The sequence below is a fragment of the Synchiropus splendidus genome, chromosome 1 (genome assembly GCF_027744825.2).
Source record: "Synchiropus splendidus isolate RoL2022-P1 chromosome 1, RoL_Sspl_1.0, whole genome shotgun sequence".
Taxonomy (NCBI): Eukaryota; Metazoa; Chordata; class Actinopteri; order Syngnathiformes; family Callionymidae; genus Synchiropus; species Synchiropus splendidus.
Window position 1 is genome coordinate 69998523 of NC_071334.1, and position 278354 is coordinate 70276876.

The 278354-nt window shown below is 46.2% G+C and overlaps 19 protein-coding genes and 1 long non-coding RNA gene across 35 annotated transcripts; 8 read left to right on the top strand and 12 right to left on the bottom strand.

The window, feature by feature from the left end:
• The first annotated feature begins 41149 nt into the window (after positions 1–41149).
• LOC128751282 (uncharacterized) lies at positions 41150–42719 on the top strand. Of its 3 annotated transcripts, none has more exons than XM_053852236.1 (5): positions 41150–41285; positions 41560–41831; positions 41947–42213; positions 42284–42436; positions 42500–42719. In XM_053852236.1, the coding sequence occupies exons 2-5, from the start codon at positions 41573–41575 to the stop codon at positions 42670–42672; spliced, it is 852 nt and encodes a 283-aa protein (XP_053708211.1). In that variant the 5' UTR covers positions 41150–41285; positions 41560–41572; the 3' UTR covers positions 42673–42719. The 3 variants fall into 3 exon arrangements, with proteins under 3 accessions (XP_053708211.1, XP_053708195.1, XP_053708204.1); XM_053852220.1 differs by lacking the exon at positions 41150–41285 and adding an exon at positions 41295–41439; XM_053852229.1 differs by lacking the exon at positions 41150–41285 and adding an exon at positions 41327–41386.
• Positions 42720–44609: 1890 nt separating this feature from the next.
• On the top strand, positions 44610–56911 carry gart (phosphoribosylglycinamide formyltransferase). 2 transcript variants are annotated; one of them, XM_053852259.1, is made up of 22 exons: positions 44610–44862; positions 45932–46081; positions 48234–48329; positions 48404–48578; positions 49336–49447; positions 49685–49753; positions 49824–49949; positions 51009–51096; positions 51171–51256; positions 51337–51505; positions 52277–52508; positions 52755–52849; positions 52914–53023; positions 53089–53287; positions 53599–53850; positions 53928–54080; positions 54168–54371; positions 54441–54599; positions 54681–54811; positions 55047–55188; positions 55249–55364; positions 56483–56911. In XM_053852259.1, exons 2-22 carry the CDS (start codon positions 45937–45939, stop codon positions 56678–56680), a joined length of 3057 nt encoding a protein of 1018 aa, XP_053708234.1. In that variant the 5' UTR covers positions 44610–44862; positions 45932–45936; the 3' UTR covers positions 56681–56911. The 2 variants fall into 2 exon arrangements, with proteins under 2 accessions (XP_053708234.1, XP_053708242.1); XM_053852267.1 differs by having other exon boundaries at positions 54447–54599.
• n6amt1 (N-6 adenine-specific DNA methyltransferase 1) lies at positions 56819–59000 on the bottom strand. Its single transcript, XM_053852279.1, has 6 exons — positions 58831–59000; positions 58525–58611; positions 58372–58462; positions 58058–58141; positions 57849–57990; positions 56819–57787 (listed from the first exon to the last, which is right to left on the bottom strand). The coding sequence occupies exons 1-6, from the start codon at positions 58965–58967 to the stop codon at positions 57675–57677; spliced, it is 654 nt and encodes a 217-aa protein (XP_053708254.1). The 5' UTR covers positions 58968–59000; the 3' UTR covers positions 56819–57674.
• Positions 59001–64025: 5025 nt separating this feature from the next.
• Positions 64026–65064, top strand: LOC128748210 (trace amine-associated receptor 13c-like). The gene has a single exon (XM_053846732.1). It carries the CDS (start codon positions 64111–64113, stop codon positions 65062–65064), a length of 954 nt encoding a protein of 317 aa, XP_053702707.1. The 5' UTR covers positions 64026–64110.
• Positions 65065–67373: 2309 nt separating this feature from the next.
• LOC128752422 (uncharacterized) lies at positions 67374–69036 on the bottom strand. The gene is made up of 3 exons (XR_008413663.1): positions 68641–69036; positions 67773–67909; positions 67374–67652 (listed from the first exon to the last, which is right to left on the bottom strand). It is a non-coding gene; the product is annotated as an uncharacterized LOC128752422 (long non-coding RNA).
• A 2002-nt stretch (positions 69037–71038) lies between these two features.
• Positions 71039–80518, top strand: vegfc (vascular endothelial growth factor c). The gene is made up of 8 exons (XM_053881451.1): positions 71039–71608; positions 75453–75672; positions 75747–75937; positions 78446–78576; positions 78656–78759; positions 78818–78952; positions 79014–79215; positions 80285–80518. Exons 1-8 carry the CDS (start codon positions 71507–71509, stop codon positions 80394–80396), a joined length of 1197 nt encoding a protein of 398 aa, XP_053737426.1. The 5' UTR covers positions 71039–71506; the 3' UTR covers positions 80397–80518.
• Positions 80519–80997: 479 nt separating this feature from the next.
• LOC128768508 (uncharacterized) lies at positions 80998–91137 on the bottom strand. Its single transcript, XM_053881441.1, has 10 exons — positions 90986–91137; positions 89677–89822; positions 88744–88825; positions 88533–88668; positions 88156–88358; positions 87829–87965; positions 87627–87768; positions 86362–86643; positions 81848–86252; positions 80998–81787 (listed from the first exon to the last, which is right to left on the bottom strand). The coding sequence occupies exons 1-10, from the start codon at positions 91109–91111 to the stop codon at positions 81777–81779; spliced, it is 5670 nt and encodes a 1889-aa protein (XP_053737416.1). The 5' UTR covers positions 91112–91137; the 3' UTR covers positions 80998–81776.
• A 1680-nt stretch (positions 91138–92817) lies between these two features.
• cbsa (cystathionine beta-synthase a) lies at positions 92818–101321 on the bottom strand. The gene is made up of 15 exons (XM_053869558.1): positions 101156–101321; positions 99116–99416; positions 98009–98115; positions 97803–97937; positions 97661–97740; positions 96814–97018; positions 96174–96265; positions 94777–94902; positions 94618–94702; positions 94445–94550; positions 94287–94364; positions 94079–94213; positions 93898–94006; positions 93745–93829; positions 92818–93445 (listed from the first exon to the last, which is right to left on the bottom strand). Exons 1-15 carry the CDS (start codon positions 101304–101306, stop codon positions 93315–93317), a joined length of 1926 nt encoding a protein of 641 aa, XP_053725533.1. The 5' UTR covers positions 101307–101321; the 3' UTR covers positions 92818–93314.
• A 792-nt stretch (positions 101322–102113) lies between these two features.
• On the bottom strand, positions 102114–111165 carry LOC128761939 (splicing factor U2AF 35 kDa subunit). Of its 2 annotated transcripts, none has more exons than XM_053869572.1 (8): positions 111098–111165; positions 110350–110437; positions 107891–107957; positions 106759–106808; positions 105171–105269; positions 104955–105088; positions 102442–102534; positions 102114–102371 (listed from the first exon to the last, which is right to left on the bottom strand). In XM_053869572.1, exons 1-8 carry the CDS (start codon positions 111139–111141, stop codon positions 102263–102265), a joined length of 684 nt encoding a protein of 227 aa, XP_053725547.1. In that variant the 5' UTR covers positions 111142–111165; the 3' UTR covers positions 102114–102262. The 2 variants fall into 2 exon arrangements, with proteins under 2 accessions (XP_053725547.1, XP_053725557.1); XM_053869582.1 differs by lacking the exon at positions 111098–111165 and adding an exon at positions 107162–107223 and having other exon boundaries at positions 110350–110415.
• A 541-nt stretch (positions 111166–111706) lies between these two features.
• LOC128767998 (uncharacterized) lies at positions 111707–118673 on the top strand. Its single transcript, XM_053880514.1, has 10 exons — positions 111707–112063; positions 112638–112958; positions 113324–113365; positions 113437–113619; positions 115137–115292; positions 116886–117206; positions 117276–117317; positions 117381–117500; positions 117584–117618; positions 118101–118673. Exons 1-10 carry the CDS (start codon positions 111955–111957, stop codon positions 118350–118352), a joined length of 1581 nt encoding a protein of 526 aa, XP_053736489.1. The 5' UTR covers positions 111707–111954; the 3' UTR covers positions 118353–118673.
• A 4551-nt stretch (positions 118674–123224) lies between these two features.
• Positions 123225–136334, bottom strand: LOC128772190 (OX-2 membrane glycoprotein-like). 5 transcript variants are annotated; one of them, XM_053843537.1, is made up of 8 exons: positions 135683–135776; positions 135214–135277; positions 135043–135149; positions 132548–132871; positions 132028–132354; positions 129446–129724; positions 127725–127823; positions 123225–123991 (listed from the first exon to the last, which is right to left on the bottom strand). In XM_053843537.1, exons 3-8 carry the CDS (start codon positions 135098–135100, stop codon positions 123987–123989), a joined length of 1092 nt encoding a protein of 363 aa, XP_053699512.1. In that variant the 5' UTR covers positions 135101–135149; positions 135214–135277; positions 135683–135776; the 3' UTR covers positions 123225–123986. The 5 variants fall into 5 exon arrangements, with proteins under 5 accessions (XP_053699512.1, XP_053744342.1, XP_053744333.1 ...); XM_053888367.1 differs by lacking the exons at positions 123225–123991; positions 127725–127823 and adding an exon at positions 136249–136330 and having other exon boundaries at positions 127830–129724; positions 135683–135799; XM_053888358.1 differs by lacking the exons at positions 123225–123991; positions 127725–127823 and having other exon boundaries at positions 127830–129724; positions 135683–136334.
• Positions 134671–137459, top strand: LOC128746481 (uncharacterized). Its single transcript, XM_053843550.1, has 2 exons — positions 134671–134953; positions 135026–137459. Exon 2 carries the CDS (start codon positions 136382–136384, stop codon positions 137228–137230), a length of 849 nt encoding a protein of 282 aa, XP_053699525.1. The 5' UTR covers positions 134671–134953; positions 135026–136381; the 3' UTR covers positions 137231–137459.
• A 240-nt stretch (positions 137460–137699) lies between these two features.
• LOC128752810 (OX-2 membrane glycoprotein-like) lies at positions 137700–145408 on the bottom strand. The gene is made up of 6 exons (XM_053854445.1): positions 145011–145408; positions 143887–143976; positions 143344–143595; positions 141411–141752; positions 139658–139736; positions 137700–139262 (listed from the first exon to the last, which is right to left on the bottom strand). Exons 1-6 carry the CDS (start codon positions 145048–145050, stop codon positions 139208–139210), a joined length of 858 nt encoding a protein of 285 aa, XP_053710420.1. The 5' UTR covers positions 145051–145408; the 3' UTR covers positions 137700–139207.
• gemin8 (gem (nuclear organelle) associated protein 8) lies at positions 145045–148519 on the top strand. Of its 2 annotated transcripts, none has more exons than XM_053854447.1 (3): positions 145045–145566; positions 146653–147037; positions 147937–148519. In XM_053854447.1, exons 1-3 carry the CDS (start codon positions 145435–145437, stop codon positions 148194–148196), a joined length of 777 nt encoding a protein of 258 aa, XP_053710422.1. In that variant the 5' UTR covers positions 145045–145434; the 3' UTR covers positions 148197–148519. The 2 variants fall into 2 exon arrangements, with proteins under 2 accessions (XP_053710422.1, XP_053710423.1); XM_053854448.1 differs by having other exon boundaries at positions 145058–145738.
• Positions 148520–156160: 7641 nt separating this feature from the next.
• Positions 156161–177593, top strand: LOC128764024 (neuronal membrane glycoprotein M6-b-like). 2 transcript variants are annotated; one of them, XM_053873398.1, is made up of 7 exons: positions 156161–156511; positions 167747–167933; positions 170329–170488; positions 170609–170771; positions 172640–172713; positions 172779–172844; positions 173807–174484. In XM_053873398.1, the coding sequence occupies exons 1-7, from the start codon at positions 156445–156447 to the stop codon at positions 173870–173872; spliced, it is 783 nt and encodes a 260-aa protein (XP_053729373.1). In that variant the 5' UTR covers positions 156161–156444; the 3' UTR covers positions 173873–174484. The 2 variants fall into 2 exon arrangements, with proteins under 2 accessions (XP_053729373.1, XP_053729367.1); XM_053873392.1 differs by lacking the exon at positions 173807–174484 and adding an exon at positions 174501–177593 and having other exon boundaries at positions 156162–156511.
• Positions 177594–181095: 3502 nt separating this feature from the next.
• Positions 181096–183265, bottom strand: LOC128768616 (ras-related protein Rab-9A-like). Of its 2 annotated transcripts, XM_053881601.1 has the most exons (3): positions 183158–183264; positions 182939–183090; positions 181096–182277 (listed from the first exon to the last, which is right to left on the bottom strand). In XM_053881601.1, the coding sequence occupies exon 3, from the start codon at positions 182249–182251 to the stop codon at positions 181637–181639; it is 615 nt and encodes a 204-aa protein (XP_053737576.1). In that variant the 5' UTR covers positions 182252–182277; positions 182939–183090; positions 183158–183264; the 3' UTR covers positions 181096–181636. The 2 variants fall into 2 exon arrangements, with proteins under 2 accessions (XP_053737576.1, XP_053737586.1); XM_053881611.1 differs by lacking the exon at positions 182939–183090 and having other exon boundaries at positions 183158–183265.
• A 1494-nt stretch (positions 183266–184759) lies between these two features.
• On the bottom strand, positions 184760–186034 carry LOC128749746 (transcription elongation factor A N-terminal and central domain-containing protein). Its single transcript, XM_053849647.1, has one exon. It carries the CDS (start codon positions 185931–185933, stop codon positions 185094–185096), a length of 840 nt encoding a protein of 279 aa, XP_053705622.1. The 5' UTR covers positions 185934–186034; the 3' UTR covers positions 184760–185093.
• An 18208-nt stretch (positions 186035–204242) lies between these two features.
• Positions 204243–205785, bottom strand: LOC128766870 (thymosin beta-12). 2 transcript variants are annotated; one of them, XM_053878405.1, is made up of 3 exons: positions 205710–205785; positions 205042–205157; positions 204243–204952 (listed from the first exon to the last, which is right to left on the bottom strand). In XM_053878405.1, the coding sequence occupies exons 2-3, from the start codon at positions 205139–205141 to the stop codon at positions 204921–204923; spliced, it is 132 nt and encodes a 43-aa protein (XP_053734380.1). In that variant the 5' UTR covers positions 205142–205157; positions 205710–205785; the 3' UTR covers positions 204243–204920. The 2 variants fall into 2 exon arrangements, with proteins under 2 accessions (XP_053734380.1, XP_053734388.1); XM_053878413.1 differs by lacking the exon at positions 205710–205785 and adding an exon at positions 205249–205592.
• Positions 205786–206474: 689 nt separating this feature from the next.
• LOC128752591 (ribose-phosphate pyrophosphokinase 2) lies at positions 206475–213665 on the bottom strand. The gene is made up of 7 exons (XM_053853963.1): positions 213383–213665; positions 211138–211321; positions 209806–209904; positions 209411–209535; positions 209167–209340; positions 207352–207511; positions 206475–207283 (listed from the first exon to the last, which is right to left on the bottom strand). The coding sequence occupies exons 1-7, from the start codon at positions 213502–213504 to the stop codon at positions 207191–207193; spliced, it is 957 nt and encodes a 318-aa protein (XP_053709938.1). The 5' UTR covers positions 213505–213665; the 3' UTR covers positions 206475–207190.
• Positions 213666–215559: 1894 nt separating this feature from the next.
• On the bottom strand, positions 215560–277106 carry LOC128760716 (histone deacetylase 4-like). 4 transcript variants are annotated; one of them, XM_053868350.1, is made up of 28 exons: positions 276957–277106; positions 275057–275157; positions 274861–274969; positions 260882–260950; positions 246342–246652; positions 242941–243091; positions 241073–241196; positions 240527–240645; positions 233583–233711; positions 233393–233502; positions 232851–232985; positions 232572–232764; positions 230600–230823; positions 225172–225384; positions 224891–225086; positions 224670–224803; positions 224501–224603; positions 224378–224424; positions 221979–222086; positions 220619–220674; positions 220466–220553; positions 220269–220388; positions 220094–220191; positions 219525–219643; positions 219305–219438; positions 218503–218587; positions 218286–218430; positions 215560–217695 (listed from the first exon to the last, which is right to left on the bottom strand). In XM_053868350.1, exons 3-28 carry the CDS (start codon positions 274880–274882, stop codon positions 217653–217655), a joined length of 3276 nt encoding a protein of 1091 aa, XP_053724325.1. In that variant the 5' UTR covers positions 274883–274969; positions 275057–275157; positions 276957–277106; the 3' UTR covers positions 215560–217652. The 4 variants fall into 4 exon arrangements, with proteins under 4 accessions (XP_053724325.1, XP_053724317.1, XP_053724335.1 ...); XM_053868342.1 differs by having other exon boundaries at positions 274861–275157; XM_053868360.1 differs by lacking the exons at positions 274861–274969; positions 275057–275157; positions 276957–277106 and adding an exon at positions 261197–261274.
• Positions 277107–278354: the final 1248 nt, after the last annotated feature.

Here is a 278354-nt window from a genome sequence, read left to right on the forward strand (position 1 = left end):
ATGAATTAAAAAGCTGAGCTTAAATTAACCATCGAGCAAACAAAAGTGTCGTGAGCCATCATCCTTTCGACTTTTGGAGGGTGTAGCGGAGCCTTGACCTGAATTTAAAAACCCAGTGGAAAAAAAGAACAACATTTCACTGAACAATGAAAATAAATATTTACAAAAAAAACTGCTGAATATTTATTTTACCTTGTTAAAGGGACTTAAGGGCTGTAGGAAGTCTCTTTCATCCATTGGCACCTCGCCCTTCAGTCAAGTCCACCCCACCCCAGCCCACCACCATATATATATATTAAAAAAAAAAAAAACAGAGAGAAACAGAGAGTGATGTTTTGTCACTCACTGAATGAATGACAGCAAAACACTAGTTCTGACAAACTTATTGGATAAAAACAACACTGGGATATACTACGACATGAATGTGATTATTATATATATATATATATATATTTTTTTTTTTTTTTTTTTGAGAAAATACATGATAGATGAAATTCATTTTTGTCATAAATATGCGCATGCTGTCTGCTTATGTTAGGCTAGCAGAGAAGGCCTCGCTGGCCCTGACGGCCCACCACTACTTTCATCTTCATGCAGGACTGTAAGCTGCCGTCTGAGCGGCACAGCAGCCGTTAGATCCCAACATTAACTCAGATGTGAAGCGAAAACATGTGCGTTATCAAACACATGGCGAGTCCCGGACTGCTGCGCTGCGCTCCTGTTCCCCAGCACCAGTCTCCTGCAGCTGCGGGCGCACACCTCAAGTGTTCTGGGATTTTGAACCCCAACCCTTTACTGCGCCGCATCTATCATGTCTGTGTGGAGTCGCGCTGTACACGTAGTTTCTGCCATCTAGCGCCGAGTCACCTGAGAAGAGGAGCTCACCCGTGCAGAAAGCTTCTGGAGAAAAGGTGCAGCGCGTCAGGCGGGATCACGTCCACGGCCAAAACCCCAGGCAGCCCCTTATTTTCCCAAGCCAGAGCCACAACATAAGGATGAGAGGAGCTTCATCAGATAACTTGATGCATATTAACTAGGGCTGTCGACGTTAACGCGTTAATCTACGAGATTAATGTGACTGTGATTAACTAATTAAAATAATTTGACGGCGTTAACATAATTTATGTCACTGCGCATGCGCGACTCCTGACACCGAAGCCGGAAACTTTTGGACATCCGGGTCTTGGTTTTGCGTCTAATCTACTGCCGCTAACACCAGATTGGATGCGATGGAGAACGTTGGAAGAGGATGGAACGTTTTTTTTTTTCAAAACGCTGAGTGACGGAACAACAGACCGCTCTGAAGTTGTGTGCTCAATGTGTAAGTCTGAGTTCCGCTACCACCGTAGTACGTCCACGCTACGATATCATTCGAAAGCGAAACACCCAACGGAAAGCACCGCATCTTCTGCCAGCCGCCGGACAACGCTCCCCGAGTACAGTCGGTCAATCTCCAAACCTGTGAAAGAAAAAATCACGAATGCTTTGGCGGTTTGGGTTGCCGCGATTGTCGGCCAGTTAACATTGTGGAGGATGCTGATCTACCCTGCGCTGCTCACATTTTGCAACGGACAGTCACCGTCGCCCTAAAAGACTGCGGTTTTGAAAACGTCCTCGCTAAAAGTCGGAAAATAGTTGGACATTTCAAACACAGCCCATCAAATGCTCGTGATTTAAGAGCACAACAGACTGCACACGGACAGCAGGTTTCACTGTCAGGCCACACTGTCCAAAAGAAAAGAGCAGCATTGACTCCAGAAGATGTAAATAAGCTTGTGTGTCTCAGTAACTGGCTGCAAGAGAAGCAAAGTTAAGCCTAATTCAGTGAAGAAAGCAAAAGAGATTTTCCTAGTTTAAAGTGTTAAAGTTAAAGTGTTTTTGCACTATACCAATAACAATGTGAATGTTTAAGTTCATTTTGGGCACTTGATATACTGTTAGGTCACTTTATGGTCTTTTTGTGGCAATATAGTTGTTCATTGTTTGAGATACCAGTGGATGTGTTGTGATGGGTAAGCTGCGTCATTTCATAGAAGAAGCAGATTTGTCTGTTCTTGGTTTTCTTTAGTTTTATTTATTTATTTATTCAATTTTATTTTGATGTTTTTTGGCCATAGCATTGGTTTGTAAGCTAACAGCCCTTGTGATTTGTATTTGCCCTAATAAAAGAAAACTAAATAAAAAAAATTACAAATTACTTGACTGGTTTACTAATCTCTTTCAATCTACATATCTTAATAGTTTTGTGTTTGCCTGAATACACAGACTTTCAACCTTTAATCGCGATTAATCGCGATTAATTAATTAAGGAAAATGAGATTAATTAGTTAATTTTTTTTTAATCTATTGACAGCCCTAATATTAACACATAATTATTGAAGAGTCAACGATTGTGTTATTAGTCCCAGCCACCGCAATAGCATGTCATGTTAAACGTACAGCATCTCCAAAGCCTCTCAGTGAAGGACTCAGAGGTGTGAGAACTGCAGCACAGATCTCATTGCGTTGCAGGAAATATTGTTAAAAGTGGGACAAGCACCATGAGGATTCCACATGTCTGACTAAAATGATCACGACGGCGTGCCAGGCAGACATCGCGCTTGCAAGTACAGCACTTCCAGGGAGATCAAGAGTGCTGCTGCATGAGGGGGAGAATGAGAATGAAGTGACAAAGGTGTTCATTAAACCCAAGCTAATCGATGAAGACAAGCGGAACACAACACATGTTTGACAGGATTTAAACAATAGAATTGTGTCCAACGTGTCACTTAAACCAGGCAGCATGAGGGGATCGCAGGCTGGGACTTCATTGTCTTGTGGCTGGTGCCCAATGATGGGCAGACAGTTGAGAAGGTGTGCGACAAGATCTGGCGCTTTCACGAGATATGGGTGGAAATATTTCTAGGCTGACAACTGCAGAGATTCACTTATTATGATTAGACTTGTGTTTCTTTGTTAGATCACTTGTTGACTGGCTGTGTTCCGTTACGGTTTCTGGTTCTTCTTCTTCTTCTACATTGTACATACATTATTTTTAACATGGCATTTGCACTATTTTCTGTCACCTACATGTCTGTAGGACCCTCCAGTGAGAGAACTTTCGACCGTCTCTATTCAGTCAGTCAGTTAAAGAGATGAAAACATGGAGTGAGCCGCTATGACGTGACGCTCTAACTGGTCGTTTTCTTTTCACATACTTGATGGAAATGGTGTTTATTGAACGCCAAGGTCTTGAGGCTTGTTGTCCAGACCATTCATTAGTGAGGACGAGCATCTGGGTCATTTGTCTCCAGTGCAAAAACAAGTCCGCGAGGGGTGGAGGAGGGCTGCAGACACGCTCTTAAGGTTGGTTTATGCTGGTCAACACATCTTTGGGCTTTCACTCAATCGAAAGAGCCAATGTGGCGCCAAAACAAGTGAGGCAGACAAATACGAGTACATTGATCCCACTGATGCAGCAGACACGTGGCAGCTAGGATGAGAACAACAACAACAAACATGGAGGAATCCTCCCTGAACCAAAGCAAACAAAAGCAGCTGTTTGCTTTGGTTCAGGGAGGTTTTTCACTACACAATGACCAGGGTTTCCACCACTCTGGATGGACTTGAAAGTCTGATAAAAATTGAAATTCTTATACAAATTTTTTCAAGACATTAAAAGAGCTTTACTTTAAATATGGTGGCATAAAAACTTGAATATAGCCACCATGGTGGTTTATTGTGCTATTGTCAAACCGATGAAAAATAAAAGATTTTGTTATTTAAATGTATGTTTGGGTCCATCATTTCATTCAGTAATATACCAAATTCATTCAAATTGAAAAATGTGGCTTCTTGTGGCAAATATGATTCTGATACCATTAAACATTTTTTTCGAATCCCATCCCTATATATATATATATATATATATATATATATACGATCTATTGGCTTTTGTGAAGCATAAAAAGCTAGAAAAATAAATAAACAAAATTAAGAGGGTTTTCCATCATTACCAATATTATTTGCAAAAACAAACAATGTAGTTCAGTATATGACTGTCATTAATTCAAAAATTTATCTCACAAAAGCTGAGTGAACCCGTGATTAATGGCAAATGAATCACACATTTTGCATCTGTTCCAAATGTTATTGAAAGGACCAACACCAGACTCAACACCAGAGTGGCCAACATGGCCGATTCATGTAATGATAATAGCAATAATGACAATAATGACGATGATGATGAAGTGAAAGGGGTGACCTTTCCAACTCACAATGACCTTCCTAAGTTTGGACAGGACCATCTAGATGCCGCATAAATAGTATAACAATAAAATAAGAAACTAGACTTAAGGTTCAAGTATTATAGTGTTATAGATGTGCAGCAGCTTCAGGCTCGACGAGAGAGTCGAGTTAGGTGTGGGTGAGCTGAGGCGGAGGAACAATGAGAAGTTGTTAAAAAGTGCTGAAGATCACTAACAGTTTCATTCCATCAGATCTCAGACCTCAGGCGTAAGTGGTGTAGGAGGTGCTCTGCATCACAATGAGACTCCAGGTGTCGTCCCACACCCTGCTGCTCTCTGACTGATGTTAAAAGGGTCGAAAGACTTTTCGCTACAATCTATTGCCAAGAACCATTAGGCTGTTTTGCCATCACATCCATGAGTGAAACATCTCCACACATCAGAGACATGACAGGAGCGTCACAGGATAGGACATTTTTTCATCACGCAGCGGCAGAAGGGAGCCGCTTTCCTCTGCTATAAACAAGTGGGTGACTCACACGCACACAGGTGGACAGGAGACAGTGAACACAGTGATTATTTCCACTCATTTTTCATGCAGCACACAGACACTAATACGCCGTTCATTAAGAGGGAAGTAGGGTGGAACATTGGTGCTCAAAGGACAACAAATGAATTGCTTTAGAACGACAGAATGGCCGCCACAACCCGAAACTAAAATGTTTCTTTTTTACCAACAGAAAGAGATCATTTGTCCCTGAGATGAAGTGATGATTGTGGGGTCAGTTGAGGCAGTTGTACTGATCTGAAATCATTACCGACACCACTGCATTTGCTGCAGACATTGATCTGAACCAGAGAGGAACTCGTCTGCATTTAGATGATCCTCACTGCACTGTAGTTTTCCATTTCCACCAGAAGCTGAGCTGATCTTAGTGGTAGTTCTCCACTCGTTCACCCAAGGACGGCCGCATTGCAAGATACTTGGTTACAGGCTGTAGTACTGTCGTATACAGTACCTGCCGAATGAGGCCTATTGATATTCAGTCGTGATGGGTAGATGAGGTATCATCAAACGCTGTCCTAATTTTCATAGGGCACTAGATGGCGCTCTTGGTTTAGAAATGATGTGAGGTTTTGTTGAATTAGTTTTCCGACAGACAGCACATCCGGTGGCATCTGAAAATCAGCACACTGTGTCATGGAACCACGTCAACCCTTCAATACCGTGTTAGGAAATCTCTTTGCACTCGTGTCGATTCACATCACGTTTTACTACCCATCCTCACTCCCACGCCGTCATATATTGTCGTTGGCAAGTTGCCTTTTGTCTCCGATACTAGAGGCAGCCTTCAGCGTCGCATATTGACACATTAACATATTGACACATAACTAGATGGACTCTGTCCTCGGACCCTGTCTCACAACGTCCGGGTCCGGCCGTGACGTTTCGGTGCTAAAAGTCTTTTCATTTGTGGTAGCGATGGCAGTGGTGGTTTTCCTTCTCTAAAGTGTGGGGAGGGAACTGTGAGGTGAGCGGAGCGGACATGCTGCTCGCGGGAATGAAGGAGATGAGTTGAATAAATGCACAAATTGATGAACTCATAATTTCCATTAGCCATATTAGCAATGCCTGTTTCATCTGCAAACAAGAAGTTTCCTGTATCTTCTGCTTAGCTCCATCCAAACGTCCCACAGCGTGGATTCAACCTTTCTCTTTTTTCACCTCAGATTGCCAGGCTAAATCCAGCATCCAGCACCTCATCTTGCCAGGATTGGGGTTTAGACGAGCTGCGTAAATGCGACTCGCCGCGTAAATGCGACTCGCCGCTGTGATCTACCTGAGTGAATACCTGAGTGGGAAAATCCTGCCACAATTAAATGCAATATGGCTGCGCTTTGCATGATAAGTGTGGAAAAATATGACTATTTGCTGGGGTTAATAAGACAAAGGAGAGGACTTGAGGATAGCAAGGAGGCAGCTGGGGGAGCCCAGATAACAGGGATCCAGACAGACACAGGAGGTAAAGAAGCAGCCAGCGCTCGGCTCGTCTTCTCACCTGCCTCTGATAAAACAAACGATTCTGCTGGCTGCTCACACTGTGTTGCCTTCTCTGAAGCAAAATGTCAACGGCCTGTCGCTTTGATAGCCGTCTGGGATTATGAAGTGACGTCCCGGATTATTGCGCTCAGTGATGGGCGACGTTGATAGTGTGATTATTGAGTTTGGAGGCTTGAAGGAAAGCTCAACTTCAACACGCAACCTGTCTACTGCTGATCCTTGTGTCTCATGCTGTGATGAATATTTTGACTCAAGAAAATACGGAAGGCATTTGTAGATATTCCACTGCGTAGTCATCCTCCTGTTCTGATGTTTCAGCTGCTGTCCTCACCTCATTTAAAGTTTCAATATTCATAACATTGTATTTGAAATGGCCACAGGAACTCGGGGTAGTCATTTCCTCATGCAAATGACTCTATTGCGGCAAATAAACAGGAGATCTGATTATGGCTGCAAGAAATGCACACTGCTGAGGTCACAGTTTTTAGTGAGGCGCACTGAAATATTGTGCCACTGTCCGGACCTCCTTGTACTACTCGCAGTCATGTGGTGTATTTACATATAAATGGCATGTCCATTTTCTTATCAGGAAATCCTCCCATAATTTGTTTTACAAAAACAATTTATTTCCCATGTCTGAGTAAACTCATTATTTTGGGTCATATTTCACATTCACAACCACAAAAATATTCATGACAATCACAGTCACACCCACACAGCTGATCAGACAGCCAGAGATTTACTCAGAACGTGGCTGTCAGTAACTAATAGAACACCACCATGAGCGTAAAATAGATAGCATGTTCTCCCAGCTCACCAGCAGCGCACAGTCAATCGAGCTACAAGAAGTTCACTCCATGACAAGGGGTGGTGCCGTGAGCTCTTCAGTCCTTCCGGATGCTATGACCCTAAGGGAAGAGCAATCGAAGCTGACAGGTAGCAAGGCGCCATTTCAGACTGTGATCGTGCTGACTGAATAACTAGTTTCACTTCAGAGGTCCAGAATCATCAGCACGTCGGATCGATGGTTCAGCACCGTCGATATCACCAGGTTTTGGAACTCGCAAGTTTCTGAATAAAAATAAATATTCAAAAATATCAACAATTCTTTGTATGCGCTTAATTTTCTCATGTTGGTAGAATGAAGCTTGAATCTGTTTTTGCCTTCATAGATGAAAAGACTGCCGAGTGTGTCCATACGTGTCTCCCATACGTTGAGGGGACAATAGTTGATTAAGTCATCATTGAGGACATGGTAAGTCGAGCATCTGCAGATTTCCTCCCGCGTCGGTCACTGTGGCTGCATCTTACTTTCCTCTCCCTCACACCCTGACGTGTTTTGGGAACCTCATGATAAACAACACCCTGTCGTCTTCACATATGTGTGAAGCTGTAGTCCCTGCGTGATGGATGAGTTTCCACAAATAGACCGACGTCCCACAGAACACAATTGATCGGCTCACTTAGACCTGTTTACTGTTTGCTTCAGTGTTGTCATCCCAAATATGCATCTGCTGTTCCATTATCCAGTGAGTCACGACTCATCTCACTGGGCTGTAATTTAGTTTGAAACAATCTGTTCTGATCCCTTCACCTGCTTTCATTTTTACACGCCCCTCATGTTAGCCTCATCTTTTATTCATCAGAAATGGAAGCGCCGGACAAAAAGACCAGGTGTAGTCAACCACTGTGGTTTATGGATGCAATAAAAGAGGATACGAGGAGGAGGATGGGCGTGGCCCAGGGGGAGGAGCAAGATAGGTCGGGATGCCGGCGACTGGCTGGCTGTGGCGACCCTTTATGGAAAGCCAAGTCTGTCAACAGTGAGTTAGCCAAAGCCATCGATAAAGTTCACACTGCAGTAGCCTGTTACCACACTGCAGATTACATCATGTTTTCATACTTACTGAAGATGAAAAGAAAACAAAAAGGCGAGTTATGCAAACACTCCCAGACGATATAATAAACAGAAAATGAGGCGAGGAGTACAAATTAAGGAGGCGGCAGAAAGAAAGTCAAGCACGCACAGAATCACAGGCGTATGAGACAGCGGAGTCACGAGAGAGAGTTTACCGTAGGAACGCGATGTAACCATCTGGCAACACGAACTGCTGAGTAGATTCCCAACTTGTTTTGGGTCAGGCTGATGCTGGAATTTTCCATCTGCCCTTGAGTCTTCCGGTGTCTCCTGGTGGCTTGTTCCAATATGTCCGAATTCGATGGTCATATTCAGCCGAGCTGGATACGTTGATATCCACTATGCGAAGGTGCTCAGAAATCGCCTCCAGCTTGAGAGTGAGCTCGCACGTCGCTTGAGTCTGAGTGCTGGCAGCCCTGCACAATCCATCAGTCATGACGGGCAGCTTCTCCATGGCCACATATGCTGCCAACGGTTTCTGAACTTTGTGATAGAACAGGTAGCCACCTAGACCAATCAGCAGGAAACCTGTTGTCACGTCTCACGTCTGCAACATCCTCCACGGAAAGGATCGACAGTCACGCAATCCTCCACTTCTCCCAGGAGTCCATCACGTATCCGACTGCAAAAATTCGCAATAGTATTATTCATTATGGAACAGAGTTTAACAGAATTTGGTGAAATCATTTGATGCTTTTCTCTGTTCAAATGTGCTATGTGAATGTGCTATATAAATAAAAGTGACCGTGACCTTCACCAACAGAATAATTTGCATGAGTAAAGAAACATTTCAATTCATCCGATATCTCAAAAAGGATTCATTATTTTCATTTATTTCATGTTGTGGTCTTCCAGATACTTATCCAACTGCAGTTCATTGTCACTAGCTCGGGCTATGCACGGTGCTTCTGGGCTCCCGCACAACGGAGACTGCCGGGTACGTCGCTAAAATACCAAGATCTGACACCACTCTTGACAAAAACTGTGGTTGGAGAGACAGCTTGAAACACTGAAGAAAACAGACTGATCAGAGACTCATGAGCCTCATCGTGATGATGCCAAAAAAGCTGACAGAGATAGAGTTACATGTGTTATGTTTACGTAAGAATGACTCTGTCAAAGTTCTAGACTTCTCCATGTATTCTTTGTTGACCACTGCAAAGTTCATGAAGATCGATTTGCATTTTGGAAAAATGAATGACACACATTTGTGTCAAGAGGTCACGAGGTTGTTTCAGCCATAAGTTTGAGCGTCAGTGACAACCCCACGGTCTTTTGCAAACCTGCCTCCGCCTCTGTTTCAGCCCTGCATACATCTCATGATGATCACCAAGTATCCCACGAGCAGATGCCAGAATCTGCTGAGAGCCACTTTTCTGCAGTGATGTTTTAAGATGTTTGAAGGTGAAACTGGCTCAGCCCCCTGTGTATTTTATTTTTCACCAGATGCCACTCTCTGTTATTTTCAACTGAAGGTTATGGAAAAGAACTCTTCAAAATCCATTCGAAACAAACTTGTCATCATTAAAGTGAAAAAAAGAGATGCATCAGAAAAGTTTTTCACGAAGGTCAATATCAATGGCCTCCTGAGTTACCAATCATTCTTGTGTGTTAGGACCAAATAAGAAGTAGAACAGAAACAGCATCATTAAAAGAAGCACATCAGTCTTGAATATTCTGGTTTGGCAGTTTGAATCCTGTTATGTCCAGTATCGCTGGCATTTCAAGTGATTCTCCAGATGACTGGATGAACATTTGGGTTTTCTCTCTGAATGTCAGCAGCTCTATTACCAACCGACGTCTCCGGAGAAGCTGTCCTTTACTGTGTGATGAAGGCTCAAGCAGAAATCTTCTGTCACCAACAGAAGGCCAGGACCGAGAATCAGGGGCAGTTTTTTTTTTATGGACCCTTACCAGTTTGTTTCCATTTATGTGCCATCAACAATGCTAACAGAAGTTAGAAGAAGTACAGGGTTTTCATTCTGTGAATTTGGTTTCCATATCCTTCCAGAAGTACATTGTGATTCTGACGTGAGTGGGTCAAACGCTGGCTCCATCTTGTGATGCTGCTGGAGGCACCAAACACAGACTATTGTGAGAGGATGAAGTGTCTGAACAGATCAGAGACGGACGGTGCGCAAATGTAAATGGAATGTAAAACCCTCTTCAGAAGGGTTTGCAGTCGGTTTCCAAACCCGTTTGAGGCAAACTTTCAGGGCAAAATAATCCTGCAAAGCAGCCAAGATGGCTGCCACTCGTCCCTCGTTTTTTAAACGTGCTTTACCTATTTCTGATGACGCTCTTCATCTCTTGGTCAGAAGAACAGACTTCCATGCTCACAGGAACCATTGGAACATCCAGCTGCCATGTAACGCTTCGCCTCATCAACCGCATATCCATCGCTGGTCGCGGGGGCAGCAGCTTCAAAAGGTCGTGTGAAATGCCCTTCTCCATGGTTCTGGCTTTGATTCCCTTTGAACCAGATTCACATTATTTAGTGTTGTGATTTAGCAAAAACACCTTTGTAGACCAGATATGATCATTCCATCCTGCTCCTTTACGCATCATTCCAGAGGCCGGAAAGAGTCTGGTTGGTTGTGATAAATGGAGGCTCGTACACACTCTCCGGATCGATGTTCACAGTTATTCCCCTCACAAAAAGCTTCACGTCACTTCAGCGTCCTTCCTCAGAACTACATAAAGGTGTTCAACAAGTACGTGTACGTCTGCATCTCTGATGGTTGCTGCAGGGACACTCATTACCATCCACCATCTGTTTCCACCCTTTCAATTTCTCTTCCATTGATTGATGTGCACTTAGGGAAGCTTCAGAGGACGGGAGACGGCGAGAGTCCGAAAGAGCTGTGGGACAAAATAACCTTTCATTGAGGGCTTTAAAGAAGCAGCAAGGGTTTATAACGATGCGTATTCAGTGGCAGCACTGCGACTGTTTTGTGGATGCCAGGTTTCATTTTACAGCAGATTGACTTCCTTCATCAAAAAAGAATTCGCTGTGCCAATAAACAGACTCTGCTTAATGTGAGAGGCCACGGGGTCGGTCCCAGCTGGGAACGTGAGGACTCCATCACCAGTCACTCATTCTTTTAATGTCTGTCAAGTTGAGTCTGAGCCCCTTTGACTCCCCTCAGACGGCCAGATGCTCATCTGGAAAGGGAAAAGACATTCTTTTCTTTTGGCAGATCCCACCAAACTGTAGATTTTCATCATCAAACACCGGCCTCTTTAAACGTCCAGCTTTCCTTTCGGCAAATCACCAGGGACACTTCCTTCAGGATGCTTTGAGGACTGACCTAAACACTCTCAGAACTGTTGCTGTGCGTGGCAGTGTTGCGCATCACAGCAGCTTGGGACAACATTGATGCGTGAATACATGAATCTGAGCAATGCATGAGGTCTAATGAGGTGAATCTCTGGAGAGTCTTCATCCAGGGAAGATTGTCATGAAGCACTGACTGGTACTATGGGTTATTGACAAACTATCATTTGGAGACCAATACTTCCTTTTAAAACTTCAGCAGACAAAGACTGACATTGCACATTAATTTATGAATGCTCACCACTTTTTTTTCACCTCTCACAGGAGTTAATGGAATTGTCCTGATGATGTATGAGGTGTTGTGTGAGCAGAGACAAATGGCTGTTGTGTAAATGTGGAGGTTTCCAAGCTTCAGAAGAAGCCAAGTCACTTATCACCTCTGAAGGTCCAAGGAAATGATCACTTGTCTTTCGACCAGAAAATGAAATCTAAATATTGATTTCATTTTATTATTTGATGATTGATTTTTTTTATCTGTTTACCTAACTTGACTTTCATGACAGCACGCTAGGGGGCAGCACAGAAAACAATTCCACACCTGCCTCTAGAGAAACTAGATACCTTCATTTAGCTTAATGCTAATCAGTAGCAGTTATTGGGTGGATGAGGTTTCATGAAACAGTGTCCTGATTTTCAGAGGCCACCAGATGGTGCTGTCTCCTGTGAAACGTTTGGACTTGAACAAATTAAATGAAACCCCACATCATTTATAAACCAAGAGCGCCATCTAGTGGCCTCTGAAAATCAGGACACTGTTTCATCAACCCTGCAGTACTGTTTCATGACACCTCACCTACCCATCACTAGTCGCAGGAACCAAAATAAATGTGTTAAATCCGTGCTTCAGGGTGAACGAGATCAGTGCGAGGGAACTTCTATCCCTGACATCTCTTTCATACGGGTCTGCCGGTGATATTTTAATGTTGAGATAAAGACATTTTAGAAATAACAGTCACTGCATTGAAAGTTCAGTGATCCAAGGTGACAACTGTTCATAACACATGAGGAAATTATTTTCCCAGTTTGAGTCTGATGAGAGACATCAGTTTGTGCTTTTGAATCAAGTTTATGAAGCACAGTGACAATTTTTCAATGTTGGGTGAGATATTTTGAAACTGATGTCCTCACGACTGCTTGCTAATCTGTCCCCGCCAGCCGCTCGAGCTCTTCTTTCTGATGTTGCACTGACTGCTCCTCTGATGGGGACTAACTCTGAGGCAGTTACTAGAATAGTTTCTCAGAGAAAAGGGACAGACGAAGCAATGAGGTCTTTCGTGCGGACGCCTCATTGGTCAGCTGAATTGGCTGGGTCGGGGACGAACATGAAAGTTGGCAGCAGAAGACAGATGAAGTCTGAAATCTCTCGTCGTCATTTTCAAGTCCATCAGTCTCAGCGCCCGGTCACATTGCCTGAAAAAGGAGGCCGCTGTGACCACACTTGAGCAACTCCTGTCAAAACCACTGAAACAAATGCACAACAAAATCGTTACATGAAACAGAAAGGTGGCACTGCTGAGGGTAGTTGAGCTCCTCTCCTCTCTCTCCTGGGTAAACTCCAACGTCACGGCGGTGGCTCAAAGCTCATATTCTCAGTGTTGACACGAGTCTCAGCATTAGCCGGAGACTCGTCTCAAGCATGAACAGGAGACAAGAAGGAGCCAAACAACCGCTTTTACTGACCAGCCTCTTGATCTGCCCGATCATGAGTGGAATAACTGACCTCTGGAGCGGGTGCAACCAAAAACAAACCAGAAATGATCCACCGACATGTGATAATTCACACTCACACTCGAGCTCAGCAGCAGGAACATGACCTGTGGGAAAGAAAGCAGACAAGCGCAGGTCCTCCTCTGTCCTCCTGGGGCCCGACATGTCAGTCGCTTGTACGGATATCAAATCCAATATTCTACCTTTCAGACACACCATTGTGTCTCAGTCCGATCTGAATACTATCTTTATGATTGGTCTCTGGCATGTGGACAATCGTCCTCATCCTGCCGACACCACGCTTGTAACAGCTGAATGAGCATCTCAGTTTGCAATTCGATCATCTGCTAAATTGAATTCTGATCTACAAAAAGGCTTTGCCTAGGCTTTCCTGTGTCTATTCCTGCTTCGTTCATTTTTCACTCCAAGCAGCTCTCATCTCGAGCCCACCCTGGTTCCGAGGGGAGAAACCCACCTGATCTATTATGCCCTCCATGATGTGCGGCCAGAATCGAATCTCATTCAAATGCTTGGACCCTTTGGTATCATTGACTGTCCACTGACGCACAGATAAGCCATGAGATCGGGTCGTGGGGGGTTTGTGACATCATGCTGAATAAAGTTCCAAGACCGTCCAACCTCTTCCCTGGGTGTCAGCCCAGAACCCACTGAGAGCTGGATCGCTCGGGCACATCTTGAGCTGCTGCCTGAGGGCACCTGGAGTGGGGCTATCACCAAACCCAAGCTACTTATCCAAGTCACTACACGTTACTTAGTTTTCTCAATAAAATGTGTACAATTTCTGCCTTCTGCTGTCACGTTCTCAGCACGCGGACATGTGTAGGGATGGAATTGGTAAGATTTTAACCATTCCAATTCCATTACGATTCTGCTTCGCGACACGCTTCCTTATCGATTCTCAATGGGTGAAAAAAGGAAGTGAATTAGCATCAATACATTTGTTGTCATTCTACATTAGAGCATTTGCTTTTATGATTCTACTTACTGAAACTTCCTGATCGGTTTACTGTGTTGCACCGATGACAAGGGAACTTGAGTAACTGTCATTTAGAGCTGAAAAAGCTCTGTGGATTTGGCACCACAGAAACAGGAACGAGTCCTGAACCTGACATGAACCCTGTGATGCCTGAACCATGGAGCAGTTGACAGAGATCCACTTCTTTTAAACAGAGGTTTTTTATTGGTCCATGTGAACACTTTAAAACATCAATGTACATGTATGTCCCTCGTGAATATATATGCTCATATTGCTTAAACAGTCTCATTTGAATAACAACATGAACATGACACCTGAAATGATGCGTTCAGTGTAGCTCCTGAGTTTGGTTGTGGTTGTTTCTGTCGGTGCAGGACAACCACACCTGCTTCCCCAGGAGACAGACTGGGGACGCTTCGCTACATCACTGTAAAAACAAGCAAATCAGACGTTATTAAAGACAAATCAACACACTTCACGACGACAACATTTAACCAGTGAAGTTACTTTCAAAGGGAGTCATCGGTAGTCAGTAATTGGATTACTTTTTCAGTGTAACCGTGGCGACACTGGAGTTGGAACAGAAGCCAGACATGACTGTAGTTCTGCTCTCAACAGGTTTGTGTTTATGAGTCATATCAACGTGTTGTTTCTTCTTCACGATTGAGTGAAACAATCAGACGAACACACACTGAAGAGTTGAATGAAACGTACGGCAGATGCAGCATCAGCCTTCAGGTGAGCGTTTCCTTTCCTTCTGTGTGTTTTGGTTTCCAACAATGACAATCAACTCCAGTCACAGTCCAAAAATAGAGGATTTCTTCAAAGCTGGTTTCTGAGGGCGACTCGCCACTTTTCACAGCAAACTGCTGATAAAAATGTTCGCGCACTTTGAAGTACAAAATAGCTCTTATCAACTTCTGCCAGCTGTTTTAAAGGCACCGCGCGCTGCCAGTGTCGTTTTCAAGGTTCCTCAAATTCATGTTCGCTCATGCAAATCCCTGTTGTTGTCATTCAGTGGGTGATCATCAGAGAGGGAGAGACGAGTGGATTTATGGCCTCAACAAAGTCACCCACCGCTCAAAGCATTGATTCCATCATTACTGTGCTGAGGTAGGAATATTAAATATTAAAGGACCCGATGCGTCGCTCTAATGTGACACAAAGAAGAAATAACAATGGAGGAAATTCTCCATCATCCAGTGGCAATATATTTAATGGCCTCACCAACCACCGCCTCCGTCTTCCTCTTTTGTGAAAGAGGTACATGATCTTCCACAGTCGCCATGTTGGTTTTGGAGTTTGTAGTTGTCATAAACTTCTGACTCTGGGCTGCTCCCCCTGGTGGATATATTCGTGAACTGCAATAGGAGCATACAGAAGGCATGGGAGCATGTGATCAGACACGGAAACATCATTTGAAGGCAGTATTTTTGTAAGTAAAGGGAGCATAAATGGGCCTTCAGGGCACATTGCAGACCTCCCATCCTCACTGCCATGGAGTAACATATTGACGTCGGGAAGTGGATTTCTGGGTCCGATACTGACGCCAAAGGCAGCTTTTGCCTTTTGACACATAGGCGTTTCAATGGAGCAAATATATATATATATATATATATATATATATATATATATATATATATATATATATATATATATATATATATATATTTCCCTCTAGCATTCCAGGGCCAGAGGGTGAGACTTTCAGAAGCTCTCTTGCACTGGATGTCACTTGTTATGTATCGACCCTCATGTGGTTGGTGGTGCCATAAGGTTTTAAATAGCTATAGATACATGGAGTGTCAAATGAAAGGAGCACCATGTCATGGCTTTCCCAGCCCCAACATCATTCTTTTTTGACGTGTCCACGGCTCATGGTGTCAGTATATGCGACAGATGGAGAACATGTGCTTCAGTTGAAAAGCCAACGCATCAATATGCAATGCTGAAAGCTACCTGTGGTGTCAGTGTAGGACACAACAGTCCACTTCCCCAACATCAATGTATTATTCCATGGGAGTGAGGATGGGTTGCTGCAACCAACTGTTGTTTACACCTTGCTCATGTTGTATATTTATCAATATACATTTTAATATGTATCGGTCGCACCTGACTATAAGTGGCAAGACCAGTGAAACTTTGAAAAGTAGTGTGATTCATGGACTCCACGGTGAAACAGGTGTGTGCTGTAAGACGTGGTGAAGAATTAGTGCGGGGATAGTTCTGAAACTTGTTCGCTGTTCTTGGCACAAACATTTGTTATTCTAGCTCGTCTGTCTGTCGAATCATGATCACCATCATAAAAACATGGCACACGCATCACTTGATTTGGATGAGCTGCTGACTGCAGACAGAAGCTCTGCTAACAAGGCAATGAAGTCGAGCCTGAAGACACACCTCAGAAACCCATGCTGGAGCCTGATGCAGAGTGCGCTGCGGTTGGAGCTGATTCCCTAATATGGCGTCATAAATGCCATGTATACAACACCTGAGTTAATCCACGCTCTCCTGGTGGTGGACTCAGCCATATCAAGTTCTTGAGTGAGGTTTTTGTCCCTAAATGTGCCAGTGACAAAGGAACTTTTGTAATACGTTGTGGGAACAGAAATGTACTTTTAAATTCTTAAAATGTTCTTCAAACAACAATATAAAATACAAAACACTGATTTGAGGCGTGGGATCAGTCTGACCTGGACCACCATGGGTCAGCTCATCTGGACAGGGAAGGGAGGATGAATGCCTGCAGCGCCACTCCTACTCGAAAGAACACATCTCAGACACCCACACACACACTCAAGGCTGGTGTTACCAAACAAAACAGGACAAGATTCAACGCAAGAAGAAGGAGCCTGTGCTTACATTTGAGAAATAAACAGCACAACCACATAGAAACAAGGTGGTTGACAAACTACTAACTAAAGTATATAGCAGCCAGAGACTGGAGACACACCACTGCAATACAGCAAACACCCGCACCTACTGTATGGTTGGTGAAGTGGAAGAGGATGCCCGAAGCTCAAGCCTGCTGCTCCTGCTGCCGCGGTCAGCTCCACTTCACCTGAAGCTCAAACAAATGGCCAAACTACTCAAAACACACTGCTATGGTCCTAAGACGTGTAGGCTGAAATCAATCCCCCACTGGTCTAAAATGAAAGTATGTAAGTTTAGAGTCGCTGTCTGTTTATTGATCATTAACTGTTACAAATGTTTCAATGTAACATTTGGCCATCATTTATACAACTTAGCGTTGTTTTTATTTAATATTTAATAATAGATGGATTAAATACCATCGTCTAGATTGAGGCAAAAATATAGACCAATTGTCCACAAGCAAACTTTGGTCTGCACTTTGACTCAAGGTTCAGGGCATAAGATCACAACAATGTGAAACGCTGAACTAACTTTAAATCAAGCGTTGATCATGGATCTTACCCAAGTCAGACAACCTCATCTGCACAGCTCGACCTAAAAAACCCAAGATGAACTCAGAGTCTCAGTGACTACTACAGTCATTGCTGAGAGTTTCTCATTAAAACTACACTAGAAACTACAATGAACAAAAGTCCTCGCCAGTCTCTCCACAGTGCTTCGTCTTGGTGGTCTTGTCAGCAGGAATGAGAAACTTCAGAGGACACTAGCTGAACCGCAATGTGAAGTGGCCTAATGCATTACTACCACTATCAATACCACAGTATATTCACATCAGGTAAAATAGGATGACAACTGTAATCATGTTGTTGTTTTTACTCACCAGAAGGAAAGAGTAAGTGCTCATTCAAATAGCAGATAGTAGCCAGGAAAAGCACCATAAATGGATGTACTGCTGCTGAAAGTCGCAGACTATTGTGGATCATCATTTATGCAGCCCCTACATCCCGACTCTGTGGAACATATCAGCAGTTACTGCTTTAATAGGCTGTGCGATTGAGGCGCTGAACAACTCCACTCACACACACCCAAACCTTCGCCTCTCTGACTCCACCCATCCAAACCTCCGACAGTCTCCGCCCTTGTGAGGAGCTCTGTAGCAAAGCAACAAGCGCACACTACATGCTGTCAGCTGGGAAGTACTCACAGAACATCATCATAAAAAAGATGGACAGTTTTCATTTAGCATGTACATTTATTTATCTATTTTGTGTGCGTGTTCTTTGCATTTGAAATACTCGTTGCTTTTTAGGCTAAATACTGACACTATTTTCTGACTAGCCCAATGCATAGGCCCTGATTTCCACTCATGTTGTTCCAGAACCATAAATGATCACAACTTTAACATCAATTAAAAGGTCTGTGAAACTCAGGAGGGACTCATTACTACTACAAAAAACTGCTTATCAGAGATGTGTATTGGTGGGGTGGCACACAGAGGAGCTTTTATCTAGGTGCCCATGACAGTATCTATAGCACCAGCTCCTTACATTAACTACATGATACCTGCGTGGTAATGGGGGTGAGATGGCAAAGTGTTATGTGAAAACTGCGTTGTTGAGCGAGACTGAAGCAAAGTACGCGATTCACCTGAGACAACCTCTCACTTCTCAGTGTTTATCCGAGAGATTGGGTTTCTGCAGATGTGATCTGTCCAGACGGGAGCAGGAACGAACGTCAGCTCACTGCAGGGACGTTGATGCTGCACTCCAGGGTTGATGACCTTCTGTCGTCTCAAAGTCCATGAGGCGAGTTCAGTCTCCACATCACGGCTGAGGACAACAGACCCCTTGTGCAAGTGCGATCAGCGTTCGCGTCATGTCTGGTCATAGTGAATTCTCACGTTACTAAATCCCAACAGCAAGTCTCCCGAGTCTTCCGAGAAGCCCGGTGGGAGACTGTCACATGAAGATACCTCACTTTACAGAGAGGCAGTGGGCTCTGCTGGTGCAGTGGGAGTGACAGTGAGTCTGCTGGGGTCATTGGAAGATGGAGTGGAACACACAATCTGAAGGGGTTTTTGTCAGTAACAATGTATAGAATTCTATTACAATGTTGCATGTCATTCAATCATCCATCATCCAGACTGCAGCGCATCGTACGTTCTGCTGAGAAGGTGATGGTTGCAGCCTGCCACCTCTTCAGGACCTGTGTGTCTCCAGGACCCAGAGACGTGCAGGTGGGATCAGAGCCTTCGACCCTTCTCACCCTGGTCATGGACTGTTTGTTCCTCCTCCCTCTGGCAGGAGGCTACGGTCCATCCAGACCAGAACCTCCCGTCACAGGAACAGCTTCTTCCCCTCGGCCGTCAGACTGTTGAGTTCCTGAACAGCCTTTGTTGTTTATTTTATTTTATTTTATTTTATTTTTTGCCAGCACTTTGTTCCAAAGCACTTTCCTAGTTGGTGGGATTCCCACTGAACACAAGGCAATAAATTTGATTCTGATTGTGATGCGTAACGGAGCACGGCGATCTGACAGAGAACTAAGGAAGCAGAGGGGGTTTTAACATTTACAGAATTGACCACTGGTTTTTAATCATGAAAAGTAAATCTCTCTCCAAACTGCAAAACTGACCAAACTGACTTGGTTCGTCTCTTCAGGTGCCATATCCACATCCGCAGTTCCACAAGCAGCAAGATGCTCTAAGATGCGCGCATGTGCAATTGCACACAATTGATATGATGTCTGAATTGATAATAAATCGCTGCAATTTTAGGACTACATGGCTTCTTGCCGGCCAGATATAAAGCCTTATGAGATTAGACCAATAAAATGAAGCGCTCACAGTGCTGTTCGACTGTGTGTGTCCTTAACCAGCAGTACTTTCCACAGGTTCTCTGGTGCTTAAGACCGTCCTCCGAGTGACATCGCTACATACACAATGGCATGAACAGCAACTACCTAGCCGGCTATTTGAAGTGAAGTATTGGAGCTGATTTCTCTAAAAGTCACTGATGGTTGGTCAAAATGTGCGTACGTAGTTATGTAGAGTGGAGAGGGAGAGAAATGAGAGAGAGAGAACCGTTGCAGTGCAGGTTTCAGAGTACAATACCCAGAGACTACACACTGGTCAGGTGATCATCGAGATGGCACCTTTGGTAACACACCTCCCATCAGGTACTGCCACTGCTCTCCATGACCAAAGGTTTGAAGGAGGACGATCTTGGTACTGCTCAGGCCTCTGATCAGCAGTGAGCCCAGAACACAAGGGATGTTAAATGTGAACATGTAGCATTTCAGACAAGGCTAAAATGAAAGTGGAATATCACACGATCAAATCTTTAAAAAAAATGTGATGAATCGATGATTATGAAGATTTTCTATTCTAACCAAAAAAGGACTGTTAATTTGATGTCTGCCATTTCTAAAATCAGATTAAATTGAAGTACAAATTGGTCACTTAGAAGAAACCCACCAAGAAATGTAACTCCTGATGTCGGAGAGAAGAAGCAGGAGAAGCCCAAATGAAGACTGGCACACTGTCATAAAAGGTTTAGGAGAGTTAATAAACTGGAGGGTAATGAGCTCGACGCACTGCACAGAGACAACTGAGCTCCAGAGATCGGGCGAGCCGCCGAAATACTGACCCGCAGCTGTGCTGAGAGCAGGTGGGAAGGCTGTGAACATCACTAGAGGAAGCCTGAGCAAACACTGTCCATAGCCGAACCAGCCAGTCAAATAAATGCAGAAGTGGCTGACTGCGACACAGCAGGCGTCACAGGAAAGCAGAATCACGAAAAATAATCAAGTGACTGTTCAAGATTTCTGTTGACTGTCGGGGGCCAACACCAAGATTGCCATGTTTGAGGTACCAGCGTGAGATGAGCTGAGGAAGTTCCCGTGTGAAGAACACGCACACCGGGTCATGATCGGCAATGCTCAGGTGTTTATGAAGAATGTTCAGTTGGTCCAAAATGGTCAATGTTTATTCCCAACCGTCTGTCCAATGGTACCAAAAGGTACCCTGACAGATTTAAGGTCTTGCCAGGGGTCCACCACTGAGTCGATCGCAACTGAAGGCAGTGTGAGTCAATTGTGAGCCGTCGGTCACCGCAACGGTTATCAGGGAAAATGAGCATTAGCCGCTGCTCCAGGGAGCTGCCAGTCTCTGAACAAAACACCGTCCCTACCTTCTGCGTCACGGACTGCGGTGGTCAACTGGACTTTAGTGTGCAAGGGTGACTTAGAAGGCCATGTCAAGGCAATGTTAAACGGTAAAGTTAAAGTCTAACGTCTAAACGTTGAAGTCTGATGGGACTGACTTGTCCATTGTAAATCATTTCTTTGTTTATTATCCATTTATGCATTTTTTAAGTTATTATTAGCTATGCATTATCTATTGACTTGTAAGTACTTATATTTTATTAATTTATTTATTCTTTTTGTCATGATATTTGCTTATATATTATGGTATTTTTTTTACTGATTTATTTTGTGTTGTTTGACAGCTTGTGACTTACTTATGCTTTTTGGACGTCTTTGATGTTTGTTGTGTTCACACTGCAGACTCAGTATCAAGACGAAGCCCGTTCGGCTCAAAAGGCTCAAAAGTGAACACAAGCGAGTCAGGTTTTGGTTGCGGATTTGATCCCGGCTTGAGAGCAGCACTTTGTCTCGGGAAACTCTCCACGGGGGGTGAGCTTCTTGCCTCAGGTGGCTCGGAAACTGCGTAAACAGTGCGACTCCACACAAACATAATAGATGCTGGACAGTAAAGGGTCTGATCGCTGTCTGGGCGGACAACATTGTTCAAAAACAACTTGGCAAACTCCCTGAACACTGAGGTGTGCAGCCTGGAGCTGCAGGACTGGTGCTGAGGAGGAGCGCAGCGGACTGGGACTCGCAATGTGTGTGGTGTTTATTAGCTAGATAAACATCTGATGTTATTGACAGACAGATTTGCTTCAATGAACAATGCAGCGCTCTACAGTAACTGTTTTCACTGCTGTGACCTCGCTGCAGTGCAGCTGTCTGCAGCGCAGCTGTCTGCATGAGGAGGACAGCGAGGAGGAAAGACGCTGATGAAGTTACTGAAGATTACCAGACTGTTCATGGATCATTTCTGACGTCTGGATCTGGACTTCAATGATTAAAATCTTCTCCATCGTCAGTAATCTCTCTCACTGTGTTCAATGTGTTGAGAGAGCAGCGTGGATCAATCAAGACGCTCCGTATTACGCAGCTTGTTTCTGCTATTTTCCTTAAAATAAACATGACAACACTCTTCCATGTTTAGTTTTGGCTGTGAAATGTCACACTCTGTTACAGCCGTGGCAGAGGTCCGTCATCAGTTCATATCTGAGGTGAGGACAACTCGCAGTACTTGTCTTCTGTCTTGTTGTGGTGACGGCGAGTGACGATTGTAAGCTCTCATTTACTTTGTTGCTTGTTCAGCGACTTGATTGAAAGACAACATAGAAGGCTGACTCCTGTCTCACCCTGGGTTCCAAATGTGCACTTAACAATACTGTTAAATGCAAGCACAGAGTCTCACCGCCTCCATGTCGAGCCGACAGGAGAGTCATTTGATTATAATGGTTCTGGCGATGTTTATGGAAATTGAATCCCAGCACACTCACAGCTTGAGAGATTTCTAACTTAATGTACAAATAATGCTTTTTTTTTTCACCTAAAATGATTGCTTTTGCAGCAGATTTTTTTTTTAAATGCAATTCATTTATGGTCACGAAACAACATGACAGGAAATGCACACCTTTGCAAATGAGCTGGTAAAAAATAGTGTCCGTTTCTAGCGTAAAAAAGCTTCAGACTGCAAGCCAACCAAATGTGATTCATTTGCAAAAAGCAATGAGTATTTCAAGTGCAAAGAACACGCACAAAAGATAAATGTAGATGTTACATTGAAAAATAAGTTGATGACAATGATGACGAAACAAGCCCATCTTTTGTTCCTGTGGACACAATTTCAGCGCCTTGCAGAACTGACGTGGATGAGTTGAAAGAAGTTCCTTCACTTTCATTTATTGGAGCAAGTTATTCTCTCCACGATCATGAATAGTGCTCCGTAGTGAGTGTCCCGTCGTGGCCCCAGGAGGAAATGAGGCAAATCTCTCAACATCAATGTAATATAAATTTCCTCAAAGGAAGACACTGTTGAATTTGAACTGCATTTGCCACTAAGATTTATAACTATGTCTCAATACGTAGGAATTATTATGGGTAGCGTTATCTGAAAAGAGTGCGACCTCTTGGCCTCTGAGAATCAAGAAAATGTTTTATCGTATGTGCAGTTGTGTTCTTCTGTGTACCATTGTGGCGCGACATTGCTGGGTCTAGTACTGTCGGGGAGGTAACGCCATTGCTGAGCAAACATGTTGTTCTTTGGAAGAAATTTGTGTTTGAACGGAAGCTTAACTTCACAGTTCTCCCCTGTCTTACTGCCCAAACCTTTATGATTTAAATCATGATGGAGACTGTGGCGTAGATATCTGCCAGCTGTTGAAACCCGCCAATTCAAAGCAGAGGAAATCAAAAAGTCTCATATTTCATTGGAATTGGAAATGAAATGTTCAAAGATGGATGTCATATCCTGAGAAAGTTTTTCCATTCTAATTCTATCTTCATCAATATTCAGGCAGAGATGAGACGATTCTGAACATGATTAGACCGAACATAAAGCCATCTGGGAAACATGGCCCTCTGTTGTAGCATAACATGGAAAGCTGTGTCTTTGTTTATTGTCCAATCTGTGCCGCGCCACTTGAAGCAGGTGAGCACTTCAGTAACCTGGTTAAATTTCTGTAGGCTGCTGAAGTGGACAAGCAGGTTCTGATGGACCTCAAATAGCCAGCTGTGCACCCGGAGACGAAAGCTTGTTGTGCTGTGTGACGGGTCTGTTGCCGAGGAGTTTTAAGATCTACAGTTCACTTGTTCTCCAGAAAGTCCACCTGAGCAATTTGTCAACGGTTTTGAGGAAGAGGAGCAGGTTCATGTAGACCAAGGACTTGTTTTGATTCCAGCCACGTTGTTGTGGAAGCGATGACTCAGACTATTGTGAGAGGATGAAGTGTCTGAACGGATCACAGACGGACAGCAACACTTGAATGACAATCTCTCTTCAGACGGGTCAGCAGTACAAAACATGTCATGTGTTTGGGTCAACAGTGGGTCTGACTGGGTTTTTTACCGCCGAGTATTGATGCCTCCTCACCCATGTTTTTGATAGCTTCTCTGCTGTTTTGCTTGGTTGCAAACAAGGCTTGTGTTACGTTGGAAAACCCTGGGCATTTGCATTCGGGGCAAAATAATCCTACAAAGCAGCCAAACGCAGATGGCTGCCACTCGTCCCTCCTTCTTTAAAACTTGCTTCACCTATTCCTGATGACGCTCTTCATCTTTTGGTTGGCAGAACAGGCTTCCACGCTCACTGGCAGAACATCCAGCTGTCATGTAACACGTGCCATTTTTCCTCTGATCCTGAAGCTGAAGAGTTTTTCCACCTGCATTCTAATGGTGCGCAGACAGGATCCAACTCTAGTGATGTTACAAAGGCCGGTTCAGGCTCTGGCTTTGACTCACTTCAAACTAGATTGGATTAGATGTACACTTATTTAACACTGTAATTTAACAGACCCACTTCTGCAGATGATACATGATGATATCGGACTGCAAATTGACACTGCACTGTTCCAGAGGCCGGCCGGTGACACTTTCACGCCGCCCCCATGCAGTGACCAGCTAAACACATCAGTTACTGTGCCAGCCGCCCGTCCTGCTGCTCCACCTCTCCTGCCACTTGTATCACGACAGAGTGGCCGTGTCCTCTTAGGCAGAGAGATATTAGCAGCCAACGGTGGCCAAAGTCTTTTCTCATAGCTCGACGAAGGAGGAGCTGAACCTGAAAAGTGTGCTTTTAGACTATTGACAAGGCTGTGCAGAGAATTCTGGGATTTTACAAGTGACAAAAAACAATGACAAGAAAAGCAGTTACAAAGAAACAATTCTCCAGCATGTAGTTCAGAAACGTATTTGTTTTTTTGTTCGCTCACTCTGTTGAAACTGTGCAGAGTCTCTCCTCTATAACAGTGTAATTACACAGCTTTCTTGGCCCATATCATTTTCCTTAATTGATATCACTCCCTGCTTCCCCATTCTCCTCGGTTAAATAGAAGTTGGCTTCTCATGCGACTATTACTGAGAGGATCTCATTTGCCAATTATCCAGCTGTTCCACTGTTAAATAATAAATATGCTTATTTGATCGCCGGAGGATGTTTCATGTTCTGAAATACCGCCGAGACAGCACTTTCACTCAGAAGACCTCACAGCAGTGTCCTAATTACCTCATGTTGTGTACTTGTGTGCCTCAATATTTGCTGTTGTATATGTCTGACTGCAGTTTTGTGTGCATATCTACATGTAAAACCTCAGTTTTCTGTTGTGTCTGTGAGTTTCAGATTCTATACAGGGCATGTGTAGTTGTCACTTGTGCGAGTAGCCGTGTCTCTATCAATGTTTCTCTCTGTGTTCATGTTGTCATAAACAGAGCGGCTCAAATACAGACAGAGACACAGTTCACAAGTCCATTTATTCAGTCCGGGGTCGGTACACACCAGATCAGAACGCAAGCAACGCTATCTAGATTTTTGCAGACCTGAGGGTCAACCAACTGGCAATGAGAGGGTGAGTTTAAACACAAGAGGAACACATGAGCCCTGTTCGACGTTACGAGGTGAAGCACTGTATTTAATGGCTGCACTTGAGTCTTCGCAGACACACAGTGTTGTGGTTGTCGTTATGAAAATCCATATGGAGCGACAAATATTTGCAGAAGCTTCCGGGATTATCCATCTGTGTGTGGAGGAAGTGATGGGAGTTTGTTTAACATTCAGCAAACTAAATAAAATCAGAGTGAACAAAGTGTTATCTTGTGAAACACAAGCAACGTCTGCCGTCGCTGTGACTGAAAGAACCAGGACACTGAAAACAGAGGTATTTGATGTCAGAAAGCGCGTGGATTTTCTTGTTAAAATGGAGCTCACAGGAAAAGAGCATGAGCTGGACTTGGTAAACACCATCATATTGAAGACAATTCTCATGCTTTTTCACTATTTAATGTGGCATCAGGTGCCGCCCGCGCACAAGAGTCATGGTCTTGAAATGGTCCTGATGGCCTGATGATAGTGGAATCCTGCCATAAGGTTTGTGCTTAACACGTCTCGTAGAAGTCTCATCGTCTTGAACGAAACAGTTGGGAGCAGATGAACTCTCATCCATCATTTTTCAAGGTCATCTGCTTGCCTTTATGGTAAAAGAAAAGAAGTAGAAGAGGTTTAGTGGCAGCTCAGCCCCAGCAACATAGTTCAATGTAGGGTTGTTAATCCCTCTTCGAAGTGTTTATCCATCATTTCTTCACTGCAAGGATTCGTCTTGAACGTTTGGCGAGAGACTAACAGCGTTCCATACAACTGTTAGCGCACAATAGCATTTTGTGAGTCGTTCTTTACAAAAAACAATTAGCCGTCTTAGTTCCAGCAGCTTCTCAGCCGCGGATAAAAAACAGGACTTGTTCCCGCAGACGGCTTTATTCTAAATTGCTGCATTGTGCTGAAGACTCACAGCTGCGCTGACAGCCGAAGAGAGTCCAACAAAGAGCTGCAGAAACAAGACGACGACGAAAAGACAGTCTCAGCTGAATTTCGCTGTTCAGTTTTCTTGGGCGTTTAAAAGTTCAGCTACTCAGATCAGAGAGATTTTTACATTGCCAGGATGGCCTAATAAAATACGAGGCGTGTATGTGGGTAATTTATTCTTTAATATGCTTATATCTAGTCAAGACCAAACCAACTGAGGCTAAGGCTGTGTCCCATTTCTCACCCTAACACTGGGTTTTGCGCGTCACGTGTCAGTGTAGTGTGTCCCCATACTCCTCAGACCGAGGGCACTCACGGTTCACCACTTGAAATGATCCCTTCGAACTGAGGGAGCAGCGGAGCATTTCCATTCTAGACTCCTTCTGCTTCCTAGGAACCACCATCACTGAGGACCTCAAATGGGAGCCAACCATCAGGTCCCTCATCAGGAAGGCCCAGCAGAGAATGTTCTTTCTGAGGCAGCTACGGAAACTACGACTGCCGATGAAGTTGCTGGTGGAGTTCTACACGACCATCATCCAGTCCATCCTCACCTCCTCCATCACCGTCTGGTACAGCAGCGCCACCTTCAGGGACCAGAGCCGACTGCAGCGCATCGTACGTTCTGCTGAGAAGGTGATGGGTTGCAGCCTGCCACCTCTTCAGGACCTGTATGTCTCCAGGACCCAGAGACGTGCAGGTGGGATCAGAGCCGACCCATCTCACCCTGGACATGGACTGTTTGTTCCTCTTCCCCTCTGCCATCAGACTGTAAAATTTGTGATCAGCCTTTGTTATTTTATTTTATTTTATTATATTAACAGACTTTATTTCGAAGCACTTTCCTAGTTGGTGGGACCCCCAGACAACAGAACAAACTTGACCAAAAAGCCAGAATCCTTCTTTCACTAATAATAAAGTTTTCTCTGACAGTCTGGACCGGTCTTGAACAGAAATCCCAAGTCCACCCGGCCCGAGACAAGACAAGACTGAGACTCTAAAACAGTGGTCTTGACTACAACACTACTTACATCTGCCTCTGCGTTCGGTGTTTTGCCATTTTAAAGGAACACGCCATCTCTAGCCCACGATGACACATGTTTTCTGGCTCTTCAATGAGTTGATAAACCTTGCGATGTTAGAAGCCACCGAGCACTTATACATTTGACCCACTTAAATAAGGTTACGCAAGTAGCTATATGAAGGTGTAACGTTTTATTGTTGCTAAAGATTGCCAAAATAAATTTCTATTCTCATAATTGTTCTGATCATCTTTGCCTGTTGTTTTTCAAACTTTGTTGGAAGAGCAACAGCGCCATCGTGTGGTGGCTATAAAAGCGCGCTCTTCCATTTGCTATAGCAAAAGAGCTCTGCTCAGGTGTGTGTGTCTGCGGCTCCATAGTTTATTTGATTTGTTGTTCATTGTTTATTGTTGTTTTGCAGTGTGAGAGAGGCAGAATCTGTTCCTGTTACATTTTGTTACGGGTTCCCTTTCTGTTCGGGCTTTATTTTTCGAATCATTTAGAGCCGCTTAGTTCGTGTTCCGCTCTCTAATTCACAGTTAGTTTGCGTGTTGTGTGGTTTTTTTGTGTGTGTGTCATTATGTAGGAGCAGAATTGAACTGTCGATGCTGCCCTGACTTTGTTTTCTGTCTTAAAGCTGAGTAAACCACGTATAATTCCAAGAAAGGCTCCCACATATCCCTGCAGTGCAACACGTGGCTCTGGAAAGTTTTATTTATTACTATATCACCAGTGCTCCCTAGTGTAAACCCGCCATATATTATAGCTGCAATTAGTGATGGGTAGACGGGGTCTCATAAAACAGTATCGCAGGGTTGATGAAACAGTGTCCTCATTTTCAGAAGCCACTAGATGGCGCCTTAGAAATGATGTGAGGTTTCATTGAATTAGTTGTTCAAGTCCAAACATTTTACGGCAGACAGTGCCACCTGGTGGCCTCTGAAAATGTGTGTCATGAACCCTCATCTACCCATCACGATAATAATAATAATAGTTATAAAAATAAAACATCATTGATGTAGCAATGCAAACCTATATAGGTGAGATGTAGAGGTGGCAGTCCATGTTGTGTTGGGGATCTCCGCCGGCCCAGACAGGCAACTGCACAAACAAGTCACAGAAAGCAAAACCCTTGGAAGAAAAAGAACAAAGCAACACCTCTATCGTACCAAAGAAAATCAATTCAGTGAAAGCGAAACAAAACAGCAGCATTTCTTCTGACGCTGCACCTTCACAGTCAACAGTGAGGTGTTTTGACGTCACGGAGTTGCACAGACACTGCAAAGTTCCAGCTCCCAAAGGCAGGGTGAGAGGCAGAGTGGCAGCATCCATTTAAGATCGGCCAGTGAGACGATAGTGGTGAATGTCTGTGAAGCTGTTGCAGCTTTAAAAATGATAAAGACGTTGAGTTATATTGCTCCTGACGTGAGTCCTCCCATTCACTTTGTCAAAAATCAACAACTGAATCCATCGATAGTACATTTGCTGTCTTCAAGTTTAGGCGACTGTGATGCTTGGAGGCAGTAGCAATGTTTGGTCCAGAATGAGTCAAGTAAAAATCAAATTATTCAAATGGTCCCAGGGCTACGGGCCGCCACGTTATGTAGGCGCAACATACGACTGTCACATCCTGACACCGACAGTAGGACTGGAAAATTAACCACAAATGAGAAGCAGAATCTTTCCCAACTCTTGCACCGCTCCTCCATACTGCAGCTGTCATCCTATCCTCCCAGTCAGAGCTGGGTCATTGTTGTGACCAGCCTGATTTGTTTAGCTGAGATCACTCACCAAAAAGTGAAAAGGAAGCAGCCGTGAACTTTGGATGAATTGTTCATCCAAGAACCTGCAGGTGTTTCTGTGGCAGTGGAGGGAGGAGGACCAGGATTCAGGCTGTTGACGTTGTTTACTAAAATGATATCAAAAGAAAGGCATACGTTTGATGAGGATCTTTTGGGATTATTGATAAATGATTGATAAAAATACACAAAATGGCCTTGTTATTTAGTTGAGTATTTCGAACAGGATCACGGTAAAATGCATCGATTGATTTTAAGAATAAAAGCACAAGAGACATACACCGGAGGCGAACAGGCAACCTTGAGAAGCTTGTTGCAAGTATGCTCACGGTTCCACTGCTCGGCTTCCATTCATGGATACCATAGCTCCTGTGCCAGGGGACAATGGCAATCAAACACAATCTGATTTTCATCTTCCAAGATGACAATCAATAACAGCACCAGATGAAACAAAATCACATCACGCCTCTGCACCGAAACTTTGCCTCTGGCGAGCGCCCAGTCATTTCAGCTGGAGACCCCTGCACTCACAAGGATCGACGCTATATTGAGTTTGATGAAACAGTGAATGGACGTGGAGAGGGTCCCTGGTCACGTGCACCTTCCTCTCGCCTCACCAGATCTGAATTCTCAAGCGCAGTCCCAACAAAAGCGTGTGATTTCTGCTCTCACTCTTGCACTACTCAGGTAAACATTATAAAAACCAAAACAATGCGTTACATGTGAGAGTAGTGTGTACCAGGTCTGGAGACGCGATCTTCCGGCAAATAGTTCCCAAACACTGCACTCCTTTGTGCCGACGGCGGGGTCTGATTACACAGATTGCCTCCAGCTACAGTGCACCAACCTCAGTCAGGAGGGAGAGCAAAACATGAGCGGGGAGCCAAATAAAACACGACAGCCACTGACTGTTGCAGCGAGGTCATTCTCTAGACTCCTGATCGGTAAATGAGGCACCATGAAACGGTGTTGCAGGGGTGATAAAACAGTGTCCGAATGTCCAGAGGCCACCAGATGCTTTAGAAAGAGGTTTCATTGAATGTGTTGTTTTTACAGCAGAGAGCTGAATATCAGGACACTGTTTCATGAACCCTCAACCACCCTCCCTTCAATACTCTTGGACATGATAATAACCTTGAGTGACCTGAAGTCCTTTTCCCGATGGGAAAGCTGTGGCTGTAAGTCAAACTGGTGAGAAAGGGGTGTGTGGGTTTGGGATTTGGAAGGGAGGAGAAGATCGGAAGAGGTGATGAATAGACAGCGTGGATGAACGAGGCAGCATGGGATGGCAACATTATAAACAGACATTCATGCTCTGTGCCAAATCCCATCAAAGTCTGCTTTCATCTTCATCAAGGACATCTCCTGAGACACGTAACTTGGACATGATCAGTGAGATTTTGAAGAGCCTGACTGAAAGATAGTGAAGCTCAATGAAACATATTTTTTATGTGGTTTGATTCCTTGACATTAAAAAAACACCGGTGTCATCTGTCTTTCATTAAGAATGTGTTTCTTATCATAGTTCAAGTTTTTAAAATGCAGATGTATCAACCATGCTTTTCATGAAAACCCATTACAGTTCACAGAAAGGATTTTTGAAACTCTTAAAATAAGTTGCACAAGCCTGACGTCGTTCAGACTCTTGGAATAAAAAAATATATTTCACATCTCTCAATCCTTGTATCATTTCAGGCCTCATAAATGTAATTGAATTAATATTGTTCACAGCCACGGCTCCTTCCTCACGTCTCTCACATAGGGAAGGCATGAAAATATATAGATTTCTGTTCACCATCTGCGTCCTTTCAAGAGCAAATGGTGTTTTAGGAACGTTCCCAAAGAAGCAAGTGAAAACAGTGAGGGAGGAGTTGACAAACAGGTGCTGTGACGGACAAATGTGACGGACTAACTTTTATGGCAATGTGGATGCTATGCTTATTTTGATCATTTTATGCAACTACCTCCAGACCTGCTGTCTTCCTCCTGTGGTGATGCTCCACCCTGCAGCAGAAGTTCAGCATCATTCTGTGTCAGTAAAAAGATTGTGTGGACTCATCGGCAAGATGCAGATGCAGTAGCACAGCAGTGGCTGTCCAGAAAGATAGCTTATATGAAGAATGTCACCACTAAGATTTGTCAGATGTCTCACCTCAATTACTCTCCAGCGACCGAGGTGTGTAACATTGCTGGGTCAGACGTGTTCCTGGGGCAAACTGCTGCATCTCTGCCCACGGTGGCTCCTCTCCTCCTGGACGCCGTTTGAATAAACTGTTTTCATTTTAGTTGCTGTGAATTTACTAAACAAACAGTAGTTAATGCCCAAAACTACGGCTGTTAACAGATTACATTTTAATCTCAATTAATTGTGGGTTAATCGAGGTAACCCACTCTACTCATTTCGCATCTGCTCTAAATGTAGCTTAAAGGAAGATGTTATCAACACCAGGGGGGCCAATAATGCTTCCCATGTTGCATGGTGTTGAGCCTCTTCAGTGCCTCTGAGGTTATTCTAAAGAACGCAGTGTAATAGTACCAGTATCTGTCATGCTGGGTTGTTAGGAGTAAACAGATGTTTGCATGAGGAAAACATTGTTGGCCAGCAGAGTGGCCAATAATGCTTTCCTTTAAGCATCATTTAGAACCGAGTTCACCGAGTTAACTCAGCTTCAGTGCGATTAATCGAGATTAAAGGTTTTAATAAATTGTTATAGCTATATATATATATATATATAGATAGATAGATAGATAAAATGGCTTGCAAAAAAGGTTGTTTTCATGATCCCTGTTTAGTAACTGCAGTTTGCTGTTGGAATGGACACATGGAACCGTGACAATGAAGACCAAGATATCTAACATTGTTCGGTGGTTTTCCATCAGCAGCTCGGCGCCTCTGAATGGCCGACTGCATCGCTGCACAGTGTAAGATTCATTGTAGTTTTTGTGTTTACCTTGAGCTTTGTTTGCTGCGTTGCTGCTCAATTCATACTACAATTCATCTCTGTAAAAATGACAATGAAGGATCTTCTTCAACTGCATTTTCTTGCACATTGTAGTATAGCTTTTTTGCACTTCATAACATTATTTCTTTTTATTTATTGTGATCTGTTGAGTACAGTGCATGTTATGAACATAATTTCCCTTGGGATTAATAACGTTTTTCTGATTCTGATTCTGAAAATCCCTGTCATCCCCTAAATGCAAACAATTCACTCAAAGCTTCAACACAAAAATAAAACATCATACTCTCTTTTGGACCGACCAACCACTTATTGGATGATGATATGACAGTCGACTGCCATTTGTCGCACCTCTCCCTCCTCTGTTCACGCCGCAAAGAGCCATGAGAAAAAGTGAATGGATTGATGCTGTTGACCTCAGGAATGTTGCAGAAAAGAAAGTCGCCTCCGGACAGATCCTTTTATCCACGAGTTCATTTCCTCCATATTTCTGCATGTTTCCACAAAGCTTACGGATACAGACCACTGGACACCATAGGGGGCAGTACTGCTGTTGCTACCCAATAAGTAATTGTACCAATGCTTCTTCCACACTCACCATGTTTGTTAAAGTCCTTTGTGGCCATTTGATGCTCCCTTGTGAAAATGTACCCGTACGTGACAAACCTTGTTACCATCGCTGATCACATGACCATGCTGATCACACGCTTCCATGGAAAGTATTGACACTGTACCTCTTGCACAAAAGAGGCAGTGTTGTAACAGCCGGTGGTCGGTGAGGCTGTTACATATATGGACGACTGGACAACGCATCATTTCCACCATTGTTGTGTCTTCTTCATGTCTCATTAGAGCTACGTATCGGGTAGTAACAGCACCACTGCCTCGGGTGTCCGATGGTACTGCAGCACTTGGTCCCGTAAGCTTTGAGGAAAGTGGTGGAAAGTAACACAAAGCACAAACAGAAGGCTCCGTCCAGGAGCGTAAATTGGCCTTTATGTTGCAGCTGCTCAAGGTACTGTGGCTCGCAAGAGCGTTCACATTTTGACTCAAACGCAAATAGATTTTCATGGAATTTTATGTGAAAGACCAACACAATGTGGCGTACAACTTTGAAGTGGAAACAAAATCATTTATTTTCCAAATAACAAATGTCTTATTGAGGTACACTGGCTGGGTATTTATCTGTCCTCTACTGTTTTTCAACTGTAGACGTATTGCCATGCTACATTACGGATGTGCACACATGAGTCGCCCAAGCATGAAGAAGACATTGTGTTGTGAATCCTGAAACATATCTTAGAATTTGTGCATGGGAGCGTGCGTGTAGCTGCTTCTGGACTAATGAAGTCATTTACTCCGTCACCGCCGGCTGCAGCAGAGGAGCCCTGTGACACGGCTCAGCTCCGCATCCATCTCTTTAATAGAATCCTGCAAGTGAACCAACGCTGAGCTGAGTGGGTCCAAAGAAGCGGCTCAGCCTGCAGCTTCATCCATAACTTCTATTTGCCCGGCTTCCTCCATGTTTACTCTGGTTGGTGGCGATTATCTTCATGGAGATTTGCACCCTGGAGCGTGAGGAAGCTTTGGATGACCTCGTAGAGAAACAGAAAACTCAGCTGACTGATCACGTGCGCGGTTACTTTATCCGAATTACTTTCCTTTCTAAATGTCCCACCTCTTCTCTTAGCGAAGTGTCCATCCAGCCGCCTGTCACAGACATTCCAGAGTACCTTTACACATGTTCATATGCAGCGCAGTTGGAGCTGGGCGACATTAAATTAACCAGAGCTGTTCAGGCGGGCGGCGGTTCCTTCAAGCACTCCTGGAGCCCAGTTAGCTTGCCAGCGTTCGGAGAGAGGAAGAGGAGATTTCTCCCTGATTTATGACTGTCAGCTTCTCTTACGTTAAACTGATTAGCCGCTCTCGCACACACATGCAGTTACAGGGACACACAGATGATGACTGAGGAGGGCTGGGGGAGCAGGGGGGTCTGAAGTCAGATAGGACTTGGTCTGGTTCCGATCCATCTGTGCTGTGTGGAGACTGCCGGCTGCCAGCTGGACCATTGCTAAGCTGCTGAAGAGGCAGCCTTCCAACATCCTTTGACTTCATATTCATACTGTATCTTCTCTTTTCACTTCGGTTTTTCTGGTTCCTCTTTTGAGCCATGAAGTGAGTTTGGTGATGAATATGAACTACGCTCTCTGCGGTCCTTGAGCAGACAGGGACTTGACAAAGCAGAGAAACTTGAATTCCAACCTGCAAAGTTTACCCACTGAGTGGGATCTGCTTCTGTGGCTTTATCGCTCTAATACTCACAAAATGTCAGGAAAGTGTGATTTAAAATATGACATTTATTGAAATAGAACCATAAAAATGTCTGGCTTGTATAAAGAGGTGGATCCCTCCGCTCTCTCAGCTCTTGCCTCCAGGAATCGATTTTCAGATCGATTTCACCGCCGTCACCCTGACTCACCAGTTACTTGTGTGCACCTCTCATCCTTGACCACAGGGGTCGCCGTGTCCTGGATCTGACTGGTGACAGCAGAGAATGCAAGTGCACCACTTCTGACACGGCATGACCTCACTTCCTGCAGCTAAAGTTCCGTGTGCTGAGCGGACCTTTGGTCTTTAGTCTGAGAGGTTAAGGTGGGGAACGTTGGCGTGTTTATGACCGGAGTTGTTCCGCAGCTTCATTAAAAAAGTGCTGATATGTTCCTCAGGGTCTGGATGCGGAGTGTCAAAAATAACCTGGAGAGAGATGGAGCTCATGGTCAACCATGTTTGTTTAACGCTGCACTAGTGAGCACCACCTTTTAGTTCCGTGTGTTCTACGTTTCAATCATGGGAATTTGGACATTTATGACTGGATTCAGTGTCGTTCACGTCGGAATTGTGACTCTTGGCGGCAATCTTCTTGGGCAAATGTGAGTGTTAGGCGTCGCACATGACTTCATCTCAACCAGGAAGGAGGGAATATGATGCTGCACATGCCGCGTGGAGAAGTGGGCCAAAGGTGGCTTAAGTGGTTGGTGGAATTGATGGGAAAGTTGGACATAATTGCAGCACCTACGGTGATTGGTTGCGATCACAGCATCGCCATCTCCTGGTGGGACTGAAAACGGCGTCCAAATCAGGCCCATCTAATCCAACACATTCATTATCTAGTTAGTTTTGCACTACAATTGGAACGTAAAAATCTTTTTTCTCAGTCAATTTTGCCAGTGATCTTGACACGGTTGTCAAAACTTCCCCCTTCCCTTTAATAAACTGTATCAATACATTGCCAAACTTCTAAAAAGCCAAAGCACCGTCTGACAACAAATCAAAGACGCTATTTCCTCCTTTGTCACTTTTCCATTTGAGCACTTGATGTACTACAGTCACTTGAGTGCATCAAGTGATTAAAACATGACTCTGCAGGTTTCGTCCAGATTTGGTCCGCACAATGATGACCAACAGGTATTGATGGGTTGATGAGGCTTCGTGAAACAGTGTCTTCATGTCACTGCTAGGTAGGTGGTGCTCTCGGTTTAAAAATGATGTGAGGGTTACATTTAACGGTTGTTCACATCCTAAGATTTCTGAACAGAGAGTGGGTTTCATGCAGCCTCCTCTGCCCATCACCATCAACAGGAGCGTTTCCACTGGACTTATCACCTATCAATATGAGCCAGTTGGCTCCGACTGTGCCTCCTATTTTGTTCTGCAGGCTACAGTGACTTACAGTGGGAGTACTGGCCCCTAGAGTGGGGTGATCGCAGCCTGCTTTGCTGTTGGTAAGAGCTGGATGCTCTATCACAGCGATGTGAGCTCAGCTCAACAAGCAGGTCTGCAATCAAATACAGAAAATTGCTCCCCATTCTCTCTGATCTCTGGCTGCTTTCCACACTTGCTCTGCTGTGTTTGTGAGGTGAGCACCATGACTGAGACAGATCCCCGGCTGCCACTGAAAACTCTGTTGACATTGCGGTTGTTTTCATCTCAGCTGCCTCCAGTGAGGATTTACAACCCAAAATACACTTGCGCCGACTGTGAGGTGGAAGCATGATCTTCTCATTTCGTCTGTGACACGTGAGGCAGGTGAGGGAGAAGCGCACGGCAAAATTAATGATTGACTCGAGCTCCAGACTCATTTTCATTAATGATATTTCCGCGGTGTTATTCAGAGCAGCTCATGTGTGGCCACATCTGGGTCTTCTCCCTGGCAAAGTGAGTTGGACAGATTTGAAATGACAGCCAGAGATTTCAGCCTTCATCTGTCTCCAGCAGCTTCACACTCAATCCATCTGTGCTCCATTAACCCAACTGACCAATGAGGCGTCCACACCAAGTGTCTTGTTGGTTCCATTTCGCTCGTGTCGAAATGTTCTGTTAACTACACCCAGAGAAGATTTAGTCACTGGAGACAGAGGCACTCAGTGTGACACCGGAGAGAGGCCAGAATCTCATTAAGCAAAAAGATGGCAGGATTTTGCTCATAACTTCGGCTGAGCAGATGTGTGAGGGAGAGGGAACCTCCGGTCTGCACCTTGGCATGTGGACCACGGCTGCCCCTGTGTGGCCAAAGCTTGTCCTCATCATATTTGTACAGCCAATTTATTGACATTTACTTCACAGTTTTAAAGCTGAGAGTGCCACCAGCTGAGCTCAGAAAGAGAGCTTCACCGTTATCTAGACGAGCAGATTAGGTTTCATGAAAGATAAGATAAGATCCCTCAAGTCATGAAGGAATGATCATCGTACCTGGGTGTTGAAGGAGAAGATAAACTGTTCATTTGTCTTGGACACAAGTCATTTCTGTCTGATTCAAAAATGTGTTTTTGCTGCCAGGATGCCCAGGGTGTCACAGCACTCCACAGCATCAGTTCCTCCTGAAACTAGATGTTTTTTTCCTGCTTCTCCGGGCAGTTGGGAGCAACTGAAGGCAGATACAGCTGGAGGAGAAAATCATATCTGCAGGAGAAGTCCAGAGACCAGTGATGATAGTGAGCGGATGGTTTCTGGCAGACACTGAAATATGAATCCAGGATGAAGTGAATCTCAAGCTGAGCTCTGGCATTTTGTCTCCTGAACTGATTTATATTCCTCGCTCATCAATGTAAACTGTCACTGCTTCTTCAGTCCACCGATGCACCAACTGGGATCACAAGTGCCATTCATGTCACCAACATGTTGACCGAATGAGCGTCATATCTTCAATTCCAATGACAAAGTAAACATTAGGAATCTGATGCTGTACTGTCAGGCTGACAAAGGATTGGACCCATGTATTTATCCACATTTGCTGCAGCCTGTATTCGCTTGTCTGGACTCTAGAACAGTCACATTTGTATGGCTGATTGTTGCTTCTGCTGTCAGTAAAGCATGCTGGGAAATTACATATATATATATATATATACACACACGCATGTGCGTTTATTTCTTTATTGTGTGTGCATTCTTTGCACTTGAAATACTTTTGGCAAATGAAGTGAGGTTCGTTTCAATCATTGCCACCTGGAGCTTTTTTTAGGTTCAACACTGACACTATTTGCTCAGGATTTTATTTCCCGTCATGTTGTTCCAGAACCATAAATGATTGCAAAATGTGCTGCAATATCAGGTGTTTTTGGCTGCAACAATCAATAAAAAAATAGTCTACAAAATCCCAGAGGGACTTTTGTGGTGTGAATCTCATACATAAGGATTTGTAATCCTCCACTGTTATTCCTCCATATGTTCGGAAAGCTAGATTCTCCCAGACCTCTGTGGCCCGTCTCCTCTGCAAAACAAATCAGGACTGAAACCGTGTTGACACCGATGATGTGCGCTCGCTGGCGGCAGAGGAGGTGTGGTGTGGGAACGAGTACATTGTTACCTCTGGCTGTTTGCCTCCGTGACCTAGAACCTGCCACTGACAAACCTGCTCCCCATTTCAATGCTAATGTGCCATTCCGGATATGTTTAAATTGCCCAGGCTATTTATTATAAATCCGCTCACCTGGCTGTCAACAGTTAAGGTCCTGCTAAGAGGTCGTGGAGATAGTGTTTAAATAACCCGCGAGGGGGCGAGCAGCACCAATGTCATAATAGAAGAGAAGGTGAAAATCACACCATCCAATCCACAACCTCACGCACACAACCGCCCACCAGCTGTTTTGAATGAGAGTTCACTTCCTTGTAACAGAGCCACTGACGGTGTTCACGGTGTAATCTCATTTTTTTGTTTGAATTTATTTTAATTTTGTCCGCACATCTCCTGAACCAGTCCACTGACTTTCAGAGGCATTTTGAGCTCCCACGTGTAAATAAGTGTGTCTTCATGTGACTGGCTCACGCTGACAAGAACGGAGCAGAACCCATCCATAAAAGCGTCTCTCAGCCTCAGTCATGAATGGGAGTTCAAATCCAGTTTCACACATTTGCTCTGACTCTTTCAGTCCAGAGACTAAAGAGAGAGCAGGCTGCTGAAGGTCCTTTGTGGATCATCAAGACTTGAGTAAGTCTGTGTGCTGCTTGAACAGCCATCTGCTCCAGAGAGAATAATGAGTCATTAGTGGTGACTTTGTTCCGACATTATTGAGCAAGCCTCGGAACAGGATGCAAATTATGACACAAGAAGACTCAAACTTTTTTTTGCTGCGGCAGTAAACAACTGTTCAAAATGTCTATTGTGGGATATTATTCAGCCTCTTCCAACACGTTTATGTCCAGCCAGAGATGAATGTCACCTATATTCTTATGTGTTTTATGTTTCTGTAGTTGGAATGGCATCGAAGTCACGGATGCTAAGAATCAGAATCAGAATTTAATTTATTGCCATGGTCAAGGGGAGCCCACCAACTGGGAAAGTGTTTTGGAACAAAGTGCTGATAAGTGTGAGAAGGGTCGAAGGCTCTGATCCCACCTGCACGTCTCTGGGTCCTGGAGACATACGGGTCCTGAAGAGGTGGCAGGCTGCAACCCATCACCTTCTCAGCAGAACGTACGATGCGCTGCAGTCTGCTGTGGTCCCTGGAGGTGGCGCTGTTGTACCAGACAGTGATAGAGGAGGTGAGGATGGACTGGATGATGGCCGTGTAGAACTCCATCAGCAACTTCATCAGCAGTCGTAGTTTACGTAGCTGCCTCAGGAAGAACATTCTCTGCTGGGCCTTCCTGATGAGGGACCTGATGGTTGGCTCCCATTTGAGGTCCTCAGTGATGGTGGTTCCCAGGAAGCAGAAGGAGTCCACAGTAGGAATGGATAAACCAGCCAACATGAGAGAGGACAGAGAAACTGTGACTCTCCTGAAGTCGATGGCCATCTCCACTGTCTTCTGGGCGTTGAGCTCCAGGTTGTTGTGGCTGCACCAGGACACCAGCCGCTCCACCTCCCTCCTGTAAGCCGACTCATCTCCATCTGAGATGAGTCCTGAGGAGACCCGATGTTGAGGGTCCGAGTGTCGGAGACAGTCGTCCCCAGCCGCACACGCTGACTCCGGCTGGTCAGGAAGTCTGTCATCCAACTGCAGAGGGAGTCAGGCACGTCGAGCTGGTGAAGCTTGTCTTCAAGCAGAGCTGGGAGAATCGTGTTAAAGGCAGAGCTGAAGTCCACAAACAGGATCCTGGCATAGGTTCCTGGGCAGTCCAGATGCTGCAGAAACCTATGCCAGCATCTGGACGTAAATAATTCATTTCATTCATGGAAATAGAGCCATGTGAGAAAATTCAGACAATGTATAGCTTTTTGAGGACAATGAATATATATATAATTTATTACGGGATGGGGCGCTTCCCTGACACCATCTTTCACATGATCATGTGATCTCACTTCTCTCTCGCTCCATCTCTCGATCTTAGCCATCAGACTGTTACATTTGTGATCAGACTTTATTTTATTCTTTTTTTTTTCATTTTTATTTTATATTATTTATTAACAGCATTTATTTCAAAGCACTTTCCTCGTTGGTGGGCTCCCCACTGACCATGGCAATAAATTCTATTCTGATTCTGATTCTGATAGGTTGGCTTTGTGGGGCCCGCTACAGATCCCTGTATGATTTAGGATTTTTGGCCGTCAGACTATACACAACCTGGTGTATGAGGAAATGTTTGCCTCTTGACTTCCACATTTTCATTTTTCACATTTTCTTTTCTTGAACTGCATTTGTTGTGCATTGTTTTTCTAACATCTTTTGTATCACCTTTTTGCACTTTATAATATTATTTCTTTTTAATTTATTGTGATCTGTTGAGTACAGAGCATGTTACAAACACAATTTCCCTTGGGATTGATATAGTTTTTCCTGATTCTGATTTCACTGACTGTGCAGTGCTCATAAACCTAAAGGAAACAACACAATAGTAGATTTTTTTTTTTATATTTTAAGTAAAAAAATAAGTGCACGGTCGTAGGCTCCACGTCCATGGAGCAAGACTGACACCTAACGGTTGGAACGTTTCAGTGCAACTCTCGGGATGAGGTTCAGTCCCGTCGCTCTCACAGACGGAGGATACGTGACAGCGATTCAATGTGTGACGTCACCTCTTTCGATCAAAGAAACTAAAGTAAACCAGTGAACACACACAAAGGAGCTACATATAATGTGGTACATAAATACAATAACCATGTTCTTGTAATGCTTGTCGACGCGATCATCGTTGTTCCAACAAATAAATTAAATAACTGGTTCGTCTGTCATGACTCTTACAGCCAGCAGAGGGCAATAAGTGCATGTTGCCTTCTGTCGTCGACCGACAAAGCGTGAGTGTTAAAAGCCACATGTGGTGTGCGCATGCGCTTGTCATGTGTACTTGCTGGAGTCGAGTTGACTTTAGGTTTAATGTGGAACAGCAAGTTCGTTGGTGAGTGGCGATCATTATGAAGTGTGTTCAAGGAGGCTGTCAGAGAACACTAGGTATTATGACTCTGTTGACCCTTTAACTTGGCTACTAAATTGGTTGGTGTTTCATAGATGCGTTTGTGTTTAAATCGCCACATCCCTTCTTAGTTATGTCCGTTTCAATGTTCTGTTCAGGTGAAGCTCCAGCATGGACTCAAAACATGAGCGTCTTTATGGAGACCGGGAGGCAAGAGCAGACCGCGCAATGCTGTGGTCCATCCAGGACGCGTTCGAGAAACAGACGGTGCAGATCGGCGCCTCCGCCTGCGGGGCCACAGCTGTTGTGGACGTGCTGAAGGCGCTGGGGCTGGATGTGGCCCCAGAAGAGGCCGATCGCTGTGTCCAAACCCGCTTGAGAAGAAACGACTCCCCACTGGATGACTACCTGCTGTCCCGCAGTGAGGCAGGTAAATATTGATTCACAGATGAAAATATAGATTCAGTGTATTCAATTAAATAAGCCTGTAGTATCTCTTGGAAAGAAGTCTTTTTCAATCGTTTTACAACACTGTTATCTGCCAGGTGCCTCTCACACTCAGCTCATCGCAGGAGCGAGCAAAGCCAGTAAAGGGCAGGTGATCGGCCGCTTCTTCCACCTGTATCCTCAGCGGAGGGTCAGGCTGGTCTCCTGGCTGGCGAGCTGGATACGGAAAGGTGCTGTACCTGTGGCGACCATGAACATGCAACTGGCTGTCCCGGAGGATAAGGAGGTTCCCGACGCGTGGCATCATCAGCTCATATTTGGAGTGACCCCTAATGCTGTTTTCATGACCAACCCTTTAGATGTTGGTCAGTCAAACGCAGGCTCTTATTGCAAGCCTTTGCCTCGAAATCTTTATGTGTGGAATCTGCATTTCAGTACCTGTGAAGGATGTTTGCGAGCGGCTGAGCAGTGAGTCAGTGCTGCTTGTTCGAAGTGAAGATGTGCTGCAACGCCTCAAGCCAGAGCACGGTCCCTTTAGCCTGACTGAGAATCTGGACGACCCGCGCTGGAAAGACCTCGATGTGGAAGGTAAGGCAGATATTAGAATTTTAGTGGCACTCTACAATCCTCACTTGTCCTCGTGACCTCCAGGGCAGGTGAGGCGGGTGGTCCTGGAACACAAGGAGCACGGAGAGACCACGCTGACCCACATAAAGATCCCTGCAGCATATAGTTCAGGCGTCACCCTCTTTGCTCTGAAGGAGACAATATTCAGGGAGGAACTCCTTGCTAGTGCAGAACTTCCTCTAATGTCACAGTCATGAGTGGAGACAAAACTGGATCCTCTTTAGTCAAATGAACTGCAAACAGATTTGTATTACCTTCATTTAAAAAAAAAAAGTGTAAATACAAGCTGCTGCTACCGTCTGTAAGGTTCTCCTGAATAAAATTCAGTGTAAATTCATGCCTCCTATATGTGTGTGAACAGCACTGTTTGCATATTTGAGGAGACAAATGACTGCCTCTTGCTTTCTTTCTTTATGCTACTTTTCAGTTGTTTCATAACTGTAATATTACTGTCATCCATGTCTTTGTGAGCCTTGCTTTGTGCACTGGTCCTCGGTCATGTTGGAAGATGAAGGGACCCGCACCAAACTGTTCCCACAAGGTTGGGAGCATAGAATTGTCCAAAATGTTTTGGTATCCTGAAGCATTCAAAGTTCCTTTCCCTGGAACTAAGGGGCCAAACCCAACACCCCCACACCATAATTCCTGCTCCACCAAATATCACACTTGGCACAATGCAGTTCAAAAGGCACCTTTTGTCCTGGCAACCTCCAAACCGGGACTCATCCATCAGATTGTCAGATGGAAAAGTGTGATTCACCACTCCCGAGAAGGCGTCTCCACTGCTCTATAGTCCAGTGGTGGCCTGCTTTACACCACTGCATCTGGTGCTTTGCATTGCACTTGGTGAGGTATGGCTGGGATGCAGCTCCTCGGCCATGGAGACCCATTCTGTGAAGCTCTCTGTGCACTGTACTTGGGCTAATCTGAAGGCCACATGAAGTTTGAAGCTCTGACTGTTGTGGGACAGCATCTAGTGACCCCTCTCTGTCAGTTTACATGGCCGACCACTTTGTGGCTCAATTGCTGTAGTAACTAAAACTTAAACTGGTGAAAGAAACAAACAAAAATGACTGACACTAAGACAACATACTAAAAACGCTCTTACACAGACACAAGTATACACACTACCACAGTTTGTAAAACAAAAGTGAAAGTGAGAACAAGGGGCAGGGTTTATAAGGACTGTTCATCCCTCTGCTCCTTTTCTATCACGTTTAATAGAAGAAGATTGAATGGTATGCAACGCAACAGTTAAGAGGGTATGTGATCTAATAGAAAAAATATCATAGAACTTGTCGTGTATACCATCAGGCCAGCTCTGCTGGGAGTGAAACTGATGCTGGTCGATGCCCCCCAGGGCTGTGTGTCGGACGTGGATGTGGTTGAGGACTATAAATATCTTGGGTTCCTCATAGACAATAAACTGAACTGGGCTCGGAACACTGAGGCCCTTAACAAAAAAGGACAGAGTCGTCTCTATTTCTTAAGGTGGCTCAGGTCCTTCAAGGTCTGCGGGACAATGCTGAGGATGTTTTATGAGTCTGTGGTGTCCAGTGCAATTCTGTTGGCTGTGGTTTGCTGGGGCAGCAGATCAACGGTGGCGGACACTAACAGACTCAACAGACTCATCCACAAAGCTGGTGATGTGGTGGGGGTGAAACTGGACTCCTTGGAGACGGTTATGGAGAGAAGGATGCTCCTGAAACTAAGGAGCATCCTGGACAACATCACCCACCCCTCCATCCGCTCCTGGTCCAGTACAGCAGCACATGGACCAACAGACTGAGACCACCCATCTCAAGCGCCCGAGCGACACAGGAGCTCCTTTCTCCCTGTGGCAATAAAAACCAACAATTCATCTCTGAAAAAAATCACAATGAAGGAACTGCATTTTCTGGCACATTGTTCACATGGTTTCTAAGCTCTTTAGTATAGCTTTGTTTTTGCACTTTATAATATTATTTGTTTTTAAATTATTGTGATATGTTGAGTACAGAGCATGTTACGAACGGATTTCGTTTGGGATTAATAAAGTTTTTCTGATTTTGATTCTGATGTAAGACGTTTATGTCATTCGAAATAAACTGCAACCCCCATAATGCCCCGCGCCAGCAGCAGCAGGATACGGGAACTTGAATGTTTAGTACACTTTTCGAAACAAGTTTTGGCGGCAGCGAAAGCTAGGGCGTCATTCACCACTTAGGCGCTTAGTGCGTCCACTCGGTTTTGTTCGTGCGTTTACTTGTGTGCGGGCGCGTGCGTGTGCGGCGTGGCGCGTGCACGCCGGTGCGTGACAGCTAGCAGTCCGACTGTCTTCGCGAGGCACAGCGGTAGCATCTGTGACCTCGGTCTCCGTCTATTTCCTGCTCTACATCCACACACAGGTAAAGCGTGCTCCGCTTCGTCGTCTAATGCTTCTTTATCTGACTTTGAGCTCACTTTGTTGCATCTCAGCATTTTCATAGCAAAGCCGGAAAACGACTTGCCACATGTTGCGACTGAAGTTGGCGTGTGAACAGCCATTCGAGATGCTGAAACCGAGTTGGACGTAGAAGTTTTGGAAGTAAACATGCGGGTGTAGCCAGCGCGAGATAAACTGTCACTTAGAGAAGAAAGCCTCGACCCCTTTGGTGTGACTTCAAAAACCACTTGGTAGTAGCTGTGTGGTTTGGAAAACCCGTGGACTTGCTTTGTTCTGCAAGTTTGAGTCATGTGTCTGACAAGCACGTGAGTAACGAGAGCCGAATGATTTCAATCACCACACCGATAGACGGACACTTGGCTCTTTGTGCTCCTGGATGTTCCGTGCAGCGACTCGGTTTGCCTCGACAGTGGTGAACTCTGACCGCAGCGTGTTTGCCAGAGAAATGTGCTCGCTGCTTTGGAATTTGGGATTCATATCTGGGCAGTCAATGATGTCAACAGTTGCATAGGCCGATATGATAAGAATCTGCGGGCTACGACAAGCAAAACATATGTACCAACCTTGTACTGACACTGACTCCAGCCACTGACTCCTATGAGTTTGTTGTTATGCCTTTTGTTTGCCTCTGAAACTGACTTGTTATATGAGGCCAGATAATCCCTATTTAATTCTCACTGAGGACAAGTCGTGCTTTGCCACATTTGGATTTAAAACTAACTTTAGCACTTATCATTTATCACTGTCAGTGTAAATCCTCTGCTTTAGAAAGACCTGGATCAATCACTGTATTGGACAGAGCACCAGGCTGATAATGGTTTTCTGTACCATGTAAACCAGGCTGTTTGATTTGTGTCTGCCTCATGATAAGTCATTCTTCTTCTTGATTGGATCCGAGTGACGTTACGGCCTCGGAAAAGGTCACCGCTTCGTCTCAGTGCTGCGCACAATTACATGGTTATTTTACGGGTTGGTGTTGCTGCTGTGAACTTTACCTAAAGGTCTCATTTGTTCCTCTCTGCCCACTAAAGGTACCATGGCTGAACGCGTGCTGGTGGTCGGAAGCGGTGGGAGGGAGCACGCGCTGGCCTGGAAACTGGCGCAGTCTCCTCAGGTCCAACAGGTTCTGGTAGCTCCAGGGAATGCAGGCACTGCCAACTGTGGCAAGATCCAAAATTCAGGTAATTCTTTCCCCTCCAAACTTGAATCTAATTTATTTTTAGTTTACGCAGTCTGTTGCTGTACTTCAGTGAAATAAAATGGACGCTGAATACTTTGGGGGATTAGCTACTTATAAATGACCAGGTCTCAATGATCTGCCCGTTAAAAATTCTGACACATATGTATTTATAAATATAGTGTTTATTTTCTTCTTGTTTGTTATTCAATCTCACACTGCAGCAGGTTCAGAAAAAGAGGCTGCAATTTGATGGCTGAGACGCAATACAAAAGGCATCTTCAAATACAGATCCACCGATCCACATTTCTGGACTTCTGAGCCGATACCAACGCTTGAATTTGCAGACACCAATATTCCTCCGATTCGATACCAGAGCTATTATGTTCACCATTATTGTTGATTGTCCATTAATTTCTGACTGCAACTAGAGGTCAGAGGTCAAGACCACAGAAGGAAGTCAGGAACTGTGAAATCCTGAGTAACAGTAAAAACATTATCCAGAAAACTTATTTGCAACTCTGAAGGTTTCACATCAGATTTATTAAATCCAAGACAGACTGAGGTAGAAAGTGATTGGATACAAGACACTGCTTCATTTGATCGGCAAAGCATCATATACTCACTCTTGGAGCATGAATAAATCAATTTTCCAACTGACAAGTGATGTAGGACAGACGTCTAAAGTCCAACATCCAAGATGTTTGACTAATTCAAGGACACGCACACTGCGTTTGCGAATTGAAAACATCCAATGGTGGAGGTGGAGACTGGAGAGCTGGCCGTTGTATTGTTGTGTGCGAAACAGCACATTAGTGTACCATAATGTAAATAAAACGCCTGTTATTGTCATAGGTCTGATGTGATTGAGTCGACACTCAATCTTGGCGACATAAACCTGTTTTACTGTTCCACCACTGTGATAGGTGGACTGAGCTGCAGGGCATCAGGGGAATTGTTCAGGTTCAAGTCACCGTAACGGACTATATTGTTGAGAGTGATAACTCCTCACATGCTGAGTGCTGTGTCAGTTTACTGTTGATAGTTTTGATAGCGGTGAAACAAACTGATCAATCCAGTTTCGCACGTTTGCCGTCAGTGATCAGATCAAGATACTTAAAGGAGTGTATTGACACTCTTCTGGTCACTCAATAATCTAGAATAGAATGGAAAAGCTTACATGCTGCAAACCCAATGTCAGCCTGTGAAATAATATTTAATACTTTGTCTAATTGTTAGTGTTGTACTGAAAATTTGATCCCGTCATTGTGTAATTTCATTTGCTCGATTTGTTTGCTTAGTGAAGTTGTTTAAAATTTGCTTAAAACCTTGTTTGTGTAAATGCTAAAATGAGTTGGTATGTAAAATATAGCAAATTTGTCTGTAATGAAATTCTGAGTTTACATTTTTAACTCATGTTTGGAATTTTGATAACTGAAGTGTTCACTCACACAAAATATCTGAGTAAAAATGGAGTCATTCATACATTTTTTGTTTTTCTAGTGTCTGTGCTCCCAGGCTATTTCTCCTCTTAAACACCAGTTCGCCTGCCTTCTCTTTCACACCATACAGATGGGGGTGGTGTGTATAATAAGTTGTGAGTTGATGAAAGGTGTGGATCTGTTTTCTGGTTATTTTTTAGTAGGTCTTGTGTTGTAGGTCTGTTGCTTTCAGTCAGGTGGCGTTGGACTTCAATTCCTCATGAACACTATTTAGCGCGACACACTTCCTGTATCGGCCACGTGATTTTTCTCTTCGTCCCACCACTATTTCCCGTAGGATCTGTGGTCCACTAACTCTGCTTTGGTGATTGACTGATAGATCACGGTCGACTGAATGGCCACCCCTGATTTAAACGATTGACATTTGTTTCCTGCTCTCCTCCCATTGAATTTACATCTGTGTTGAAACTCATTCATTGCTCTCATTCTGCTGCAGTTGGCTCTGAATGGCTGAATTGATGAAATAATCTTGAGGCACTGTTGACACAAGTTCAACACGTAATAAATTGAAGTACTGTAACATTACAGTGTACTAATGCACTATGCTACACAGTTTTACAGAGAATGTTGTGAAAATCTGAGCTTTGAATCGGACTCTGTTTCACAGAACTTGTACATAATGAGGAACGTTGTTCTCCCTGTCTTGTGTTGCAGAGGTCTCGGTGAGCAACCATGCCATCTTGGCTCAGTTCTGTAAGGACCATCATGTTGGACTTGTTGTGGTAGGACCTGAGGTGCCTCTAGCAGCAGGTATGCAGACACCCTTCAGTGCCCCAACTTATTGAGATGCCCTGCACTCATAAAGCTGCATTGATTTATATTAGGTATTGTGGATGACCTGACTGCTGCTGGAATACAGTGTTTTGGCCCTTCAGCCAAGGCAGCCCAGCTAGAGGCCAGCAAGAGTTTCTCCAAGGCCTTCATGGAGAGACATGGTATCCCCACTGCCCGCTACGGATCCTTCACTGACCCTGAAGAGGCTTGCAACTACATTCGCACGTCAGTAGAGTCCATGTGCTTCTGGCAACCCTCATGTTTTAACATGTGGAAATTGTGTTCATGAACGGCTGCACATCGTAGCTATCGTTTCCAATACGTCCCATATATCTGAGTCTACACTATTTTAATAGCATTAAGCCGACACTTGTCAAGTCTTCAATTCTATTCACTCAGTCCTCGTGTTAATTATTGTTGTTAACCACAGAAAATAGTTTTATTGTGAATAGATAAATGCATAGAATACATATTCTTTTGGAAATAATGAGATAAGCTTGAGGTCTGTTATAATGGTCAAGCATGGCAGCAGCATTTTTTGTACTTTGAACACTGTGTTGTGAGCGATCTGAAGGCTATTATTGATGAGGTTTCATGAAGCACTGTCCTGAATTTCAGAGTCCACCAGATGGTGCTGTCTGCTGTAAGTGTTTGGACAACTCATTCAATGAAACCTCACGCCTAAACCAAGAGCGCTATCTAGTGACCTCTGAAAATTAGGACACTGTTTCATCAACGCTTCAATGCTGTTTCATGATACCTCATCTACCCATCACTAGATGGCAGCCTTCACATGCGTGGCAGCTGGTGTTAGACTAATGAGGCTTCATGCAACAGTGTCAGAGCTGATGTGAGGTTTCTTTGAAATTGGTGTTCAAATCCTCAGATTTTAAAGCAGGCGGTCCCACCTTGTGTCTGCTTCAGATAGCCTCTTTATCTGATCGAGTTTCTGAGTGATCCTCAGTAGTGGTTGTGCTTTCAGGGCCGATTTTCCAGCTCTGGTTGTCAAGGCCAGCGGACTGGCAGCAGGGAAAGGAGTCATCGTGGCTCAGAACCAGGACGAGGCCTGTCAGGCTGTGCTTGACATCATGAAGGTACAGGAATATTTCAGGCCTGTATGGCACGTAAATGGTTCAATGGTTTGCCCAAGTTTCTATAGTCCTGATACAGCCGATACATGTCTAATAAGTTGATGACCTCCTAATTTTAATGTGAAAGTCCAAAGCAATTGGTCATAATTAGAGGCTGAGATTTAATATAACTAGTTCAGACTTGTAGTCGTCCAACAACACTCTCCACCAGCAGCAGATGTATGTGCCGCTTCATTCCAGGACCGAGCGTTTGGATCAGCTGGCGACACAGTTGTGGTGGAGGAACTCCTGGAGGGGGAGGAAGTGTCTGTGAGTCGCACACACTGAAGAAACAGCAAACCATCCTGTCTCGTCTGACTGCCCTTTGTGTCTCCCTAAGTGTCTGTGTTTCAGCGATGGATCTTCTGTGGCCCCGATGCCTCCAGCACAGGACCACAAGCGTCTGCAAGATGGAGACCTGGGCCCTAACACCGGTGGGATGGGAGCCTATTGCCCCACTCCTCAGGTATCAACCTACATTCTCAGCCTCAAGTGCTTTTCTACTTTCTGAGAAATATAAATACTTATTGCAGTCAGTGGAAGCAGCTATAACTATGGTTATAGTTGCTGTTTTTTTCTCCTTATCATTGCTCTATTGCAGATGTCTGTTTGTTTTTATCGCAGAAGTTGCCAGTAGTCGCCATAATATAAAAGGCTATTGAGTTATCAAAAGACAGTTGTTATAAAGTATCAAACTATTTACTTTTTTGTGTTTATCACGTTTTCCACTGCTAAGTGGCGAAACAGTTTGAGGGTGATAGTGGCAACTGTTCTGTGGGAAAACGCTGCCCTGTAGTTTGTTTCACTTTGGTGTCTGCCTCACATTTTGACTAAGTTTTAGACGTGTCCTGATGGAACAGGTCGGGCCTGCAGTGCAGAACTTCAAATGCAGACATGATGGCCAGTGACCAGTGTGACACCCAGACAGGTGTTGGTCTCTTCATGATCATGACCTGAAGTCGTATCAAGTCCATGCAGTTACTGTTTAAAAAAATCCAATTAAGAAACTTTTTCTTAGCAACATGAAGCTTGTTTGCCAGTAAAATTCATCGCCACACTGATCGATTGTTATGGGAAGTCACCATAAATGTTGACAGTGATGGCACCTCGCATTCTGCTGTGCAGTGGCTGAACACAATCCCAATCAAACATACTTGCCACAACAAATAATGGAAACTGTTATCAGTCTAAACAATGAGTTCACGCTGCCCAAAGAGCCACATCTGGCTCGCGAGCCATTGGTTTGCCACCCCAGTGCTAGTGACTGCAGCAAAAGGCTGAACACAGCTGGTTAAAAACCAGAGCTCTGAGCTTGTTGTCCGTCTTGTAACGTGTCCCCATCAGTCTTAGATGAAAGCGTTACCACTTGTTTAGTCAGTTGCTCGCCTCAAAGCCTCCAGGCAGCGTGTAAACAAAACACAGCGGTGTGTTGCATCATGACAAAAACAGCATTTCAGTGCGTCTACTTGTACTTTGTAAAAAAATAAACTCACCAGCTCCTGAAACAGCATCGTGTTGTGTTCAGGTGAGTGCAGAGCTGCTGCTGCAGATCAAGGAAACGGTGCTGCAGAAAACCATTGACGCCATGAAAGCTGAAGGAACCCCGTATGTTGGTGAGTGGTGATGCTAACCAAGCGGCCTGCACTGATGTTTGGCAGCTACACTCCCCGTCCACTCACTTGTCCAGGTGTTCTGTACGCTGGCCTGATGCTGACCAAGCAGGGCATCCGAGTCCTGGAGTACAACTGTCGCTTTGGTGATCCTGAGTGTCAGGTGAGTGCTCACCTGTGCATGCTGGCTGCTGCTCTCTTGTGGATAGTAAGTCCATCACTGAGGATCCAAGTCTCTTTCAGGTCTTAATGCCACTGCTGAGCAGTGATTTATATGACGTCATTTTAAACACCATGAAAGGAAAACTGGCCTCTTGCCCCCCCGTGTGGCACCAGGATAGCTCTGCAGTCACGGTGGTGATGGCCAGTGCCGGCTACCCTGGTTCCTACCAGAAAGGAGTGGAGATCACAGGTATGACAGGCAACACCTGTGGAAGCTATTGTTGTAAGAGTGAAGGCATTAAATGATGTCACTGATCATTATTATTTTTATTGGTATTATCAGTAATCAGTCACTACTCATCGACTTGTGAGTCAGCTCTCACGAAACTATAAACTTGGAACTGACAAATCATTCATAAAATGCTCGTAAATAAAGATAAAATAATGAGACCATATCCAACAACCTCTTACCCTTTAGGCACCAAAGCATTTAAGCAAGCCCAGTGCGAAGCCTAGTAGCAGTTGCTACTTTTCACCAGCAGATGGCGGACACTTGTAACAGCAATCTAAGAAACAGTTCTGGGCGTTTTTCTGTCAAAGTTTGGAGTAACAGTCCTGCTGTAAACCATAGTGATGATGCCCAGTCGCTTGAAAGATCAGAGTGAATCAGAGAAACATCTCTACTAGTTATCTAACTGACTATGACCACAGCCCGGTGACATCATAACATACACATTAGACAAGTTAATTTACTTCCATCCCAAACTGAACATTCTCGCAGGTCACTACATAGACATGTAACTCCCAAAGCAGCGCTGTCCACTCATTCTTGGCCTGCAAGCTACTTTTCAGACGGCCATGCCGTTGTGACCTTTGCTGGGGAAACACTGTTGTTTCATGATCTACTTGAGCTTCTTCAGAACTTTGAACTACGGTAGATATTGAGGATAGATGACTGATGAGAAGTTAAGAGCAGGTCTGAGTTCACGGTTCAGATCACCATGTTTGCTGTCCTCCACAGGCTTGTCTCAGGTGGAGGACATGGGGGTACAGGTCTTCCATGCAGGGACAACCCTGAAGGAGGGTCGAGTTGTGTCCAGTGGGGGTCGCGTCCTGACGGTCACAGCAGTGAAGTCCTCCCTGGAGAAGGCCCTGCAGGCTGCCAATGAAGGCGTGGCAGCTGTGGGCTTCCCTGGTGCCGTGTTCCGCCGTGACATCGGCCACCATGCCGTGGCCCACTTGAAGCAGCAGAGGTGTGTGTGACCACTGCAGATGTTTATACACAAACACATTCCACTTTTGTACCGTCTTACTGAAGCTCCAATAAACTCCTCTCTCTGGATGATTCAGTGTTCTTGTCTTTCTTTAATTTAGAGTCATAGTCTCATTGATCCCATCTCACTACTGACATCATCATCATCATCATCTGTCAAACTAATTCTATGGCAATGAGTGTGTCATGTGCAAAATATGCAATGAGTGTGTTGTGTCTTTGCCAGAGGTCTGACCTATAAGGACAGTGGCGTGGACATCGCTGCCGGCAACAGATTGGTGGAGATGATCAAGCCTCTAGCCAAGGCCACGTCCCGCCCCGGTAGCAGCACTTTATTCAACCTGATCCCTGCCATGACTTGATGTGGTGTTGTTGGACTCCTCAGGCTGTAATGCTGAGCTCGGGGGCTTTGCAGGGCTGTTCGACCTCAAGGCAGCTGGCTTTGTCGACCCCATTTTGGTTTCAGGTACAGATGGCGTCGGGACTAAGCTCAAGGTACGGTGCGATCACATTCTCTTGTCGTAACTCCAGTCTGGTTCCTGACTCTAACATCCCTGCAGATCGCTCAGGCCTGCGGGCAGCACAGCGGTCTGGGACAGGACCTGGTGGCCATGTGCGTCAATGATGTCCTGGCTCAAGGGGCGGAGCCGCTCTTCTTCCTGGATTACTTCTCCTGCGGACAGCTGGATGTGCAAGTGGCCGGTTCTGTGGTCGGAGGGATTGCCAAAGCTTGTGAGATGGCAGGCTGCGCTCTGCTCGGTGAGACCAGACGACACAACAGTTGTGGTTTTGGAATCTAACATGCGAGTACAGACTCGACTCCAGTGAGGCACTTGTACCTGACTTTCACAGCCCAGTAAGTGTAATGTCATTCACTGACCTTCGCCAAGCAGCTTTGAACAAATGCTGTTGTTAAACAAAAAAACAGGTGAATCATGATTGTGTTAGCCTGTCTTTGACTTTAATTGCAGCTTTAATGTGTAATTATATATATATATATATCTCCAGCATGGAGTGTTGGCTGTGGTATGATGTGTCACTGGAACTACACCATCCGCTCGTCTGTGCAGGTGGTGAGACCGCAGAGATGCCGGGTGTCTATCCTCCGGGGGAGTACGACCTGGCTGGTTTCTGTGTGGGAGCCGTGGAACGTGATGCCATGCTGCCCCGGCTGGCTGACATCACGGAGGGAGATCTGCTGATCGGACTGTCGTCCTCTGGAGTCCACAGCAACGGCTTCAGTCTGGTGCGCAAGGTCCTGGAGCGAGCTGGCCTCCACTACAGCTCTCCTGCCCCTTTCGGCAAACCAGGAGAGACTCTGGGTGAGTGAGTGAGTGAGTCACACCGGTGGTTTCTGGAGGTTGGATTTTGACTTGCTCATGGGTGATTGTGCTTTTAGGGGAAATTCTTCTGAAGCCCACTAAGATCTACAGCAAAGTGCTGTTGCCGGTCCTGCGCAGTGGTGCGGTCAAGGCCTATGCTCACATCACTGGAGGAGGGTTACTGGAAAACATCCCCCGAGTTCTGCCTCCACAGCTGGCTGTGGATTTAGGTGAGAATGAAAAGCGTGAAAACTTAGAGCGCCCCCTGCTGAGCTGTTGACATCCGCCCACAAGTCATCCACATGTTTGTCCTGCAGATGCGTCTCGCTGGAGCATCCCCCCGGTGTTTTCCTGGCTGCAGAAAGAGGGTGCACTCACAGAGGAGGAGATGACTCGCACCTTTAACTGTGGCCTGGGGGCGGTGCTGGTGGTGTCCCCGCCGGACGCCCAGAGAGTTCTGCGTCAGGTGCAGGCCCAGGAGGAGGCCTGGCTGGTGGGCTCCTTAGTCCGCCGGCAACCCGGTGAGACAGTCATTTATCATCATGACCAAGTATTTTTTCGGACATTTCCATTAACTTGATGCATCCCAGGTGCAGATTGTGTGGTGGTCCGCAACCTGAAACAGGCGCTGGAGAATGGAGGGGGGGTCCCCAGCGGTCAGCTGGAGCCAGAGCACAATGGTAGCTGCCATGGTGAGAGCAAAAGGGTCCACAAGAGGACCAAAGTAGCCGTTCTCATCTCTGGCTCAGGTGGGTTTGGTGCTGGTGGAGACAGCCTTGCGCTGAATGTGTGGCGGTGAAAACCGCAATGAAAAATGTGTCTGGCTGCAGGCACCAACCTGCAGGCTCTGATAGAGCAGGCCAGGCGTCCATCCAGCTGTGCAGAGATCGTGCTGGTCATTTCCAACAAGACAGGGGTTCAGGGCCTGAAGAGGGCAGCGCTGGCTGGCATCCAGACCCGGGTACTGTCGACGTGACGAGCTCAGTGGCATCCACTGTTCTGTGATGTTAGCTGGCGCAGTGCAGTGCAGCAGGAAAGCACATCATGAAGTGGCAAGATGAATCCCCTGTTGACAGCTTCTCTATCCATCCTCTCGTTGCACCTCAGTAGCAGGACAGACTTTCTCACTCCAGTGTAGTCATGAGCTCATGTCAGCTCCGTGTGCGTTATCGAGTCATTCCTGGTCCCTCTCGCAGGTGGTGGACCACAAGCTGTACGGCAGCCGGGCCGAGTTTGACGGCACCATTGACCGAGTGCTCGAGGAGTTTGGGGTGGAGCTGGTGTGTCTGGCCGGGTTCATGAGGATCCTGACCGGAGGCTTTGTCAAGAAGTGGAACGGTGAGTGCGAGCGTGTCAGTTTCGGCGACTCATTTGAAAGCTTCCATGTGTCTGCTGCAGGGAAACTGCTCAACATCCACCCATCCCTGCTGCCCTCCTTCAAGGGTGTCAACGCCCAGAAGCAGGCTCTGCAGGCCCGAGTCAGGGTCAGCGGCTGCACCGTCCACTTTGTGGCAGTAAGTCAGACGCCCACCCTCTGAGCTGTGGAAAATAGGATGACTGCAAATTCCAGATAATTGAGGGCACTGCAACATTAGCGCCATCCACTAAATTTAAGAAGGAAAATGAATCCTGTCCCTACATGGTGCTGTCTACACGGCAGAAAGGTCAGGGCTGCGCCCGGGTTGAAATGCATGAAGATCACTTCTAAACTAGTTTTGAAAACAGGCTCCAGCATGGTGACTGACTTATGAAACAAACTTGCCGATGTTCTGAACTTGACTCATCATGAACTCCTCACATCTTTATTGACATTTACGCGCTGTTGATGGGTAGATGAGGTTTCATGAAACAGTGTCCTGATTTTGAGATGCCACCAGATGGCACTGTCCACTGTAAAACGTTTGGACTTGACCAAGTAATTCAATGAAACCTCACATTGTTTCTAAACCAAGAGCGCCATCTAGTGGCCTCTGGAAATGAGGACACAATACTGTTTCGTGACACCTCATCTACCCATCACTACATGTGTGCTACAGCAGAAGAAGTGATGCCGTGTGCCAGTATTTTACCTGAAACTCTTGACAAATACACTGCAGCTGAGTGCACGTTTCCTGTGGTGGCACAGAACTCTGGCTCCCTCGAAAGAAAGAAGGCCACTCACTGGCTATAACAGAAAAAAGCAGCCCGGTTTATTGTGCTTCATGACCAGCCCATGTCAGAGTATTGCTACATTATCAAGCCTTTTCTATCATTCCACTCTACCAAATGGGAATAAAAGTTTGTATGGTTCGTCGTCATGTTGTATCAGATCAATGTCAGTACCAGCCCACACTTAAGGCTGCAATATCGGTATTGTATCAGAAGTGAAATAATTCGGGACCTTCCTACTGTAAGGTCAATATAACGCCTGTGATGTCATTGGTTTGCTTTGTGATAAGGCTCAGTATTTTGGCAGCGTGATGCTCTTTAGCTTGGAAAAGTTGATATTTATAAGCCACAGGGTTCAGACCGCAAGAAAAAAAGCAGCGGCTTGAATTGGAATTGACTGTTCTGATGGACGTCCAGGCCAGTGAGTGTGGCGTTCCAAGTAGTTAAGTGGTAGTGGTAACTTACTCAGCCTGTGTGTTTCCAGGAGGAGGTGGATGCGGGAGCTATCATCGCGCAGGAGGCCGTGCCAGTGTTGGCGACTGACACAGAGGAGAGTCTCTGCGATCGCATCAGAGAGGCCGAGCACAGGGCGTTCCCTGCAGCTCTGGAGCTGGTGGCCAGCGGGGAGGTGCAGCTGGGTCAGGACGGACACATCGTGTGGAGGTCCAGCTCTCAGAACTAGTGAGACTCGCACGGCCAAGTGTTGCTCTGCTCGCTGTGGGAGCCAGCGCTCAAGCCGTTTGACCTGCAAGGGAAGTCGGCATGCATGTCTGCATGTCACTCTCCGTGTTAGACCCGAAAACCACATTCCTACTTCGACTCATCTGCACTGGCTTGACTGTCAACACTGTTACACTGCATTGACATTAGTCCCTGACTAGGTCATTAAAAAAACAATCCATGATTTCAGTAATTCGTGTGGCTTTGTTCTTTAAAATTCCAGCCTGTTTTGCCCATGACAAGTGGAATACTGAGTTGTGACGAAACAACACGAAGACACAATGAACCAAGCACATTTACTCACATAAGACCAGGACACGGGTTTTAAGATGCAACCGACACAAGACGTTAGAACTGGTGTCAGTGAAGGGCTGACGAGGTTTCATGAAACAGTGTGCTGATTTTCAGAGGCCACCAGGTGGCACTGTCTGCTGTAAAATGTTTGGACTTGAACCACTCATTCAATGACACTCACAGCATTTCCAAGTGCCATCTAGTGGACACCGTTCCAGCAACAATGTTTCATGACACCAGCACATTGCGCAGAACTGATGTCAGGCCAATGAGGCTTCATGAAACAGTGTCCTCATTTTCTGAGATCAGTAGGTGTCACACATGGTTTAACATTACATGATGGCGGTCAAGACTGATAAATTTTAGAGCAGAGAGTGCCATCTTGGGTGCTCTGATAATGATTCATGAAGCCTCATTCGTCCAACAACACTTTCTCATATCATAATTCAAACGCAGGTAATGAACCAAGATATGCATCTTAATTTTTTTCAGACCAACTCAACTGTGGGTGAGTGAAACATGAATATGGAAAAACAGCTTCTGCATGCTTGTCATTTCCTGCTCGTGTCTTGGAAGAGTTTGACAGCTGTGATCTCTTGCTTGTGTCGTCCATGACTGTCAGTGTTCAACAGCTCCATTAGGAGCCTGCAGTATCCCCCGTTTCAGACGTTGATCCGGTGAAAGCACAGCACAGACAGCCTCTCACTCCCAGCTCTGGTGGTCAGACATGTTCTTCCTCCTAAGCCCTCTTTGCTCATCAAATGAATGATTTCATCTGAGAAGGAAGGGAAAAAATGAATGGCAAGTTTACTCAGATCGAGAGCAGCGGCGAGTACCTGGGTTGTTCTCTGCAATGGTGACGAGGTAGAAGAGCCCGTTGCTGGACAGCAGCTTTGGAATGTGAGGAAGGAGTCGGTCAGTCACCTCTCGACCCCTGTGACCACCAGCCCACGCTGCCTCGATGCCCTGACTCCCCACCTGGAGGAGGCAGAGGAGCAGTTAGCACATCCTCAGGACTCAAATGGGGGGGGGAGAGGGAGGGGACCTCGTCGGATGGGGTGACCACGTAAGGAGGGTTGAACAGCAGGACGTCCACTTGGCCGCTCAAACGGGGCATCAGGCACTCCACCTGCAGCCAAACCACAGCAGTGGGGACACGTAGCCCATCACGGTAAGTGAGGATCTATACTGGGTAAAAATACATGGTAGTACTTTCTCATCTTTTCAAACGGATCATCTGACAGTAAAATACCACAAGTATAATCGTGATTTGTTAACTTGAACCTCCGCAGCACCACTGCAGTCTATATATGTGGTCCTCACCAGACCAAAAACATGTTTTCATTTTCAGGCGCGCACCAGGTCTGTGAGGACGGGCTCCAGGGTCACGTGGTTACAGGCGGAAGTCCGAGCGGTGCACTCAGCGGCGGCAGCGTTCACGTCCGTGCAGCTGGGAAACATCTGGAGTTCAGTGCGTGGCACAGCTGGGCAGTGCGTTTCTGCAGGACTCACAGGTAGAGCGCTGAAGGTCCCAGCACTGACGCCAGGAAGGCGGACACCACTCCCGAGCCGCTGCCGACCTCCACGCACACACTGGGCCTGCACACACGCTGGACACGGTGAGCACACGCTGGACACGGTGAGCACACGCTGGACACCGCGAGCACACCGTGAGCACACGCTGGACACCGCGAGCACACCGTGAGCACACGCTGGACACCGCGAGCACACGCTGGACAGCGCGAGCACACGCTGGACACGGTGAGCACACGCTGGACGGAAGAGCGAGGCAGCAACTCGGAGCCAAGGCCGTCTCACCTCAGCCTCCGCAGCTCCTCCGCATCTTTCTCCAGCGCGTCCAGCAACAAGAACGAGTCCTCCGCCGGCTCGTAAACGTCCCGGAAGTGTCCTCGTCCCGCGTGGGAGTAGTGCGGCGTGGCGTACGAGCCGGACATGTGAACTTGGAAGACGCCAGTGACAGCAGCGGCGTGAGCTGGCCGCCGCTGCTCATGCTGCCGGTGCTCACTTCCGCGTACGTCATCAGAAGGCGCGCCCATACGGTGTCGCCTAAATCGATAGATGTCGTTCAAACGTATATGACGTTTTACTTATATCGCAAGTAATGTAGCAAGTAGTGATGGGTCCCGCAACACGCGCCGAGCTCACGGATCGATCCCCGTGTCGGTGCGCGTACCGCTTTAAGACAGTCACGTGACTGTGCCGACTCGGCAAACGCGCCGAACTGTGTTTGTAAGGAAGTGCATGTGTCAACAGGAAGCAACTGCTGAAACAGTCTGATCTCACGGTTCCTTGTGGATCCAGGGGGCAGCTGCAGGGGAAACGCTAGTTGTCTGCCGTGTGGCACCATGTTGATCTTCTGTCAGAGTCATGTATTTACAGTCAGTCTTCACCCAGTTTGTCTCAGATTGTCCACTTGTCTTGTTCCATTCTAGTTCTAATTCATTTCAAGGTACATTTTAATTTCAAACATTTAAAAACATTGTGAACATTATGATACATGTTCACATTGTTTAAAGATAGGGACCAGCAGGTGTCAGTATTCAGTGACACAGTATCAGTGCAGGGTGGCTGGGCGCACCCTTAGAGAGAGGGTGAGGAGTTCGGTCATCCAGGAGGAGCTCGGGGTGGAGCCGCTGCTCCTCCACATGAGGAGGAACCAGTTGAGGTGGCTCGGGCATCTGATCCGGATGCCCCCTGGACGCCTCCCTGGGGAGGTGTTCCGGGCATGTCCTACCGGGAGGAGACCCCGGGGAAGACCCAGGACTCACTGGAGAGATGATGTCTCCGGTCTGGTCTGGGAACACCTCGGGATCCCCCAGGAAGAGCTGGAGGAGGTTTGTGCGGATCTGGAAGTTTGGGCTTCCTTGCTCTGAATGCTGCCTCCGCGACCCGACCCTGGATAAGCGGCAGAAGAAGGTGAAGTATCAGCACAGTGTGTCATTCGAAACGCTTCATGATGCCTCATTCACCCATCACTAGTAGCAAGCTTTTGTAAGTTTACAATTAGTAAGTGCGTGACTTCACAGACTATCTTGAATATTTAACGGATTCATTTGGCCCCTCAAATCTTCACTTCTTCCATCCGTCTTGACCCACTGTGTCAGGTTTTTATTTTTATTTTATTTATGTATTTTGGGTGGGGGGTTGTTTGGAAACAAATTCTGTGTTTTGTTTTGTTGTATTTAAACACTGTTCTACATTGTAGATAGATGCTGAAGACAAATATACAGAGGGGAAAACAAGTGTTTCAGCTCCTGCTGATTTAGTGAGTTTGGCCCCTTACAAAGACAGCAACTGTCTATGCTTCTCACGGAAGCTTCATCTCAACAGTGAGGGGGGGAAAATCCCAGAAAAATGACACATTAATTCTAAACATTTGTGTTTTATTTCATATTCTATATTCGATTAAGCTCCGGAGACTGACGAGGCCACTCCAGACCTTCAGGTGCTTCTTCTTGAGCAACTCCTTTGATGCCTTAGCGGTATGTTTTGGGTCATTGTCATGCTGACACAGCCATCCACAAGCCATTTTCAGTATCCTGGCTGAGGGAAGGAGACTCTCATCCAAGACTTCCCAGTCCATGACCCCATTCATCCACCCGCCATCAGGCGAGGTCATCTCCACAGCATCATGTTTCCACCGCCCTCATGCCTTGACATCATCAACAAGCTCCTGCTGGGTGGTTTTGGGTTCTTCTCTCACCTTACTCATGATCTGATTCCCTCCACAAGGTGAGATCTTGCATGGAGCCCCACAACGAGTGAGATTGATGGTCAACGGGTTTCTTCCATTTTCCAGTTATTGCATCAACAGTTGACTCCTTCTCACCCAGCTGCTGGCCACTGGCCTTGAGGCCCACTTGTGCAGGTCTACAATCTTCTCCCTGACGCTCTTTGATCTTGTCCATTGTGGAGAGGACGAAATCCGATAGATCCATCGATTCTGTGGACAGACGTCTTCTATACAGGCGACCAGTACTAAGTTAGGAATGAAAGCAAGAGGACTAATCTGTGTGCCTCCTGGTCACATGACAAGAGTTCTTGCTGGTTTGTAGCGGAAATACTTGTTTTCCACAATAAAACACAAATAATGTTTAGAATGAATACAATGTGATTTTCTGGGATTGTAAAGTATTCTGTCTCTCACTGTTGAGATGAAGCTGCCGTGAGAAGCACAGACAGTTGCTGTCTTTGTAAGGACCAACTCACGAAATCAGCCGCGGGTGAAACACTTGTTCTCCCCTCTGTACAAGCAGGATACATGACAGTATGGAGCAAAAGCAACAAAACGGTTGAATAGCCCTAAATATGCTTCATACTTTAGACTACTCAAAGTAGTAATCATAGCAAAGGGTTGCTAATTTGAGGAAAATATATGTTTTGAGTCATTTCGCACTTGACTTACTGCATAATTCCACATGTGTTCATTCATGGTTTTGATGCCTTCAGTGAGAGTCTGTAACGTAAATGGTCGTGAAAACAAAGAATGAATGACTGGTGTGTTCAAACCTTTGCTGTATATAATTGTGATTCGTTGACACACGGGTTTTATAAACATGTGTTTACATTCATCACTCTTGGGCTTTAAGTCTAACAAGTACAGCCCGCTCTCGGTTTTCGATCGTCCCCGACTTCGAACAAATTGGATTTCAAACGAAAATTTTGAGATTTTTTTGCTTCTGATTTTGAATGAAAATCCAGAACTGGAACGTCCCCGAAAAAAGCTGGAAAAAACGTGCGCGGACCGACCAGCTGACCCACCTGACGCTCTGTTATAGTGTATAACGCAGCCTCTGTATGCAGACGTGTCCCGTTAGCTCCATTTACTGACTGTTTTTTCTTCATATTGAGGTGTAAAACCTTTCCTGTCTCCGCACTGGACCGTGGTAGAGTGTCACAGGGGAGGTGCTGGAGCGCTCACTCCAGGGTTTGATGTCCTGTTGTGGGCTGGAGCTGGGACAGGGATGAGGCCAGTCTGGGACAGAGCCTGACTTGGTTTATGACTTTGTCACAGCCAAACTGCACAGAAGCGCACATTCAGAGCTGGACACGCACCGGGCACCTCTTCCCTTCTGGAGAGACCTCACTCACTCGGCAACCCCTCCCACATGCAGCGGCCACACACATAGAGGAACAGCCACCTGCAGCAGACACTCTACATTCACTCCTACAAAAGACTATTTTAAGGCTTGGAACGCATTAGTTCTTTTTCCATTCATTGTCATGGGAAAAATCGATTCAGATTTTGAACAAATCGCTTCTCAAACGGCCGTCTGGAACGGACTGTGGTCGAGAACAGAGGTTGGACTGTACAGAGAAGATCTTTTCAGGAGGAGGCTGCAGGGTGGATCCCCCTCACCCGGGCCACTTGCTGGAGGCAGCCTCCAGTGACCTGCGCTGAGGCCTGCAGAGGTGACCTGCTGCTGACAGAACAAACAACATTCCCTGGCGAGCCAGACAGCAACACTCCGAGCCTCTTGCTCCCATCCTGCTGGTGTGTTGGTGGTGTGGACTACAGAGTGAGAGTCTCTGGACTGAGCCATAAGCATCATTAGTGCTGATCATTAGTGAGTCAAACAAACAAAGAGCTTTGGGGGCAAATTACTGCTTCACACCTTTAGAACAACAAGCCCCTCTCTGTAGACGTCTGAGACACCACGCCATCAGAGGTGTGAAGAAAACAAACCGTGATGATGTAACGGCGCCGCAACAGCCGCTCGGCTTTTCTCGCTTATTTACAATGTTTATATTCTCGCTGTGTAGTTAGTGATCTGGCTATGAATCCACAGTTTTCAACTACGGTTGGCTCCTGTTTATATACACAGCATGTTCAGGAAATGTCAGGGTCCTGGTGTCTCTTCAGTCCATTGTCATGCCGTCCATTGTTTTCTTGTGACTTTAAATCAAAGAGGTTCAGAAGCACTGAGTCATTTTCCTGTTTTCTAATGAGAAAATGTTGACTAAAACACTTCAGTGACACCAAAACAAGTCATTCGCTGTGGGGAAGTACACAACTATAACGGTCGACCCTTGACGTTTGACCTTCACCCTCTGACCCACTCTGCTCTAACGCTGCTTTCCAGTTGCCTCAGAAGCTTGAGGCAGGAACCAGCCAAGATCCAGTTATTGACAGCAGAAAATAAGACAGTGACGTCCATGAACGCTATTTTCACGCGCCTTTTGCAGAAATAGCCAGCTTCTTAACAAGTGTGCTCCTGTTCAGAAGTAGAAAACTGGAAAGATCTGGAGGAAACACACCATCTGAATGTGTTTCACTTGTCTTATTCAGTCTAAACGTCCTGTTTATGTTGGGTGAGGCCTCCTTGGATCGTGTACTTGAGGTGTGAGGATGTTGCGACTTTCCTACTTCCTACCAGACTCCATCTCCAGGGGGGCGGGTTCTGGTCCAGGTGTGGTGCTTCTCCTGCCAGGGTCGGTCAGAGGATGTAGCGGGGAGAGAACCAACTAGAACTAAAGGGGCCCTAAGATGTTTTTCCAAGCGTCACGCTATCTACAGTGTCATAAGACCAAAGGTCACCTAAACAAATGCTGTCGTGTGAAAGCACGTCCATTACTGACTAACCAACACTCCAACTACACAGAGTGTTTTGTAAAGGACTCGATGAAGCCTGCAGAAGAAGGAGCGATGACGCGCCACACAGTGTTGCAGGGGCGATGAAATTTTCAGAGGCCACCAGATGGCGCTGTCTGCTGTAGCATCTTTGGAATCATTTCTAAACCAAGAGCGCCATCTAGTGGCCTCTGAAAATGAGGGCAGCGTTTGATCAACCCTGCCATAGTATTTCATGATCTACTCCTGACTGCTGACTGGTGCATCTTTCAAACATTGCCCCACACTGAGCTCTGGAACGGTGCAGCAAAATCGGATCCTTTCTCTTGAGCTTCATGTTCCGATCGAGGGGGCAGCACCGTGCGCTCTCACCTGCTCTGCGAGGTGGGTGATGTCACGAGACGATCCGACACCAGGGAAGGAAGTTGCATCAGGGTCCCGGCTGTGGGAATACGGCGGGGTGGATAAATGACAGCCCGCTCTGCTCTGGCGGTGTGAGCTGCCGCATGGATGCGCTGTGTCAGTTCAACTCCTCCTGCAGAGCTCTGCAGCGCCCCCACGCCGAGACCGCCTTCCTCTACAGCCTGCTGGCCTTCGTGTCGCTGCTCACCGTGGCACTCAACCTGCTGGTCATCGTGTCCATCTCCAACTTCCGGCAGCTGCACACCCCCACCAACATGCTGCTGCTGTCGCTGGCGGCCTCTGATCTGCTGGTGGGGCTGCTGGTGATGCCCATCGAGGGGGTGCGGACCATCGAGTCCTGCTGGGTGCTGGGCAGGCTGATGTGCGTGGTGTCTCCCTTCATCTCCTACAGCCTGCTGTCTGCGACTGTGGGGAACGTGCTGCTCATATCCATCAACCGCTACCTGGCCATCTGTGACCCCCTGCGCTACTCCAGCAAAGTCACGCTGCGCAAAGTCAAGCTGTGCGTCTGTCTGAGCTGGGCTTGTTCCAGCGTCTACAACTGCCTGATACTGAAGGACCACCTGGGCAAAGCTGACCAGCTCATGTGCCACGGCGAGTGCGTGATGGTGGTCAGCCACATCGCAGGCACCGTCGACCTGGTGGTCACCTTCTTCCTCCCCTGCGCAGTCATCCTGGTTCTCAACATGAAGGTCTGCGTCACAGCCATGTCACACATCCGCCTCATGAGGTCCAGCAATCCCGAGGCAGCGGCCCAGCACTCCAAGAGGTCTGAGAGGAAGGCGGCCAGGACTCTGGGTGTGGTGATCGCCGTCTTCCTGGTGTGCTTCTGCCCGTACTTCTACCCCACGCTGCTGGGTCACGACATCTCCAGCAGCTCGTCCTACTTCGCAGCCCTGTCCTGGGTGATGATGCTCAACTCCAGCATCAACCCTCTCATCTACGCCCTCTTCTACCCCTGGTTCCGAAAAGCCGTCAAACTCATCTGCACCCTTCAAATCCTGCTGCCCAACTCCCGCGACATCAGGGTCCTGTAGACCAGCCTGTGTGCGAGCGCTTGAATCCGCTGCACCCTTCATAGCAGCATCTCACCTTGTTCTCCGTTCCTTCCTCGAGCTTTGGCGCGTGACATGCTTCAAGGCCAGCCTCGACGTTGATATCTTTATGACCTTCACACACTGCTGCTGGAAGCTTCGACACATCAGGAGAAGTACTGCCCTGAGAGAGTCACCTGAAGCTCTGGCAGGTCCGTATTAGACCAGCAACCTCAGTAAAACAAATCACAAACGCAGGATGATGAAACACACTGCAGTTTGATGCTGCTGACTCGGATCACCTGTGTGCTCTCACATGAGAGCGGAATGGAGCCAGACTCAGGACAGAGACTGAGAGGAAAATCTAGAATAAACAAGGTTAGGATAGTGTGGGATTTTTCATTTTTATTATTATTTTTATCAAAATCACTTCGTTCTAATTAGTTTCACTTCATGAAAAATGTTCGGATTCAGTAGAGTTTTTATCACTATTGTTTGTTTTTGTTCCCCCCTCTTCAATATGGAGTGTTGGAACAAGACTGAAATAGGTCGCACAAACAGTCAGTAATAAAAACAGCAGACTCCATGTAAAAAAGGCATTACGTCTGGAGAGACGGCGCCTTTGCCTAACTGCCACCACCACCACCACACACTTGTCAGCGTTGTCAGGTCAGGTGGTCAACAGCTGCCGTAAAAAGCCACCCAGCCAAAATTGATGGATTTTAAATGGTCTCAAAATGCATCCTTACTAAATAAAGACGAAGCGAATTTGGCTGTAATTATTCGTTTTGTAAACAATGTTGTTTCAGCCAGTTTTATAAAAAGTGTATTTTTTATTTCTGTTCTGTTCTAGTGTATATCAATTCTAGTTTTCACTGTTTTGTTAGTTTTCGTCAAGTTAGGCCACTGATTCCACCAGTTTAACATGATCTACGAATGCTTGTGTTGTTTTTGTCTCGTCTTTCTTGTTTTATGTGTATTTCGTGTGAGTTTGTGTGCATTAAAAAACGTTGACTATGCTGAATTATAGAATTATTTGTGGCTTTATATAAACTGATAAGGCAAGGTTTGTTTTGTCTGTTTTGCTGATGTGTATCTATTCTTTTTTTATCTCTCTACGGCTGCAGTACGACGACTTCATGTCAACATTTATTGACACTTCTCTAAAGCACGCAGCGCTTGGAAACATGAATAATACAACAATTACATTCACTAACATTTTAAATCAAGGTTTAATAGAGCGACAGTTCACACCCTATTTAATATTGCTTTTGTTGTTAATAACATGGACATGTCATTGTCTTCATTAAAAGATGTTTTGAGCTGCTCCGATTCTTCGATTTCATTTGTCATACACAGCAGACACCATCCAACTGTGGGGGAGAGTGAAGGTGTGGCAGCAGCAGATGGCGCCCACAGGCTGCGCGTGGTTGAACTCTACTGGATGAATCCAGTGTGTTTGGTCTTTCCTCCTGCACTGCTTCATCTCTCCCTGTGTGCCGGAGTCTGGCGGGAACAAGAGTCATCAGAGGAGCAAGTCAGAGCAGATCTGCGCGCTGTCATTGACTCCTCACGTGAGAGGAGATGGATTTTTCCATTGAGTCAGTCCAGTAAGACTCATCATTAAGAGTGATGCTGTGCGTGGTTAATGATGAGCCAGTGCAGGTTCTCACGACTCCCTGGTGCAGGTTGCTCTGCGACCGTATTTCAGGTGATGGACTGCTCGCGTGACAGATTGAGATCTATGAAAACATGAAATGGCCGTCTGGTGCTCAGTCGCTGTGTTTTCCAAGCGAAGGTGAAATGACTGGAGCAGCCGCTGGAAACGGCAGCGTGAGTGCATGAGTGCATGTGTCAGTGCCCAGCGTGGGAACCGGCCCTCCCACCAGAGCGCCGGACTTAAAAGCTTAGTTGAGTGATGGTCCTTGTAGGAGTCATTTCTCTGGAGCAACCGCGGCTGCGGGGCTCCGTCGCCGCTCCAGTGTCAAATCACGGCGCACTCCTTGTCAACAGCAGCATGAAAACAGAGGGCGCTTCAGTCTGGGACGCAGAGAACACACTGCTCTATCATCCAGCTGCACAATGGAGCCACTTTGTCAGTCTGTCTGGTGCAAAGGGCACTTATCTGCTGGCGGCACAGGATGTGGAGCCTTGGCTTTGACTGGGCGAGGACCGCTATGAACCCCACACATCCACAACCTGAGGCTCTCAGTCTGCACTGTGGGGGCATTGAGGACCCTTTTTCAAAGACCACGCTTGTCGCCAGCGATGGCTTGAGGAGGTTTCATCGCACACTACTGAAGGGTCCTGATTTTCAGACACCACTAGGTGGCGCTGACCGCTGGAAAATGTTGTTACAGCTGTCCAGCTAATTCAATGAAACCTCACATCATTTCTGAACCAAGAGAGAATAGGACAGTGTTTCATCAAGCCTGCGACACTGCTTCATGATGCCTCCCACTGAAGTCATCCACTGTAACACGCAGGTGGATTCAGGTCGGGGGGGATCAGTCGCCTGCGCTCCATCAGGACTCTCCTGGAGCTTCTTGACTGTGTTTCAACGGAAGAGAGGAGCAAAAGAGCCGTTGAGCCTGAAGGAGAAGGGCGTGTTGACATTTCTCATCTGTTCCAGATGATGGACCAGAAGATTCTGATTAAAACGGAGGATGGATGAGTTCAGACTTCCCATCCCTCCCTGTCTCCAGTCTCACCCCTTCAGTCTGCGCAGGTGCATCGCGGTGCACGGCACGTCTGTCTTTCATCATGGAGCCTTTGGTTACGACATCACACTGGATAATGTGGAGAGACTGTAGAGCAGCCGGGTCACTCGCACAGATCCTTGTTTCATCTGCAATTCATGAGTCAGAATCATCGTGTTAAAGACCCGGCCCCTTTCAGAACCGCACTCAACCACATGTAAACACAACGAGGAAAGAGTTCAAGTGATGCCTGAGCGTCTGAGCCTGCAAACTTGACAGCTAGGCTTGAAAACTGTTTAGTCACGATGGGTGCATGAGGTTTCATGCCACATTATTCCAGAGTGCATGAGCTTTCATGATAAGTGGCGCTCTAAGTTTTTTAAAAATGACATGAGGTTTGTTGAAGTGGTCAATGAAATCCAAAGACTTGGGACTTCGGGCTCCAATAGTGAAGACACTGTAGATGAGACGCAGACACGGTACTGAGGGGTGGATGAGGTTTCGTGAAACAGTGTCCTGATTTTCAGAGGCCACCAGGTGGCACTGTCTGCTGTAAAATGTTTGGACTTGAACAGCTCATTCAATGAAACCTCACATCATTTCTAAACCAAGAGTGCCATCTGGTGGCCTCTGAAAATCAGGACAGCGTTTCACCAACCTTGCAGTGGTGTTTCTGCTCATCCTAAGTGAAAGGCTGACATGTTATTTGACACCTTGGGATTGAGAACCCAGGAAGGGTCACGTGAGTTCAAGCGGCGCCTACACGCCTCACTCTCAGCGCCCAGTCTGGCAGAAAGATCCCGCCGCACGTCAAACCAATGACAGCCACTCATGACACAGTCACTTGGAAAGAAGCCACTTCCTGCGTAAGCATGCTCACCGTGACTCCTGTGCGTGACACGCAGGCTCCCACAAGTGAGACCTGTGCCTGAATCCAACCATGTGGCCGAGTGGCTGGCTCTGGAGGGCGAGACGGCAAAACCACACCAACCTCCCGCTGCAGTGGCGTGACAGACGGACGTTTGGGCTCCACCACAACACAAAGAGTCATGAGTCATTTGTCCGCTTTTCACTGCTTGTCATGGGCCGCATGAATGTTTGGCATGATGTGAGCTTGGATAACAGACACAGCTGACGAAGAAGAGATGGACCTCTTCTTGTGAGTTTGACTTGAAGCTCAGGTTATCGTCAAAGAAGAAGAGAAGGAAGATGAAAGAGATAGTTGCTGAAGCATTTGGAATTAGAGGATAGGATAGGACAGGACAGGATAGGCTAGGCTAGGATAGGCTAGGCTAGGCAAGGATGGGCTAGACTAGGCTAGGCTAGGCTAGGCTAGGATAGGCAAGGATGGGCTAGACTAGGCTAGGCTAGGCTAGGCAAGGATGTGCTAGACTATGATAGGCTAGGCTAGGCTAGGCTAGGCAAGGATGGGCTAGACTATGATAGGCTAGGCTAGGCAAGGATGCGCTAGACTATGATAGGCTAGGCTAGGCAAGGATGGGCTAGACTATGATAGGCTAGGCTAGGCTAGGCAAGGATGGGCTAGACTATGATAGGCTAGGCTAGGCAAGGATGCGCTAGACTATGATAGGCTAGGCTAGGCAAGGATGGGCTAGACTATGATAGGCTAGGCAAGGATGGGCTAGACTATGATAGGCTAGGCTAGGCTAGGATAGGCTAGGCTAGGCAAGGATGGGCTAGGCTAGGATAGGCTAGGCTAGGCAAGGATGGGCTAGGCTAGGATAGGCTAGGCTAGGATAGGATAGGCTCGGCTAGGCAAGGATGGGCTAGGCTAGGATAGGATAGGCTAGGCTAGGCTAGGATGGGCTAGGCCAGATAGGACAGGACAGGACAGGACTTGACAGGACAGGACAGGACAGGACAGGACAGGACAGGACAGGACGGGACAGGACGGGACAGGACGGGACAGGACAGGACAGGACGGGATAGGATGGGCTCGGACAGGGTAGAATCGATTAGACTGCCACTATTCTTCTGACAATGGGGAAACTTGAGTTTTAACAGCAGCATAGAGACATTAAGCATTAAAGTCAAACATTGAACAATAACACAACAATAAAACAAACACAGTAGAAACAAAAAAAATGCATTTTAACAAAATAGAAATCAAATAAATGACAAAAATAAATCAAAGTTAGAATTTGAAAACAAGACTGTGCAGAAAGAGCAAGCTGGATCCACGCAGGACTTTAAAGCCAGAACCCCCCACAGACGCCGACTGGCTCTGACCTTACCCACCTTTGTGACGGCGCCGCGCAGCCTTCTGAAGCAGTGTTGCGTCTGAAGATCTGCGCTCAGTATTGATGAGACTTTTCTGAGGCTTGCTACGTGTGGCTGTCTGACAGCAGCAACTGTGGTCATGAAAAGGTGTTTTTTCTTCTTAACTGCAGCACAGATTGGATGGAGGGAGTCTCTCTGGGCTGCTGCTGGTGAGTTTCCAGCTTGCTGTGATCGTCGCCGCTCACATGACGAGATGGAGGAAGCAATGTCTGGAATGTGAAAGTGGGTTGCACAGATTTCAGCACATAAAGCAAAGCACAAGCAGACACTTGCCACTGTGTGTGTGTGTGTGTGTGTGTGTGAGCGGGGAGGCGTGCCTTTTTAATCCTTCAGACGACTGGCAGCGACTGGCCCAAAAAAATCGGATGTTTTCTCATGCAAGGTTCCCAGACGCACCTTTTTTTCTCTGGTGTGTGGCCTGCGTTTGACAAGGCTTGTGTCTCCTGTTGCTCCCAGTCAGACTCATGTGGCGATGGCCGCTTCACCCCGAGGACCAGAGCGGATCATAATTCAGAGGCTTCTCCTCCGCCCCTGTGTCTCTCCCACACACTCAGCCTCGAGGCGCTGTCGTTATGGAGGCATGTCAGCGTGGTCTTTTTAGGACCCTGGATCACACAAACACTCGCCGACCTGGGACTCGCTGCTGCTGGTGCCACACACTGACCTGAACTGCTACAGTGAGGTGTCGAGAGCCCATTAAAAAAACAACAACAGCTCCTCACATTCATCACACAAGAGAAGGGAAACTACTGCGGCCGATGAGAGATGTGAGAGCGAGGCCTTATACAAGCCAGGGAGCAAAGGTTGGCCATTCCTCAAGTCCCAGCCGCAGCAGACATGAGGAGGATGGAGCCCACGGGCCGCTGCTGAACTCCGTCTTCACATCCGCATTGCTCTCACTGCCTTCCACTCCGCCCACTACACACAATCCTTCCACTCTTCTACGTCCTCTCATTCACTCCACCGGGACGCTGGGAAGCCACAGCTGGACCTGAAGCCGAGGCCGTTTTCACCGCACGGACTTGGACTTAACCTTTGGAACCCTCCGAGGGAAGGCGCTTGCTGGGGCTTTGCCTTGAAGGTCTCTGGCTGGGAAAGAAAACAGGAGGCAGATTAAGAGGCAGAGGGAGGGGAGAAAGAAAGTGAGATAAGGAACGAGGAGGAGAGCGCCAGTCGAAGGTCAGAAGGAGACACCTGACCTCTGAGCATGCAGCGGGACCAGAGCGAGCACTTCCTCTGAAGCTGAGGAGCAGCGGCCACGCCAGACGCCAGCCACAGAACCGACGCTCCTCACCATGTTTGATTTAAGCGCAGACCAGGATTCACAGAGCATGTGCCGGAAAAGCCACTTTGTCCCCGGATGATTGAAGAGCGAAGCAGACAGATACCTGCCACAGCCACCTGCTCCTCCGCCGCCGCCGCCGTCCGCTCCTCCACGCTCCACTATGGTGGTACCAGCTCTGCTCTTATGGATTCTGTACATCAGCCACCTCTGCTCAGGACAGGACTACATGGACTTTTTCCAGGACGGAGACACGGGCACAGAGGTGAGACACACACGCACACACACCTCTATCTTTGTGGGGACCTCTCATTGCCAGTCCAAAACACATGACTGACCTTAACCTGGACTCTGAACCAAACTGAAACCCAATTCTAATGACCCAGTCTTCATCCGCAGATTAAGTCCCTTGTGGGGTAGATATGTTTCCAAGACATTACAGCTAAGCCAGGGACACACTCGCACACAGAGAGATTAGATCAAGAGTGAGAATTTTAATTCCCTATTGTGCAACGTGGAAATCTGGGACATAAATGGGCGGCCTGCTTAAAATACTGCGCCTTCCACAGAAATGTAAACATCTCATGAACGTTTTCTTCACGCAGAAGGTCATGTCCGCTCCATTTTTACATAGCAGGTGAGAAAATATCAACGGGGGAGATCTGACTGTGGGGGAACACTATCAAGCTTTTCGTGGTCAGACGGAGCCAGCGAGGCTGGATGCAGCCTGCGTGCACCCGAGCAGACCAGTCCAGCCTGTGTTAGCATCTCAGATGTAAACACGGCAGCAGGAAGTCTAAGGTGATCTATGGCACAGAAAGCTCCTGTAGGACCAGCTGGCCAGCGTGTCGGTCCGTCCGTGTCTGTGCTGAAGCAGCCACTGAATACACGGCACAAACCAACTGGACAAACGTGGCGATCCTTAATCCATAAACGCATGATCGACTCTGCCAGTCATGAAATGACTCACCACAGAGGAACGGTTCATTTAAGTCAAAGAAGTCAGGAGGTTGTTTATTTGAGCAGGCTGGTGAGGCTTCGTGAAACACTGCCCTCATTTTCTGAGGCCACCAGATGGAACTGTCTGCTCCAAAATCACGGGGCTTGAACAGCCATTTCCGTGAAATCGTTTTTAAACCAAGAGCGCCACCTGCTGAGCTCTGAAAATGACAACACTGTTTCATGAAGCATCACCAGCCCATTGACCCAGATTCAAAGGTGAATTCCGCCTGTAAAGAGGTCACCGTGCCATTGATCACAGTGGAGGAGACGTCACTCAATTATTTATTGCTTTCTATGGTACATGTATGTACAGAAGCAGTCGGACAGAACTTCAGTCTGACAATTCAGGTCATTCATGCAGTTCATTTAGTTTAGGGTTTTTTCATCATTATTTTAATACTCTTCTTTTTTCAATACATTTAATTAATTTATATACATGTATTGTCATGTTATATATGTATTGTTTTAAAGTATTGTTTTAACTTTTATAAGATTTGGTCGAACTTCAGAGAACAGAAATAAACGACATATTCATATATGTATTTGCAGCACATTACCCTGGAATGAATCATGACTAAAATCTGATTCGTGTCTTGTTAACGTTATAGTTTACCCCGAAATAGTCACTTCTAAACAACACCATTGATGCTGATAACTCACGCTAAATATGCCAGTATTTAATGTATTGAGAATTAAAGTCTGGTGGATTTAAATAGTTTCTGGACAAACGTCAACATGTCTGTGGCAGAGTCGTGCCTCATGGTGATGGTAGTGAGACTTCATGAAACAGTCTCCTGATTTTCACAGCTCAATAGGGGGCGCTCTAGGTATTAAGAAAAGTGACCTGAGGTTTTGTTGAAGTGGTCAATGAAATCCAAAGACTTGAGAGCATTGAGTGCCATCGAGTGGGCTCCGATAGTGAAGACACTGTAGATGAGACAGCCTCATGCAATGCTTTGGCATTAAATGAGCACGTTCAAGAGGTCAAACTCTGGTGGTAACTGGTGCAATACTTGGCTGGTGAGTGAAGTTTCATCACAGCAGTTTTTGGATGATACAGGATGCCACTGACCGGAGGTTTTTGGAAGCGCAGCCTCACACAGCATGTGTTTAGAAGTTCCATGAGTGGACGGGTTTATCAACTGTGGGAGTCACTGCGATGGAGTCAGGTGGGGCTTCGCTCCTCGCCGGTGGATCCGCTTCTTCAGTAGGTGTTTGTTGCACCACAAGGAAACCTGTTTATCAGAACACAGCTCCAGCCAATTCTGCTGAAGAGCCAACGTCAGTAGCTCTGGTTTCCACGGAACTGGAGTGCCAACCCAAGTAAGCGGGCTGAGTCTCAGCTGGTCCAGTAATCACACACACACACACACATACACACACAGACAATGACTGGAGTTGTGTCATCCGAGTCAAAACACAGTCACATTCTGATGAAGCGACGAAGGAGAAAACAAAGTGGGTCAGCGCTGGAAAAAAACACTTTTACTTGATGTTGTTGGGTGCGGAGTGGCGACAGACACGCCCCAGAAGTTTGGACCCAGCCTCCGAAGTGACCTCATTCAGTCCCAGTGTGATGAGCGTGAGATCTGTGGAGCTGAACAAAAGGGGAGGACGGATCAGATTCTTGAAGTCCACATCAAAGGCTGGAGCCACCCAGCAAGCCAAAGTTCTGGGTTGTTTCTCATTCCCGTCCTCGGTGTCAGAACCCATCTCAGCTTCATCTCACTGTCCACACACAGATCCATCGTTGTGTCAGCCTGAGCATCCGTTTATCTTCACATCAGGCCTCCACTGCAGAGACGAGAGGATCAGAATGGTTACATTCCACATGCAGCATCCTTCATCCACGGATGCAGCCAATACACAAACTGCCTGTCTTTCAGATGAGCAGTCAAGGACTCATCTTCTCATCCTCTCATGACACCGTGGCGCTTTAAAGGAGCCCTGCTGTGTTTCTTTTTTCTAACTAATGACTCCTCAGTTTCCATGACGTCCATCTGGCTAACACTGCACATGACTCTTCGAACATGGAAAAACTTAATAACACATGCAAACTCTGCTGCTGGTCGTCTGGTTGTCCTTCAATGCAGGCCATTCATCGTTTTTTTATTGCAGTGAAAATTGCATTTCATTTATCAACAGAACAGAACAACATGACAAGACATAAGGGCCTATGCAATTTAACTTAAAAAACTAGTCAGTTTTTAACCTAAAAAACGCTACAGGCTGCAATGATTTTAACGAAACAATAAACAAATAAATGTGAATGATAAATAAAAACTGACGATAAAATAATTGCATCTTTTTTAATCTGATGTTCGGTGAGTAGTTTCCAGGCTGACGGCGTGTAGTGAGTGCTCATTGTTTTGTTACGGAGCTCCTCACAAGAGGTGGGGAATGTTTGCGTGTGTGTGAGTTGTTCAGCGGCTCATTCATACAGCCAACTAAAACAGTAGCTGCTGATATGCTCCACAGGGTCGAGATGCACAAAGTCAGAAATAGTCTGGAGAGAGATGGATCTCACGGCAGCCATGTTTGTTTACGCCCGCCCCGTATAGTGTTCGGGTGATGCTGCACTCGTGAGCTCTGCTTTTTACTTCTGTCTGTTCTACATTTCAACCATGGGAATTTGGAGGTTTTTGAATGGATTCAGTGACTTCAGCTCAACAAGGAGGCACGAGTGGAATTGGCGGGAAAGTCACATTTCTCAGAACTGGGAGACATTGGTTGGAATTGCACAGCCGCAACATTGCCATCTCCTATTATTATTACTATTAGCGTTAGAGTGGGGCCATTATTATTAGCTCATGAGTCACAGCGGCAATTTTGCAGAGCCATTCATTCATTCATCCGTCTCTGTTCAGTGCTCTCCATTAGATGACATTATGTAACAGATAGAACAACAGAAACTAGTCGCCCACTCAAAAACAAGAGGAGTCCTGTCTTCAGCTATAGTGTCCGCCACACTGCTTTGACTCAAATGGAGCACCTTTCTTATAAATGGAGGCAGCGTGAGCACAGTATTCCTGGGCTGGTTTCGCAGCTGCCTCTCCGTTGCACCATCAATGAAACAAAGCAGACTGTTTGGTTTTCCTCCATGCAAGGCTCCACTGCTGCCCGACGACCAGCCCAGTTTGGAGACGGTGTCCAGCATGGACGAGCTGCTGCAGCTGGTCTATCCTGAGTACAACCTGCTCCAGCACTGTCTGAGGAGGAGATCCTGGGAGCACGCCGCCTCCTCTGTCAGCCCGCGGCTCCACAGCGAGGAGCTGTGGGGCCAGATGAGGAAGGAGGCGCTCTACAAAGTGGACGGAACCTTTGGAGGTAAAAGACGAAAGGAACCTCCTCCATTCACTCCTGGACTGCTGAGGAGCGCCCTAACACTGCTCTGCTCCCAGCCATCCTGGAGGAGATCCAGCGGACCTCCTGTCAGCCCAGAGAGGTCTGCATCGAGGTGGCCAAGGAATACCCGGAGTCCACCAGCCAGTTCTACCTGCCTCGCTGCGTGGCTCTGCACCGCTGCGGAGGCTGCTGCACCAAGGAAGCCTTCTACTGCACCAACACCAGCCACTCGCTGGTCAACAAGACGGTGGGTGGAGCGCTGAGGTCGGCCATGTTTGATGCCAGGCAGCCAGGAGAGCTGCATGGCCAAAACAAAGTGCTAGACAGAAACACCTTCATTTCTCTTTGCTTCTTCAACACCCCAAAAATGCACCTCAATCACTCACGCCATCAGCAGGCCGTCATGATCACGAGGACTAAGTCGGCAATCATTTTGAAAAATGTTGTGATGCCAACTTCAAATCATTGTATTACACATTACATCGTTTAGAGTCAAAGGGAAATAGGCGTGTCTTCTGCGGACCCGAGACACACACACAATAACAAGTTTTGATTTTTGATTTTTTAAATAAACAATATTATTTTCAACAACACATTTAGACTAAAGTAACCACTGATTCCATGATAATGTATCGATAATAACACAAGTGCACCCTTTCGATGTAATTCTTCCATTTAGTCTTTCACATTTACTTGTACTATTGTGAACAAAATGTATTCTAACTCATAAATATATGTTTAAAATAATGATTAAAAAAACTACCATTACAATTTAGAAAAGCATTGACAGTGTTCATAACAAACGAAATAAAACTGTGAATAAAACTGCGAGGTGGGAAGCGTGTTCTACGTCATCCGTAGGTTTGAGGCCAAAATATCGGCCCTTCGTTGAGACAACACCGTCACGTGTCACGCCTCGCAAGTCCAGCTACTTCCTGAGTGCTAAATCTGACGACACAACAGACGTGGAATTTATGACCTTCTTTTTTATTTCCGAGGCGGCGAGTTCAGTGTTTTGTGTGTTTTGTCCTCCTTGTTTCTTTGCTTGACGAGGAAAACCCCACCCAAATTCAAATTAACGAAGACAGTTCGACCCTGAAGTGACAAGAAAAGCGCCCCCTGCAGGAATATTGAAGAAGTGCGTTTTAGTTTATGACTGAGTTTGAGAGCTCTTGAAATGACTTGGCCATATTTCGCCCCCTGGCCGTGACTTTGATGTACGGCGTCACCTAGTCCTGGTACAATTTGGGTCCCAGAACACCCCAGAGTACTACGTCAGTCAGAGCACCAGAGAGGATCAACTGGGTGCCGACAAACTATCCAAAACCACGACATTTGAGCTGCTGCCCTCAGGCAAATATGTTCCTCCGCAGGGACTGAGCAGGTCCAGAAATGATTTTCATGCTTCACTGTGGCACTTACAGTAAGAGGCATATCACCCCTGGCAACTTTGAACTGGGTTGTAACTTGCACCAGAGTTGCAGGAATACAAATCCAACAGTTTGGTTTGTGGTCACCCTGCCAACAAACTAGCACCGTGGAAAACAAAGAGGTTTGTTGATCCTCAGAGACACGGTTTGCCAACTCCTGTCTTCCAGATGGCAAAGTAGACTGTGATAACCCAGGTCTGTGGGGTCATCAAGCCTCAGTGATGGCACTCTCCGCTCTATAATCTTTGGATATGCCCTCGCTGATGAAGCTTCATGAAACAGTGTCAACATCTCCAGAGCTCAGAAGGTGGTTTAAAAATGATCTGAGGTTTTGGTGACTGAAATCCAAAGACTAAAGAGCAGGGCGCACCATCGAGAGGCCTCTGACAATGTGCACATGGTTTCATGAAGCCTCATCAGCCCATCACTAATATGTGCAACCATTCCAATGAGCACTTGCATCATTTCAAACAGGGAGCGCCACCTACTGAACTGAACGCTTCGTGACAGAGCACAACAATGTTCCCTACAAATGTAACATTAAGAAAAGAACCAGAAGCAGTTATTGAGACAACAATATATCCGCATTACAGCCGTTATCCTATAGTTCATTACTAATGGTGGGTGGATGAGGTTTCATGAAACAGTGTCCTGATTTTCAGAGGCCACCAGATGATATGTCTGCTGTAAAATGTTTGGACTTGAACAACTGATTCAATGAAGCCTCACATCATTTCTAAACCAAGAGCGCCATCTGGTGGCCTCTGAAAATCAGGACACTGTTTCATCAACCCAGCAATACTGTTTCACGATACATCATCTACCCATCACTATAAATTACGTATCAAAGCTCAGTGACTTCTAATATATTCACTGCTGTTCAAGTGTCATGAAACAGTGTCCTCATGTCCGGAGCAGATGGCGCTCTGCTCCTGAATGTCTGCAGTTGAACAGTCACTCCGACCATCGAAGCTTTGATGCAGAGTGTTTCATGAAGCCTCATGAGACTATCTGCAAGCTTTCAGTCTGTGACTGAACAAGCAGTTCAATGTTTGCAGCAGGAGGAAGGCAGCTGTAAACTTGGTCCGTTATCTCAAGTTGGCTATGATTGGAAGGCGTCCGTGTCAGCACCTGGACAGGACTGTTCGCAGACCATGCAGACGAGAGGAGCGTGAGCCTGTTGCGTAAGACTCCCATCACTGCAACCCTCCGGTTGCACAATCCCGCGCTGTTACATCAGTCACGCTGGACCTGAGCAGCTGAGACGAGACCGAGCCAAGCGCTTCAGCCAGCTCCCCGCCTCACGTTCCCTCTCCTCCTCCCAGCTGATGGAACTGTCCCCGCCCACCATGGAGCGCTCGGTGGTCACGGTAACCTTCGTCAACCACACGGCCTGCGACTGTCTTCCCAAGAGGCCGCTGCACTCCATCATCAGGCGCGCGGCTGCAGACCACCTGTGCGTGAGAGGGGAAGTCACACGGCTGCAGCCCGGGTGTGCGGCTCTGTAACCCACCTGTGTGTGTGTGTGCGTGCAGGTGCTCTCCTCCAGATGTCCCCTGTAAATCCGGCTTCTTCTGGGATCCAGTCAACTGCGTGTGTGTGTCCGCAGACTCCATCAGCTACTCGGCAAGAGAGACGGGTGAGTCGTGAATCCAGTGGTCCTTTCCTTCCCCTAACGTCTGTGTCATGGCCTCCAGAGGCGCTGGACTCCGGCCTGCTGGCTCTCTGTGGTCCCAACAAGGTCTTGAAAGAGTCCACCTGCGAGTGCGTCTGTCGGAACGGACTGACCGAGGCCAGCTGCGACCCAGGCTGGAAGCTGGACCGGGACTCCTGTGAGTCACAGCAGACTCTGGACAGACTCTGGAGCGTGACACCCGTATCATGTCTTTGCAGGTGAATGTCAGTGCGAAGGGCAAGCCGAGGGCAAGTGGTGCCCCCCTGGGCAGAGGTGGGACGACGAGCTGTGCGGGTGCGTGTGCGCTGCGGCGTGTCCGAGGAACCAGCCCCTCAACCCTGACACCTGCCTCTGTCAGTGCAGAGAAAGTCCACAGTCCTGTCTGCGGCAGGGGAGGAGATTCAAATCCAGCACCTGCAGGTGAGTGGGCCGACCAGTGAGTTCAACGCACTGTTGCCAATCCATCCGCCAGTCAAACGTCCCGTGAGCGGTTGGCCTTTGCTTCACCTGAACTGGGTTCCAGAGAGCGCTGCAAGACGGAGAGAGTTCTACTGAGGCTCGCATTCCACCCGCATTCCTGCGCTAACTTTAACTGCGATCTGACCCTTTATGGGCATGAGCTGTCGTCCGTCGTGGCCTCAGCGGCTTGTTGTGGTTCCCACACTGGGCCCACGGGAGAGCTCTGACCCGACTGGCCTTTGGAGAGCCAGAGACTCCATGACAGCGCTCGTCAGGCTCAGACACAGAGTGAGAAGATGCAGCTCTTGCAACATTCCAGAGTCCCGCAGAAGCTGACAGATCCATCTGATGTCAGGAGATTAGAGACACGCTCATCACTCAGCTAGACAGGGGGGGAATCTCCCATCCAGATGACAAGGAGCAATGGACTTCAAACGCGCTTCCGTCCTTGGCAATCGCTGACATCGTATGGATGTTGCGAGATGTGCGTTTTGTCCTCCTGATGCCTCCATAGTTGGGTTGTCCTCCCATATTCCCAGCTTCACCCACACGCGAATTCTCACAGGCCGCAATCCAAGAAGGCTGCTCAGAGTGTCAACAATGGCTCTCGCAGGCCTGGTGGATGCCTGCGGCACCGTTTGTAAAAGGACAAGTTCCACGGTGTCGGAGCGTGTGTCCTCCTCGGTACTGGAACACATCCACCATCCATCATGGAGTAACAGCCAACTGTCATGAAGTACACTGTTGGCTACTACTGTGACTCTAGTTATTATTGTCCAGAATTGTTTTTAAAATATGTGTGTAATTCCTTCTGTTTTTGAATTAATACATGGAGAGTAGAATCAAGAGTACGGAGACGCCTCAGTCAGATTATTGTGTAAACAGCGCCCTCTAGTGGTCACCGAGGGACCAGGCGTCCTGAATATTTTTATGATTTTGAGAAACGTCTTTTTATCTTTCCCAAATTAAAAACGCTGACCATGCTGTCCAGAGCTCTTCTGATGTTGTCGCCATCCTCCGTCTGATGCAGTTGCTACAGGTTACCGTGCCGCAGCACCAAACCTCCGTGCGCCGCCGGCTTCTACTACAGCCACCAGGTCTGCCAGTGCATCCCAAACTACATGAGGCCAGACTGGAACTGATGGAGTGCCTCTCAACTGCCAGCCCTCAAACACCAGCTCAGACTCTTGGGAGAGCGGCGTGCACGTGCGTGCAAGCACAGTGGGTCATATGAAGATGACAAGTCGTCCGACTTGAAATACAAGAGAAAAAAAAAAGGTCAAACCACAGAGCGCCTGAAGAAGTCGTGGCCCGTCATGTGTGAGCTGGATTCCCACCGAGGCTGAGGGTGAGGAATCTGACCACCCACTGATGGAACTGCAACACACAGTTTGACGGACGGATATGAACACTTGTCTTAAAAGATATTTAATTACAAAAGTGCCACCAATCTTTCAATCCCCTGGAGTGTTTGTTTTTCTTTCTTTCTCTGCCAAATGCTGCGTCTGGGTCCACTGCAGAACAGAGTTCAACCTCTCCATTTAAAGAACGGCTAGTTTCAAATAAACGTGTAGACAAAACGTCCACAGCAGGATGTTGTGAACCCCTTCAAAGCCGCGGTCCTCTCCCGAGCCACGGCGACAGCACTCACGGTTCAAGGTGAGCAGAGCAGCCGAGCGGTGTTGACAGACCACCCTCCAGGCTTTGCTGCGAATGAGCCTGCCGCCGAAACAGCACCACACAAATTTGAAATTACTTTTATTCTTTCCTCAAGAACAAAATAGAAAGCCATTTCCAATAATCCCTTATATAACAAGCAGTTGAAACTCTTCATTTATGTACAAAATATAGAAAATAAAACCAATAAATACAACCTGCAGCTCTGGTTTAATGTCTCTCTTGTCACATCCTGGTGGGCTTCCTCGGCACGTCCTGGCAGCAGAGTTGGCCCTCAACGCCCAGAGTGTCTGCAGCTCCTCGGACGTTAATGAGTGCGAAAGGCTTGCATTAAATTAAGTAGCGTGTTACTCATGAAGCGGTGATTAAAAAGGAGGAGAAAACGGGTTCTAAAAAGCGACTGTAAAATTGATGGCAAAAACAAAGTGACCACACACACACACACTGCAGAGAAACACTGGCCTCTACAAGTCACTCATCCTGGTGTCAAACATGTTTGGGTGCAGCTATTGTGGATGCTATGGTGAGAAAGTCATTAGCAAAGGGAAGCAGAGACCGCTCGCTTCCTTTGGAGTGCAAAAAGCAAAAGGTATGGCTTGGTGAGGGAAACGGATGCTGACGAGTGCAGGACCTTATTCACAGCTTCAGAAAGTCCTCTCTTGACCGTCTATGTTGGGCGAGTGGCGGGAAACCATACAGTGGCTCCAAAGCAGGCACTTGAGTTCAAGGACATGTGCAGAAAGTCCCGCGGGCTCCGCGTTCAGTAGTCATTGGTCAATGGCTGCTTCTCAGGTCCACCACTGAAGGACGCCTCTCCACGCTCCGCTCCTGTCGTCCACAGAAGCTCAACCGTTTCCTGCAAGACACACCCGTCAAGCTTCCACACTCTGGAGACTCGGGGACGGTTGAGACTCACCCTCCTCGTCGGAGTCAAACCCAAAGAGATTGGAGCAGCTTCGGCGCTGCCGGTGCTCCTGCAGCTGCAGCGCGCTGCTGAAGACGGCGAAGCAGTCGGTGCAGCGGTGCCTCTGCTGGCCGGCCACGGCGCTGGCAGGCTCCTGGAGGCTACTTGCTTGAGACATATGTTGGTCTAGCATCTCCTTCTTCCGCCGTGGCATGGTGGTGTACTTCTCGTCCAGGTAGGCCGTGGGCGGCAGCCGCAGGTACGGCTTCTTGCCGTACTCCATCAGTGTGTCCACGCATATCCTGCCCCCCTCCTCCTTAACTGACGGGTTGCTGTGTTTGGACCGGGTTTTCAGACAAGGCTTCTTCCTGACAGGCATCTGTAGCTCCGCCTCTTTTAAAGAGCCCAACGCAATCTGTGGCGCATCACCGCCGGCTCCCTGTCCTTCCTCTGGCAGAGCTTCCCCTGGCGGACCTTCATCAGGCAGCGCTCTGGTTTGCCGTTTCATGCTTCCAGTTGCCTCGTCTTCCATGTCAGGCTTCTTGGGTTGACTGGGGCAGGAAGCCACACCCCCAACCACTTCAATGGAGCGCTTCTTCGTCAGCCCTGACTTCTCACTGCCAGCATCTGGGCTGCAGCTGGTGTCACTGGAGTCAGCGCTCTGCCTCATCACCTCTTGGACTTGCTGGTTCACGGCCTTTCCGGTGACATCTTCCGTAGCTTGGTCCGTGGCCCTGTGGCCTAGTTTGACGGCTCTTTTCTTCTGACTGGTGAAGCCATCAGGCCCTGCCTTTTTTACGTTGAAACCTATCCGTCCTTTTCTGCGGACCTTCGCGTTCAGCCGAACTCGCTGCCACTTGTTTTTAATCCTGGTAGTCGCGCTTGTGTTCTGGAGACTAGCATCACGCGCAGACCCCGTCTTTGAGCTTGCTTTCCACTTATTGTTGGGCATTCCTCTCCTCAGCTTCAGGGGGCGCCCCCGTCTCTGAGACTGGAGCGGTTCTTCTTCTTTGCTGTCGAGCGTGTCGGTTATCACAGGCGTGTGAGCAGTTTCATCTTTGACACAGTTTGTTCCTGGTCTCAGTTTAGGAGGGCGACCCCTCCCCCTCCTCTGAACATCAGTGCCACCTGGGAGAGAGTCTTCCAACCTGGCCCCCGTGACCGAGATCTCAGCAGCTTCTTCCTTGACGCCACCGACTGTCGACCCATCACCGCTACTGCTTTCCTTCACTTTAGAAGGACGGCCCCTTCTCCGACGAACTCCAGAGTCCACGCGAGTCATTTCGTCCTCCGACTTGGTGTGACCAGACCTGACTTCTACAGTCTCAGAGTCCGTAGACAAAGACTCCTCTTCCTTCCGCTTGCACGGACGCCCTTGTTTACGCCGACTGACCTGAAGTGAGCTCTGCGTTGAATGAGGCTCCATTTTACACCTGTGTTTCAACAGAAAGGACGACAGTGCTTTCAGAGTTTTGGAAGCATCAAGATGTTTTTCTTGAGCTGGGGAAGTGTCCTTGGGCGACAGAGAGAGATTCTGCTGTTCGGCAGCATGCTCCGAATCACTTTCCGTTTTCAGTACTCCTGATGGAGCCGAGTCAGGAGCAGCGCTGGACCCGCCAACCGAAGCGTCTGGCTCACATTTTCTATTCTTTTTTGCGCACACCTGAGTAGCATCATGGATCTGAGTGTTGTTGCACCTCGACTCTTTGCTGGATTTAACAGCATAGTGATCCTTCTCGTGCAGGTTAAGCGCCCAGAGACAAATGAAGAGTTTAGAGCAGCCAGGTCGACAGCATCTTGCCTGCAGGGGATTATGCATTCTCGCGTGCCGTCTCATCTCCATCCCAGTTTTAAATCGAGCAGTGCACCCTTGATGCAAACAAGGATGTCGAGGAGTGAGTCTGTGTCTCTCGACGTGGTGCTGAAAGTGTTCAAAGCTCCACAGAACTCTCATGCAAATACTACACTTACTATTAGCAATTTCAAATGACAATTCTAAAGGTCTTTTGTCCCCGCGATGGTTCTCCAAAGCGTGGTACAAGAGCGCCACCCGATTCTTTGTAAGGTCAGTGTTCCAGGTGCAGCCCTCTGCTGGACAGTGGACCTTCTCCAGAGACCTCAGGCTCTCCTCCTTCACCTTGTGTTTGGTGTCTTTTCTGAATTCATGGATCCTCAACATCCTCACAGGCACATTTTCATTTTGCTGAAGCCAAGACTGATTTTTGTTTTGTTGACCTGAAGCCGACAGAATCTTGCCACGTTTACATGTCTCTGCTGACTGATTATCGGCTTGATTTTCCACGCTGGCTGGAGTTCTTTCTCTCTGCCGGAGCAACCACTTGATTTTGGACTTGGACATCGTGCATGTTCTTCGGCCAAGTGAATTCTTGTTGCTCACATGACCATTCAGCTTGTGAAAACTCTGTTTTCTCAAAGGTTCCTCAGACTTCACTTCACCAGCAACTCTTGAGGATTTGTGATGGCCTGCTGAGCTTCTGAGCATTCCAGCGCGACTGCCTGTCGCAGCACTGGACGGACTTTTAGGTTTTGGAAGTGTCTTGGGTTTAGCACTACTCTTGGCCGCAGCCACGCAGCCGTCTGGGGTTTTGTTTGCGACCTTCTTAAGCTTCTCAATATGGTCCGACATGTGCATCATAGCCAAGAGGTCATCTTTAAAAGTGGTCCAACAAAACATGCACTCGTCCTTGCGGAAATGGAACATTGCATGCTCCACTACCCGGCTACCCTTGAAGACCTTTTGGCAGGAAGTACAAGAGAACACCAACCTTGATTCTTCTGAGAGAATGGTGGACTCACTAGGCTCCATGTCGTTGTCGGACGCATCCTCCTCATTCAATAGAAGACGCTCAGGGTTTCCAGAGGCAGATAAAGCAGTAGTAGCTTCAAAGTTGTTTTGAGCATCCGACTTGCTGGACATGGACTCCACGCTGCCTGTTGGCTGATGGCTGGGCTGAACTTTGGGATCATTCTGCTCTCGGGACGGTCCAGAGGGTTGTGCAGGTGGATGTGTGACCTCTGACCTCTCAGACAGATGTTCTACAGGCTCTTTCACACCCGCCTTAAGATTCGAAGTACAACGCTGGAGCGCAACTGCATTTGGAGGAGCCTCTTTGCATGGTGACAGAGGCGGCTTGTGATCTTGAACTTCAGTTTGGGAGACGTTTAGATTTGGTGACAGACTGGTTTCGTTGTCAGCTGTACGCTGTGGCAACTTATCCATGGCACCGGCTGGTGATGCAATGCTGACATTAATCTCCACAGCAGGCTCCTCCCCAGGATCGCATTTTTTTCTTCGTACACTGTAGACTCTGTTCGGCAAGGAGGCTCTCGTTTGTGAACCAAGTTCTGTATCAAGCCCATTATGGGATTTGGATTTAGCGACTGCACTCCTATTTTCTCGGGGAGGAGTCTTTGTGGGACTTGCTTGAACCGATGAGCGTGTGATTGTTGACACTGATCCAGGAACATTGGTGCCACTGCTGCTTCCTTTTCTCCTGGGTCCATAACAATGAAGCAGTTGAACTAGCATGGTTAAATCCCTGGCTCGGAGGATGACTTCTTTTCTGTGGGCTGCCTTTGCAGCCGGAGCCTCCACCTGAACATTCAAAGTCTGTTTGAAAAGGACATTTGGAGCGAATCGTCTGGGATCGAGGAGCACTTCTTCAGAAAATGTTCCAGGGAGCTCGTTGTCAGGCAGGGACATCTCCAGAATGATTTGTGGCTCAACACAATCCAAAGGCAATTCTTTCAGTTTCTCCTCCTCAGGTTGTGCTGCTTTTAAGTCTTCGTCTGCCTTGAGTTTACGTTTTGAATTGTTCTTAATTTGTCCAGAATCAGCCTTTTTCCAGCCCATGCCTTGCTGCCTCATCCTTCTAAACTTAGACGGGACAACATTTTCTTCCAGAGAGCCAGAGTCTTCCAACAGCCACTTTGGTTGCCTAATCCTTCGCTTCGTTGAGATTTTATCTGAAAATCTTGTTGTTCGCCGCGGTCCAATGCTGTGTCTTCTGTCCAGCTGCCAAAATGAACGCCTCAAATGTTCAGTTGGAGTTTCATCCACAATTTTTTTGCTCCTCCTCTTTCTTTTCCTCCTCACAGTGTGGTCCAGATTCTGGCTGGACTGGCTTTGGTCTGCCTTTATTCTTCTAGCTGTGTTTTCATCTGCCTCCTTTTGTGGATGTTTTTTCACTGCTGCATCATTGCAATCATTTAGCCTACTGAGGAGTCTTGATCCAAAAGGAAACAGTTTGTGGCAGTAGCTAATGATCCATTTTTCCTCCATGACTTCCTTGAGGGCATCCCCAACCACCTTCTCACTCATCAGCTCTAAGCAGTTGGTCTGTAGAGCAAAAAGGTTCCAAAACTCTGGGTCAAAATACAAGTCCTTTTTTAACACCTGAGGATGAGAAAAGCCAAACATGAATCACAAGGAGATCAGAGCAGAGTAGAAGGTTATTATACAAATCATCTTTCCATTAGAAAGTGAGTGTTAATAAGCGGTTTACCTGTAGGGTTTCAAAGCGTATGTGGTTTTGGATTGGATTATGATCCACATGGTACTCTTGGTCTGGGTGCATGTAAAGCACGTACACCAGCTTGTAGGCCTCCACGGATCGCTCCAGGAAGAAGACGAGGAGGGCACATGCTCTGCACACCTCCAGGTCGTTCTGCAGGAGACCGGCGATGGTTTTGTAAAGCAGGGACTTGGTGAAGACGTCACAAGGAAGGCACGACTGCAGGGCTTTGGCGCAAATCTCCACACAAAACTGCATTGCCTCTTCGCCCAGCTGATAAGACACAACCAAAGAGACTTCATTAAAACAGCCAAAGTTGACATTGATTCCATGATGGAAATATGGAGGCAATTCCAAATCCCCACTGTTAAACAGATTTCAGCAGATCACTGATATCAATCTCATGGACTGGCAATCAATTTGTAATTGAAATGCAGTCATGGTGTGACTTTCTGGGTACATGACAGGGCTGCATGATACTCACTGAAAACATCGTCATTGGGCCGCGTGACAGTGACATCGCAGGACAGTGCAACATCTTCCTGCTTTTTTTTCACACTTTTCAACTTCCAACTCGCTTCATTTAGGTTTCTCCGCTGAGGTTCTTCATTGCGAGCCACTGAGCCATCAGCTCTCAGGCAGGCAGAAAATATCACAGATGCTGTAGCTACTACTTCATATGTGTTGTAGAATGCACATGCAGCATAGAAAGTGCAACAGCTGACATGCTTGTTGTGGTTTGCCGCCGCAGATGGCTCAACTGTGCGGTGCAAAGGAAACTAACAACAACTATAGAGTGTACAATTGAGGAAGATCATCGTAAAGAGGTCAACAACTAGCTGGTTTCTCTAAATAATAAAAGCTTGATTGCAATGATGATGCAGCACGACACCAGGGAGATTTCCATTCACAATTTAACTAGTACATTGTAGAACCTTAAAAACGAAAACACAGAAGACTTCCAAAGGAATGATTACATTTGCAAAAAAACGTTCGTTTCAGTTGGATTTTCAGCTATGTTGCAGGTGGGTCTTCCTCTGGGGAACCTTTCAAGCCCTACTCAACTGAACAATAGATAAAAATTCAGACCACATGTTCAACTGCTGTATTGCAACTGTTTGTTGTCTGTTTTGCCTCAAATCAAGAAAGCATTTCTAAAAAATGGCATCATAACCATCATTGCTGACAGTGGGATCTTGCTCACAGACAGATAAGTCGAAGGTCGACGGTCAACTCCAAGTTGAAGTGCCTCTCACCTCTTGAGTTAGTGCCCTGATGAAGGGGAATATCGAGTGGACATCAGTGGATGAGGACATCAGCTGAAGACTCTCCTCAATGAACGCTTCCTTCGGTGTGTCCAGCCGATTGTGAAGTTTGCTCCAGATGAAAACCAAATCACTGAAGAAAGAGTCAATCCGTCAGTGACAGAGGACACAGCTTCATCCACCATTAACTTACCACAAACACTGCATGTCCCTCGTCTTAAGCTGGTGGGCCAGAAAGACGCGGCTCAGGGCAAGAAGTGTCTCATCCGTTTCCTCAAACTCCAAACTGCAGATGATGTGAACCGCATCCTTGCCAGTAAAGTCAGCCACCTCAAAGATCACAAACAATGTGTTCAAACCATACAGTGAAAAGCAGCTTTGTCGATTCTTCATTTAAGGTGCCTTTGCCAGCTCAGTGGCGCACCGCATGTTTTCCGGTTGGTTCTTCAGCTCAACAGTTCAATACCACCAAAAAACCTAAATATTGCCACTGGAGACATGCCCCAACAATCATCTGTACCTCTTTCTGTAGACGATCCTGTTGGGAAGTCTTCAGCAGCCATGTGAGGTAGGTTTGCAGGAAGAACAAGTGTTTCCCAGTGGCACGGTGCTGAGCACAACGTTTAGCCAGGGCCAAAGCTTCAGTGACCCGCCCACAGGACAGAAGGTAGCGCACCCGAAGTTCAAAAAACACAGGCAGCTCAGAGCTGAGATATTGGTCCACTGTGGTAAGAAATACACACACAAAACTCAGTTGGAGAGCTGAAAAATCAAAATTGAATTTAAAAAATCTCAACAGTGGCACAATTTAATTGCTTCAGTTGTCCGTGTAATTGTGATGGAAAGGGACTTGAGCCACTCAATGACATTGGCCACACAAAACAGCACAAAACTCACCTTCATTCTGCAACAAACAGGAGTCACTGAGGATCGCCTGCATGGACTTGCTTGCCCAAGGCCCACCATTTTGGATCAGGTATGCCACCTGCTGTAAGTGAACATTCTGATGCCTGGCAAGGGCAGCATAGCATTCCTTAAAGACGACAGACAGCAGGAGTCACACACAGTGAAGTTAGCGATTGCCATTCTAAAGGGGCTGCCCACTCACCTGGAATGTACTAGTAAAATGTTTCAGCGGCTCTTGGTCAAAAGAGTTGGCATCAAAGAAAAGTAGCAACTCATAAATACTCCTGCAAAAAGAAGAGGAATTGTTTTTGTTTTTTCATTTTGACTTTGTGTTTGTCACAAACTTTAACTTTCTTAATCTGACTTCTTTAAAAGTGGTATTCATAAAAAGAAAATTCCAAGTCAATAATCTTGTCTCACATCACTGATTAAAGTAGAAAAAAATAAAATGGGGAGTCATTCAATCGGACCAAGATATTGAGTATCTTAACCCTCTAAGTGCAATAGTCAGAAAATTGTGACAGGTAATATTGCTGCTTCCAAACAAGTCATGCTGCAAAATAAAATGTAAAAAACATAGTTACTACTTTACCCAAGAGGCGGTAACAGGACTTAAAGTTTTGGAGTAAGTTTTGGAGTAAACAAAAGATGGAAAACGACCACCTGGCTGAGGAGATGAGGGTTGTAGTAGAAGCATAACAGAGCAACAGAGTGAATCTGAATGACCGGGATTCTGGACTGATAGCAATCCAGTAAAACAGAAAAGTGACACTGTTCCTGAGCATAGTGACAGCTGGTCCACTCACTGCAACAGCACCACAAGCAGCTCATATTGGAGCCATTGCTTTGCTTGGTGGTGGTGGCTACAGTGCTACAGCTGTAGCGGCAGGTGGGGTAAGAGGTGACAGGAGAGAAAACAATGCAAATAGACGTGGCGTTCACATTCCTGCCATAAACTACAATGAGTTAGAGTATCAGTAGTGGATACAGATAAGCAATTGTGAGAGTTATGAAATTCACTATGGCCGCCGTCTGGTGAAGTCATAATAAACAAATAAGATGACTGACTTTACCAAACATTTTTCTGAAGGGTTTCAAGTCGGTAGCAACACTGAGAACGTCACTGTATACTTACAGAGCCAGACTACTGAGTGTGTTGAGGAGATGATCGCAGCTGGTTGTCAGTGAGGAAGTGGCTTGGGTAAAGTAGAGTAGAGCCTTTTCAATGATCCTGAGTTGAGGGAGGGGTACACTCCAACGAGTGGTGTATTCCTTCACCAACTGAAAAAAATTAACATCACAGTTTAACAATGTTTTTAAGTGCGACTACCAGCGTTATATTTGAGGCTTCAACCACATTTTTACATCAGAACTGTACTTATAAGTGGTGCCATTGGATGCCAACGTGGAGATGCATTGTTTTCTATACAGTGTTGTCCACTTAATTACAAAACCAATTTGTGTAATTATTTTTTTTAAATACTTATGTGTGATTTAGTAGAGAAAAGCAGTGAGCAGGAAATCGGTGTCAGCCTGTTGGGACTTAAAAAATAAATAATAATAATAATAATAATAATAATAATAATAATAATAATAATAATAATGTGCTCCCGGTATAGTGTAGTAGGCATTATTTGACACATAGGTTCACTATTAGAATAGAATAGCCTTTACTGTCCTTGTACAGTGTACAACGAGATTTGATTAGTAAATACTAAAACATGTTACATAGGTATGATGCTCCCTTTGTCATTGCTTGACGATGACGTCCATATTAGTCGACACCTTTGGTAGCACAGTTAGCTAACAACGCTGGCCCAGGTACCTTGCCTGGGGGTCCCCAGTTGGTGACCAAAAAAGGGGTCAAACCGTCTGTCGTCGGCACTGATCGTGATGTTATTAAGCGTAGGTGCCGTTACAGCTCACGAACGTGACGACACATTGATAACATGGCTACATCAACTGGGAACGGGACAGGAAGCAAGTGCACGGAGCATGTTTCAGTGGAACTGCCTACTGATTTGCACAGATGATGTGCAGCAACAAATCTCATGAACTTGAGTGAATATTAATGTTTGCGACTCCTCGGTAATCTTCCGAACTCCTCCGGCTTTGTAACCGGAGGGAGGAGTTCGGACTTTAAACACTTAAGTCACAGTCTCCGGCTGCCGGGGTTCAAACTCAAACAATTTTAGCCAAATGTTCAGCTAGCCGAATGCTACGTTTAGCAATGGGCATTCAACGTGCAAGAGCAAGGCCGACTAAGAAACGAGTTGGTGCACACTTGGTTTCATTATTGCGTATCAATTCACGCGTTAGATGACGATGTGTGAATGTGGAGTTGCTTGTAAAACGGCCGTTTTTGTTCTGACGCACGGATGCTAATAAGACTGGCGGCTAATGCTAATCTGGGGGAGGGGAGCCTTCGACAACGGGCTGCTTACCTCAAAGTAGTCGGAGCAAAAGCGCTTGCTGTCCTTCTGCAACTCGTCGCTCGGATAGCGAGTCAACAAGCACTGTAGCTGTAACTCGAGCATATCCAAGTCGTACAAACATTCATCTTCCGCCATACTGGCTGCCAGGGCTCGCTCGTATCAGCGGCCGCTCGCACGCGCGCGCGCACACACTCACTGACTCTACGCGAGCCCATTGGACGCCGGGGACGTACCGAGAGGCGCTTGTTTACGGTCCTGACGTGCGCGGCCGGGGGGGCGGACCCACTCCGCTGCATGAAAGCCTCGTCACTGGGATTAATGGTGGAGCTGAACGCGCGCCACTGACCACATGGCCGACACAAACACGCCATTCATGACTCCCATTCACTTCGGGACATACTGTATGTTTGGTGGTCATTGAAACGTTGAGGTTTCTCTTGCATTCTACTTACTCGTTTAGTACCTGGACCATAATCAGAATCAGAAAAACTTTATTAATCCCAAGGGAAATCCGTTCGTAACATGCTCTGTACTCAACATATCACAATACATTAAAAAGAAATAATATTAAAAAGTGCAAGAACTTGCAAGAGGAGGTGTCACTGGATGAATGGCATTCAGCCTGTGAAAAAGCCCAAACTCGCACAATTAACAGTCGCCTCGGGATATTGCAATACAATTGGCTCATGCGTACATATGTCACTCCAGAAAAACTCAATAGATTCAATGGGAACATTCCTGATTCATGTTTTAAATGTGGTCAACATAAGGGAACTTTTTTTCATTGTGTCTGGCAATGTGCTTACATTAATAAGTTCTGATTTGATGTCAAATGTAAGATTGAAGAGATCCTATGTACACAAATCAAATTTGATGCTAAAATGTTTTTATTGGGTATTTATCCTGCAGGAAATAACTATACCAAATGTCAACGGATATGTATGGATCTTTGTTTTTCGGAAGCGAAGCGCATGATCGCACTGAAGTGGAAATGTGTAAATCCTCCAAGTATTCAAAACTGGTTGGCTGAACTGAGCTCCTGTGTTGCCATGGAAAAGATGTCTTTTTTGATCAAAGGGAAGGAAAGTGTTTTCAAAGGGATCCGGGGTTCATTTCTTGAATATCTCAAACATGGAAATCTGGACTAATGTGGACTGATGTTAAGAGATCCTCTTGCCCTTTGCAACTTGATGCTTGTTACGTGCAACTATATGTACAAGACGGACATTGTACGTGAAGTTAACATGATGATTAAAAAAAAAAACAGTGCAAGAACAAAGCTATACTAAAGAGCTTAGAAACCATGTGAACAATGTGCCAGAAAATGCAGTTCCTTCATTGTGATTTTTTTCAGAGATGAATTGTTGGTTTTTATTGCCACAGGGAGAAAGGAGCTCCTGTGGCGCTCGGGCGCTTGAGATGGGTGGTCTCAGTCTGTTGGTCCATGTGCTGCTGTACTGGACCAGGAGCGGATGGAGGGGGTGGGTGATGTTGTCCAGGATGCTCCTTCGTTTCAGGAGCATCCTTCTCTCCATAACCGTCTCCAAGGAGTCCAGTTTCACCCCCACCACATCACCAGCTTTGTGGATGAGTCTGTTGAGTCTGTTAGTGTCCGCCACCGTTGATCTGCTGCCCCAGCAAACAACAGCCAACAGAATTGCACTGGACACCACCGAGTCATAAAACATCCTCAGCATTGTCCCGCAGACCTTTAAGGACCTGAGCCTTCAACGTCTGCGGGACAATGCTAATAATAATAGTTCTAATCCCATCTTGAAGAGTAGGTCATTAATCATCTAATTATATTCAATTTTTTTTAAAATCATGATTGAAGAAGGTAGTTTTGTTTGAACCTTTATTCATTTCTTCACAATGACAAAAATGCATCCAACAGGCCTGGTAAAATATCCAAGTTTAAAATAATCAAAAAAGATAAACACCACCAAACATTCTGCGAGAAGGGGAATCATGTGTAGCTAGACCATGAGAGCGTGAGATGTTTATTTACACCTAATATCTGCCTTAATATTGTTGAGTACTCGTATAGCATGTTGACACACCGCCACAGCGTAACAAACTCCACCGAGTCGTGGCCTTTAAAGCTGAATATATATAAAATATAAACTTGTAAAATACCTGCTCCAAAGCACAAACTAAAAAAAAAATAATAAAGACGTAAACTTATCTTAAAACAAGAGGCGTGCGCGTAAACAAATCTCTTAACTGATACATTAAGACTGAAAAATCGAAACCATTGCTTTCATAAAATCCGATATAAATCAGAGACTTTGAAGTCGTCTTGAGACCAATTGTGTCAATCATTGGATTTGGAGGAAGGTTACAGCTCATCTGTGGATTCCGACATTGACCTCTCCCGCCTCTCTCTTCCGGTAACAAAGTTGAGCAGATCAACCGCAGTCACCACACCGAAGACCATCTGCTTCAGACTGGAGGAGCCATCCGTCAAGTCTAGAGAAGACGATTCCAAAGATGAGGCATCTTCATTTCAAACAAACTGTGTCATAACAATGTCACATAAAGAATCATTACGGTACTCCATCATAAAAGCCTTTTTTCCATGTGTGATGCTTGTACTTATGATACCTGTGGAGTGGACTCAGACTGACCCAGAGCCACTTATCTCAGGGAGGTGGGTGTCACACAAACTCGCTCAGGTCAATAGTCTGCAGCAGGCAAACCTACGAGCGTTCCTACAATTCGCCACGTGGGGGCGCTGTTGTATTCAGAGAGCGCACACTAATACTTACATTGGATCTGCTCGTGCACCACCAGTGCAAAGTGATCCGTCTCCAGGATTCGTGACAGCTTGCCCAAATTATCATTGAGACGAATCTGGCAGGAGTATTGAGATTGGTTTAGTGTGTGGGTGTGTGTATATTTATACAGCCACAAAAAGTCACCTGTTTGAACTGCTTGTAGATAACTTTGCTGACAGGATCGGACAGCTTGATCTTCCCAGCCAGGATGGAGGCCAAAATGTTCCCCAAAGTGACCATGCCGAGGATCAACCTGCACAGAGATTGGAAACCATGCTGCTGCAGCTGTTGTGGAATCAGAGTGAGGAGCTCCCAGAGTTCTCACCCCGACTCGTCCACCACAGGAGCCTGGTCGAAGCCTTTGTCTTTGAGGATGGAAATGGTCTTCTGACAGCTGACGGTTGGCAAGACAGTGAGAGGGGCCGAGAGGTTCAGACTCTGAACGTTGAGGTTCCACCACCTGGGTCAACAGAAGATTGAGGACTATCAAGCGATGACTTGTCAGACATGACATCCATTCCGACAAGACATACCAGGGTTTCTTCACCATCAAGTCCTCCTCCCGCAGAAAACCCTTCTGGACCATCCACTTGTCACTCAGAAATTTGGACCTTTAAGGAGAGAAATGAATGCAGCTTCATGAAGGGGAGCACACAGGTCAACGCTGAACTAAGTTGGAGTGAGGCCTCACATGTAATTTCGGATTGAATCGGGCAGAATGACCACACAGCGCTGGCCCTCCTTCAGCTCTTTGGCCACATTCACGGCTGCTGCCATGGCGGTTCCAGAGCTGCCCCCTGACAACCGAGCAGAAAGGAAATCAGCGGTGTGAGGGCCTTTTCCAGTGAAAGCTCCGACACCTACCACAGAGCAGACCCTCGTCTCTGATCAGCATTCGGGACATGTTGAAGGACTCCTCATCATTGGACTTGTACCAAGTGTCGATCACCTGTCGAACAACCAACATACAGGTCAGTGCACAACATTAACGCACAGAGTTTCAGGAGCCAAGTGCAGACTTACAGATCTGTCCAGCACCGTGGGGATGAAGTCGTATCCGATACCTTCAACCTCATACTGAGTCTTGTCAGTCTTGTTGAGTACCTCGGGCTCAGCGAGGATGGAGCCTTCAGGGTCGACTCCGACGATCTACACAACACATGGGAGAGAAAAGCACCTCATTGACTTGAGCACAAGGACCAGCCTTGCTGCCAAAACATACCACGGCAGCGTTCCCTTGGACAAGTGGATAACCAGAATGGCAACCAAAGATGAAGGCCAGATGGTGAGTGGACTGGTGATGACCGTTATGACCGGCCTTCAGATTAAGAGCATCTGCAACTTGGTCACTATGAGAAATCCTGTTCTAGTCTTATTAAAACACTGCTCTTGTGTCGATCCATCCGCGACACCAACATGCCTTGTCTTGCAAAACATTTTTGCCTATTTTACGGTATTTCTTTGAGCTAAACAGGAGACCATGGCGCGCTCTTATTTTCTAGAAATAGCTCACAGGGAGAGTCCAACAGCCTGACACTCGAGAACCTTTGATTTAGGTGCACACTGCAAAATGACTCTGTTACTATTTAAGGTCTTATTTTCACACAATTTTAATGACCCTGTTTTGAAGGAACACCAAGTTGGACTGGGATGGAAATAAAGACACGAATGACGGCTGACTTGTTTTACTAACTTGATATTTTTCTCAAGTATTTATTAGTTTTCAACAGTTCATTCGCCACTGTAGGAGCCTGCAATGGGGCTCCTACACTGGTGACTTGGGGTGAGAGTCAGCTGACAGCCAGGACAGGTCACATGAACATTTATACTCACACTAGCAGACAATTTAGAGTCTCCTCTAAGTGGCTTTTTACACTGGCTGACTGTGGTGGCTTGGTTCCGAGTCCGCCCCTTGGTGTTCATCCTCACACCTCGCATGTTTGTAACAACCGACGAACAATCCAAGTAAGACTTAAGACATGCTGCGGCCTCTCCTGCCCGCTATTCCTCTGTTATTCTCCGGTTATATACAAACATTTTGTCAAAATCTCCACTTTGGTCAGAGTTTATAAAAAGCATAGTTTCCAAAGGCAAGTTTTTGTGGATAAACGAAGGGATATTTCTTTGGATCTAAGAATAGCCGGCTACACACAGGCTAAAGTAGGTAGCTGAGCAGAAGCAAACATTTTCACCCAAGTTGTTCATTCATCAGCAAAATGACTAAGAAAACTGAAATTGGTTGGACGAGAAGAGGCACCATAGCCGATGGGAAGCGAGGAAGGCCAGCAGACTGACAGACTGGAGGCCAGGCGCCTGGTGTCAAAGCCCCCGAACTTTTGTGTGTTTTACAGGCCGTGGAGGGAAGTAAAAGGTTCCATCCCATCCTGCTGACCCCTCTAAACAACATCAACAATCCTTACCTTAATATTCGGGCAGCGCTCCTTTAACTTTCGGGCGATGCCGGTGATGGTACCCCCGGTGCCGGCACCTGCCACCAGCATGTCCAGTTTACCTGGCCAATAGAAGCACACGCGCCGTTAGGACACGTCGAGTCACAGTGCTGCTCTGCACTGCACTGCACTCTATGCACACAGCGTAAGCACACACGCGAGTGTGTGAGCAGACCGCTATGTCAACTGACAAAGCTGTCAGAGTTTGCCTTGGCGCCGAGTACACACAGATCCTAAACACTATTTTAGGATCAGAGCGGAAACATCACTGACAAGATCCGGAGGCAAACACTATTATTCGCCCTCAAGCTGGAGAACATACACTCAACCACAGGTCAAAGAAAGAGTTGGAACAGACAAACAAGGACGCTCTTGATCTCCTGGGAATCCTGCAGTCCCTTCAGCTCATTCACCGAGCGCCAGGCGGGGTTATACTGGAAGCTTGTTTCCGCTCTGATATGAAGTCAGTACTCGTGGTAAAAGCAAGTCAACGTTTGAAAGCTTCAAATAAGCAATCGAAAGTGATCAGGAGGAAGTCAGGAGACGTGGACTGAGGCGTGCGCGCACGTCAATCATCAGACTCTCATGTGCACGACTCTTCTGTTCCTACCGTCGCACTGCTGCAGGATCTCCTCTGCTGTGGTGTCGTAGTGGGCCAGAGGGTTGCTGGGGTTACGGTACTGGTCCAGAATGTGAGAGTTGGGGATCTCGTTCTTAAGGCGCCAGGCCACGCCCACGTGTGACTCGGGGGAGTCAAAGCGAGCGCTGGTTGGTGTGCGGACAATTTCAGCTCCCAGAGCTCTCAGCACGTCAACCTGTGTACAAAGCAAGGCCTGGGCTGAGAAAGCAAATCCCCCATCTGAAAGGTAGCTGGTATCCAATATCAGTGACCCACTGCGATCGGCTAACTAAGGGGCTTTTCTCACTGCGGACTCTGTCAGGAGACAAAGTGCGTTTGGCTCTAAAGTCCGACATGTGAACACAAGCGAGTTGGGTTTTGGCCGCGGACTTGATCCCGCCTGTAGAGCTGCACCTGGTCCCGGGCAGCTCTCAGCAGGGGCTGAGCTCCTCGCCTCGGGTGACTCCAGTCTACTACTGCTGCGCACAAACCTGATGGATGCCGGGCTACAGTAAAGGGTCTGATCGCTGTCTGGGCTGGCAACACTGCTCAAAAACAACATGGCAAACTCCCTGAACACTGAGGCGAGCAGCTGCTGGACACTGGTGCTGGGGAACTGGAGTCACTGAGTGCAGTGCAGCGGTCCGGGACAAGACAGAATCCGCAGTGTGAAAAGCTCCTGAGTGCTCTGTGAGAAAACAGCTTCATGTGTTCAAATGGGTTTGCCCTCCCCCACCATGACCTTCTTGCTTCATGGGATTAGGTGATGAAATCCCCCACAATACTGCAACAACGCCCCAGTGAGGGTGAGAGGGGGAGAGACCATCCCCTGCCTTACCTTCTCCATGCTCATCTTCTCTGGCATGACAATAATGCAGCGGTAGCCTTTGACAGCAGCCGCCAGAGCGAGGCCAATACCTGAGGAGCACACGTGTTACACACCTCCCTCACTTCCGCTTACAGCGCAGCAGGAGACTGACCCGTGTTTCCGGACGTGGGCTCGATGATGGTGTCCCCGGGCTTGAGGAGTCCATCCCGCTCAGCGTCTTCCACCATCCTCAGACTGATTCTGTCCTTCACACTTCCACCAGCGTTGAAGTACTCACACTTGGCCACTGTAAACACATCAGCCTGTTGACATCACTGAGCCGAGTCGGTGTGAGAGCGTCTGAGTGGTTTCACTCACATAATTCACACTTGAGACCAAAGGCTTTGGGGATCTTGTTGATCCGCACCAACGGAGTGTCCCCGATCCTGTGTAGGATGTTGGGGAGAATGCTGTGCGTCGGCGGTCTGAAGGCAACAGAACAAGCCACTGAGTCATGACTGAATTAGAGTTCACAAGACACCAACTGAGGGAGCTATCGGTCCATATAAAGGATCGCTCTCTCTCTCTCTCTCTCTCTCTCAGGTAGCACTCCCACCTACGGTTTGTGCGTTCAGGGGCCCGGAATTTTCTACGCTACAGAAATTGACTAAGGTTGCAAATGCAAAGCCCGTGATGCCTCCTAAACTGACACCCACACAGGGGTTATTTCAAAAGCTAACTGGCAGATGCATTGACGTTGTTTTTTTATTGACTTATTTACGATCAGGCATTTAGCTGCAAGTGTTTTTGGCACGAAGCCCGCTCGCCCGACTCCCCAGTGCCATGCAACTGTGGACCATTGCAGTTCCCAGCATGATTTTCATCATTATTTTTTTCTTTTTGAATGAATGAATGAATGTTTAAATGAGAAAAAGTTTAGATCAGATTCACATCTGATACAACTGTTGCTTATTGTGCATAAATACATATTAAAGAAGGTGAACCAAACTGCAGACATTTAGCTTGTAGTTAGGGAAAGAATCATATGTATGAAAATATATAAAACAGCTGCCCAGGAGACTCCTGCATGTGGCAACAGCTACTTCAGAGTTCATGTCTGTAAACCATTATTTGACTCAGATGTTTGTATGTGGAGAAAGTTATTTTGTACAAATCGATGTTTACAGCTTGTTTTTTTTTTTTACAAAGCAAGTAAAGCCAGTCGTTGGAGCGGGTGGGGAATGGGCTGGGACGGGGGCGGGGTCACGGGCTAGGGGCGTGGCTTTGGACGCCCGTTTCTAAATCCAAGCTAAAACCTGTTTACAATCGGTCTTGGGATTAAACACCGGAGTGACACTGCAGATGTGACGTACGCCAATATTATTGTTTGTACAGCGGAACCACACCTTTAAAACATGAATGAGCGGATCAGTGCTTTCACATTACAGTTAGGAATCAACAGTCAATCCTAAATTCATCAATCACCTGGAGACCTGGGGATGGGGGGAGTCCGCTTTGGAGGCGCCCAGGCTCCACGTGCAGCGGCTGGGAAGGTCCGGCCGGATCCATTTCCGCTCAGGCGAGGTGTTTTTGCCGTTGAGCTGGATGTCGCGGTTACCCGGCTTGCCATCCTCTGCAGAGGTCAACTTGTCCACCCCGTTCAGAGGGAACAGAGGCTCTCGCAGTTTGGCCTCTCCGTTGGTGTGGTTGAGCATCTTAGCAGAGTGAGGGCACACTGTGCCGATGGGCGAGTCTTTGGACAGAGGAACTGATGGCATGGTTTCTCCTAGAACAAAGGGAGAGTCAAAGGTCTCTCAGGGACACAGCATCATGAAAAGGAAAGGCGTCTGCTTGATGCATCGGAGATGATTTCCAAGCATTGCTTAACAGCTGGAACCGACAGAGGAGATCAAGCGTGTTTGCTTTACCATTGCCACATCAGCGGTTCAACAGGTTCCTTCTGAGTTAACCACTTCATCACACGCTAATCAAGCGGCACATCAGAAGGAAGGGTCTCATGAATACGAGGTGCAGATGACATTGGAACTACTGGACAGGCCAGACCGAAGGCTCTGTCGAAGTCACCAGGAGAGGGAGGCGGTGAAGCATGAAGGAATGCTGAGTCAACTCCTCTGCCAACAACAACAGATGTGGCAGCAGGCCCATATTCACGCCTGCACTGAGCAGATCTGCTTTGTTCCACCGCAGGTTTGGAGTCGCTGCTCTCTGGAGGAGTGGGAAACAGAGTTGGAGAATGCAGTGGTGGTGGTGACCCCCGCCCCATGCCCCAGAGGGACCACACGGTTGACTGAGCTCAGCTTACAAAGAGGCTTGCAACTTTAGAGGACTTAAAATCTCTCCAGTACATGTGTAGATTTACACCTCCAGACCACTTAGAAAGGCTGTGGCTCAATATTTGGAAGTTGCTTGTATTTTGGTGCGCTATGACGTACCGTGCTGTGTACATCCCCTCCTTGACTACTTGGTTAAACAACATGCTCGCCATCCGCTGTTAACTCTCCAGAGGAAAAGCTGTGGGCTTAGCCCCCAGGCAAATGTCACCACACTCTCAGAAGTTACTTTCCTAATCCTATGGTCTGAAAGTCAAGGCCCATGGGCCATTTGGGGCCACATGATGCAGTTTGGCAGCTCGCCACCAGCAGTCCATGAGTGTTGCCTCTGGCAGGACACTTCCCGGTGCCCAAGGCCAGATGTCTGGTAAACAGCGTACAAGTCATTTCTGATGGACAACATGAGCTTAATCCCAGAACTAAAGGCGCCGATACCCTGATGACTTGCTACAGTACAAGACGCGGTGCGAGAAAGGAAATCCCCAGTGATCTCAAGTGGACTTAAAAGGAAATGCATTTCTAACAACTAAAGAAGGACCTCACAGTGAAGTATAGAAATGCCTTGAATCACATGCTAATATTGGAACAGAATGGCCTGTAACGTGCAGCAAAAGCCACAAGACCTTGCTCTCACGCCACCCAGGTCACTTGGGTTTGAGACATGCACAGCCCACGGTGGCCCCTCAGATTATAGTAAAGGTGATTTAGCCGTGAATGGCGTGTTACCAGAGGCGGGAGGGTCACTGGTAACAGCTGAAGCGGATACAAACCAAGGTCACATGAGAGCATGAGGAATGCAGGCTGTAAAAACAACCAGCCAACAGCACAAACACAACTGATCCCACGCTGTGAACTGCCAAAACACTGTTAACGTGGACCGTGATCCACGCAGGACTCGGAAGTGCGAACGAAACTAAACAGTGCGCACATGTGAACGCGGGCAGCAGGAGCGATGCCATTCACAGAATTACAGAAACGGAAGCTGGACGACAGACGGAACGATCTGTTTTAGATCACGCATGCGGTGGGTGGTGAAGAGACCGCGGCTGAGCACCAGTGAAGCCCCGGTGCGCTTTCAGTGTTGCGTCAGCTTCGGTTCCCTTTAAAAACGCCGTCCACAATTCACTCCAGCATCGACTTACTGTCTCTGCGACCGCGGCTTATCTCTGCTCACCTTGTAACTTGAAATCGTGTCGCACGTTTCGAGGCCAGACGAACCCGACAACCGCCGCACCGCGAGTGAACCGCCGCCGCCGACCAAGCGCAGGATAGCCGTCCGGACGAACACGTGGGTCTGCCCGCGAGGACACAGGGTGGCCGCTCATTGGCTGAGACGAGGGCGTCTGTTTGGGCGGCTGGCCCAATCACAGCGCCGCTCTCTCAACACGGGGAAAACATCTGCGCCATCTGTTTACCGTCGTCGGCCCAACATGTGACACCTTCTCAAGAGAAGGACCAACACCGCCGACGGCGACTCGCTTATCACAGATAAACCGCACCAATACGTTACTTTCCTCCACTGAAGTGGATCACAACAAGCGTTACGTAAGTGGTTCACGGCGGAGTGTTTATGAGAGGAAGTTGAGAGTTTATGGCACTATTCATCCCAACAGCCCTGTAATATAAAGAGGAGTCGGACCAACACACGCCACTTTGAAGAGAGCCGTGGACCCTGAGACTGAACTGGAGATCACTCCTCACACTGAACCTTCAGTCTTTCAATTCAGGTTGTGTCTGATGCAAAGACTGCAGCAGAATTATAACTCCAATATGCGTCCTATTTAGCATCACAAGTTCAAACAAAGTCACCAAAAGGTTTCCTCTGCACAAACAATTTAAACCATAAAAATGATTTGCTTTAATTAGTGGAGACAAATATGGCTACGTCTGACTTGACAGGCCAAACAAAGTCAGGAATCATGATCAAGATTGTTATATAACCGGTGTGGGATATGAAAGCACATGGACTACCTTACAACTCCGTTGTAGAGGGCGGTCCGGGCCAAACTGCCCCATCACTCAGGGGGGCCTGCAGAAGAGCTGGGTTAAAACCTGCCCACCGAGAAGTGGACAGAACACAGCGGTTCAGTGCATTGGCAACATTTAAACACCAATCTGCAGAGGAAAAGGAATCCAGAGTAACAAATTGGTTTTATTGAGAAATTGACACAAACTCATTTAAAAAAAGGGAAGAAAAAAAAAAATCTTTCGATGATTCTCCAAAGGAACACGTGGTCTTCACTGTGAGGGACAACTTGGTAGATTTAAAAGTGGAATGTCCTCAGAACCTTCCGGAACGTTCTCTATCCCTCGATCTCCGTCTTTCTCGGTCCCGTCGACGATCCCTGGAGCGGGAGCGCCGCTCTCGGGAGCGGGAACGGGAGCGGTGCCTGAGGGCAGAGCATGATGCATTAAAAGAAGATCAGTCAACTGGTGAGGTCTGTCGAGAGGTGACCATACCTTTTCCTGCGGCGGCCGTACAACTCTCTGCGAAGCTCTCGAGATATGGGTTTCAAATGCATGAAGTTACAGAAGCCCCCTCGGGTGCACTCTCTGTAAGGAAACAGTCATTTCAACTTGCTGGCATCACATGTTGTACCGTAAGCCTTCTACGAGCTGACAAGCCAGGACTTCTTTATCTCTGATCTGCTGCCAGCAGGCACCGCAAACAACGCCACCGGTGGAAAATCACTGAAGACATCATCATGGGGGTGTTACCACCGATGGTGCAAGAACAGAGTGTAACTTTTACACAGTAGAAATTGGGATCAGCACGTTGCTCAAGCACACATCTGCAACAGTCAGAGTGAAGGACACAGCAGCATCAGACATGATAGTTAACCAGCATTCAATCATCTCTGCCAATATTGATGTCTGAACACAACGTTTTTTTCCCCCAGTGTTGAGTCACACTGCTGCGTTTTATGCTGAATCAGCAGACACCAGCAGATTGGTGACGTCAGGGAAGGTTACAGGCACAACAAATGTACACTGAGACCTGTCTTCTGTTTTAAATTGCTACGTGCCTCGGGTTAGGTCACAGTACCTGCTCAGGGAGTTCTCCCACGCTATAGCTATTGTTGTCATTCTCAAGAGAGCTTCAGAGGCGTGTCAGCATGCTGAACCCAGATTTGGGACATTTTCAGAAGGGGACAGCCTAACATCAGGGGACAAAACTTGGCATTCTCAATTACACGAGCTTCAATTTGAGCCCCATCAATGTAACAGGGTCAAGTTCAGCCATTTGTTTTGGATAGTGAGGCAGGAGCACGATGGCAGAGGAAGGTCCCCAACAGCAAGAGAAACAAGTGTGTGTGTGCGTGTTGGGGGGTTTTTTTTTTTTTTACAATTTATTTCATAATTCTTGACATAACACAATCCTTGTCTTTGAGGGGACAAAGACAGCACAAGGTTAAGCCTCAATTCGAGGATGAAGACTTCAAAATGACTGGGTCATTATAATTGGGTTTCAGTTTTGGTCCGGGTTGAGGTTAGCCATGTGTTTTGGATGGATAAGTTTAAGGGGGGGAAAGGGTTATGGGAATGAGAAACCTCACGATGTCCCACAAGCATAGAAATACAAGCGTGTGTGTCATCATTCACTCAACAGTGGAAGGTCTGATCAAGTCTTTTGAGATCTCAACTTACGATACAACTTCCCAAACTATTTCACTGACTTACCCAACAAACACTAAGCGCCACATGCTCACACAATTGAGCTCACAACTTCCACTAATCCTAGGCTTTTGCAAAACACAATTTGATACCATGAATTTCACTATAGAGCAGAGTGCAATTTGATGGAATCTGATGCAGGGCTGTTGATGAAGGTAGCATGGAGCAGGACCTTGTCTGAGCTGCAGGGGGCCACACACATCAAGATTTTCAAAACCTTGAATCATCATTCTCAGCTGGGGGCGCTCTGTGCAAAATAACTGGTTCCTCCCAGGTGACACATGCCCAAACCTATTAACCACCATTAGCTTGACCACCTTATTTCTCTGTCACTTCATCACACTATGAGTCATCGGCACCTCAGATGTAATGACGGACCTCCGCCACAGCTGAAAGGGAATGTGGCGTTTCACAGCCAAAACAAGGAAGAGAGTTATGTTTATTTTGCAAGAAAATAGCGGAAATATGCTGTGTAATACGGAGCGTCTTGATTGACCACGTTGAACCAAGTGAGAGGCTACTGACAATTGAAAAGATTTTAGTCAGTGAAGTACAGATCCAGACGCCAAAAGATCAATGAATAGTATGAGTATTACGTCCTCATGCATCAGGATCACGGCAGTGAAACAGTTACTGTAGAGCACAGGATCATTCAGTTAAATACATTTGTCTGGCATTAAAATCAAATGTTTAGCAGACTAATAAATGTAAAAACATGTGATCAAACACCTGCACACGTAGCGAGTCACGGACTGCTGCGCTCCTCCCCAGCACCAGTCACCCGCTGCTGCGGGTGCATACAGTGTTCTGGCAGTTTGCAAAGTTCTCATTGAACAATGTATCAACACAGTTCGCAGTCGCGAGTCCTACTTGGCTGCAAACTGGAACCCATTTTGCCACAGACGTCTATAGTAGGTACATAGCATGAGGTGATGAATTTCAACAGGGTGTCACCCCAGACCACGGAGTTGCTCTCTCAAACAACACTGCACCCCCAGGTGGTCAGATTGAGCACTGGAAAAAAAGAGACAGCCCTGACAGCTGAAGTATGAGGAGGCAGGAGTGGCGCGAGGGAAAAGGATGTGGTCAGACCCGGCCACAGATGATAAAGGCTTTCAACATGCTTGTTTACAACGGCCATAGAACTCTGGGACTGGCTAGTCCCAGTGTGAAAAAGCCTGCCAGATACTTGAAAAAACAAAGTTCCCTTCATGTGTTGAACTGCCCTTAGAAAACAGTCTTTCCCCACAAGAAGATCAATACCAATGCTGTAATCTTTAAGTGCAAGCTTTACTTACCCCATTTCATACTGGCGGCAGCAAGCTTCTCGGAAATCAGTGACAGGAGAAAGCTCCGCATGAATGGGTTGGGCATTGAACCAGCGGTTATTTAGGTCTATCACAGCTTTCTCTGCATCCTCCTCACGACGAAACTTAAAAAAAAAAAAGCGAAAGGTTTATCAGTACAACAGAAAGGCAACAATAGTGGGAAGCAGTTTACTCAAACTGACATACCTTGACGTAGACATTGCCAACAAGATGATCCCCCAAGTTATCACACACATTCATCTCCTCCACCTCACCATATTTCTCCTCCATCTCCGTGAACACCTCCTGCATCAGAACCGTTGCTCAATTCAGTGTCATAAAGTTTTTTTTGCATAACAGATAAGAGCTTTATCAGACTTCGGATAATTGCATGTTATAGCTTGATCCATGATTACATAAGGATTGCAGAGTGAAAAGAGAAACTGAAGGACCTTTATAGTTCTAGGAAGAAATCACTCTCGCCTTCAAGTGTGTGTTCATATGGACAATAGAGGGAGGACACCGCTGCATTAGAGGATTGCTGAAACACACAACTAATGTGTAATAGTGAGCGACGATGGAGCAGTGTCCACGTGGTCTTCACCAATACAATCTTGTGTATTTGTGATTTTGTGTTTAACACAAGTTAAATAAAGGCAGAGGCCACTGAGCTCCGTATGTGACCACAGTCCAACAATATGTTTAAGTTTCCAATCATCTGAGCATGTCTGCAGTGGTCTGTGTGAGTGTTGAGATGATGCTGCAGACCTGAGCGTCTCACGTTGACTCTCCACTCCAATCCATTATGGATAATACTTAAGTTTAGGTCAAGCCATCATGAAAGACTGAACTCGCTTTAAACCGTGTTGATCATGGATCTGATGTTGATCCACGAGTGGAAACTCATTATTGAATGAACCATACATCACAGCTGCGTGAGGAGGCTCCCATAGGGAAGGACAAAAAGACCCTGCTCTGGAAGTGGGACGAAGAACCTAGAACCATTGGCTTTGCTTCCTTCCCGGATACTGCTGTGTGAACATGTAGTGAAACCATTTGGTCCCCAAAGCTCGAAATGTTCCTACAGTGCACCAGCGGCTTATGTAAAAACATGTAGAACAAACATAACCTCCTAATGCTGTTAGAATATAAAGGGCGGTGGATGCGCAAAATGTTTCAACATTGCAGTTGCATTATTTTAATGACTGACTACTCACTTGTCTGTGAATGCCAGCGCAAACACACTGGCGTAATTTGTCTGGCTTAAACCAATACGACCTGGGTAAACATGGCTGACCTGAGCGGCCTTGACTTTTTAGTTTTGAAAAAATATAACCGTGGATGCCTACAGCTCATCAAAACAAACTGAATGTTGGCAGGGTGCCCCTAACTAGCACTATGTACCAGTTTATTGCAATATATCCGATTCAATATTTTTTGTAATAGTCACAATTATAATATAACAAATTTCCGATACGATGAAGATGAATGGCATTCAAGCGATTTCATTGGAGGAAATATGTAGCCCATAATTTGAGATCCGTACAGCACGTACCCGGGCAAACACAAACACACAAGAGGTCAGTCCTGAGCTAGTCCAATGACCCAGATTTGGCTTAGTGAATGATCAATGTGAGGGATCACATCGATTGGGTCCACATTAGAAATCCTCATCAAGCGGGTCAAATGGCATATTCTTCTGTCTTCATGAATAGCACAATATTAACATCTAAATCATCAGATTTCTCTTATTTCACATGACAGAACTAATCTATTCATCAATGTGTGCACTCACCTCAAAGAACTCATCGTAATGCTCCTGCATTTCCACATCACTGACGGCACCTAGAAAATGTCAACGCACAAAAATTAGGAGAGTTCTAATGGTCTCAGCGTGTACCTGGAGTATATTCGCTTTATTACAAGTCATCTTTGGCTGAGGAGCAGAGAACACAAGTGTGGACCAAACACCCAGAGGCTATTTAAGTAATCAGCCTTTTTGACGTGTAAGGCGATCATAACCATTACAGATTAAAAATTCATGGTGGGAGGAGCAAGCCATGGTGGCATCCACTGAATAAGCACAAGTGAGATAATTCAAACTCCAAGAAATGATGATTTTGGTACAGCGAGACAAAGTCATGACGGGAGGTGTGGTACAGTTGACTAGTTCTCCTGCATATGAATGGATAACTTACAGTGTCAGCCATCAGCAGACTGGGCACTTTTCAAGGTTATGAATGTTCAAGAGGAAAATGGTCTGAAATACAAAACGTAAACTTCTGTGACATAAATCAACCACGATACGTAGCTGGGAAGGAAAGACATGGTGATTAGCCTCATTTGGTCAATGAGCTCCTGTTAGATCAGCTCATGAGAGTGGCAGCTAATATAGTTGATCACTGGCACTTCAGTTCAAGACCTTCATGCTTCAAGATGACAGTCCATCTATCTGATGTAGAGCTATAAGGCAGCATGGAGCAGGTGCGTGTAACGTGCTTCTAAGCTTGGACCAGTACATACACCATTACCGTACGTAATACAAGGAGAGAAAATGTAAGTGAAATGACCAAGTGCGATTCTCCAATGTCCCTTTAGAATCTTCTGTTTACATCCTTTACCCACTCAACCTCAACCTGCTGATCAAACTGGTTGTTAACCAACACAACTGGCTTGGCTGCATTCAGGAGGTTTTAAGTTTTTAAGTCCCATCAGAGAACTGTAATTTACTGGACAGAAAACGGGTGGCAATGGCTTTGAAAGAAATTCAGAAAATGAACTGACAGAAAACAGCCAGAGAGTGGTTTTGGAAAGTGGCACGAAGTGACACGCAGAACGGTAGAGGCAGATAACAGAACCATCACCGAACATCTGCAGCTTCACATTCATGAAAAGGTGAGAGATTAAGGGAGAAATGAGAAACTTACAGCGTGAGGCATCAGCTGTCTGCGCACTGTTCTGGGGGTTTCGGTAGATGTTTTGGATCAAGATGGTCTGCAGACAGGAAACAGCTGTTAGTTGAGAATCATTCTCTCCAATCAAACCACAACAGACAAAATGTCCTGTTTAATGTGTCATTTGACAAAAAAGTGGGTAACCACAATCAACACATGTATAATCAACGTGTATTGGAGGCCAATGCATCTTTATCCAAGCATATCCAGCGTTTTGTTTTGTGAGCCACTCATTTCACAGTAGCTTTCTCTTCACCATCAATATTAGCATATCCTATTATTATAGTAACACTTCTAGATGTACAGTCAGTCAGTTGACAAGCTCAAGCCAAAGACGCAGTGCTGAATGATGTTAAAATAATGTGAGGAAAAGACCTTGCCCCTGGTCAGAGCATCATGACAAATCTGTCCCTCGCGGGGGGCTTTGGTTTTTCGACATGCATGTACATACATTCATCAAGGGCACGCGCTTCTGTTGCAGCAGGACAGGGTTAACCAGACTAGTTGAAAATGTGAGTCACTTTAAGGGAACTGAGTGGCGTGATTTGAACCTTGTTCATAAACCTTATAACATTTTTGTAACCTCTAATTACACATCACTATGGAGGACTAATTGATGGTTAACTAATATAAAGAATATCAATCAATAAAAAAATATATAAATACATTAAAAGAACACAAACAATATTATATAAAATAATATTTCACTATGAAATATTACATTTGGACATCACTACTTTAAATGGCTGTAGCTTGAAAATGGTTGGAGATGAAGGCATACTGTAACATTGGAGAAGAATCTTCAGTGCGACCCAAAGTTGGGGCTGTTTTGGGATGCTTTACTAAAAGCTATAGGTCTACATGTCTGCCATCTGCCTGTGTAAAGGAGAAACTACATCAAGCATCAAATTTGTAATTGCTTTGTTGAAATGCTGTGAAGCTGCCAGCTGAAATTTCATGATGGTGGCGCCCAAACAGTGTGGATTGCTGTAGAATTAAATGAACCGACTGTTCTTCAAAGCAAAGAGGAAGATAGCAGAAATGAAGATGCTAGGAGCAATGCAGACAGCAGGAGATGAATAGAGCATCATAAAAAAGGCAGAGTCAGAATGAAGACAATAAAAGTACACTCTGAAAACAAATATCAAAATCAACGATTTATGGATGACAGAATGTGGCTATTTGCTGTCAGCATTTAGTTTGACTCAGCAGAATTAACATTAATAGAAAGTAGACAAACAAGCTGTGTCGTTCCTTGACAAAAGTAAAATATTTAAATTAACAATGAACAAGCGGGAAACACAAAGAACATAGCGATGGGCGATATGACAATATACAGTATATCATATGAATGATAGATAAATGTCTATCGTGTTACTTCTCTTCTATTGTTTCTTTCATCATTTCACACGTATGTGCAGTGGAGTAGCAGCTATTTGCCCTGCAAAGAAGATGCTGATACTGGGGTTAAGTACTACACTGCTTTATGTTTCACAATTATAAAATCTTCATTTCTTCTCGTCCTCTTTTGTTACAAGCCACCGAGGCCAAGTTCAAATTCTGAACTTGCAATAGTTTCACTTTAAGCATGTGTGAGAGAAAGAGGGAGCAGCTCATTAGCCTCTGAAAGATGGCATTAATCGCGATCGAGTCAATCGTCTTAAAAGGTTTCCGCTACATGGAAAACGATCATGGCACTGCGCCATGGCAAAATGAAAACCACCAGAATTATGAACTTTCACACGACCACACAACACAGACACAAGCAGGAAACACAACACGTGTCCAGAACAATTGGAACATGCCTGCAGATCAGAGTGCGTTACTTCTTGCGCTGCTACATTGCAGTTGTGAGGTGTGTCCATAAGTCACTTGATTGATTCATGACTAACTGTGAAACCATTCAAATGAAGCTCACTGAGACCATCGGACGGCAGCATTCTATCGTGTCAGACCACTCTCGCATGAGCCGTTAAAATTGGTCATGCAAAGGGGATGGGTGATATGGACAAAAAAATATCACAATAAATGTTGTAATTTCAGCGACAACGATAATTATCACAATAAATACATTTTTATTCTACTACATATGTTGGACACACTACAGTCTCTGTTGAAACTGTTTTATGATTAAACTTATTAGTGGAGTTTGTCTCCAACATCATTATTTATTTATGTTTAAATATAACAGTTAACTAAGTGTAGACATGAGAACTAAAAGAGTTTAGTTGCCGGATCTGCATTTTTTTACAGATACCCGATGTCACTTTAAGAGGCTGAATCAGGTCGATACCCGATACCAGGATTGGCATCGGTGTATCCCTAATTATGCATAAACTGTATATATGTATATATATATATATGTATAAATGTCGCAGATATTTATTATCTGACCTATTCAACACCAGCCAAATGTTTGGTTGCAACCTTACCTGACTGAAGGTTGGTTTGTTATGCAACCTTGAGCAGCGATCTCCATGTCTGCAGGCTCCAATTTTAAAATAGAACGAACAATTGACCCTGAAAGAGAAGGTGCATGTCAAATAATTTGAACACTTATGGCAAATATCGATCGATAGCAGTGACTTCCATCAGACTTAAAGTATGAGCAGCACATGGCGTACGTGTTTTATTCTCACACACACACACACACACATATATATATATATATATATATATATATATATATATATATATATGTATGTGTGTGTGTGTGTGTGTGTGTGTGTGTGTGTGTGTAGCTGATGTCGTGTCTCCAGTAAGAATGTTCGTGGAGGAGATCAAAACACTGTGCAAATGTGTCCCTTACCCAAACAATAATTATGCAACCGAAGCAGGCGAAATGGGGCAAATGTGTGAACGATCGATGAGAATATCTGCTCGATTTATCAACAAGTGTGAGTTTACTTTCATAAATCTTGAACGGTCTATGCGCAACGAGTAGCACTTGTAATCGAATCCTTTAGGTGCGAGCGCGGAGACGAGCTGTGTGGCTGAGTTTCATTCAATGTGCTAGCAGAGCGTTAGCTTAGCTTGCTAGCTGGCGCTTGCCTGGCTATTGAAGCGGAACTACAGCTCAAACGTGGCCCTACTTTAAACAAAAGCGAATCCTGTAATATATATTTGAAGAAGCAAACGTTTCACGTATGACTTCTGAGGGAAATCCTGAATAAAACTTACTTGTCTTTTTCTGTACCGAAAATGGACGCCAGATACTCCGCCATTTTCAGGTCGCGTGTGACGTAGTTTAGACGTCATCACGTAAAGGGAGGGAAACGTCCGCATGCGCCTGTTGATAACAGCCACTAGATGTCGGTATTGAGGCACTCGATAATCGCCACAAAAACTCGGGTTAAAAGTTTCGACATTGTTCATCACACTCATTGGGTTTTTTTTTTTAATGAAGGCAGTTAATAACGATGCGGCCACAAGAGAGCGATTAGACATGATATTTGGATGAACGTGCTCAACGAAAAACCGAAAAACCGAGCATTGCATTGCATTGAGTAAAGTTAATTATAATAATAATAATTATTGTGATGATTATTATTGCTAGTATTATTATTGTTGTTATTATTAGTAATCATCATCATCATCATAAAATGTGTTCCTGGTGTGTTCGTGTTACGTCAGGAACAAGGTGGAGAAACACTTACCAAAGTGCGATTAAAATAATCATGTAAAATAATATGCACTCCCGTGTATATCAGGGGTCTGAAACTTGCTGCCCTCAGGATGCAGTTTTGCAGCCCACCCTTGGGAGGCCAATTTCAACATGGGTGTGAACCCCGCAAGGCAGCCCATCTTTGTCCACAGTGAGACAGAGTGAAGAGAGTGAAGTCATGTTTGCAGGTTCCTACTCTCACATCTCGCCTCATGTGGCTAGGTGATGCACAGGACGTCAAAACCACCCACAGGCGCCGATGCACAGGAAGTCTCAAGAGCTGAGTTCATTCTTGATGGTGTGAAAATACCTCCTGAGCGTGTCGACCTGGGCTGAGAGAAACACACATTTTTCTGACAACACAGGTAGTGAAATGGACCACTGGTTTTGTTCTGTAACTAAAGAGATGAGGTGTTCCACCATGAGGCTTCATCTGCTACTGCAAGTTTTCATTCTGCAATGCCTGTTGAAGCTGGCTCACGGTGAGTTCTTGTTCCACTGAAGGGTGTTCAGCACAGCGCACTCACCACCAGAGACCGGTGCGTTGCTCACTGCTGTGTGATGCAGCTTGGTGAAGGGCTGAAGCAGCGTCCACATTCTCAGAGCTCAGCAGGTGGCACTCTTACGTGACGTTTGATTAAATCGTGTTTTCTGTATTTAAATGTACAAAATGTTTAATTGGTAAAGTTCAGGCAAGTCTCTGTACTTGAGGCCCCAGGTCCAGACGGAGCCACATTTACCTTGATGGAGTCAGGTGGCACTGAAAGAGACTTACAACAAGTGACGAGCTGATGAGCCCACTAGATGGCACTCTCTGCTATAGAGTTTGGGGAATTAAACAACCACTTCAACAAAACCTCACATCATTTTTAAAACCAACAGTGCCACCAACTGAGCCCAGGAAATCAGGACACTGTTTCATGAAGCCTCGTAAACCTGCTTCTGTTCTCTCTCTCTCTCTCTGGGTCTTGTTGGCCTGAAAACAAGCTTCACCTAAGATACTAAAGTCCACCCATCTCCAACCCTCTCACTCTGCATTCTTCCTGTCTCTTCCAGGTCAGATCACGTCCTGTGACACTGCTATCATGGTGCACCGTCACACTGTTTACTACGCCTCCTCAGGAGAAACTTTAACCATCAAATGTCCAGTTAGGTTGTGCAGGACATCACTGCCTCTCATTTCCTGGATCAAACACGTGGACGGCCGTTACAACCCTGTGAACACGAGCCACCGAGTCCACACCAAGCAGAACATGTTCAACCCTCTGTCAGGAGAGGGGTCTTTGATATTCAGGGACGTACAGACGGGTGACTCCGGGTCTTACCAGTGTCAGGTGGGAGGTATTCAGAGCCACAGCATCTACGTCAATGTCTCTGGTGAGTGGAACAAGCCTTTGTGGTTTTGCTAACAGACCTGAGGACTTCATGTCACACTTTGATTGACAGAAAATGTTGACTCATCGAATACCTCGCATGGAGGTTTGTTCTCCTGGAAACACCTTAAAGCTAAAAAAGCTTTAAGGTGTTTCCATTATTATTAGTCCTTCCAGGATCTCTTTAAAACTGGGTGGTCACGCCGGTGCCTGCGACTGCTCCAGCGATCATCCTGTTTTGATGCTTGTTGCATCATGCAAGTCAAATGTAAAAATATTAATTTAGTTAGCTTCAGTCGAGGTTCGTATTTGATATGAATAATGGAGTATCATGTTCTCACTTTGCTGTGTAACTTATGTGTTTTATAGATCACGCAGTGCCATCTACTGCCACAACTGAAAACGTAACAGGTGAATATGTCTGTGTTAGGTGTTTAATTCCTCAGAGCGTTGAGATGCAAGTCGTGCTGTGTTTCATGTAGCTTCCCAGGAGGCGAAGGAGGGCGGCCATATCTCAGTGTATTTGTACTTCCTGCTCGGGCTGCTGGTGTCTGTCATCATTTTGATGAGTTTGATTGTTTCTTTCAAGAAGGTCTGTGAAGGTGAGCGTTTCTTTCGGTGGGGTCACAGTGATGGTGGGAGGCGGAGTCTGCTGAACTCTAACTGTGATGGTTCTCCTGCAGAAAATTCCTCCTGATGATCTTCACCCCTCAAATTCTCTCCTAACCGCCCGGTGTTTTCCTTCATGGTCTTGGATCGAACATGAATCAAGATGTAGCTGAGTTGTCTCATTGTTTTCTCGATGTTGCGATATTTCACAGTTTTTGTTTGTAATGGAAATGAATGAATAAAGCCTCAGGACAGAACGACGGAGTGTTCATTTGTCTGAACCGCACCGCCAAAAACTGCACCGCTGAGCCAACAGATCTAATGGCGTGACGCCTCACTTCATAACTTTATCGACACCTGTTTGCTTGGTGGTTTAAAAGTAAACACTGAAACAAAGATATTCACTGAAAAATGTGCAGAGATAAAGAATCATTATGAAGCTGAGGCAAAGAATGCTGGAAAAGAGATTGGTTTGAAAATCCCTCAGGCTAGAATAAGATGCAGAAGAGACTGTGATAAAATTGAGGTTTTTTTTTATAAGAAATAATGTGCCATATTGCCCCCCCTGCATGGAGACATTTTCAAACAAATTAAAAAAAAATAGCAGTCAGTAGCTACAATTTTTCACAAATCAAAGGGGATTTTCAAAAGGACTTTGGATTAAGCACGATTGTGCCTCGGCCGAGGTTCCTATAATGGTGCGCCTTGGGATTTTTGAAAAGACACTGGCCCACAGGACTCTTTCATTTATGCAAAAGAATCAATCTGTTGCTGAGAAGAAGGCGACTTTAAGGTTTGGGTGAGAATCTAACATTTTGCAGAGACAGATATTTAAGAACTGTGTGTTGATCAAAGAGAAGATGTGATGCCAACTGAATCATCTAAGGGGTCAGGTGTTAAGAGAACGTGCTGACAAAACTACCGTTGGATGAAGTCACTTGCAAAATGTGTTTACAACAGAACAAAGATGCATTTGAGGTTTCAATTTTTTTCTCGGTGTGAATTACATGTCTGAGAAAAAAACACTGAACTGCTGCTGGCTAACCTCCAATTCTTCAGGTGTTTTTTGTCTGTGCCTCGTGTGAGCTGTGTGTCACAGTACTGCCACCTGCTGACCAAGTTCATTGCAAATTAGAGCTATAGAATAAGAGTGCTATAAAAGTGAGCGGCCCGTTCGAGGTCTGCCACCTCTCACGTTCCTGTCTAGTTATTTACTTGGGTGGTCTCTTCAAGTTTCACATGTGTGTCTTCAGAGCAGTGGAGGAACGGAAGGATGGCCAAGGTTGACCTGCAGGGTCTCAGACGATTTCATGTCACTTGAAGTTTCAATCGACTCTCTGTGTTTTGGCTGCAGTGAAGTCATGACATCAGGTTGTTCCTCATGAACAAACGGCTTCAATGACTGTTGATATGAGCGGTCACGTAGAAACGCGATCAGCTTAGATAGAGGGGAACACCACCCACAGCTTGAGTCACAAGGTGAGGCACAGGAAGTCACGAGAACTGTGTTCAGTCTCGAGAGTGAGGATGTGAAAGCGAGTTTACCTTGACTGAGAGTGCGCTCGGATCTGAGCCCTGTTCCGTCTCCATCTCGCAGCAGAGGAAGTGAAATGGACGATTTATAGACGGTGTTTTTGGTCTGGAGCTGAAGAGACGAGGCGATCCACCATGAGGCTTCACCTCCTGCTGCGAGTTTTCCTCCTGCAACGTCTGTTGAAGCTGGCTCACGGTGAGTTCTTGTTCCACTGAAGGGTGTTCGGCACAGCAAGGGAGCCGTGGCCTGTGCGTCGCTCGCTGCTGCTGCTTGGACTACATGTACGACATGACCATTCTGTTGAGCCGACATTGAATTGTATCCTCTGGTTTGTTGCCACACAGTCCAGTGCTCCTCTAAACTGCTAGACTTGAGTCGTCTCTGGCCAACATCAGTGAAAACGGCAACTGCTTGTGCACTGCCAGAGAGATCCTTTCATGTACGTGAAGGGGCCACTGCGTGAGAGAACTGCTGCACCATGGACCGAACGGAACGCTGTTGCGTCCGGGAGCAAGCTAAACTAACGCGCCACATGTACATCAGATTTTTCCTTCCTGACCCGCATAACTGAGCTCTCTGAGTGTCTTTAGTTGGTAGCAACTGATCACAAATACACCAGTCATTCTGCCATTGCAGTTATTGTAGTTGTGGTGAAGTCATTCAGCTCATAGAAATCAGGCAATAATTGCGTAATAAGGCTGCTACACAGCTTGGTGCTGTCACAGCGCCACTCAGCTATTTTTGGAGGCTTTACTGTGGATGCTCATCTTGCGTGGAAAGGTCTTCAAACGGGTCCTCAAAGGCCCGGGGTGGTGTAGGTTTTTGATCCAACCAAAGTTTGGCTGGAGTTTGACCAATCAGGTGCCAGCGGAAGAAAACGGCACTAGAGGGATTACAGGCAAGTGTGTGTGGTTGACTGCCGGCACTGAGTTGAAAACCCCTGCGATAAGTGACGGGTGGATGAGGTTTCATGAAACAGTGTCCTGATTTTGACTGGACTGGAACAAGTAATTCAATGAAACATCACGTCATTTCTAAACCAAGAGCGCCATCTGACAATCAGGCCACTGTTTCATCTGCCTGGCAATACTGTTTCGTGACGCCTCATCTACCCATCACGAGCTGCTACGTGGTCTTGTTGTGAGGGGCCATGCAACGTTGAGCCCAAGTGTGTGAGGTTATGTGGAGCTCACGCCAAACTCAGTTTTTGAAATAGAATGTCATACCAAACTAGCCGTGGTGCGGTTTTGGTCACGTTGCAGGTGGTGTGATCACCCACACAGGAAATAAGTCGAGAAAGTCAAAAAACTTCTGGTGAAATTTCAAAATATTGTTCCAGTATTTTGAATTGAACTTTAAGGCGTAAGCTATGTGCGTCGGCGCAGGAATCGCCCTGCCCCTGCATTCAATGCCGATGAGAGTTTGGGGCGAGGGCACGGAAGTAAAATAAAAGATTTAACTGAGCGTGACTACACAGGAAATCCACAGACAATTAAGACCCGGAGAACGAACCAGGTCAAGGAACAGAATCTGAAAACAGAAACTGAATCAGGAACATGTAAGAAATAGATGAACAGAGACACGGTGGCCCGCACGCACGTGAAAACACGGACAGCAAATACACTCAAACATACAGCACAACGATGGAAGAGAGCAGATGTTTGTTAGAGCACCGCGCAAGCGCACTGTGGTCCGACGGAGGTGATATACAAAAGCGTCAAGAAACAAGAGGACCAAATGCAGATGCTTCATCTCTTTAAAGTTAACGCACTGTTCATCCTCTTCCAGGTCAGATCACGTCCTGTGACACTGCTATCATGGTGCACCGTAACACCGTTTACTACGCCTCCTCAGGAGAAGCTTTAACCATCAGCTGTCCAGTTAGGTTGTGCAATACATCACTGCCTCTCATTTCCTGGATCAAACACGTGGACGGCCGTAACAACCCTGTGAACACGAGCCACCGAGTCCACACCAAGCAGAACATGTCCAACCCTCTGTCAGGAGAGGGGTCTTTGATATTCAGGGACGTACAGACGGGTGACTCCGGGTCTTACCAGTGTCAGGTGGGAGGTATTCAGAGCCACGGCATCTACGTCAATGTCTCTGGTGAGTGGAACAAGCCTTTGTGGTTTTGCTAACAGACCTGAGGACTTCATGTCACGCTTTGATTGACAGAAAATGTCGGCTCATCCAATACCTCGCATGAGAACAGAACTGGTGAGTACGCTGTTTCGATCTCCTCCCTCTCTGAGAGTTGAGTTGAAGGCTGTTGTCATGCAGCATCTGGGGACAAGAGCGAGTACAGAAACGTCCGCCTGTATGTGTATGTCAGTGCCGGGATCCTGGGCCTTGTCATCTTCATCATCATCCTGACAGTTCTGTCCCTGAAGTTCTGTAAAGGTGAGTTGTGTTCAGAGATTCTAAAGAAGCGGAAGCTTGTCGGCACCAGGGGGACGACTGACCCGCCGCTGTTGCTCCCACAGGCACGTCCAGAAAAGAGACTCCAGCGGAAAATGAGGTGAGTGTGTCGACCCCTCACTGAAGATGACTCTCACCTTTAATGATCCATTGGGTCATGGGTGAGGCCTGTTTCCATTTCGAGAGAAGGCTCTGAAGTGTTGGTACCCACAAGACCGATCAGGTCCATTTCAGGTAGTCCAAATAGGAACGTATAGTGACGGGTAGTTAAGGTTTTAGGAGACGGTACTGAAGGGTCAGTGAGGTTTCATGAAACATTGTCCTGGCTTTCAGAGGCCACCAGATGGCACTGCTGAACAATGTTTGGACTTGAACAACTGATTCAATGAAACCTCACACCATGTCTAAACTAGGGGCGTCACATAGTGGGCTCTGAAAACCAGGGCACTGTTTCATCAACCCTGCAGTACTGTTTCATGATACCTCACCCACGCATCAGCACATTGTCATAACTTTGTAGGGACTTGAGAATCTAGTGATGACGGCAATGAACAGAACCTTCATTCATTTGGGATCTTGCAGATCTTAATGGTCCCAGTGGTCCGCCACATGAGAGGAAGCCAGGACCCAGGCCCAACAGCTCGACTGTCTGTGAGGAAAAAGACGCCGCTGTCACAACCTGCCAATTCAAATGCAGTCAGCACGAGCCAGCAGGAAGAGGAAGGGTGTGTGGAGTACGCTGCTCTCAACCACATGCAGGTACCGAGTGCGACACCAAGACAACCGAGACTAGACCAGGAGAGCACGGAATACGCAGCCATCCGCGTTCGTTGAGACGTGATAGGGCTCAACAGTGGAAGCTGCGCAACGGCACTATATTCTGGAGTCGCTGTCTGGAGCCGATGAGATCGTCTTCCAATTTGAACTTCAGGACTTTGGCCTCTTCACTTCTCCTCAGTGTCAGTGAGCAGCGACTGGTTCTAGAAGCGGAGTTGTTCAAAAGAGAACTTAAACAGCTTGAAAATGCAACCCAAGCGTGTGTGGAAAGTTATGTAAATGCCATATACCATGATTGAGTGAACATTGTTACTGCTTTGGAGAAAATCACCATTAACTTCTGGTCCTCATGTATGCGAAGTGTATACAGATAATAAAAGAAACAAGGGAGTTCTGTTCATCGTTTATTGTTTATCAACAGTCAAAACAATTTTTCCAAAAGTCTTGCATCATCACATCAAGTCTCCACGGCGAGTCAAGTAACAGTCTGGTCAAGTCCTGTCCAGTCTTGTCAAGTCATCGTCTCGTCTTTCCCCATGACGTCGCCATGTGAAGTCAAGTAACAGTGTAGTCGAGTCCAGTCTTGTCAAGTCATCGTCTCGTCTTTCCCCATGACGTCGCCATGTGAAGTCAAGTAACAGTCTGGTCAAGTCCTGTCCAGTCTTGTCAAGTCATCGTCTCGTCTTTCCCCATGACGTCGCCATGTGAAGTCAAGTAACAGTCTGGTCGAGTCCTGTCCAGTCTTGTCAAGTCATCGTCTCGTCTTTCCCCATGACGTCGCCATGTGAAGTCAAGTAACAGTCTGGTCGAGTCCTGTCCAGTCTTGTCAAGTCATTGTCATGTCTTTCCCCATGACGTCGCCATGTGAAGTCAAGTAACAGTCTGGTCGAGTCCTGTCCAGTCTAGTCAAGTCATCGTCTCGTCTTTCCCCATGACGTCGCCATGTGAAGTCAAGTAACAGTCTGGTCGAGTCCTGTCCAGTCTAGTCAAGTCATCGTCTCGTCTTTCCCCATGACGTCGCCATGTGAAGTCAAGTAACAGTCTGGTCGAGTCCTGTCCAGTCTAGTCAAGTCATCGTCTCGTCTTTCCCCATGACGTCGCCATGTGAAGTCAAGTAACAGTCTGGTCGAGTCCTGTGCAGTCTAGTCAAGTCATCGTCTCGTCTTTCCCCATGACGTCGCCATGTGAAGTCAAGTAACAGTCTGGTCGAGTCCTGTGCAGTCTAGTCAAGTCATCGTCTTGCCTTGCCCGACAAATTAAGTGACAGATTGGCTGAGTCCCATTTTGTCAAGTCGTTGTCTCATCTTACCCAGTCAAGACATCAAGCAAGCAAGTCCAGTCAGCAGTCTGGTCGTGTCCCATATTGACTAGACAAGTCTTTGTCTATCTTGCCCGGTCCAGTCAAGTCTCGACATCCGGTCAAGTGACAGTCTGGTCGAGTCTTGTCTAAGCGAGACATCATCTTGTCTTGCCTGGTCAAGTCTCCACATCAAGTCAAGTAACACTCTTCTGTCTTCTCAAGCCCCATAGAGTCTCCATGTCAAGTCGTGTCAAGACACATCTTGTCTAGTCGTTGTTTCGTCTAAAGTCTTGTCAAGTCATCGTCTTGTGTTGTTATGTGAAGTCTCCACGTCAAGTTCTTTCAACTTGTCATGAGCATCATCTTCGTACTGAAATTGTCTGGTCAAGTTAAGTCAAGTTAAGTCAAGTCTTGTCAAATCATCGTCTTGTCTTGTCAAGTCTTTTCTTCGTCTAGTCCTGCTCTCATCTTGTCCTCCTCTTGTGTCGACTTAATTTTCAGATTTGTACAAAACACGATGGTTAACCTCTGATCCTGCTCTGCCTCCTCCTATCGGGCCGTAAACCTCGACACTATAATTTGATCACTTTTTTCAAAACCAGATCATCATCATTATATCAAAAACTCAGTATTCAGTCCCCAACTGTTGTGGAACGTCAGTTTAGATGAGGCGAGTGTGAGCTGAGACATGAGTGACGGCCTTCTCCACTCAGCGGCATCATCTACGAGAGGAAACGGCTCACAGATATCTCTCACCATCAGCAAACGTTCCTCCACCATCGGCAACCCTTTTTCACTTCTATCTGTCAGACAACCCATATATTTGACCCACTCAAAAGGTGATCTTGTCAAGTACAAAAGCGAATTGCAAGGTGCGAAAATGGAGCAACATCACAACTTCTTTCAAGAGTTAAGGTGTCATTGAGTTACAACAGGAAGACAGGGTTTGTGGCGTGCGAGCGTCAGTAATATTCTGAGGTCCGAAATGAAGTTCCGCTGCATGACCTCGCCCTCAAGCTTAGTGCATCCGTGAGGCTCAGAGCAGAGACGCAGCTAGCTGAGGTCACTGGGGTGAAGCCACCTCCAAAGAGGGGATCTTACCCACGTCGTTCACACATTCAAAGTGCCTCGATCGAAACAATGGCTCCCTCAAAAGAAGGATGGATGTTGACCGTGTTTCTGTTTTAAGGAAATAAAAATGGTGTTTGGTCAATAAATCAAAGCCAGAGTGCGGTGGCAAGTAAATTCACTGCACAGAACGTTGCAGCTGTGCGTGAGTGTGAAAAGCTGCAGACACAAATAGAAGCAAAACCACATGGAAAGTCTGCCCGCCCCCCCCGCGGCAGGAAGTCAAAGTGAACCACATATTACGCATAGATGATCATTATCTTCAAATGGTGAGAAAGGCACAGCAGTGATCTCCAAACACCTAAATCAAGTCACGTATCTGACGAGGTTTCAAGAATCGTGGGGGAAACGGCAACAAGCTGAACAAAATGAAAGTGGGTTCAGAGCGGAAAGCCTCGCTCTGGCAGCCATGAGCGTGCTGAACCAGCCCCCAGTGCCCTTGACTTGACCTCCAGCAGAGGCAGCCACTCGCCGCGTGCTTGTGCCCCAGCTGGCCCTCTGAAGCTCAGTGGCAGCCACAGTCGAGGGGCTGCAGAAGGGATGAATGAACAGCTGCAGTGGTAGTGCGACTGTGAACCTTCATAACCACAGGGACCTAAACCAAAGCCACTGCGGGACATTCTCTACTCGCTTCCTTCCATCTCAATCATTCGTGTTATTGGTGGTTTTCTAGGGCCAACTGGTTCTCAGTGGAACTCCAGTAAAAACCTGTCAAACTAAACAGACTGTTCACAGCAAGTGTCCTTTTTTCGTACTCATCATCAGTCACAGCCTGGGAAAGTGGACTTTTGCGTCGTATATTGACGCCGAAGGCAGCCCTCACTATCTACGAAGTTTTACCTGTCCGTATTAAACGATGCCACCGTCACTGATCACATGCTTGCGTGAGTTCTTTTGGTTGCTGTTCATCAATATATCCACCGGGGGGAGCAGCCCAGAGTCAAATGTTTATGACAGCAGCAACCTCCAAAGCCAACATGGCGACTGCGGAAGAAGTACTGATAATGCACTTATTGCACAAAAAAGGAAACAGAGCCAGCGTTGTAGGCGGTGAGGCTGTTAGGTATATTGCCACTGGAGGACAGAGAATTTCCGCTGTAGGTACCAAATGTGTCCGCTTACCAAAGGTGTCCCACCTGCCGCGGAGTGATGACGTCACATCCGGCATATACAATGTTTTTAAATGTTTTAATGGGCCAGAGCAAATTGAAATAAACCATTTCAAGGCGCTTTCTACCACATGTTCCGTATACCGCAGAGAAGAACGGATATAAACGATTTGATGACAAACATCGCATTTTGTGGAAATAAATACTACAATAAATGCTACACGGGGTAGAAGTCGCCTTGAAATCCTTTATTTCAATTTCCTCCGTCTCATTAAAACATTAAAAAAAAAGATATCGTATATGCCAGATGTGACATCATCACTCCGCGGCAGGCAGGACACATTTGGTATCTACACCGCCACTGTTACGTCTTAGCTACGTATTGGGTAGTAAGAGCAACACTGCCGCCCAAGGTTTCCAGTGGTACTGCTCCGTTTAGCACAGATCTGTAAGCTTTGTGGAAACATGCAGAAATACAGAGGAAATGAACACACAGCACGGTCAGAAGGATCCATCCGGATCTGGCCAAGTATGTAATGTTGAGCACAAAAGCGGCTCTAGGCTTTCAAATGGAATGGGGGAACACTATTTAGTGCCGACGTGGCCTCAGGTACAGGGTCCCATTCCCACGCCACCTAATCCATAGTGATGGGTATCATTAAACAGGATTGCCAGATTTTCTTTTCTTTTTTTCTTATTGTGTATGAAATTATAAAAACTCAATACTCAAACATACTCAAACCACAAAAACATTCTACTAAATTATGAAGAAAATATAGTTTAACAATCCAGCCCTTTTATTGTATCATATAACCAAACGTGTTATTTACAAAAACATATTTACAAATACACAAAAATTACATAATTCGGCTAGGATTTTTTTCCCTTACAATGTGCACAACCTTACAATCAGATAGTACAAATTATACACGTGCCAGTGGAATAATGAAGTGCACAGGAGTGCACAGCCCGAGGTGGGTCGCGTCTTGTCGGCCACCAGGAGGCAGTACCTGCACTGTGGCGATAGCTGGAGTGACCTCGAGTTCTTTGTTTTTCTCAGGAAAAGGGTGGAACGGTCAGGATTGTTTGCCACAAGTGTTTTACTTGGCCTGGAGAAAACTGGAGTATATTTGTCATAGTTGAAGGTGCACATATTTACTGAAAAGAGACCCTTGAATTTGAACTCTGATTTAAAAAACAATTGCATTTTTTAATGTGCAAGAATGTTCTACTAACTTGAGAAAACCAATCAGTCCTAACCAACCAAAAATGTGAATGACGGAAGAAGTACGTGAAGCATTTGATGCTATCTAAAGTAAAAGGATGCGGTTCTTTGACAGAGAATGTGAGAGTGCACTGCAGGAAGATGAGATCAAAAAGTAGAGTCCTCTGTCAGGGAAAAAAAAGGTTTAATCAGGCCAGCCGTCCGTGATCACACAGTCACAAATTATCCATTAAAGGATGTCAGACAACACACGTCAAAGAGACGAACGTTTCTAACATGAAAAAAAAAATGGCTGAATATTTAAATAAACATGTTGACAACGATCGTGAACCAAAACACTGGGCCTTTGATCGGAGGGCCGATTGGACAGTAACATGAGGAAACCACAGCAGAAGAAAACAGCAGCGCAACTGATGGTGCCATGTATCGGACTTGCCGTTTTTCAGTTTTAAATCTCCACCAGTCAAGAGTTGACAAAGCTCAGCAATGGCAAATGTTGAACAAGTTTTCCCCTCATCATGTTGATTTTAAAGCTTCAGAATTAAGAGGTTTATTTTCTTCTTCTGAGGGAAGATTTGTGAGGTGATTTTTGTCAGCCATCTTCACACCTATATCAGGCTGTCAGTTTCGAAGCTGCTGCTGTATTTTGGGCGCGGCAGGTACTAAAGTTAGTGTCTCATCATTAACCAGAAGGTCCGCGCCATCAAGCGAGCAAATTCCACAGCTAACTGTTAGCTAAGTAAACGCTGACAGGGACGGCCCACTACTGACCCCCAGCTACAGCGACGTGTTTGCGTCGTCCTGTCAGCACGCTACTCGCTGATACTTCCTGGTTCTACTTCTTAAAGTGACGATCGTTTTCAGTGGATGGACTTCATGAACATAGCAGCGATGTCTGACCTGGACCCAGGTGGTCATCAGACCTGGAGTTAGTCTGTGGAGAGACAGAGACGTGCGGTCAGCTGGTGTGTTTAGCAACATGCAGTGAAATATATAAAGGTTTAAACAGATCACAGACTCACAGAGGAGACAGACAAATGTAAAAGTTCACTGTGTACCAAGTGAGCTGTTTAGTGAACTCTGAGCGCCAGAGGATGTTAGCATGTGACGGGATCTTGGAGCTAAATATATTTGAAATTTGTGGTGAGAAAATGCGTCTCCTGCTTCACCTGATTAAAATACACCCCCGAGAGAAAAGGCAGAGAAACGTTTACGGTAGAACATTCCGTGGTTTAATGCGCCACGACTTTCCATGATGTTTCAATAGATTAAAAAGGCTAGTTGAATGGTTCGTCTCACAGTGCTGGGGAGGAACTTGGAATCGCTGAATACCAACTTCATAATATACTGTGTGAAAAGAACTAAAAATGAAAGAACACACGGGGAAGTTTGGGGCGAGTGCCGAAAGCGGGTGCTGATACACTGAGCAATAGCGCCCTCGTAAGGACGAAGGCAGACGTTACAATAAATCACACTTGTATTGGAAATGCTGAGTTGAGAATGTTAAAATCTAAATGTTGCCGTTTTTGTAGTCGCACGGATAAGGAAAAAATGTGGCGACAGAAAAGAAAAAGAGGTGCAGAAGTAAAAATATCACCCAAAATTCATGCCATAACTGTGGGTACCATGACATGCTGCTGTGCTGCCATGTTGGTCAGTCACACACCATCATAGTCTGCCACAGCGTGTCCTTATCAGCTGTCTTACATAACAGGAAGTAAGGCAGCCTGGTTCTTAAAACATCCACTCACTTTCTCCTGCCAAGCCGTGGTCGACTCACATGGGAGGCAGAGAGGGTCCAAGCCAGGCCTTTCCCCGCCCTCTAGGCTTTTAGAGAGAGGGCGTCCAGCCCTTCAGCACTCCAAACCAGACGCCCTTTTTCCTCAGCAGGACGCCCTAAATGTATTATTAGTGCCTGTATAATGGCCGACTCGTAGTGTCATCTCACTGGTTTACATTAAGTGTGTTTCCGCACTGTAATTTCGCAGAATACGATGCAAATTCACAGATTCTCTTCTCACCTTTTGCGGCCATATTTTGGCCATTGCAGTCACCATATTTGTTTGCCAACGTAATCTCGCGGTGATCTCGCGAGTCATGACACTCGCGGCACGGAAGCGCGCTGCTATTGATGGATTGACAGGAGGAAACCGCAGATAAGTTCCAAACTTTAAACAATCGTTCACACAACGAACTCATTGCTTTCGAATCCCCCCCCAAGCGGACGAACACAGCCATTTCAGAATGAGAGCAAAAAAGCTTAACTTCATTTAGTCCAGCGAAAAGCCTTTATATCTGTATTGTTGGAATGAATGAATGTTGTGGTTGTGAAAGTTTTGAAAACCATCACCGCTCATACAACTACATGCTTATCTTGCATCACTATATGAACAAAGATGGAGACACACGGCTGTACACACCATGGCTTGTAGTGAGGGAAAGAATCATTAGAAACATTTTTTTTTTCAGGGTCAGCCAAGTAAAACAATTGCCAAGTGAAGATGCACCCCAGCAGCAACAATAAACTCTGTTCAACTGTACACACGCCAGCGCTGAGACCCCGGACTGGTACTCGCCGGGGCATGTATCTGTTCCTCAACAGTTCTCCGTCTCCACTATGTACAGATCACTTCTGGACCACAAATGGTGTGACCACACAGCGACCAACGCCAACAGTGGCCGCCCAACAGTCCACTCAACATGGTAGATGAATTAGCCCAGCCTGAAGCTGGAAACAAGTGGCACAACTCTTCGTCCTCTGTGTTATTTTTGGCTGTTTTCATCAAAATACCATTGTAATTTTAGGGCGGCATTTGTGGCACCACCCACAATTTTCCTGTGGTAGCACAGATTCCCGCCACCTCAGTTCCTTGGAACACTGAGGCGCAGGATTGTAAGAAAAACAAGCCTTTCATTCTGAGGCGCGGGAGGAACCACAACAGTATCGTGACGTCCAGAAGGTCAAACTGTAAAACTTTAAATGAATCATGTTTGACTCTGACCCACTGGGGACGTCGCTGAGAAATTTTTAAAAAAAGCGACAAGACAAAGACTTTGATGTCTTTCAACTATGTGGAATCTATTTCCCGGACTCACTTGACCTCAGCTCGTCCCCGCACTCCTCACTTTCAACTGACCACGGTCAGCACTTCATGTCAGACAGATATAATGACAGGGCGCAGCTTACTTTCTGGGTCCTCCAGGGTGAAGTCCCAGCCTATTCATAGGAACAGTGTTCTTTTCATTCCCTCCAGCATTTCACTGAGTTTCTTATGGATTGTGGCCGATTGTGATTTTACAGTAGATTTTTCTAAATAAAAAATACCAGTGAAAGTTGCAACAACTGAAATGATGGGAAATAAGGACCTTTGCTAATGAGCTTGTAAAAACCTAGAGTCAGTTTCTAGACAAAAAAAACCCAGGCTGCAAATGCTTTTAACCAAATATGCCTTATTTGCAGTATTCTAAGTGCAAAGAACACACAGACAAAAAAGAGCTTCTGGACGGAGACTTGGAGGGGCGGAGTCTGAGAGGCAAAGGCGGGGAATGTGTGTGTGTGTGTGTGTGTGACCGGAATTGTTCAGTGGCTCATTAATACAGCCAATTAAAAACTGCTGACGTGTTTGCCATGTTTGTCTGCGTCCGCCCCGTCTGGGGTTCGGGTGGTGGCGCACTGCACTAGTGAGCTCCTCTTTTTAGTTCCGTCTATTCTACATTTCTATCATGGAATTTAGGAATGGATTCAGAATTGTTCACATCCAAATCGCAAACCTTGGCAGCAATGTTTGTGGGCAAAGGACAAAATTGCAGCTCAAGGATCAGTTGGAATTGCGGTGCAATACTTGCAATATCGCTGCATCTACTGGAGGGGCTGAGTAATGCTACATAATGTGCTTGTTTGGGGAAATTGAAAAGTGTGTTTATGTTTGAAACCTTCAAATAGCGGCGCAGGGAAAATGACCAATACAAACCATTAGCCAGCGTATGCTCATTAGCCTACTACATGTCCTGAAATAACACCACGCTGTCACAGCCCCTCACTACGTTTTGGCCAGAAATCACTCAAGAAACGTCTTCGACTTTTATTGTGTGTGTTCTTTGCACTTGAAATTGCCTTTTGCAAATAAAGCATATTTTGTTAAAATCATTGCAACCTGGAGCTTTTTTTTTTAGGCTAAAAGCTGGACACTTTCTTTCCAGCTCATTTGCACAGGTCCTTATAACCTGCCATGTGGTTCCAGAACCACAAATGATTGCAATTTTCATTGCTATTTTTTTTTAATCTGCTAAAAAAATCAGGCCTTTTGGGCCACAGAGATCAATAAAAGAAAGCTGGAAGACTGTGAAATGTGAAGATGAAACAACCATACCACACACTTTCTGAAATGGCAATGTAGAAGAAGAAGAAAACCCAGAAGACTCACAGAGAGGCCGTCATTGTATCTGTATTTCAATCATTGCTCATGTAAAGTGTAGGTCAGGGTTCAGGCAGGTGTGTCAGGAGACAGACGCATGTGCCAGCTGGAATTATATCTTGAGCTTCGCAGTCAAGTCTCAAGAGAAAATTAGATGTTTAGGGTTGCGTATAAGCATTGCTCACACTTCAGCGTCAGGTCCAGTACCTGACGCTGAAGAAATGCAGACACGTTTCATCCTCATGAACTCACCGTTGGTGCAGATGCAGCACTTGCAAAGACACACACAGATGCCCACCAGGATCACCAGCGCAGCGCTCACTGCCAGGGGGACGACTAAATCCGGAGCTTCTGAAGCACAAATACACAGCAAAGAAGCACATATGCACGAGGAAACTTCTTGATCTACAGCTATCTTTGACCAACTGGCACTATTCCTTTTTTAAATTTCAACTTACCAATTCATATAGATGCTCAGCATGAGAATATGGAAATAGACACGTTTACTTTGAATATATTAGTGGCATGTGACGCGATCACACACCATGCAGCGCAGCCTGCACGATGTAATAGAATGTGTTTCAAATACAAAAATGCGCCGCAGAGGTGAAACGCTCTCTGGAAATGGCTGAGGAAATGCTGGCAACCTACGCCACCATTCTCAGAGACATTCTAGAAACCTGGCAGCACAATGCTCAATGCTAAAGGTTAAGGCTCCTTCATGGAGGCACACTTTCCCTTGGCAAATGAATAACAATATGTTCTGAGCTGTAAAGCTGTCTGCTGATGAGTTGATTCTGGTTTTGTTCCGCTAACCAAATGAAAGCGATGACCCATACATGCCAGCCAATCACGTGTTGTTCCACCTGCCCCGGAGAAGAACAGACATATCGCGGTACTTCAACGACCCGATGACATCAGCGTCGTATTTTGCAGATATAAGTATTACACATGTGGTAGAAAGTCCCATCAAATCCTTCAATTTTCTCTGGCTCATTAAAATATTTGAAAAAAACGATTGTATCTGTCGTCATCCCGCGGAAGGTAGGACACATTAGGTAAGGTGACAGATTTGGTACCTACAACAGATCACTGACCGAACAGGTTCAACATTGAAATCATGTTTACGTTCCGTTTCCTCTTAATTTATCTGAATTATAAAACACAGCCGGTCTCAACCGTTGTTATGGCAACTCTTCTGCGCAACGTGTGATGAAAATGAGAATTCTGAATTTAAAATGACAAAGAATTCTAACTTTAAAATCAGAATTCTGCCACTATTATTTTCTTCACTGGCACTAATCCTCTTCCGTAGCAGTAGAGTTGAAGTTTTGGGGTATTTGAAAGTGTTACAAACTGCAGTTTGTAAGAAGTGTAAAATTATTCGACTCTTCTGGTACTTTAGAATGCATGTTTTCTTCCAAGGAACAATGTGGTTTTCATTTTGGTTGGTCCCTACTCAGAAATTATTTATCCCCAGATGAAGTTACACATAAATAAACATCAGTGTATGACATGATGGAATGAGAACTGCAGAACATTTAAGGAACATTATTCACTTGCAAGTTGTTTTTCTATTTGTGGTGCTGCTCCAAAGCGAGAGAAACACTGATCTGCCCTGAGGAGGGTAAAATTGCTCTGGAGACTGAACTGAGATCAGGGATTACATCGCAGACATGATTACTATAGTTATGGTCTCTGATGTTCGGGATGTGATGTGTGCCACACTATAATTATGTCTTTAGGAGTCACGGCGGTCAACTGAGTCAGTAGTGCGACATCATCACCGCGAGACGGATGTTTGCCAGAATACAACATGGCTAAAATGTGGCTGTTTTCGCGCTGCGGTTTACACACTGCACTTTTATGCTGGTCAGAAATCCAAAACAGATTTGGCTTTCTGAACTCTGTCACCCAGGATGGAACAAGACTAATGATTGTTGGCTCCATTTGAGGCAACGTGGTGTCCTTACCTGGCTGGAGGAGCGGCACTGACAGGTCGTCATCAAGACCCGGGTGCTGCACAACACACCACACCTCGCCGAGAATCTCCGACTTCAGAACCAAGGTGCTGGTCACCACTTTGGTGCCATTACCCCCATCAACCACGGAGAGTCTGGGTGGGCCGAGGGTCTTGTTCTGTCCTCTCAGGTCCCACGTAATCTTTGCCTCAGGCCAGGAGCGTGCCGAGCAGTTGGCTTCAGTGACTCCCGGGGACAAGGTTGTAGTGGTCACCTCTGGTCTGGGTAGGACTGAGGAGCACACACACGTGGCTAGGTGAGGGTTTCCTGCAGCACTGCATAGTTAGAGTGAGTCCCTTGACCACATTCTACTAGTGACTGGTGGATGAAGCTTCATGATGCAGTATTGAAGGGTTTGTGAGGTTTAATGAATTTTCAGAAGCCACTAGACGGAATTATCTGCTGAAAAATGTTTGAACTTGAGCAACTAATTCAATGACACCTCAAATCATTTGTAAGCCAAGAGCGCCATCTAGTGGCCTCCAAAAATTAGGACACTGTTTCATCAACCCTGCAACACTGTTTCGTGATGCCTCATTGACCCATCACTAAATTCTTCCAAAAAAGGAAACAATTTGACCCCAAAATAAATATATAAAATAAGTAATAATAAAACTGACAGAACACAGTTTGTGATGTTCCAGACACAACAAGGCACTAGACTGTGCATCCCCTGCCTCCTCTGTCCCCGTCTGGCAAGGCCAAGCTATGTTTGTACTTTAAGCCTTGGTCACAAACTTTGGCTGGAAGAACCAGATGGCAGATACAACTGGCATTGTGTTTCTTGAAAGCCCAAATGGGGGAAGACCATGTGGCAGAGTGGAGAGGCCTGGGCCTCTTTGCTCCAGCAGCTCCCCCTGTGACCTTGAATAAGCTGTGAAAGATGGATGGATACATACCACACTAACATATAACTGCCAAAGTGTGTCTGTGGAAAGCAGCAAAAAAAAAAAAGAGGCGTTTTGTAACTGATGGCTCAGTGCACAGTGAGCGTTTTGTTTGGCCCAAAACAAAGCCTGTCGTTTAGGAAAGGCAGATCCAGTAGGTCCATGGAGAGAGACGGACTGGCATGTGTCAGAGCTATTCTCAGCTGGAATTCCAAAAGCTTTCTGCGCCAACCTCTTCCTGTTATCAGCATCAGCAGCCTGGCAGTCAAAACAGCGGTCAGGCGCGAGAGTGTGAACGCTGGTAAGCATTTAAAGAGGCCATGTGACTGAATCACAGATGCCTGTGAAGTGACTGAATGCTGCCTTCCTGAACTCCCCTATTTAAATATCAACATTACTCACCAGAATCGCCTTTTTTACATGTTTTGATGGGCAGTTTCGTTTCTGTTTCGGGGTAAACAGAAGCTCTGATTCTGCTTTTGTTCAAATCCAAAGGATTTCAGTGAAAGGCAGCTAGCTGATGCTAGCTTGGTTAGCATGATGGGGAAACGTAGGCCTCACGAGCCAGGCGGTCTCTATCTCCATGCCCAGGTTCTGAACACCCCTCGGGGTCGGCACTTGAATGTCCGTTTGAATGACAGAAAGCCAGGTGTGAGACGACCTACAGGTCATTTATTCATGCTACATCCCCACAAGATCTGAGAGACAGTTGGGGAAGTGAATGACGGACACCGTGTGGCTACTGTTTAGTCTGGACCGGAACTGGCTTCAGAGCTAAATTTTCACCCAACGGACTGCAGCAGATCCATTCCGTCCCACCACCGCGCAGCTTCCAGGTTGTGGGAACAGACCGGAGGTCCCGCCTCGCTCTAAAGTCAGCAACATTTTGGAAAAAATGGCCACCTCACAGACAGAAATGAGACAGGGACAGAGGGGACGAGGAGCACTGAAGACAGCATGGAACAATAGTCAACGACGGTGCCTTGAATATAACGTTTAAGTTAAGTTTCTACACTGCCACCATGTACCGCCTCAGGCCACCAGCGTTGCAGATGAAGCCGATACTTTTCTCGGCTCCAGTTGATTTCAGCGATGCCATGGAAATGGCACTTCGCTGACATTTAAGTAAAATAAAATACAGCAAATGAGTGTTTAAAAAAAGCCATCAAAATAAACAGAACAAAGAAATCTCAGGCATTTTATTCTATACATCCATTTTCATCCGCACTTGTACATGGTGGCGGAAGCGAAGGCCAATCCTATCAAGCGGGTGTTGAGAGTGGTTTAGACCATGTAAACCGCATGAAGCCGCAGACGGTGATAATAGACAGTTAGACAGTTTGAAAAGGAGACAAGTTGCGGGGTAGACAGGCTTTTCTAGGACCAATGATAATCAGGCAGCACAGCTCTCAATGGCTATACAATTGAGCCCCAGAACTTTACTGACAGAAGGTGTCACTGCGCATGAACTGCCTTGTGTATTCATAGAGAATAATTGATCAAGTGCACTTTGACAAACCAACTTTGCACCTGATACCTTGATGTCGACCGTTTTTAGACATAGAATTTCTAGACTCAACTTTTGTTTTCAGAAAAAGAAAAGTAACCAAATAAGTGTTCCCCGCTCCACCACTCCAGTCAACTCACCGTACACTGAGAGGCAGACGGAGCCTTGCTTGGTTCCATCAGGGAAGCTGTGGAACTCGCAGATGTAGCAGGCTTCGTCCTCCCTCCTGACCGACTGGACAGTCAGTCGGCTGACCCCGAGGGACCGACTCACATCGAAGCGGCCCACAAAGCCGTCCTCCACTTTGTAGCCGTCTTTGGAGTAGGAGGCCACAGTGGTGACGGAGCCCTGCTGGGGCGCTTTCCTCCACAGGACCTGGACCACCCGCTCAGGGAGACTGTGCCGGCAGGAGAGGCTCTGGGGTTTCCCCTCGACAGATATCTTGCTGCCCTCAGCGCTCACCTTACCTGGACAAGAGAAAACGTCCTGTTATCATCAGCAGTAAGGAGCTTTAACAGCCATGTGCCTGCAGACCCTCTTAATGAGGCGGCAGGAACTAGCAGGCTTTTATAGCTAATTCCAGGAAGCAGCGAGGAATGAGGAGCAGGGTGGTCTCCTGTGCTCACTGATGTCTCCAGCCTGGGTGTGTGGTTCGCTCACCAGTCACGCTGACACATGTTCTGCCCTCCTGTGAGCCCGACGGAAACACGTCAAAGACGCAGAGGTAGCAGCCCTCGTCAGCCAGCTGCACCCCCCGGATGGTGATGGCACTGGCGTTGTGGCCCGACCAGGTGAGTTGGACGTCAGGGCTCTGATGGCTGATCTGAACTTGGGGCCCCAGCTGGTAAGCCAGGAGCAGCTGGCTTGTTTTGGTGAGCCAGCGGACCTGCTGCACGGCGTCCCCCGCTGCCAGGGTGATGTTGCACCCAAGCACCAGCGGCTCTCCTGCGTACCCCGTCACGGAGGCCGGCGCCGAGACCTGGCCTGGGACACAAACAACCACTTGATATGCAGCAGCCAGTGCTGAGTCAGCAGATGGAAACACTTCCTGATTCAAGACAGTGACCTTCGTCTGCTTCAGAGGTGTTGCCTTCAGTGGAGCGAGAAACTTGAAGTTAACATTACAAAGGGACAGAGTAGTCACGGCAGGAGCACAGGGAGATCATCTTTTCTTCCAGGAAGTAAACACAGAAAACTGTTGCAGTCAAAGGCTGGTCATTACCAATAGATCAAAGGACAGGTGAATGAGATCAGAGGAAGCCAATGACAGACTGTTTTAGAAAGGGCCGCAGTTCCATCCTATCAAGCAAACACAGCTTCACCGGTCTGCTAGACTGAAGGCTGACATCAGTTGAACTTGTTGACAAACCAACCGCAGCAGATTTTTGGCACCGCTTGGTTCCCCTAAACAACCTGATGTTCACAGGTCAGTCCAGAGGCCCAGGGCTGCCTCCCCATACCAACAGAAAGAACACATAACATTGCTTGAAATGGACGCAGAGGGGGCATAAAAATATATAATTCATTATTATTGATAAATAAAAATTTCCCTTGGGATTGATAAAGTTGTCTGATTCTGATAAATGGGCCTTCAGGGTGTTTAATGGCAGCTCATTCAACATCATATTTCACATGATGATCTTTCAAACATATTTGCTCTGTTTGCAACAGCTCAGGCAACCAAACCTCAATCACAAACGGGTTCAGACAATGAAACACAGTCCAAGCTGCAGGCCAAACTAATTTCTTCTTCATTAACTGTAGAGACACTAAGTACTGAGGTGACTATTAGCACGATGTTAAGCATGTTACACACAAACCTTTCCAAATAAATCCACCTCACATAATACACACACCTGACACACACAACTGACTTTCTGGATTAGTTCGCATGCTGCGGAGATCAACTTCACCATTGACTCAGGCTGCTGCCGGGTGACATTCATCCAGTTTCAAAGTATTTAACTTGACTTTTTATGGATTTTTCATGGATAAAGTTCACGTTAAGTTAACGTTATACAGCACTGCTGGCCTGTAATGGAGGACTGAAATGAACATTTTTGGACCAAAACCGAAATCCGAAAAAGAGTCAGGCTGAAAACTACAGATAACGTCCAGCTTACTGATAACCTGGAGATAAAAGAAGAAAACTGAGCAACAAGCGACCTGAGATAAGTCACAATATTGATACTGAAACCATAACCAAAGATAAGATATTTTTCCGAGGAAATCACCATGAGAAAAATCTCCAACAACACATATCACAAAAATAACTGCAGCTCAGCATTGGTCTGATCGTCCGACGTCATAATGTCCATAACTAAGTCTCCTCTCCTCTTAAGAATACTTATTACAGGCACTTACAGGTACTTGTAAAAAAAACATGCAGAAGTTCCCTGTTCCTGCTTTTTCCGCCACTATCAAAATCACGACGTGTGCGTCAGTTGGTTTTCCCATTATACTGATGACACCTGAACGCAGCATTGACGCCAGGCCGTTCACGTCTCCTGTAGAAGTCGGAACTGATGGAAACAAGAACTCACGTCGCCGTGTTGGCAAAATAGACATCTTATATTATCGGAGCTGCTTGTTATGATATTGGATTTATCAGAGTGACATGCCTTCCTGGAAATCAAAAGAGCTATGACGGCAACTATTGGCACCACTGTATTTGTGTCTATGACTGGAAGCGTGGCGTAAGTCAAAAATCAAAGCACCGCACTCACATCAAGTGATGTTCGTACTTCAAATACCTCAGACCATTGACCGAATTATGAAAACATTCATGTAGCACCGACACTTCAACAACGTAACATGAAATGCAATGAGATGAACAGCCTTCTAACTGAGTTCATGTTCTCTCATGAAATCCCATTTACTTGTAGGATTACCACACCGAGGGGTGCGTCAGAACAAGTGTGACAGCTGGAAGACAACATTCTCTGTGTTGTGTGGTGGAAAACATAGCAGATGCCACTCACAGATTAGCAGCTCAAGACGGCAATGTTTATTAAGATCAGCATGCAGAACCTCCCGCACCCATTTCTCTAGTTTCACAGAATAATGGTATGGATTTAAAGTGACTTTCCGGTCTCAGCCTGCTGTGTCATGTGCCTCCATTTCACCCGTCTGCTACAGAGGCGCACGGGACTTACAGTTCGTCCGGGACACTGCTGTGACGGCGATCCACAGGAGCAGAAGTCGTCCACGCATCCTTCACTGCGGCAGGGATCCAGCACGATCACAAACCCACAGTCAGACCCTGAAAAGCCCGACCAGAATCACGTCAGGAGAGGGAACACAGGTAAGAGAGAGCTGTATCTCACCAGCCTGGCGAGCTGCGGGTTGAGAGCAGCCCTGGTCACAGGCTGCCAATTCACTGCGGACTTGCTGTTGGGACACAGAACACCGCAGACATCAATCCGCACCACTGATCCGGACCTTATTTTTAGCCCTCATTCGAGGTCAGCAAGTCTGCCCAAGAATCACCTGCAGGTGAATTAAGACCTAATCCGAGCAAACACCCTGCCACCCTGAATCCTTAATCACCGCCGCCCACACGGACGTCTGGACTGGTTCCGCACACACCACGACATGGACACCAGGCGCTTCTGTGAGGAGAGGCTGAGCACCGCAGCGTTGTGACCAGCGCGGTCAATATCCAGGTGAACAGACAGCGCGCGCGCAAGGACCCTTTCTAAGACAAATATATGTATATATGCATATACAGTAGAGGCTGGCGCAAGTGTCTGACGTTTAAAAACGGCATTGAGGAAAAGACGTGCGAGAACTTACGAGGAGTCAACAGTCAGATGGAGCCGGATTTGGAAAGCGCTGCTGAATCACAGGTGTGTCGAGCGCCACCGTTGACGTCGTTCTACAGCTACAGCCCACCTGCTTGAGCGCCCTCTGCTGGAGGTTGAGAGCAATCCTTTCAGAATCATAGTGGTCAAATAATTGTTTTTATGTTATACAGACATTTTGTTTGTGTGTGTGTGTGTGTGTGTTAAATGACTGTCAAAGCCTCCGCTCACAAGTCCCATGGCGAGAAAGGCATCATGAAATAAAGATGCAGTATGACGTGAAACAGAGAAACAGAACCACCTTGTTACTTACTGAATGTTACTCAATGAAACACAAAAGTCATCAATGGAGATCAAACGCATTCATCCATGAAGGTCTGGACGCGGAGTCACACTCAAAACTGAAGTGGAAAAACACGCCGTGGCTCAGTAGTGTGAGCAGTGTATGACCTCCCGACAACGCCTGGTCCATGCTCCTGATCAGGGCCACTCCTGCAATTCTGTGGTGCAACGTTGCGGACAATTCAGTCCATGGCATCAGTTGCTTCTCTTACTTACACTGCAGCCACATGAGGCCAGCATCGTCTTGCATGAAGAGGAACCGAGGGCCAACCACTCGCCTCATCTCATGGTAGGTAGGAAGAAGAAGTGGAGCCAGTGAGCATGGAAGCCTGTTCTTCTCACCAAGACTATGCTGTCTCTTAGTGACACAACTAAGACGAGCAATGTCACTGAGACAGCAAAGTCGATCACTGTCACTGATGAGGCTGCGGGTCCGGACAGAGTTTCCCCTGCCATCCTGAAGCATTGTGCTGCTGAGCTGGCTCCAGTGTTCACTGACATCTTCAATGCTTCCTTGGTGTCCTGTCATGTTCCTGCCTGCTTTAAGTCCTCCACTATCATTCCTGTTCCCAAGAAGACCAGGATCACAGGACTGAATGACTACAGACCGGTGGCACTGACGTCTGTGCTCATGAAGTCCTTTGAGCGCCTGGTTCTCTCTCACCTGAAATCTATCACTGCTTCTCACCTGGACTCATTGCAGTTTGCCTACAGAGCCAACAGATCTGTGGACCATGCAGTGAACCAGGCCCTTCATTTCGTTCTGGAGCATCTGGACTCCCCAGGAACCTATGCCAGGATCCTGTTTGTGGACTTCAGCTCTGCCATCATCCAGTCCATCCTCACCTCCTCCATCACCGTCTGGTGCAACAGCGCCACCTCCAGGGACAAGAGCAGACTGCAGCGCATCGTACGTTCTGCTGAGAAGGTGATGGGTTGCAGCCTGCCACCTCTTCAGGACCTGTGTGTCTCCAGGACCCAGATCATAGCCTTCGACCCTTCTCGCCCTGGACATGGACTGTTTGTTCCTCTTCCCTCTGGCAGGAGGCTGCGGTCCATCCAGACCAGAACCTCCCGTCACAGGAATAGCTTCTTCCTCTTGACCAGCCGTCACACTGTTGAGTTCCTGAACAGCCTTTGTTTGTGGGTTATTTTATTTTATTTTTTGACAGCACTTTATCCCAAAGCACTTTCCTAGATAATAGGATCCCCACTGACCATGGCAATAAATGTGACTCTGATTCTGAAAAACTGGTCCAACAGTAAAAACTGTTCATGAAAGCACCTGTTGAAGTGGTTTTGACAATTAATTGCAACATTATATGGCAATACTTTTATTTACACTTCATTGATATATTCTCAGCAGATTAAATAAAATATAGTCTTTTTATTTCATGATATTTAGACATGGTTTTATTCTATTTATTTTATTCAGGACTCCAATTTTTTCAAGAGTTTGCATCAAGTTTTTCAGTAAATCTCATGAATATGACTTTTATCTGGTTTTTCTGCTGTTTGGTGACAAATGCATATCTTTGCGATGATCACATGGTTTCATGTCATTTCACAAGGTTTTGTTTTGTTTACATGTAAGTAGAAAAGAGTTGTTTTTTTGCATTTAATATTTTACATGTCATATTTATATTTTTTGTTGTTTACGGAGCAGGTAAGTTACGAATGAAATTTCCCTTGTGACATGACGTGTTTTGCACTGCTGACCCTTCTGGAGAGCGTTTAGCATTCCATTGACATTACCATTGCCGTCTGTCTCTGATCCATTCAGACACTTTATCCTCACATTGTTTCCACAAAACGTTGCACGGTAATATTGCGCTACTTCCACTGCTTCAGTGCACCGGTGTTTGGTCCCTCCAGTGACGTCACACAGTGACGTCACAAGATGTCGCCGTTTGACCCACTCCTGAGAACGATTCTTTTTGTATACACAGATTGAAAACCCAGTGTTTCTTCTGCTGTATTGGTTGATGTTGGTGACACTTTAAGTCTCAGCATTGGTGCGAGCAGGAGAGAGCCATCTGAGGTTCTGAGTTCTGGTTCATTGGTGAGCAGTTCTTCAACACACTCAGAGCAGAGCCAATCGTGCAAGCCAGCTCGTCTTTATTGTTACGCATATATACACACAGCTCCTCAATACTGACCGTGGAATATAGTCGAGCACCAAGTACTCAATCCAATATACCACACTAATCGAATCTAACATGTGGAGAGAAAGTGGGATTGTAGTGATGAAGCAAGCTGAGGCAAAGCCTGTGGAGATTTCCTCGAAATCCCCCCAGACAGAATAAAATCATGCAAAACAGATTGTGATGAAATTGAAAGTTATTTCAAATAAATAAATAAATACATTAGTTGATGATATAGATTTCTCACGTTGCCCACCCATTATTGGAGACATTTTTGAAAATAGATAGATAGATAGACAGATAGATAGATGGACAGACAGACAGACAGATAGATAGATAGATAGATAGATAGATAGATAGATAGATGGACAGACAGACAGACAGATAGATAGATAGATAGATAGATAGATAGATAGATAGATGGACAGACAGATAGATAGATAGATAGATGGACAGACAGACAGATAGATAGATAGATAGATAGATAGATAGATAGATAGATAGATAGATAGATAGATAGATAGATAGATAGATAGATGGACAGACAGATAGATAGATAGATAGATGGACAGACAGACAGACAGATAGACAGATACTTTATTAATCTCCGAAGAGAATATGGGAATTTCTCTTCAGAGATTAATAAAGTATTTATCTATTTTCGTTTTCACATATTCAAAAGGGTTTGCTACATATGGAAGCTTTTAATTATATTAATCTGTCTTTATATGTTACAGAGTAAGAATAAATAATAAATACACGTTAATGTAGTGTCTGATTGTGAACAGTTAGCTAAAGTAGTTACTGAGCCCAACAGTATTGAAGGGTTGATGAGGTTTCAAGAAACTGCATCCTAGACGCGAGACGGTGTCTTGGTTGAGAAACGTCAAGACGTCATTTTAAACGTTTCACAGCAGACAGCGCCATCTGGTGGCCTCTTCAAAATCACACCGTGTCATGAAACCTCATCCACCTATCACTGTTCAGTTTTATGAAATCAAATTTAGCGCTGTACGATTTGTCTCCTGATTCTACACTGCGTTTGTTTTTTCCCGCTTCACATCCCCTCTGCTGTGTCCTCTCCTCCTGCAGGAAGGAACAAGAATTGGTTGTCACACACACACAGAACATGGTGAGTATGAAAAGAACATCAGTACCATCTGCCTAGTACTGTGAAGTGTAGCGCATGCTGTCTGCAGTGGATTTTCAGAGGCCACCAGATGGCGCTGTCTCTGTAAATTGTTTGGACTTGAACAACCAATTCAATGAAACCTCACGTCATTTCTAAACCAAGAGCGCCATCTGGTGGCCTGTGAAAATGAGGACACTGCTTCATCAACCCTGCACGACTGTTCCACGACACCTCATCTACCCATCACTCGTAACAACATCCATGCTGGTGCTGCTGGTAAAGGCCTGCTTAGTGAGTGAAATGGTTTTCACAGAAAAATTATTGCACAGAAATATTCTGTTTGACTTACCATATTTGTACAGCTCCAGCAACTGCAACTGTAGCGAGAATGGCTGCAGCGAGAATAATTCCAACCCTGTGTCGTTCACCTAGAGAGCAGTAACATCATTTGACTCGGGTTACATTTCTGGGGCTCGACTATGCTACAGAACTGGTTAAGTAACCAGGAATTCTGTCACAAAAGCTCATTCCTCTCCTAAGACGCAACCTGCTACAGAGCAGGTTTTGTGGTGGTCACTCATTCTCAGTCAAGGCACTTCATCAAACGTTCACATGCCTCACAATCCGTGAATTTGTTCTCCTGAGGTGAATAAAACTTTCAACTTTATGGCGCCCACTAGTGATGGCTAGATGAGGTATCGTGACACAGTATCGCAGGGTTGATGAAACAGTGTACTAATTTTCAGAGGCCACTAGATGGCGCTCTTGGTTTCTTTGAATTACTTCATCAGGACACTGGTTCTTGAAACCTCATCTACCCTTCAATACTGTGTCATGAAACCTCATCTGCCCATCACTGGTGTCCCCAACAACAATGAGAAACAACATATGAACTGAGGGAGGAAGAGAACGTCTCCATACATTGATGGTGATGGTGGAGCTCAATTCAGAAACAGAAAGGAGCTTGCCTGCAGGGAAGTCAGCAAAACCAATGACGTCCCTTGTGAGTTGTGACACTTATCATTTTGCTTAACATACGTAGCGCATGCGCTATAGTGGCTGTATCGACGGGATATTAAACATAAATATTTACTTTTCCTTCAGTGGAGATCTGCAAAAAAATGGAAGGGACTGAGGGATATATATATACATGAGAGAGAAGAGGAAGGCCATGGAGAAAAAGACAGCGGACACCATTTTATTTTATTGCGGAGATGATAAATAGTATGCAAGGAACTTCTGCTCTTTTGAAATAGGTGTGTGGCTCTTAAAAGAGCCGTTGTGGTGCACTGAATGTGCTCTAGGTGTGTGGCTGCCATGGAACTGGCCCCTCTGCAGAGAAGTACTCCACAAAGGTTTCCCTCACCCGGAGAGCTTCCCTGCTCTGGTTGTTCGCTGCTACATGGCCCAGACCTGGGAGTGGCTCACCTGCATGAAATGGCAGGCTCTGTCTTGCTGAAGCGTCCCCTGTTGACATCCGTGTGTAACTGAAGAACACACGTAGTCTTCACGCACTTCTCCACAGCATCAGGATAGACATCAGTGACGCGCCTAAACAACCTCCACTGTGGCGAAAGAATGCCAAAAGCACCACTGACCTTTCTACCTCTGGCTTATTGGACCGACAATGTATGAAGACCTATTTTCAATCTTAAACTTTGGGGTGCAGCTAATATTCCGCTGCACTCTATAGTCTGTAAATGATGGTAATTCAAACAGTCCCTCAGTTTCTTTGGCATGTTTTAAGAATCACGGGTCCCCTACAGCCAAAAAATACCAAAATATCAACAACATCAATGTTTTTTTTTTACGTATAATAACAACTGCGATTTGCTTCCAGGTTCTGCTTTGACTTGTCTCATTTAGAAGCCAATAAACTTGAACAAACTTATTTTAAACATTTTTAACAGTGAAAAATAATTTCTGATTCTGAGAATGTTACTAGTGAAGGGGAGAATGTTACTAGGGGCACGAGATGGTGCTGTCGGACCTGAACAACTGATTCAATGAAACCTCACATCATTTCAAAACCAAGAGCGCCAACTGGTTTCAACTCATTCATGCAGGTCAATGTTTTAGAAACTCAATGATAAACACAGTACCTTGGTTGTCCTTCTCTTCGGCATCATTTTGCTCTCTGTGACTGTCCAAGACAGGGAGAGGAATTCTTTTTCTTTGCTCGTCTTTCTCTCCACGGTTCACCACGCATACCACATGACCAGTCCAGTCAAGAGGCAAATCCAGGGTGATGTTGCTGACACTGGTCCAGGTGCGGTCACCATTGGTCTGTGTAGTGTTTTGGGGTTCCCCTGCTGGACCCTTATCGGGGGACACCTCCCACTCGATATGCGGAGCTGGTCTACCTGTTGCAGAGCAGGTGAAAAACACCATCGTGCTCTGAGCGACGGCAATAGCGTGAGATCCCGTTTGGACATCAGATATTCCTTCAGAGGAATGAACATTTGTCAGCAAAGAAAAGGAAAACCAAACATCAAAATAATAAATTATAAATTGTGTCACTCACTGAATATTGCGTTAAGAGCAGACTTTCAAAATGCATGTAAACAGACTACTAAAGAGAAATTTCAATTTCTCTTAGTCGCACTACGCAGCCCGGATAAAGGGGTTCATAGCTGGCATTCATAAGCTAGCATGTAGCTGAGTAGCTGGCTAGAAGTAAACAAACTCCGAGACTAGTCACGGTCTAGTGATGTCTAATAACCGTCTATACAGTGGAGGAGTTGTGCGTGTAACTGTGTGTGTTCCTTGGTCTTGGTGAACAAATGACCAACCTGATGTCAGCTGTGTTGCCATCACTCGTGCCAACTCTAATGCTAAGATGTGTAGCTTTGTCTTCAACTTCCTTCACTCTAGTCGTTTTGATCGTTAGTTCCCACAAGATGTGATTTGTTGGTTTCAGGAGACGACGTTACCATCACCTGAGGTGGACGGCCCATAGTTGGGTTATCACTGCCCTGCACGTAACCCGGGAGAACACGATGCAATCGGACTCAGCTATTGCCCTGGTCGGGTTACGCTCTGCATGGAACCGCACACAGTGTTTGAGCCTGGGTTTACACGAAGGCTCGCTGTCAGTCCACGACACATACCCAACTACACTCAACAAAAATATGAACGCAACACTTGTGTTTTTGCTCCCATTTGTCATGAGATGGACCTAAAGATCTAAAATTCATTCCAGATACACAGTACATTACAACAACATTGTTGACAAATCTGTCTAAATCCGTCTAAATGTGTGGGAGCAAAAAGTGTTGCGTTTATGTTTTTGTTGAGTGTGTAATGCCATCTCTGCCCTGAGAAGATACTACACAAGACTTTTCTCTTGCTAAGCCATTTGTTTGGTTTGCACTTTGCAAATGGCAACAACTCATGTCAGCGCTCATCAAATTTGTCTGAGAAATGCCAGCTAACAATATGAACTTTCATTCTCTCAGACGAAGCTTATCAAACGCTCGAGGAGAGGCTAATATGTGCGCACTACAATGAATCTGGCTATGATCCATGAGGAAGTAAAAGTGGCATGAGCGTACCTCTTTGTGTGTTTGCTTGTGAGGACCACATGACTTTGTGGGGACAAAGACCCGACAAGGCTAAGCCTCAATTTGAGGATGGAGACTTCAAAATAACTAGGTCATTATAATTGGGTTTCAGTTTGGTTCAGAGTCCTGGTTCAGGTGAGCCATGTGTTTTGGATGGTTAGATTCAGGGGGCGAGGCTGGGGAAAGGGTGATGGCAACGAGAGGTCCCCACAAAGATGGTGCAACAAACCTTGGATTATATGTTCTCTATTTGTCCCACAGTGGGGAGATTCAACCTGAGTGTGTAACTGGTTTAGATATTATTGAGGGGACCAATTCTTGGAAACACACCAACTTGTGACAACTTGATTGAAAATAATTGGGTTTCAGTTTTGGGTGGTCAGGTTTAGGGTGAGAGGCTAGGCAAAGCATTATGTCAATGGGATGTTCCCACAAATGTCGAAATACAAACGTGTGTGTGTGTGTTATTCACCTTTCACAGACAGACAGATCTGGCATTTCACCGAGCCGTCAGGAAAGGTGTTAAACCAGCAAACATAGCAGCTCTCATCACTCCAGGTGAGGTTCTTCACAGTGATCGACGGAGCGCTGAGAGAAGCCTCTGAGAAGATGACCTTGTGTTGGAATTCTTTGTTGACCATCTTTCCATACTTCTCATTGTAGGACGCCACATCCTGTTGCATCTTATTCGGCAAGGTCAGCTGCCATATTACTTGCTGCACACCTGAAGACAGATGAATGTTTCTGGAATAAATCGGGTCTTAGTCTGAAACATGGCTTCATTAACTCTGTACAACTGATCCCAAACACTTGGGCTCATCTGTTTCCACAACCTCTGCTCCCTCACTTTCACTTTCAGCCACTGACAAAAAAAGGAACCAAACATTTCTACCATTTACAGCAATCATTTCATTCAAGTTTTGTTTGCTTGTTGAGCGTGTTGTGCTCTTTGCATCTTGAGTGTTTCCTCCTGCAGTCAAAATCAGCAGAACTAATGAGTGAAACGCCGCTGTACCTTGAACACCGTTGAGCGCACACTGCAGCTTTGTGTCTTCACCGTAGTATCCACTTGTGTTTCCACAGCTCCGGATCTCTGAGTGGGAAACTGAGCACAGACACACTCAATAGTTAAGGGCATATTTAAGTAGAACCGGGTGCAACACAAGGTCTGAAGCATCACATCACCAAAATATCTAATCACGCACAAACACATTTGAATATTTGACACTAGAATGATGAATATAAGTTGAAGAGATGAGAAGATGAAACAGCAGCTTCTATCCTCAACTTTTTTTAAATTTAAAATTTCCATCCATCAGCGCCATCTGGTCCGCTCTCCGTCATCATGGATGTTAGGGTGATGACATGACAGTGTATGGTGCGATGCATGAATTGAAATTATTCTAACAGCCATAACGTGAACTAATTGGTGACGCTGAGATGAGGTCACTTCCTTGCTGTGTTTGGATGATGTCTCCTCCATGAAGATTTAAGAGTGGAAAGCACCTACTCATCGAACAGAAACTGGAAGTAAGACCGACTCTGACCTTCTTGTGAGACATTAGCTGAAATGAATTTTAAAAATGGTGGTGAGCAGGTGGTCCCATATGATGAACCGTTCCTGTGCAACACGTCGTGGCCAAGTCAAGAATTCTCCAATGTGTGTATAGTTTATGGCTGGATGCCTTCTCGCATTGAAATTCGGGTTTAAAGGACAGTGAGGGCAAGACCAGGATATCATTTGGGCTGTCGATAGAATAGAACCAACATGTCAAAGCCATGGAAACATTCACAGTCTATGGGATGTTTACCAAGAGGATCTCCAACATGGTGGTCCTCTATTGGCCACTCTGGTCTTGATAAGATCTTCCTATAAGTAACATTTAGAACAGACCTCAAATACGTGGTCAATTTGCCAATAATCGTGAGTTAATTCATATTTACCTCGATTAATAAAAAAAAAGTCTATTGACAAATATAATAATAGTGTAGTAATGGTTACATGTGATAGGTTTCGTTTAGCTTCCCCCGCCTTAAAGTCTTACGAAAACAATGGAAAATAAACGTTTGATCTGAATATCATTTATCGCCGACTCATGGGAGCAGAATGACGTCATTTCGAGAGGCAGCGCAACGTACCTTGAAAAAGAAGAGCAGCGAGAGCCACCAGACGACGCATCCTGCACCAGACTCGGATCTCTTGCTTTCGATTCTGGGCTCCCCAGCAACCTTTTATCAGCTGTTCGGCTGGACGCACGCCAACGAACGCAGTGCGGATTTCACTTTCAATTCAGATTCAAGATACTGGGAACTATATTTCGACGTGATAATATTTTACCACGCGATGGTGTCATTTTATCATCGAGTATCCCGGTCCTATCGCTTCAAAGTACGAACGTTTCATCATGAAATCAAATAATATTTTATCGCTATTATTTTCTAGAAGCAAGTATGGTTCCCATTTGATGGAGCAACCAGTAAGAAGCTTAACTTGGGTGATTACCTTTGTTTACATCACCACGAACTTCTTAAATTACAACACAACACTCGTTTTCGTTTCGTTATGAGGACGAGATGGAAAATACAAATGGACCACAAGATGGCGGCATTGTCATTCCGAAAACTAGACGCCTCAGTGCCTCAAAGGATGCTGGGAAATGATCTCAGTGTGTACGGAAGTCCATGTGATTTCACGGTGAGCTCGTTCTAAGCGAACCATTTAACGCGCTTTGGATACCGAGTGTTGTTTATTCAAGTGGCATCTTATTCCGTCCTGGGTCTCTGTTCGTCTTCTGTTTGAATGAGTCATTTTAGCAGCGCTTCTGCCGAACGAGCCCACTTTAGCAGTTAGCCGGAGCAGCATGATGGTAAGACATGTCAACTTATTAGAAGAGGAGCACGCGTGTTTGTGTGTTTAGTACTCGTTGACTGGTTTGCCTGTGATAAATCCAACCTGCCTCTGTCGTTCGCAGCACTAGATGCTAGTTTCTTTTTTTTAGCTCTGCTCTGCAAGGGTCTTTGACCTCATTTATTCACTGACGTATGGAAAAGCATCGCTGCCGCGAAACATTCATGTTTGGGAAGCAGCGCTGAAGTACTGTTGAAAGTGCATTATTTCATTCATTCAAGTTCAATTTCATCCAAGTACTCAACAACATTCAGAAAGTAACGTGATTCATGCGTTGGTTAAAAATAATTTAATCCATGTTTTTTTCCAGACCGGAAATTAAGCGCAACTTATATTACAAGAAGCTATATATCAGCGTACTGACGCTGGAAAAAAATACCCGAAACACCAAAGGCCCTAATCCGGATATTGAAGAGAAATAAGTTGCAGAATCCCCGAACATGAGGTTAAAATGTCTCTAAACAGCCATGGTGACGGACGATCGCTGGCTTCTGGGAGACGGCAGTGATCGATGGTGGGGCTGCGGAGAGATGCCTCAGAATTCGAGGCAACTTCGGAGGCATTTCCTGGAGAGATGCCGGGGCACTCCCAGACAGAAGCAGCTCTATGTATGTTTGAGCCAAACCAAAGAAGGAGCGTATGGAGTGGACTGAATTTGGAAGGCTTGCTCATGAAATAGAACTCAAGTGAAGTGCAGTGACTCAAACATACAGTACGGCATGTTTACATTCAGCCGTGCATCTCTGGTCCCATCAAATGATATGTCATGCTGGTGAAGTAGAGTAGTTTTACACTGTGGATGGATTGCTTTCTCAGGTCCAGGCAGACCTTGTTTCTGTGTCACATGACTGAAGTATTTCTCTATTTTTGTAGGAGGATGCATCTAGCCTCATGCCCTGGTTCTGTAGTCCCATGTACAGTCGCTATTGGCAGCACTATCATCAGGCTCTGGCCTGGCAACAAAGGCACAGGCGGGCCTATATGATGGCTGTACAGGCAGCCTTCAGCGCCCCCTACTGCCACCCACACTACCAAAGCAGCCACCAGCGTGATGTAGACTGGCAGGCCGAGAACGGTGACTGTTATCAAGGTGAAGACGGCGACAACGACGACGACGATGATGATGAGGAGGAGGAGGAGGAGGACGATGATGATGTAAGCTCTGAAAGTGAGATTGAGTGTGATGTCACCAACATGGAGATCAGTGAGGAACTGCGGCAGTATTTTGCTCATACAGAGAAGCACAGAGCAGAGCTAAGTAAGTATATGTGCTAAATGTTCAAAACGCTTTCATGTGTTTGTCTGAACCTTTTCAGGCTGTTCAGTTTGTTTGAAATCTAATTTGAAAGTTAAAAAAAAAATCTAACATGCCGATATGTAATAATCCAAAGTCACATTTAGTTCATGCCTCTCGCTGCGTCATCAGCAGCTCCATTTCATTTTGGCAGGGACTTGTTGCTTTTTCTACCATGTGTCTTTATAGAAACACAGCAAAGTAAAGTGAATGAAACCACGTCCGTCACTGAAGACTTGTATTGGCTTTCTGCAAATAAAGTTGAACCCGTTGATGTAGATGAGGTTCCATGAAACAGTGTCCTGATTTTCAGAGGCCACCAGATGGCGCTGTCTGCTGTGAAATGTTTGGACTTGAACAACTCATTCAATCAAACCTCACATCATTTCTGAATCAAGAGCGCCATCTAGTGGCCTCTGAAAATTAGGACACTCTGTCATGAACCCTGCGATACTGTGTCACGATAAGTCATGGAACACTGTATAGCAGATAAATGTACTTATGATGTGCGCAACACAGTGAGCCGTCATGCAAATATATTAAGTTAGTTATCAAAAATCATTATTTTATCACCTTGTTTGTGGCCACTTTTTGATGAGCCATATATGGTGCGTTAAGTGTTGTGTTTACTCCTTAATGCTCTGGTAAGAGGATATCGAGGTCTTGTACTTGTGATGCGATATAATACGATGAAACAAGTGGGTCTGTGCAGTTAAGTTAAAGTTAAGATAGTCATTTAGGTGAAACAGAGTTGTTTGAACGTCAGTGTGCGTCCTGGAAAAATGGGCCGCTAGCTGCACGCGCCATTGTGCGTCACTAGTTTGAGAGTCAATAAATATTGACTTTGTTTACTTGTTCTCCAGAGAGGCAGCAGGAGCTGGAGGCTGAGCAGCAGGACTGCTATGTTCTAGCAGACCAGGACCTTCATGCCAGTTCCTGGACCACCAGTGGAGCGCCCCCTGCCGAGCGTCCCGGAGAAAGACGCCGGGCTGAAATGAAAAAACTGTACGGCGAAGATGCAGCAAAGATCCTAGCTATGGAGGCGGCAATGCAACTTAGCTTTGACCGGAACTGTGACTGTAAGCAGCCCAAGTACTGGCCAGTCATCCCTCTCAAGCTCTAGCTCTTCTTTGACAGCTTAGACTTATGTAAACCTCGGTAACATGGAGCCAGTTAGTGCGCGGCCATGATGTCAATTTCACTGACCTCTCAGCTGCTGCCCCAAATCCAACGTATGTGAGTTATGGTTATGCAACGCTGCACCTCAAGTGGCTGCGCACGAGTTTGAAGTCCACTACGTTACTAGGAGGAGACGGCTGGCCCCCTCCAGCCTGCTGCTGCTTTTATGCTGCTTCCGCCTGTCATCATCATTTAAGCACAAGCCATTCCCCCTCCTCCAAATATAGAAGCCCGGGTGAGTCTGGGAGTGTTCTCCTTCTTATTACACTGAACATTTTTTTAGTTTTGTTTAATAAAGTTTTCTTGGATTCTAATACCTTTAAATTGATTGTTTTTCTATAGTGTCATATATATAGTTGCATTCCTTCCAGTCCATCTTGCTTACACCCACTAACTCTGCCATGCTATCATTACCAGTCGCCAGTGATGGGTGGATGAGGTTTCATGACACACGTGTCCTGATTTTCATAGGACACCAGGAGGCACTGTCTGCTGTAGAGTGTTAGGACTTGGACAACTCATTCAATGAAACCTTCCGTCATTTCTAAAGCAAGAGCGCCATCCACTGAACATTAAGACACTGTCAGTGACAGCACGTTGACATCACTATCACCAATGTAGCACTTGGTAATAAGCCGAGTGTTGGAAAAAAAAGTCTAGTCAAAAGGTTTTGTAACGGTACCTTTTACTATACGTCTGCAGTGTTTTAAAGTTGCATTATTCTGTTTGTCATCACCTGTATTGACTCAAATGGTAGGTAGAAGCCATCTCCAAAGAACTTCCTTCTCGCCCTCAACATGGGTGCGTACTGAGTCAAGCAGGAGTCGGTGGCGTCTCAATGCTACATGATGGGTACAAATTCACTACAGATGTGAATTTTCCAGTACAGTATGGAAGCAAAATACGTCCCGTGCAGTACCTACACCCACCACTGGTTGCGCACCACTGGCATATATCTTTTTCAGGCCATGTGGCTTCTCCACTGAACCACTCCCCATGTGACCGTTGAAGTTGATTGGATTAGAGGAGATTGACGATCAGCTGAAGACTGACGGACACAAGTGGATGCTACTGTTCAAACAGTCAGAGAAAAGCACTGTCCATATTTGGCTTATATTGATTTGTTTCTTCAAGATGAAGTCTTTAGGGAGCATTTATCACCCTAAATAAACCACTTAACCATATGTATTCACAGCATACAACAGACCCAGTAATTCACAATTACAAGTATTGATATTTATGACTAGATTTTACCCTGCAACAGTCAACAAAAGTTCACTCTAAAAACACCAGGATTACAGAGTATTAACCATAAATAATAGTTACCCAATCTAAAGTGTTAATAAAATTCCTTTCCAGGCCACTTTTACTTAATAGATGAGGAAAAATAATCTTTTGGATACAATAACCTTGAATCTTATACACTTTAACTTAGGCTTCGTACTTGTTAGATTCAGAGGTTAGATGAAATTCAACTGCCTTTAGTCCTAGTTTTACGAGAATGTTTTGTTAAAATCAGGCACAATGGGCCTCCTCCGACACCCTTATCTCTCCAGGTCCAGCAGGTGATAAGGAAATTCAATCCGGTATTTGCCCGGTTCTGACAGAGAGCCATGTTTCTGCCAGTGGCCATGAGGTTTGTCGCTCGTCATCAACATCATCATTATCACTTATCAATCCCTCCCCGCTTGCGCTCAGCTGAATTTGACTTTTCATGTCCTCATGAGTCCCCTGCATCCATGTTCAAAAGACAAGGTGGGATTTTGTCTTCGCCCTCTCAACTTCCACCTTCAGCAGCAACACATTTCAGTTGTTTCCTCTCACACACTCTGTCCATTCAGAGCACACTAGCACTCCAGAACAAAAGAACGCTCCAGTTTGTTTCTCCCACGCAACTCTACTCTCTGTACTTCCACCTCCCATCCTTCACGTTTATTTCTTGTCCTACATGCGGAAGCTCTAAACTCGGCCCACCGGCTACTCGGATGTGTTGGAATGAGTGGTCGTGGAGGGGAACTGTTGCCATGGTGACGTAGCAGTGAATAAAACTTGGGTGCAGACATCGCTTTTAAAGCTGCGCTGGTGAGCAGTCAAGGATCGCAGGAGCAGCCCACACATGCACGATACGGCCACAGTTCCTCCACGTCCCATGATGATGGTGAAGATGAAGATGATGATGCATATCTCACGCTAGCTTGCGTGCAAGGTCAAGGCAATGCGCCGCTATATTTCTGCAGCTCTCTGACTGAGGTCCGGTGCAGTAGGTCACAGGTGCGCAGAGAAGCAGTCACGTGAAGACCTCAGGAGCCTGTGGGCGGGCCCTCTTGGATTGTTTGCTGTAGTGAGCATGACAACATGTGGAGCAGAGTGGAGACCAAATCTGGGGCAGCAGATTAGCGTCCTGCTGGATAGATTGCTGGATGAAGAGTGCGAGAGGGTGGGGGTGAGTGGGTGTTTGTGTAGGTGTTTGGAGGTTTAGCTCTCCACACCCACAGCGTGCAGATATTCGAATGAGGTGGGAGGAAGGATCTCTGTGCGGCAGGTTCAGAGGGAAGACAAGCACCTATGTCAGGCTGCAGGACACGAAGCCAAAGAGTTGATTTGACTCTGAGCGTCGCATACTTCTATGGATGGAGGAGAGGGAAAACGTCTCCTTGGCGACTGACTGATAGGAAAGAGAGGGGAGGGAGCGAAACTGGGTCATCCTCCTCACAGATTAAAGGGCTGGATTGGGGGCGCAGAAACTACTCGGTGCATTCACACACGAACACGATCAGAGGGTGTGTTTCTCTGACAGTGCAGATCCTTTCAGGTGAGGAGCAGCTCTCACTAAAAGCTTCCAGTCTTCGGATGAAGCTCATTAAAGCGGCAGGGATTAGGCCAACGCAGCAGGAGGAGGCTTCAAGAGTCATCGCTGAGACACCGGAGCTTTCTGTCGGTACGGTATCGTGTGTGAGGAGCTCTGTGAACTGATTTACCTCTGGATTTCAACAAGATAATAAAGATAAAATCATGAACATCAGCGGTTCCTAGGGACACACAGCAGGTCATGAGGTCAAAAGGAGTCAGAGGTGTTTCTGTTTGTGTGGCCTTCAGGCCCATTTATTTTTACCAGTACCATTTCAAACAATGTTACCGTCACTGATCCCATGCTTCCATGTGTCGCGCTTTACAATCTATCCACCGGGGGGAGCAGCCCAGAGTTGCAAATTAAAATGACAACAACAAACTCCAAAACCAACATGGCGACTGTGGAAGAAGTCTTGATAATGCACCTCTTGCACAAAAGAGGGAAACGGGGGCAGCGTTGTGGCAGGTGGTGGTTGGTGAGGCCGTTGAATATATCGCAACTGGAGGACGGAGAATTTCCACCATTGTTATGTTATCTTTGTGTCTCATTTGATCCACGCATCGGATAGTAACACCAACACCGCCCCCATGTTCTCAGGTTGCACTGGCCCACTTGGTTCGTATCCCCAAGCTTTGTGGAAATATTCAGAAATACGGAGGAAATGAATGCACAGCATGGACAGAAGGATCTGAGAGCTACGTTGCTACTTCTTCTGACGATACAGTTCATAAGCCATGAACACAGGAGTCGCCATCAGCACCATCGCATTATCAAGCCGAGAATGGTGTTAGCTGTTGCTGACCTCCACTTCTTTTTAGCAAAAACCAGACGGCGTGAAAACTGTGCTTACGGCTTGGTGTTAAAATAGACACATGCTGAATTCACACAGGATATTTCAGCTTTTGAGCGCAGATAGTGAAGTTCCTGGCAACTTGAGATATCAGTTTTTGATCCTCATCTTCAGACAGTCACGCACAGTCACACGCATGCAAAAAAGATCCTCATCTCAACACTTCCACGAGAGTTTCTTTCGATTTTCAGTATTTCATTGTAAGTTATTGTCAACAGTGGAATAGAGTGAAATTAGAGTTTAACATGCACTGAAGTGAAGAATGCAAAAAAAAGAGAAAGAAAATACAGTCTTCCGGAGCTAAATGACATTCGTGTAGAGTTTTCTCTGATAAGATCTGAATCAGAAGAGCTTACTGGCAGTGTCTCCATGGCAACAGCATTATATATATATATATATATATCAGAGTGAAGTTACCAAGAAGAAAAATCTGACGTCCTTTCAAAGCCATTTCAGCATCTGCTCATGTATGTTTATGCTCTCTGATCTCTGTGTGAGCCGGACTGTGATCAAGGCTCCTTCATCTCTGTGCTGGCCTCCATTCTGTTGCTCTTCTACACCGGCGGTGATGTTCTTGAATCATGGTCGGATTTAAGTGTGACAGCAGCTCAATGATGACATCATCTGCACTGTTATGTGAAGCCATTCCTGGCCACTCCGATAACAGCTAAAGTGGCTGCCTTCTTCTACCTGTTTTGGAGCATCTGGGTCTGGTCCTTCAGTAATCCGTGGAATTCAAGCAAAGGCACTAGTTTGCTGTCTTAGGGATCGATGGCTAAACTGGTGGAGTTGGGATGTAACGATTCCAACCTGTGTGACTGAAATAATGACCTGTTCTAGAAACAAACAAGTCATTAAATAACTGCAAATGTATTCACACCAACCAACACCTGACATTGAATTTAAAACAGTAAACCTCTACAATACTCATACAACAAAAATAAAGTCACAAAATATCAAAAGTGCAACATCTCTTCTGGTTAAATGAGCTGTGGCTGAACCTACCGCTCTCAGTTTAATGAACAAAAAACAGAGCACTCTTATTTATCTGCCGTCACAGCCTGTTGGAACACACCTCCAATGTATCTTCGTGCATCCGTTTACTCATGAGAATAACTACCAAAGAACCAACAAATTCAAGTATTCCCTATGTATTCCCCGACAGAGGAGTCTGATGCAGAGCTCTGGGCCCATAACTACGCCTGACTTAGCCTCAGCTCTAGTGGAGTAGAGTGACAAAGACTATCACTGGCTCTGACCCTTCTATACAGATGTGTAGTCTCCACTGACTGATCTTGGTCTCTTGAGGACCGGGTTGCCATGGTGCCAGAGTCAACTCCCCTTGGTTTGGAGCGACGTTGATGTATCCTCTTGTCGTTGTTCATTTGAAGTCCTTCTTTGGGATGAAGCTGTTTACAGACATCCACTCCACTCTTCTGCTGGTTGACTGGATCGTCCCATCTCAGCCTGGCTCTGTGGTCCACAATTCATCCTGCTCACCCATGGCTGATCCCCACAGGTTTCTTTCTTTCTTTCACATCCCTTTACTTTCCCCACATATTCTAGGCTGTTTGGACTGGTTCTGAGTGTGATGCCTCCTTCGTTTCTCCTTGGTCCTCGTGCCAGATGGTTCCTGTTTTTCATAACTCACTCTTCCATCCACGCATCTTTCCTCGCTATCCATACCGTGCACACCACTCACACCTCTCATCCAGGGTCAAATTGAGGTTACCTTGCCCAATATCACAGCGTCTGTTGGATTCAATCTGTTATGAGACAAAACACTATAAAGCAGTTTATTCAGAAGCTCAAGATAACTTGACTAATATGATCATGAGTAAAATTATTCCCATGAGCCTTGGACCGCTGGACACTGGACCGCGATGCTCAACCTCTCTTGCTCCGCCGCTGTCACGCCACTCTTGTTTGCTGCTGAATGGCGTGTGAAGTCACCGTCACAGACAGATCACATTTCACTTGATCATTGTTTATCATGATCGAAGTGCAGAAAAAAGCATTTATTTCAAGTCAGTCGCGAGGAAATGCAATGCATTATTTTCTAATATCGCTACAATCCAGTCATTTAATTTTAAAACCATGTTAGACAAGATCAATGTAGTTAGAACACAGATTTATTAATCGACACATCAATCTACTAAGAGATTTCATTAAATAAAATCAATTGCTGGCTGATAGTTTGTGCCATGAAAAGTGGGTAGAGCTACAGTTGCACTGATGGGTTTGGAAGTGCTGTAGTCAGGACTGTGTGAGCACCACCATGACCAATCTGACTCCAAAGTCCATTAGTCCTGTAGACGCACACATTCATTCCTTCCTGCGCAATAATATTTTTTTCCTTTCAAAAGAATTGAAACGCTGTCATTGGATTATTCAGTTTGGCTTCAGTCCTGGTCTCGCCCAGCCTTATCGATCGTAGTCTCAGTAAGCACTGGCTCGACACAGTCTCAGCCACAACACCAGTGTTGAGTTCATCTGTGTAGCTTTCTATGACACAAAGGGCGACAGTGAGGTCACAGCTTGCCGTGCTCATCCCGTCCTTCCTCGCGGCTCATTATCAGAAGATCATTCAGACGTTCAAGTCCATCTGAGTTCTGACCCCGGCACATGCTCACGTGTGGGTGTTCCTTCCAGCCCTCTGCTTAAATGGGTCCTCTAAATGTCATCACTGCTTTACTGTCATCTGTTTAAGGACCATTGGGGGTTTGGACGTGGCCCCTCTTCAAGAGGGCGATAGGGGTCCTGGCCTGTTGCGGCGGCAGAGCTTTGTCTGAAATGGGGTCACGTGGCGTCTGACTAAGAAGGTGATTTAAGAGGATTTTGGACAGATGGTGTTCCATTGTTTCTAGAGGCCTTTGCTTGTGGTTTTGTTTTAATATTACGGGGAGAATAGTGCAACCAGTTGACCCCAAACCAGCCTTCAAATCACAGCCATTTCTTTTGGATGGCTATGGTGTTTGAGTTGGTTTATTTATGATTGGGAGGACCAATTCTGGGGAAAAAAACACCTCCTTGTGCGGACATTTGGTTGAGTTAGGACCGTTTTGCCGGTCCTAATATGGTGAAGCATCAATTTGAGGATGAAGACTTCAAAATAATGGTTTCATTACTTTGGTTCAGAGTCCTGGTTAAGGTTAGCCATGCGTTTTGGAGGGTTAGGTTTAGGGAGAGAGGCAAGGCAAAGGGTGATGGCAATGAGAGGTCCTGCGAGTGTGTGTCCTTGTATTGCTATACTTGTGGGGATCATATGGATTTCTGACATTTTGTCAGTCCCCTCAAATGTAAGCCTCAATTGGAGGATGAAAATGTCAAAACATCTGGGCCATTATAATTTAATACAAGTTTGGTTTAGGTCCTGGTTAGCCATTTGTTTGGGAAGGTTAGGTTTAGGACGAGAGGCTGGGGAAACAAAAACATGACTGTTTGTGTGTGTGTGTACCGCATACACATGTAGGAATATTCTTGTGTGCACCAATCTTTGACTAGACACTCATCTTGTGAGGACATTTTGGTGTGTCATTTTAAGGTTTTCAGGGTTAAAGCACAAAGGATCATCGCGGACTCCACTCATCCCCACTATGCACTGTTCTCCCACCTGCCATCCGGCAGACGGTTCCGCAGCATCCGATGCAGAACCACCAGAGTCAGGAATAGTTTTGTTCCTGGTGCTGTCAGGCTGCTGAATGTTAGACAGTAGCTGCAATACTGTTTATTTGTACATCTTCTGGACTAGTATTGATCTCATATTTATTTATTTTTGGACACGTATTTTTTGTTTTTGGAAACCGGAGGCCTCAGACTGAGATTTCGTTGCCATAATATAGTGATATGTTTTTGATAAAGAAAGTCTAAGTCTGATAAGTGGGTCATTACGATTGTGCTCAGAGTCCTGGTTAAGGTCAGCCATGTGATTTGGATGGTTACGTTAACACGGACTGAACTTCACCTACGGTCCATTCTTTGAGGCAAAGGCGGATGACGAGTCTTTTAGTGCACATTCTAGGGCCGAACTGCTGTCCAGTGTGTGTGCCATGTGTCGGTCATGTGTTAAAAGCGAGGCATGAAAGGCGTGAATGCGCTTTTTTCCTCCACTCCACACGACTTTACAGGCTTTCATCCGGGCGGCCTTCATCTTTCCTTGACTTTAATCAGTACAGATAAATTCAACCTGTCCATCTTAGAGTCGTAGAGAAATGAGACGCACACACCCTCTCTCCAGCAGGCAGCAAGACATGTTAGTGACACCCCCGCACACAGGCGTGCAGTGATGAGTGAGTGACAGAGAGACAGAGAGAGAGAGCGAGAGAGAGAGAGAGAGAGAGACCCGCACGTACACGCACAGTCGCCCACACGGACAGAATCATTGAGGGCCCGGGGGTGGGAGCGAGACCGTCCAGTCGTCTGGAGAACATCCACCAACGTACCGGACTGGCTCCTCGAAAACCACAGGATATACGATTTCATCTCCATCTAATGGACCGCGGGAAGACGACGATGCAGCCGAACGCCCCCATGCGAGACCGGGAGCAGGAGGAAGGCGGTAAGCGCCCACGTTTGCGCCCTTTTCTCGTCTGGCGTCTGCGCCAGCCTCAGCCGTTTAACCTACTTGCAATGGCTTCCCCGCGACACAATCGCGCCTTCAGTTGCACCCGTGTCATCTGTTCCCCTCGTCACAGAGCAGTTATTTACCAGCGACTGTGCGCGCCACTGGTCGCGAGCGAGCGTCCTGTGGGCTGCAGGTGCAGGAGCGCAGTGTCGGAGCGACGCTTCCCGCTGCCATGGATGCGTGCACAAGCAGCGGGAGTCTGTCCGTCAGGTGAATCGAGCCTCGAGTTTGGAGGAAACGCGAGGGTCTGGACCAAAAAACCGCAGCGGGTGGTGACGCTGGCGCAGGCTGCAGCGCTTTTTTTTTTGGCGCGAACGCTGCTGAAATGTTCCCAGTGCTCCGGTCTGCTAACACTGTCAGGTGTTTCTCTGTCAGGACGGCGGCCATTTTATTCAAAACACCATCAATCTGTTGCTCCCGCGCCGTGTCTTCATGACGGCTGTCTAAGCTCTGAGGACTGATGGAGCGCGTTTCCAGTCGTTAATGCCATCGTCAATATCTGAAGAATTTTATTCCATTCTGCCAAAAAAACACCCAAAATAAAACGGTGATTCTGTTCTGGTTTCAAAGCACAAAATAACACGCTGCTCTTAGCAACTGCCACGGAGATTTACACCCTTTCTTTTCCATACCGCTGCTCAGATTTGGGGATCTCCAGATGTTCCACTGTCGGTTTAGAGATGCTCAAAGCTTTGGCTGGGTAACGGTTGGTCTGGGATTTATCACCATGACAACTGTTTAAGCCCCGTTCACGCTCCCTTTACGTACACAATTGTACCTGTCTGTTTCAAACGATGTCACTGTCACTGACCACATGCTTGCATGCGTTCTTTACGTTGCTGTTCACCAATATAGCCACCAGGGGGAGCAACCTGAAGTCAAACGGTTATGGCAACAACAAATCCAAAACCAGCACATCAACACTGCCTAGCATGTTTCCAGATGGGACTTGTCCGTTTGGTCCGTATCTGTAAACTTTGTAGAAACGTGAAGAAATACAGAGGAACTGAACGCACAGGACGGACGCAAGGATCCGGCCTGAATAGAATTGCAGTTTGAAATGCGTGTTCAACCAAACTATCTGCAGCCTTCTGTGTACGTTGTTATTAGCCTGATCACTGTGGCTCAGCTAACTTGGACCATATAAGTTTGTTGTGGGTTTGTAGAAGCTCTTATAGAAGCATCAGTGACCCGTCACGACCGTCAGATCATGGGTTGATGTGTTCCAGGTGCAAAGTTGTATTGCACTCCTCTGCATCCTCCCCTAGGACCTGCCCAAAATAGACCCGGATTAGTGGATGGCCTGTTTGTGGGTGTAATCATTTGTGTTGGTCTTCGACATCTGGAATGTGACCAGAAGCTTAGAGTATCTAATAAGAAGCTGAAGATTTTCCGTGGGGGCAGGAGGACCAGCGCGCTCATGTAAGAAGCTTGTGACTTGGCAGTACAGCGGCATGGCTCATATTCCTCACGGGCTGCTCTTATTGGGTTAGCACAGCTCACTGTCAGTCAAGTGCTTCCTTTCAAAACACAGTCAACCAATTGTACGCATTCCTGAGTCTCTGCATTAGAACTAGAACCAAGGAAAGTACCGTGAAATTGTGAATTGTCTTGAGGTTCAAGCGGAGAGTTCATTGCTTGTGAGTCTCAGGTAGACTTGTGTGATCGACCAGTGTCATAATGATCTCAGGCAAGCAACATTTTGTGGGATTATAATAATTCAACAGATTGAGTATTTTGCTGACTCATCAAATGCTGTCCTCTTGTATTCAGCATTTGCTCTCCAGGTTTTCTTGGACCATCACTGAGCATTTGTCCTTCATGTCCACCTTCCTCTGGCGCGTGGCAGCAGCGTCTCTGAGGGACACAGAGGGAAATGATGAGCGCGCTCGCTGTAATCCCAGAGACTGCGAGGACTGGTCCTGGATTGATCTTTTTGCTTGATTGCATTTTATAATCTCTTATCTGCGCATCCACTGAGAGAGTTCCTGCGATGACCATTCGGATGACGAGACTGAGGTTTAATCTGATTACATTAATGCGACATTAAACAATACGTCCCTCATGATGAGAACTATGCGACTGAAACTTGATGTTGTTTTCTTGATAAGTATATCGAGCAGTGAACTTTGGACTGGGCCGAAGATCATGGGTGAGTGACCCATTATCATACCTTCGTATGGTTTTTTAATCTGCGAGCAGGGATCTATATATGTTTTTACTTTGCCCATAGTTTGCAAGAAACCAGTGCAGACCATTTTCAGATCACTAACTAACTAATTTCCTACATATTTGAGGGCCAAATGCGAGTGACGCGACTCACAAACAAATATGGCGCTTCCAGTCGCACAGCTGCGGGTCCACGAAGGCATGAGAATCGGAGAAATTTGATTTAATTTCACTAAATTACTAGGGAGAAAAAGTCCAGTATGATGGCACTAACTTAAGGCTGCAATATAGGCACTAAGGATCAGAAGGTTAGGGCATCCCGCTGAAAAAAACTCATGTTTTCAGTTTAGGGCGTCTCCCTGATGCCCCTTTCCTTTCCTGATGATTATTACTCCAACCTGTGTTACTACAACCATGCTTATTGTTACCTTAAATCTCAGCTCCATTTGTATATTACATTTCCTCTAAAACTTGGACTAGAGCAGGGCCACTGTGTTAGTGTTATTTGCAGCTTGTTAATACAGTTTCTGCTGTGGTTGCAGTGTGCTTGCAACTGTTCATATCCATTACTATAAACAACTGAACAGTCCATCCTGATGCTGTTTTCCAAATGAAACATTCCTGCATTTATAATCAGTTGGGACGGGCAATAACTAATCGTGCACCGTGTACCGGCAAAAACAATCTCCACGATGACAAGTCTGCATCTCTGGATAAATTGCGACTCATTTGCTGCATTGGACTTGCACACGTGCACATGACGAGACCGTGATGGTGCGCCGTTTGACAGCCGAAACCAGCTGTGACAGTTGTGGAGAGTGTGGTGGACTTTGGTTTACCATCGTAGTTTTACACTTCTTTTTAATACAGGGTACCTTTGATAATGACGTCGGTCGACTCTGAATCTCTGGATCCGTGTGTATTTTATTAGCTTGAGTGGTCCTCATGCAGTAGATTCTCTGATACTGTCGTCTGCCTTGGTTCATATCAACACATTCACGTCTCTCGCTGTGCTGGTGCCTCGACGAAATACCGTGGTCAAAGACAAGCAGTGCTAATGCTAATTGTGAAAAGGTTTTTCATCACACAAGACAAAGGACTGACTGACTGTATAATGATTTTGAGAGTAGAATATGACTAAATGATCATTTATTCACATTAATGGGCACCATGAACAGAATAACTCTTAACATCACCGCAAGGTTTCGGACATGTAGCTGCAGTTGACTTCATACCAGTAAAACTCCGCTTGAGGCCACTGTAGCTCTACCTGCATGAAAATGAAATGACACATAGTTTCTTTCACTGACTACACTGTTAATTCTTACTTGAAACCAGTTCCACCTCTCCTGTTTCTCTCTACTGTGCATGTGCATCTCCACCACGTATACGTGTCACACTTCGATGTATACGCCCATTGTGACCAATCACAGGCGACTTTTAGAGAAAGAAAAGGAAATTAATCTATAAATCGGCTCTTGAACATTAGCCAGCTCCAATACTTTAAGTAGCCAGCCCTCCTTCTGGCTGCACGGCCCACTGTGTACGTAGTGGTGTCACTCGGTGGACAGCGATCTAAATGGTTAGTGTGTCCAGTGGTTAAAATGGTTCGAAGCTTTATTAGTAGCTGTGGGAACTCAGCCATCATTTGAGCAGGACTGTCACCTGATTTGACTCTCGGAACTGACAAAACTGTGCTTTAATCCCAGGTAGCGAATGAGGAATTACTCAGCGGAGGTGTTAGCAGCAGATGTTTTGGGCCTCACCCTGTCAAAATATATATGATCGTCTTAACATTCAATCACTTTCCTTTGCTGCCCGAGTGTCACACACGCCCAGCCCCTCACCCCCAGGGTTTATGAGGTTTGTGAGAGCATGTGAAAGCCGTCACTCAGGGAGACGCTCATGTGTTCATCATTGAAGCCCAACGTGAGTTGCCGGCCTAAATGGGGATGTATGTGCTTGTTTATGTTTACGTGTCAGTGACCACAGAAGCTAGAATGAGCTTCTGCTCCCAACTGCTTCTATGTCAACACTCAGAGCACATTGACATTATTGAAGTATCAAGTATTTCTTTAGGAAGGGAAACGGGTCACCTGAGCCAGCCAGCTCGTCTAGGTACTACATGGGATTTTAGCGAATTTATGAATAGCAACACTGGCAGGTTGGCACCGCAGGCCTTGTTCCTGAGCGACGCCAAACTCCTTTGTCCCCCGCTGATGCTGACCTTCTGGTCACCGGCCCATCCCAGTGATGTGGTGGTCATGATCTGGCTGGAGGATACTCTGGCCTGAGTCTGCTCCATGAATGGCAGATTTTTGATAGATCTGTGGAGCTCATCAAAGTGCTCTGTTGTTTCTGTGTTGAAACTTGAATACTAGTTAGTCTATGGTTGACTGTTTTATTCGATAACGTGAGTAGATGCATTATAAATGTATGTTCTTACAACATACATGCCAGAAGGGAGGCATGACAGGTGCACTTTAATGTTGTGAGTTGTGTTCCACCTTGTCTTATCTCCTTGCATAGGATTCTGACTAGGAAGAGTCTAGGTCGGCAGTGAGGCAACTATTTGTGTGGCACAGTTCTTAAGCTATTAACTACCAGCTTTGTGGGATCAGCCCGTTTAATGTAGATTGTCCTCTGATAACGTTGTGTTCATGTGAGTGTGTGTCCAAACAGCGGTGCGCGCTCTCTTGCTGTCTCTGAGCACTTCATCTGGTTTATCTCGGCCCGTGGGTCATATCATATTTATGCTCTCTATACCATTTATATTGTATATTTGACCACTTTCTTGGCTGTCTGTAGTGTCCAGTTTCAAGCGAGAGCATGCTTCGTGTCTGTGTGCCGGCAACTCCGTTGTTGTGGCAATGCTTCAATGTGAGGTGTTTTTAAGACTCCATATAGCTTTTTGCTTTAAAAGGGGATCCATTTGGTTCTTCATCATCTGACCTCCAGCCTGAACGATCCAATGCTCCAGAGAAAATCCAGAGAAAAGAGAAGCTCTGCAGTTTGCATGGTGAAAACTGTCTGACTAAAATGTGGAAGCATTATAGCCATGAAACCAACATCACTGGAAACCAGGGATTTCACCTTCTCCTTCAAACAAATATGTCGGAAAGCTTTTACATTTGTTTCCATTTCAAAATGTAGCTAAAATTAGCCCTTTGAGCAAATGCACTATCCGTCCTGCGCTACCATTCAAGAAACTCCATTGCTACATTATTGAGATGCTCTCCCTGCTGGCACCCTGGGTGTTCCTCGGCATGGCTCTGGATTTGCAAAAGTGTCCTGAAAAGTTCAACTGATAAAATATTGATCAGTACGCTTAGTGCTGAAAACAGGATTGCTGGACACAACAGTCCATTAGGCTCAATTACGCATGGGCAGATGCTGACCTGCTGGCCCCGAAGATTAAGGTCAAATATGAAGGGCGGGGTTGGTAGGATACACGTTATTATTATCCTGAGACCAATGGCAGTAGTATTTATAATCTACATCTGTTTTGTCAAATTAATACGAGTGGGTCATTTCCACCTTTTGTTTACTACAATCCGAGTGTTGCCAACTTGTGGCTAAGCATTGTGCTCTGATGCTGACGGATGGGTGTTGACAACAAGTCTGCAGTGCCGGGATTTGGTAGATTCCAGACAGTCAATCTCTTATCTTGTCTTTTGTTCAGCTCCTGCCCTCACTCCAGACGCGCATGATCCCATCATTACCAGGCTCAGCTGTCTGACTGTGGACTGTTAAAGGCCAATTAATGCTCCCTCTATGTACAAGTACAATATTGTACACATCCGTTTCAAGCGATGTCACCGTCATAGGTCACATGCTTGCATGCGTTGTTTGCGTTGGTGTTGCTGTTCACCAATATATCCACTGGGGGGGGCAGCCCATAGTCAAAGGTTTATGACAACAATAAACCAGCATGGTGACTGTGGGAGAAGTATTTATAACGCAGCTCTTGCACTAAAGAGGAAAACGGATGCAGCGTTGTCGGAGGCAGTGGATGGTGAGGCAGTTAAATATATTGCCAGTGGAGAATTTACACCATTGTTATGTCTTCTTCATGTCTCATTTGAGCTCGGTTTGGTCCATATTTGTAAGCGTTGTGGAAACGTGCAGAAATATGGAGGAAATTCATGCATAGTACTGACAGAAGTATCCGTCCGTATCTGGATCCTTACGTAATGTTGAGCCTAGATGGGCCTTTAAACTGGCAGTTGCATGCCTCTACTTCAACAGTCACTGTGAGGCAGTTAGCTGCTGAACTGGGTCGCGGGTAACATGTTACCATGGCAACTGTTACTTGCCCCGAAGCCAATAAATGCTTTTTCACATGCACCTTCTCATCATTTTCTCACTCATTCATGGTGTGTTCACCCTGTTTTTTCTCATTGTGTTCCTTCTCTTTTTGAGGTTTTTGCATGTTCAATTACGTGTTGCAGTCAGAGATTATGCCGTTGCACTCGATAAAGTATTGCATTCTTCATTGGTTATTGGAACAAATATCTGCCCCACGTATGAAACCTACGCTCCTGCTGCTGTCTCTTTTCCTGGGTGTTGCCCTGATGGATGATGCAGCGAGGTCACAGGAGCGCGACACATGGCCTCAGAGATTAGCTTCTGCTGACCCACTCAAACTGCAGCTTTGTCATATTTATAATAGGTGAGGCAGCAAGGTGTTGAAGATGAGAAATGGTGTGGCATCTCTTAAATTTTTACTACTTCATTGATCTCCATTAGTTCAGGTTGCGGGTGACCACTATACGGGCCAGTTAAAGTGAGTCTGACAAACAGTGTCGTACAGGCAGGGCAGCCGAGAGGAGACTTGAGCGAGTGAACTCATCCATGATGTTACATCGAGGCCAAGGGAGCCTGAAGACATTGCAGCAGAAATCATAAAACATTGACGTGCACTCACCATGAGTTGTATTTAGAACAGATGTGCCCAGTCTCTTTGTGCTGCAAAGATTCATCATTTCAAAGAGTGATGCGGTTTCAAACCTGGAAATTAAGATTTAAAATGGTAGGATGGTCTCTGTAATAACCTTTAGAGATGAACTTTTTACGTGGCTATTGTGTCAGCGCGGAGCAACCTCACGTTTCACACAGCTCGACCATGATCCCTGCGAAGCCGTCTGAGGTCCTGCCTGTTGTGGGCTCTGGATGTTATATCCATCCAGTCGTAATAGCTGCTTGTCCCCCTCAGTCCGCTCCTATCATTAACATTAATAGGATTTGGATCCATTATGCAACCGGCCGCTGCTCTGTTATGCAACTCCGAGTGTTTGTCAGCACAAGTTCTTCAACATGAAGGCGAGATCTTTTCATCAGCTTCAGCCATGTTGGTGTTTTTACAGTCCTGCTCACGGAAAAATGACCTTCGGTTACACGATGGCCTTGATGAAACCAAATGATTGCCTCTGTCTGTCAACAGCTCGATTAAGGTCTGGCTGCACCCATGTCAGATTCTTTTGTGTAGTGCATATAAAATTGTGGTCAAAAGGTCAGTATTCAGAGCGGTCTAAGCCGTGACAATACTAACAGACAGCTGTCTCACAACGTCACAGCGGCATTTCTCAGTACTTGGGTTCACTCTGCGTTGCATATGTATAACAGGAGAAAACAAGGCTACTGAACTCTCGACGCCAACATTTCTCTGCATGAAAACGTTAATTCTTATATAGCAACAAAGGAGGTAAGCGCATCACAGGATTCTCCCCATGGCAGCTGACTGTGGGTCGCCCTTATGGAGTCATTTCCGCCCATGTGGTGTGTATGGTAACGTGCAGAAATAACACAAGGGTGACATTCCGTCTCTTCGGCCACAAAATGCTGGAAACAGTGTTTTTGTCTGTGGGTCCAAACCCCCATACCTGCTTGCAAGATGCGGCACATAATTCTGGTTTCCCCACGCCTCTTAATTGTTAAGGCGGTCACCATGACCCCTGTTGTTGGAATTGGGGATGAAGGTTGGAGATATCTCTGCAGTTGGATCGCTACTGATCCTACAGCTTTCTTCATCTGACCGTATATTAAGCTACTGTATAGAATAAGTTAGTACTTGTGATGGGTAGGTGAGGTGTAATGAAACAGTACTGCAGGGTTAATGAAACAGTGTCCTGATTTTCAGATGCCACTAGATGGCGCTCTTGGTTTTGAAATGATGTTCAAGTACAAAGATTTTACAATAGCCAGTGGCCTCTCAAAATCAAGACACTGTGTCATGAAATCTCATCAGCCCATCACGAGTCATTACAATTGAGCCTGCTGAGATGTTGGCAAAGGTCCACGGACCTAAAATTGGGGAAAAATGAAAGTCTTTTGGGAGATCAAAGTGATTTTTTGGTCCACTCTATTTAAAAGGTGTGAGCTCCAACTAGGTTTGTCATGTAATTTATGATTTATTTGCTTGTGAAAATATGGAATTTTTTGGAGTACAAATCAAACGCTTGTCCCATATGCACGACCAACTATGGAATGAGAACCTGCGACCAGCATTGTAATTCACTACTGCACGTCACAAGTGACTTTTGATGCTGATGGAAAAGCAGTGCTCTCACTGCATTAGAATGTGTCTTTGAAATTCACAGACATCGTACAGGTATTTTAGCTCCCTCTTGACTCCCATTCATATTTTTTGTTCACTTAGGTCCCATGGTGTGGAAGTAGCTGGGCTTGGCTTAGGCCCCCCATTGAATAAACACTCAACTGCTTCCTTTATTGTGGTCTGTCCAGTGATTCTGTCGGACCATGCTTCAGTGTTTTCTAAAGGAGGACATTTCTTTATTGATTCCTCATTACTGTTGATCCCCTGGATGTCCTATACTCTTTCCCAAAAAACTCCACAATGCCCTAACTCAGGAAACTCATCCTGCCATGGGAGGCTAAATTAAGATGAAGTATAGCGGGCTTCCATGAGTGACAGCAGTGCATTAATAGATTTTTCATTATTCATCTCAGCGGAAAAAAATCGATGTGTCCTCTTAATCTGTCAATACCCACACCGCTGTAGACGCAGGTGCCCTCCTGAGTGCCTTCCAATATTGACTAGAGGCAGATGATGATATACTTGTGGTGGAAGCAGAAGCCTGTACTGTGTATATACTTGTGTGAAATGTGTGCCGTCCAATAATAAAGGTGAAGCTGGTGACTGAGTGAGCCTTCAGCCTGCTACACCGAATACCTGCTGGCTGCCTTCAGGTGTGCTTCTTTGGATTTGATTGACGTCAGAATTGTTCTCGTTCAACCCCCACTGGGCCTCTGCAGGTGGAGGATATTCAATTGTTTGAATTGGGCCACGTTGTCATGGTACCGGCATAAAGGACTCCACATCCTTTATTCTTACTTTCTGCTTTGCTACGCAATCTATTTTTATCTGTTACATAACACGCAACGCTTGTTCTCAATTCAATGTGTTGTTCCCCCTCCTCTTCATCACTCTTCATCCTCTTGACTCTTTATTAGCAGTATCTCCCGCATCATAGTCCAAAGCACAGATGACAACTCGCTACATGGTGATTGGTCTTGTTAAAATGCTCCAGTATTTTTCACCATTGGAGTCCGTCCCATTGCCTGTGCACACACTTGGTCATGTTTCCATCATTTATTTAGATCCAATCTCAAGCAGTGTACCACAGTGTTCAGCCTTATGAAACCGAAAGCATTTCATAATGTGCTTTAGTGCTGCTACCATGTAATATTCAACACTCCTGGCTCTTCGGCAGAAGTGCTTCAGCTCTTCTGAATACCTCCGCTCTCACTCACATGCATGATAATCTTGATGCACTCAACTGACATATATGGTGTGAATGTGTGGAAATGGCTGACCGCGATGAGTGCGGTGCCTACGCCCTTTTGACACATTTGTAATTTATGACTCGGGCTGTCCACGTGTTTCAGCTGTGGTCGAGTCCAGTGATTCTTAACCATAGAGCTGAGGCCCATAGTTGGGCCACCAGCACCACTTTTTTCATTTATACATGCACTTGCCACATAAAGGGGCAGTAGTGTGTCACTGACTTGACAGCTGCAAATTTGTGGTAGTTACCAACTATGAAGAAGTTCTTGAAAAGAAAAAATGATCAAGAAAGTGATGGCGCCCCCAACAGTGGAAAGTGTTCACCTGTTGGAGCGTTTTTAAAAATTAATTTGAACATTTTATAGTGATACTTTCATTTACACTTTACTTATCTTCTTTAGAGTTTATTTATGAATAGGAAAATCTTTTATGATATTTAGACGTTCTTTCCCTTTGGGCTTCTCCCTTCAGTGGTGGCCACAGCGGATTCTCTTCCTCCATCTCCCCCTGTCCTCTGCTTCCTCTGCTCTCAAACCTACAGACCTCATGTCCTCCTTCACCACCTCCATCCATCTCCTCTGTGGCCTTCCTCTCCACCTTCTGCCTGGCAGTTCCAACATCTCAACATCTTCATCTACCAATGTACTGGCTCGCTCTCTCTCTCTCCTCTGTACATGTCCAAACCATCTCCATCCAGCCTCTCTGACTTGGTCTCCTAAACACCTGAGCACTTGTGCTGTCCCTCTGATCCTATCATCATCCTGCTCTCACTCCCAGAGAGAAGCTCAGCATCTTCATCTCTGCTACCTCCAGCTCTGCCTCCTGTCTTCTCCTCAGTGCCACTGTTTCCAAACCATACATTATTTCTGGCCTGACCACTGTTTTGTACACTGTAGACATTTATTTTATTCAGAATTTCATTCATGACGTACAGTTTTTCCAATTTTCCATGACAATTATCTTTGCTGTTTTGACATTTGCCATTTCACAAGGTTTTGTTTGTTAACATGAATCGTTGTTGAACACAAATGAAATCAATAATTCAGAAATCAGTAATCAATCCGTAATGAATCGGTCCTATTCTTTGTATGGGCCCCAGACTCATTTGTTCTGGAAAAGGTGGGCCGCGAGATCAAAAAGCTTAAGTCTAGCCTGGTCCAGCCTACTCACTTGATCTGTATTTCCCCCCGCAGGATGCTGTGATTGCTGCATCAAATGCCTGGGCGGACTCCCCTACGCCTCACTGTTGGCCACCATCCTCTGCCTAACTGGTCTTGCTCTGATGTGCTCCTGTGGTCACATCGCCCTGACTAACACCCTGGCTCTTGTGGAAAACCACTTCTCCACCACCAGGGATCACCACATCTCCCTCACCAAGACGTGAGTATATCTGTTGCTGGTGGTCGGATAGGTAGCACCATTTCTTAGGCCTTTACCCAGTTGCTTGAGATGTGACTTTTGTGGTCTGAGTATTCAGAAGATGGTCTATGTAGAGCGAATATAAAACCATGTTTTTCTTTGTATGGAGGTTTTTTTTTGACATTTTCTGAATGTCTCAGCCACTCTGGTTGTTGATGGCCGACTTGTCACCTAGTAAATAAGCTGAAGCCAAACAAAATATTGACATGCACAGAGTGATGGACAGTAGTGATGGGTAGGTGAGGTATCATGAAACAGTTTTGGCAGGGTTGACGAAACAGTGCCATACTTTTCAGTGGCCACTAGATGGCGCTTTTGGTTTAGAAATGATGTGAGGTTTCATTGAATTAGTTGTTCACTGTTTCATGAAACCTCAACAACCGATCACTAATGGACAGAAAGTATAAGAGTTGCAGAGGGGAGTGCAGGAAGGATGGAACAGGTGGAGATGACTGTCAGGTGTGATCTGGGAAAGACGAGCTCACGGAGTAAGGTTTGGAGACTGGATCGACACAGATGGTTTGGACATGTGGAGCGGAGAGGTTCATGGATGTGACAAAGGTGAAGATAGGTTAGGATGGGGTGGAGTACAGCATTGAAGTTAGCCTGCCATGGAAACTAGTGCCTGTCTAAACAGCCTCCATGCTCTCCACAACATGGTTACGTCACTACTTTTTTTGCACTCAGATACACATGAGATATCAGAAAAGGAATGACAGGATGTCATTGTAAGGCAGCCTAACGTGTTTTGATATCCTATCAGGTAAGCCACATAAGGTTTAGACGCGGTCTCCATCAGGTCAGACGGCTGGGTCAGGGGAATTTTACTCCACGCACTCGCCACCACTCGTCCATTCGGCCCAACACAATCAGAATCAGAATCAAATGTATTGCCATGGTCAGTGGGGAGCCCACTAACTAGGAAAGTGTTTTGGAATAAAGTGCTGACCGAAAATAAAATAAAATGAACAACAAAGGTTGTTCATGAATTCAACAGTCTGCTCCACCTCCCTCCTGTAAGCCGACTCATCTCCATCTGAGATGAGCCCGATGATGGTGGTGTCATCCACAAACTTGATCAGCTTCACGGACTGGTGGCTGGAGGTGCAGTGAGTGCTAGACCCTGGAAACTGCAGCAGAGCTTTCTGATCGGCAGCTTCACAAAACTCCCAGAACACACTCTCTCCTCAGGACCGCAGGGGTTTGATGCAGGAAAATAATGGAGCAGTCTAGGACTTGCTATGTCTTCAGGTGCTTGATGTAATTCACGTGATTTCCCTTTTTATTTAGCTGATAAACATCAGATTTACTAGACAGATTTCCATTACCTGTGTTTTCACTGATTTGCCCTCAACTGCAGCGCTGTCCTGAGGAAAGTTGTCATTAATCTCTGTCACCTCCTTCGACTTGTGAGAGTAGCCTTGTCTGTAGTGTGTGCTGTGTTTCCGCTATTCTCTTGTAAGATAATAGAAACACTGCACTCTGTTAAAGCTGTGGTGGAGGTAGGTCATCACTTCATATCTGAGCTGACTTCGGGCTGATGAGTCTGATTGGATCATGTTCTCCCGCTTCACATGCTGTACAGTGAAAATCCAACTATGAGCAGTTGACATCCGTGACTCGGGGTGGCGCCATGAGCTCTTCTGTCCTTCCAGTTGCTGTGATCGTAGAGGAAGAGCAAGAGAAGCGGACAGTTCTATTGAACTCAGTAGACCGCAGCCAAGCTTGCTGAGTGACTGCTACTACTTTCACTCCAGAGGTCAAGAATCTGAGCGGCGGAACATGGAACTGTCATCATCATCAACACGCATGTCCCCCAGTTTAGTCATAGTCCAGCTACTCAGCTACACGCTGGCTTAGTCCAGCTATAAACCGCATTATCCAGGTCGTGTAGTCTGCGATTGCTGCATCAAACGTCTCGTCTCATGTAAGAATGTAATGAACTAATGTAATGATTGTGAGCCGTCATGTAGACGTCATGGCGGGTGAGGTGGGAGTTCTGCCCTATGCTAAACAAGATGGCTGTGGCTCAGCGAGTAGTTGAGTTGTCTGGGCAGAATGTGTAACACAAAAGCAACTTCATAAAACACAGAACACTGATGCATGCGATTTAATTTGAATGGTTAATTCATCTTGGATAATGTTGGATTGTTGCTGTCCCGCGCTCTTTATCGTAATTCCTGTTTGAAGTGGAGAAAACTTGACAGGCAAGTGTCATTTATCGTTTGAAACATAGCAAGTTTCTTTGATAAGCAACTCTGACTCAGCAAATTTATGCGCTTCACTCCTTTAAACGTTGCGCTGTTGGTTTTTCACGCCTGTTACGTTATCCCTCATTGTAATTGTTTGTGTTCAGGATCGATATCTTTCTATACTGCATCTATGGCATCGCCGCCTTCTTCTTCGTCTACTCCATCCTCCTCCTGTCTGAGGGCTTCTATACCACGAGAGCCATCAAGAAGGAGCTTCAGAGCGACTTCAAAACCACCTTCTTTGGACGCTGCATCACTGCCCTGGTATGCACACACTCTTCAGCCAGTTTTGACCTAGTGACACGTTCAACTTGTCCTATTTTTGAACCCATATTCATGACACGTAATGAGGTTAAATCAGGTTGACCATTTTCTTCTTTGCAGTTTGTGTTCCTGAGCTATATCCTGGCCCTGTGCTTCATTGGCATCTTTGGCTTCACCTCCATTCCGTACTTCCTCTACTACAACATGCAGAAAAGCTGCAATGCCATCACAAACAGTGTTGTGTCTGATGTCACAAGTATCTGTGTGGACGTCCGACAGTATGGTGAGGCCAATCTCTTCATGTCTGTGGCTCAAACAGGTCAAACAAAGACGCCTCCTTCTCACTGCAATTTGTGCCCAGGCATGCATAGTATCTCATACAAACAGTGCGGACCTTCGGAACATGCTTAAATCAAGTCACAATTTCTGTGTGCTAAATCAGATTGTGTTTGGTGCAAGTAGTAATTCCCTCACACCATGGCTTCTTTTCCCTATGAAGCCGCCAACTACTGACTGGAGCGCACTTTTGTTGTGGCATCCTGATAGGAAAATACTGTCAATATTGTTTACAGTGTAAGCAAACAGGTTTGCATTCTTCAGTTGAAGCAAACTAGTGTTAGTGTAGGTGAGGTGTGAAACAGTGTTGCAGGGTTGATGAAACAGTGTCCACTAGATGGCGCTCTTGGTTTATAAATCATGTGAGGTTTCATTGCATTAGTTGTTCACGTCCAGCGGTTAGTCCTGCAGTTACAGCAGATCAGGACATCTACCCATCACTAAGCAAACTATTAAAATCAGCCTCTCATGTAGAAAACTTTAGGTAGCTTTCAAGGTACTTTTGTCTCATGGTCTGAACCCTGCAACTTGTCCAACAACATGGATTTTTACAGGCTGAAGAGGGTCATGCTGCCAACATATTGAGCCTCGTCACATGAAATCCATGAAATCACAAGCAATTTATTGACCTTAAAGCACTTAAAATGAGCTGTTTTTGTCCGCATGTCACTGCTCAGCCAATGGAGCCGATCTCCTGGGAAGCAGCAGCTGAGGCCAGCTGTGGTGTCGGAACATTGGACACATGGGCGAAAACAGTGCATTTTGAGTGCTTTATTGACAACAAAAGATGTGAGGAGTTCATGATTTAGGTTCAGAACATTGCCCAGTCAGGGAGTCAGTCTCCATGCTGGACCGTGTTTTAGAACTATTTTAGAATTGATCCTCATGTGTTTTTAAGGTGGTTGCACCACTAACCTTTCTGTGGCAGCAGCGTGGTGCTGCTTACGTAGGAACAAGATCTATTTTCCGTATTAAATGTAGTGGGTGGGGCTAATATTCAGGTGTGCTATAAAGTCCGAAAATTAACTAATTGAATGAAACCTTACTTCATTTGAAAATTAGGACACTGTTTCGTTAACCGTGCAATACTTTTTCATGATACCTCATCCACCCATCACCAGTGTGAGCTGCTGGTGCGGATTTTAAAGAACTTGTTGGTGTCTAGTCTGGATAAATAGATGAAGAATGAACGATAGATTAAAAAGAATGATGAGGTGGGAGCAGACTGGGTGCCGAGGGTGGATGGATTTAACTGAAGGACGAGGCTAGAGAGATGATGGGGAGTTGGTTGGAGTGATACATGAATGGTGAACGTAAACAGTAGGCGAAATCATGATCGGTGGGTTACGAGGTGATGGAGAAACCTGCACTTGAAAAAGAGATGATGCCTCACCTGCACGGTGGTTAAGATAGCTACATGAACGTGTGGATTAATAGATGACAGACAGATGACTGGGACTTTATAGAAAGATGGAGTCCACGTGAGATTATGGCTTATGATCAGATGGAAGTACACCACCACTGTGAAATATGGAGCCTGTGACCTACATCCAAGGGACAGCTGGCTCCGGGACAAAGCGGGATGAGGATCACATATGCTTTATTGGCAGCTTGCTCTGCTCCACTGCATGTAGTATAAACCCCAATTACTGGCACAGCCCGATCATACATGTCGTCTCTGTGAGTGGCCTTTGTCGTCCTCACTTGTTTTAGACTTATTTTAGGGCTTCAAGTAACAGCCAGGCCTTCTATGAACGGTGATCTGTGTGGTTGGGCTCATGCCTCCTTGTCAACTATTGCTGTTGGGCTCTGCAGGTGTCATTCCTTGGAATGCCAGTCCAGGGGAAATTTGTGGAACCCAACTGGTGGAAGTGTGTGACACAACTGAGGTGAGAGTCTGTGCGCTCTTCTGTCTTCTCGCTTCACTTCACGAACTTCATCTCTCTTCCTACAGTTCTACCTGTCCTACCACCTCTACATGGTTGTGTTGGCTGGTACGGCCGCGACCGCCATTGCGCTGGTGAGTTGGAGCTCTTCTGACTCTTCTGGGCTAGAAATATGCATGTTTGCTTGGTGTGTTAGTGTCGCCATGGCAACTCCTCTCGTGCCGTCAGCCTTTCACCCGCCGTGCATTTCACTCCCTGCAGTTCCCCCTCAGCTCGACATCGGCTTACTTTGGCAACATGTTTTTGTAAAACACGGTGTAATGTTATGCTGTCATGCTTGCCTAACATTACATGCTTAAACGTACGTACGTTGTCATGATGTCGTTTCTTTGTGTAAGTGCAGCGCTGTGTGTTTATCCACAGCTGCAGTTCAGTCGATAGTTCTTTTGCCCATTTATTTGTTTTCACACATTCCCACTACTCCGATAAGAAATGTCACAGCAGTTCTGACTCAGAACGCTGCATGAGCATCTGCTCCTGTGAACCCGTGACGCTGACGGCTGATAACACCGTTTTGGTTCTCAACGATCTCAAAATATTTTGAGATCGTTTATGCTTCTGGAACAACATGATGTAAAATAAGGACCTTTGCAAATTAGCTTGTAAAAAGCTTGATAATGTTCCATGGGTAGTTTCCGGGCTGACAGCGCGTGGTGAGAGTGCATTGTCTCGTCGAGCCATTCACAAGAACTCAAAATGCACTCCTGAGTTCTGCTAATTCTACATTTCAGTCGCGGGAATTTGGACATTTGTGAATGGATTCGGAATCCTTCATGTCCGAATCGCGACCCTTGGTGGCAACATTTGTGGGAAAATGTGGGGTCGCACAGGACTTGATCTCAACCAGGAGGGAGGGAACATGATGCCATACACCTCTACAACATCTAATGTAATGTGTGAGCTTTGGCACAAAGCTCGACTGTACATGACCAGTTTTGAGGACCGCAATGCAGTGAATGTGTGATTCAAGGACACATTCCGTTTCATCCTTCATGATGCAAAAACATTTTAACTAAGTCTTTTTTTTTTGCTTCAGATTCACTTTTTGATGATAATGTCAGCCAACTATGCCTACTTGAAGAGTGCTGCCTCTGCAGTATAAGAAGGACCTGTGTTTGAGCATCGCTTGGAGCATTTCTGTGGGAAGTTTGCATGCTCTTCCCCATACTAGCGTGGGTTTCCTCCGGGTACTCCGGTTTCCTCCCACCATGTTAAAACATGCCTGCAGCTGTATTGAAGGATAAGTTGCCCCAACCCCCCTCCCCTCCAGCCAGAGGTGAAAGCCAGCAGAGAAGGACAGATTCAGGAAAGAGAAGAGGTGAGGGAGCCGTAAGAGCGAGGGTCTGCTCGTGGAGGCCAACAGTACCGTTCAGACTGGACTTGAGCTGTCCACGTCCACGCTTGCTGGGCTCATCTGGCCAGGCTGGGGAAAGGAGCAAGCAAGTCTTGATAGAGAAGAGTGACGGTCGAGCAGGAGCTTAGACCCCCCTCCCCTCATTCGTAAAAAACACGCTGCCATTTTCAATCACATTGAAACAATCGTAGGCTAAACTTCACCCACTGTGTCGCCTGCACCTTTTCGTCCAGTCCAGTCGTTGCCATGTTCATGTGTCTTGTGTGTACTTGTGCAGCTGATACTCGCCTTCCTCAGCGGAGGGTCAATAAATGCTTCATTCCACCCTGTCGCCACCAGGAGGTTGAATGAAATAAAACTGTATTCTTTGCCTCAGATTCACTATCTGATGATTTTGTCGGCCAACTGGGCCTATCTGAAGAGCGCCGCTGCCTTGCACGCGTACCAGGACATCAAGACCAAGGATGATCAGGACGTGGAGGCCGAAGCGCGCTCCAAGGAGGGCCAGAACTCGTCCTACTCATAAGGGCAGACCTCTTAAACCAGCCCACCTCATTCCTCGCTCTGCCCTCCCACCTCACCACACTCATTCTCCATACTCCTTCCTCTAAGCCAAGCCACTGTCATGCTTCCCATGCCCGCCTCTCTGATCCTCCATCCTCGTCCTTTTCATGGTTCAGAAGTGTAGGTGTGTTCTCACAGCAGAAGGGAAGAGAACTGAAGATCAGAAGTGTCGGCCGACCCAGACAGAGGTGGTGCGCGGGGCTCCCCCAGACCAGAGCTCTCACACGTGGCACATCATCTCTGAAGCGTCACCTCGCCTGAGGCGCCGGCGGCGTACGGCTCGGCAGTGATGGCCTCGCGCCCTGAGCCGGCACGGCCTCTCAACCTGCAGCTCCTAAAAGAAAAGAAAAAAAGAAAAGAAAAAACATTGTTTACTGTCAGCTTCTGCCACAGGAAGCTGGGCAGCGACCAACTTGCTGTTACTTTTGGTGTTTTATATGCATATATAAATGAATATGGATATATTGTGTGAATGTGTGAGATTGTTGTTGTTTTTTTAATACTCTGAAATGTATGCCAGGTTCTCTTTTTGTGCTTTATTTTTGTTTACTTTCCTCTTCATCTTATTGTAGAAATCAAGCTGCTGTTGCAGCCTAAAGGGAACTGAACTCCAATAACCCCTCCTCAGACCAACCTGCTAGAATGAGGACTATCCAGTGTGTTCAGGTATCCCGAGGTCCTGCGTTTGACTGCGGTCAAGGTGTTGAACACGATAGTGAGTGAACATGAGCTTTATCAACGTTAACTTGCCCATCTATAGTGTTGATTCGGCCATGGTGGAACTGCTTCTCGTGTGAACTCTGCTGGGTTGTTTTTGTCTTCATCTATCATGACCAACTGACCCGCCATGACCAAGTCACAGCTCTGTTGAAGGACTGGGAACCAGTGATGGGTAGATGAGGTATCATGAAACAGTATTGCAGGGTTGGTGAAACAGTGTCCTAAAGCTCTCGGTTTGGAAACGATGTGATGTGTGTTACACTGAATAAGTTGCTCAAGTCCAAAAACTTGACAGAGGACAGTGCCGTCTGGTGGCCTCCGAATATCAGGACACTTTCATGAAACCTCTTCAACCCTTCAATACCGAGTCATGAAGCCTCATCTACCTTTCAATACCTAGAACGTCAGTCACCTGGTGATGAGGCATTGCACTTCACCAATATATCCACCAGGGTGAGCATAATTTGGAAACAACCAACTTCAAAAAAACATGGTGACTGGAAGAAGTATTCCTGTTGTACCTCTGGCCACAAAGGAAGAAAGTGAGGACGGAGAATTTCCGCCATTGTCTTCCTCATGTCATATTAGAGCTATGTATCAGGTAGTAACAGCAACACTGCCCCCCGCATGGTTTCTGGTGGTTTGGTCAGTCTCTGTAAGCATTGTAGAAAGGTGCCGAAATACGGAGGAAGTGAACGCAGTACAGAAGGATCTGTCTGTGCCTTGATCGGTACACGACATGGAGCCTAAATGATCAATAAGGTTGGAGCTGATTTCTTGGTGGCCGCGTTACCGTCCTCAGGTCCTTCAGACTCACTCTGTCCGGGGTCCCGATCCGGTTCCAGTTTGAATGTGCTGGGGACCTGAATGTCGTTGCACCACATCAGCTCATGGATTGGTGTGTTAGGAATGAGGTTTAGCAAGCGTGATGCAATGTTTCGGTGTAGAGGTCTTTGATGAGGAAGACCAGGAATAAACCCAACTTTCGGGACCAGTTGTGCAAGCGTGCCACACGGCTATGTTGTGGTTGACCCGAAAACACCAAGTGAAATTTGACCCCTCGGTTCACTTTTGCTTAACATTTGATTCTAGGTTTTTGTTTTTTTTTTCTTACGTTCTGTAGCCTTCACCAGCGTTTCAAAGTTCTAACAAATAAACATTCCTTTTTGTAAACATAAACACCTCAGGTATCAAACCAAATCTACTTTAATTGTACTTTCCCCCACTTTTTCAACATTTATAGCGCTTAACCTCACCGGGACGGTGCACTGTCCCATGTGACTCGTACACAAAAGGAATCCCATTTTCTATCAATTCTTTGTTTTCGTGGGCAGAACTCACATGTAAATAGCCTCATCAGTGTTTGGCTTTTGTTTTCCCCTCAAAATTCACATCAATGTTCCCTTTTAAATTCGGTGTTTAGCTCTAGTTCTGTTGGATATGGTCATCGTAGCGTGGTTTCTGCAATGAAACGTAAGCGTGCAGTGGTGATTTATCAGTGGGTGGGTTGAGGTGCTTCTGTTCTATTATAATAATCTATCAATATGAATACGACGTTTTGTCGCTTGACTCTGATGTCTCCTGTGATTTTTATTCATTTGGTATTTTTTGGTTGAAGCCAGACCAACAGGTTTCAGCAGTTCTCATGAGCCACACGGACTGTTCTGGATGTTTACACTCCATCAACCCAGTCAGGAACCTTCATTTCATATAGTCCACTCTAGTTTAGAACAGTCATGGACACTATTGTGAATTGCTCATGGATGGTTTGTATATCCTGAAAAAGAATTAAGCATGTCAGTATCGTCCAGGTGTGCAGCCGTCTTCTCTGTATAACAAAGGACTCTATTGCCACATGTGTTCTGTTTGATCATCTGCACTGTTTTGCGGCAGGTTCGTGTAAACACCAACTCAAAAGTTCCTCCGAGACGGTGCGTGTCAGGGTGTTGTTGTTTCCTCGTTACTTGCATGAAGGACACATGACTGTCTTTGCAGCTGTCAGGTGATGTGTAGTCGACTATGATAGGCCCCGTCCTCTCTTTTCTAAATCTCCATTGTGCTTTGATGGCATCGTAGACCCCTGTAGGTGCTCCATTCTGCTTTCACTTTCAGTTTCAACGATTCTCCAAGTATTTAGTGATGATTTTTGTAACCTTCTCTAGTAAAACCGATATTTTTATCGTGCCACCGTGGTCTCTTGCTTCTTTATTTGTCTTTCTCTGGATTCATTTTACTCAAACGTTATTGATCAAACAGAAGTCAGAGCCATGGCTCAACTGCCTGCTGCATGAGCTCAGATCAGAGGCCACCAGAGGGCACTCTCTGCCCTCAAGTCCTTGGCTTTGAACCTCACATGATTGTTAAAGTCACAGCGCCACCTACTGAGCTCTGAAAGTCAGGACACTGTTTCATGGTATGGTGATGGCCACCAGATGGCACTGTCTGCTGTGAAGTGGCTGCGCTTGAACAACCAATTGAGTTCTAAACCAAGAGCGCCGTCTAGTGGCCCCTGAAATTGAGGACACCTTCATCAACCCTGCAGTACTGTAACTCATCTACCCATCACTACTAATTGTCCTCAGACACATTCTATGCTGAGCATTTATTCTAAAACAACTAGATAATGTTAAGACGAAGCGGGGTGCAATAGTTTGGCCTCATCAGCATGACAACAGAGAAAACTGCTCCATGAGAATGTAGTCAAATAAACATGGTTTCAAACGAATTGAACTCCTTCAACAAATGCAGTAATATGAGGATCAAATCCCTTTACATTTTGCATCAAGTTTCAAGACACAGGTTTTGATATTCAAGATCTCTGCTTGGCAGGAAACTGTCAAATGTCAAACACTGTCCTGCAATTGAGTGTCTGTTGCAGGTGGCTGTTCCTCTATGTGTGTGGCCGCTGCATGTGGGAGGGGTTGCCGAGTGAGTGAGGTCTCTCCAGAAGGGAAGAGGTGCCCGGTGCGTGTCCAGCTCTGAATATGCGCTTCTGTGCAGTTTGGCTGTGACAAAGTCATAAACCAAGTCACGCTCTGTCCCAGACTGGCCTCATCCCTGTCCCAGCTCCAGCCCACAACAGGACATCAAACCCTGGAGTGAGCGCTCCAGCACCTCCCCTGTGACACTCGACCACGCTCCAGTGTGGAGACAGGAAAGGTTTTACACCTCAATATGAAGAAAAAACAGTCAGTAAATGGAGCTAACGGGACACGTCTGCATACAGAGGCTGCGTTATACACAATAACAAAGCGCCTCTGAAGCAAAAAAATCTCGAAATTTTGTTCGAATTCTGAGATGTTGGAAAACCGAGGCACCACTGGACTTCTATAAGTCAAGCGCCGTGAATGGCCTTGAGGTTTTATTCAAAGTGAGAGTGACAATGGAAAGAAAGCCAATGAAACTTCCATGTGACAGGACTCCTCTCCTAACTCTCAGTCACGTGCAGTTCACCATCAACCCAGTTGAGTTCATTGTGGTGATGGACTGTTTTTTTTCTGTCTCTTTCTCCATCTAGTGGACAAATGATTTCATTTTTTTTTTTTTTGAACGTGAGAAACGAGTAGTGTCCATTTCACATTTAAGTTTCACTGACGTCAACCAATACATACAAGTCATTTTCATTTTTGTTCCGTGTATACAATAAAATGTAATCAATATTTTGTTCCCATATCCATAAACATTGTTCTGATTTTGACGAGCTTCTCATAAGTGGGTCAAACGCCGGCACTAACTTGTGACAATGGAGGTACTGAACACTGTTGCAAAGCGGTGGAAATAGCGGCAATATCAGGGATTTGTCAATGGTTTTTGAGGAAGAAGATCAGGACCATGTAAACCAAGGACTTGTTTTGATTCCAACCGCATCATTGTGGAAGCGCCGGACTATTGTGAGAGGATGAAGTGTCTGAACGGATCAGAGACGGACGGCAACACTGAGCGCTAAATCTAAATGGAATGTAAAACTCTCTTCAGACGGGTCAGCAGTAGAAAACATGTCATGTGTTTGGGTCAACAGTGGGACTGACTGGGTCTGGTAGCGCGGAGTACTGACGCCTCCTCACCCATGTTTTTGATAGCTTCTGTTGTTTCGATAGGTTGATATCATGGCTTGTTTACGTTGGAAAACCCTGGGCATTTGCAGTCAGTTTCCACACCTGTTTGAAGCAAACCAAACCAGATGGCTGCCCCTTGTCCCTCATTCTTTAAACTTGCTTCACCTATTTCTGATGACGCTCAGAAGAACAGGCTTCCATGCTCTCTGGCACCGTGAGAACACACCATTTCTCCTCTGACACTGGGGCTGAAGAGCGTTTTCCAATAGTGCAGTCTCACTATCTAGAGCATCATCTCGTGCAGACAGTGACGCGCGGTGAGGTTTATGGCTGGTGAGCCACTGACTTCATAACAATAAGATTTATAAACACATGAACCCTACAGAGCAGCCTGTTCACCATTTGATTGACAGCTAACAAGTTCTGTTTAAAATCTCATGTCAGCTTTTTGACATACAAACTGTAGCATACCAAAAGCACATTTAATAAAAACAACAAAAACAACGTTGTTCGATTGAGAGTCCAGTTTAGAAAATGGTTTAGTTTAGATATGTCATCCTCCATTTTGAAAGTAAGGCCAAACTAGAAGAAAAAATAAACGGATATCTGCACCTGACTTACTAACTGTAGACTGTCGCCTGTTCTGTCACTCATTCTGTGGTCGTTCTGTTGTCACAAGAAGAATCCCTGGCATCGTAAATGCCCCCTCCACCACCAGGCAGGAGAACTGCGGGCCTCACTTTGTGGCTTTTCGCGGCTGTTTTATGATGCTCAGCGCAAGAAACTAGTCACACACAGACAGTGGTTGACAAAAAACACCGTTCATTAGATACACCAGCTGTACCACAGAAATTTTGTTCGTATAGCAAAAGTGTTTGAACATTTTAATAGCAATATATAGATCTAGAGGGCCGCTAGAGGTTTTTTGTTTTTCACCTGTGGGCCGTGAGGCCACATATGGTGGCGGTAGTTTGTCATTCAATTGACTTGGCAGCTGCAAACTTGAGATAGTTACCTAGCTATGGAGAAGGGCTTGAAAAGAAACATGATAAAGAAAGTGATGCTTCGGCCAACAGCAAAAACTGTTCATGAAAGCAGTTCTTAAAATGATTTAGAAAAGTTTATGGCTGCACTTTCATGCAGACTTTACTTACATCTTGTTTTGAGTTTATTTTGAAAATAAGATATTTATTTTTACATTTATACATATTTATTATATCTGAATTTTGTTTATGGCCTACAGTTTTTTTCTTCAATTTTCTCAACAGTTTGTATGAAGTGTATTTTTTCCCTTTTTTAAAATTTGATGACCTGCACCTGGTTCTGCTGCTGATCGGACCTTTCGATGACAAATGAATGTCTTTGCTCCGATCACATGGTTTCATGTCATTTCCCAAGGTTTTGGTTGGTTTACGTGTAAGTAGCTTAAATATGGTTATTGAACACAAATGAAATCAAGAGTCATGACTCAGTTCTGTTACATGAATGGGCCCCGGGGCCGTTTGTTCTGGAAAAGGTGGCCCCCGAGAGATCAGAAAGGTTGGGAACCCCTGATCGAAGACAAACTACGGTGAGGAACTGACGTGGTTTCTGGTTATGATATAACAGAGTGAAACATACGTGAGAGCCACAGCTGCATTTATTGCAATAAATCAGTGTCATTTCTGAAATAGATTGAGAGCGAAGCAAGATAGAAGGCATCACTTCATCATTCTCTTCATGCGTGGATGGTTTTCAACAGAAATGTCACCATTTTAAAGCAGAGCGAGCAGCAGTTCTTCTCAGCAGTAGATTCACTTCTCTCCATCAGATGTGGGTGACATTTAACCAGCTGCGCTGTCAGTCCAGGTGGTGCTCGCACTTGAGTCTTCGCTTCTTCTTTGCCTCTGTGTGGTCTTTGTGTCCTCACACTGAGGGCCAACAATGGCAGCTCACGAGCGTCACCAGAAGTCCCGTGAAAGAGTGTCCTCGTTTTCTGAGCCCACTAGATGTCAGGCGCTGCCCTTCAACCTTTGTATTTGAACAAGCGTTTCAATGGACCCGCGCATCATTTTTAACCCAAGAGCGCCACCTACCCAGTGCATTCTCTCACCGAGCATCGCCAGCTCGTCGCTACCTGAGTGGGCTCTTCTGTCTGAGTGCTGTGGGTTTTGGCTCCGGGGGCGCGTGTGCTTCAACAGCAGCTGGGGTCAGACGGACTCCTCCTCTGCAGGTCCACGGTGTTGGAGTGGATGAGGTGGTCGGCTTTGTCGTCCGTCAGCAGAATCCGCCGCACCGCCTCCTCGAAAGCCGAGGCCACGTTGGTAGCGTCCTTGGCGCTGGTCTCAAAGTAGGGGATTCCACCGTTTTCCTGACACCACTGTCGCGCATCTTCACCCGACACCTGCCGCTCCGAGACGTCCAGTTTGTTCCCCAGCACCACGAAGGGGAAGCTGTCGGGCTCCTTGACGTCGGCGTAGTAGGTGAACTCCTTCTTCCAGTTGGCCAGGTTCAGGAAGCTCTGGCCGTCGTCCACGCTGAAGGTGAGCAGGCAGCAGTCGGAGCCACGGTAGAAGGGCGTGCGCAGGCTGCGGAAGCGCTCCTGACCCGCCGTGTCCCAGATCTGCAGCGTGACGCTGCGGCCGTCCACCTCCAGCTCCCTGTTGAGGAACTCCACGCCGATGGTGTGGAAGAGGCGCGAGTCGAACTTGTTGGTGACGTAGCGGTTCATGAGCGAGGACTTGCCGACGCCGCCGTCACCCAGCAGGATGACCTTCAGCAGGGTGGACTTGGTGCTCATGAGTGACATCTTGTCCCGCCGCTCCGAAAGCGTCACTGTAACAAGGAAGCAGAGGAGACACTTCAGCAGCTCATCCGGCGCATCACGTGCGCGCTGATCACAGGACCAGTGAGTCGTGACTCCGGCTATTCATCCGCACAGTCTGCAGGGGTTTTCACAGCTCCAGAGCCAATGATCGAGTTGCCGGGGACAGCCAGCAGATGGCTGCTGAACGATACCGTCTCGAGGTCAACAGAGAAAGTGTAGGAGAAAACTCGGAGGGTCTACGTGTCTTACAGGGACAGAGTAACGTTACTAGCGAGGATCACGGAACTGCTTTCTCAATGCCCCACTATCGCCAGGCATTGCGCGTGTGTGACCTGCCTTCGACACACTGAGGTGCTTCCATTGAGCTGGATGTACTCGGAGAAAATAGACGCCTGCTGGGAATGAATGAGTGAGTGAGTGAGTGAGTGAATGGCTCTCGTCAGTCGACACCGACTGGACACCGACTGGTGACGTCACGCGCCCCAAACTTTCCGGTCGAAAACACGCAGAACTCGACAAAACTGCTCGGTCACTAAGTCATCTGACTTGCTCGGCTATGGTTCTTATTCCGATCGCACGCGAGCGAAACTCTTTTGGATTGCTTCTTTGATAGCGCTATCGTCTTTCGGCGAGGCGCGGTGTTATTCCGTTATTACGAGTCAGCGCTACCTGGTCACCAGCTCCTCTCGGCTCCGCGTCGTCCTCTCATCCCGGCTGGCTCCGGAGCCCCAGCAGCCGCTGATGACGCTCATATGACCGGCCGGAGTCACGCCTCCTGCCCTCGTGTCTCACCGCTGCCAGCAACCGCGGCGCGTGCACGTCTAGGAGCGGAACCGAAAGCGTTAGGCTCACATTCCGAGACGTTATCAACGCGTTCAAAAAAAGTACCTCGGTGACGCAAACAAGAACCCGTCCTCTTCAGTGAGAGGTGCCGGAGACGTGCTCGAGTGGAGATAACGTTCCACACAAGAGGCGAGCGTCACGTGACGAGGTGGCCAGCGGAGCCGACGGTGCGGCTCGCGGTGCTGCTGTCGTGGCAGCTCCCGCGCGCCGCACCGTCTCACATGACGCCTCTGAGCAAACCACATGTTTGTCTTTGCCGAATGAATCCTGCAAGGCATCAGTTCTGAGGTGTCCAGGGGAACAATCCTCCCTCCCTGTTCTTTGTTGTCCAAAATGAGCTTTTTTATTGGCTACAATTCTAGTCCAGATCAAATATATCTGGCCCGGAAGCGATGGAGCAGATGTGAGAGTATGGCCCAATATGACTGACTGAGATTCCAGAGAGCACCCAACTCCGATGTCCGTCTGGCGGGTGCGGACTGGTTCTGGTACGGAGGCCCTTGTTACAAAGCCTCTCTAGAAGAGGCACACACCCCTGCGTCGGTAGCATGTTGACTGGTGAGTGGAGCAGCAGGGGCACAAGGGCCTGGGCAGATTACTGACTCACATGCTCCCTGACTGGGATCACATGACTCAGAAGCATTGTTGCAGCTTCACAGTCCCAACTATTGGTGTGGAATGAGCACTGGATTCCTCTGGGAGCGCTGATGTCAGCGAGGACCTTCTGCAAACAGCAGCCAGGAGGCGCTCTTCTGAAGACTTCATCTCCATCTGTGAGCTGGTGGCACCTGACCTGAGCACTGCTGATGTCCAGATCCTGGAGATGGTCCTTCTGCTGGAGAGCAAACCTGCTCACCAAGCACGTCGATGTGGCCCTCAAAACATGAAACATCATTCAGACACCCTGGCTGGCTGCCCCAAGCTATTGCTAGTGAATGAACGTAATGCATTCACATGATCAAATAAAGGAAGGCGAAAGTCTTTAAATGCTAGAAATAAATGTGACACAACCAAGCATTGTCACAGGAGGACATTAACTATGAATACAATGACCTTTCTGTCACCTTTTTCTTTTGTTTTATGGACAGATTTCATCGTATATAATAGAGACATAGTTGACATAGTTGTGGAACCTGACCAGGTCTCCAGTTTCAACCTTCTCACTGAGGCTGTTTTTGTGCTATCTTCAACAACGGCCCTAACTGACGGCTAAAGGTCTGGTCTCTGTTTGTCTCTCAGGAACACATGCAAACACTGCAGGCCAGTGACAAATTTGTAAAGGCACCTGACAAAGCTCACAGGCTAGTTAGCGTGTAGCAACGTGCCTCCACAGTGACATTCAGACCATGAAACCTCAATCTTGCACTCTTTCTCCACCTTGTTCTTCAGTACTGTGCTGCATTCTCGGATGGAATCTGGCAAGATACTTGATGTAGCAGCGAGCAACCAACGGACGAACTGTCATTGGCGTGACGTGTGATTGGCTGAAAGCTTGAGCAGTCTTGTCTGGTGGCAGCGTTATGCCAGCACTTTCAGATTGAATTTAAATGGGAGCGAATGAAAAAATTCTATTTAGATTTTTTGTTTTTAATAAACACATAGATCACATAGTTACTTTCTGTGAGTTTATCGGAGCAGATGCGCGGTGGGATTAAAAACATGAATAACCACTGAGTAGGAGGGAACAAATCTCTGTTACATATCTCATCAATAAAACATTTTATAAAACAGTAAACAGACACTCAGGCTGTGGATAATACTTTAATAAATTCTGTCAACCTAATGTCACAACCCTCTTCTTGACCATTAGAACAGTAGTCAACAGAACAAATTTTTGGCGCTTGACCCTGAAAGACCGAGCTGTCGCCTGAGCTGAAGCCTCAGACAACCGTGACAGAACACCAGCCAGTGTGAACCCACCGCACCACCGGATCTCAGAAGCGCTTGCCACTTGCTGGCTGTCTGACAGTCATGGTCAAGGTCAGAGGCAGACCCAGCTGCTGTGGTACCACTGCTGTCCACAGCCACTGCAGGTCACAAAGGTCATGGCCTCATCATCCGGACGCACCCACGACGGCAGGAAGAGCGCTCCCCGGGATACCTGGCTCACCCTGCAGTCCGTGCCGCTGCATCCTTTACACCGCACCTTCTGGGTCTGGACGCCCTCCGGAGCTGCGGGAAGCTGCCGCTCGTTCAAGCCCTGAGAGCTGAACTCCTTTCGGAGCTGCCGGAGCTCAGGAGAAGCCATTTCCTCCGCCGTCATCCGGGCAAAGGCTTCAGGAGAGATGGTGGCCGCTAGCAGGCCGCGTCGCAGGTGGTGGTTCCTGGTGTTCCGAAGGTTGGCCACTTTGCTCCTCACACAGGCCTTGTACTTGAGCGGGTCGGTCGCGTGCCTGCTGTGGATGTGAAGCTCGATCTGTGCCGCCAGCTGAGCCGCCTGCGTCTGGTCCAGAGAGTCTGCTGCCAGGGCAGCCAGCAGGAGCTGCACACACTTCGACCTGACGGCGGTCAGGTCAGCGTCCGCCGCCTGTTCTCCAGGACCACGCTTCTCGTGTTGAGAGGATGTCGCAGTAGGACGTCCTCTGCTGAACTGTCTCTTCCACCTGGACAACAAAGTCTTCACCGTCCGCCTCACGGCGCCGTCGCGGCAGCTCCTCAGGACCCTGTACAGAACCTGAACAACGTCTGTCTCCTCCAGCAGCTCCTGGCTGACGCTGGCCCTCTGCAGGTCACCCAGCAGGGTCAACACGTCCCCGAGCTCTCCCGCTGCAGCCAGCCTCTCCACGGTCCGAGCACACTGAGTCAGCTCCGACGCCTTCATGATCAGTCATCCGACAAGACTAGCACGGAACAATGCGCACGTGACGCGCTGACGGACCTCGATATTAGACAACAACCAAACACGCAGCGTCAGCGGGAGCCGCCATGTTGAATGTCTATTTATGTCATAACACAAACCGGCCACTAGATGACGCCGTCGACTATTTAGTCGGTGTGAAAGGTTCAAGCGTCGTTCCGCTGTCTATTTTTCATCCTTTTTTAGTAAAATGTTGCGGCCAAAATGCTTGAATTTGCGGCGGGACGTGGGTGTGGCCAGACTGACGCTCCAGTTGCTGATCGTTTTTACACACACTGAAACTCTTTTCTGCCTTCATGAAGTGCATTTCAACTGTTGATGGGTCATAACTTACTGCTGCGCTCTCTAACTCTAACCATCCATCCCCACCTGCTCATGTGTCAGCACATTCATCATGGAGGGCCAAACACCCTTCTCCCAGGAAACATCCACCAGCTCCGACAAGGGGGTCTCCAGACGCTCCCAGGCCGGTGAAGAGATCTCCTCCCTCCACCTGGTCCTGGGTCCAGCCCTCGGTTTCCTCCCACTGGCCCGTGCCTGAAGCACCTCCATGAGGCGTATGAACCACCTCAACTGACTCCTCTCAACATGGAGAAGCAGCAGCTCGAGTATCTGCCGAGTGACAGCAGTTCCATCTCTCAGGGAGACGCCCGCCACCTGCCAGACAAAAGCCATTTCAACTGCTCATATCCGGGATCTCCCTCTTTCAGTCATGACCCACAGCTCATGAGAGCTTTGCCTTTTGGCTCAGCTCTCTTTTCAGCAGTAACTGCACCGGCCCTGTAACTCTTACCACTCAAAATGACGACAGTAATAGTCATTTTACTGTTCAGAAAGAGGAGAAGTTGGCTGCTGATAGCACAGTGGGAGGCCCACAGCGGAAGGGTGATGTTGTTCCGGCGTGATATTTTACTCCACCCGTGAGCATGTTTGCCCTCACTGGCCACGGCTCTTGTGTCCGCTGCAACTTCAGAAACAGGTTTTGAGAGACACGTGTGTTAAAATATCTATATTTCTTTAAACATCAGGACACAGAAATGTTTTGCCTCCACGTAGATTTGATCATTTTCAGATGTAGGATTAGCTCTTTGTGTGCGGATTTTGGCTTTTCAGATTATTCTCAGCAGGACAGAACCAGAACACGCTGATGAGTGATGTGGTGTCTGTGCATCCACTGCTGGACGGATTAACCCCTGCCGCAGAACATGGGCCTGGGACGGGGCCCAGCGCAGGGATTACCTATTATATAAATATTTGACATATCAATACTGGGGCTGCAGCCCGGGAGGCTGTGGCTGAGGGATTATAATCTGGACTGAACGTGCAGAGACAGGCCTGCACACAAGCATCCCGACTTTAGGGGCGGCAAGTCGAGGCAAGCCCAGGAGTCTGGAGAAGGAAAGTTGGGGATAATAGTTGTTTTTGTGCTGCAAGGAAAAGGACACACTCCTCAGCAGATCTGGGAAAGGTGCCGCCCCGGGCTGCATTCCGCTGCCACATGAAACATTTCATGCACTTGTGCATCCCAGTAAGAGCCATTCTTTACAGTCCTTTCATAAACATCCTTTTGTCGTCTTCTTCTTATGACATGACATCCATACTTTGATGTCTGATTATGAATTCACCTGATGATATCCTCCACTCCCAGAAGTTTATTTTTGAAGCGGCATGTGGCACCACAGATTTCTATTTTCGCTGTGGGATATTTCCCATGACATCACTGGTAAACCTTCGAGATGCTTCGAACGAGTCACTCAAAATCATGACCAATATGATGCCTCGTCTCAAGCCTCATGATGTTGTGATGGAATTGCCAGAGGCTCTTGAGAATGTCGAGCCTGTAGAGAAGAGCAGACAAAGACAAACCTAGTCTCAAAACACATGGATGAAAATGAAGACTTCTTGGAGTCCGCACAGCTCCGGTTGGGCCAGAGTGGAGAGGCCCAGTCTTCTCAGCGCGAGACATTTTCTCCCCGTCTGTTCTACATTTCAGTCATGGGAATTTGGACTGAATGAATGGATTCAGAGTCCTTCACGTCCGAATTGTGACCCATGGTTTGTGGGCAAACGTGAGCGTTTGGCATTGCACACATGACTTCATCACAACAAGGAAAGAGGGAACATCGGGAAACGGGAAAGTCATGGGATTGGTTGGAATTGCGTTAATAGTTGCTGGAGGGAACCGACTCAGTCGTGTGTGTGGAATATCCCGTATCAGCCATACATGAAGGGGTCTTCCAAACGGATGCCCTTCAGGTCACGCAGTGCCACTGCAGCCGCCTGCAGATGCAAAACCTTTGGTGAGACCTGCTATACGTGATACGACGCGCAGGTTGATGACATCACACGTGGTTACATAATCCGAGGTATGACATCACCCTCCTGCAGCTGGACCCAACATCTGCAGCGGCACTGAAGGGGAACACGATACCCCGAGGCCTTACGTAAGAGCCGTCAGTGAGAGCGGCAGTCTGACTGCTGCAGGTCCTCGGCTCCTGCTGTGTCCACTCCTTCCTTCTGCTGTGTGTTTTCCTGCCGCTCCTGTCCTGTGTTCCGCTCTGTGGCCTGCGGTTTTGTTTCGTGTGGGATCATTTTCATTTGATTTCCTCCCCTGTGTTGGCGACTCTGAGTCTCTGGACGGACAGTGACCTTAAGCATGATAGGAGCCAGGCAGACAGGATACGTCTCAGCACCAGTTTCCTGCCACCTTCCCAGACACATCACCCTCTTTTGATGCTCAGTAACTGCACAGGTCTGACAAAAGGGGCCTCTGTCTTCCAACAACAAGTTCTCCGTGCAAACCAGCAGGTATGTCTCATCAGTAGAAGACATGCAGCACGAGGCAGGGTCAACGTGCCTCCTGGAACTGATGCTGAAGCGAAAGCTCTCTGGTTCAGAGAGGTGAGACTCACCAGCCTCGTCCAGACCCCAGTCATCACACAACATGGCAATGTCCTGCAGGCTGTCCGTCCTCCACCAGGAGGCTTCATCCCCGGGACTCGTGACTTTGGCAGGACTTGTTTATAAAGTCCTGACAGTTTATGAGTGACAAAAATGTTCCAATGGTTCCTGGATGTCTGAGAAGCTGCAGTCAACTTCCTGATAGATAGGAAAGTACGAGTGTGTGTGGGCTTGTTTATCCTACTTTGTGGGGACCAGTTCTCGACAAAATACTATCCTTGTGAGGACAGTATGACTTTGAGGGGACATTTGGCTGGACCCCACAAAGTTGCGCCTCCATTAGAGGATGAAGACATCAGCGTAAGTGGCTCATTTGAACCGGGTTTCAGTTTGGTTCAGAGTCCTGGTTGAGGTGAGCCATTCTGTTGGATGGATGGTTAGGTTTAGGGGCAGAGGGTCATGAGTGACCTCACAATGTCTCCACAAAGATAGAAACACTGGTGTGCATGCATGTGTGCATGTGATGGGCGGGGTCCTGTTGGGCTGAAGGGAACACGTGTTGAGGCAGAGAAAAAAAAACAGGCCCTCCGCACACACACACTCTCACACACACAGACACATTTCTAGCTTATCAAACGGTTCCACCGTATAATGTCTGCTTTATGCACCTCTCTATCTGTGAGGACGAGTCCACATTGCTATTTCACTCTACATCCCCGGGGGGGCGCTATTGGCCATGTGCTGCTTCATCAACAAGGAAGTCAAGTCCTGCTGTATCACATCCTGCTTTTGTTGTTGGCTCCGCCTCCTGTTCTGTTCTGATCACACTCATGCGCACACGCTGGCAAACACAAAGGAAGGAGGGGATCGGGTCTCCGGGTCACGGTAATCAGGTTCTTCATGTGCAAACATCCATGGTGACGTGTGTGTGTGTGTCGCAGCACGGAGGAGAAGTGTGTGTTCATGTCTTATGTCTGCGGACAGTGTGCGACCCAGCCGCCCACCCCCGACACATGCCCACTCCAGTCCCCCGTCCTGGCCTTGACACTGATGCCGGCTGACGGAGGTAGAGCCCTGAACCCCCCCTGCCTCCCTCCCGCCCGCCTCAGGCAGACTTGGGATCAGTGCTCTCTGTTAGGAGACAAACTGAGGATGATGGGAAGTCGTCACAACTTACGCAGGAAGTGGCCAGTAACCTCAAACAGTCCAGTAGACAACAAAGACATACTGTCGTGATCCAGTGCTCACATGCTCCCCCTGCTGCCTCATCACAAGTGGCAGGCGTGAGGGGAAACACCTCCAGCTGAGGTGATATAAATATCTCCAGTCCAGTCTCTTGCAATGTGATCAGAGGGGACGACAACTGTGCTCTGGTACAGCTGCTGCCCAGTAGTCAGCAAGGAATCCTGGCAGCATCCTGGTGAGTCCCGCCGTGGGTCTCCACAGCAGCCTGAGGTGGAAGAGAGAAGTTGGAAGGGAGTGCAGGAAGGGGGGGTTGATATCAGACTGGTGAGCAGCCGTAAGGTTTCTCCTTAAAGAGAAGGGCCTGGGATGCCAGTGGTGGCTCTGGGGCCACTTGTACCAGGCGTGTTCACCTGTGCCCACAGGCTCCTGAGGTCTGAGTCATGCCTGCGCTTGGAGGACGAGCTGTTATCAGCGGGGACGGCTGCGATAAGAGTGGTGGGTGGCCACGCCCGCTGTCTAATAGCTGGCTGCCACAAAGAGCCATTGTCTAACTGCATATCTCATCCAGATAAGAGAAGTCAGAGTTATGAGCTGGTTCACACGGACCCTCGCTGACCAGGGACACGTTTCGTAATAACGTCCCAGGACTCGTGTGTGTGTGTGGACTTTCTGCCGCTCCTCTCACTCCCCTTCGCCACATTCCTCCTCTTCTTCCTGACTAACACACACACACACACCTTCAAGTTCGATTGTGTGGTGAGCTCCTCGCACACACACCAAACACTTCATACTCTGGAGCACAACTTTCTAATGAGAAACACATCAAAGTTTTTCACGTTCAAGTTGTCAATGGTGAAAAAGCAAACTACAGGAATCCATGAACCTTTTTTTGCCTGCCGGATCGCTGCTGCTATAATGGCTGGCTGACTCTGTCTTGACTCTGTAAATGTGTCAGTGCCTCTGCATGGCCTCCGTTCACATGCATCTGCTCCTGACGGTCACACTTCACCGGCCGCTCCGACAGAGAGTTGACCTCTGACCTGGGCACACGGCCCGAGTGCTGGAGGCCGGCAGGACACTTCAGCAGCCGCCACCATCCCGTTTCAGATGACTGACTTCAGTCGGAAGGCCTTTGTTGCTGGTCTGACAGGAAGTCGACCGCAGTCAGAAGAGGAAGTGAGCAGAGCAAACAGGCTGCTGCCTCTCAGTCCAGAGGAACAGCAGCAGAGAGCAGGAAGCTGCTCCGTCTGGGGGGGAGATGCAGGAGTATCTGGGATGGCGAGATGGCGGAGGGCGTGCTTTGATGACCAGCGCCACCACCTGAGCCACAGCAGCGGGACCGTCCGTCGATCTCCAGCTCTCCTGACAGTGTCAAGCCTCACGGCCAACCTCCATCTATGGGCATGTCGTTTCCCCGTGCAAACACTGGGGTCTTGACAGAGTTTCCTGACGCTGACGGTCAGTGAGGGACGACAGCTGTGGCCGTAGCTGAGCAGAGCTCCAGGACAGGACGGCTGCGAGTGGCGCAGGCTTACATAACACAACATAATAACACGAGTGAGAGTGGGGCGGAGGCAACCATGAGGTCATGGATGTTAGTTTCAGTCACAAGAATGTGGAAAATTACAGTTTCTCCATATTTGGTGTCGCAGGAACAAGAAGGGAGGGAGGCAGCGGCGCCATCAGGTTTGGATTTCAGACGAAATGCTCTCTGACAGCGGACGCTCAGAGCGAGTCCTTCATGTGCATCGCTTCTCTCCACCGTGCCCTTCAGACACCGTGGGCCCGACGAGCCCCGCCTCTTGCCCCTGTGCCCCGTGAGCAGCAGGAAGTCGCCTCTTTCACTTCCTCCTCAGTACAACTGAAAGAGGAAGTGAAGTCCGCCTGTCACTTCTCTATCAAGTTATCATCTACCTGATCTCCGACTCTGTTGAGTAAAACTCTGTGTGGGTGTTGGTATCGAGTCCAGGTGAGCCGGGCAGGAGCACACCTCTGATCTACAGGTCTGAGCTGTTGAAACAGATTCAGACAGTGGGGTAGCTGCAGGGAAGATTCTTGTGCAGGTCACCATAACTTGATGAAGAGTCGTGGCACTGCTAGTCCAGTCTTTCACAAGACGTTGGGTGAAAGTGACTTGTGAGGGAACATAACTCACGTAGACCTGGAACTACGTGACACCAGTCAACCTCTGCCCCTGGAATCACGGAAGTGAAACACGCCCCTGTGTGATGATGGTGGACTTTGCTGTTCAACGGACAGCCTCACCTCCGGGAAGACGATAAACCATCCAGTAAACCCTTATCACCTCGGAGTTGAAGATATGAAGACGGACCAGGAAGTTCCAACACAAGGAAATCAGAGCTCCGGCTGAAATGTTGAGAGGCAAAATGGTTTGGAGAAGTGGAGAAGAGAGACAGGTCTGCAACGGCAGTAACAACCGTCTCTCACCAGGAGGCGCTAGCATGACCGTCTGGCGGAGCATGGCCACTGCTCTCCTCCATTCTTCTTCTGGATGATGACCAGACAGTTTCTGAGAGCCATGGAAGCTCATGAAGCAGAGCTAAGCTGCTCCTAAAGGCCAGAGTCTGACAAACTTGAATCGATGAAGTTGTTTTTGAATGGAAGTGTTTTGATGCTGCGGGGCCTGTAACAGTGAGAAATCGATCTGGAGGTCTGTGACGACCACTTTGAACGGTGGCTCATGATGTCTGCTCAGCACGGCCTGGAGAACCTGATGAGGTCACCTGAGCTCCGGCCCTCCACCGTCAGCCCAGCAGTGTCTTGAAAGACCTTACAGCTGACGTGTTGCAAGGTGGGAGGCGGCCTGATCCCGAGTCACACATCTGGACTGGAGTGGTGTTTGGGAGCGAAGCTGGCGTCGGCTCCTTCCCCGGTGCAGCAGCAGGAGACACACAGCCGGGCGTCTCGCCCACATTCCTGGCACAATGGCTGCTCTCTGTGTCTCCTGCAGTAGAGTAATGGTGCGTGAGAGAGAGCAGGTCATCTGGCCTCACACGCGCTTCAGACTGATGCAGCAGAGACAGAGCAGCGAGCGGCCGCCGGTGAGGAGCCACTAAACACTGCAGCCACCTTCCACACCACACCTCCACTTCACTCTTCATAGTGAAAGAGTGACGCCAACGTTTCCATCAAAGTTAGAGCTTGCCTTCTTCCGGCAGCAAGAGACGGATCTGGATAATGGGCTTGTCAGCGTCCCACTGTTTCCTCCTTCCCCGTCCTCCACAAGTTATCACGTCCTCGTTTCTCAGTGACGCTGCACCAATCCTGAAATTCCTCGCAGAAAATGGCAGCCTTCTGTCCAAATATGGCAGCACGCTGGCAGTTGGAGATGAGCTCAGCGCTGGAGAATTCCGCCTGTTTGTGCTGTGGAGTCAGCAGCAAAGACTGTGTCCACTTTTCTGATTTTCATGAATATTCATTCAGTGTCCCACAGACGTTCCTGCCACTTTTCATTATCACACACACACACGGAGTGTAGAAGAAAGAGCCCTAATGAGCAGAATGTCCTCAGAAGAGTGTAACAGCAGGACAGCTGCGGCAGCGGAGGGGGGGGCGGTGCCCCCGCCCCAGACAATGGCACCGCATGGCTTGTCCCTCCAAGTGCCTGATGCTCTGCGGGAGAGGAGCTTTCAAACTTTCGGAGCCACATTGTGAGCAGGAAATGACGTCGCGCTCACTTCCTCGCGATAACCCGAACAATGTGTCCGACACCATGGAAGGCCATTTCCAACACTGACGTCACACACATTCTTCTGCGCGACTTGTTTACAACATCACACTTGTTTGCTTTGCAGAAATAACGCCCAAAACTTTGGAATCTACAGCATAATGTGACAATCATGATATCATAATACATTTGTACGACTTTACTGAAGATGCTATTGAACTTACGATGAGGTTTATTAAATCTTATAGTCTAGTTTTAGTCAAGAGCCCTTAACCCTCAAGGCCCATTGATACTGTACCCATCCGTGTCCAAGCTACTGATCACATGCTTCCACACGTTCTATATATCCACCAGGGGGAGCAGCTCAGAGTCAAACGTTGATGACAACAACAAACTCCAAAACCGACAGCTGTGGAAAAAGTATTGATAATGTACGTCGCCGCGTCACATGAGGTGGTGGTCGGTGAGGCGGTTAAATATATGGGAGGACAGAAGATGTCCACCATTCTTATGGCTTCTTACTCACTAGAACTGCGTATCGGGCAGTAACAGCAACACTGCCCCCCATGGTTTCGGCTGGTACTGCTCCGTTGTAAGATTTGTGAAGAAATATGGAGGAAATGAACGCAGGCCATATTCATCCATATGGAACGTTGAGCTTCACACTGAACCTGACCTCATGATTCCTTCAAATTCTGCACCTAATGGCACTAACTAAACAGACGTGGGTCCCGCCGCACCGCCGCCAGATCTGCTCTCATGAAAGTCGAAGGATTGCTGCCTCCAGAAGCCATTAAAGTTTTTTTACAGCGTGTGAGTGAAGTAAACACACGTGCTACTTTCCGCCGACATCATTGCGGACTCCGACATTCCGAGCTCTCCTCTCCACATGTCGCTCCCGTGTGTGATGAACTGCACGCTCTGCGCTCATGTCTGAGGAATGTAGCGGCAGCAACCGTGTGTGTGTGTGTGTGGATGGATGTTGAGATTACATAACCACATGGCCACACACAAATGCATCCAGGAGGATGATGGGAAATATTGGGACGTCCTTCTGAGGGCAGGCTGTGTTGACTCAGCCTCCATGTGCACAGAGAACTTTCATGCTCGTGTCCGTCCTCGGGGCCCTCGGTGGGAGCAACACAAAGCTAGATTTCAAATGAAACGCTTGCCAGCATTTCAGCTTGGAAGCGGCGACTGATATGAATTCATCTCTTGTGACTGCTCCCTGACTCCAAGCACACCAATAGATGGTGTTAGAAATGATGTTGACGTTCAGATACAGCTCAATGAGCGACAGCTCAATCTCCAGATTCTTCTGTTTGTTGTACAGACTCAGTTGCACTTCACACACCGACACGCACTGCGGCTGAAGCCAAACAAACTCCCCTTAGTCACTGGAAAATGGTCGGATCTGCTCATCTGAGCCCGAGCCATTGATATTGAAAGCCATCTGCTCCGTTTGGGCCCAGGCGACAGTTTCCATGGCAACGCTGTGTTGATAAATTGAAGAGTCTTATTTAAGTCTGCAATCTGTTCACCAAGGAAAGCGACTCTTTTGTGTTTGTCGAGCTGGAGTGAGTGCGCGGCGGATACACTTGTCAACAAATGTTTACAGATATAAAGGTGTCGGGCGACAGAATCACTGGTTCCGAGGGCCAAAGCAAATAAAGCTGAAAATAAATAAAGAGATAATCTCTGTGTTCACGACCCAAACAGCTTCCAAACGGCCGGTCAACACAGATGCAGGAGCTTTATGTGAGAATACGCGACGGTGTGACAGCATTCTCCATGTGTCTCCCTCCCCTCAGCACTCAGGTCTGATAGTGTCTGAGCTTGATCTGAAGGTATGCGCCGTCTTCCGACACCAGATGAAGAATGCATGGCCTGCGGGCGTCTTGAACCTCGTACCTGTCTGTGGCGAGTTACATAAGCTCCAGACTGAGGTCTGCTCACCCACGCGCTGATCTCTCTGGTGACACTTTCTTTGTGCCGCTATACTGAGCTTCCTGTCCTGCTGAAGCTTCATGAGGCAGCATCATCTGTTTCAGAAGGCACTCTACGCTCTATACTGCCTGGAGCGCCACCTACTGAACTGTGAATATGAGGACATGAAGCTTCATGAAGCATCAGATGCCCATTTGTCTGGGATTTCAAGCTATCAAGGCGCCCTTTCCAAAGTCAACATATGGACGAACCTAAGAAAGCAGCTGTGCTGGTGCCGACCAGAGAATGGGTGGGTAGACGGTTGCTTTCCCACCGAGCACTCATGCACATTGTAGTGCGCAGGTCTTCAACCAGCACCTCTGAACACGGAGCGGAGTTCAACAGGCCACACAGTTCTCAGCGGGACGAAGACAAAAATGCTTGTGGACACATTTGTTTTCGCTCTCCGGCGCCATTATTTGGGTGTTTTGAAGAAGACGTGGAACAGGAAACGCTTCTGAGCGAGTGAAAGTTTACAAGTGAGCCAGATTTGGAAACAACCTCTGACTCAGCAGCATCTTACTCTTCATTTTTTAGTCACAAAGCAGATGTTGCGGGTGACTCAGCTGTCCTGACCAGGAGGAACATGATCTGACCTTGGACCCTGGAACAGCGTAGCATGGAGGAGCTTGTTTCCTACTGTCTTGTCTGGGGGAGGCAGCATGAGTATCTGGAGGAGTCATGGCCGTGTAGTTTGAGAGACATGATTTGGTGCGAGGAACACAGACTGGCTGTTTCGGGCAACAACTGGGGGGCGTCCCTGATTCTGGGAAGTCACCGCGCTCTGACCCCTGAGAGAGAGGGGGGGGGCCTGGTGGGCGGGCAGCGCTTCCTACTGCTTTTCCAAGATGGAGGTGGGGCTACTCTTCCCGCCCACACAGTTGGCTCGGAACCACAAAGGAATGCTAATGTCGTACACAACCAATGGGCCAAACTCGCGCCTCGCTCCAGCCAAACGAAACAATCTGATAAGAGCTCAGAGGGACACCGGTACTGGGAGACCTCTGGGTCCTGCTTATGTGCTGAAGAAGAGATTCTGAGCTCTGCATCAGCCCTGCGATGTTCAACTGCTTGAACTCCTGCCAGTCACCGCCAAACTTCCTGACCTGTGGAGGGACCAGAGGCTCGCGGGGGGAGAGGCTGGGGAGGGAACCTGGTCACCGACAGCTGATAATTACTGCGTGTGTCAACTCGGAATTTCATAGTTAGCCTGGAACCCAGAGGGCGCCACCAGAGAGACCTGGCCAGAGAGTAATTACTGCTCTGGGACACACAAAACATTTATCTGCACTGAGGAGAGAAAATGTTTGTGTGACTGACCAGATGAGTCAGTGTCTGAAGGTTCAGAAGAAACTCTGGTTACGCCACTGAAAGCACCCATCTATAATGCAATGTTACACTGAAAAGCCGTCACAGCGCACTTCTGAGGCTTTATGAAGCAGTCCCTGCAGGAGATGGCCATGTTGCCATGGCAACTATTAACGCTGTTCTGGACAAGCCCGCGAGTTCTGCGCAGCGCTACGATGTCGTTCTATCACCGCACTTTTACACACATTTGCACACACAAATGTTGCCACCAAGGCTTGCAATTTGGACCTGAACAATTCTGAATTCATTCTTAAATGTCCAAATTCCCATGATTGAAATGTCAATGTCTAGCGCAGCGCGCCGTCACCCGAACACTATACGGGGCGGACGTAAACAAACATGGCTGACTGTGAGATCCATCTCTCTCCAGGCTGTTTCTGACTCTCTACATCCCGATCCTGAGGAACATATCAGCAGCTACTGTTTGAATGAGCCGCTGAACTACTCCCCTCACACACACACACCCAAACATTCCCCACCTTCACCTCTCTGACTCCGCCCATCCATCATTCTCCTCCCCTGTGAGGAGCTCCGGAACAAAACAACCAGTGCTCACTACACGCCGTCAGCCTGGAAACTATTCACCAAACATCAGCATAAAGAGGATGGACTTATTTTATCTACATTTCGATTTAGCATGGACATTTATTATTTATTAATCTGTGTGTGTGTGTGTGTGTTCTTTGCACTTGAAATACTCAGATCAAATCATTGCAAATCAAGTGTATTTTGGTAAAATCATTGCAGCTGGGACATTTTCTTAGGATAAAAACTGACTCTTATTTTTTACAGTCTCATTTGCAAAGCTCCATATTTCCTGTCATGTTGGTCCAGAACCATAAATGATCAGAACTTTAATCGCATTCTGCCACCAAAAGTATTTAAGTGTTATAATGTGCAGAATTTGGAATGATAGTGTTTATATCAGAAGCCTCGTCATACAGGATTATGAGCATTTATAAATCCTTATTGATGCATTATGATGTCTTATGGATGTCATCATCGATGAGACCTTTAAGTAAAGTGGGGCCAGAATATACTGTGGAGTGTTTCGTTACACGTCTGCTTCTGATATCTATCTGTATGATCAGGATGTTCATCTTTATGTTGTTGCTTTTGCCAGTCATTAAACTCAGCAGGACTTTTGACGTGATCTCGACAGCAGAACGTTTTGTCCTCCAACGTTTTTTCAATGCTTGTGAAAATAGTTGATTAATTCTACAGTATGTTAAAGTGTATTTAAAGTGAAATAAAAATGAATGAAAACCAAAAACTTCCCATCAAACTTCCATGTGTTGCTCGCTGTTGTAAATATTCTCCACGATCGTAATTGTCTAATGATATTGGACCAGAGGATGAACTTCTGATTGGATTTATTTTTCATATTTAAATGTAGGCATGTATTTCACTGCACGTATCAGCAGCAGGAATGAGTCTGCAGTTTGGCCCCTGAAGCTCAGATTTGACGCGCGTTGGTGGAACACTGCTGGGGTGAAGAGTGGTCATGTGACAGCCAGGCATGATCACTGAAGGAGTGCAGTCGTGAAGGAGTTCCAGTGAGAAGGAAGACATTGTCTCAGCACGTATCTTCCCAACGGCATCATTAGCGTCTCTGAAGCGTCTGGACAAGCCTTGGTGTGGAGCTGGTACCTGCGAGCCCACTCTCCTTCCTTCACTTAGACCCACCCGAGTGGCTCACGCTCCCGGCCGCTGACCCGCCACCGGGGTCGCCGACGTGGCTCGGAAAATGGGACATGTGTGGCATTTGGAGCGGGGCCAACAGAGCCAGTTGACATGTGCCAGATTTACAAAGAGGACAAGTCGGTTCTGAAGCGGGCCGCGCTCCAGCTGAACTGGGAGCGGGATGCCGGAGACGGGGAGGGGCAAGCGATGCATGCACACGTCTGGCCGGGGTCTCTATGAGCGCAGGGGCCTCCGTGGACAAAGACACAGAGACGTCTGTTCCCTCGCATCTGCCGCTCTGTTCAGGCCGCAGCTGGCCACTCAGGCCGCCCCAACATCTCGGCAGCTCATGAGGTCCAGCTCCGCTCGCGATGAAGGTGATTCCTGAGCCCAGAACCGCGCGGCGCACCTTTGCTTTCTGCAGGGCAGGAAGCCTGAACAGGAAGAGCCATCGGGTTCTGGGCTTCCTGCCCCAGACGCAGCACAGCTGAGGCCTTGGACGGCCCAGCAATAGGAGCGGCTCCCAAACAAGCTGATATGAAGCATTTGAACAGCCTCAATAATAATAAAGTCTGCAGCTTCAGGAGGCTTGTGAAAGCTAAGTAGGCCTCTCTATCTTTACGGCTTCAAAGTCAGCGTTGGGACCTTGTAAAGACTAAACAAAGACGTGGCAACGGTTCGGTCCTGGTCAATGATTAGGAGGCTGAGCACCGCATGTCTGTCACGTAGCCTCCTCGCACGAGCCCGTCTGTTGCTATGGAGACGGCCCATGATGGATGGATGTGCTCCGGTGGGACGGCGGTTTCGGAACCTTACAGACTCTAGCGGAGTGATGTTCTGAGCAGGTCAGTCCGGAAGTCACGCAGCGCCGGACGCGTCCGCTGAACCCAGTGAAAATATGCCGTGTTTGCTGAGTCATCCTCTTGCTCTCTGCTGACCGGCCACGAATGAAGCATGACAAAGCAAGAGGGATTGAAAAGGGTGCGCTCCCCACCTTCTTATGAGACGTAAATGGAGCATGCACAACAACAACAACAATAATCAATGTCTTTTTTATATTATAATTATTATTATTAATAACATACTAACAATAACAATGTAACATAACAATGATACTCACAGTGCTACTGCTACTACGACCGATCACTACTAATACTACAAGTTATATGGCGAGCAGTAACACTGACAAACACAACAAAAGTAAACCAGGCACAGACTGGTGTCAGCAGGGTTGGAATGTATCGGCAAGTGACACTCACGCTGCTGCCCTCCTCTGCAGCGGCTCCCCCCTCTGCCTCATTGTCTGAGTTCTGACCACGAGCAAGTGTCCAGCGTCATTGTTTCTTGTCCTCGCTCCTCTGACTGAGTCTCATGAGGTATTTGACCGTGGGACAGAAACTCCACTGACAGACAAACAGCCTCATTCATTCGCCACTGCGCCTCAGTCTCTGTTGCAAACTGTCCTCCTGGCCACAGAACCAGCTGAGGACAGGTAGCGTCTTCAGGCGAGGAACGGACCTGAGCTTTGCCGAGGCCCAGCGTCCTGGCTGCTGCTGCTGCTGCTGCTGGTCCGTCAGCCAAGGTCGGAACCATTGAAGAAGGTGCAGCTGACGGCGGGTGAGGCCCGGCGGCCGCCGCATGACAGTCATCCCACAGAGCAGTGGAACAACGCTGCCTTTGACCCACGCAGCTCCAGACGGCATGTGATGCAACAGCATGAAGACGCTCCTGTGGCAGGGCCACCACCAAGCCTCACCGCCAGCATGTTGTCCGAGTCGGCAGAGGCTTTGGGGCGCCATCGTGGACTCAGACTGTGGATCGGACATCAAACACCTTCATTCCTATCCAAGAAATTCTGCTGACGACGGTGGTTTTTCAAGAGTTTGCAGTATTTGTGACATAATAATGATATTGTTACTACTGCTACTTCAACTGTTACTTCTTCTTCCACTACTGCTGCTTCTACCATTACGACGACTGATTCAGCTACTGCCTCGTAAGGCCCCTTGTTGGCTTGTAATAGTAATAATAAGGACACTACTAACCATCACCACCTAATGTTCAAGTGACTTGTACTTCCCTCCAGCAATGTCTGATGTTCAGTTTACCGAAACTGAAGTTTGTAACTTTTTTTTCAAACATATATTTATTGATTGTCATAATTACAAATGACAACCAAATGCAAAGACAAAGATAAAAACAACCAATACACACCCACCCCCCGGCCCCCTCACCCTCAATACCAAGTGACTCTCAGTGTGCAAAATCCAGTCACAGAAAGCCACGATCACAGCAAAGAAAACAACGGTTTCTCTTGTAGAAATTGCATAAAAAGGCGTCCAGATATCACAGGAGTCATGCACTTTCCCTTTTGATATATTGGTCAGTTTTTCGAGAGCCAGATTGCTGGACATTTCCAGGATCTATTGACCAACTGTAGGAGCTGAAACATTTTTTCAATTCAATGCAACATTTTTGGCCTGTAGCAAACAGAAACTATCTGTTTCTTCTTATGTGCATTAATAGAGGGATTAATAGGAAACCTGTGAGGAACAGCCAATTGAGGATCCAAAGGAATCTCTATTTTTGAGATCAAGTCCGTGATATCCTTGCAGAATTTTTGTAATTCTTCACACGCCCACATGCAGTGGAACAAGGTCCGCTTCTCCTTGTTACATTTAACACAGACATGTGGTATATTGGGTTTCAAGTGGTGCAATTTTACCGCTGTCATAGAAATTCTACGAAGCCGTTTGTACTGCAGTAGTCTGAATCTGGTGTTGATTGTTTGGGTTTGACATTCAAAACAGATTTCCTTCCAAGCATGAAGATTTGAATGACGGTTCTCCGTGGATCCACTTGGGAATAGATGGTAACACTTTTACACAGATTCTGGACAGTGCTGTGTTGACCTCCTGAAAGCTGCTGCGACTCCTGCTGCCGCAGCAGTGAGAGCGTCACCTCTGCGCCGACCCAGTTGGAGGTTTTGAAGGATGAACTCACTCCTGCTCCTCTGAATTCACCCAGAGACTCACAGGGGTCAGACCTCGGCCATGTCTCCGCCACTGCTGCGAGAACAAACTTGGAGGGAGTGGAAGGACCAGGGGAAGCGAATGGGCCTGGGGTGGGGGCCACGGTCACGGGCCGCACCGGAGCTGCCATCCGCTGCTAATGGAGCGGCTGCGGGGCCACGCCCAAATCTCCAGCAGCCATCTGTGTTCCAGGCTTTGGTTTGATGTCGTAATGAGCCGTGTTCTAACCGAAATTCCCACGTGCACAGGATCTGAGGCAGCCAGTTAAAGAGTAACTGCCATTAAAGAGGTGTGTGGAGCGTGTCGGGGTCCAGGCACCATTGTGTTCATGTTTCACCCTTAACTGCTGACAGTTCTCACAATATTAACCACACAGCTTGTGGATGACATAAGCTTCAGTTTCAAAGTTCTAAATAACTGGGTCATCATACCAGTTTGGTCCAGAGTCCTGGTTCAGGTGAGCCAGGTGTTTTGGAGGGTTAGGTTCAGGTGGAGAGGCTGGGGAAAGGATGATGGCAGGAGAGGTCCCCACAAAGATAGAGATACAAACATGTGTGTGTCATAAAAGTGCGGCCCGCATTCGGCAGGCAGCAGAAACCTGCTGATTCCTGTCGCGACAGGTAAGATCCCACTCCTCAGGTGAGGCGTGAGACGGAGCTCAGCTATGGATTTTCTGAAGCTGAAGGGACCCGACCCAAGTCTGTGCAGGTCTATCATCGAGTTGTAGTCGGTGCATCTCAGCTTTGCTTCTCCTGCCGGACTCTTGTTCTCCCTCCCATATGGCCACCGTCATCATCACCTGGTGCTCTGCTGCAACACATGGCCCGTGACAGGACGACACTTCTGTGACACCCAGTGGGCCACCGTTATCCCCTCCACGTCCACATCCCGGCCTGCACCTTTTGTGGACGCAAACGTACACAATCCTCTGCGCAGATCCCCATGTGTGGCTGCAAACATGTTCAAGTGAGTCTCCTCTTATCTTGGAATTCCTTCGTTGAACAGATCCATCAGCTGGGAGACGAGTTTCCACAAGTTCTCACAGGAGGCGGAGAGCAAGAGGGGAGCTTCTGGCCTGGTCTGGCCTGAGGGAACCAAGGGAGCAGGGAGATGAGGCTGCTGCTTTTGGATCAAGCCTGAGTCCTAGCAGGCATCCGAGTGATGCCGCAGGCTGAAGATGACTGTTGGAACCTTGGCTGAGGTCATACTTTAGTGACAATCTTAAGGTAGAACTGTCTCTGCGACTCAGAGTCACTGAGTTAACTCGCCATGACTCAGAATCAGAAAACGTTATTAATCCCAAAGGAAGTTATTTTCGTAACATGCTCTGTACCCAACATATCACAATAAAATAGAAATAATATTGTAAAGTGCAAAAAGCAATACGAAAGAGCTTAGAAGGCACATTTTGTATCCGTTCAAAATGTAGCTTGAAGCTCAAAATGTTCAACACCAGAGTGGTCAGTCATGCAAACACTTGTTTACTCCAACAACTTGACAGATACGGTCGGCAACCTTCTTCACAGTAACCTCTGAGGAGGCTCAACAACATGCTCACAGCTTAGCGTTGGAGACATCACTCTGGTGGATCTGAGGTAGATTTAGCACAGCTACCAAGCGTGAGATTCGTTTGCCATGAATCCTGAGTGAGCTCGGCGATGAACTGAGACTCAAATGTTACACCATGAACAGGACTCCACAGCAGCAGGAGTGCTGCAGTAACCTCGGCCCGCTCCCGTCAGCCTCCTCTTATCTGGATCCTCTCATCAGCGATCAATAAAAACTCTTGATCAGTTCAGGTCAGAGCGCTGATAAACTGCAGGGGGATGACTCATGGAGCAGTGGGAAGGAAGCCACTCCCTCTGAACCGGTGACACAGCAGATGCTGTTGTCATGGCGACCGGGCTGCTGCTGGTGTTGGACTTGCAGAAGAGCTGACCTGGCTCCGTGGCTCACCCACTCACCTGCACATCTGCTCCTCCTCCCTCTGGATGTGGATTAATGGCTTATTAAGAGCAACGGACTTAACGGCAGCCAATCCACTTACACTCACATGGCCGACCTGCGGACGCTTGGGACTCCCCAAAGCCCCCCGAGCCCCGAGACCGGGGGCCACACTGAGCGCAGGCTCCTGTTCCCCGACACTGCCCTCACCCACACGCGCACCTGAAGCCCAGGGGGGCGCAGGTTTGGGCTCGACGGGACACGCCAGCCGCGTCATGCTAATGACATTAAGGCTTTGGCAGCGGCTAAGAAGGGACAGGCGCAAATCTGCTTGTGCTCTGGGTCACTCTGTCCCAGAAGCATGGGACAACGCAGTGGTCACCCTCTCCAGGGGGCGCTGCGCCGCCGCCTTTCAGCATTTGAGACAAAGCCTGCAGGGTTTTGGGAAAGTGGGCGGGGCAACATCAAGCAGCAAAGACAACAAGCTTAGTAACAAATTTTTTATTACAACATTTCACAATTTTCCATTTCTGGTGGTTTGTGGCAGAGAATCATGACAGCTGGGATTCATTCACTACTCTTTGGACTGAAAGAAAAACCGTGTTTTGGAAGGAGACTCTGGGACAAACCTGCCCCGTGCCGCGCGGACTGCAAATTGATAAGAACCTTGCGCTCACAGATAGAAAATCAAAAAGTGATTTTTTTCAGATTTTGGCCAGCGTACGAACAAAGTTGTGCATCTTTGATGGAAATCAGAAAAAACAAAAGAAGCTTGCCGCCTGGGATCAGGCGAAGAGGCAGCTGCGCAGGAAGCCGGCTGTCGGTGGAGGGACCACTAGAAGCTTCCTGGAACGCCGGCCGCGCCCCTCGCTCCTCCTGCCGCACGCCATGTTGGTGGATAGGTGCTGAAGGTGGGAGTCACGTGCGGCCCCTCCCTCCTTCCCTCGTCTCTCCGTGGCAGGACAATGTGGTGAGTGGATGGCCGGCGCCGAGGGACCGGAGCAGACCACCAGGACCAGGATCCCATCTGTCCGCAGTCTGACGCTTGGTTATCGTTGTCATTTCATATTTTCGGTTACAGAGTTAAACAGCTAAAAGAGGTGACTTGAAAACAAGGCAATGCAGGAGGAGGGGGTGTACAGTGCATGTGGGAGGGGGGGGGCTTCACGACGTCGCCGCCTTCTCCTGTTCGATGGCTGTGAAGAGGAAGGGAAGGCTGGTTAATCATCACCGCAGACCGCCAGGAAAGGCACGGCACTCTGCGGGACGGAGGAATGTGGCTTACTTTCTTTTGTCGGCAGGGGGTTCTTCTCCTGAGTCTCCGTCTTCTTCAGCTTGCTCTTGTCAAAGTTGGTCACCTCAGAGATGTCGGGCTTGTCGCTCATGGTTGCAGATGCAGATCTGAAGAGAGAGAGAGACAATGACTGAGGAGGATCCTGGTCCAGAGGGTCTGAAGGGTGAGAGAGAGAGAGAGAGAGAGAGAGACAATGACCGAGGAGGCTCCTGGTCCAGAGGGTCTGAAGGGTGTGGCCAGGCTGACCAAGACACGCTGTGGGCTGCTTCTTTGTGCGCGTGGCCGCTCAGCAGACCGTTAGAACGCAGTCACATCATGAAACTCGCGACTTTAAACATGATTCCCCTCCGTTACACGAGCTGATCAGGAGGTCGGAGTCAAAAAAACACCGTCGCAGTTTTGCTCCACATCCACTGGTGACGTCCTCCACAGCACCACCGCCCTGACGGCGGGGACACGCGCGCCGCGGCCCGGGGCGAACACGCGCGTCTTTGTACGGAGAGGCAAACAAAGAGACACGCCGCGGGTGAAAACCGCGAGCGACGGAACAAAGACAGTCCGCAGCGTCATCCGACAGCCGAACGGAACCGAGACAGAATCCGGTGCAGGATCGAGCTGCTTCGATCCGCAGCCAGCGGGCAGGAAGAGTGCGCGCTTACCAGTTAGTGTCCGAGGTCGAAGTGCTCTCGTCAGCGCGCTGCAGCGGTACTGGTCCCGGTTCTGCACCAGCACACATATAGATAGAAATATGCTAATGAGTGACGTCACCCTCGCCATCCTCCGCCTCCTGCAGGAGAAGCGGTGACACTGCAGCGCCGACAAACAGAAACCGGAAGGACAACAAAAACAAAACAAGAACAAAATAACACTCAGACAACACAACGACCGTCAAGTGAATATTCAATGACTTGTTCTTAATACTCTGTATTGTCTCTGAATACTGCGCTCCTCTCCCTGAAACTCGGGCGCCCTCTAGTGGCGCCACCTCTGCTACACACCTTATCTATTACGTAACGCGTGTTGATGAGATTTTTTTTAATCGATGATTGGCTAATTATTGCCACCTATGTGCGTTATTAGTTTATCTTATCTGCAACCTGATGCTTCCACCAAGTAGGACATGGTCACATGTCGACCTTTGACCTCTGTATCTAACTGGCACTGACCTGAATTGCACTCAGTTATTGTCCTCCCGATGACTCGCCTCAAAACACAAAGTGGATTCACGGGTCGGTCCTCGATCAGCCACCGAAATGAGATCACCCGGGACAACATGGCCGCTCCTCACTCGCGTAATGTTAGCTGAGAACGAAGGTGTCTTTGTCCAAGTGCAGTGCTACAGCAGAGTCATGACGTGTGGCATGCATGACGCAAGGACTTCAGCAACTCAAAGAATGGACCAGCCACAGCTTGCAGAACCAATTGTCAAAGCTTTAATGTCAAAGTTCAGTTACATATAATAAAAAAAAAACAAGGGTCTTAAAACCCTTCAACAGGCCGAAGTGAAACCTGTCTCATTCATACGAGTGACCCACCCCACTCTGACAACCCCTCCTCATACACACACTTCACCGTGGTGCAAACCTTAATACTAGAACCAGACTCTGGGCTCAATAATGACCTTTTAAGTACGACATCGGAGTCATGATGCCAGGCGTCGGACACTCTACAAACTGAAATTTGTTTTTCTTTTTAAGACACTGTCTGGGAGCTTTTAGAAAAGAGGAAAGTTCAGGTGCATTTTTTAGATTCTTGGTCCTCAGGAAAGAAGAAAACAAACAGAACAATGATTAGCAAGCAAAGACGGCTCTTATACGTTCAGCAGCTCGCGAAATAAAGACTGGGATGGAGGAGAATGTGCAGACTTGTATAGCAGGAGGTGACGTTATCAACGGGATGACATGGTGAAATGCCTGCAAGTAACATCTGAAGACAAGTGGGACCCTGCGGGTGAGGGTGGAGGGGTCCCAAGGAACGGACACGCAATGAAACAACAGAGAGATTCGTATAAATAGAAGCTTCAGAGAGGACAAGGTGTCCCTCCTTCTCCAGGGTGAAAACGTCAGGTCTCCAGCCTCAACAGCTTTCTGGAGGAGCGCAGCCGTAAGAGGCAACTGCAAGCAGAGTGTGGTCTCCATCTTTATAAGGGGACGTGGCTGAAGAGGTAGGACACAGACTCGCCGTTGTGAGTCCTGCGGATGGCCTCGGCCAGGATCATGGAGATGTCGATGAGCTGCAGAGGAAACGCCGGTGAGCTTCCTGTGGGATTGTCACTGTAAACACCACGCCACTGCAGCGTACCTGGATTTTTGGGCATGCCTTGATCTTCTCCTCCTGTGGGATGGTGTTGGTGACCACCACAGCTTCGAAGGGGGCGTTGTTGATGCGAGAGATGGCCGGACCAGAGAAGATGCCGTGTGTCAGGATGGCATAGACTTTGGTGGCTCCAGCATCGATCAGCCTGCAGAAAGAAAAGGTTTCTTTAGGAACAGGAACAGTTTGGGCCTCTAAACATGAGCAGTAATGCCAACACAATGAACCTAAACCTGTGGAGGACACCTTCATGTCCATGCACCAGAGGGGTGGCTTCCTTCCTCAACTTTCTCTTCACCCATCTACATGAAGTAGTTCAATTGTGTAACTACCAGTGCTAGCGGTTTCTTCCCACAGTGGAGAAAAACAGGTGTAAACTGTGGACCGAAGTGTCAGACACTTCCTCCTCCACCATGCCGACAGTAGCTTCCGCAGCAGACCCACCTTCACACTGAGCAACGCGTAGTTGAAGCCTTTAGATCAGCAATGCTAGCATGAGCCATCTACATCTGCATCGGCTGTGATTGTCAGCTGCTCAAGTGGATGCAGTTCAAATGAAAAGACATTTTATTCACTTCTAATTCCTGATTTTCCAAAGACCTCATACTGCTGTGCAGCTTTCTCAAACTCAGAGGGACAGCAGATGGCGCCATTTCTCCAGCAGCAGAAGCCCTGAGACACCATGGATTTGTTCACCGGTGTGTTCTTTTCAGATTTCACTTGAGTGCTTCACATCGAAACAAAGCATTACCACACACTCTGGCTATCGGCAGCTGTTTCACCAGGAGAGAGGAGGCTGAGACCCTGACTGTGCGTCACGCTGGGCAAGGGTGCCGTTTGTTTGGAGAAGTGATGGGGGCCGATGGTTACAAGGGGTCTTGCTTTAGATTAGGCTGCAACAAAAGCATCTGCGACACAGGCCTATTACATGTTTGAAGTGAAGTATCACTGTGATTTTGCCTTCAGAAATATCGATCCTCTCTCATGAATCCCTCTTCAGTGAGACTTTTTGTCCACTACAGACCACCATAGACTGAGCTACTCCAAGATGCGTGTGAATGGTGTGTTCAGGAGCGCTGGAATTTCCTACACTCGTGAAAATAACCAGGGTCATGAATGCGGAGAAGATTGAAACCGATGACTGTGAGAGACCACATGACAGGCTGGTTGGAAATTAAGTCAAGAGGAGGACTCCTCAGATATCGCCATTTAGTTTGAATGCAACATTTTATTCCAGCAAATCCTGTTTTTCTCAGGTGATCTTTGGCTCAGCTTTTTAAACTACTAAGACAGACACATCGACTGACCAGATGATCCTGTCAGACATCATTTCTATTTTCTTTTTAACGGCTCCCCAAGCCACCACTAACTGGAGGAAGTGGAAACTAGGCAGTAAACCAGACGCTGGGATATTGATTTCCAAAAAATGCCATATTTGCTTTCATGAGAAGAGAGGACTTTGCACTGCACAGCAGCAGACCTGTCCATGTTCTGAGCGGTCCACTCTGTTCCCTCATCTTGGAGCTAAACACAGCACACCACAAGCAGGATGCCCAGGACAGGAGGGTTTAAAATGATTGGCCGAACCAAGAGCCGCCAGGCAGCGTGAAGCGGAGGATGCGAGACCAAGCTGAAGGCTTAGAACTGCTGTCCTGAGTTATGTGCCCGAGTAGCACTGTTTTTATCAGTCTTATTCCCAGACAAACAGTGACTTGGGATGGGATCACATCAACCCATTTGAAAGCCACCGTGTCCTGCTCTGATGCATCGCTCCAACTCTGTGAAGAAGCAGTTAGCACTGACTTGTCAGCAGCATGGCAGATGGTGCCGCATGTGTCGGCCATGTCGTCCACCAGAATGGCCACGCGATCCTTCACGTCACCGACCAGGACCATGCGGTCCACCTCGTTGGCCTTTTTCCTCTCCTTGTGGATGAGGGCGAACTCTACGTTGAGCCGGTCGGCGATGGAGGTCACGCTGTGGAGAGCACAATGGTCACATGACAGCCAGACTTGACTGTGTCCAACAGTGGAGCACCACCCCTCACCGCTTGGCTCCTCCTGCGTCAGGTGACACAATGATGGAGTTTTTCCACTCGGCTATGTTCTCTCTGATCCACTGCAGCACGGCCGGCTCCGCGTACAGGTTGTCCACGGCAATGTCAAAAAATCCCTTTGGAAAAAAAAAAGTTTCATTTTTAAAGTTCAAGAATAGCAATTTAGAGGACTAGGCCGAGTCGGCTGGAAGGAAAAGACACCAACACTGTAAGCAGCCGTTGAAAGGACCTCGACCATTACTTTATTGAACAATTGTACTCCACTTTGACTCACAGCAGTGGGTCATGAGCCACCAACTTACTCATGATAACATCATGGTCAGAGTAAATGAAAGCTAGTGATGTGCAGTCTGATCATTGTGTAGAAAACAGCAAATGAGCCTCACCTGGATCTGCGAGGCATGGAGGTCCATGGTGATGATGTGGTCCGCTCCGGCCACAGACAACATGTTAGCCACTAGCTTGGCTGAGATGGGAGCGCGACTCTGGAACAAGAATGATGCTTTATAGATTGCTGAACGGGAACTTTGAAGACTTTGAGGGACATGAATGACCCACAGTGATGTCACAAGTAAACAATGGTTAGAGAAACGTGGTCATGTAAGAGCATGTGACCTGCTCGATAACAACAGGTTTGGCTGATGGAGAGTCTCAACCATGTCTAGTTCATATTGGAAACATGGCAGCCATCCATTACATTGAAAGGCCCATGTTTACTCTTATTGACTGAACTGATGAGCACATGAAACAGACGCAGACGCTGGCAACGGTGTTGTGAAGTCCTAGTGTCAGTCGGACCAACACAGCAAAGTCAGTCCAGTCAGCTTCCTGTCTGACTCACTCCGCTGCGTTTCGCACCGTTATACGCCAAGTTGACACAGCAAGGTGTCCGCACTCTGAGCTTCCAGCTATGACTGAGACGGAGATTCATCGTGCCAATGACTTGTCAGAGCAGGACCCTCCCCCTACAGGTTCAGTCTGCAGCTGATGGGCACTTAAAGAGCTCATACCATGCAAAACCCACTGGTGTTTCGGTTTTTGTTTTAGGTTAGAGATAGTGCCGTCCAACAAGGCCGCCATTCAAACTTCTATCAGAGAGCACTGAGCACCATCTGACCTTGTTTTATTTTAATACAGTTAAAGTTCCAACTGGCTCTCATCTGCGATGGTCAGCGAGTGCCGACTTTAAGTATCCTGAGAAGTGACACCCAACATAAAAAAGAAGTCTTTTATTACACAATCCATCCATACACAGTTCCACTGGGATCCCATACTCATGTAAAGAGAACTGAAATAAGCATCATATGGGAGCTTTTATAAGCATGAACTGGACAGAGCTCACAGACATTCCCAGGTTTATTGCCAAGAGTCGGGACTGGGTAGCCCAGGTCCATGAGGCCCCAGCATTCTGTCAGGAAGACATGAGGATTCCTGGCCGGACGTTTAGCTCGACACTGACAACAAGAATAACTGCTCTTTGGGGTCATGACCCCAAGTTCAGGTGAGAGTTGATGGTAGGAATTTTGGTCAAAGAGATTTCCTTTATTTGAAGGCAAAACATTAGAAAATATATATATATATATATATCACTATTCACAGTGGGATAAAATCACTGATCAAACATGTTGTACTTGAAACCCACGTGAGACGTGAGGTTCGAAGAGTGAAAGACAAGTCCAATGTGGATCTTAGGTGTGAGTGGCGACAGCGGCCCCTACCTTGTCTTTCTTGTCCTGCCTGGCATAGGGGAAGCAGGGGATCACAGCAGTGACACGGGACGAGGAGGCAATCTTGCAGGCATTAATCATAATCAGCAGCTCCATCAGGTTGTCGTTGATTTCGCCGCACCCACTCTGGACGATGTAGACATCCTCGCCGCGCACGCTCTCCCCTATCTCCACACTGCAGAGGGACACGGGACATGAAGTCCAACACAGTTGCTGGTTTGGGAGACGGAATCCATTCTATGAGCGGGCAGTGTAAAACATTCCTACCTGCTCCCCTGTCTGTGGTCATGTGACCATGCCGAAACATGACCTGCAGACCACGACTACCTTCACGGCAAATAAAGAGCGAGGCACGTGGAAAACAAAATAATTACAGCATCGCAGAACAAGTCATGTTTCAGGAGCGATCAACAGATGAAGCCAAAAAACTGGCGGCAATCCCACAGTCACACTATCAGCATCGCTTCCAGACTTATCTAGACAAATTCCTACTGTCAGCAGTCAGCTGGGCTTTAAGCGTGAGAACAGCGGACTGAGCTTCTGTGAGAACGCAAGACTTGTTTTGTATTTGGTGGGCTCCACACAGCCAGGTTCCCAGCCTGAAAGCATCAGCACAGATAACTCCTGGGACATGAGGTGCTCAAAGCCCATGGAGTTAGTAAGTCAACCAGTGGCTCTGAGGGGTCACAGGAAGCAAACCTCACTCTGGGACAGCCGTAGACCAATTTTAACAAACAACTATGGATATTAGAGCAGAACAAATCTTGGAACCAACCTAACGCGGCTAATCGTCTGCGTAGAGTAGAGCAACAAATAACGTCTTTGAACACTGTGAGAACTAGCGATCAAAACAACCAGAGCGAAGGTGATGAAGACCATGCGACTTCTCGCATTAATCCCATAGATCATGTTCACGTCTGAGGAGAGGTTTGTTTACTTCCGCTGTGCATCACCCAGTCAGGTCATAGTCCAGCCACTCGGCTACATGCTAGCTATAAACCCCATCATCCAGGTTGCATAGTCCCACTAAGAGAGATTCCAGTTGTTGGACTGAGCTGTTAACATTTGAAAAGTCGGCTGAAGTAACGCAATAATTGGGTTTCCTTGGCCGTAATTTCTACATGCCACTCTACTAGAAACAGACCTGGTTTGGGGAAGGGAAGGCAACAGTGACACGTCTGAAGTGGATACAGGACCCAGATGAAGCAGGGTTTCACAGTCTTCTATACAGTGTACAATTATCAGCAACTCCAGAGGTCCAATTTAGGTTTAATCTCTGAGCCATTTTTCAAATGATCGCGACACTTGTGGGGCAGATTTTGGGCCCACTATCTACTGGTGTGTTCATCCATCCATCAACATACACTGAGGCCCAGTGTACTGACGTCTACTCTGAGGACACCAAGACTAGTTAGTGTCGGTCTGCAAGACCATTCACTGGGCTCCTGTGACGTAACGGGACCTGCAGCCCCGCCAGGACTGACGACCGTGGAAACGAGCTCCAACTCCGTGCATGTGATTCGCAGTTGCGCACAATTAGCCGTCGGAACCTCACGAGTCCGCGGATAAAAAGCAACTTTGGCTTCGCACCGTAGTCGGTGCTGCTTCCCGTGCTTGAACACATCCCTTCACGAGCACGTATTCGGCGCGCACACGGACTGTATCACGTGTTTAATGTACGCAAAAGCAGCAGTGGCGAGCGGACGCTACGCAGAGCAAAGTAAAGTAAACGAAGTTAGCAGGAGGCTAACCACCTGACGAGATGTCACGGCACATGTTGATGAAGAACACCGCCGTCCGAATAATGAATGCACGAGGGGCACGGACCAATGTGGTTGGAAGACTCAAATGAAGGGGGTTTTATCTTGTTTTCGGGAGAAGAAAACTTGTTCGAGGGAGGCGTTCTTTGACGTACAGAACTTGGCCTGCAAGTCTCACGTTAAACACACATTAAACACCGCTAAAATGAAGCTGGAACCCGCTGGGAGGGTGTCCTGGTTTTAGAAGTGGGTCTTATCTTCAGGTGAACCGGGTCGACTCTTTTACTGAGCACGTTGTCGCGTTAAAAAGCGCCCGGGTTGAGGTTAGCTCGCTAGCCTGTGTTTACATGTGGCTAGCCAGTCACGTGTTCAGTAGTAAACTATTGTTAGCTCCGCGCTAACGTTCGCGTATTGGCGCCTGGGAGGTGCATTTACCGCCGTGTGTCGAGTTAGAAAACGCAACAAAAAGTACTCGCCATGTCTCCTGGTTGCTGAACTTCTTGGTGATGACTTTGCCCAGCTCCAGTCCCAGACGGTCGGCCACTTTCTGGGACAGGTCGCGGTGCGAGCTCCCGCTGAACAGGACGATGTTGGGCATGTCGACAGATTCCGCCGGAGCACTGTCGGAACGGCGGGGGGTTTGGGAGAGCAGCTAGGAGATGTGTCCCGCTGGAGGGCTGTGACAGACCGCAGGAAGGTGAGCGCTACTGTTGCACGCCGGTCATCGCGCGGCTGCTGCACATCCGTGGGAGAGCGACCCGAGAGCGCGTGCGCGTGTATAGGAGGGGGTGGGGTGGGGGTGTTGCGCGCGATTCAGTCAGCAACAGTATTACAGAAACTGCAAACCAACACCTACTTTTCATGAATAAACGCTTGGATCTTTTGACTGAGTTGACTGGCGCCACGGGATTGCGCGTCTGTTTGTGCAGTTACGGTAAAGACGCAGAAACCTCCGTGTGACGTGTGTGGAAGAGTTGCGCTCGTTGTGAGACGCTGGAGGTGGATGCGCGTGGCTTGTGAGTGATGTCGCGTTTTTATTCGAATCCAACGTGTACGGTCGCCCAACCTCGAAAAAGACATTGAAAGATGTTCATCAACATGTCCATGACATTGATGGCCACGGTCCCTGTGAGTTGGATGACTGGCCACTGTGGCGTTGAAAACATCTGTAGGATTTATTTTCCATTAATCGCAAGTTAACTCAGCTGTAGTGTGATTGAATATGAAATTACATTTATTGAGAGTCCTTAAAAAAGGCTCGTGAAGTCCAACCCAGGGAGTCTGGAGTAGTACAACCCCTGTGAGTTTAGTCACTTTTTACTGTAGAAGTTTGGAAATAAATCTTCCAGTAGATAAAGTCGCCAGTTGATTTCAGAGTGGCCGACCCCTTCATGTCCATTGCTGACTGTGGAGCAGTGTGAAGCAGCCACCTGTTGTCTTCCTGGACGTGACCACAGGTGAGAGCAGATGTGGTTTGGTTTCATCCCCATCCATCACCTCATGAAAATCCATTGACTTTTTACTCATCATTTATCAAGAATCACTTCTGGTTTATACATGAGGCACTGGCGATCAAGTGGCCCGACTCATGCCGACTCATCAAATCAAAGCAGGATTGAATATTTATAGATGGCCAGTCCGGACCAGCTCCATGACCTCTATCATGTCACTCCGAGCTGCTGCAAGGCATCATCTCCCCAGACAGCGTTACTCTTCTTGTTCTGGCCTCATCGACTGCACTGCTGTAACATTACATTATGACTAGTGTGTGTTTTAATATGTCGGTTGCGTTGTTCAGGTGACAGTCTTCACAGCCTGTTGACCACCTCCGGCCTGAGCAGGAAAGCAGATATGAGAATGTGAAACAGAGCTCCTTGAGAAACAGTGAACATGACAAAAAAAACAAACCACACATGAGGTGGAAAAAGGCGAGCTTTGATGACAAGAGACAAATGAGACTAAAGGCCAGGTGATCACCTGAATCCCCCTCTGCTTTTAATGTCTGTATCATTACCTTTCTTCTTATACAACAAAGTGAATATTATTCAACCTCAATTCATGATGTAGCCTACAGTTTGGACTTTGATTCCACATATCAATATGTCCATCTACAAACCTTGTTCTTGCCCGAAGCATGCAGCTTCAAGACAATGTAGCATTCTTTATTTTAAGTTATGTTTTCATCGTCTGATTCTGCACTGTCCTGAAGTTGATGGTCCATCAACACAATTGTTGCACTTAAGCTTCAATGTGTCTGAACTTCTGTCGCCACGTATTGATGTCACGGCTGTATCAGCCCTCTGCTTCACCCACTGCTCTCAAGGAGGATTTAAAGTGGCAAACAAAATATGAATTTCATTTCCTGAACTGCCGTTGCATTGTGCTGTGCGGCCAGGTCACATGACCTGGACCGCTGCAGTAATGAGGTCCAGCCACGGAGGAGTCAGCTGAGTCCTCCCCTCATGTGACCGACTGTTCCGTCCCCGTCATGTGCTGCTGATATGTTTGCTGTCAATCAGAAGCTGGACGGTGGACTTGAGGGGACCAGTCCACAGAAGCAGCGGGGGAAAATCTATATGTGCTGTGGACTTTGCCCGCGTCCGCACTGATAGCACATAAGACCCACCGTCTTACCAATCATGACCGACAACACTTGTAGTTTTAAGAAATAGATTTTATAGAGGATGGCGCAGATGAAATGTCCAAAGCGTAGGTCCCAAATGAAAGAACATTTTTCATCAATAGAGACAAAGAAAAAAATAACTTTTTTTTCTCATTTACATGTAAACCAAGTCTTGCTCTGGAGCCACAGTGGTTATATCGAGAACTGGCCAAGGTGCTGCCACAGTCCCCTGCCCTTGTTTTTTTGTTGTTTTTTTCAAACCTGCTTCCACCAAAAATCACAAAACTCTTTGATAGAGGAACATTCTTTGGGAGTGTGTGATTATGCAGATGTTTGGCAGAGCCGGAGTCCCTTCAAACACAGTCTTGAAGTGCTGAGTCACGGTAAAATCACCTACTGGAAACGATATTCAATAAGAACAATATCAAATGTTTCTCAGCCGTGTGGGCAAAGTCTGTCAAGTGTTCGCACAGCAGAGAGGAAGAAATGCGTCCGGGCTCCGGGCGGCTGCGGGAGCCTCCAGTGTTCTCCTTCTTTTGTGCAAATACATTTTTTTGTCACGTACACGAGCAGGCATGCGGACTCACGAACCATGCAAAGAGTTAAACGCGAGCAGACGGAGAGAAAGGAAGCGAAGTCCTAGTAGTAAAGTTTAAACCAAAGGAAAGCCATGGAATGTTTTCGTGAGACAAAACGGTTGGATATTCAAAACAGAAAGGAGCGGGTGGTGACACAGAAGCCCGTCCCCGTCGACCTCTTGAGCCGCAGACGTGTCGGGAGTCACAGTTGAAAGGTTGCACCAGAGGAATGCACATTGATTAGGCAACAGAGTGATTCAATTTACCCCCCGAGAGTCGGTCGGATGGGATGACTGGACTCTGCAGAGCATCAGATGATGCACCAGCACTCACACTGAGCACAGGAGTGATGAAGACCTGCAGCTCTCAGGGAGGAAGGGCGGTGGGAGTAGAAATGCCAGGTATGGGGTTGGCAGCCCTAGAACTATCCAGAAAATGGATATAAAACACCCAACTAGTGTATTATTGATGGGCTGGGGGAAACGGCAGCAAAACTGAAAACATCAAAAAAAGCGTAAATAGTGTCAACCCTGATGGAACTGAAACTACAAAATATAGAATTCAATTTACACTCTCATGATCCAGGTAGTTGCCAACCAGCAAATCAACGGGGAAGCAACCGGTCACGTGACCCGGTCGACTCCGGAACGAAACATGTCGGTGGATGCAAACATGCTTTGGCTTTTCTCGCTCTGCGTTTCTAGTGCGGCTAACATTCAGGGCCCAGGCCGGCGGCTCCGTCACATGCGCTGTTTGTTTTGGGATAAAGGGCGGCTACATCAAAGGCTTTGGAGCGTCCCACTCCAACTTCCTGTCCTGCTGCGGCTGGCAACTACCTTCACAAAGTTAGATTTGTACAGAAAAATAGATCCATCGAAAAGTAGAGTAACTCTTGAGAACATCCACGTTCGAGTAAACATGCTGAACGACTGTTTCATCATCCATCTTTGTGACTTAAGGCAATCTTTCCAGAACAATCCTAATAACCAGCGACCCTCCCCAAGGCACTCCACCCACACACGTCGGGCTGGTCAAGCGAGCGTCCGTACACGGGCGTCCACGTGGCCTTGCGGCGTCCACAGTGTTCGCACGTCTCAGCAAAAGCCTTGTGTCGTCAAGAAACAAAAGTTAAAGAGAAAGAGCTGTGGTCGCCAGCTGGGGCCTCAACTGCCACTGGTGTCCGTGTGTGTGAAGCACCAAGTGTTTCTCAGCGACAGAGCTGAACCACGCTCCTGCCAACGCACCTGCCCGCCGACTGGTCGTGGGCAGACCTGGGGGTGCAAAGACTGACAGAAAAAAAAGAGTCTCCGAACGGCTGGCGCCACGAAACTCTTGTATGTTGAAATTGCCAGTTCAGTCCTCCGTCTCCTGATGGGCTCCCTCCTCTGAGGCTGAGCCCGCCCCCTGCCCCCCGTACTGCCGCCAGTCAAGGTGACTGACATGAGTGGGCTCTGGGGGACTAAATGAAGAAATCAGTCCAGACTCTTCACAGCTCAAAGAGACAATCTCCTTTGAGGTCAAAGGGCAGCGGCACGTTTCCCTTTGTTACAGTGGCTCCTCTTCCTCCATCGGCTCCTCTTCTGCCCGGCTGGGGAAAAGAGCAGCAAAGCGTAAGCAAAATAAAAGCAGTGATATAAACAATTACAGAAACCTCGTGTCACTGAATGAAGAAAACGTCTTCAGTGTTTTAACACGTCTCTATTAATAGTCTCAAACCTTGGCTAATATGTGGATTTGTCACATGAGACCAATGAAATCTCCCCGTCTTCACCCGTGTGTCTAACCTGTGCTCTGCTAGGTTTTTGATTTTCTTCTTAAATTTTTATCACTTGTTTACAGAAATTGTCATGGCGGCTCTGACTTCAATCTCCATGCCTTTTCATGTCATTTCAGGCCTGACAACCTATTCATGACCTTCACAAACCCAGCAACTAAAACGCATGCAGTACGCGTCCAGGCTGCCACCTTCTGATTCGACTCTTTGGACGGCGCGGTGCATCTTAAGCAGCCACTTGGTGCGTATCATTGCTGGTCTGGCTCTCCCTTATATGAAAGATGGCAAGCCTAGTGATGGCGTCAGGCTCCATGTATTATGTCAGGGTCACGTCTGGGCCGACCCCGCTTATAACCCTATGATGGCTTCACGTGAGGGGGAATGCAGCAGCAGACATCACCAACCTGTGCTCCATGGCGCTGCTGTTGGCCACTGAGAGTGACGCCATGGCGCTGACTGCCTCGGCCTCTTCAGAGTCCCCTCGCTTGGACTCCAGCAGGGACAGGCCCAGTTGTGGTGAGCTGCGGTGCACAGAGCGCCAATACTTGCCTGATGGAGAGACTTGGAGCATGAGTGAGGGCTCTATTTCGGGGGGGAAGCCATTGAAAGACAGGGACTCACTGTGGGTTTCCAGAACCTTCTCTAGAGATCGGACAGCATTTGGGTTGGGCCTCAGTTCTAGAACCGACTTGGGAAGCGGGTCCAGCTGCAGAAACACACTCACAGGTCAGAGTTACTCTACTTGCAACACAGAGACCTTGATGCAAAATCCTACTGACACGGTTTCCTCTGTAGCACACTAACAAGCTAACATTGCAGCAAAGTAAAGCAGGCTGTGATTCTACTGATGTTCTGGAAGTCATCTGTCATGCTCTCTACATTCAATTGGGGCACCTTCACACTGTGGGTTCTGTCTCGAGACAAAGTTCTTTCACCTCAGAAGTCCGAGACGTGTACTGCACGACTCCACACAAACATGATGGATGACGGGCAGCAAAGGGTCTGATCGCTGTCTGGGCGCACAACATCATTCAAAAACAACTTCTCAAACTGGCAACGGGAACAAGAGCACAGTGCTGCTGTCCGGGACTCGCGATGTGTGCAGATTTTTGACTACTCAGGTGTTTTCGCCTTTATTCGCCATTCGCCTTCATGACGGTGACGATGACACGTAGTGACAGAAATAAGGAGGTCAACCCGATGGTGGTAAATGACGACTTCCTTTAGACGTGTTTCATCGTGGGTCACAAACCAGCTATTTTGCGCAGAGCGCCACCAGCTGAGGAGTTAAAATGGGACATCCCTGAGGCGCAGAGGTGCGAGGAGGCACAGCAGGGGGCGAGTCGGACTCAGGCCACCCGAGACAGAGCCCGCAGTGTGAAAAGCCCCTTACTTGTTGACAACAGCAGCTATTATCACCCACCTCCTGGCCCAGCAGGGCGGCGACACAGGCCTCAGAGGCATCACAAATGGCAGTGAGGTCGTGACCCCCCTCCAGAGCAAGGACCACCCTCCCTCCAGCAAGCGTCATCAGCTGCCTGGTCAGGTAACCCAAACCTGAGGAAACAACGGGATGAAGTTTGGCATCCAGTGATGTGACAACTCCATTGGAGAGAGACCGTGGTTCTGGATCTGTTACACACATTTGGACGTCAGGACGTAGCCTCCCAGAGGAGGGGGGTGCCCCTCTACCGCGTCAAAGCCAGAGGAGACCAGCACAAGGTCTGGGGCAAACTCATTGGCAATTGGCATCACAACCGACCTGAGGGAGCGAGCAGAGCAGAGCATCAGTGTGTGTGTGTGAGTGTGTTTTTGTACTTCTATCTTTGTGAGAACCTGTATGAGTTTTTAATCAACACAGTGAGGACATTTTGGCCGGTCCTCACTTTGTCAAGTCTCATTTTGAGGGTTACTAAAAAAAATAAATAGCTGGGTTGTTATAATTGCGGTTTAGTTGAGGTTTAGCCATTTGCTTTAGATGGTTAGGTTTAGGCTGAGAGGCTGGGGAAAGGGTTATGTCAATGTATCTCAATGACAGCCGTCACTAAGAGTCACTAGTTTAAGCCTTCAGTTTGGTTCAGAGTCCTGGTTAACCTTAGCCATTCGTTATAGATGGTTAGGTTTAGGCTGAGAGGCTGGGGAAACGGTTATGGCAACGGGCGGTCCCCAGGAACATAACAATATAAACACGTGCGTTTCCAGTATCTTATACCTGAAGGCTGCCAGATACTCAACATCTCCCATTGGGGGGTCTAGACCGCCTGTAAAGGCCACATTGACGTTGAAGCCCACTCCCGGACCGCTGCCCACCTGCAGAACAAATGAAGAAGGACGAGTGGTTCATCAGTCTTTTGGGTCAAACCTTCACAAAAACCTCCATGACTCACCTCGTCTGGGGCACCACTGCCAGGGAAGAAGTTTCCGTCATCGTAGCGATGGATCGAGACATAAAGAACGTTGGGGTCATCGTAGAAGGCCTGCTGGGTGCCGTTGCCATGGTGAACGTCCTGCAGAGCAACAAGCAAGTAGGACATGTAACTGTGCTGCTGCTGGCACAGGAAATGCCATGCCACCGGAGACTGACCCAGTCCACAATGAGGATCTTGTTGATACTGAGTCGCTGCTGCAACAGTTTGGCAGCGATGGCCACCGAGTTGAAGTAGCAGAAGCCCCTGGAACAGACAAGGGGAGATGTAAGGAACAGGAATCAAATCTCAGGCTGTTGATTCATCCTTACATCGGAGTGCTTTCTTCTGCGTGGTGTCCAGGAGGTCTGACCACAGCAAAGCCGTTCTGACCAGACAAGCACAAACAGTCAGCACCAGCACATTAGGAACATGCCTTCAGCCAGATATTAAAGAGCAGGGCTGGGTATCCATTCTAATGTCAAGAATCGATTCGATTCCGATTCTCGTGACTTAGAATTGATTATCACGATTCAATTCGATTCGATCCGATCCAATTTCGATTCAGGTTAGTATTTAAACCATTTTCTGAGCTGTTGCCATAATCACATGACGAGTTACGCGAGTTAATACACAGACACAGAAGGCCAGATGTGACTGCTCCTGGGACTGGTGCATTATTAGAAATAGGACATGAAAAATCCACCCAAGAGATGCTGCTGTTTAATACGAATGCATTTTTATGTTATTATCAAGATGAAAAAAAATTATTCTCAGCCACTGAAAATGTAAACAGAGTGCTGGTTACTGACTTCATTATGTGTGAACAGTTCTCTGTGGTCTGTAGTACGTACGAGAAGAGGTCTCACTCCTCATCAGTATAGTGAGTTGTCAGACTCGCGTAAGATTGCGAAGATGTCCACGTATCACTTGTAATGCCCCCCTGACTGCTGACTGAAGCTTACTTTTCACGTTTTCTCTGACTGACTGGTGCATGTTTGGGATAACAGACGTTTGCGAGGCACCGTAGCGTACTGTGGCTCTGTTACTTTCACCAGCCGCCTGAAGCCCTCGTTTTCAACGACGGAAGACGGCGCATATCTTTGCAAATGAAGCCCGCAATCGCTTCAGTTATTTTGACAGAGCGTGTAGAACTACCCGGTAGTGGTAAATTTCGCTCGAGTTTCATTTGTTGTGGCCCGGTGGATGGCTTGGACAGGAGCGCTGGGTGATGTCGCGTCACGTGACTCGTGAGGTGGGTCATATTTCCGCAATACTGCAACACTTCCAATACCTCCATTAGGCACAACATGCTAGTTGCTATGGTTTTGTCGAACGCATTTTTGGTTTGGTCGCGTCTGAACCCAAAATGGTGCCAGACCGTTGTTTTGAGCGTCGCAGGCGTCTTCAAACCCGGCACGTTGCGAGTGTTGCCACTGTGAGGAGGCATGTTGTTTTGACTGTGTTGTCCCAGTTGTTTTGACTGTGTTGCGCGCCTGCGTCAAAGGGCTTGGACTTCATCCGGACAACATGTGTTACAACGTAAATTAATGAATCCGATCTTTGGACATACGAATCGATTTTATGGAATTGATGTACGAATCGATTCAGAATCAGAAAATCGATTTTTTTAAACACAGCACTATTAAAGCGAAGTAAACAAATAACAGAGCACGTCAACATGTTTTGCACCTTCAGCTCTCCAGTCGCCACTTTAAACACCAGCTCCACCACTGAGCCCACAGCCAGCCGAGCAGCGCTGGAGGAGTGGACCTCATTCCAGATGGTGTCGCTGTCCACCTGGGATGACGGAAGAAAAGCTTCGGTTTTACTGCTTCCTAATCACATGATGATAAATTGCTTTGCACAGGACCGAGGGACTGAAACCACACACTTTGACGAGACTCAGGGACAAATCAGAGTTCAATAGCAAAAGTAGCAAATAGCAAAACTTCAGTGTCAAATAAGCCAGTAACTCAATGTTCTCTACACTTCAATTGACTATTTCCAGCCCTCGTTAAACGTCGCAGTAATGCTAATTCGCGACTAGGTGGCGGTAGAAGTCTGGCTCGATATACGCAGCAGTTTCAGGAAACCATTTTTTTGCGTCGTTGTAGATTGTAGTTTTAGCAGGGGCAAGCATATTTATGACAAAAGTGAATTTGACTTAAAATATATTCTACATAGTACATATGATAGTCATAATCATGCCACAGTACATCCCAGGGTTGTTTTTCAGTTTATATCCAACCAGAATTCAGCTGGCTTGTGTCGTCATGTCGGCTGAAATCAGGTCTTCAGCAGCAACAGTGCAGGCGCAGGGGCCCTCAGAGTGAACGGACACATACAGTGGATGGATAGTTGCGATAGCCTGGACCTGGCCTCAAAAAGACTTTGTAACATAAACGATAAACCTGGCCACACGTTCAATGGCGATGTGAGTCGCGGTCCTAAGACTAGGACATGGACATTATGACAGTTGGACATTAATGAGTTGTACTTTTCACTTTGTCATTCCCTAAACTAAACGTACGGCATATGTTTCACCGATTATTCATTGTCATGAAGTCCGTTTAATTCAGTGAACAGGGCAACGAGCCACATAATAAAATTAGTGAAATAAATGGCTCACACATTTCTATTCACGCTGCTTGATATTTCAGGATAATATATGGTAAAATGTGTGAATTTTAAAAATACATGCACAGGAGACGTACGCCGGACGTGAACCAGCAACCTGGTGACACACAGGGATGAGCTTTAACCGCTATACTGAGTCAGGTGAGCAGCTGCTCAGGTGAAGCCTCACAGCCTGACGTGTTTGGAGCATGTGGCTCTGCTCAGCAGCACAGTTGGGGACAGCGAGACGTTGAATGAGACTTGAACACGTCCTGTGATTGGATATGACTCATACATATGGACTCATACCGTCATTTCCGGACTAACCACTACTCTTTTCTCTGTCTCTGAACCCCGTGGCATAAACATATGTGGATTTTTTTGGGACAAACTAGCTTCAGAGCACAGATGTTTGCTGACAGCCCCTGCATTTCCCTGGCATCAACAGCCACACGGGCGAGATAACCAGGCAGAGAAGGTTTGCCACTCCCAATCAAGCGGCTACTGTGACATGTTGGAGTCTTTCTACTAATGGGAGTTGTGCATTTATTGTACAATATTAATGTTAATTGTTTGCGCTACTAATAAAGAAGTTATTCACAGGAATGCTGGATGAGGGAGTGTGGCTGAGTGTGTGTGAGAGAATTTGAAGTTGCAGGTGGACTAGAATGGAGGGAGTGAACCACACTGGCAGAGAGGACATTGTAACTCATTAGAGGGTGCAAGGTCAGACAGAGGAGGCTGGAAAGTACTATCTTTTCCAGAGCTGGAAGGAGCTGGTTCTGATAAGAGCCACCTGGGTCCGGAACGGGGAGCATGCCTTGTGGTCGTTGCCATGGTTAAGACGGAACCAGCAACCAGGACTGGCGTCAACGACTGAGGACCAATTGGGGGACGGGGGGACGGAGCCCACGTAGAGAAGCTTTTGTGTATAAAGGGGTCAAGACCTCAGATAGTTTTTTGTCGCTCTACCATAGTCAGGCGTAGTTGCTGTGCCAGAATTCTGCTTTTGTATTAGACTCCTCTGTCAGGGAATGGATTTGTTGGATATAACTTGTTGGTTTCTTGGTAGTCATTCTCACGAGTGAACGGACGCGCGGAGGTACACAGGAGGTGTATTTCCAACAATACGAAACTGAGACTTTGCAAACAATAGTACAACAGGCTTCTGCCACGTATAAACTAGCCTGGGGGTGCGGCACGGCGTCCATGAGAGCCGCCACGCCATCAGAAAACTGATGTCTTTTTTAATGATGTGATCAAACGAACAAAACAAAGTGGAAACATTAAAGAGGTGGTCTTGAATGTGTCAGCTTTCGCGTGCTATTCGTGGAAAAATTCTGGTAGAAACATCATATTGTGACTGAAGTCCGTTGTTGGCGGAACTCAAGTTGCAAGTATTGAGTTTCTCAATATCAGCAGAAAACATGGTCATTTTGTGTCCATGTGAAGTGGTGAGGGTCCCAACTTACCCCAACTCCTCCGCACGGCAGCCGCACAAACATTGGTGTGATTGTACCTGGTGAGGTCAGAGAGGTCCGATTCAGTTCATCCTCTAAAACAGCATGCGGCTGATGCTACAAGCCTCAACATACAATCAAGCTTCTGTCGGAGAGGGTTGGTTCCATACAGCAGAACATGGGCCTCCGAGTGAACCGTCTGCAGCTCCTCCAGAGTGGCTTTCCTCCCCCGAATGCACTGCAAACACACCAGGATTAGAACCAGCAGGGAGGAAATGGAGGGTCGTCTGGAGCAGCAGAGAACCTCGCACTGAGCTCGCAGTCCAGTCTCCTGCAGTCTGGACCAGATGCTCTGGATGCGCCCTGCATGCTCTGGGTGGCTATTGGTGTTGCCACACATGCACTGGTGCTTCTGCATCAGGGAGTCGTACACCAGACCTGCACACACCCCACACAGGTCGGCTAACCGCTTCCTGGCGCTGGAATATCGTGCTTGACAAACCAGTCGTGGAGTGTGAGGCTGACCTGTGGTGAATCGAGGCTTGATGGCCGGGTCAGGAGAGGGGACACTAATTGGGAAGGAGGAGGCAGAGGCCGGCGATGACTGAGCTCTGGACAACGGACGGTGACCTGGGAAGGAGATGGACAACCCAGCTGCTTCCATGGAGGCCTGATAGTTCCTCAACTGGTGAATCCGCTGCTGCTCTAGCAGCAAGGCCTGCTGCTCACACACACACAACCGCCAACAGTTACTCCCTCCACAATACACTGAACAACCTGCTTCAATGGCAGGTCAAACATCTCACCTGTCTGAAGAGAAGTTCCTGCTCCGTCTGTCTCTCCCGGTGCTGAACCAACGTCTCATCCTGCAGTTCCTGCATGTCGGGGGGCTCCTGCTTAATGGTGACCCCTGGTGGCAGAGCGGCAGCGTCTTGGTGCTCCCTCAGCTCCTCCTCCGTCTCCTCTGGGTGGCTCTGGTGTTGGCGTCCCACTGGCGACTCACTGGGCTTGGCCATCATCTTTACAACACAGAGGGGGGCAGGGGTGACAATGAAACAATAGGCTCTGACAAAGTGTGCCTTCAGATGGGCAGTAGATGAACTGGATCAAATTCTTGGCAAACCCCTCCTCTCTCTGCAGCATTCCTCCTTTAACAAGCTTAATTTGGACGTTGCTGCTGCTCGTTTCCAGCCTCGCCGTTCTAATTGAACATAAGTGGTTGCTCCGTTCACCACGCCGCCGACAGAACCATTTCTCACTTCCTGTTAGGCTGCTTTTCATCGACTCGTCCCAGGACATGCTGTGATTCACTTGTCTGTTCACTCACCGTCACTGACATAGACACATCAGAGTGTCTGATGGTGCTGCTGAGCCAAGACTGTGTGGGTGTGTTTGTTTAGGATGGGAAACTGAGCAGCCACCGTGCAACAAGCTTAGAGGGCAGCCACTAGTGGCTGTGTTTCTCAGCTGTCTTCTCCACACCTGTGCCTCAGCCCCTGGTCCTGACCCAGACATTTGCCTGTATGAGGTCAGAAGACGCAATGAGCAGGCATGGCCTGCTGACTTGCCAGACTTCTAACTAACAACATGTAGATGTGGTTTCATGACACAGTGTCCTGATTTTCAGAGGCCACCAGATGCAACTGTCTACTGTAAAATGCGTGGACATGAACAACCAACTCCATGAAACCTCACATCATTTCTAAACCCTTCTGAAGTGCCATGTAGTGGCCTCTAAAAATCTGGACACAGTTTCATGATACCTCATCTACCCATCACCACTTCTAACTTTCACCAGCACATTCAATGTGGAATTTTACACCAAGTAAACACAGCCCTAGCCGAGTAAACGGCTGTCTTCATACTGAGCCCAGCGAGGCTGAAATTCATGACAACTGTACTGCATTATCAGCCATTTGCCATGTTCTTTCAAGAATGTTTAACAACATGCTTCTTAAAACGTTAATTTGAGCAGGCCTAAAAAAAAAATCACTGCTCAACAATGCATAGTGCAACTATGGTCACAAGTAGGGGTCAATCCATACACACACAGTCATTGCCTAGTGACACCCATTTGTACCATGCGCTTCAACAGTTACACACTGTAGAATACAACTCAGTTTATATGTGACTCTTAAAAAATAACATTAGATTACAGCAACAAACTGCATAGATACAAGTAAAAACATATGAACGTACACAGTCAGCACACAAACAAGTACGTGTCAGGTGGAAATAGAGAAGACATCCCCACCTTATGGACTACCGAACAGTACAGTGTTTTAACTAGCCAACCACCAAATCAGTTCTAAACCAAGAGTACCCTCTAGTGGCCTCTGAAAAACAGGAGACCGTTTCATCAGCCATGCAATACTGTTCCATGATACTTCATCTGTGCATCACTACTGTACACAGCAAAAACACAAGAAGTTTTTCAAAGGTGATGAGGGCAGCGAGCAACGGAACTTCATTGTTATTTAGTTATTAATTAGTTATTATTTTCCCAAAATAAAGCAGTAATGCTAAATGGTTCAAGACAATCTTTCTGGATTGTTTGTCCTTTAACCAGAACGGAATGTTGACATCGCACTTCAACAGTATTTTCTGTGATGGAAAAGTTAGCTCCACAAGCACACTGTATCGCATGTGGGATCAATATTAGATTGCCCTGTCCTTGTTGTGTGACAGGAAGTGATTCAGGTGAATGAGCAGAAGCCTCTTGGGAGCAGGAGAGGAAATACCACGTTCCATTCGCCCACTGCTCCTCCACGTCTGCTCCATCTAATTGGTTGAATTGTTGACAGCACCAGCGACGGATTTCCTGCATGGCCACATACAGCAGAAGTTTCCGCTCAGTTGCCACGGCAACCACTTAAGGCTCAGTCACACAGACGTGGAGGCAAACGCACCCGGTGCAAATGTGAGGTTGAACCGGCCTCCGCCAACTCACCAACAAAAATACTACAGAAGAAGTGAAGAAGGATGCAGCTCTTTGCTGCGTGCGAGACTCTACACTCCACTCCAGCTGCTTGGTACATGCATCTCCTGTCACTCCCCAACTCACTTGCATTTGATCTCAAACCAGATGAGAACTAGGGTTTCCACTCACACACAGGTCTTCCTGCATGAGGATATGAAAAGCCCTCATCAATGGAACACAGAAAAACATGATTCACCATGGCAACACATGAAACAAAGCGTCGCTCCTCCTACTTCTCCACAATGGAGATGGAAATTTTAATGATGCATAATGATGCAGAGGTGCTGACAAGTCAATAGAAAAAGCGCCTGACAGCACCAGACAGATCACAGAATTGCCAATAACTAAGGACGAGTGGTGCAGATTTATTCAAGGAACTGTGATGTTAGTGACGTGAGCAGTGGTCGTTTCAGTGCAGCAGAACAGCAACAATGCAATGTCTTTCAACATTTCCCGTCATGACTCCGCCTTAATCTGTCCTGATCATCCTCCCTGCTCTCACCTGTCCTCCTCATCTCCTTCTCACTGAAGGTCAAGTCCTGACATTCTTCCTCCATCATGCTCCCGGTCTCCCCTCTGGTTTCCAATCCTGTCACTCCCAATGGAAACCACAGCATCTTCATCTCTGACTCTTCCAACTCTGCTTCTAATCTTTGTAAGCCAAGGTGCAAACTTTGATGAGAGAATGCTGTTAAAGTTTCCTCTTGGCACAATATGCATTTGGCCTCAGTGGATATTTTCCACATACTTGGGTGTCGATTTGATTTATATCTCGACCATGATTTATTCATTTACAACGAGTCCTTGGTCTACATTTGCCAATAGTTGCTGTTTGAAAATAAAAGTCATGAGTATGAAACTTGTGTCTTTGATAGGCTGCTCTTTTGAGCAGGAGACGTGCTTGAGCTCAGCTTCCCAACTGTTTACCAGGAAATGGATATGAGGTTTAATGCAATTTTTGTCCCCCAGCCCTAATTGACATATGCGCCATCAGTCTGATCAAATGCACCATTTTTTGTACTTCTATTCTCAAGTTTTTTTTAAACCTAAGCACTGAAGCACTGACAGAAATATTGTATAACACTAATAATTGAGTAAAATAATGATATAAAAAATGTATACTAATTTGTTTCACTCATTACAAATGACTATTTTTGCCTGTATTTAATGAAAGAAAATGAATATATTAATGGGCCAGAGTTATAATTGCCACAGATACTTATACCCCCCTCATTTTCCCCACTACTGATTTTCCCCTCATTTCCAGGAAAGCTAACTCAGGGTTTGTTCTGAAAACGGCCTCAGGAGCCATGACTCTGGGTATATTGAATAAAAGTAGACGTCAACGTTTTGCCTTCTCTTAGACGTCGCTTCAATCTCAGGCAGAACTTCTATAATCCTATAATAGACCCAAATCCACTCTATTATAGTCAGTGCTTCAGTTGATGGGGGATGCCATTTATACAGTAAATGTTGACGGTATAATTAGCAATCTTTAAGCTAGAAAACAATCAACACGCCTATTGCTCTAACACCTCTTAACCTGCACGGCAGTGTAGTGACAATTATCAACGTCAATTGACGCAACAAAGAGGCTCAATAACGCCGCACACACCCTGCTAAAAACACACCTGACAATCCACCATCACAACTGTGTACATATCCAACATTACTCCTGAAACGTTACCCCTCCCACAGGCGCATGAGCATGACATTTGGGGGTGGTTTTCATTTTATTCTTGTTGTCAATGAAATAACCAACATTAACTTCTCTATTTGAACCGATATATATTATTCATGTGCAATAATAAGTGCTCATTTGTTTTAATTCATTTAAACAACTTAACAACTGATTACAGTCGTATAAGATCTTATAATATTTGCCAATTTCTATCCTTCAAGCTACAAACAATTGAGGCTTTCAGCTCAGTTGTATTGTGTCGGCAAAATAATGGAACTAGCCCAAAACAGAAGTACAACATTGGGACTGTAGTGTGAAGACCCAGCAGCTAAAAGCAGATGTAAACAGAGAGGTGTAAGAAAAGGTGGGGCTCCATAAACACAAAGAGGGAACATTTCCTCGCACTCCAATGTTGAAAATAATCTCACTTTACTTTCAGCGATGATGGAAGCAGCAGAATTTGGGCAGATTACTGCAACAGCTGCTTGGGAAATGTGTGAATGGACTCCAGGCTGCCAGCACCAGAAACAGCAGGTCTTACCACACGCCTTCTGCTGAGTCTCAGCGGTGAGTCTTTCATGAAACATTTGTCAATTTGAGGGACTCTAAATCGTTAGAGGACAGAAAGAGTTACCGCGGGGGGAGTTTTTTCGTCCTCCACTGACACCTCTCAGGACTAAAATAAAATTGACTTGCAAGATCAAAGTCAATTGCCACTCCGATTGTCTTCAGCAGAAACAGCAGCAGAATATCTGCACGACGATACGTGCAACGATAGACTGCTGCTGAAACTAAATGACCACAACACTGCTCTCTAAGGTCAATAACTGAATTTTGCATCTCTTCTGAGCATGACCACTCCAACAAAATTCATTTAGAAGGGTCTCTTAACCCTTTTGGCACCATTTTTTTTTCAGAGAAATATTCATTGATATAAATACTTGAAAAAAGTTGTCGCTTGGAAATACCAAAAGATGAAGGCACACTGTAAAAGAGACGCGTCCTCAGTGTGAGGCTAAGTTTGGGATGGGAGTAAATTCACACAGCTAACTGGCATTATGACGTCACCTGGCGGCGGCCATAGTGTATTACATAACTTTGACAGAATGTGTCTCTCATCCAATGGAGACCTTCTTCCGCATGTCTGAAGCAACAACGATGATGATGATGGTGATGCATCAGCTCCAGTATGCTGCCTGTACTCACAGCGAACAGGCTGTGACTATGCCCTGAAGCAGCGTCACTCTGTCATACTGCAAGCGAAAGTCTTCATCAGAAGATGAATATTCCTCTTCAGAATCTGAGTCAGTCTAATTCCCTCTCTTGCTCACTGTCTACTACATAATGCAGCCTCCCTCGTCTCCTCGACTCGATCTCTGTTTACTCCAAATTTAGATGGAAACACGGCCACAAATGTTGCTCATAACGAAGTTACAGGTGTCCACCATTTGGTTGAGTACAGCAGTAACTACATCAGGCGACGACCAATTTGCAGCCAGGCTTGTTGAAATATTAGTGAATGTTACGACTGTAGGTTAGACAACACGGACGTCTGAGTGAGTCGCGTCTTTACCTTGTTGATGTGAAGCTGCTGCTGCTGGAACTGCTGCTTGTGCTTCTCCAGGAACTGCTGGTGCTGCTGCTGGACCACCAGCTGCTGCAGGGCCAGCGCCTGGGCGTGGGCCTGGGCTGCACTGCCCTGAGGCAGAGGTGCCGACTGGGTCCGTCCCAGGGGCCGGTGTTGCCGCTGCAATTTGGCCAATGAGGCTGATGACGACATGGTCAGACTGCCGACACCTGCAAAATGGTGAGAGAGTGTTCAAATTATTATAATTAATCATTATAATATATAAACAATACACAACACAGCATGTATGTAAAACAGTAAAATCAACTTGGCATTATTTCAGTGTCTTTTTAGGGATACAGCCAGTGTTTATTTTGACAGTCGACTAGTCAGCGACTACCTTAATGATTGATCGGCATATGACGTGTACAGGTCGAACTCTGATGACTGTCATGTTGTAAATAGAATATAATCAGATATATATATTTTTTTAATTGTACCATAAATTCCTGGACTACAGAGTGCAAAGGCTTATAAACTCTCCCCACTAAATTTAAGAGATTAGTTCTGACTGCAAGAACAAAGTAGCGTCTTATAGTCCAAAAATTAAAGTAGATTAACTGTTGTAAAGACGGTTCTTGTGTTCTATGCAGTTTTGAAACTATATTTAATTACTCAATTGGAGGTGAGAAAAGGTGTCCTTTGATGTGCCCCTTTGTGAAGTGGTGCCATACTCAGCCTGTTGTACTACAGATTGAGCTAGGAGAACAATGACGCCAGGACCCATTGGCTGAAGCTGTCGGTGACTCATTTAGTAGCTGATCATAGTCGATGCAGCCCAAACACATTCATAGGTTAGTTGTCATACAGTTGAAACCAGAGGACTACAAGCACTGCAAAAACATAATTGACGCTTCATTTCAATCATTTCTACTTGCATTATAAGCCAGAATAAGAAGAGATATTTTTTAATTATTCTGCTGCCAGAAGAACTAGTACGCTTGACAAAAGAGATGCAACCTATCGAAACATCTGATTTTCAAGAAAGTCAAACAACTTGTCTGGGAATGTTCTCTTTAAATCATATTGCGTTAATCAAGTCAAAGCAGATGTAGCCATGACAACATCTCAGTGTCCGACAGTGAGGACAGTCCGCCTTTTCTGAATCCATCTTCCTCACGTCACTTCTATTTTTTTATCAAGTAATAGGTCCCTGCTCTCAATGCTTCTGTGATTCATTTTTTTTTTTTTAAACAGACATTCTTCGGGCTGTCACAGCATGGTTGCTCTTCAGGAGTGAAGACTCCCAAATTTTGTCATTCTTTCATAGAGAACGCCGATGTTGCCGTTTCTCTGTTCCCACTGTTCACTGATAGTGACTGAAAACATGAAAAGCAGGACTTTAAGTGTGAATAAAGTACACCTGCAGACAGTGGAGTATTCATCGAATACAGCGCTAACCTAATCTCACGCTGAAAGTCGATGAATGGCTTTTGCTCTGCCAGCGCTGGTCGGCAGGATCGTGACAGGGCCATCAAACCTCCTACCTTTGGACCCTGATGTAAGAGATCATTCAGTGGATTTGACCTTTAAAAGAACGGTCTCAATTCCAGACCCAAAGTCTGCAGTCTTTTCCCAACACAGACCGTGCATGCGTCATCGTCCATTGAGTGCTGATGTGGGACAGTCGCTATGATGTGTCTTCTGAAAGAGCGGATGGGAAAGCGCCCACAATGCATCCATGTTGAACTTGCCTAGCATATGCTGACAAGCAAAAGGGGCTCATTAGTTTGAGCTAATGAATGGACGTCTGTCAGTGTGAAGAGGCACACATTGTCCTGCGAACACTCGTCTTTGTGACTGATGCTGTTTTTCTCTGTCTCATGCTTTTCTGTCACTTCCCTGCCAGGACGCATCAGTGGCAAAACTGCACTTGCATGATGCACATTACCGTTGTGAAGCTGGCCAAACAAACTACCTGTCACCAGGGGGCTCTGCGCAGGACTTTGCTCCATGAGCACCATGTGCTGGAGGAGAGGACTGTGACCACTATGCCCACCAGTTCCTGTGCTGGACTCAGCCAGAAAGGGAGTCAAATGTCCTCCAGAGAGGAACGGGGGGCTTAGAGAGAGCGCTGGCTGCAGACCTCCGTCCTGCTGAGCGGAAGTCACCTGAAGAAGTGAGAGAGAGAGAGAGAGAGAGGCAGTTCCATTAGTGATCCAAAGAAGACAGCGGTGGCACCGTGGCCTCTGCTTACGCTGGAAGCTGCTGTCGCTGTTGCTGTGGCTGGCAGACCCAGCGTGATGTTGGGCAGGGACGGCGATGTGTAGAGGGACAGCTGGTTCATGGAGCCTCGTTCAGCTCCGCCACACAGCCGCTGGGCCATCGACGCCTGGCAAGCACAGTCCAATGATTTATCTATGTTTGCATCAAGAATAATAGCACACAAGGCGGGCAGTATTGACATCAGCCTCACTGTCACCGCCTGCGTCAGCACTGACGCCTCACTCAAACGGCAGGCATTCCCACATGTAAGGGACACAAAGCCAATATATGAACTGCTGCTAAGTGCATCAGACATCGTGATCAAATTCAACAAATAACATGACTATATTATATTAGAATTCAGGATTACAGAAGAAGAATTTTGAATGTGAGACAATCACTATATGTTTTCTGACCAGTTGTTCCTTGATAAACATCAAAAAATATCAGTTGGTTATGTTTGTGTGTGAGAAGCTGGCGTAAGGGTTATGTCAATGAACAGTCCCCACAAACGTGTGTGTGCGCGTGTGTTACCTCTGTGCTGTTGCAGACTGATACCGCAATGCCATTCTCTTTGGGAATGTTGTTGGAGCTGTTGTTGGGGGAGCTGGGGCCTGAGCCAGGGGCACTATTACATGCAGAGTCTGACAAAATCACATGCGTAAAAAAAACAAACAGATGCATCAGTCCTTTCCGCAAACACACAGAAACAATTAGAAGTTACCTGCCATGTCGAGGGAGCGTTTCTTGGCTGAGGTGATGGGACTGTCCCTCCGCCGCAGAAGTGGACTGCTCCTGCGCTCGCTCACCTTCTGCTTCAGCCTGGAGCGCAGCTTCAGGTTGGGTTCAGATGCTGAAAGAGACGACGAGCAGCATGGTTAGACATGAGCGTCCCACCCTGAAACGTAATCATGAATGCTGTAAGGAGTTCTAGTTCTAGTACAGAGGAATCACACTCCTCAGCCTCCCTGGTAAGGACTACACTAAGGTGCTGGAGAGGGGGGTCCGATCGATTGTTGAACCTCTGACTCAAGAAGAGCAATGTGGGTTCCGTCCAGGCATTGGAACTACGGACCAACTGTTGACTCTCTCTCAACAGTTCTCGAGGGTGCCTGGGAGTATGACCTGCAGTCTACATGCGCTTTGTGAACTTGGATAAGGCGTATGCCCGGGTGCCCAGGGGCAGGTTGTGGGAGGTGCTTCGGGGGTATGGGGTGCGAGGCTGCCAATAGAGGGCCGTTCAATCCCTGTATTCCAGGAGCGGGAGATCCTTGGGTGCAAGTCTGACACAGACACTTCACTTTACAATATAAGACATGTTCATATCAACCCTCAATGATAAGCTTTCATTTCAACTTTACAGCACCGTAGATTACCACAAAGTTATAACAGCTGTCACTCAAAAAATCAACAGCAAGCTAACTTGAGGAATTACATTATTATATTATACTTAAAGCTCATTCATTATCTTTGTCATGCTGAGCAGGAAACGTGTCAGGTGGAAAAACATTGGCATAGAATTTTTTTGTCTTCCACAAGGTGTGGCTGCATGAAACAGACCCAAAGAAATAAAAAGATTGATTTTTTTTTTAAACAGCCTAAACGTTGTCGTATCACAGTCAACAAATGACATGAGAATGTGTTCAAATCCAAACAGACAAACGAACTCAGGCTCAGTGGCATTAGCATACAGTAGAATGCAAGGGGCGCCACTGTGGATGCCAATACAGACAGCCCAGCCGTGGAAATATCACGGAGCACCTTCCACAGAGCTGCTTTGTTATCAAACCTGTTTGCTAGACAAACAGTGATGAATAGCAGAATGTTTGTTACACGCTGCTATTCATTAGTGTTCCCCCTATTTAGATGCTTTCTGCACAAGCCAAATTCTGATCCAATTTCCCAAAGACAGTGCAGATGAAAAGCATTTAGCTCCAATTTGGGAGCCATGTCTGGCTGCCCAAAGGCCTTTTGGTCCTTTGTGTGAGCTGTCACAGACTTGTGAATGGAGACAGGGAGAAGGGAACGCTATGTCACCTTGGCTGCAGTGATGGATGCTAATGTAGTGTTTGCTAAGCCCTGCCAATCAGCCAGACATAATTACATTTTTCACTTTTTTTACACTGAAATCTGAGAAATTACACACCTGGAGAAAACATGAAAATGACGTGTGACAATAAAGGTGTAAAGAGAGACGCGAGTTTAGAAGCTGTATCCCCACTGTGTGAAGCCACGTGAGAACACATGTAATACGAGTCTTTGACAAAAATAAATGCGTGGAAAACTGTGAAGTGCGATGGTACACTAGCACTGAGTGGGTGGAAGCACTCTGTCCAGACGATGGACAGAACTTTGTGTCCAGCTCGCTGCCCTGCGTTCCTCCACTGTACATGTGCAGCAGTCGAATATTTGATTAGAGTCGCCAAGGGGCTGTGAAGTGGTGCGTGAACGACCTTGTTTAAAATAATGGCCTTCTAACACAAAAGCTTTCATCAATATTGATCCTTAATTGCCTGAACACTCAGATCGAGGGGAGACGCGCTGGAAGACCTGATTCATTACCAGCCTACAGACGAGGGCTTCTAGACCACTTCAGTTCCACTGAGTCACACCTGCAGTCAGACAGAGATATTAAAAGTTCATGTTAAGGCATAAGGTTTTAAATGGAAGCACCGCCTACCACGGCATATCCTCACACCGTGGGTAGATAAGCCATGTGATGGCACTCTTTTGGTCGTACACTTTTAATTCTAGACTATTTCACAGTCCCGGGGCCTCAAAGGCCGTGCTTTTCATTCATGCTGGCTGGCACGGCACTGTCAGTAAGGAGAGTCACGTAAGAATGCGGTGTAAATCAGCGAACGTCTCCCTCCCTGCGTGGGACGCACCTCACGGCGCAGAGCCATTTGCCTGAACGGATGTAGGCCAGATCTGGTCCGTTGTCTAAATCAAGTGAATATACATCTGGGCAAGTAGTAGCCCACTCTGCGCTGGACATCCGTCTGGTGGATCCCGTATGGATCTGGTAGTGTGTCTGTCTCCTGTCTGGATCCAACAATTGGGAACTTTCCAAGCGCCAGCATATTACACCATAGGAGTGAGGATGAGTGGAACAACAATAACATTATTTAAACACCGGGCAAAGTTTGAATTGATGTTCATGACAACTTTGAACAGAATTACTGAAAGAATCTTCCAGAGTTGCCTCCAAAATGTTAGCCATCAATATTTCACCAAGAGCTTCGCCAGTAGAGCACATCTTGTGAGCGGCATGATAATTGCAGTTATGTGACTTCAGCTCTTCAGCACAGAACCAGAAGTTCAGCAATGTCTCCTAGCAGTAACATTGGCTGCGTCATTTCTCATGGTGGAAAGTGACCACTGTTATTGCCTGCAGACACCACTTGAATGAAGCCATTCTCGGAAGCTGCACCATGACAAAACAGTGCTTGGTGTCATAGCAAGTAGCGTCATATTTGAGACGCAAGTGTTGCGCTAACCCTTTCATTTTATGCCAATTCTTAAGTGGCAGAAAAAAACCTTTCAAACACCCTGACATCGTCATAAAAAAGTACTTGTGTTTCCAAAAGTGTGGCTGCATTATACAGACACAAACCAATACAAATTTTTGGTTTATTGTTGACATAAATTCTTGACAATTTTAACATGCCAGTTGTCAACACTGTAGGTTTCAAAGTCAGCAAAATAAATAATCACATCATCAAATTTATATTTAATAGAACAGACAAAGTCTGAAAACATTATCCCACCACGATATTTGGTGGCACGTGTTCAGTCAATTATTGAAGATCTGAGATGTTCTGTTTTCGTCAAAAGATCACGCATTTTCATTTCAGTATTGTAGAGATGCTCCACGATGAGAATTTGGAATAGTTATCATAGATAACAGCAGGATGATTATTAATACTGACACTTAGCTCAGGGTACATTTGAGTCCATTATAACACCGGGACATGATTAAAGCCATAAGACACGCGCATCGCGTCGGTGGGCTGTCACGTGAGCAGACATGTTCATTCATCTTATCAATGAAATAGAAGGCTTTTGTTCAGGGCCTAAAGAGGGCTTGATTATCACGCCACACATGATATCGATGCACAAACGCGCCATTGTCACATTACAAGGGGCCTCACCAGTGAGGGTGAGGCTTTCTGAATTTAGAAAGGAGCCCACTCTGAGGAGGAGGGTTCGCTGTGCCGTGTCTCTGTTGACTCACATTAGTCTGCCCATGTTCCATTGTGCCACCTGGAAGATGAACTGGCCCAATTTCTCTAGACGGAAGTGACCCCAAACATTCCCACTCAGTCCACATCTTTGTGAGGCCCTCATGTATCATACATTGTTGACATGCAGTCAACAATGTATGATGAATACCCTGTTTAATTCCCTCCACTGAGGGAGTAATTAAACAATGTTTTTTCAGTGTCATAAATAATAAAAAAACTCAAATAGATAAAAGATATGAATATAACAACAGATATATAATGCGTAAAATCTCTTCTACAAATCTCATCTACATTCATTGGGAGGTGCATTGCGATCTCCAAAAAAGAATTAGGTGCCGTTTACACAAGCAGGAAATGACGGAACCCATCAGTTGGCTTCAGATGCAGTGTTTGTTTCCACGGCAACAGAGCCATCAGAGTTCAGAAACTTTTGAAAAAGGGGTCTAGAGTGAGAACCTTTGGTGATGATGCCAAATTCGCCCCTGTGTAAACGCGCCACTGAAAAGCCACAGGGTTTGCCCACGTCAACAAGGCAATAGGGTTCTTTCATTAAAGTATTTTTGAGTCGCATTTGTCGATTCAGAATCAGAGTGATGGGGTAACTCCATCATTGTTTACCAACACATCTTTTTTAAGTAATAAATTTAATTCACAGATCGCTACTTCCACCAAGTAAGTTATAATCTTGTCTACGTTTATCCCACTATCAAGGAGACAAGGACAACATTTGGATTGTGAAGGAATAGTCATTCATGTGCTCCTGACTGCGGCAACACACTGCAACTGAGCAACTGAACCGCTAAAATAACTCAACCAGCATGCAACAAAATACGTTGCATTCTTCGTTCATCGTTATGTACAGATGCCGCCTTCTGTCTCTGCTCTGTGTTTATTTCCTCCGTGTTCCTGCATGTTTCCACAAAGCCTGCAGATGCGGATCAAACAGAGCAGTACCACCTGAGGAAACAGGGGGGCGTGTTGCTGTTACTACCCCATGCGTTTCTCTAATGAGACATGAAGAAGTCATACAATGGCGGGAATTCTCCATCCTCCAGTGGCGATACTGACCACCACCTCATACAACGCTGCCGCCATTTTCCTCTTTTGTGCAAGAGGTACATTATCAAAACTTCTTCCACAGTCGCTGGGGCTGCTCCCCCTGGATATGCTGATGAACAGCAATACCAATGTACCCGTAAAGAACACATGGAAGCATGTGATCAGTGACGGTAACATTGTTGAAAATGGACGTGAAGGGAGCATGAATGGACCTTTAACATGCCCACAAATGCTTCATGGTGGCTGATGCTTCCAGCTGGCTGAGAATCTGCTCTGCAGAAGGCCTTCTACTTACATGAGAACATGAGAATAATTGTACCAAATAAATGCTATGTTACTGGGAAATCAAAGTGCACCAATAAATCATTACAGCGCATCTGTGAGAGACCGCTGCTGTGAGTCCAGGTGCCAGACTGGACTTTATGGCCAGATTATAACTTATAAAAGAGCCTCAGACGACCATTATTACCATAAGTAAACCCCACAGAGCACGTCATGGTACAGGGCAAACATTAGGGTGGCACAAGGGCTCTGTTCTCACCTCCGGGGACCTACGGAGAGATTAACCCACACCATACCGTGATGATATTCTGTGGAGAACATGTTTCATCAGCATGGATCTCCACTGTCCCCTCAGATTCATGGTGTGCCTCATTTAAGGACATTCATGAGTTTTTCACTCCTTCGCTCTTCATCTCCCTTTGCCTCACTCCCTTCAGACACCTCTTATTTTTTTCTCTCCTCCTGCTCCCCGGACTGGAATGTGGCGCCTTTGGCCAGAATCAACCACCATGGCCCTCCGCCTCGCAGGCCAGAGTCAACACAGCCTGTGCACTGGCTTTCGCTGCCCGCCGCGACACTAAGTGAATAATTGCAAGGAAGGTGCCCTCTGCTTTATGACTACACCACCACACACACACACACACATCTGATGCACACGAACACACCTTCCTTGATGAAATGTTGATATGTTCATCCCAAAGATCACATTTCAGTCACCTTTTTTTTTTTTTTACCAAATGTGGCACTAATTTCAACACAAACATACATCAAGCATGTTGTACAGAACTCTTGATTCAATGTCATACTGCTCAAGGAGTAGCAATAGCTACAACAACATGGCAAGTGGTTCAGTAAATTTATGAAAGTCAGTGTTCAACAGTGAACACTAGTCCTGGTCACACCAGTCTAAAGCAAAGGCTGGGACCTCATTCAATAGACAAGACTATAGAGAAAATATTCTCATAAAGTGTAAAGTATTGCAAGAAAATTAATAGTGAAAATGTGAGGAAAAGAATGTATGGAACAAATGTGCTTGAATGTACTTCAGCTGGCATTGTCCGTCCGAATCCGGAATCCACGGATTTCACGGTGAAATAAAGTGTGAAACCATCTTCACTTCAGTGTGCAATCTCACGGGTACTTGTCTCTAACTCACTGTTCATCATTAACATGACTCTTTGTTGATGAAATGACTGAGGTCTCTCTGAATTCAAGCAAGATTTTAACAGTACCGACATCAACGACCGTCATCTAACCCTAACCTCTGATCTAAAACTTTTTTCATCGTTTGGAAAAGCTCTTTTCAACTCAATTTTCAAAAAGTGCTGATCCCATTTCTTAGGAAAATTTCCATTTGGGAGCAGAAGTAAAAATTAAATGAACAAGTTTCAGTCTAAACAACCTAGAGCGAATATATCCACAGTCTCCTGGCATGTACTTCAAAGACGTCATCCTAACTGCTCGAAAAGCACAGAGAATCAAATCAAACAACTTCCGTGAGTCAAGAACTGTGTTGGCTTGCGGCAAAAAGGGTTCCCTGACCGGAACTCAAACCAACGCCACTGGGTTGAAATAGTTTGAAAAGACAGGTTGGCGAGTCTGGATCTAAAAGACTGGCGAACATATATATCATACATATTTTTTTAAGGTTAGATTTGGTATTTTTTGGCCTCTGAACAAAGGCTTAAATTAAAAACAAAAAAAATGTAGTTGTCCATTTGAATTGAAAAATAAATATGCATAAATTCTGGTCAGAAATACAGGTCTGACACCATGCTGGTGTGAGTGATGCACAGTGGCACACATGAACCATGACATTTGAGGTGTTCTGATCTGTGTTTTGTAAAGTCAAGCATTAAGGTTTATTGCGAGTCTGAACAGCACTAGACTTGAGAGAAGTTGAGGAGAAAAGCCATACAAGTGCCATACAAACTTCCATCTGGAACTCCATCTTCCATGGTTCAGATGGAGTTCCAGAACAAAATCAAAATGCAAAAACCTTTTCCTCTTTCTGTCATTGTGATAAAACCTTTAGCGCCTGATAAACTCGGACGAAAACACAGACAAGTGGAGAACTTACCCGTCTTTCGAAGTGGGAAGTCGTCTCGAGGATTGTAGACGCCAAGCACCGGGTGGTTATAGGCTGACACACCTGTCTGTGGAGGGGAGCTCTGGTCCAGAGAGCTGTGCTGGGTTTTCCTGGACAGAGAGGGAAGTAACATGACTTGTGGCAAATGAGTGTGAACATGTGTCCTCCTCAGACAAACTGTCTTCACCACCGTCACAGGTGGTGATGAAAGGATGAAACACATTTATTCATGCTTCACTGTCCAGCTGGACTGACTGGACTTAAGCTTGTACTTTGAGTATAAAGCTGCAGGTCTACTGGCATAAGTCGCTGATGCTACAACAGACCCTGCGCTCATCTCTCATCGCGTTCCAATATTTTGCTGTCACAAGTCTATTTATTCCCATGATGTTTCAACAAGCCTGCTGTGTCCTTCTCACCAACAGGATGCGAGTCAGGCAGGTGAGAAAGAGGAAGCTTGCTGATAGATTCAGAACCCGTGTGCCAATTGCAAGCTTTTGATGTCACATTATCATGACCCCGTAGCGAGTCACTCACCTGTACCAGTAGGGGGCATCGTTGTGGGGGCCTCCCTGATTAAGACTACGCTGGGCCAGAGCCTTTTTCTTGTTTAGGACAAATTCCTGTAGACGCATCTTCACTTCTGTGCTGGCAACAGCACCTGATGGGAAGAGAATGAAAGCATGAAGCAGAGATGATGGTGACAGCATGACCATCATCGGCTCTAATCGCGCACATCCAAAAACCAAAAAGAATAAGCACTATTGTCCAGAATTTACAGTATTTTAATAGCAGATTATATCCACTATGTCAACCTGTCACTGCAGCACTGAATAGCATATTGTGGTCGTAACATACAAAAACATAGTAACATAGAAACAAAATAAACCGCGACCATAGACAGTTTGGAAAGAAAGATGAGTGATAAAGCTATTGCGAAAATAAGCATGGAACAGTTCACCTCAAATGTTGACAGTAGAACTGTTCCAGCCTCTATCCAAAGGAATACACTGAACTGACACAAACTCTGCTCTGTTCTGTTCATAATTCTGGACTCAAACAGCTGTGATGCCACAGCTTTTCTTTTCCGTGGGCATATTAATCAGACTCTTTCTCTCTGAGGCCCATAGAAGCAGCTCTGACCTGAGACCAGTTTCCATACAGTGTGTAAACATTCCTCAAGGACCCGTGTCCACTCAAACTCAATGAAGGGTTGAGAGACATCCAGCTTCGGCAGTAAGAACTCAGGCCAAGGCCACCAGCTAACACCGCTCATTCACCATTTAGCTTCTCCAAGCTAAATGGAAACACAGCAGCAAGCAAACACACCGGCCACTCATCTTGCTGCCTCTTCTCATCTAGCTGGGTGTTTGAGCAGGAAGATTCTTGTGACTGGGCATCTGCATTAATGTCAAACATAATGCTGTAAAGAAGGGAAAGCAGCACACTGAGAACTGACCAGCAGCAGATGCCAGGTATGAAGTCTGTTTTTGTTGTGCAATCGTGGAGGGGAAAAAAAAAATCTTAATTTTGCCTCGTGAGTAAATGAGAGTCTTTCAGCAATGGAACAGCATGCGGGAATGGGGCTACGCTTCAGATTAGAGGTCATATACTACAATAAATAAACTACCTAGTCACACGTATATTAGCCTGTTATTCATCATTATAAAAGATTTTTGCATCCTGTTCAGCCAGAATATATTTTGCCCGGAAATGGTCACTGAAAGCTCACTCTAAACAACACTGTAATTACTAATTGTTGGGAGTTAATAAACATGCAATTATTAATATCTTAATTTATAGTTACCTCAAGTAATCGCTGGAAAGTCATCATAGAAAATAGGATATCCTGACACCACTTTTTTGCTGAGTACTGACATTTGAGTACTTGCCTGTTGTATTGATACGAGTAATTAAAGCACCATAAGATAAAAACTATGAAATGATAATTTTGTTTTCATACCTACCTTTATAACTGTACCTACCTGCCTACCATAAATGTAAAAACCCGCGAGGCACAGAATATAGCGAGGGAACACTCTAGTAGGTATCAGGTGCTGTCAAGAGCGAGTATTTCACGTGTATGAGTAAAACAAAATAGGACAGTCTCGCTGCCAGTACGGATGGTGCAACTCGATGACATTCACATGAAGAAATTGTTTTTCAGTCATAAGGGTAGCTTTAAGATTTATTGGCAGGATTCATTCTCATGCGCGTGACAGCACCCAGAACCTTCAAGTGGGCACTTCCATGGCCAGTCTCAGATGTTTGAGCTGAAGCAAAGCCGATCATGAAAACATTAGTGGGCAGATTTGCATCCACCCAGGGCAGGGGAATATCTGATAAGCACCAGAAATCCTTCGGAAATCAAGCAGCACTCAGGATCAGAAGCGCGAGCTACTTACTCTCCTGTCCTCTCTCCTTGTTCTTGAGTAGCTGCAGCTTCTGCTCCCGCTGCTGCTTCTCCAGCTCCTGCTCCAGCCGGTGGTTCTCCATCTTTCTCTGATGCTCCAGCAGTTCCTGCTGATGCTTCAGAGCCAGAAGCTCTTGTTGCTGCTGTGAGAGGAAAACATGCACGTGTGAGAGAGTAGACAGAATAACCCCTCTTGACTCATGAATGAAAACAGAGAAGAATGAAAATCATTTAATATCATTTGCTCCAGTGATTCCTCACAAATATTCCCCACACATTTACACATCCGGGCTTTGATTCATTATTCCTCCCATACACCAAATTATCTGACTGACGTATGAAAGACTTTTAAAAGGATCCAGCCGGCAGCTAAAGCTCTGAGCTAGAGATAAACAATTGAACCCATCCTCTAAACACTGAACATAAAAGCCTTGCAGTGTCAGTTTGGGTTTTGTGGCTGTGGAAGAACTTAGGCTCTTTGCATCTAGCCCCTGCAGGATAAAAATAGAAGACAGAAACATAAAGTTCTGGTGGGAAAACAAAAACTTCTGCAAGACTAGAAATAATCAGTTGTTAAATGTCAGTTACATGTATTCACTTCAATACTAGGAAGACCAAAGTGCTGAATAATGTTGGCTGTAGTTTATCCAGGCAGTTCATAAGAGTGTTTCTGTATTGTTAAAGGTGCTCATGATCTTCAGGCACTTGCCAAACATGAACGTACCTCAAGGGTTGCACACAAACTCTTGAAGCATGTGTAGAAATATGAGAAATCATTGTAGGTTTGTTATGTATTCACAATAGAGATGCTTATGAAATCTCACAGACAGACAGACAGATACAACTTTTTGTAAACTATTTGAACTGCTGGACACCAGCTGAATTAACATGACATTTTGAGTTAGTCGCAAGAGCATCCCTTGCAGTAAAAACTAGAGTATGTGTAAACAAAGACTGGGTGCTGGTCCCTTGAATTTATACGGTCTTTAAGATTATTTAGGCTTGCGTTAGTGAGTGCAGATTTCACATCACCTGCCCTAAAACGCAAAGCAAGGCGTTGTTTTTTGTTAAACATCCAATTTAGTTGAATAGTTTTCAACATTATTTAGTTGGATGACTCTTAGTGCAACGGTTCTTGAGGCTACAGGAGAACAAGTGGGCAAAATTCATGGCAAAACTCAACAGATGTGTGGGCAATGTGTGTCCATGTGTTTGAAAGCAAACTGACAGTTTAAAGGATTTGTATGGCTGAAAGCCTCCATGGCTCTGTGAGTGTGTGTACACAGGAGTAGTGAATGGGTCTGATTGAGGCCCTGGCCTCCCCGGGAGCACTGTGCGTCACCAGCTTCCACCTGAGTGGTCCTGCAGCCCTCCCACGGGCCAGAGAGGCCAAGGCACACCAGCACTGAACTACACACTCCACAATACAGAGCAGTGGAGCTCGGCCTGCTCCAATTTGAGATCATTCATGGAAATCTAACTATTACTACAAAGTAAATATGAAAATTAAAAAGTTTGAAATGAGAGACACTTCATTCAATCTGCCATTTCAAGCTTCCTTCAGAAATCTGAGTCTAACATGTTATTTCAGTGATCTACAACAAACTGCTTAAGAGCAGACAGATTCCACTTGAAAAGATCAAAGAGGCCTGGGAACAGGTCCTTAATCTCATAATATCTGAAGAGAGGTGGGAATCAATTTTAGCTCTTGTAAATAAGACTTCCTTTTGTGCTCGCCACTGTCTCCTGCAGTTGAAGGTGGTGCACATGTCTAAATCCAGACTGTACCGAGATAAGCAAGTCCTCCATGTAACAGATGTGGGGGACCAGAGGCCACTCTCATTCACATGTTCTGGACCTGCCCCCAACTGGACTCATTTTGGAAATGCGTTTTCCAAACATTATCTGCAATCACCAAGAAGAACATCACTCCAGACCCGTTGTTGGCTGTTTATGGCCCCACTGGAGAGCGGTTTACTCTAGCTACCAGAAGGACACTCTCGTTCACCTTACTAGTGGCCCGTCCAGCTATTTTGCTGGAATGGAAAGATGCTGCTCCGCCAACCCGGTCTCATTGGTTAAAAGATGTTATGTCATATCTAAGCATGGAAAAGCATTTTTTTTTTTTTTTTTTTCAAATTACCTCAACTTGTAATGTACATTCGATATTGCTTTTTGTGACCTTTTGTATTAGAAAACCAATAAGAAAAAGGAAGCAGGTGCAGGGGGGTTGAGAAGCAGGCAGAGTTATTAGCATCATCTGTGCCTCTGTGCAAGGCCGCCAGACAAGAGAATGCAAAAACCAGAATGCTGATCACACTGTGGCAACAAGTGGCACCCCATGACAGCCATCAATAGTGTTGCAGGGTAATAAAATCATAACAGGCAGAGGTGGTGATAACACTGATGTTTCCCTTGAAGGATTAAGGCCAATTAATGCTCCCTCTATGGAGGGAACTGGCCTTTTCAAACAATGTTACCATGCTGTCTTTGTGCTGCTGTTCACCAATATTTCCAATTTTCTCTGGCTCATTAAAACATTAAAAAATAGATATATGCCAGATGTGACATCATCATCCTGCGGCAGGTACTGTAGGACACATTTGGTAAGCAGACAGATTCTGCGGATCCGTGCGTAATGCTGAGCGTCAATGTGCCTTTAGAATGTCAGACTTTGAGATTCTCTGTTCTGTTGAGCCTGACACAAGTAAAGAAAACAGCAGCTGGGTTCTGGCAGTGACCAACGTCACCGGTGTATTCAAATTCAGACAGAGGATGGACAAATGTTTTCCATAGGTTAGTGCACAAAACAGACTGCTGCTTATTCCACCCTGCATTTGTTCTTGTCTTTAAAAAGCCTAACTGGAGCAGGGCTGGCCAAAATTTCCTTTGTCTCCTTCATGCGAGTATTTGGACACACATTTTCCTCCAACAAGAAACAAATTACTGCAGTTGATTGGCTTTCATTGGCTCAGTTCAAGGTCGTAGGGACTGCAGCATGTTGACATAAGTCACCGCATTTTATTTGTTCAGGATACTAAAAACTGTTTTGGTAGATGTTTACCTTTTCTAAAATGATGTGATTAATACATTTGATAGACACATATCAGCCCATTGTAGAGTAAGATGTCAAAACCTGTTCATTGCTACTTGTGTCATTTTGTAAAATTGAAAAATTCAGACAATCCAACATATTTTCATCACTCAGTAAAAGTAATGGCTGTCCACCAGTCATCAGTTTCCTAGCAGTAGTGAGGTCAATGTCCGATGGAGAGTGCAGAGGACTGTGTCTTTCATGATGAGGTTGTTCACACTCTGACTCACAGTTGATGAAGATCAAGACATTGTTGGTGTTTAAAGATGTGAGAAATGGGCTCGGGCTGGGAAGGGTACCTTAATGTGTTCCTGGAGCTGGGCCTCATGCTGGCGGGACAGCTGCTCGTGCTGCCTCTGAAACTCTGCGATGAGTATCTGACGCTGGATCTGCTGCTTCTGCTTCAGGGTAAGCAACTCCTGCTGTAGCTGTTGTTCGCGCAGAGGAGCGGAGACCACGCCCCCTCCACCCGTGCCTCCCACAGAGCCGGGAGAATGCTCATTGGAGGGAGACAGCGGAGACACCTGCTGCTGCTGCTGGTGGTCCACTCGCAGGTCCATTGGGATGGCAGCCGGAGGGAGACGCAGGGGCAGTGCTGAGTTGATGTCGACTGTGGGTGAGAGAGACAGAGGGGCTTATGACAGCTCTTCAGTCAATCATCCCACACATTCACGTGATCCATTGCTATACATGCAGCTGCGGTGATTCATTTAAAGGATCATTTGGTGGTGAAATGCAGGCACCATCACTCCCAGTACATTTACCAGTTGAAATCAGAAATATTACTGCCGTAATTTCGCAGTAATGCAAACTTGAAACAACAGTTTACAAAACTAACTCATAGCTTTTTGGGGATCTTGCATAAATATATGAAAGAAGATTAACAAAACTGTAGACACTTAGCTTTTAATTAGGGGAAAGAATGATAATAATTTATTGTTTTTAACTAATCAGTGTGAACCAAGTTAAACAACTGCCCAGGACACCCCTGCATCTGAATGTGCACTGTGGCAACAGCTACTGTTTATGTTTGTTATTTGACTAAAGTTTTGTTTTTATAAAAGTAATTTCCCACAAATCGATGTATTTTCCACAAAGCAAGTTGTTTCAGTCAGTTGTTGACATGGCCAGCTGGGAGGGGATGAGGATGGGGCCAGGGACACCCCCTTTCAAAATACAAGCAAAATGTAAAATTCCTGTTTCATCAAGTTGAAAAATGTTGCAAACAATGTTGCATCTTATGAAGATGAAATAAGAAAAATACTGATTGTATAGAGAAAAATTGTCATTCATGTTTCAAATGTGTCTTTCAAAAAAAACAATTGATCAACTTTTATGACAAACAAATCTCCTTTGTCATTTGTGAAGTCATCTGATTGCTCTGCCCATTTATCCCATCATTTCATTTACTGTGGTGATCCACTCTTTTTTTTCAATTAAACATTCCTATTCAAATGTCTTTTAAGTTCTAACGGACTCACAATGACAAAAATGGATCTGCCTCCAAGAGCCCATTGCAAGCACATTGAGGCACTGAGAGAAAAGATGCAATTCTGCAGCACATTATTTACAACTTATGAAGCATTTGATTCAATGAAGCACTGTAGTGCTCCATTGGGATCCAATATAATATGAACAGCTCCAGAAACAAGCATAATATAGGAGCTTTCATACACCACTCACGTAAATAATTTCAGTGGAATAACAAGGCAGCACTGGTACTTTAATTAATTATGCATTAGCATTAATGATTCATGATATTCATAAGGATTCATCATAATAAAGAACAAGGCAATGAAATCACACATTTTGTATCTGTTCTAAAAGCAGATGTCATCAACACCACAGTGGCCAATAATGTTAACAATGTTATGTTGTCAGCATGTTGTTGAGCCTCTTCAGTGCTTTTGAGGTCAAGTCTTTTATGACCATGGCGCTGGCTGTAATGATCAGTGAGTATTGACGCTAGAATAAACAGCTGCTTTGTTTCGATTTTATTCATAAGACGGGGATAGTGGGAAATTTAGGTGGGAAGTTTCATTGGGAATTTTTTTGAAAAAAAAAGGCCAATAAAACACAATGTGCAACATTTAGACATAGATACATTATTTTCATATTTCCTGAGATGACAGGTCTCAGTCCAGCTTTCAGTTAAACGCTCCCTTGGACTATGTAACTTTCTCTGGGCGAGAAGCCTGGAGGCGTGTTCTGTGACACTTTATGGCAGAACAGCAGCGAGTGAGCTGAGTTCCTTTGTTCACATCATGGCAGAAGAATGGAATGACAGACCAAGATCCCAGACAAGTGTCTGTATAGGAGATGCATTTACAGCCTGGCAATTGTTCTGGTCCTGAAGTGGCAACGGATCTACTTGACTTGTAAGTCAATTTCACTGCTGTCTCCGTTGTGTCGCCAGATCATTTTTTAAGGGGAACAAAATGTGTATATGCTTGATGAAATAAGATAGATATACTTTGTGTACGGTGAAAAGAGTTTTTCAATCAATTGATTGCAAGCGAAAATGACTTGCTCGTGTTCTAACACAGTTATGGATGCCTGCTGTTTGTCGAACTGTACAGTGAACATATAGCTGGCCAAACCGATTAGCCACGATGCTAATAACCACGCCAGTCATGTTAGTCAATAAACTTTGGATTTGTAAGGCATTCTTTGTGTTTACCACTGGTCTTTGGTGCGTTAACAAATGTGGGGAACTTATTTTTGAGGTCATAACAAACGTGCAAGTGTCTGTTAATCATTTTATCGTGTTATCACAGTATAGTGTAGATACAAGTGTAACATGTTCTGTCTGTACATGCTGTAGCTGAGTATTCTGCTCTGCAGACCTGCTCGGAGCTGCGAGAGAGAGACGCAACCAGCGCCAAATTTCATCATCCCCGGTGAATGTTCTGGAACTTATCGAAGAAGTTTCCAACGCTGGGGTCCGTTTCCACAGTCTACTCAAAATAAAAGTGAATGGCCGTTTTGATGCTGACGCTCTGATCGCTGTACGCTTCCTATTGAAACACGCGGAGTCGTGATGTACTACAGCTAGAGAGGAAAAAAGCTGCACCTTCGTTTTTAGTTTTCTACAGCGCTGCAAATGATGGCGGCGCACCATCATGGCTTAAAAATGATCCCTGATTGGAGATGTACTCTCACATGATCAAACGTTTTTAAACGACGTGGAAACATTCAAGCAAACGGGTAGCACACACATCATAGAGGTGGAGATGAACATGACGGTTTTCAGCATGTTTTTCACGATTTTGTCATCTTAAATATGCAGCATGTGTCTCATCATACAAAGTAAAGGTCCAACATGGCGACTGTGGAAGTCTTGATAATGTACCTCTTGCACGAAAGAGGAAAATGGAGGCAGCGTAGTTGGAGTAGAGGCCGTTAATTATCTCACCACTGGAGGAGAGAGAATTTCTTCTTCATGTCTCATTTGAGCTACATATCAGGTAGTGACAGAAACAATGTCTGGGTACCGGGTACCCCGTGGTACTGATCCCTGTAGCCCGTGTCCGTAAGCTTTGAGGAAACGTGTAGAAATATGGACGCAGAGCGTGGACAAAAGGCTCTGTCCGTGTGTAACGGTAATGGGCCTTAAACTGCCGTCACAAAATATTAATTTGCCCCACAACTCATTTTTATGCAATCGAAACAGTTTTCTAACTGACTGACTATTATGTCACTATGAAAGAACTGCTTATTCACTTGGTATAAAATAAACAGTTAATGAACACACCATGCTGATTGAATATTCCTTGGTTGGTTATTGGTTATGAGCAGAGAATTGTCCAATTGGACACCAAAGTAAGAGCCAAGAACATGATGATGTGCTCTTTGCCAAAAGACATGGAAGCTGATGATCTCAGGCTCTTCACACCTAGGACCTTGGACAATGTGGAATACAATGCCCACTGCCACATCTCTGAAGAAGGCAAGCAATGAGTATGATTGACATAGAGTTACATGTCCAGAAACCTTCTGAAGTCATAAAAAATGGACAAGTAAGTGTAACAACACGGTCAAAAAGATTCATGATTTACTCACATGTTTAAGTGACCAGCATCTGTGCTACTACTGTGTCCAACAATCTCCAGTTAGGTTTACTCACAGCACTGGAAATCAAAATGGACTTGAGTCAGAGACGCCTTTGTCAGTCAGGGAAAATGTACTACTAAAAAGGGGGCAGAAATGATCAGATCTCTTCTCTCTGCTCCTTTTCATAATAATGACTGAATGCAATCTCTAAGAAGTGAAGCATGTCTGCTTGTCCTACATACACACGTCTAACCTTTGTCATCAGCAACACAGCACAGCATCAACAGGTCCTCGAGGACCAACGTCATGCAGCATGGACACTAAACTGCTAATTAAAAGGTTTCTGCTGAAAACAGAACCAGCAATCTCAAATCCTCCACAAACACTGATGATGATGACGTCAAAGACAGATTCCAGATTTTATTCAGGTTGTTGTGGGTTTTAGACCCTTTTATAGCTGACATCATTGAAAAATATCTGCGCACTTTGGTAACAGAAATGGCTCTTAGTGCCACCTAGATTGTTGGGTAGGCAAACGTTCTTTCAAAGCAAAGGTTTTCATGAGATAGGGCTGGGGATATATCAATGTAACTGTAATGTAGTTAGTGAGATAGGCAGCAAGGGTTTCTGCGAGTCGCCATGCCTCCAGAATAATGATCTATTATTCAAAGATGAAATCTCATGAACAAATGTATTAAAGTGAAGGGAAACATCAAAAGAAGCGGAAAACTCATCACACATCACGGAGGTGGACACGATCATGGTGGTGGGTCGTGTTTTTAACGGAATTATCGTAACTAATTGACAGGAATAGATCCGCTGCTTGTGTCCCACCTCCAGCCGGATCTATAGATGCTACCTTCTTTCTCTTGATGACTATTGTGTTTTATTTTTTCCCGCCTGATGGAATCCCTGGCAGGGAAATGAACTGAGGCAACATCCTCCTATCGAGCAGACAGCTGTCAGCAGCATGTTAGCGTTGCTGACTGCTTTTCAGCTGCAAGTCCACTCTTTAGGTGCACACGTCACACAATTGAAAACAAAAAAAAAACATGACGGATGTCAGAAACAGATAATAGGGAACTTGTTCCAAAGAAAAAATGAGAATGGATATGCTATGTATTCAAAACGACTAGTGAGGTGCAGCAAGACCATGATGAATCTTCTCTCCACAATTTGCAGAAGAAACATAAACTTCTGCTCAAGGAGAAACTGTACAACTGCGTGATGTTTCAGTGTGGCCTCAAAACCTCCAAATCTGTCTGAAACAATGCCCCTTGCAAGCATCAGTTTTGTGTTCAACATTGTGCTGTACAGTGCTTACACACACATTTGGTTCATATATGCAGCCCTTGTCTCTATAAAATTTTAGATCACCATGTAAAAATGATGAAAAAAAGCCAGCCAGTCGTTTGGCAACACTTCTCTATCAAGGAAAATGACGTGTGCACCCACGGACTCTGGCGCAGCATCAAAACAAGACACTTGACCTCAAATTATGCGCCGAATTCGAGCGCTAACAGGAGGCTGAAGCACGAATGCTAACCGTAGATACACGCAGGCGCAACCAATGCTAATGCTCTGTCATTCCATTCTTCTGCCGTGATGTAAACAAAGGAACTCATGTCGCTGCTGTTCTGCCATAAAGTGTCATGGTAGAGGTGGAGTTGAGGCTGTGATGCCACTCACAGAACACGCCTCCAAGCGGCTCACCCAGAGAAAGTTACATAGTCCAAGGGAGCGTTTCACAGAGAGATGGAGAGTCTGACTCCGGGATTTTGGACTGTTCATGCTGAAACCTGTCATCTCAGGAAATCTGAAAATAATCTATTTATGTCTAAATGTTACCCATTGTTCTTGTACTCAAGTTCTCCTCCCAGAACACTCACTGATGTTGTCCAGGACAGAGGGGGTGAGTTTTTGCAGACACAGTTAGCCATCTCTTGTAGGTGGCCCTCTCAGGCCGCTCGACTAACAACCGCACGCTGCCATGTTGCACGCACCCATTCATACCTCATCACTGTAAAACTCTCAAGGGGTCTGCAGCACAGTCCGATGGCTGCCATGCTGACATGCTTCACTTAATCATCGCATGTTGTCACAAAATTTTGCTCATGAGAATTTATAGTCAAAAGATAATTTGATTTGAGACCTGGGCCCAGTTCAAGTGCCCTCAGGGGTCAGCAACGAATCAAACTCCATCAACAAACAAACTCTGTTACAGAGAATCTTGAAGAGCAGCGATTCAAGGACAGCCGCACACTCGTGAGACACATCCAAACTTCAGAGCACATGGGCCGTTGGAAACACACAGCAGTCACACAACACATACCCATCAGTGCCGTCTTCCCCGCTTGAATCTCTGTAGCTCCTCCTCCGTCCCCGGGTCACAAAGAGCAGGCCCTCTCCTCTCCTCTCCTCCCTCCTCCCTGCCTGTCACTCGTCTGTTCAAACCTGCTGGATATATCTCTTTTTCTCCCTCGTTCCTCCTTTTTCCACTGGTGACATCACAGGGCAGTCTCAGGCATGCAGCCTGTTTATGCTGCAGCTCCCTGCTTTTCCAGGAATCAACGCCCGCACCTCTACGCGTTCTCACATATGTGTTTCACCTGCATAAGCAGATCAAAGTGGTACATCAAATATCTTAGTTCCTGCAAGTTCTCTTTCACATCTGCCCTCGTCCACTTGCAACCTCTCTTACTTTCTCTCTCTCACTCTCTCGCACTCACTCTCTCTGCCTCCCTCTCCCTTGTGTGGTTTAATACTTGGGCTCAAATTCCAAGCTTGGAATTTGCCTGCATTTCCCAAACAAATAAAACCACAAAATGGTTTCAGGTGAAGCGGAGTAAGGACTTCCCCTGCAGGGAGTCTCCCACGATGTTCATGAAATGGAGGAATGGAGGTTCAGTTAAGCCTGACTTCATCACATTGTCTATGTCATCAAAAATATCAAAAGCATCTTTCATTTTCCAAATCAAAGTTGGGTCCAGGTTTGCCACTAAGGATTATTTTAAGAATCCACTCACCTCTCATTTTTTTCTTGATTTTCAATCATGCTGATTGAAAACAAATTAAAAAGCATGAATTTCCAACCCTGTCTTCAAAATCAGAATTGAGGGCTGACTATGCCTTATGGACTTCATGGAAAAAGTGCATCAACCTGTTGCTCCTTTAACACCTTTGAGCAGTTAAAAGTAAAATATATTTGGAAGACCACAACAAGCATTTATGGATGTCATATTTTCCTTATTTACATAGACTTTTTTAAATATAGAGAAACATGCATATTTTTGTTTATGGGGATGTGAGCTGTTAGAACGATGAATAATTTATATATATATGAAAAAAAGAACATTCTATACTGACACTGAAGGCAACATTTAGCGTTGCATGTTGACACATTAGGCGTCCAACTGAACCACTACCGTGGCATATCCTGACAACGTGGGCGGCGAGTCATAAGAATGAAAAACAGAATTTGGGGTTAGGTAAGCCATGGGCGCCTTTCGTTCCACTGTACACGTCACTGCAGGTCAATTGCTTTTTAAAGCCAATCGAACAACCATACGTTTCAGTGACAGTGCAGAGCCACAAAAGGGGGTATATGTTGCTCCTCATGCCCAGCCTCGAATGCTACATGGGAAGGAAAACGTCTGCTGCATCGCTAAAGTCCGCTTTTCTAATGTCAATATATTACGCCATCGGAGGGAGGATGGGTTGTGAAAAAAAGCAGAGAACATCATTATATTTTATTAATTCATTAGATCAGGTCACATATCTGTCCAGGTGGAGAGACAATGTGTCCTCACACCGATCCAGTGTGCGTTACTATTTGTGCAGTGGCTTGCAGCTGACAGACCCTCGGACATATTTTAACCCCTGTGCTGTGAGTTAGTTTGAACCCAAAATACGCAAGGATGAGGAACAGGGATGGTTGTTTGAATGAGGTGAAATATAATATTTAAGACCCTGGTGCTGCCGACTGCTCTTCAGTGTTCCCTTGTTTATCGTGGGGTTACCTTCCGGTAAAACGTGCAATAGTTGAAGCACCATAATGGAAGGAAGTACCAGCACCATGTGGTAACCCTGGGTTTGCGTGGTAGCGTAGACCATCAGATCAAATCAGAGTCTCTGGAACTACCAATGTCTTTATTGAGCATTTTCCTGAACTAAACACGTTGAAAATGAACTCCGCTTTGGTGTTGGGGTCACACAGCGCCGAGCTGCAGTCCATGCCGTCATGTTGCAGTTGCTCTTCTGCAGTAAAATGCAAATAACATCTACACATAATGTTTTATTATGGCATGCTCCCAGGTTCATGTCACCTTTATGTCACGCATCTAATTCCCTGTCTGAACCCTCCTCTGTGGTGCGAAGCTCCGTAAGAAATAGAACCGTCGCCGATTTGAAACGGAGCGGGACTACGTACATCTACTACGTACCTGCCTACTGTACAGACCTGCGAGCACGCTTATTCCTGTGAGGGTTGACTGCCCTATAAAAACCTGCCATGCACTGAATATAGCGAGCGAACACTGTAGTAGGTATTTAGCGCTGTCAAGATCATGCATTCGAGTAAGAGTACAGTGAAATAGGCCAGTATCTGTGGGAATACCGATGCGGGTATCAGTATCGGAACATCCCTTATTAGAATTAATCAGTAACAAAGATTGACGTGCGTGTGTGTGTGATGTCAGTGGCACAAGTTCCTCTCTGTCTTAGCTGGCTCCACAGGACAGAAATGAACGAAGCAGCAGGTCTGTTGTTGAATCTCGCACTGCAGCTAGTTTTTAAAGAAGAGTTCGCAAATCATTTGATGAGAAACACAGGTTTTGAATTAGAAAATGTGACAGCTTGAGAGGGAATTTCCGTGACAGTTGCTGATTATTCATGATTTTACCAACTCGACCGTTTGTGCTCTTCCCCTCTCCTTTGCTTCTTCATATTTTCTTCAAGCATCTTCTTCTCTCTTCTGCCAAACCCTGCCTCTCGTGCTCCCTCCCACTTTTTCTCCCCTTAACAAATCACCAACTGTTTACAGGGCCTGCGGCGCGCTCCACAACTCTCCTGGCTCCAAAAGCAGATCTATTTATACCAGACAATGCACCGGCCTGGCGTCTCCCATTTGAAACTGGGTTTGTTATATGTTTATCCCACGCTCTGAGCTCCCCACCTGTCAACACTCACAGGTATGGGACTCAGTAGTGCTGGCGGGAGGGGTCCAGAAAGCTTCTTTATTATTATTTATTTTTTTTATCAAAAGAGGTACAACAATGGTTCCTCTAATTCCAGAGAAATCAGGAGGCATGTGACAACATGTCCTAGCTCTCTGTACCCGTCATCGTTTTCGCCAATGGAGACCAGACTCTAACCAGGTTACAGGGTGTGACGAAAGGACATGATCAGCAGCAAGTCCGCTTGTGCCAACAGCCAGTCTGAACTAGTCGCATTCTCAATGACGTTATTCAACGGTCGTGCAGCGGAACGTTGAAGACTGCTGAAGGAGTCAGAGACACTGCAAGAGAGATGGAAGATGGTAGTTCTCCGCATGCAGAAAACAGTGTTGTCCTTCCCAGTTAGCATGTTGGACCGAACCCCAAAAGAATAGCTCAGCCGTAATGCTGGGATCTGTGATGACAGAAAATGCCTGGTCATGTGCTGCTGGGGATAATTTCCAACAGGCACACTCAAAAGAGCAGATGAATATTCTGTACCTTGTTGTAGTGTCAGTCCTTCTCGGAGTGAATTTTGCCACCACCGGATTATATCATTCAGATTTTACTCATGCAAGACAACAGATATTTCAGTTCAATTATCTTCTATGAAATGAAAAAAAAAGATTGTCATGCACTGATGTTCCTGCAGCTCTATGGTGATGCTGTACAACACCGGTCCATGGTGCAGAGTAGCAGTACACCAGATAACACACTTAAACCAGCACTGTTGTTAAAGAATATTTATCTTTGGTGCACCAACTGGGAAAAGAGTTGGGCAGCAGTGCCAGAAGATGAAAAAAAAAAAAAGAAAATAGGGAGCACTGATCAGCTGTTTCACATTCAAACATTCAAAACAGCTCAATACATATAATCTAACAAACAACAGCTACAAAGTAATTATTCATCCTTACACAGTTTCATTCTACTCTGTATTTCTGTAATGAGTGTTTGGAACTGTAAAATCGCATTCATATTCATATTAAACATGAGGTGAAATTTGGGCAACCCTCACATTGAAACAGCAGACAGACACTGAGCTTCTCTATATATTAGGGAAAAGAATTTAAAACAATTTGTCAAAACAACTCAAATCCATTTAAAAAATATTTTGACAACATGAAACACACTCGCTTCCAGGTTTCAGAAAACCTTGTGTCATGAACTAAGGAATGTGGCTTCAAAGGATGGCACTCTACACATCACTCAGTGTCCCAACAATGATGTCTATATGATGGACACTTCATTCATTTTTCATTTCCGACTCCGTAGTGGTTCATCAAGAGACTGTCAACTACTATCAGGAGGCGTAAGAAAATATCATGCGATATTGAATCAATGTTTATGCTTAAATATCGTAATACTAGGTGTGATTATCTCAATATACTACATCAATATTTTAAGTCAGCTTTACCGATATATACATACTTGGATATGCTGCTGCTTTGTGTTTAATACTTAGATTTTCTTTCTATACACCTGAGTTATTTTCGTGATGAAGGAAGCTGTTCATTCCACTGGTGGACTGCGGAATGTAGCTGAACATCAAACTAGACTGAGTTCATTATAATAAACTTGTTTTCATGCACATAATATTGTACTACATTATCTGATTTCTTTCCCTCTTAAAATCCGGGCTCATTACCAATATTACAATATATTGATGAACCTATTTCAATACATATAGTATTTCCATATATCGCAATTTATTGATTCACCACTTCTACCCCGTGATACGTATCATATTGCAAGATACCTGTCAACACACCGCCCTCAGTATTATCACAAGAATCTGATTTTGAGAAGCTTAACAGTCACACAGTCATGTTCTCCTAAGCAAAAATAAATATTCAAATGAATAAATATAACTGTCTAGCATTCATCTATGGTTGTGTGGACAAAAAAGCAGACAGTCATTTGTTTAGCCACATTCTGTCATGACAATCAGGATTGCTTGGCTTCAAGAAAGTTGACCATTTAGATTTTCGGCTTATACTGCGCTCCAAGGATCAAGTCAAACACTCCACTGCAAATGTTGTGTGATCAGCCACTGTCAGAAAAGACAACCTGTCATGCCACAAGATGAACGCTGGAGAACAACAACAAGAACAAGAACTGAGCAACACATGAGATACACATCACATATTGAAAGATCTATAGAATAAAACACCAGTATAGAAATTGGAGTAAGAGAAACCAAAACTGTGCATTTATCCATTTACCACCTGAGGTACTGAACCAAGGTTCGGGTGCACCTGCGTGAGTCGTAGCAGGTGAGAGGGAAAAGACACCCGAGACAGACAGGGTCAGGTGGATTGCATTCACGCACACACTGTGGAGGTGTGTGAGGTTGCTTAGCAACGCAGGCAACAGAGAGAACCAGCGTGAGCCCAGCTGTGACTCCTGCGTTCTTACAGTCTCTGGTCCACAGTGGGACGTCAGAGAAAAGATCTTACTCTCCAACAAACCATCCTTGCTTGAGTAACCAGAGTGTAACAAAAACCTTTTCAGGAAGGGCTACCATCAAATTACTCATGGGATTAATTAGTCACAGCTGATCTGATTGCGGATGGTCACGGACCAGTGGACAGCCGATCCAGCGAGTTCAACGTGTGCTACTCTTTGTTTTCATTTCCGCACCAGCCTGCAGCTGAAAGAGAAGAACTTCTTTCAGCTTAGTCTCGAATGCATCTCGCTGTGCTGGAGCCTATTTTGGGAGGCGGTTCTCGTCAGACAGGTGACCAAGGTCATGCGAGAGAAATTTACATTTCAGCAACCATGCTAAAAGTTGTGGTGCACGTTGTTGTTGCCCGTTACTGTGGTACATGAATGAACTGCCTCAGTCACAACTACAGCTGTGGGGATTTCCTAAAGCAGGAGTGGGCAATTAAAGTGCCTTGTGCACTGGGACAGATGTGAGAGGCCATCAAACTAAAAGACTAAAAGAAGATATTAGCAAGTCAGCCCCTCCCGGAAACACAATGTTGCGAACGCAACTATAAACGCAATACCAACCAAACTCTGCATCTGTGAGAGGCTGCAATTTAGTCCAACCACTGCAACTGTCCCGTTCTACCAATCTACCAATGAGGCGTCCTTGTTGAGGTGAAGAACACTCAACCATTTTTACACAAAAGCCAATTAAAGCCATTATTTTTAAATGTATATTATATAAGTATTCATGCATGAAATGATATTGAAAATAAAATTAAAAAACAAGAAAAGAAAAGAGCTCAGATCCTTCAATTACCTTTAGAAATGAAGTTGACTAATAAATTATAACATTTCTACATCATCAGTTTCAAAGCAATGGCTAATGCTGAAGCAACGCATAAATCAGATCAAATGCAAAGGAGTACCTTCCATTTTTGTTCATAGGTCCGGTGTAAAATGCCAGAATATTAGGTGTGTGTGCACCCCCTCCTGCATGTCAAGCCGTGTGATGAGAAACAACATGCAAGAGAAACTATTCATAGCATACATCGTAACTGAACCCACTTTTCTGTTCATTATATCATATTAGCAGCACTTACAGAAGAAACATGTTTCTAAAACCGGCTTATGATAAACTACACTTCTTCAATGGTCTCCATCTGCTTACTTGAAGAGCTTTTAAATTGCTATTAGATAAGCACCAACAATAAGTTGACAATGTCCCATATCTCCACCTCAAGTTATGAAAGACAGAAATCCACATCTGAACTGAACCAGAAGGAGATAGGGACAAGGACAGGCTTCTCGGAAAAATAACTACTTCTCTGCCGCGGGGGCACGTAGCAGGACAACGGCAGTCAGGAAAAAAGTTGGGCAGGTGTTGAAAACAAAAAGCTGCGCGGATAGTTACATATCGTTATTTTCATGTTGTGGATTGTTTATAAAGTGATCAGATATAATTTGTGGGATTTCAATCTGTACTTTTGTGGTCGATCGTAGGTCTCGAATTTCACACACACAAACATGTTTAACTCACATCTTCAAAAACAAGGATCCAATCTGTTTTCTAAAGAGAGTAAACACATTTCTGGAAAACATTTCAAGTATAACACGATAACTGATCACATTCATCCTGTAAATACAGTAGACGCCACTCACTTTTGTTACAAATGCATCATAATCAAAGTATCTATACAAGTATGTAAGCATCTATGTATAGTAACTATTAAATATTGACGTAGACAACTAAAACTATCAAGACAATATCGCAAGTATTACAATATTTCAGCAAAAATATCAATACAATATCACACAATGAAGTATCACGGTATTTGAACGTATCAATATTTTCTTACACCCCTAATTATTACAGTGCAGTTTCACTCATGCCACTCACGCCAGTGTTACTGACCATTTGGCGTCTCTTGATCAAACCAAACTCAGATTCAGAGATTCAGGAACGCCTCGTGCTGCGAGGAGAAGTGTTCATCATACAGTTCTGACGGCAAAATTTCAGACCATCTCCACAATTGTCCTGAAAGCTCCCACACTCAAGCTGACCAGTTGCAAGACTTCGGAGCAGCATGAAAACTAGAACACTGGTCACTCATGTCAGTCATAATTCGCCACATACACAAAACATTGAAACCACAGCATATCACTTAGTTACTTAGACACGCTTTCTCTTCCTCCACAATATGATAAGAAAACTCTGATAGCAGGTGATGCATGCTGTCTCATAACAACTATCAGCGAGGGTACAGAACCTGAATATGTTGAGAAGTCCATTCTTGAATTATACCAATGGCTATCGAACTTATCTTATCCTCACTGTTCAGGCAGACAGGAACGATGCCGGTCATACCTCGGTTAATGCTCAACATTTTTAATTGAAAAACGTTTTGTAAATATGGTAGGTATTAACACTGCCCAGCAAACACAAGCTTTGCTTCTAAAGAACATGAATCTCAGACAGCTCTGAACTCGCTGAGGTTACACATCAAAAATCCAAAGAGTTTCACCCTCTCCATCCAACCAATGAGTTAGCAAAGTCAAGGAAAGCCTGAGCATTAATTAAAAATATAAGCACAGGAGATAAAAGTTCTCCAAAGACGTGAGACATTCCAGCACATGGTCCTCCAGCCAAAGGCATAACATGGTGATTTGATATTCACTGCAACAGACTTCTAGAATATCTAATGAAGCGGATCTCAATATTTTATCAGCCATTCTAGCGGATGACAGAATCCCAGGACGAGAGAAGATATGATTGTGTATTAATTCATGTCAGATGCTGCTACCTTGCTGCCTCCCTACCATTATGTAATATACACATTAAAACTGACTGCACATGCGACCTGTTAAATTCATAGCCGTCAGTCTTCTCAATGAGCTGAATCAAAAGCTACAGGCAAGTCATACAACGAAAGGTTGCCCATGAACAGAGGTGAGACCCAAGGCTTCCTTTGAATGAAACTCTGGTGAGGAGGTCTGACACCAGAGGACCGACTGCTCGGACCCCACTATTGAGACGGGGAGAGGCGTGAGGACAAACAAATGCAAAGTCACAGAGGCTGCGGTTGACAGTGAAATCACGTTCAGAGAAGTAATCCACATAAAACTGCACATGCGGTTCCAACCTGTTGGGATGTGGTTGAGCACCGACGTCTTCAGCACCTCCAGCGGCTGCTCCTTTCCCAGGATTCCCTCTGTGGGAGAGAGAGAACACTCCGCTTCAAATATGGTCCGCAACATTGAGAAAGGCTTCCAATAGCGACGGTGCTAATCAGATGAGACCACAGTCCAAGCCATGAGGCTTCAGGTCACTAGCTCAGAGGAGGGCACATGCCACGGTGATGCACCCACCACCTTAGCATCTGACTGAGACATGCTGACCGACGGAAGAGGCAAAGAATCCTCTGTGACAGGAGAAGAAGCCTAAAATAAGCATCGACCTGAGGGCAGCAGCCTTCATCTGCTCAGTGTGCACGTTCAGTGTGAGAGGAGGGATGCTGGCACTCGACTGATACTGCTGGCTGGCAGCGGCGGCAAAGAGGGTTGAGGGGGATGGCGAGGAGTAGAAGGAGGGGGAGAGAGGTAAAAATAGCTCACCCTTTTGTGTATAACAGCACATGCAGAGCATGCACAGCACACAACGCAAACACATGCAGACACAAAGACACGGTGCGGGTGTTGCACTGCTCGCTTATGTGCGTGCATATGATGCTCTGTGTGTGTACATGCACGCACCAGTGTGTAGGCAGTAATTATGGTGGCAACATGAAAAGGCTTTTGTAGCAGCCGAGCCCTGGGAAGACATGGCTATAAAAAGCAGAGCGACTGAGGAGAGGAGGAGGAGGCAGGGGGAGAGGGGGAAGACTGAGGTAAAGAGGGGAGAGGAACAGCGCAAAGAGAGAACGGATGGTCACGTGATGCACTTGATCCATCTGTGTTTGGAGCGCAAGAAACAAGCGGTACATCACTCTGGACGGAGGAAACAACATGTGAAATCCCTGGTGGAGAACTACAGCAAGCAAGCTTCTCACTTGGCTTCAGCTATTTGTGGAGGTCTCTGAGGAACACGCAAGCAGTCCACAGACACGCACTAATCAGCCATGGATCGGCAGCACATGCTCATCACAGTGATGTTCATGTTCCATCCCAACAAACCCACACCATTCAAATGATGTAGAGACAGAGGCCACAGCACTCGGGCAAAACAAACAGATGTGGCAGTGATGAGTCCCAAGCTTGGCATGACACGCACTTCTTGGCTTTGAATTGCAAATGCAAGCGCATCAGCATGTGATGGCACCTGTGGCAGCCGGTAACGTCACACACAGTCTACACAAATGGTTGCTGGCAGCTTTACATCTATGACTTAAGAGAAGGAACTGATGTCTGTGTCTGTGGTTAGTATCCAAACCACAGGATGACACCAGAGATGCATCACAGGTGTGTAAAACACACAGGCAAAACCACACACAAGTCATCCAGAACCTGCGCCTCACTACCCCTGCACCGCTCTCCACCTTGTGTATTCTCTCGCCATCCTCACTCCTCAAGGTCCCCGTGGGTAAGTATCGAGAGATAGGGAGCTTTAAATAGCTATAAATAGACTACGATCGCCTGAGGCGAGGAGTCAGTCCAGTCAAGCTAATGCAGCTCCTGCTTGTGGAGAAACGTGTCAGAAGATGAAATTGTGAAGACTGAAGGTGAGCATTGACGTGAGGCAAGATGGCCACAAGCATAGTTCATTTTGACTCCATGTTTAATCCAGAAGCAGAGAGGAAGAATAGTCCAGCCTCATTACATTCAGTGCACTTCCAGCTTGACCGTTTCGTCCGGGTGGACTCAAGCCTGAAGGTGAACAGGACAGGAACAATACAATGAATCAAACTCCACGTGAAGAGTCTCTTTGTGTCTAACATTGCCTTTCTCAATCTTCACAATCAGCGGTGAACAACTAAATGATCCAACAAAACGATTAACAGGGAAAATACCACATTGTTTCAGGGGAAAAAAACACCTAAATCTGAGCTTCAATAAAAACCTTGGACTGGAAACCACAACACACTCTGCTTGGACAGCAGGCATTGAAAATAATGGATCTCTGATGTGTAGGTGTGTGACGATGATATAAACGTTGGTTCAGTTTGATACATTTTCAATACAGCAAGGGACACGACAAGGATTGGAATTTAGAACTTCCAAAGTGCAGCATCAACAGATTTCTTGTTAAATATTGGAAATTTAAACAAAGCAACATAAAGTAACTAGAAAAGCAATCAGAGTCAAGTCTCTGCCAAGCAGTCCACTGCCAACACTACCCCATTCTTGCAACCACACCTGCATGTGGAGACATTTTCGCCAGTCCCCACCGGGACAAGCCTCAAATTGAGGATGAAAGCTTCAAAACAACAATGAAGTTGGATTCAAGTTTGGTTCGGAGTCTTGGTTCAGGTTCATTTTGGATGGTTAGGTTTAGGGTGAGTCCCCACAAAGATGACCAACAAGTGTGTGTAATGTCACATATTCAGGCAGGGGGGTGAAAAAACAGTCCTCAAGGGCAGGTTTTTGTTCCAACCCCACTGGCACACAAAGCTTCACCAATCAGGTGTCTGAGGGCAGTAATCAATTGATTGTCAGTCTGTTGCTGCTGGTTTCAGTTGACTGAACGGTTAAACAGTGTGTGTTTGATGGGTTGGAACAAAAACCTGCAGCCACTGCAGCCCTTTCTGGAACAGTTTGTCCAATCCACTCACTGGGCATCAATTCATAAAGATGTGTGAGAATCACCACAATGATGGAAATGAGAATTTCATTCATGAATATGGGTTTCTGTGAGGTCATCATGTGTACCAGAATAGAAGGAGGCTTGGAGGACAAGTTCATTTGTATGGCATGATACGGCATGGAATGGAAACGTATACAAGTCGTCATTGAAAGGTGCATCTTTAGAGACCTTGATGGAGATGATTACTGTTGCTACACGATCCGATTTTTGCACATTTCAATGCCACGTCTTGTACAACAGAGGCTCCAACATCAGCTTCACCAGGAGTCGACACTCAAATCAGTTGCAGGCCAAACAGAATCAATATCAGTTGAAAAGTCTATTTTTTGCAACAAAGAAAATTACTGAAATGAAATGTAATGTGATCAAATGAATTCAATATCAAACGACTGAACTTCCTGCTGGTGGTCACTTAGAGCAGTGTTTTTTAACCAGTGTGCCACAAATGGTGAACTAGAACTCGGCTGTGATGACAGGACCAGAACAGTGACTAAGGGTTTTCGCTACATTTAAAAGAGTCGCCATGGCTTAAATGAGAACCGCCACCATTTCAGAAAAATGGTCTCTTGTTAAAGATGAGCTCTCACGTGCTCAAACGTATTTAAACAAAGTGGAAACATCACAACCAATAGCATATAGTGCATCATGGAGGTGGACTTTACAGCGTGTTATTCCCAAAAGAAACATTATAATGACTGGAGTCCCTTTCTCACAGAACTCAAGTCTTTCATGGTTAAAAACTTGCATTTTTATTGTCATAAATGTAAAAACGTTTGTCTCTTCATCGTTTCTTTATTGGCTCTGTTGTGTTCCGTGTTGTTTTTGATTGGGTGTGGGGGCAAGGAATGCCGCTGCTCTGGCACTGATTTGAAATCCTGGCAGAAACCCTGATGATGACTTTAATAACTGCAAATGTCCTCAAAACCGGTCTCAACAATGATACATCAGTGGGCGTAAATACATTACTATTTGTTTTAGAATCCTTGTCTGCCATACAAACAATTGGGAATGAATCGTCTAAAACAGTTGATGAGCTTTGACTTAATATATTCCATCTGAAAAATGTGATATCTGATCTAGAACGGCAGCGTGTCCTTGATGTCCATGCCATGTCATGTCAAGCATTGTGAAGCATGTCAAAAGGCACAAGGATAGGGATCCGAGGCAGCAGTGTAAACCATAATTGCTGCTGACAGCTCGTTGGCAGAACACAGTGTATCCCGTTTCTCGGCAGGGACTGGACAAAAGACACTGGGATAAAAGATGCGTCCCATTCCTTTCATTAGCTCATGCTGCCTCTCTGCCTAATACCAATTAAAAACAGAGCTTTTCTAACGTCCCAGGACATCCACCCTTCAGAAAGGCTGTGTTGAGGTGTTTGTTTTTAGAGGGGGATGGGTGCGGCGGACGGGATGGATGCTGCGCTCCATTTGTACAAGGACAGGGTGAGCTTGTGTGTCCGAGGGGGTCCCTGGATGGACCCTCTCCTGGGGTTGTCCAGCCAAGTTGGTGGCACATGGGAAGAGACGACTAGCACGGTGTCAGGGCGGGTGGCTCCGCTTCTCTGCGCACCGGTAGCCGTGATGGAGGGCGTGCTGGCAGTATTGTTGGTAAGACAACAGTTAAAAGCGTATTCCCATCTGCCAAAATGTTTCAACAGGTGGGTTTGACCTTATCAAACGGATGGTAGCCCAACGTGAGTCCTGAAATTGCCCATGATGAGGCGTCATGCTCAGATCACGATGACCCTTGGCATGAAAGACACTGCGGCCCCGTCACGCATGCTCCTCTTTTAGCTGAACAGCACACTGCAGCAAACTGCTCAGTCGTGAAAAAGAGAATCAGCACAGAAGACCAAAATAATGATTGTTTGTTTGCCACGCATGCACGTGAGTCCATCTTGTGTGTGCCTTTCTAAAAATAGACTCAGGGATAAGTCGGGCCCTCGTTATCGCAGGGAAAGCTTTTAACCCCTTCACACCTGGAAGAAAGCGGCATGAGCTCGCACGTGTCTGGATTAAGATGGAGTGAGTGATAATGTTGAAGTACTCAAGATTGGTCTTTTTTAAGGTCTCGTATGCATTTTTTCTTGTCTCTGTCTTAGTATTGAAGGCCAGTCACGACCGACAGAGAAAACTGTCATAACTGGTGAAAGAAGGATTCTGGATTTTAGTTCCGTTTTGATGCGTTTGGTCTTTGATATTTATCAGTGGTGTCTGTGGATCAGTTTGAGAATCCTTACATAAACAGTGTTGGTCAAGTCTTGATCTCCAAATATCCGTCTCTATACTTTCCATTCTTGATAATGTCTCGGTCTACGATGTTGTGGTCTTGACTACAACACTAAGTTCAGACTGCAGGGCTTAATGCTCATTTGTTTTTTTTTTAAAGAAATAAAACATAAATTGCGAGGTTGCCGGCATTTACAATCAAACGCGACTTGTATGTGAGCGTGCTCACTGTTTGCAAACATGGACACTAGCAGTGGAGTATATCTGGCGATATTAAAGTGGCTTCGCTATCGGAACCAACGCATGCACGACTTATTGGTTTTAAGGAGGTTAAGACAGAAAAGAGCCAGATTTTTGGTAACTGAATTTTGTAGGGCAATGGCAGCAACTTATACAGAGAAGAGTGTGGGTGCGGAGTCACAGCCAAGAATGGTGGGATTCTGATGTGAGCGGATTCACTGACGCGTGAGTTCGTTCATAAGGTCCCTATGGCAAGAGAAACTTTGTGAGAGCTCTATGACATGCAGGTCGGATAGATGCTACCTGGTCATTCATACTGAAGATGGATACGTATTGGAATTAGGACCACATACCCAAGTGGCCTGGGTCACATTAGAAACTGGGTTGTTCAGACTGCAATTTAAACATCAGATACAGGTCATATAGGGGCAAAAAATGGGATTTGGGTCACTCCAGGCTGCAGTCTAAATGCAACCTTTGTTTCAATGTCAAAGAGAGGGACCTTTTCTTGAAAATACTCTATAATGATTACTACTGTTGACAAAGGAGAGGCCCCTCAGATAACTTGTTTCTCTTCTCCCTACAATAGTTACATACCTGACATGCCCACTTCAGGTCAACTGCGGTCTGTTTGGATCATTCAGTTGTTGAACAGAACCAGCTGAGAACAATGAATCTCCTCTGGGAACAAGCCTTCACATTCCACAGAATAAACTGGTGATGATCCAAGGCTCTTGAATATTAGGTGTCTGACGTCACCAATAGCATGTTAAGGAATGGCCCACTCCAGAAGAGCAGGGCTCAGAGAGCATCTGTCCTCACAGGGGAGTCAAAATCATTTGGGACCAGGGTAAATGAATGAGTGATAAATTGACTTTCAAAAACTACATCTGATCTGCTGCACAACAGAACTGATGAAATGAGAATCTTCCCTCAAAGTGAAACGACAACATTTGCCATTCTAGATTCAGGTTGTTCAGCACCACATCCAAACAGACCTTTTAAATGCCAATCAATATTCTGATTGGAAAACACACTATTGTGGGTAATTTATAAAAAAAATGTAAAAATTAGGAGCTAAGGGTCACAGACATATGTAAACTGGGTGTCGCATTGTTTCCAGCATGGAGAAATACATAAGAAAATCAGAGCCATAGAAATTAAAAGGACAATGTTAAACCAAATACATTTCCTTCCAGCAAAGCACAACATTTAGGACCTTGGACAGCACTAGAAATCACAGGGGTCATCGCAGTGCACTGGAAAGACCCTGACTACAGCTGCAGCGTGTTCAACACTGTCATCACAACAGCGATGATACAGGACGCTTTAATGTGCACATCAGAGAGAGCCATCAAAGACTCATCCATACTATCTGCCGGACAGTCGCCAAATGAGTGTCCACAACACCCACACATCATCCATGCCGTCATGTGATTGACACAGCAGATCACAGACCACATTACTCTTGTATTTAATGATCGTGAAAAGTGGACAGATGAATTCTGTCTGTAAATGAATTTGCCTTGATAAGGGAAAAAAAAAAAAACATGCAGAACACACGAACATTAGGGGTATTATCACCTTTCACCTTCTTCTAACGCTTATCCGGGGTCGGGTCGCGGAGGCAGCATTCGGAGCAAGGAAGCTTCCCGGTCTGCACAAACCTCCTCCAGCTCCTCCCGGGGGATCCCGAGGCGTTCCCAGGCCAGACCGGAGACATCATCTCTCCAGTGAGTCCTGGGTCTTCCCCGGGGTCTCCTCCCGGTAGGACATGCCCGGAACACCTCCCCAGGGAGGCGTCCAGGGGGCATGGCCTCTGCCCATGTGGCCAGGCCGGGCCAAGCCCGAATGAACGACATGGGCCGTCCCTCCTGCGGACCCACCACCCACAGAGGGAGTCATAGGGGTCGGGTGCAAAGAGAACTAGGTGGCAGTCGAGGACGGGATTTTTTTTTTTTTTACCCGACGACCTGGTTCGTGTGGACATTCTCTGGCTAGGGGTATTATATTGTTTAGAATGTAATAACACAGTTGCAGTGCACTTTTGAGCCTTTTGACTTTCGTTTTAATAATGAGAAGAAGACCATTTCTTTCTGTGTCAAAAATATTCCAAAACATCTCCTTTTTCGATAATATATCTATATATTTTGTTTTAAGTATCGTTGATACATTATCTCTAGGAGTGTATGATTCAACTTCTGCTTTTGGATAAAGAAAACAAGAAACCTAAAATTGCAAAAATCAATTGCCCCCCGCTACCCTCACGCCTCTTTGTCTGTTTAAAGTGCCAGCTCCTACTTGAAGCCACAAAGACATTCAAAATTAATTCAGCACCATCTGCTTATCCGTCGTCCAACCAGCTTCATTTCACATTTTCATTGTCCTTCCTTCACAGCTTTGAACAGGGGAACACCAGCGGAACTTTTCGACAGTATTTAATCGCCTGGTGATTACAACACTGGACTATTTTTTTTTATTGTCTTGCAGGGCCGTGTTCACTTGGATATTGTTGCAGTTTGTAACCTAGATACGGCTGAGACTTCGAGGAACGGAGCAATAGTGTCAAGTTCACTGGTTCAGAGCCATAAAAGGCGCTCACACCCACACAAGTGCAAAACAGCAGTTAAATCTCATCGCTACACAGTCTATATCCTGCCATAGATATGCTTTTGACAGGGTGCTGGAAAAGTAATGCATGCGGAAATCTACCCTTTAATTGCTGTTTCTGTCTAAGCCACCTTTTCTCTGAATGTGGACTATTGGAGCCAAAACTAAATTAGGACATTTTACTGGCACTGTATCAGAAGGTGAAATCTATGCCTATTTTCCATTCTGAGCGACTTTTTCATGCCTGAAAAAATCTTAAATATCATAGGGGCTCTTCACCCGGCACACACAATCTGGACGTCAAAATCTGAAACAATAAGAGATGATGAGATGTAAAATCTTTTGTCACACTTACTTACTTATATTACTTTAATTATATGGATAATTTTCAGTAGTTGCACGTAATATATACAGTCTTAAAATGTACTTTATTAAAAAGCTTAGAGGAAGTTTAAAAAAAAAAAAAAAAAGCCTCGCCTAGTCCAAAAACAACGGCTGTAGAATTCATGCTACGCATCACTGGAGTCTGGCTCTTATTTTGTGTTACCTCGTTTTGTGGACTACTGGACAATAAATTAGCTTTTCACATGAAGAAAATATGTATTGGATGATCATTGCTGTCAGAGCACACGTTCAAGTTCACCACATTCATTAAAGACTCAGTGTAGCGCAAGAACACGCTATAGTGAAAAAATGTACATACAAATAACGCAAAATACACAACAGAAAATAAGAACAATGAGCAGTGAAGGAGTAAAATAACCTGTGTTTAGTCGATCAGATCATGGTTCACTGATATGCCTGAAAACTAGACTTGATAATGGCCCATTTATGCTCAACATTCCAAACATGGTTTGAAAACGGTGGGCACATTTTTGGACGCAAATCCCTATAGAACAATGGTTCAACATCCATAACTTCCATAGGGGCAGACTTCAAAAGGTGGCGCTGTCTTGGTTTAAAATGAAGTTCCATTAACATGGTTGAGGAAACATTTTAGAGCGGAGAGCCACCTAATGGGCTGTCAAGATGGGGATTGTGAGTTGCATTATGATGTTTCATTAACCCAGTTCAACTAAAAAGGTATTCATGGGCTTAGCTCCTGGTTCCTGTTGAATGATAACGCACTAAAACAACTTAGTTCCAGATAAAAAAATCAAGTGCCTCTTGTAATCGAGAAACGGTTTCCCAGAAGAACTGAATACACCTTGACTTACATCTCAGAAAAGGAGAGGAACTGGTTTTCAAAATATGCCCCCACACGCATATAATGATTTTCGAAATCTAAGCATTGTTTTTTAACTGTCAGAGACCCCACACATAAGGATAAAAAGTCGCTTGACTGGGATGGGAGTGTCTTAGGATTCCCCAGTCAGATCTGGTGGATGTGGGCCAGGGGAAGTGCGCTTGGCCGACCTTTTAAAGCTGCTGCCCCCACGACCCGGCAACAGATGTGCAGTTGATGATGGATGAACAGTTGAGAAGGAGCAAAATCGGGATGAAAAACACCCCAATTATGTGTGTGGCCCATTTTACTGAAGTGGAGAGCAAAAAAATCACAGACTGATGAGGGACAGCTCTAAGTGCAGCTTGCAATTACTCCTCTCCAAATACTTCAGCCTGTCCACAGTCTTAAAACACGGATGTGAAGGCTATCAGTTGACCTGCTTTGAGTAAGTGTTTCCTTCTGAAAAGCTCTTCAAACCATCTCTGGCACTCAGGGGTGCCACACACAGGCACGCTCAGACAAGCACCTTACTGGGCAATAACTCCAACGTTTCTGCCCGACACAGGTTTCATCCGTCAGGATTTCCTGCCCAACAAGTTGCAGAGTTGTCACTCATATGTGAGTGAAGACCTCAAAGTAATGGCCATGAGGGCCCCCCCCCCCCGACATACACAAGCATCACTTGCAACAAGTTGGCAGGGAAAGACTGGCTTCATTCATTATATCTGACCTATATTTATACAGATGTCATAGCTGCTGTGTTCATGCAAACATTAAACCAGAATAAACAATGTCATCATTCTTATAATACCAACTTCCCCTTTTGTTAGTTCTGCCTGAACTTGGGCAGCTGTTTATGCCAACTTCTTGGTCGCTGCAGCGGCTATTTCAGTATTGGAGTTTCATACTTGGCCATCAAGGCGTCCCTCAGCCTCTCATAGTTGGCTTAATACTAAATGTTGCATCAAATAAGTGCCCCCTAAGTGTAGATAAACAAAGGAACTGATCGTTGAGGAGGAATGCTGAGGATTGGTCAAGAAACTCCCCAAAACTGATTTGAAAGACGAAGATAAACTAAAGGAGATGCACTAATAATAGCTTCAAATAATCGACAGAAAGGCTAGTCTTTCATTCATATTTCCTGTTTATTGAGTCAAAGTCTAAGCCAAAAATAATGTTCAACATCGATTCACATTGTTGTACCACTCTGACTGCTTTCAAAGTTTTGGCTTTGTATGTGAATCTCATTGGTGGGATTTGAGCATCAGATCCGGCCTGAATGTTGTTTTGGTTCCTCAACTTTTTAATGTGTACAGAGGACACATCTATCTGACTTCTCTGTGTCGACTCACCCGCAGGAGCAGAAACTAGGAACGTTGCAGTTCAACATTGTCTATCACCCAAACCATTCAATTACTCCCGGGGAGAACAGTGGAACGGTTTCGTCATACAGCGGGATATCATTGATGCAATGCATATTACATACTTCTAACCACAAGACAGAAAACATTGTTGACAGTGGTAGATTAGAGAACAACTTCTCTAATCACCGTGAAATTATTTACCCCACTGTGATCTACTCAGACCGATTCAATGCCCTAATAATACGGTAAAAAAAAGACTGTCCAGCAGCTGTAGTACGGTGGTGGGCTTGTTGCCAATTTTGGGGACTTTGACTTCAAATTTCAATCAATCATATACTCATATAGCAACCACATTGCCAGGACTTTTCCTATTTTCAATGAAGTAGCAAAGCAATAACAACCTTGTTTAATGAATTATTCGGGAATATCTGGGTGGATCGATTATGGGCCGCCACCCTGTTGATAGATTGGACAGACATTGGTCTGAATCTGACAACACTGAAGACAAAGGAGTGCCATTACAAAAAGTTGTGTGTTCTCTTGTCGCATGAGCGTGATCTCAAAGATTTGAAAATATTTATTCAACTAATCCCCGTCCCTGCCCCACCCCACCGTGCCTTCAGAATTTTTCTTTCCACTCGTTTTTTTAGATGAAATCCCATGTGATGACACGTGATGAAACAAAGTGGAAACATTGAAACAAGCGCATCATGGAGGTGGACAAGACAATGGTGGTTTTTGGCAACACATCTAATCACAGAGTTTCCGCTACATGTAAACAAGTGTGCCACAACGCTGCGACCTAAATGAGAGCCGCCACACCTTTACAAAAATTGGCCCTTTTTCACGATGACATCTCACACGACCAATCGTATTAAAACATAGAAACAAGCCAGAAAGAAACGTAACATATCATGGAGGTGTGCATGATTATGGCGGTGTTCGGCAAGAAAGAAATCCAGAAAGAAACCTCATTAAGTCCATTGCTTGGGGAACTCAAGTCACACATTCCAGCCAGACGTAAAAAGAGAGAGGGGTTTACTTGTCATGATGAAAAAGTAGTGTTTTTACAGTCATCAATTCAGTAAAAGTCGAAACTTTCCCATCGCTTCTTAATTGGCTGCGCACCGTTCCGTGACTTTTATTTCCTTATTCTTCTCTGGTGAAACCCTGTATCAAATACCATAACCAAATGACAGGGGAGGTCGCACTGGTTGGACGTTAAGAGATGTATATGAAGAGACATACTGGGTTGAAGACGGCTGCAGGTCGGAAAGAAATGTACTTCTCATTAATAAAAGCAAGCATTATACCGTCAGCAATTCCCACCGCAACTTTTGCTGAGTCTGTTCTTCTGTTCAATCTGTTCGTATCATTCGCCACCAAGCTGCCCATTCCTACCACGATTATTATAGTTAACAAAAATTCTAAAAAAAAAACGAAAACTAGAATTGTAAACCATTTTCGTTAACTGAGATAAAAATAGAAAAATAATAAAAATAACCAATAATAAACAGAACGTTTTTCATAAAACAATAACTGAAAACTGAAACCTTTTACAAAACAAAACAAAACATACTAAAATTATAGCGAAATTGTCCTTCGTTTCTGTCTACATTTATTAATTAACATTTATTTATCATGAAGAAGCCTTTTGAGATGATTTAAAATCTGAAGACTGACCTGACAACGCTGACTAGCATGAAGCTGGTAGTGGGGCAAACCTGTCATCTTATATGGAGTCTTTTGAGGAGTTTTTATTACCGACTAATTTTGTGATCTATTTCAATCAGCAATCTTATTTCAATACCCCATATTGAAGGAAAAAAAAAACTAAAACAATCACAAAAACGAATAAAAACCAAAGCGAAACCAAGCGTTTTTCAAAAACTAAAACTAATTCAAGCTAACTGAACCTCATTGACAAAAGTTCACAACTAAATAAAACGAAAACTAATGAAAACTCCAAAACTATTACTGTATAACCTTGGCTCCAGCGGCATGGCATCACTTCCTGTGACTCACGTTCAGCATGATGTACGGTTCCGTAGGAGTAGTACTCTCAGACAAAAACAATAACATTAGCAACAGTCGTCTTCTTGCTTTGCTGGTCTTATGCCAAAATTATTTTTTAATAATTCTAGTTGCTACATTCGTCTAAAGCAGTTGTTTAAGCCATTTTAACAGTATTTCCTTCCTATCGTCCAACCGCTCTGGACCAAAAGATTGAGTTGACTTTTTAAGAAAGCAAAGTTGATCAAGGGTCGCCTGGAAACAACTTCAGTAACTCAGGGATGCCTTGAGTGAAGGCAGGTTCCCAGCATGGTAATCACAGTCATCTGCTTTTCCACCTATAAAGGCCCTCAGACTCAGTAAGGTCCTAAACACTGCTGGCTAAACGCTGCAGTTGACCCTTCTTGGACACATGCACACATACACACATACATGCACACTCACATGTGAGTGCGCTCCTGACGTGTCTAGATGTCATCCACAATCATCCGATACGATGACATATTTTAACAGTGCAGGTTTGACAGTTAAGACACGAGTGCTTGAGGGTTTTGCAGATATTTAAGCAGAAATTTTCCAGATCCAAGAGGTCAGTTGTTAGGCCACACTCCACCAGGCGTAAACACACTCCACGCCATCAGGTACCTGAGCAACCAGGAAGATGACCATTTTGTGAGCCAGCTGCATACCACATTATTTATCAGCTCCTGAAGCAGCAACTATAATCTCTGTCCTCACTGAAAAAACTTCAAATATATCAGGGGAGATAGTGATGGTGCCCTTCCTCTTCATTTAACTAGTTTACGGGGCAGGCCTTTTTTTACTATTCGAATTAGTCACTTTTTAGCATAAAAATGACTTGAACACATATGCTTTATGTGTTCAAGTCATATGCTTTATGTGCGCCATAATCATGCACACCTCCATGATATGTTACGTTTTTTTCCGCTTTATTTGCAAAAAGCAATGAGTATTTTAAGTGCAAAGAACAGACAAACACTAAATAAATAAATGAACGCTAAATAAAAACCAATGATAAAATAAGTGCAGCTTTTTTATAATGATGTTCTGTGAGTAGTTTCTGTGAGTTCTGTGAGTTAGTAGCCCTGTACAAGGTTCGGGTGACGACGAGCTGCACTAGTGAGTTCAACTGTTTTAGACGAAGAGAGGCCAAAGTAATTGGTGGAACTGGAGGGAAAGTTGCTGTGTTTGGACAAAATTGTAGCACCTAGCAGAACTCGAGGGATTGGTTGGAAGTGCATTGTTAGTTGTGTTCGCAACATCGCCATCTCCTGGAGGGACAAGTTAATCTATGACAGGAAGCCACTGCATAAACATTGACCACAGGCTAGTTCTTTGACCACATTATTTCATAAACCTGACTTCAATAAGACGCAGAGTCACTTGGAGTTCCAAACAAGAACGTGACTACTAACGCAAGAGAAAGAAAACACAGACATATACACATTTGGACACATGTATACATCAAATAAGGGGTGCACACAGTAGAAAGTGGCAGATCGATGAGGTTCAAAACAAACCTGACCCAGCGCCACACTACATGGTTTTGCATCACTGACTTCACAGTATCAGCTCATGCTGAAAAGAGCACGGCCAGCGTTAGAAGAGTTCCTACCTGGGTGACTGTGTGATGTCATCGCTGGCCGGTGTGTGCGACCCAGCAGCTCAGACGGGCCCTTGGCGCGTGGGAGTGTGCAGATGTGGTTGACCAGCTAGTGAGACTGCTATCCTGCCAAAATGGTAGATGTCTGCGAGTGTCTGGAGACGGATTCAACATGCAGTGTAAAGACGGCCTCCAAAGTGTCTCTCACAGCTGGAAACAGGAAGCAGATATCCAGATGGAGCAGCAGCCAATCCCCATGAGCCTTTGTGTTTGGTTCTGATCAGGGCTCTGTCAAGCTTCAGGGCCAGGCTATGAGAAGAGGAAAGAACAGAAGTGCAGTCAGAAAAATGTTGACAGGTTTCAGCAGGGACTCTTATTCCTGAAGTTTTGCCACACAGAGAAAGTAAACCATCACATTTCCTGCTCATCACAGAAGTCAAAAGTTCATTGAGACAAGCAACAATTTTGGGGACTGATGTTTATTTAAAAAACAGATGATGGTGATAGTGATTGAATGTTGCCTTGACTTTTGTACACAGAAGACCAAGTGTGATGAACGAGGGACAGGGAGAAAGCACCAGACGGGTGACGGTGAAGAAAGAATCGGATCATTATTTTTTGATTTAGCAATAAGGTTGTGGACATCAGTTCAAATGACTGTTCTTTTCTTTGTCTTCCAAACAGCTCTAATTCACCAGCCCTGGAGCCAAAGTGTCAGATGGGATGAAAGCACCATGCCCAAGTGGACCCAACTACCACCAATAGAAATGGGGTAACACTGCCCTAGGGTATCATGCATGGAGAGGAGGGGGGCAACTGAGACATGACGAGGAGCATTCATGTCCACGCCCTTGCATGTGTGTGTGTGTGTGTGTGTGTGTGTGTGTGTGTGTGTGTGTGTGTGTGTGTGTGTGTGTGTGTTGTTGTTGTGGTGGTGGTGACAGTGGTCTGTGAAGTCAGGCTGTTTGGATGCAAGGGGTGGGAGGTGGGTTCTTAAGACAGAGTGCCAGACAGTGCATCCAGCCATGGAACAAATTGCCCCCCCCTTTCCAAAAAATAAAGTCGGTCACTGCACAGCACACACACACACACACTTTATGATGGCGAAGCAAGGAGTGATGGGAGGGGTCAGCATGTTGTTTGGGGAGTTGTTGCCACTCCAGGGGGGCTTCATGCATGCACCATGTTCACAGGAGTGTGTGTGCGCGCGCTAGTGTGTGTGTGTGCCCAATGCAATTGTCCCTTAAAAAGTTAGTCTAATGCAGGATGACAGGTCTGGGGAGACAGGCCCTGGAGGCCAAACTGAGATGATGCAGACGCATAAATGGGTTCACTGGAGAGCCAATGTGGGGGGTCGAAGTCATTTCAGAAATGGATGAATGTGTTCTTCTTGTATTCGAATGGATATTAACGGGGTGAGAAGTCACTTCACTAGTTGCTGCATTGTTGTGACAGAAGCTACACCGTCAACACGCAGCAGCTAACCGAAGCTTGCACTAAACTACCAACTCAATGGCACGGCTCTCGCCGGCCGTGCACTTCCTTCCACTTTAGAAAGTGGCCGGCAGTTAAAACAGGCAGACACGATGTTGCTTCAACGCTTAAACGCCCCCATTCACAAAAAAAAAGAGATTGACGCATGCAGAGCGTTACCACCGCCCATCTCCAACCATTCACACACACACACACACAGTATATATACATGTTCACTCACAGAGGCCCGAGTTTCACGGTGTTAGTGAGGCAGAATGGCGATAGTAAAGAACTGCATCGCGTTTTGACGTGTGGCTCTTATCGGCCGACTAAAAATAGCTCAGCAACAATCGGCATAATAAACACTCCCGCACTTCCCGCCCGCTACAGAGCAACTACCGCCTTCAAATGTTGACTTCACCGGCCGTCAGACATTGGTCCTCGACACTGAAACACGCTCTGTGTCCGGACTGCGAAACAGCCGTTAGAGCCCCGCAATAAGCGACAGAAGGAGAGACCTGCAGCTGGACATTGTTTTGATGAAGAGAGTGTGTGTGTGTGTATCGCATCACTGCCCGACTATCAACATCAAAGCGGCTCCAGTAGACATTTCTCCCGACTGGACCCGAACTCACCAGCAGCCCTGCTGCAGGGCGACAGCGTGTTCCGCCACACTCCCAGTTCTCCTCCATGTTCCCCTTACAGCTTCTTCCCGGCACAGGAGAAAGAATGGACGACAATTTCATCTCCTGGCAGATTCCGCCATACTGGATTTTTGTTACGGCCCAGCAGCGTCACATGGAGCAGCCCCGCAATAGGCAGAGGCGGGGTCAGCCCGCTCCTCTTATTATTATTATTATTATTATTATTATTATTATTATTATTATTATTATTATTATTATATAAATGTCTCCACATTAGTAAGCGCTCATATGTAATATATAATTTTTTTTTTTTTCGTGCAAACATCATACCATTATTTCCATGTGGCCGACTCACTTGCTCATGCTCGTGCTGGCACCTGCAAACCTGGATTCCTTGGACCAAGCACAAAATCACAGCTTAAAGTAATTTCACTCATTAACATAACAAGGGTCTCTACAGTCCTTTACGTGCTACTACATATCTCCTCTGTGATCTTGGGTCTTGGCTCATATTAGCCAATCTGATCCTCACACAGGGTCTCAAACTTACGCTGATAACTGATATCAGCTTTTATTGACAGACAGGTTTACTGAAGTTAGTAATGTTGGGCTCTGCAGTAACTCATGGTTCCACTGTTACTAGTCCATTTACGGGCCAATGGCGATCAAACCCAATTTGATTCTCATCCTCCAAGATAGTAAGCACCTTCTGTACGGTGCAAAACTATGTGATGCACATTTGAGGGGTCGCGAAACACATGGTATTTGAAGCCAACATCTTCCTAATGTTGAACATAATCTGGTGCTTTTTAATAGATCATCAAGAGACTCACATTGGCATGAAGTGGATTCACCAACAAGTAATTATTATGAATAAATATCAACAAGCAATATGACCAGTCATAAGTGGCCCTCACCAAAACTTTGCCTCTGGCAGGCCCCACAGTTGCACTAAAGTACTTATTGTAAATGTAAATAACAGAAATATCAAATGTAACGGTTGCAGGAGACAGAATTTTTTTATTTTCATATTATATGTCTTGCTTAACCCACACATAAACATGATGTTTGTGTTGAGTTTGTAATTTGGGTTGTGAATGCTGTATACTGACGTGCTCACCACACAGAAAAAAAGTACAACTTAGTGTGGTTGTGATGTGAAGCTTCTGTGATGCCTGCTGATCCAATATGAGTATATATCTATTGACGTGATCCTAGTAGTAAGATCGTGGCACTGATGGACAGTCACCATGGAGACACTCCAGCTCATGACAAGTTCAGTCAAGTTTAAGGGCCAAAAAAATGACACATACTTTCTCAAGACATTTACATTTGTAAAACCTAAGTTCTTCATGAGTGAGGCAACAAAATTCAGATGTTGGAAATAAA

What these genes read in the sequence shown, in the direction of transcription:
- LOC128751282 (XM_053852236.1), top strand. Translation starts at nt 41,573, where the DNA reads ATGGACTCAAAACATGAGCGTCTTTATGGAGACCGGGAGGCAAGAGCA. An exon ending in GACCAACCCTTTAGATGTTG is followed by an intron (nt 42,214 to 42,283) that starts GTCAGTCAAACG and finishes TCTGCATTTCAG; the next exon opens with TACCTGTGAAGGATGTTTGC. An exon ending in GAAAGACCTCGATGTGGAAG is followed by an intron (nt 42,437 to 42,499) that starts GTAAGGCAGATA and finishes CGTGACCTCCAG; the next exon opens with GGCAGGTGAGGCGGGTGGTC.
- gart (XM_053852259.1), top strand. Translation starts at nt 45,937, where the DNA reads ATGGCTGAACGCGTGCTGGTGGTCGGAAGCGGTGGGAGGGAGCACGCG. An exon ending in TGAAGGAACCCCGTATGTTG is followed by an intron (nt 51,097 to 51,170) that starts GTGAGTGGTGAT and finishes TCACTTGTCCAG; the next exon opens with GTGTTCTGTACGCTGGCCTG. An exon ending in CGTTCTCATCTCTGGCTCAG is followed by an intron (nt 54,600 to 54,680) that starts GTGGGTTTGGTG and finishes GTCTGGCTGCAG; the next exon opens with GCACCAACCTGCAGGCTCTG.
- n6amt1 (XM_053852279.1), bottom strand. Translation starts at nt 58,967, where the DNA reads ATGTCCGGCTCGTACGCCACGCCGCACTACTCCCACGCGGGACGAGGA. An exon ending in GGACCTTCAGCGCTCTACCT is followed by an intron (nt 58,463 to 58,524) that starts GTGAGTCCTGCA and finishes GATGTTTCCCAG; the next exon opens with CTGCACGGACGTGAACGCTG. An exon ending in AGCCCGTCCTCACAGACCTG is followed by an intron (nt 58,142 to 58,371) that starts GTGCGCGCCTGA and finishes GTTTGGCTGCAG; the next exon opens with GTGGAGTGCCTGATGCCCCG.
- LOC128748210 (XM_053846732.1), top strand. Translation starts at nt 64,111, where the DNA reads ATGGATGCGCTGTGTCAGTTCAACTCCTCCTGCAGAGCTCTGCAGCGC.
- vegfc (XM_053881451.1), top strand. Translation starts at nt 71,507, where the DNA reads ATGGTGGTACCAGCTCTGCTCTTATGGATTCTGTACATCAGCCACCTC. An exon ending in AGTGGACGGAACCTTTGGAG is followed by an intron (nt 75,673 to 75,746) that starts GTAAAAGACGAA and finishes CTCTGCTCCCAG; the next exon opens with CCATCCTGGAGGAGATCCAG. An exon ending in TTCAAATCCAGCACCTGCAG is followed by an intron (nt 79,216 to 80,284) that starts GTGAGTGGGCCG and finishes CGTCTGATGCAG; the next exon opens with TTGCTACAGGTTACCGTGCC.
- LOC128768508 (XM_053881441.1), bottom strand. Translation starts at nt 91,111, where the DNA reads ATGGCGGAAGATGAATGTTTGTACGACTTGGATATGCTCGAGTTACAG. An exon ending in ACACTCAGTAGTCTGGCTCT is followed by an intron (nt 88,826 to 89,676) that starts GTAAGTATACAG and finishes TTCTTTTTGCAG; the next exon opens with GAGTATTTATGAGTTGCTAC. An exon ending in CTGTTTGTTGCAGAATGAAG is followed by an intron (nt 88,359 to 88,532) that starts GTGAGTTTTGTG and finishes TTCTTACCACAG; the next exon opens with TGGACCAATATCTCAGCTCT.
- cbsa (XM_053869558.1), bottom strand. Translation starts at nt 101,306, where the DNA reads ATGAGCGGCCACCCTGTGTCCTCGCGGGCAGACCCACGTGTTCGTCCG. An exon ending in ACACGATTTCAAGTTACAAG is followed by an intron (nt 99,417 to 101,155) that starts GTGAGCAGAGAT and finishes CCTTTGTTCTAG; the next exon opens with GAGAAACCATGCCATCAGTT. An exon ending in GATTCAATCCGAAATTACAT is followed by an intron (nt 94,365 to 94,444) that starts GTGAGGCCTCAC and finishes CTCTCCTTAAAG; the next exon opens with GTCCAAATTTCTGAGTGACA.
- LOC128761939 (XM_053869572.1), bottom strand. Translation starts at nt 111,141, where the DNA reads ATGGCGGAGTATCTGGCGTCCATTTTCGGTACAGAAAAAGACAA. An exon ending in TTGGCAATGTCTACGTCAAG is followed by an intron (nt 105,089 to 105,170) that starts GTATGTCAGTTT and finishes TTTTTTTTTAAG; the next exon opens with TTTCGTCGTGAGGAGGATGC. An exon ending in TACGGCCGCCGCAGGAAAAG is followed by an intron (nt 102,372 to 102,441) that starts GTATGGTCACCT and finishes CTCTGCCCTCAG; the next exon opens with GCACCGCTCCCGTTCCCGCT.
- LOC128767998 (XM_053880514.1), top strand. Translation starts at nt 111,955, where the DNA reads ATGGACCACTGGTTTTGTTCTGTAACTAAAGAGATGAGGTGTTCCACC. An exon ending in CCTGTTGAAGCTGGCTCACG is followed by an intron (nt 112,064 to 112,637) that starts GTGAGTTCTTGT and finishes TGTCTCTTCCAG; the next exon opens with GTCAGATCACGTCCTGTGAC. An exon ending in CTCGCATGAGAACAGAACTG is followed by an intron (nt 117,318 to 117,380) that starts GTGAGTACGCTG and finishes GTTGTCATGCAG; the next exon opens with CATCTGGGGACAAGAGCGAG.
- LOC128772190 (XM_053888358.1), bottom strand. Translation starts at nt 135,100, where the DNA reads ATGCGTGGACGACTTCTGCTCCTGTGGATCGCCGTCACAGCAGTGTCC. An exon ending in AGCAGTGTCCCGGACGAACT is followed by an intron (nt 132,872 to 135,042) that starts GTAAGTCCCGTG and finishes TTTGTGTCCCAG; the next exon opens with GCCAGGTCTCGGCGCCGGCC. An exon ending in CGTCTGCCTCTCAGTGTACG is followed by an intron (nt 129,725 to 132,027) that starts GTGAGTTGACTG and finishes TGTGCTCCTCAG; the next exon opens with TCCTACCCAGACCAGAGGTG.
- LOC128746481 (XM_053843550.1), top strand. Translation starts at nt 136,382, where the DNA reads ATGCTGTCTCTTAGTGACACAACTAAGACGAGCAATGTCACTGAGACA.
- LOC128752810 (XM_053854445.1), bottom strand. Translation starts at nt 145,050, where the DNA reads ATGCGTCGTCTGGTGGCTCTCGCTGCTCTTCTTTTTCAAG. An exon ending in GATCTGTCTGTCTGTGAAAG is followed by an intron (nt 141,753 to 143,343) that starts GTGAATAACACA and finishes ATTCCTCTGAAG; the next exon opens with GAATATCTGATGTCCAAACG. An exon ending in CGAAGAGAAGGACAACCAAG is followed by an intron (nt 139,737 to 141,410) that starts GTACTGTGTTTA and finishes ACTGCTCTCTAG; the next exon opens with GTGAACGACACAGGGTTGGA.
- gemin8 (XM_053854447.1), top strand. Translation starts at nt 145,435, where the DNA reads ATGAGGACGAGATGGAAAATACAAATGGACCACAAGATGGCGGCATTG. An exon ending in GAAGTCCATGTGATTTCACG is followed by an intron (nt 145,567 to 146,652) that starts GTGAGCTCGTTC and finishes CTATTTTTGTAG; the next exon opens with GAGGATGCATCTAGCCTCAT. An exon ending in GAAGCACAGAGCAGAGCTAA is followed by an intron (nt 147,038 to 147,936) that starts GTAAGTATATGT and finishes CTTGTTCTCCAG; the next exon opens with AGAGGCAGCAGGAGCTGGAG.
- LOC128764024 (XM_053873392.1), top strand. Translation starts at nt 156,445, where the DNA reads ATGGACCGCGGGAAGACGACGATGCAGCCGAACGCCCCCATGCGAGAC. An exon ending in CCGGGAGCAGGAGGAAGGCG is followed by an intron (nt 156,512 to 167,746) that starts GTAAGCGCCCAC and finishes TTCCCCCCGCAG; the next exon opens with GATGCTGTGATTGCTGCATC. An exon ending in TGTGGACGTCCGACAGTATG is followed by an intron (nt 170,772 to 172,639) that starts GTGAGGCCAATC and finishes TGGGCTCTGCAG; the next exon opens with GTGTCATTCCTTGGAATGCC.
- LOC128768616 (XM_053881611.1), bottom strand. Translation starts at nt 182,251, where the DNA reads ATGTCACTCATGAGCACCAAGTCCACCCTGCTGAAGGTCATCCTGCTG.
- LOC128749746 (XM_053849647.1), bottom strand. Translation starts at nt 185,933, where the DNA reads ATGAAGGCGTCGGAGCTGACTCAGTGTGCTCGGACCGTGGAGAGGCTG.
- LOC128766870 (XM_053878405.1), bottom strand. Translation starts at nt 205,141, where the DNA reads ATGAGCGACAAGCCCGACATCTCTGAGGTGACCAACTTTGACAAGAGC. An exon ending in CCCCCTGCCGACAAAAGAAA is followed by an intron (nt 204,953 to 205,041) that starts GTAAGCCACATT and finishes TCCTCTTCACAG; the next exon opens with CCATCGAACAGGAGAAGGCG.
- LOC128752591 (XM_053853963.1), bottom strand. Translation starts at nt 213,504, where the DNA reads ATGCCCAACATCGTCCTGTTCAGCGGGAGCTCGCACCGCGACCTGTCC. An exon ending in ATCTGCCATGCTGCTGACAA is followed by an intron (nt 207,512 to 209,166) that starts GTCAGTGCTAAC and finishes TTCTTTCTGCAG; the next exon opens with GCTGATCGATGCTGGAGCCA. An exon ending in AGGCATGCCCAAAAATCCAG is followed by an intron (nt 207,284 to 207,351) that starts GTACGCTGCAGT and finishes TTTCCTCTGCAG; the next exon opens with CTCATCGACATCTCCATGAT.
- LOC128760716 (XM_053868335.1), bottom strand. Translation starts at nt 260,996, where the DNA reads ATGTTGCGGACCATATTTGAAGCGGAGTGTTCTCTCTCTCCCACAGAG. An exon ending in AGCAGCTTCACATCAACAAG is followed by an intron (nt 225,385 to 230,599) that starts GTAAAGACGCGA and finishes TGTGTTGTAAAG; the next exon opens with ATGATGGCCAAGCCCAGTGA. An exon ending in GCAGTGGTGCCCCAGACGAG is followed by an intron (nt 220,192 to 220,268) that starts GTGAGTCATGGA and finishes TTTGTTCTGCAG; the next exon opens with GTGGGCAGCGGTCCGGGAGT.